The 283,135-nt window shown below is 31.3% G+C and overlaps 36 protein-coding genes and 1 pseudogene across 54 annotated transcripts; 20 read left to right on the top strand and 17 right to left on the bottom strand.

Moving 5' to 3' along the window:
* The first annotated feature begins 985 nt into the window (after positions 1-985).
* Positions 986-2,389, top strand: LOC113851282 (uncharacterized acetyltransferase At3g50280-like). Its single transcript, XM_027481748.1, has one exon. It carries the CDS (start codon positions 986-988, stop codon positions 2,387-2,389), a length of 1,404 nt encoding a protein of 467 aa, XP_027337549.1.
* Positions 2,390-7,894: 5,505 nt separating this feature from the next.
* On the bottom strand, positions 7,895-11,306 carry LOC113849403 (26S proteasome non-ATPase regulatory subunit 7 homolog A). 2 transcript variants are annotated; one of them, XM_027479298.1, is made up of 10 exons: positions 11,071-11,306; positions 10,259-10,351; positions 10,083-10,164; positions 9,730-9,826; positions 9,487-9,562; positions 9,300-9,358; positions 9,026-9,148; positions 8,730-8,787; positions 8,558-8,643; positions 7,895-8,258 (listed from the first exon to the last, which is right to left on the bottom strand). In XM_027479298.1, exons 1-10 carry the CDS (start codon positions 11,255-11,257, stop codon positions 8,190-8,192), a joined length of 930 nt encoding a protein of 309 aa, XP_027335099.1. In that variant the 5' UTR covers positions 11,258-11,306; the 3' UTR covers positions 7,895-8,189. The 2 variants fall into 2 exon arrangements, with proteins under 2 accessions (XP_027335099.1, XP_027335100.1); XM_027479299.1 differs by having other exon boundaries at positions 7,933-8,258; positions 9,739-9,826.
* A 1,919-nt stretch (positions 11,307-13,225) lies between these two features.
* LOC113851570 (WUSCHEL-related homeobox 5-like) lies at positions 13,226-14,005 on the bottom strand. Its single transcript, XM_027482088.1, has 2 exons — positions 13,666-14,005; positions 13,226-13,428 (listed from the first exon to the last, which is right to left on the bottom strand). Exons 1-2 carry the CDS (start codon positions 14,003-14,005, stop codon positions 13,226-13,228), a joined length of 543 nt encoding a protein of 180 aa, XP_027337889.1.
* Positions 14,006-18,363: 4,358 nt separating this feature from the next.
* On the bottom strand, positions 18,364-22,438 carry LOC113850077 (eukaryotic translation initiation factor 3 subunit F-like). Its single transcript, XM_027480427.1, has 6 exons — positions 22,146-22,438; positions 21,038-21,117; positions 20,393-20,622; positions 19,209-19,330; positions 19,023-19,136; positions 18,364-18,839 (listed from the first exon to the last, which is right to left on the bottom strand). The coding sequence occupies exons 1-6, from the start codon at positions 22,374-22,376 to the stop codon at positions 18,750-18,752; spliced, it is 867 nt and encodes a 288-aa protein (XP_027336228.1). The 5' UTR covers positions 22,377-22,438; the 3' UTR covers positions 18,364-18,749.
* A 1,770-nt stretch (positions 22,439-24,208) lies between these two features.
* On the bottom strand, positions 24,209-26,301 carry LOC113849793 (nematode resistance protein-like HSPRO2). The gene has a single exon (XM_027479969.1). It carries the CDS (start codon positions 25,828-25,830, stop codon positions 24,451-24,453), a length of 1,380 nt encoding a protein of 459 aa, XP_027335770.1. The 5' UTR covers positions 25,831-26,301; the 3' UTR covers positions 24,209-24,450.
* A 13,793-nt stretch (positions 26,302-40,094) lies between these two features.
* LOC113849299 (auxin transporter-like protein 1) lies at positions 40,095-44,567 on the top strand. The gene is made up of 9 exons (XM_027479098.1): positions 40,095-40,669; positions 40,774-40,949; positions 41,076-41,261; positions 41,411-41,523; positions 41,712-41,895; positions 41,995-42,092; positions 42,963-43,170; positions 43,400-43,657; positions 44,206-44,567. Exons 2-9 carry the CDS (start codon positions 40,782-40,784, stop codon positions 44,422-44,424), a joined length of 1,434 nt encoding a protein of 477 aa, XP_027334899.1. The 5' UTR covers positions 40,095-40,669; positions 40,774-40,781; the 3' UTR covers positions 44,425-44,567.
* Positions 44,568-53,204: 8,637 nt separating this feature from the next.
* LOC113850243 (anthranilate synthase alpha subunit 1, chloroplastic-like) lies at positions 53,205-58,306 on the top strand. Of its 2 annotated transcripts, none has more exons than XM_027480698.1 (11): positions 53,205-53,598; positions 54,078-54,262; positions 54,347-54,536; positions 55,115-55,266; positions 55,771-55,886; positions 55,971-56,265; positions 56,316-56,372; positions 56,501-56,653; positions 57,241-57,321; positions 57,682-57,768; positions 57,957-58,306. In XM_027480698.1, exons 1-11 carry the CDS (start codon positions 53,394-53,396, stop codon positions 58,278-58,280), a joined length of 1,845 nt encoding a protein of 614 aa, XP_027336499.1. In that variant the 5' UTR covers positions 53,205-53,393; the 3' UTR covers positions 58,281-58,306. The 2 variants fall into 2 exon arrangements, with proteins under 2 accessions (XP_027336499.1, XP_027336500.1); XM_027480699.1 differs by having other exon boundaries at positions 55,971-56,217.
* Positions 58,307-59,938: 1,632 nt separating this feature from the next.
* LOC113849509 (mucin-5AC) lies at positions 59,939-65,188 on the bottom strand. Its single transcript, XM_027479459.1, has 5 exons — positions 64,385-65,188; positions 64,045-64,162; positions 62,424-62,538; positions 60,745-61,827; positions 59,939-60,466 (listed from the first exon to the last, which is right to left on the bottom strand). The coding sequence occupies exons 1-5, from the start codon at positions 64,581-64,583 to the stop codon at positions 60,212-60,214; spliced, it is 1,770 nt and encodes a 589-aa protein (XP_027335260.1). The 5' UTR covers positions 64,584-65,188; the 3' UTR covers positions 59,939-60,211.
* A 2,243-nt stretch (positions 65,189-67,431) lies between these two features.
* LOC113849460 (arginyl-tRNA--protein transferase 2-like) lies at positions 67,432-72,616 on the top strand. 2 transcript variants are annotated; one of them, XM_027479379.1, is made up of 6 exons: positions 67,432-67,738; positions 68,724-68,762; positions 69,319-69,469; positions 69,815-70,954; positions 71,290-71,605; positions 72,258-72,616. In XM_027479379.1, the coding sequence occupies exons 1-6, from the start codon at positions 67,627-67,629 to the stop codon at positions 72,372-72,374; spliced, it is 1,875 nt and encodes a 624-aa protein (XP_027335180.1). In that variant the 5' UTR covers positions 67,432-67,626; the 3' UTR covers positions 72,375-72,616. The 2 variants fall into 2 exon arrangements, with proteins under 2 accessions (XP_027335180.1, XP_027335181.1); XM_027479380.1 differs by having other exon boundaries at positions 67,441-68,560; positions 72,258-72,601.
* Positions 72,617-74,165: 1,549 nt separating this feature from the next.
* LOC113849245 (protein yippee-like) lies at positions 74,166-81,231 on the bottom strand. 3 transcript variants are annotated; one of them, XM_027479002.1, is made up of 7 exons: positions 77,110-77,143; positions 76,926-77,027; positions 75,505-75,548; positions 74,881-74,989; positions 74,741-74,796; positions 74,542-74,642; positions 74,166-74,360 (listed from the first exon to the last, which is right to left on the bottom strand). In XM_027479002.1, the coding sequence occupies exons 2-6, from the start codon at positions 77,019-77,021 to the stop codon at positions 74,558-74,560; spliced, it is 390 nt and encodes a 129-aa protein (XP_027334803.1). In that variant the 5' UTR covers positions 77,022-77,027; positions 77,110-77,143; the 3' UTR covers positions 74,166-74,360; positions 74,542-74,557. The 3 variants fall into 3 exon arrangements, with proteins under 3 accessions (XP_027334803.1, XP_027334805.1, XP_027334804.1); XM_027479004.1 differs by lacking the exons at positions 74,166-74,360; positions 77,110-77,143 and adding an exon at positions 81,211-81,231 and having other exon boundaries at positions 74,558-74,642; XM_027479003.1 differs by lacking the exon at positions 74,166-74,360 and having other exon boundaries at positions 74,558-74,642; positions 76,926-77,025; positions 77,110-77,227.
* LOC113849244 (chlorophyll a-b binding protein CP29.3, chloroplastic) lies at positions 78,757-81,257 on the bottom strand. The gene is made up of 2 exons (XM_027479001.1): positions 80,523-81,257; positions 78,757-79,339 (listed from the first exon to the last, which is right to left on the bottom strand). The coding sequence occupies exons 1-2, from the start codon at positions 81,033-81,035 to the stop codon at positions 79,019-79,021; spliced, it is 834 nt and encodes a 277-aa protein (XP_027334802.1). The 5' UTR covers positions 81,036-81,257; the 3' UTR covers positions 78,757-79,018.
* Positions 81,258-90,745: 9,488 nt separating this feature from the next.
* Positions 90,746-96,039, top strand: LOC113850044 (cytochrome P450 90A1-like). Of its 2 annotated transcripts, none has more exons than XM_027480364.1 (8): positions 90,746-91,283; positions 92,144-92,293; positions 92,410-92,658; positions 94,844-94,930; positions 95,067-95,145; positions 95,236-95,342; positions 95,430-95,563; positions 95,872-96,039. In XM_027480364.1, the coding sequence occupies exons 1-8, from the start codon at positions 90,768-90,770 to the stop codon at positions 95,960-95,962; spliced, it is 1,413 nt and encodes a 470-aa protein (XP_027336165.1). In that variant the 5' UTR covers positions 90,746-90,767; the 3' UTR covers positions 95,963-96,039. The 2 variants fall into 2 exon arrangements, with proteins under 2 accessions (XP_027336165.1, XP_027336166.1); XM_027480365.1 differs by having other exon boundaries at positions 95,886-95,984.
* Positions 96,040-97,223: 1,184 nt separating this feature from the next.
* Positions 97,224-102,043, bottom strand: LOC113849701 (nuclear pore complex protein NUP88). Of its 2 annotated transcripts, none has more exons than XM_027479792.1 (9): positions 101,646-102,043; positions 101,385-101,536; positions 100,991-101,113; positions 100,387-100,531; positions 100,218-100,279; positions 99,925-100,141; positions 98,901-99,809; positions 98,174-98,423; positions 97,224-97,917 (listed from the first exon to the last, which is right to left on the bottom strand). In XM_027479792.1, exons 1-9 carry the CDS (start codon positions 101,910-101,912, stop codon positions 97,637-97,639), a joined length of 2,406 nt encoding a protein of 801 aa, XP_027335593.1. In that variant the 5' UTR covers positions 101,913-102,043; the 3' UTR covers positions 97,224-97,636. The 2 variants fall into 2 exon arrangements, with proteins under 2 accessions (XP_027335593.1, XP_027335594.1); XM_027479793.1 differs by having other exon boundaries at positions 97,452-97,917; positions 100,218-100,262; positions 100,394-100,531; positions 101,646-101,992.
* A 1,396-nt stretch (positions 102,044-103,439) lies between these two features.
* LOC113850379 lies at positions 103,440-106,316 on the bottom strand. The gene is made up of 4 exons (XM_027480907.1): positions 105,711-106,316; positions 105,346-105,611; positions 103,845-104,021; positions 103,440-103,748 (listed from the first exon to the last, which is right to left on the bottom strand). The coding sequence occupies exons 1-3, from the start codon at positions 105,985-105,987 to the stop codon at positions 103,956-103,958; spliced, it is 609 nt and encodes a 202-aa protein (XP_027336708.1). The 5' UTR covers positions 105,988-106,316; the 3' UTR covers positions 103,440-103,748; positions 103,845-103,955.
* A 10,991-nt stretch (positions 106,317-117,307) lies between these two features.
* On the top strand, positions 117,308-123,464 carry LOC113848869 (putative ABC1 protein At2g40090). Of its 2 annotated transcripts, none has more exons than XM_027478242.1 (11): positions 117,308-117,528; positions 117,866-118,020; positions 118,151-118,276; positions 118,404-118,499; positions 118,627-118,727; positions 118,944-118,980; positions 119,301-119,519; positions 119,921-120,032; positions 121,860-122,131; positions 122,518-122,631; positions 122,835-123,463. In XM_027478242.1, exons 1-11 carry the CDS (start codon positions 117,351-117,353, stop codon positions 123,048-123,050), a joined length of 1,626 nt encoding a protein of 541 aa, XP_027334043.1. In that variant the 5' UTR covers positions 117,308-117,350; the 3' UTR covers positions 123,051-123,463. The 2 variants fall into 2 exon arrangements, with proteins under 2 accessions (XP_027334043.1, XP_027334044.1); XM_027478243.1 differs by having other exon boundaries at positions 117,318-117,528; positions 119,921-120,020; positions 122,835-123,464.
* LOC113849570 (DNA replication complex GINS protein PSF3-like) lies at positions 122,778-143,371 on the top strand. Of its 2 annotated transcripts, none has more exons than XM_027479569.1 (7): positions 122,778-122,789; positions 140,994-141,093; positions 141,350-141,418; positions 141,539-141,639; positions 142,136-142,228; positions 142,970-143,109; positions 143,232-143,371. In XM_027479569.1, the coding sequence occupies exons 2-7, from the start codon at positions 141,049-141,051 to the stop codon at positions 143,339-143,341; spliced, it is 558 nt and encodes a 185-aa protein (XP_027335370.1). In that variant the 5' UTR covers positions 122,778-122,789; positions 140,994-141,048; the 3' UTR covers positions 143,342-143,371. The 2 variants fall into 2 exon arrangements, with proteins under 2 accessions (XP_027335370.1, XP_027335369.1); XM_027479568.1 differs by lacking the exon at positions 122,778-122,789 and adding an exon at positions 138,941-138,977.
* LOC113848868 (cation/H(+) antiporter 15-like) lies at positions 123,712-126,968 on the bottom strand. The gene is made up of 2 exons (XM_027478241.1): positions 125,332-126,968; positions 123,712-125,185 (listed from the first exon to the last, which is right to left on the bottom strand). The coding sequence occupies exons 1-2, from the start codon at positions 126,334-126,336 to the stop codon at positions 123,926-123,928; spliced, it is 2,265 nt and encodes a 754-aa protein (XP_027334042.1). The 5' UTR covers positions 126,337-126,968; the 3' UTR covers positions 123,712-123,925.
* On the top strand, positions 132,205-137,094 carry LOC113848870 (GDSL esterase/lipase CPRD49-like). Its single transcript, XM_027478244.1, has 6 exons — positions 132,205-132,598; positions 134,109-134,186; positions 134,472-134,612; positions 135,325-135,401; positions 135,499-135,648; positions 136,674-137,094. The coding sequence occupies exons 1-6, from the start codon at positions 132,488-132,490 to the stop codon at positions 136,885-136,887; spliced, it is 771 nt and encodes a 256-aa protein (XP_027334045.1). The 5' UTR covers positions 132,205-132,487; the 3' UTR covers positions 136,888-137,094.
* Positions 143,372-146,200: 2,829 nt separating the features above from the next.
* On the top strand, positions 146,201-146,691 carry LOC113851411 (protein EARLY FLOWERING 4). The gene has a single exon (XM_027481875.1). The coding sequence runs from the start codon at positions 146,215-146,217 to the stop codon at positions 146,647-146,649; it is 435 nt and encodes a 144-aa protein (XP_027337676.1). The 5' UTR covers positions 146,201-146,214; the 3' UTR covers positions 146,650-146,691.
* A 589-nt stretch (positions 146,692-147,280) lies between these two features.
* Positions 147,281-150,392, bottom strand: LOC113848852 (peptidyl-prolyl cis-trans isomerase CYP20-1-like). Of its 3 annotated transcripts, none has more exons than XM_027478211.1 (7): positions 150,169-150,392; positions 149,980-150,058; positions 148,900-148,947; positions 148,768-148,791; positions 148,408-148,590; positions 148,221-148,296; positions 147,281-147,715 (listed from the first exon to the last, which is right to left on the bottom strand). In XM_027478211.1, the coding sequence occupies exons 1-7, from the start codon at positions 150,313-150,315 to the stop codon at positions 147,577-147,579; spliced, it is 696 nt and encodes a 231-aa protein (XP_027334012.1). In that variant the 5' UTR covers positions 150,316-150,392; the 3' UTR covers positions 147,281-147,576. The 3 variants fall into 3 exon arrangements, with proteins under 3 accessions (XP_027334012.1, XP_027334011.1, XP_027334010.1); XM_027478210.1 differs by having other exon boundaries at positions 147,353-147,715; positions 148,408-148,603; positions 148,904-148,947; XM_027478209.1 differs by having other exon boundaries at positions 147,353-147,715; positions 148,408-148,603; positions 148,895-148,947.
* A 5,054-nt stretch (positions 150,393-155,446) lies between these two features.
* LOC113851283 (phosphoinositide phospholipase C 6-like) lies at positions 155,447-160,725 on the top strand. The gene is made up of 9 exons (XM_027481749.1): positions 155,447-155,797; positions 156,570-156,766; positions 156,896-157,031; positions 157,146-157,379; positions 157,495-157,712; positions 157,831-157,948; positions 158,166-158,318; positions 159,883-159,969; positions 160,432-160,725. The coding sequence occupies exons 1-9, from the start codon at positions 155,447-155,449 to the stop codon at positions 160,723-160,725; spliced, it is 1,788 nt and encodes a 595-aa protein (XP_027337550.1).
* A 1,403-nt stretch (positions 160,726-162,128) lies between these two features.
* LOC113851636 (phosphoinositide phospholipase C 6-like) lies at positions 162,129-166,545 on the top strand. The gene is made up of 9 exons (XM_027482177.1): positions 162,129-162,615; positions 163,988-164,184; positions 164,321-164,456; positions 164,551-164,778; positions 164,975-165,132; positions 165,241-165,358; positions 165,589-165,741; positions 165,814-165,900; positions 166,060-166,545. The coding sequence occupies exons 1-9, from the start codon at positions 162,313-162,315 to the stop codon at positions 166,351-166,353; spliced, it is 1,674 nt and encodes a 557-aa protein (XP_027337978.1). The 5' UTR covers positions 162,129-162,312; the 3' UTR covers positions 166,354-166,545.
* A 1,611-nt stretch (positions 166,546-168,156) lies between these two features.
* On the top strand, positions 168,157-174,200 carry LOC113850783 (phosphoinositide phospholipase C 2-like). 3 transcript variants are annotated; one of them, XM_027481324.1, is made up of 9 exons: positions 168,157-168,602; positions 171,097-171,293; positions 171,404-171,539; positions 171,623-171,868; positions 171,972-172,201; positions 172,698-172,815; positions 172,997-173,149; positions 173,265-173,351; positions 173,546-174,200. In XM_027481324.1, the coding sequence occupies exons 1-9, from the start codon at positions 168,291-168,293 to the stop codon at positions 173,837-173,839; spliced, it is 1,773 nt and encodes a 590-aa protein (XP_027337125.1). In that variant the 5' UTR covers positions 168,157-168,290; the 3' UTR covers positions 173,840-174,200. The 3 variants fall into 3 exon arrangements, with proteins under 3 accessions (XP_027337125.1, XP_027337126.1, XP_027337127.1); XM_027481325.1 differs by having other exon boundaries at positions 168,175-168,599; positions 173,546-174,175; XM_027481326.1 differs by lacking the exon at positions 173,265-173,351 and having other exon boundaries at positions 168,175-168,599; positions 173,546-174,040.
* Positions 174,201-175,189: 989 nt separating this feature from the next.
* LOC113849630 (NF-X1-type zinc finger protein NFXL2) lies at positions 175,190-181,366 on the top strand. 2 transcript variants are annotated; one of them, XM_027479664.1, is made up of 13 exons: positions 175,190-176,416; positions 176,510-176,623; positions 176,720-176,775; positions 177,255-177,321; positions 178,130-178,222; positions 178,833-178,918; positions 179,181-179,343; positions 179,491-179,646; positions 179,847-180,037; positions 180,172-180,253; positions 180,429-180,635; positions 180,744-180,833; positions 180,927-181,366. In XM_027479664.1, the coding sequence occupies exons 1-13, from the start codon at positions 175,280-175,282 to the stop codon at positions 181,080-181,082; spliced, it is 2,598 nt and encodes an 865-aa protein (XP_027335465.1). In that variant the 5' UTR covers positions 175,190-175,279; the 3' UTR covers positions 181,083-181,366. The 2 variants fall into 2 exon arrangements, with proteins under 2 accessions (XP_027335465.1, XP_027335466.1); XM_027479665.1 differs by having other exon boundaries at positions 175,215-176,416; positions 180,941-181,366.
* A 524-nt stretch (positions 181,367-181,890) lies between these two features.
* On the bottom strand, positions 181,891-184,034 carry LOC113851284 (annotated as a pseudogene).
* Positions 184,035-186,712: 2,678 nt separating this feature from the next.
* LOC113851285 (putative serine/threonine-protein kinase-like protein CCR3) lies at positions 186,713-188,029 on the bottom strand. Its single transcript, XM_027481750.1, has one exon. The coding sequence runs from the start codon at positions 188,027-188,029 to the stop codon at positions 186,713-186,715; it is 1,317 nt and encodes a 438-aa protein (XP_027337551.1).
* Positions 188,030-194,781: 6,752 nt separating this feature from the next.
* Positions 194,782-196,116, bottom strand: LOC113851286 (putative serine/threonine-protein kinase-like protein CCR3). Its single transcript, XM_027481751.1, has one exon. The coding sequence runs from the start codon at positions 196,114-196,116 to the stop codon at positions 194,782-194,784; it is 1,335 nt and encodes a 444-aa protein (XP_027337552.1).
* A 1,998-nt stretch (positions 196,117-198,114) lies between these two features.
* On the bottom strand, positions 198,115-199,644 carry LOC113851288 (putative serine/threonine-protein kinase-like protein CCR3). The gene has a single exon (XM_027481752.1). It carries the CDS (start codon positions 199,642-199,644, stop codon positions 198,349-198,351), a length of 1,296 nt encoding a protein of 431 aa, XP_027337553.1. The 3' UTR covers positions 198,115-198,348.
* A 2,669-nt stretch (positions 199,645-202,313) lies between these two features.
* On the bottom strand, positions 202,314-205,034 carry LOC113850593 (putative serine/threonine-protein kinase-like protein CCR3). Its single transcript, XM_027481177.1, has one exon. The coding sequence runs from the start codon at positions 204,938-204,940 to the stop codon at positions 202,526-202,528; it is 2,415 nt and encodes an 804-aa protein (XP_027336978.1). The 5' UTR covers positions 204,941-205,034; the 3' UTR covers positions 202,314-202,525.
* Positions 205,035-224,180: 19,146 nt separating this feature from the next.
* LOC113849916 (protein SMAX1-LIKE 8-like) lies at positions 224,181-230,112 on the top strand. The gene is made up of 3 exons (XM_027480167.1): positions 224,181-225,590; positions 226,801-227,044; positions 227,996-230,112. The coding sequence occupies exons 1-3, from the start codon at positions 224,413-224,415 to the stop codon at positions 229,829-229,831; spliced, it is 3,258 nt and encodes a 1,085-aa protein (XP_027335968.1). The 5' UTR covers positions 224,181-224,412; the 3' UTR covers positions 229,832-230,112.
* A 4,050-nt stretch (positions 230,113-234,162) lies between these two features.
* On the bottom strand, positions 234,163-238,184 carry LOC113849533 (probable 2-oxoglutarate-dependent dioxygenase At5g05600). 2 transcript variants are annotated; one of them, XM_027479499.1, is made up of 3 exons: positions 237,563-238,184; positions 237,126-237,456; positions 234,163-234,895 (listed from the first exon to the last, which is right to left on the bottom strand). In XM_027479499.1, the coding sequence occupies exons 1-3, from the start codon at positions 238,060-238,062 to the stop codon at positions 234,647-234,649; spliced, it is 1,080 nt and encodes a 359-aa protein (XP_027335300.1). In that variant the 5' UTR covers positions 238,063-238,184; the 3' UTR covers positions 234,163-234,646. The 2 variants fall into 2 exon arrangements, with proteins under 2 accessions (XP_027335300.1, XP_027335301.1); XM_027479500.1 differs by lacking the exon at positions 234,163-234,895 and adding an exon at positions 235,463-235,490.
* Positions 238,185-243,901: 5,717 nt separating this feature from the next.
* On the top strand, positions 243,902-246,414 carry LOC113850344 (N-(5'-phosphoribosyl)anthranilate isomerase 1, chloroplastic-like). The gene is made up of 5 exons (XM_027480851.1): positions 243,902-244,008; positions 245,048-245,110; positions 245,312-245,676; positions 245,752-245,915; positions 246,018-246,414. Exons 1-5 carry the CDS (start codon positions 243,999-244,001, stop codon positions 246,241-246,243), a joined length of 828 nt encoding a protein of 275 aa, XP_027336652.1. The 5' UTR covers positions 243,902-243,998; the 3' UTR covers positions 246,244-246,414.
* A 2,696-nt stretch (positions 246,415-249,110) lies between these two features.
* Positions 249,111-251,703, top strand: LOC113850459 (protein trichome birefringence-like 28). 2 transcript variants are annotated; one of them, XM_027481015.1, is made up of 6 exons: positions 249,111-249,486; positions 249,682-249,897; positions 250,058-250,229; positions 250,555-250,754; positions 250,861-251,019; positions 251,334-251,703. In XM_027481015.1, exons 1-6 carry the CDS (start codon positions 249,326-249,328, stop codon positions 251,680-251,682), a joined length of 1,257 nt encoding a protein of 418 aa, XP_027336816.1. In that variant the 5' UTR covers positions 249,111-249,325; the 3' UTR covers positions 251,683-251,703. The 2 variants fall into 2 exon arrangements, with proteins under 2 accessions (XP_027336816.1, XP_027336815.1); XM_027481014.1 differs by having other exon boundaries at positions 249,111-249,897.
* Positions 251,704-253,698: 1,995 nt separating this feature from the next.
* On the top strand, positions 253,699-256,203 carry LOC113849597 (60S ribosomal protein L10a-like). 2 transcript variants are annotated; one of them, XM_027479606.1, is made up of 6 exons: positions 253,699-253,770; positions 253,876-253,913; positions 254,080-254,299; positions 254,607-254,772; positions 255,116-255,321; positions 255,894-256,203. In XM_027479606.1, exons 2-6 carry the CDS (start codon positions 253,909-253,911, stop codon positions 255,945-255,947), a joined length of 651 nt encoding a protein of 216 aa, XP_027335407.1. In that variant the 5' UTR covers positions 253,699-253,770; positions 253,876-253,908; the 3' UTR covers positions 255,948-256,203. The 2 variants fall into 2 exon arrangements, with proteins under 2 accessions (XP_027335407.1, XP_027335408.1); XM_027479607.1 differs by having other exon boundaries at positions 253,757-253,913; positions 255,894-256,123.
* Positions 256,204-258,472: 2,269 nt separating this feature from the next.
* On the top strand, positions 258,473-271,085 carry LOC113851623 (clathrin heavy chain 1). The gene is made up of 30 exons (XM_027482158.1): positions 258,473-258,723; positions 259,089-259,293; positions 260,211-260,299; positions 260,403-260,481; positions 260,608-260,735; positions 261,170-261,268; positions 261,387-261,495; positions 262,093-262,172; positions 262,242-262,469; positions 262,558-262,623; positions 263,347-263,463; positions 263,651-263,848; positions 263,971-264,087; positions 264,277-264,336; positions 264,523-264,609; positions 264,848-264,931; positions 265,016-265,150; positions 265,253-265,315; positions 265,404-265,508; positions 265,594-265,706; positions 265,814-266,066; positions 266,146-266,282; positions 266,363-266,641; positions 266,723-267,725; positions 267,969-268,454; positions 268,556-268,726; positions 268,823-269,008; positions 270,079-270,201; positions 270,326-270,436; positions 270,559-271,085. Exons 1-30 carry the CDS (start codon positions 258,679-258,681, stop codon positions 270,706-270,708), a joined length of 5,106 nt encoding a protein of 1,701 aa, XP_027337959.1. The 5' UTR covers positions 258,473-258,678; the 3' UTR covers positions 270,709-271,085.
* A 1,446-nt stretch (positions 271,086-272,531) lies between these two features.
* Positions 272,532-274,469, top strand: LOC113849662. 2 transcript variants are annotated; one of them, XM_027479719.1, is made up of 2 exons: positions 272,532-272,689; positions 273,489-274,469. In XM_027479719.1, exons 1-2 carry the CDS (start codon positions 272,648-272,650, stop codon positions 274,194-274,196), a joined length of 750 nt encoding a protein of 249 aa, XP_027335520.1. In that variant the 5' UTR covers positions 272,532-272,647; the 3' UTR covers positions 274,197-274,469. The 2 variants fall into 2 exon arrangements, with proteins under 2 accessions (XP_027335520.1, XP_027335521.1); XM_027479720.1 differs by having other exon boundaries at positions 272,537-272,689; positions 273,492-274,438.
* Positions 274,470-277,624: 3,155 nt separating this feature from the next.
* LOC113850138 (transcription factor bHLH51-like) lies at positions 277,625-279,607 on the top strand. Its single transcript, XM_027480524.1, has 2 exons — positions 277,625-278,243; positions 278,649-279,607. Exons 1-2 carry the CDS (start codon positions 277,902-277,904, stop codon positions 279,117-279,119), a joined length of 813 nt encoding a protein of 270 aa, XP_027336325.1. The 5' UTR covers positions 277,625-277,901; the 3' UTR covers positions 279,120-279,607.
* The last annotated feature ends 3,528 nt before the right edge of the window (positions 279,608-283,135 follow it).

The following is a 283,135-nucleotide window of genomic DNA, read 5'->3' on the forward strand; positions in this document are numbered from 1 at the left end:
TATAATTTTTAAATATTTTTCACACGATCATCCACTTAAAGTTATGACTAATCTTAATAAAAAGTAAACATAATTTAAATTTATTTAAAAAGCATAAAGAATTACTGAATTTTTTTTATAAAAAATATCAGAAAGAAGGGATGACATTTACTTTAAAAAAAACTAAAATAATAAAATTTAATATAAATATTGTGAAAAAGATAAAAGAAAAACATATACAATAAGAATGTAATGTGACGTAAAGAAAGCAATAAAGAAGCTAGGAATAAATTAATAATGAATGGATAATGACACTTTGGAAATAATAATAAATATTTGTTTAAAAAATTATAAATAAATATCTATTTTTATTATTCAAAATATTTTTTATAAAAATTTTGTTAGCAAGATTTTAACAATACTTCATTCATCTTATATTAATTTATCACTTGATATAAATATATATATTTTAAAAAAATAATTTATCTAATCAATTAATATAATAAAATATTACACGCAAATGAATTCACATAAATTATTTTAATTTAATATGTGATTTTGAAATTGAGTCTTACGAAATATAACATTAGTAATTAATTAGATGAAAACTTTATCATAATTATCTCTAATAAATGATATTTGTGGTAAAAAATAATAAAAAATAATTAAACAGTAAAAAGTATTAAGTTATTACGATAATTAAATGATAATTAATGTTGATAGAAATTATCTTTAATAAATAAAATAATAAATATATTCAAATATTTTATTACAATAAATAATGAGACAAATTAAAAAAAAAAGGTTTAAGTGAGAACTAATAAAGAATGGAAGCTAAGAGCACCAAGTTAAGCATGCTTCCTAACAAAAAATGGAGGGTGCACGAACCAGACACCTAAGGTTGGCTATATAAACAGGACAGAGCCAGCGTTGGGGACAATCAGTAGTAGTGAGTGAAGCAAGTGAGTGAGTGTGTGTTGTGTTTGGATACATCTTATGCACAAACATGTCTTCTTCGTATTCTGCACCCACTGTCTCTGTAACTGTCCTGTCAACATGCACCGTTCAGCCTCACCAAAAATCCACTCTCCCAGACCTTAAGCTCTCTATCTCAGACCTTAACATGCTCTGTTCTCACTACATCCAAAAGGGATGTCTCTTCACAACCCCTAATCTATCCTCTCATGCTCTCATCCCTCACCTCACCAACGCTCTTTCTCACACCCTCTCTCTCTTCCCCCCATTCGCCGGCAGATTAAAAACCCACGCCGATGCCCATGTTTACATCACATGCAACGACGCCGGCGTTCATTTCATCCACGCCAACGCCGCCAATCTCACCGTCACCGACCTCCTCTCCCCACCCGATGTTCCTCAAGCCTTTCACCAACTCTTCCCCTTCCACCGCAAAATTAGTTACACTGCTCATTTCTCCCCTATCATGGCCCTTCAGGTCACCGACCTCGCCGACGGCTTCTTTATCGGCTGCGCCGTCTGTCACGCCGTCACCGACGGCGCTTCCTTCTGGAATTTCTTCAACACCTTCGCCGAAATCTCCAGGGGATTCACGTGTCCCTCCAGGCTCCCGGATTTCCTCCGGGAGTCCATTCTGATCTCCAAGGTTGTGCTCCGGTTGCCGGACGGTGACATCAAGGTGACGTTCAACCCCGACGAGCCTCTTCGCGAGAGAATCTTCAGCTTCAGCCGCGAAACGATTCAGAAGCTGAAAGCCACGTTGAATCGCCGGAATTGGGGAGAGAACTTTGACGCTGCTGAGGTGATGGCGAAGATGAGCAGCGACACGCAACTGAAACCGGTTACGAGAAGCGTAACTGACGAAACAGTGGAGATTTCGTCGTTTCAATCGCTGTGCGCGCTGTTGTGGCGTTGTGTTACACGCGCGAGGAATCTCCAGGGGACGAAAACGACGACGTTTAGAATGGCGGTTAATGTTCGCCAACGCATGGAGCCCAAGTTGAGGGACAGTTATTTCGGGAACGCAATTCAGAGCACTGCCACGTGTGCAACAGTCGCTGACGTGGTGTCTAAGGAGCTGCGGTGGGTCGCGGAGGAGATGAACAAAAGCGTCAGGGCGTACGATAGCGCTATGGTGCGCCGTGCCGTGGAGAATTGGGAGCTGGAGCCGAAGTGCTTTGAGCTGGGGAACCACGACGGCGCCACCGTGCAGATGGGAAGTTCGCCGAGATTCCCAATGTACGACAATGATTTTGGTTGGGGAAGGCCCTTGGCGGTGCGTAGCGGCGGTGCTAACAAGTTTGACGGCAAGATTTCGGCGTTTCCCGGGAGGAATGGCGGCGGGGCCGTGGACTTGGAGGTGGTTTTGGCGTCAGAAACGATGGAGCGACTCGAGAATGATTCCGAGTTCATGCTTTACGTGTCTGGTCAGTGACACGTGTCTCAATGTTGAAGGGCATCGTGGTCTAGTTCTTACCGTCACCGTTAGATTGTGTTAGTTGTATGGGAAAATTGAAGTAACGCCGTGACGGCATGCTTTGGATGGTGGTCGTTTCTTTGTGTCAGTGTTTGATGGCATCCATTCGCTCTGCCCCATTGTGATGTTATTGCTATTTAATATTTCCATAAATGGTTCCCTTTTTTAGGGCCTCAAATCGCTCGCTTTTTATTTTCGTTTTATTGCAGGCGTTGCTTCTTCTTCTTTTTTTAAGAATATTTTTTAAATTTTTATAACTTCCAACTTTTCCAATTATTTTTATTATATTATGAAATATTAAATATCCTCTTTTTTTACATTTCTAATATTTTAATTAAAAAATATATCATTTTTTAATATTATAAATGAAGAATGTTAGTAACACTTTATTATTAATTAAAATTTATTAAAAATTGAAAGTACAATAAAAAGTGTTAATTTAAGAAAAAGAAAGAGTGAGACACCTAATTTTTATAGTTTTCAATAAATTTTAGTTAATAATAAATCGTGTGTTAAATAATGTGTTAAAGAATATATTATTAATATTTGTTTAATATAAACATATTGAATTGTATTAAAAATTATAACTTTTAATAAAACTTGATTAGATATAATTTTTTGTGATGTAAAATGTTGTATGTGTTAAAAAAATTATATTTAAGGTTTTTAGAATTTTTTTGTTTAATGCTTATTTGTCCTTTTATGTTTCACTGAATGCGTAATTTTAAAATATTAATTAATATATTATTTATATAAAATTTTAGCAAAATTTTAATTTTACCAAAATTTCCTCTAGCTATTTAATTTTTATTCATTAATCTTACCCATTAAATTTTAATATTAAAATAAAATATGCTTTATAGATTAATATGAAAGTAAATTATGATGAAATTTTTAAGTTGGTTTCGTTGATTTTTAAATTTACAACAATAAATTATTCATCTTATAACAAATGTTTAAAATAATTAAAAATTTTGCAACGGTTAAAGATTTACTAGGGAAAAAGAAATAAACATTATAAATATTTTTAAGTGATAGATAAGATTGAAGAAACAATTTAAATAGTTCTACTTTATTTTTAAAATTTAATATTCAATGCTGACCGTTTATACAATACAACTCTTTTCTTTTAAGACATAGCTTACATTTTTTGGAAGTTGGACTTGACTAAAAAGCCTATTCAAAAGTATTTGATAAACAGGACAAAATAATACTTAAATTATAATGATTAATAACATAATTTAAAATGAAATATTTAAATAATTTTATGAATGTAATTATCTTTGTTGTATATATTTCTAGTAGGAATTAAAAAAGGGGCTGGTTATTTGTGTTCTCGTGGGTGCGGTCAAAGGTCAGCATTTCAAAATTTCAATCACTTATATTCTATTAATCAGCATAATCCAAGTCATTGTGCACAAATGTGTATATTTCTATCATCAATTAAGGTTCTTAATGCATGTGAGTAGTGAGTTTGACCATCACTCGTAAGTGCTGTTAATTGCTAAACACCCTAATAATCACACTATATATGACAATAGAAAGACCAGTATATGCTGTTATGTTCAAGAGCTGAAAAACACTCAATGAATCCATTTTTATGCAATTCAATATTTGATCAATTGTTTATGTCAAATAAGACTAATATCTTCATTTTTCAAAGAGGATTCTATTAAAATTAGCAGATAAATTACACGAAAGTTCAAAGTTAAAAATCTAATATAAAGATAAAGAGTAAAAGATAAAAGATAAAAGTCTTAAAATATTAACTAATTGAATTGAAAGTATTTGGTAGAATTTTAGTTGTTAAACTAGGTTAATAAATGTAAAATAATAAAGAAAAATGTCATTAATTTTTATTCTAAAATTTAAGATTTGGTAATTATATATTATTAATATTATTGTATTTTTTTTATTTTCATTTAAAAATATTTTTATCAAATAAAACTCAATAATATGAAATATGTTATATTATTATCTTGATAATTTTATATTATAAGAAAATAAAATGATTTTGTTGTGTTATATTAAAATTTAATGATGAAAGTGATTTAAAAAAGTTAGACATAAACAAATAATTTATTTCAATTATTAGCTGAAAAATAACATAAAAAATGTTAGTAAATTACTTATTTTAATAATCTTATCAAATATAATTATTTTTATTAAACAAAATATTTAACTAATTATTTTTTCAGCTAACTAAATTACTATCTAAACACACTTTATATGGTTAAGAGTTGTTTATTCTTTTTTTACATAAAATAATTAATAAATATGTTGTTTTTTTTTTTATCAAAATAAAGCAATTAAATCTTACTTATGTATAAATATATTCAATGAATAAGATGGAAACTTACCTAAAATCATGTTATAAATATGAAATACGTGCAAAATGTGAGATTTTATGACGATGCACTATCTAAGATTTGATTCTTCTTGAACGGACATTTGAAAATGCCTATATAGATTTGTAGGCGGTCAAAAATTCTTCGTTTTATGGCTACATATTTATTATTTGTTAAAATATATTAAAAATAAAAATTATTAATTTAAAAGTAAAAAAAATGAAACTTATATAATTTTTGTAATTTTAAATAAATTTTAACAATAAAAATACGTAAGAGAGTGTCTTTGAAATTACTCTACAATGCAATATTCTAACCTATGACTTCAATCTAATAAGTCAGAAATGTTATATAATAAATATTTTAATTATATAATTAAAATTATATGAATTTTAATAATTTTTAATAAAAAATATTTAATAATTAAAAATATATTAATAGAAAGTGTGATCCAATGAGTCAATCACTCGCTATCAGCCCCATGAGCCCATACCATTTTCTGCAGAACCCATTATGATATTTAGAGGCTCTTCTTCCGTACAATGAACCATACGCATGCCGTTTTTTGAATAGAAACGGTGTATGGCAAAGCATGCCGTATACCATTTTGATTCGTGTAACAACGGTACGGGCATTGCAGTCAATATAGTTATTTAAGATTTTGTTAATTTTGGTTTTTAAGAAAATTTTATTAAAAAGAGAAATATTTATTATATTTTTATAACTTTAATATAATAATTGTTTGTTTTTTTATAGAAACTTTTTATTTATGAATGCTTAAATTTAGGCTGAAATTAACAACTTTTTTTTTAATATGTAATAAACATAATTATTTATTCACCCCTAATATAAATTTAAATAATCACTTTTGAATAAAAATGTTTTAAGATTTTTTAACAAATGAGCCCTAAGGTTTTTCTGTATAATTAATAAATTTAATAATTATTTTAAAATGATTATCAAATTTGAAGTTTTCCTTGGTTTTAAATTATTTTTCATTTTAAAAAATAAAAATATTGCCATTTGGTCTTTTTACTAAATAGAATGAGAAAGGATTGATAAAGTGACGTGATGATATACTCAAACAAACTTGTAATTTCTCAAAATCAATAAATTTTTAATCTGTGCTAAACCTTAAATATGGATAATTAGGTTTGAATTATATTTTTATTTTATTAATATTCTCTCTCGTTTCAGTTAATTGAGTGATCAGGAGATAGTGATTTAAAAGAGACAAATATAACATTTTTTAATATAAATTTATTGACACATTTAAAGAAAACAAAAAATCTCCTAAAGAAGTGGTGACTTTCTTTCATTTCTTAAATGTGATGTCAAGATTGTTATTGTATAAGCAAGTATTTTTCTATAGATGACTTTTATATGAACTATTTCTAATTAGAGATTCCGAGGGAAATAAATTGCTAAGAATAAGAGGAAATATTTTTTTCAAGTTTAGAAATTTATAAAGATGATAGAAAGAAGGTCAGGGGACCGAAAGTGGAACCTCCTCAATCAACACATAGTCCATCTCTCAAAGAGCAAATTTTGCTTGGTGGAACGCTACTTTAGTAATACAATTATTATATTTTTAGAATTTCATTTAAATATACAGACAGTTTCATCTAATTATACGTTATTATATTAATAAAATTAAGTAATTTTATAATAATTAATATAAAATGATATTTACAATGTATTTTAATTAGTTATCAGTGTAAAATTCTTTACATTTGATGTATTCTTTTTTTATTATTATTATATTATCTATCACTTTTTTTTTATCTATCTCTTCCGCCCAGCCATTCCAGAGCCATTCAAAGAGTGTCCGGGTATTATTTTCCTTATTATAAAGAAGTTAAAGAAAGAAAACGACAATTCTTGAGACCATGAATTGACCAACATTAAGCCTTCTGCCTCAATAACGACTTCACGAAAACTTAAGTATAATACAAACAAGAATGCACTAATAAATCATTAACAATAATGCATGAATTGACCAAAATAACTTAGCATTTGGAAAGAACTTGACATTTGTTTCTTGCGGAGATGCATTATTACATTTGCAACAAGATAAATGTAATACAAATCCAAGTTATTAATAAGCCGTTAATGTTTCGGAATCAATTCTATGTTTTAAGAGATTTTTTTATAGAAAGACAGAGTGCAGATACATTGATCCAATATGAACCAGAAGGTGATGCTCTCCATCTTCGTAGATGTTTTGGTCACAGAAGATTTTCTCTTATTATGTAGAAATCTTTTCAGCAAAACAGTTATATTAGAAGTTCAATCATGTCTTATAATTGACGTAGCATTATATAACAAAATGAATAGCACGTTTGGAAAAGTACTTTTAAGAGAATTGATTAATCTTTTTTTTTTTCAAAAGAAAATTCTTTCAAGATGCTGCTTATTTTTTAGAAGCCATAAAATTATTTTAGTTAATACACACTAAATTGTGAAGTACTTTTTCAGAAACCATTATGTAAATTATTGAAATCATTCACAGCAAAAAAAAAAAAAAAAAAGCAAAAAATTATTGAAATCATTTTTTGTCGATTATTGAAACGGTTTCGCATCAAGCACGTGAATACACAAATAGTTTAGACTTGCAGATTAAAGAAAACAATTGAAACATATCGCCATTATGAATTGGCTCTTTTTAAGACTCGAAATATTACTTCCCAAAAGTTCCAATGTTGGCAAATTAGCCACTAAGATTGCAAGTTTTTAACAAATTGTCTATTGCTATCGATCATTTTTAATTGTTGATGTCCATCATGCCATTATGATTAGTCATGATTTTTCCAAGTTCACATCAAAAGTAAAATTGCTTGAAACTTCAGAGGATGATTTGCCGAAAATATGAAATTTAAAGCAAGAAATTTAGAGTTTTGCTTATTTCTCATTGCTATGAAATGATATACTTGTATATACAATAACGATACTGATTTAGATTTATCCACGTCTTACACGCCCCCTTTAAAATAAAATCAGCCGATATAGTTCCATCTAATCCCTGGTTCGTAATTATGGTTTCCTGTGAGTTGCAACTCACAACACCACAGGTGCTTGAATCTAAACTTATATTCGAGGGTCAAGTAAAAATCAGCAAAAGTTAGTTACCAGAGCAAAGATTCATTTCTGATAACCTGATCAGTTTGTTTATAATAGTAAATTCTTTAAAGGTTGTTAACAAAGCTACCAAACAAAGAAAATGGGCAGAGTATTGAAGAGTAAAATACACAAAGCATTGGAAATGCGAAAAAGGATCATTATGCCATGTTACGTGTAGTTCTCTAACTCTAGTAGAAATGCTCAAAATGATTGAAAAATGTGTAAGAATCTCGATCCAGATATTCAATAACATCGCGTTTACAGCTCCAAACATCACGACCCCGCAAACCTTATGCAGCTGCACTTGGCACTGGTACTGATTTTGAATCTTCTGCCCTTTCATGTTCTTTGTTGAGCATCTGAAATCACATTCCAATATTAAAAGACATGAATCACAGTAAAATCTGGCATGATTTAGCAACATCTTTTATTTGATAAGCTTATCTCATTTACGATAGGTAACCCTTGTATCCAGTAAAGGATGAGTTTAGTAAGTGCCTAGCTTTACTAAACGTAAATATACTAATGGATGACTCTAAACTTTTCTCCAACCTTCCCAATTTTCTTTTTCATAACATAATAACAAATCCTAAATATTAAGTAATTAGCAAACATCAACAATACTTGTAGCAGCAAGGTTCAGGGGAGTGTATCTCACCTTGTTGTTAATCAAATTGTGGAGTGCAATTACACTTCTAATGAGAGACGACAGGTATATTACCAACATCATATCATTGGTTTTCACTACACAAGTAAGACAGGGTTCAATAATCTGAAAGAGAAATTACCGAAAAAAATGATATTCACAAATAAAAATCACAAATCTTAACCTGCGAAAGCTTTGATGAGATCGGCAACATTAAGATTTGGTAGCAGGTTAAACACATCCTAACAAATTTCAACAAGTGAAAATGGTGAAAAACAATAATGATCATAAGCACAAGAGGGCAAAACTAAAAATGCTTCACGCTTCTATTATTCCAAGCAATTAGTTGTTTGTTACAAAAGGTTCTAAATTAAACTACAAAATGTGAATCAGCTGAAAATACTTTGATCTAGATTCATGAACAAATTGATAACAACGCCAAAAAATCAGCATTTAATCAGCAAGAATATGGGTACAAACCTGAAGATGGTACAGGATCTCATGGTTTAATGGAAGTTTTCCATCAATAACAAGGTCAAGGTAACTCCTTATCTCTTTAAGTCTTGCATCTAAACCCTTCAAGGCTGTGAGTTTTGCACTCACCTGTGTCGTAAAGAATACAATGTCAGTGCACAGCTGGAATTCTTTTACAGAAATGAACCACACAAGTAATACAACAAAAACAACATATAAAAAAAATCAAGAAAAAAATGAGAAAGGAATTAATAGATAAGTTAAAAGGGTAGGAAAAAACCTCTGTTGCAAGGGTGCTAATGGTAGTATCCTTCACATCTCTAAGCAAGTGTTCCACTCCTGCACAAGGGTAAAACGAAAGAAGAAATTGGTTAGACCACTGTATGGATAAAATTCAATATTTTCAGTATAAGAAATTTGAAAACAAACTAAATAAATTACAGCAGTTTTACAATCAAGGGCATTACCGATTTCCTCAACTTCATGAGCAGCAATCTCTGATGGCACATGTACAAAGACCTTTTGGCTTTTCTGAGTGGCATTCTGAATTCAGAATAAACTATATGTCACTTCCTTTGACTACCATTAAGTGTTGAGCAAATACTAGCTCCAATCCCAGGAACATATAAAGCAGAATTACTTTTGCAATAAAATCAATAAAAACAGAAATATAATTTCTTAAACAAAGATATAAAGTATTTATGTTCTACCTCTTTAACCTCTTCAACAGCGTAGTATGCTTTTGTTGGGATTCCCAACTCCTTAGGTTCAACATCTATAATAACCAAAACAGGATTTGGAACATAGCTGCATTGGTTTTAAGCATGACCAATTTAGATAAAGAGTAATCAGGGATATAAACACACAGATGGTGACAGTAAACAGGAAAAAGAACAATAGAAAACGTAAGAGAGTTTCAATCAATTTATAACAATGATAAAAAATGAATCCATTTTATTCTTTTTAAAATAAAATTGGGACATACTAATGCTCAAATAAAATAAAAACACCTAAGGAATATCACTTCACAGTTTACACAGGATTTCAGCTCAATTAAACATACTCATTAAATAGGCCATGAATGTCAAGATCATTTTCACGCAGTTTTGGACCAGTGCTATACCACCCCACAACATGCTCCTTTGCTGTCCACCGAAAAAAGAAACCATGCTTAATTAGAGAAGAGATATTCAATTGAAAAGCAAAATATAAAAAAAGGAAATATTTCCCAAATCATACCATTTATTCTTTTAAACATGGAAAACATGGATTCATGGTAATTGTGGTCAAGAAACCAGATGCTAGGATCCTTGTCATCTTCTTCAAAGGGCACTGTTGATCAGATAACCAATTAGTGAGATTCACATACCCCAATAGTTGTTAATATTTCTAAACCGTGCAAAAAATCATTTGGAAGTAACAATCTCATATATTCTACTGAATATCGAGCATAATAAACATACCAACGGAGCAACAAGTTAAAATGGAAAACTTCAAGGCTCTCTCTCGTATACATAATAAATAAAAAACACATTAACTTAATAAAAAGTCAACACACCAAAAAGTTATCCCCAAGAATTCTTAGAAATCACGAGACAGAGAGAAAGCTAATAGACGCATCAACCACCATATAAAACTCCTCTAGAAAAGTTCGAAGGTTATAATATAACACAAGCCATCTCATACTAACACATCCCTCAGAGAAGTTTGTTATAACTATGTGTATTACAAGGAACAGTTAACGAGTGAAATAAAACAGAGAAGAACATGTTAAGCAAGTATTGATTAACGTAACATATCACGTAGGTCAAAAATCTGATTTGTCACTCTGAATCCCAGTGTTATTAATTTTGAGAAAGTCCTATCGACTCTTCATATAGATCAGCTAAATTATAATGAACATAATTTAACAACAAAAAAAAAACTACTGCACTTTGTCTTCTCAAAATTAGGGCACAAATTTTAACAGTAAAGCATTGGCATCAAGTGAAAATAATAAAATTGAATGGAGTAATCGAAGAAGAAGGATGAAAAAAAAGGTAGATCCGAACCGGCGTAGCTGTTGGTAACGTCGACGGTGCCTTTGAAAGAGGAACCGAGCAAGACGCCAACGACGCGCTTGCGAGTGTCCTTAGCAACTCTGTTGTAGTTGTCGACGATGCTGAGCAACACAAGAGGGTGAACTACCACCTTCTCGATTGGTCGCGATGAGATTTGCTGAGTCTTTATCACATCCATTGCAATCCCCACTTCACCGATTTTCTTCCTCACTTCAGTTCTTTCTCCTCTGTCTCACCTTCTTTTATGTTCTTTTCTTTTCGTGTCTCACACGAACCCCTATGTTTGGGCTTTCATCCTCTGTTTTTCTCGGCCCAATTTGTGTTTAACAATCAACTTCTCTCTAATTGAGCCTTTGGCCCAACTAAATTCCTAAATCGTGTTTTGATTTTAGTTTCTGCCCTATTCACTCGTGATACTTATTGTCAACAAAAAATTTTGGTGCCTAAAGGTGTATCCCGTTTATTGTTGTTCTAAAATATTTATCGCCATTTCTTTTTAATAATATTTATTTAAATTACTTTTCATCTTTGTTGATATAATTAATACTAAAAATATGTTTTAAAATAAAACGATACTAGATATTATCGATTAAAAGATAGTTATTAGTTTATTTATGAAGTTTCTCATGTCACATTAAGAGATTTATAAATAAACTTGAGGAAATGCTAACAAGTGTTCTTACGATATTATTTAAAAATTATATATATATATATATGAAAATGTAATCAACTTATTCTTTGTAATTTTTAATGTAATCTAATAATAACTTTTAATAAAAAAATTTATTATTATTTTTTAATTCGTACAAACGAGTACTAGTTTAAATTTTTTTCCTAACTTTATAAATGGGAAAGTTAATTCGTTGTCACATCTTTCTTTTTGTTAATTTTCTTTAACTTTTGCCACATATATTACCTTCATCTCTTTTTGTCACTTTTAAAGATACTTCTTATTTTCACTTTTCTCAATTTTATCCTTGTGAAAAAGAGAAGAGATAATAGTATATGAAACAATATCAAAATTATAAATGAGAGATATAAAAGGTGTACTAAAAAATAATAAATAAACTTTTACATTAATAATAAAAAAGTTAATTGTTGTTCTTAATATGTGTGCTGCATAATCATAATCGACTAATAAAAAAAAATTGAAGCAATATATTATTAGGACAACCTTATTGATGATACAACTTCGATTGTTTCACAGAACCTCTTCAGTTATTTCTTTTTTTCACATTATTGGGTATTTTGTTAAATGCGACACTGATGTAAAGTGGGAGTGAAGAAAAAAGTGGTTCAAAACGAAGATTTTAGTCTTCGTTATATTTCAAGATTTGGCGTAAAGCTAGGACCAAAATGATTCTACATTTTTCTTACCACAGAAAATGTTTTCAAGAGATTTCTTATTTGATTTGCCTTTGCATGTGACCAGCTCCTTTGCATGCGAATCAGAGCAATACCATTGGTCTTCTGAAATGATTTTATTAGTCGATCTTAAACAATAATTTGAATTAGTTTTAGATGATAGCGGTGAATGACATTCCCAACTATATACCGTACCATTTATTATACATGTTTGTGTGTATATGATTCATGATATTCAAAGATGGGAGCAGACCCGAGGCATGACTCACTTGTAATCGTATAAAATTATTGTTTGCATCGTTTATATATGCATTAATTCCAAGGTGACATCTCTCATGAGAGGATGCGAGTTAGAATCCCAACCATTCAAAATATCTAAGGATAATCCAGCACTGTATACCCAAAGAGAAAAAAACCAACTTGAACGAGCATGCAGAGAAGAATGTCCAAGCGTTTTCAATATTTAAGAAGGGAAAATTATAGGTTCCCACCCACATTTTGGGTTAGGTGGGTGTGGAAGGAAGGAAGAGTAAGCAAGAAAAGAAAAGAAAGATATGATTATTAATATATATGTGATAAAAAAAATAGAGAATGAATATAAATAAAATAAAATAATATACGAGTTATTTTTAAAGTGACTAAAAATTACTAGGTAAATTCATTTCAAGATACATAATTTTTTTTTTTAACTTTCCATCATACAGCCCTAAATGTTTTCTTTTTATGCTAAACTAACAACAATATATTTATTAAACCACAACCACCAAAAACATTCCCATGTTTACAGAAAACTCAAGCGAAGATCTAAAGGTGGGTGGTCCATTTGTTCCCCCATTGTGAATGAAAACATCGTATTATCCCTGCATTCATTTGCATGATCCCTCAGATTCTTTGATTCTGATTCTCCAAAAGAGTTCAAGGGAAAGAGTTGAAGAGTCTCAATCCCCCTCTCGGGCTCATTAATCTGATAAAACTGTGCGAAATCTGTCAAAAGAAACAAATTGGAGAAAAAAAAAAGTCAAACATAAAAAACCATAAAATCTAGATATGTTATGTATGGTGTTTCAAAAAAGATACACGGTGAAACAAAAGAAAAAGGACCTTAATCGTTCATATGTTTACTAACACTGTGTATTGATGCATTTATTATTATTGTTTTCAAACCATGGCTTATAAATTTATAAGAGTTATAAGTTGCCCATGGCATAATATAGTACTCACTTTGTGTAGAAGAACTGATGGCCATGGAGTTTTCTCTACGAATCACATCCTTATCGTGAAAAGATACCTTGCGACGCTTTTGTCTTTCCCTTGCCTTATGGTTTTGAAACCAATAGAACACGTTCTTGCTCTCAATCTTACCATAGAAACTTAGCTGAGTAGAGATTTTTTGAATCTGATCAGTGCTTGGTGTGCGAAGTCCTGAACTGAACAGTTCAGTCAGAAGCTTAACTTGTTCAGTAGTGGGATTCCAACGCCCACACTTAGTGCCAGTGGCACTGCCACTGTTACTACGAACACTTGCACCTCTAATACAAAAGCCTGACATGTCCTCGTCCATATTTCACTTCTCAATGATTCTATGCCTCTGAACTCAAAACTTTAGTTCTGAGCTTCTGAACCAAAAAGATCTGAGCCCGTGTGCATTTATAATACCATAACTGAATAATCTAGTACCAAAATCCTTGTCTTTTTGCCCTTTGTTTTTTGTATTGCTTTTGTGGGCACCGTGGATTAGCCCTTAGCCCATTATGTTTATAATTCATCTTATGTTATACTTTGAATTGATTAGGGAATGTGAGATTAATGAACCATATGTGCGGTTTGATTTAGCCTTATTTTTTGTGCCTAATAAAGAAATAGAAAGATAAAGACATGCGTAAAAGCAGCCACTATTCAACGTTTTGGTCCGGGAGCAGACAACATGTAAGTTTCATTGATAGTGGTTAAAAATAATGTAGTTAGTTTATGCTATAGGAATACAAATACATTTTTTATTTCTCCTGTTCATCTGCTTAGAATCAACACAATGTCTACTATTATATATTTTATATACATAAAGGGGTCTTTATGTTTCTCTGTGTAATTTTTAATGCCTTATGCTTTATGCTTCGTCAATATAGTTATGAGATAAATCCAGTTCCATGAAGACGTGTGAGTTAAGCCAAATTTTGTTTTTAAAAGGAGGGGTTGTCTGCTAAAGTTCATAAAGAACGGTTTAAAGTTGTTATATATTTAAATGTGAAGGAGTGGCAGAGGAAGTGAAAGTCAAAGTTGCACATTGTTTGATCTCTTTTGGACGATTGTGATCACAATAGAGACTGACATAGATACTGAGTTAGGTTGACTAGGTTTCATGGAAATCTTCTTTTTAAGGTGTGGAAACACAAACTAAGAGACAACAAAGCCACCTAATTGAGAGATTTTGGAGGGACAATTCATGACCAACAAAAAGGAAAGTATCTCGGCTTTTCTTATGTCATTTTCTCTTGTCTTTGGTAATTGTCTTTCGAATAGGGGCACTCAAACCTCTTCTTCTTTTTATAACTTTTTTGCTTAGATTCATCGGCTATGATATGTTAGCATTTTAGTTTTTCATTTCTGGGGATAAGGGAAACACGTGGTGAGAAAGATTGACATATTCTGAGATTTGCGCTAGGAATATCTCCTTCTATGTGACCTGAAATTTGAATTGAGAAGTGAGGAAACTCCATGTTGTTGTTATTTGCATGTGAAAGAAAGAAATGATGTAAAATTGAAGTTAAATGTTTATAAGTAAATATGTACTTAAAACATGAATATATACTTGATAAAAAAACTCCTAATACGCTTAAGAATTAACTTTGTATATTCATAATAAATAAAAATGATAAGCAATGCTAGTTTGCAAGTCAAGAAAGGACAAAGGGCACTTTCACTTTGTTGTGTGGACTTCCTACAATTCCCGAGGATGTTGTACAATTCACGAGTGTCATTTTGTCAGTTCATACTTGGCAATAGGGGCTTGCATGCTCTAACTTCAAGGTACTTTGGACTGAAGCTGTTAACCCAAGTTTACATGTTAGGCAGATAGTCATTTGTCATACACATACATGCCTCATCGAGCAGCAAAGAAGTCTTTCCGCGAGTCAACCAAACAGCAAAAAAGAACACACTCCCACCATGTTATCTTCAATCAACATGCAAAAATATTTGCTTTTAGTTATCTGACCCAAAATGTGTAAATTTCGACAATATCTATGAAATTCTTGATTTAGTTAATTTTGTCATCGAAGCAACCCAACTTGGAAATCAACAGAATCGAACACCCGCTTCAAAGAAACGTACTTAATTTTTGAATTTTGATTCAAATGCTCCTATAAAATATGAGTAGCTTTGGAAGGTAAACTTAAGTTCGGTAAAAGTGCCTTTAGAAATGTCTTCTTCTAATTATAACCCCAAAAAAAAAAAATAGTACATATAATGCTCAGGTGATAAAATTTCAGGAATCGTTGAGCTCGAGTTTTGAGTTGAATAATAGTAAAGGCTGCATGCATTTGTGAGGAGAGTTATGAAATTCAAATTGTCAAAAAAATTTGTTTTGGTCATGATCAAATCTTACATTTTAAAAACTGTAACGATATGAAAAAAAAAATTATGAGATATTTGTCTAACTATTTCAGATTCTTACACACAAGTTAGCTATCTGTGTGTTGAAGTTAGGAATTTTTAATATGTAGATTGAATTTCTTAAAATATCCATTCTCTTTATTTTCTTATTTATAAAAAATAATCATTTGTTATCTATATTATAACAAGTAAATTTCGTATTTCCAATAACTAATGACCGTTTTAGTTATCTATTAAAATATGTAGATTTGAAGTTATGAATTTTTAATATATGTATATTTGAATTTCTCAAAATTTGTAATTATTAGTTGTTTTAGTTTTTGACATTAAGGTCCGTTAATTATTATTTGTAATGTGGTAATATTATTAAAGACCAAGTTGCAGTAATGTCAATTTAGAGAATCAAATTGATAAAAAGAAATTTGTCAAAGTCGAAAGCTAAATTTACTTGCGTATAATATAAATTGATTAATAATATTGATTTTAAGAACAAAATTGATGATTCACTCTTTATTTAATTGTTTAATTTACATTATTAATAAAATATTCACTATTTGAGAGTCTGGCGTAGAAGTCCAAAGCTAGGAATAGGAATAGGAATAGGAATTAGGGCAAGCGTGAAATGTTAAATGTTGGACGCGCCCTCTCCGTATCAGCCGTGTCTTTTATACTTTCTTGTCTCCATTACTTTTGTCACTGCTTTTACACAATCACTGCCTACCAATCAATGGAAAACCTTGCCACTTTCCCATCGCACTCAAGTTACAATTGCATATCTTTCTTAAATTAAATTATAACATTTAATTGCAATTTTCTGTTTTGTTAGATACAAGTACAATAAGAAAACCATTGTGATGTGGATATGCATTTGAGTCAAAAAGGGTAAGTGATTAGTGAGTCAGTCAATCACATTTATGTTCACATTCTCAGCAACACTGCCAATCTGTAAGACAGATCGGATTAGACTACAAATAAAGAAAATGGAGTATGAATGACACACAAATAATTTATAGCACATATATTGGTACTACACTCTTTTTTATTTCATCAAAGAAATATGTTATCTAAATCGTCTCTAATTTTTCATAGTTTTTTAACATGCAATAAAAATTTATATATAATAAATGTGTATTAAAAACAACAGGATATCAAATATATGAGCTAATGATTAAGCACTATAATTTTTAATAAAAAAATTATTATTTCATAATTTCTTAACGTGTTTTGTTATATGCATCTTACAAGAACCAAATTTATAAACATACCATAAACTGTGGAGCCTTTGCTTTGATAGAGAATGCAGACAGTTCCCAAGAAAGTTGCAATTGAACATGTGAATAGTGTACGGAGTCCCTTTATTGCTGAAGACAAATCCAATGGGTGCTGAGTATGTATATAAACCTACAAATCCCGGAAGGGAAACTACACACCCTCACTCCCTTAGTCGTATGTTTGCATTTTACCGACCAAATAATTGTGAAATGGGCATGAAATGAAGATTAAAAATTCTAAACAGGGATTCTCCAATCTATGTAACTGTTAACGACAGTGACACCAAGCAAAATGTAGATTAGGGTTGCATTGAGATTTTACTTGGTTTTTTCTTTCAAAGGGAATAAAGACACGAGTGAGGCGCTTGGCCAATATGGATTCAAAATCACTGTTTCAGAAACAAAATGATTAACTCCACCGAAACGAAAGCAGGCATAGAGATTGACTTTGTTACTCCTATAGGCCTTTTAGAAGGGATGAAAGGAAATGAAATAATAAATTAATAATGCATAAGGTTTGTATGATTTTGATTTTCACTACTTAAAATTTTATAGTGTGATTTGCTTTATATAATAATTGAGTTTAGTATAACTTTTTTTTCGCTGAGCTTTGTCCACAAACATCAAGTACGCCACTATTACATTTCGTTCAAACATGCAACGGATAATAATAATAATAATAAAGAGTAATAAGAGAAAAAAGAGGATCGATTGCATTACTTTTATGTTATTTTAAAGTTTCGCTTTTTTTTTCCTTCGGCTTTGAAAATCATTTAACTTCAAATAAAAAAATATATCATTTTCCTCTTTTCCGTCCAAATTCAAATCGGTCAAAATATTCCAAGTGAATTGTGAAGGGTTTTTCTAAAACATCTATCTCCAAAAGAAATTATCCACGTTATATTTCATTTAAAATAAATAAGTAAAGTTTAAATACCAACAAAAAAAAAAAAAAAGACACGTCCATGGAAATATCCCGAATGCCGTTAAGACAGTAACTAAATATTTGATTGATGCACAGAACAAGGCCTTCCATAGGAAAATAATAATTCATTTAAAATAAAAATTAATAGTTGGATAATTTTTATTAAAAAAACTTGACAATTGACAGACTATTTAATCAGAAGCGCTAAGAGATAAATAGGTAAAGGAGGAAATGATTTCGCTCATTTCTTTTCAAATATAACATATTACATGACAATTGACAAGTGAACACTACGGTGCGGTGCAACCTTGGACAAGATCGAAGAAAACCTACCTATGCCATGCGATGCCAAGCACAAAATATGAAAAATAGGAACAAAATATAGCAAAACTAAAAATGAAGTATAAATGGCTGACATTCCACGTTTCTGGAAAATATGACAAGAAAGGACACTGCTGTCGTAAAATTTTCTCATCGCCCATAAACTCTCTTCTTAAGATTCACAGAATCTGTGCAGCTGTGTTCAATTTTTCGGCCAAGCTAAGTTGTGTTCTAGTGATGCTAGATAAATATAGCAACAGCAAGTGATCCTGAAATGAATGAAACGCGCGTTAGTCCAAATAACCATTAACGGCAAGGTGAGAAGACATGTTTATAAACCAAAAAAATAAACAGATCTATTCAATCATATTCGCAGTTTTTGTCAAAAATATAAAATCTCAGATTGTATTTAGCGCCGCCCAGTAAAACACTAACAAAAAGCTTAATCTTACCTGCAAGCTGTCATTCACAAGCTTATCAAAAGCTGATGGGGGTAATTTAGGAAGGGAACCTACAGCATCTGATATAAATCTCCCGATTTTGTTGTCTGGGGCAACTCGCCCTTCCTGCAATGAAAAAATAATTAATAAAATCTCAGAGAAAAAGGCCAGTGATTAAAGAAGGCAGCACCGTCATACCACCACATCATCAACATATTTGTAGATGTCATCAATCAAGACTAGAAGATGTTGCATTGATGCTTCCATCCCTTCTAAATCGGAGGGAATTTTGTCAACAGCAGTTGCCTTGAGGGTATCAACTGCAATTACAGGAATAAACATGAAATCAGCTGCAGCCATTCAAAATAAAGAACATTCTAATTCCATTAATATACAATAAAAGAAATTGCAACGACAGTTAAAAATGCTATTGATAAAACATTGCCATCGGATGGTAGAGGAGAGAATGAAAAAAAATCTAACATAAAAATAAAATTTCAAGAAGTATTCTTCTACAATATGAATATAAACAAACGAATGGCTTAAATTAAAAAATAAACTGCCACCCAAGTGAACTTCAAACCAGTCTTTTCGTCAAGAGGTGTGGAAGCACTCACAAAACAGAAAAAAGACAATTTGTGCATGTCATTCCTGAAGACAGCCCAGGTACAATGGGATGACAGAAGCCTCAGTCAAGCTCAATGAGGAAGAATTAAGAATAAACTACAATAATAGAATTCAATAAAGGATGTGGTTTGACATGAACCTCAGACAAACAAGTCCATCTTGTGATGTGTATAGTGAAAGGGATAACAAGAGGCTTAAGGAAGATAAAGCAGTGTCACTGATACATTACAGTGTGATTACATTGACAAAACTTCAAATACATTTTTTCAAATAAATATTGCTACAAACCCTCAATAATCCCATAAAACTTTAAGTAGCTCTTGATTCATTCTTGCCATGAAAGTCAACAGCTACACTACAAACAGATTACATATCACTTGCTATATATATAGATATGTAAGAAAAGATAACTAGTAAGAACTCAAGAAAATGAAGCATGAAAAAGTTATTACTTTACACAGTCCTTTCAGCACAATTCAATCATTTCAATGCATAACTATTCTATAATTAACAGCTAAAATAATCCACATATCAACCAACACTTTCTTTAAAATACAAATTAGAGAGATACCAGTGATTGATTAAGAAAAGGAAATTTAAAACAAAATTCTCTTCAGATTCATCCATGAAAAGAAAACACATAACCTTTAGCAAATATATTTATTGAGAAAAAAGACTAAGGCTTTATAGAAAGAGAGAAGGGGAAAAAAAAAAAAAGAGGTTGATTACAAAAGATAAGTCCAACCATTACTTACATCCAATTCGCTCAGCTTCCACCATACGAAGATCTAAGGGAATTTCTTGAAACTGTGCAGCAATTTGCCGATCTCCAAGAGATAAATTGTTAGACACATATGCTTTAATGGTACCCGCCCCATTCGTAAATCCTGTATCAACGGTCAAATGTATGGGATTGGATACTTCTCGAGAATAAAATTCATGGATTAATGCACTACCACCAGTTACACCAAGACCAGTTGAATACCTGCATAAATAACCCAAGTTAACATTTGTTTTCTAATAGAAAAGGAGAAACAAACACAGGATCCTCTTGAGACTATAAGCGGGTAAGGTGGAGAAGGGAAGAAACAATTTAGCAAAAAACAACTCTCCGATATTTGTATATTAATCACTGAAACTCCCCCATAGAAACCATTTGCTTTGATCCACTACAATGCAACAAAATAACTCAATCCCATAAAATTTTACAGGTGAAACCAACATAGAGAGCAAACGTTGCCTTCCACTCACCCAAATGCAGTGCTTAACAAAGCAAACTTACAGAAACCAAAGTAAATATTGTTATGCTAGGCCATATGGGATTTCAATTTCTAGGTACACAGGAGAAAACATTATGAAAACTTTGGGGGTAAAAAGAGTTCAAAGAGAACTGAAATTACCATCCAACGATGATTTCCTTTGGATTCACTTTTTGATGAGATAAGTGCATATTGTGCTGGTACTCTATATCCAAAGCAACCTGAAAAGAAATGTTTTATTCAACAAAATCAGAAACATTTTTTTATTGAGTGAGAACAGATAACAATTTAGCTGATATTGAGAGGAAATAGACCCTACAACCAATGGAAAGACCATTGAAAAGACAAGACTGTCAAGAGGCGAGTAATAGAGCCAAAAGTAAACCTAACCATACAACATTTTCTTCCCTCCAAAAATTTTTGTCAACTATACAGCTGCCCGATATCTTTTCATTTAAAGCGAATTTTAAAAGGCAGAATTTCTTAATTTCATGAAGAAATCTATACAGCTCATAAAATTACTATCCCAATCCACAAGGAGAAAACAAATCGCCTAAGAGGAAGAAAAAGTTCAGGAAGGCCACATGCCCACATCCGAATAAGGATATTCACTAATTAGAGATAAATTAAACAAATAACTTCCCTGTTCAAGGCTTAAACCAACTTTCTATTAAGCGATGCTTGTTCCCCAAACTTCCTTCCGGTTCTAGTTTCAAAATGTCAAATGAACTTCTACATAGTGTAGAGACATATAAACCTCAATAGACCAAAAAGCCAATATATAATTTACTACACAAGCATTAAACTATGTTTGGACATCTAATTATGAGAGAAATGGAAGGGAGAGAGATGTTATGGAATAAGTGTTGTCCACACCCGCCACGCAGTTACAAATACGAAACAACAATTAGCAAAAACAGAAGCATAGTAATAAAAATCATACAAATAACGAAAGCTTAGATCATCATACTTAAAAGCAACTAAGAACATAAGAAAAGGCCATGAGAAGTACAGCACGCATTCTCTATTACATTCATGAAACACATTGAAACATACATAGACCTAAACACATAGCCAAATCCTACAAATCAAAATATGAACTAAATAAATCAATTGTCTCAGATCTAGACGTGGAATGAACTTCCACATTTGCATAGAAACCACATAATATCAGGACCTAACAAATTTATAATTATACTATTAATAATAATTGATACAATCGTTAACAATAAATAAGAAAGTGAAGTACCTGGTCGACAGACTCGTTATGAGGGACAGCATAGGAATTACGGATATCGATGGTTCCGTCGGGGAGGACGGAACCGAGTAGGGTTCCGATGACGCGGTCAGCTTGGTCAGGGCGTCGAACGTAGCAGTCGCAGATGTTGAAGATAACCAGAGGGTGGACCTTGGCAGACAAGCTCTGCGAAGAAGAAGATGAAGAGGAGAACTGCAACACTGTACGATCACTCGCCGCCATGTTCGGAGCTTCGATTCACGCTACTCACTACACCGAACAAGGCTTGCGAAGAAGGCAACACCAGCACCCTGATATATCACTAGGGTTTTTAATTTCAGTTTCCGTTCGTAGGGGAAAGCCCAGTAGGCCCAATAGGCCCAAACAAACAAGCAGGCTCATTTATTCATCATGTTTTCTTTACACGACCAGAAAAGAAAACAATGATGACAAAAAAATGTTTTCTTTAGTTTTAATTTATTTAGTGTATATATTACTTCGCCCGAGACATTTTTATTTTTAACCTGTGCATGTAAAATTAACTAAATAAAAACCTGGAATTAACAACAAGGAATAAAAATAAAAATTACATTGGATGTTAAAATTTTAATACCATGAATAAAAAAATTGATATTTTTGAATATGAAAATCCGCATCGTCAATAAAAATTACATTTTTATTTACAGAGAAAAAAAAAAAAAAAAACCAGGAAACAATGTCTTAACAAAAAAAAAACAATAATCTGTGCTATTAAAATTATTCTTCCAGCTTCACATTCTGATTATAAAAATATTCAATGTAATTTATTCATAAACTAATAATATTGGTGGGAAAAATTTCCCAGAAAAACTTATAACATTTAGATTATCAGTCTTAATATGCTCTCTTAAAAGTCCAAGGAAAACTTCTGCTATAATTGACTAACCAACATTCTTGCAGCCTTCAACAAAAAATATACTCTGAAATCTGGATTACTTTCCCCACTCGTTTTTTATAAGTTGGTTGGTACTGGATGTGTCTGCATACAATACTCAACATTATTTTTATTATGTTTTCATAAAATAAAAAAAATATTTGTTGAACAAATACTTATTTTTAAAAAATATGAATATTGATTACTTTAAATATTAATTTTATAAAAATTTAAATTTAATTATCATTTTTAAAAAAGTACTCATTCTATTTTTTTACTTATGAATTAAAATGATTTTTTTTTGTAAAATAAAGATTAAGATTATTGAAGTTTGCAATTTAAATAACTAAAAAAAACTCAATATTTGTCTTCAAATCCAAAAAACAATAATACGGAACAAAAAGAAAAGAGATGAAAAAAAGTTTAAAACATGATTAGTTAAAACATATCCTTACGCCAAGAATAATTTAGGAGGGAAGAGTGGAAATAAACTCCAATAGTAATGCACTAAGGAGCTGTGTTCTAATATCAATACGCAGACCTGAGAGTCTGTAATGTGAAACAGCCTAAGATAAACATGTTTTTGGGTCAAGGAAGATAAACATGTTTAGTTTTAGTGGCCAGGACTTGAGGATATATCAATCCTTTTAAGATTTTGTAAAACAAGGAGACTAATAAAAGTATTTTATCCCTTAAAGATTTTCAATCAATTTGATTTTAGATTAAGATAAAATATTAAACATTAACATATTTTTTTAATAAAACCACTAACCAAGAGAAGGTACTAAATTATTTTAAATATAACAGATACAGTAGATTTTACTTAAAATAATTTACTTTAATTTGCATTAAACTTTTAAAACAAATATAATTTTAGAAAAACAAAAATTTGTGAAGAAATTTTAAATCACAATAACAAAAAAAATGCTATGCAGATACAATTTCCAACACTAATTTGGAAATATATTTTTCTTTAAAAGACTAGACAGAATTAGCTCCTATTGTATCATAGTATTTCGTGAAGGAAATAGAAATGCAACCCCAAAAGTTGCAGGACTAGGGTTCGCGATCACTGTTTAAAGTAAAACCTTGGCGAACAAATCAACAAATTTCCAATTTAAAATTTGGGACAGAAATTTTGCTTCTGTGGAACTCGCACACATGCAATGCAGTGGAAATTTTTTTCCAGAATAATGAAAAATTGGAAGCATGTATTAAAAAAATAGTTTAATATTTTACGATCAACAATCATTACAAAATTTAATCCACTTTTCTTAAAAACGAAAAAAGAATTTATAAATTACATATTTTCTTTTTCACTCATTTTGAAAGTGTATCACTATCAATCTAAACCGAATTAAATTGTCCAAATTGAAACTTTCACGATCGTTGATTTCTTTCATATCATACCCATTTAATATCGCTATTATCCCATAAGTAGCCAAGGAAGGTCTTAGCGGCATCCAAGCTTGGAAAATAGGTAGGTTCAAGGAATATTTGAGTCAACGAGTCACCCGCGTCGCAACTCAACCCAACTCGGTTACCGTTAGCCTCGGAACTCCCCATAACCACCGCCAACACTTGCTTGTACCCGTAGAAGAACCTCTTCATCGCCGCTTCAATGCCCTGCATCGCTTGAAGCAAGTGAACCTTCTCGAACTCACTCTTCTTCTCCGCCACGTACAGCTTCATCGCCGCCTCTTGAATCCTAGGCCCACCCTTGGGGTCCACCTCCACCTCCAATATCTCCGGCACACTGTGCCTCAGGTCCCTGCACATCTTCGTCACTTCCACAAGTTCCTTCGACCGGAAGCAAAACGACGCCGTTTCGCCGCTCGACGACTTCACCGACAGCTGGTTTTTCAGCCGCAAGAAATCGCCTGGATCCATCATCAGGTGAACGTCTTCCACCTCCGCTAGAAGCTTCCAGATCCGCTCCACCGCGTAGCAATCCTCAGCAGCCTTCTCGAACCTTCTCCCCTCGATCGCGTCCGAGATCCTTTCCAGAAGCTTCCGCGACGCGTGGATCCACGCCTCCACGATCTGGTGCGTCGCATGAACCGCGTGGTTCTCGTAGTTCTCCACGCGGTCGTCGTACGGCGTCGTTTGCAGTGCGTGAACCTCGTTCGGCCTGCACACGGCGTCGTATCGAAGGCTCGGTTTCCCTGATAGGTTCGGTTCTCCCAAACCTAACGTGTAGGGACACCTCATCATTTGGCACTCCACGGAGTGGAGAATCCTCTGCGCTACGTCCTTGGATTTGTACCACGTGGCAAGCCGCGGGAGCATGCTCGCCTCGCTGTAGCTTCTGCTCTTGCAGTGGCTGATGCTGAGATCAGCGGTTGGTGAGGTGCCACGTGTGGAGGGATTGTGTTCCTCGTCCTCGCAGAGCATGGCGATGATCTCGATCTGACGCGTGGCGAGGGACTCTACCCTGCGGTTCCACTCTCTGCGGTTCGAGTAGGGTCTAAGGTCGGAGAAAACGGTAGAGAGAAAGCGGAACGTGATTTCCAAGGCTTGCAAAGCGGGTTTTACGATTGGTTCGTTGGCCCAGTTGGGGAAGTCCCTTGAGTTCCAAAGCTTTCTGAGCTCAGGGAGGCGGAGATAGTGGTCGTAAGCGGCGCAAAGCGGAGGCGCCGCAGCGGAGATTTCGGTGGCGCGGAAGGGTAGTTGCAAAGAGGGTAGGGAGCCGCGGGGTGAGGGCTTGTCGGAGAGAGAGAGTTTGGGAGTTTTGGGAGACAATTCAGAAGTTGGCATCTTTGATTTCCAATGTAAATCGACCATATTGTTCGGAGAAAAATAGAATGTTTTTTCTTTGCTCTGAATGAGAGGATAGAATTGTTGTTTCGTGGAATTGAAATGGGCGAGTGAAGGGAGAAGGGTATTTATATGGAAGTTGTGGATTGTGAAAGAAGAAGGAAAGGAGCATAAAGACGTGTGGACTGAATATTGGGGGGCATGAAGAACGAGGGATTTGAAAGTCTCGGTGGTTTGAAATATGATTTTTAAATAATGAAAGAATGGAATTTATTTTATTTTGTCGAGATGGCATGTACATTAATTAAGGAGGGGTATTATATTTATCTTGAGTTGTTAAATGATATATAACATAAATGGGAAAAGGAGAAGAATGGTGGAGCGGCACATGAAGATTGAAGCTTATCCACAACACCTAGACATAGACGAAGGAAGAAGGTGTCTGTTTACTTTGAACTGTGGAAAGAGAATTTTGTTATATAAATCTTAAAAATAAATGACAACTAATGGGATCGTTGAAGTTAGACCTTTTTTAGGGCACGCTTTGGAAGCCACTGTGGTGTTTCGCCACCGCTTTTTGACATTATGGCCAATCATTCGGCGCCTTGTTACGTTATCGTACTGCCGATGCCCTTTCCGCTTTAAAATACTAAAAATATTTTTTTATTATAAAATAAATAATACATTAATTTCATTATTTTTATTTATCTAAACATTATTCTTTTTATTGTTTGAAATGATGGTATTTCAAGAATCATATAATTCTTTTGAGATTAGACTAGTTCATTCAGCCCTTACTACTCCCGTAATAGTGGGTGGCAATTCAACTACCCCGTAATTAGAGATATGAGAAATGATATATTATTTCATATTTTTTATAACTTGTCTAATTTTTAACAAAGTGACAATAACAAATTTATAAATTGTTTTAAACATTATTTTAATTATTCACAGCATATATTAATTATAAATAACACATTTAAAGAATATATTATAACACCAAACACATCAATAAATACATAAATTAACTGACAAGAGACTATTAAAATTATAAAAATCTATAAACTCTTCAAATAGATAAAATTTGGCCGTGCTACGTGGAAATGGACTGCGCGGGTACACATCCACTCATTCTCACATGTTTACTTTTTTTCCCCTAAACCAGCGGCAATTACCTTTCCCCTCAAACTTACCGGCATCTTCACAACACCATTATCAATAATTTTAATCATTTATCACTTTTTGGTCTTAATGTAAAGAAAATTGATACTTATTGTTGAATTGCTGGAGGTATAGGGCGAATAATTATTTATTTATATAAATATTAACGAGAGATTCATTTAAATAATAAAAAGAAAGAAATAAATATGTCAAGCACAACCGACTCTACAGATCACACAGAAAAAAAAAAAAAACAACATAAATGTGCTTCTGTCAAGCACAGTGGAATATGTAATTGGCAATTGAGACACAACATAGAATAGGCTGGAATGCATGTATTTTAGAATTAAGTGTGATAAATTTTGGTCATGCCCAATTGCCACGAAACAAATTAACATACAATAGAATACAGTTTTTCCTAAGACCATGTATCTACTAATATTATATTTCTACAGATGAAGATCAATATTTTTTATTTTAAATTCATACGATCATTCGGTAATGCCTATCACTTCTTTTTTTCTTTATGAGTTAATTCGAACATATTTTAAAGTTTCCTTAATTACATGTTGTTTCTTCGTTTTAAGGTTTAATGTTTTAACACGCTCCGTTCGTCTATATCCACATTCATTGCGGCGGTACATTGCAAAAGCCAATGGTTCAGTTATAAAATATAAAAAAGGTAAATGATAGTAAACGAAATCAATTTATAAATTAAAGAGCCACAGAGAATTGATCAAACCCATTTACAATTCAACCAGCGTAAACAAAAACAGCACACAGAAGATTGAACAGTAGACATTTTCATCCATCTATATCTTACTCTCCCATGTCCCACAAATTTGTGACTCTCGCTATCTTTCTTTTTTGTTCTTCTGAAAATGACGGTTCCATAATTCCAATCTCATCTTCTCTTTTGCCGGGATTGATCCGTTCCTATTTTTATTTTTGAGGGCTATTCATTAATATTTAATAGCTTGCCCACTCATTTTACTTTTTTTTTATTAAATATTGTTTAAAACAGATTTGAAATAAATTCCCTTTTGTCTAACTAATATAATTAAAAAAAATCAGATAATCAGTGAAAAAAACACCAAATTTAGATAATAAGTAATAGATAATAATAAATAAATTATTGACTATAATTTGATAGCAGTTGCCACAGACTCTGGCCGTGTACTGACGCTGTCGGCGAAAGATAGGCAGATCAGGTTACTCCGGCGGTGCGGAACTGCGCCATAGGATGCTTCCACGTGTCAGAGTTGGCCTCCACACGCAAGAAAATAGAAGAGGGAAAATGAAGGCATGCTTTCTGCCGTCACGCATAGTAAAAATACCAAGTATCTTACTTGCGTGAACCACAAGTTCCGCAGACATAAATGGTAAACCAATGAATAATAGCTTTTTGTTTCAAATAATTAAATTAACAAAATGTTAGAGTTTATAACATTTAATATTATTAAATATTTATAAAATTTACAAGTGCAAGTGCTAAATCCTATCATAATTTAAGATCAAGACATATGCAACTAATTCTATGCCTAGGGCCACATTTTTTGGGGTTAAAACATATTGAATAACATATGTATATGTATAATTACAAAAGGCAAAAACATTTTTTAAAATGAACATAATTTTTCTAATTAGGGCTTATGTCAAACTCACTTGTCCTATAAATTTATTAATCTCTCTTATTTTAATGCAAAACTGTACATAAAATATGATAAAAATGTTTTATTTTAAAAAATAAAATAAAAAAACTGTACAAAAAAGTTAAAAGTGTGGTAAACACTTACCCGAAAAAGAACTAATGAAAGTCATTTATTTTTCTTATCTAATAAGTTGTTGTCAAACACACAAGCGATTAATAAATAAACCCATGTAAAAAGTGAGAATAAAGTTTCTATAATTTGTTTCCTTAATATGATATTGATAAGGATAAAGGAGGATTAGGATGAAAGACTGAAAAGTGAATGGGGGATGGATGGTGTTTGACATGAAGGGCAGTCAAAGCGTGTGAATGTTGATGGGAGTGAGTGCATTGGGTAGGTTTGCCAATTTGCTGGCAAACAACCATGTTTTGAGGCGAAATACATGCCAATAATGCATATACAATAATCAATCAATCAATGAATTCTTAGCCGCCATGTTATGTGATGTCACATTTCATTTCATCACTGTTTTCCTTCACCACTTTTGGTTACATACTTATACCGTGTAAATGCTCATAATATTCAAAATCATTTAATTAATATGTGTGTATTTTTTTTCTGTCAGCAATTAATACGTATGTACGTGTGCATTAACTCCTTTTTTCTTTTTCCAAATAAAGATAATGTTGGCGTGAGGGATACCAAACTTGGCCCATTATTCAAGTAGAAGATAAAATTTATCCCCATCATATAGATATTAAGTGCACATTCGAAAAACAAGAGATATTGCATGAACTATAGGAAGGAAAAAGATAGCGATGGTATTATAGATAGGGCAGAATATCAGGTTCGTGTAATCGGGTAAAGGATCATTCCATAAGAACAAGTCATAAATAATAATTATTTATTGATATTACAATACTCATTCTTATTCATTATTAAATTTTATGATAAATATAGTTTTTTCTGTTTGGACAACATGTCTCTTTTATTTAAGATAATCTTATTTAAATCAAATAAAATTATTATAGACGATGAAGTTATTTAAATGTAAATTATAACTTAAAGATTACAAATTAAGCAACAAGAGAAAGAAGAATAAAATTAGAGGCGTGCACTTGCACTTAAGGTTTGGTTTCATGTACGATCTCTGATCTCGTCTAGTAGACTATTCATAATAGATTGAATGGTCTCCCAAATATTGGGTCAATTTTGCTTTGACCATATATGTCATTAATATTGTTCATTGCTCATACATGTTCCATCCATGTGGCTTGGCACAAGATTTCAAAAATAGCCGACGATAACAATAATTTAATGCACTGACTTTTGGAGCAAAATGTTGCCTACGGAACGATGGGTCTCTCATTTTCAATAATTTTATTTCGACTTCTACCCAGTTGGGTGACAAGGGTGCCAAAGTTTGCATCTCCACCATAGGAATCGTGATGGTTATCGTTTCACTAGCTCAAATCTTTATTAGTAGCCAAATCTCACGACATTTTTATCTTCCTATTCTCCTTCTATTTCATATTATAAATTATTTTTTATAATCACTTTTCTAATGTACTGATACAATGTTTTTATAAAATATTTTACAGTAACATTAAAAAAATACCTGTAAAAATATTTTGATGATAAAGTTAGTGTTGGATAAAAGATAATAAATATTATTTAATATTCTGAATTTAATCTCTTTATCTATGTTTTATACTTTCTTTTTATAAATATGATATTGAGTTTAATAAATTTTATGACTAATTTCTGTCTTGACCTTCTGATTATTTAAATAATTAATTTTTTTATTAATTTATTTTAATATAATTGGAAGAATATTCGTTCTTCTGAAGGAGTATTTGAGTTATTCTTTTTTTGGCAGTGATGATCGAATAATGTTTTATCTAATACATAAATATCTTCTAATGTTTGAATGCTGAGATTGGAGTAACTTGGGCTGTGGTCAAATCAATTGGTACAAAGAGTGGGTGAAATGGATCCCACCTCTAGAAGGCTGGGTACAAACTCATCTGTGATGGCGTTGTCAGAAATCATGCATGGCTCAGACCAAAAAAATCAAAAATAAAAATCATGCAAGGCTATATATGGTTCTTTGACAATGGGATTTCTAATACTCACGCTTGTCCTTGGTAGTCCCGTAGGGGAAATAGAGTTAACAGCACATGTAATGGAATTTACACCATCTTTATTTGTTTAAAATTTATTTAAGTAATAAAATATATATGAAACAAATGTTTAACCTTTGTTACTAATTTTTTGAACAATAAAATTGTCAAAAAGCAATTTGTGTGTCAATAAACATTTTTCAAAAAATATTTATGCTGGATGAATAAGGAGATGAGAAAGAGAAATGGTTTTTGTGTTGTGTTGTGTGTCTTTACATGTAATAATATGCTTGATATTTATAAAGTGAAAGATGCTATCCATTCCATGGAGATAAAAATAATATCATTGTCTCGGTGATGTTTATAACATCAGGCAACCATGTAGTTGATGGGTTGGTAACTAAACATGGCTTCATATTTTATCTTCTTGTCCCCTTTTTATTTTTGTAGATAGGCCTTGAGCCCCTTAAATTCCAGAAAAGACCAAAATTTTAGGCCCATATCTCAAAAAGAGTGTATTAGTATTAGGAAAACTCACAGGCTAGCTGGAACAGAGCAAGAGTAAATAGCTACAATAACGATGATATTGTTTAATAATGTTTATAAATAATTTTTTTTAATCAAACATCATATAATTCACACAAGAAAATATCAAATATTTACAAGTTTTCACTTCGTTTTGCGGAATTGTTTCTTTTGGGTCATTTCTTATGGCCTTTTCAGCGTTTTGGGCCCTATGATTACAACTTAAGAATATAAGTGGTGAATTTAGGTAGACCAAAAATATGGAATGTTGCTTGGTACCTTATGAGGAATCAATATCGACCATATTCTAACAAGACAATTCAATATATGTGTGACTACTGGATATAACTACACATTACGATGCAAAACCGAGATTGGATGATGAGCCTAGTCCAATTTTCACTCCCAATATGATTTGACCACCACATTAATAGTTAAAATGCTATTCATGAGGTCTTTATTCCTTGTTCAAGATGGTGTTTTGCTTTACATAGATTAGGATACGGCCAAACAAATAAAGCTGATTAATTACGCAAATGATGGGCGAGAGAATCCACTAAGCTACCGATTGCTAAGAATCTCTTTTTCGTCACACGATTGCTTTAAGTGGATATCACTTGTTCTTTGTTTGTCATCATCTCCTTGACTTTGACTAAGATACCACTAGATAAGAAAGATAGGGCTACAAGGATGTGAAAGAGAAGAGATTGAGGTGGTGACTCTTGAACGCTCTATCAAACTTTAGTCACTCTCTGAATCCCATTCAGCAACCCCAAGTTATAGGAAGCATGCAAAAGACAGAATCCGAGTCAATGTAACCAAACCCATCTTAAAAAGATGCCGGAGATAATTGGAACTTTTATTTATTAGGTTATTACAAGTTCATGCTCTCATGAATACAATTGCAATAAGAAAAAAGGAGAGATTTTTCCTTTAAAAGGTTGCATTACAATTTCTTCTTTTACAAAACTCAACTTATAAAAATAGCTCATACTTTTAAGAAGATCCTTCAATCTAGTTTATAAGTTTCTTTTAATTTGTTTCAGTGTGCTTTTTAGCAGAGTTTATTAAAATGGTTTTTTAATTTATTTTAACAGGTCTTATGATTAAATTTATAATATAAATTCCTACATAAATAGAGCATAATTAAATTATTTGTCCACGCTACCAGAGCACTGTACTTATTCCGGGGTTGCCTAGGACCATTCACCCTTTGGAATAATAGTAGTAGATAGCAATGATAATATTGTACTAGATGCTGGGTTTAAGAATTAAGGTCAAAGTACATAGCATGTGTAAAAGAAGATAAAATTTATGATTAAAAAGTGTTATAAAATATATCATATAAGTATACAAATAAATAAATAAATCATCTTCTATTGCTCGTTTTGCATTGTTTTGTTACATCCACAATTTTTTTCAGGACTTGACTAAGAATCTTTACCTGAAAAGGAATTGCATAGGTTCAAGGTATACATGTTTTAGGGGTTTCTTTAAACTCGTAAAGCATGTTGAATTCATTTGAACCCACGTGCTATTCCCTTTCAAATCCAACAAAGTTGAATATAAATATCGTGCTATAATAATGATACTGAAGTGGAGAATTTTACAGGGAAAACAAATAGCGGTAGCTTGTTCACTTGGTTGGTTTGTGTCATATGTGAGGTAGCAAACTTGTGTAACTTAAACATGGACTTTATGGTCTCTTTATAGTCAACGAATTTGTGTTAGTTTGTACTGCTTTTTTAATGTAAAGTTTTTATATTATAAATTCTTAATATAAATTTTTATATTAAAATTTAAATTAGATAATCTTAAATACAGATCCATTGTATTTAGGCATAACAAATGACCCAATGTCCAATGAAAATAATGTTTCCCAATGTTCGGCCTTCGTGGGTGTCACTATGTGGCAAAGAGAGCTATATATAGGCCTACAACATTTCAAAGGTAGTTGTACCATAAAGTGTTCTAGACATTTTTCACATATAAAATTTACTTGACACCATTACATTATTTATAAATTTTTAAAATCTAAATCAGCAAATATCTCATGTTATACGAGTATTGTAAACTGATAAATTTTTAAATAACACATATGAGAGAAAAAGATAAAATGGTTCAATACATAACATTTCCATTATGGGCTAATGGCATCACCCAAATGATTTAAGTTCAAAATTTGAAATATTGATTGTGACTTGAAGCAACTTTAGCCTTAGGTGGCGGCAAAAACATTATAAATAGAACAGAGACGAAAAAGAAGGTATAGGGTATAGATTGGAATTCCATTCCAAATGGGGGGAGACAGAGCATGTGTTGGAATCTGATGATAACAAGCAGTGACTAATGGCATTCACAATCACAATGACAATATCAAAATTAAAGTCTTCATCCTCATAATGCTTTGCTGTCAATGCTGATTCCATGGAATCTTCCACTACCTATAGTCTATAGATAAGAAATAGAGCTATAATACCCTTCAACTCTATCAGTATTAGACTATTAGGTCCTCTCTCTTCCCATGAATAAGTAGCAGAGACATACATAAATCACTATTCACGTTTGATGTAAACTTCCATTGATTTTGGTTCTTCTATACAATAACGTCACACCTTGAAAATTGAATCCATGCGCACTGTATGGCAATTGCAAAAGCCAGCGCTTGGAGTAATGCTTTGCTTGTGCCGTGCAGAGTGAAGAAATTTTTTTTTTAGATAAAAAAATATTTTTTAATCCAGTTAATAATATGAGAAAAACTTATGTAAATTAATGATTATTTCAATTCCTAGATAAATTTTTATTAGCATTTTTCTTCCTAAAACTCTCAAATTTCTAATTTTTTGAAAACTTCTATGAATTAAATAATTTTAATTTTTCAATCAAGTAAAATGTTTTATTTCACTTAAAATTAAGAAATTCTAAATCTTTATCGATCTTTTTAAAAATTTTAACATCACATCTAACAAAATCATCCAAATTTAATCAAAATATTTTAAATTATTCGTATCTCAATCATATGTAGACCTTTAATTATTTGAATAAAAAATAAGGACGTGAAAGTGTTTTATTAAAATTTTTGATAGACATACTTAATTGTAGCGATTAAAAAAATGAAAGTACTAAATTAATTCAAACAAAAATTAGTAAAAATTGAATATTACTTGTTATAAAATAAAAATACAACTGCGTTATTTTTTTAATTATATTATTTTTTGGCAGCGTTTTCTTTGTTAATCATCTCACTTAAAACTCTAATTTCTATTTGTAGTTAAATTAAAAAATAAATTTTTATTTATCTAACGATTTTTTTCATTTTTTTTTTGAAATAGAAACAAAGAGACACATTAATTTTTCTAATTGTTTAACTTATTTTAAAAAATCAATTGTTTAATTTTATTATTTTCAAAATGTTTATTTACTAAAAGCTTTTAAACATGCGTTAAGTTTATCTCAAATTATAATTTTAAATATTAAAAAAATTCCAACATATTTATCGAATTATAAAACCTAGCGTAATTGAATATGTTCCTTTGACAATTACCGAAGGGAAAGTAGTCACGAATCATGATGACAATCATTTCCTCAATAAACGTTAAGGTGAACCCAAAGCAAATGATTCAATAAGTATTAAGTGACAATGTGGCATATAATTACGTATTCATCTTCATTTTTACTTACAAGAAAATTTTAGTCTCATGATTCTACTTTAAGACTTTTTAACTAAGATGATCATAGTGGTGGTTATATGAAATTTGATTAAATAAATTAAATTCATCAATAGTGGCAGAAACAATGAAAAGTAGTAACAAGAAATATAAAGATAATAAAAGTAACAATAAAATAATAATAATAAATCAATAATAATTCTAATAATAATAACAAAAATAAAATTATATTATCAGTATTAATAGTAATAATAGATACAATAATAATTATAATAGGAGTAACAAAAAGAACATAGACACTTGTAGAAGAGTTAGATCAAGAATTGTGATTTAGAGAATATAAATTAAGAATTAAGAATTATGATTTTAATTGTATTATAATTATAAAAAAAAAGTGTTGATTTTGATGGGAAAAAATAAAGAAAAAAATATGTAAAATTCTGAAGAGAATGAATGGGAAAAACTCAATTTTATTGAATAACAAGAATAAATTTATAATGACTCAAAGAAATATAAACTAATTATGTAATTAATTTAAATAAAAATTAAATTATTCTTAAAATGTACAAACTTTTTATTAACTATAATACTGATTTTATAAATTAAGATTACAAAAAAAATAACTGAAAATAGTTTTAAAAGCATATTATTAACAAAAGGAAGCCTAAAATTAATAATTTGATTTCTACAAAGACTTTCAAATGTTATAATTAAAACTCTGAAGTCAATTCTATGTCTATTATTTTCGTGTATCAAATGAATACTTAATGTTTTCTCTTAAAAATTAGTTTATTTACATTTAAATTTTAATAAATTAAAATTACAATATACTTTAAATTAATCAATGATAAAATATCTTCATTTACCCACTTTTTAGAAACATTTTAAAAGAGTTTTATTTTTTCTCCTTTACTCTTTCTTTCGAAAAAGCTATGATCACAAAAAGTGTATGTATTCTCCTTTCAAATAATGGACTTATAACAAATCCTAATAATTAAACCAATTACGGAAATGATTAATAGGTCCAAATCCCAGAAACTTTGTGAGACCCACATAGTAGAATTGAAATCAGTAGCTTGAAAAGAAAGAAGGAATCCAAATCAGTAAAGTAACGATTAATTGGTAGTCATGCTTCTGCAGCAAAAATGATAACGGATGCCAAACATGATGAAGGAGATAAAGTTTGCATAGACTACTATGTTATGGTGTCTCCAAAACTAAGCCACCTAACCTATATCCTATACATAGCATACATAGACGAATTATAAAAATGAAGGCCAAGTCATTTTGTCACTAAGAACTTTGAACTGCATCTCAACTTGTAGCAAGAACCAATCATATTGTTGCCTTGGCATTCATATACCTGCACTCGCCATTGCTCTAATAATAACTCAGAAATGGGAATTGAGTACTTTATATAATGCTAAGTGACTTTGGAATTGAGAATGGAATGCCCATACTCGCTAGAAGTTCCGTGCCCAGCATTCATAATTCTTGGTCCTACGTGCATGATTATATCTCATTGCATATTTTTTAAACCACTTTGAATAATTATCATAGTTTCATGGACGAAACTTAAATTCATTTGTTCGTTGATACACTATTACATATTTAAAATTTAACCATTATAAAGTAATACAATTTAAATAGCTTACAAAACGTATTGATTTTAAAAAATTATATTGTATATAATATAGACAAAGTTTTTCTTTCCAATTAGATGTATGATTGAACCCATTAAATAATTTTAATTGTGGGGACTAAAGACCATAAGTATGTCCTAGGATGCTTGTTTCCAGTACTAATATAAAGTTGATTCCTAAGACGGAAAGGTGGGGGAAAAAATACAAAGGTTTAGCCATAAAAGCAAAGTTTGCACCATACGTACAAATGTTAAGGTATAAATTTCAAAAAGAAGCTTTTAGAGATAAGAAAAAGTCAAATAATTAAACTAAATATTTTCCTTTACATTCATTAATTTCAAGTTAAATAATGGGCTTGTGTCATAGATGATTTTTACTTGGCTGCACAAACACAACCTGTGGTGGTGGCATACAGCATGCGAAGTATCAAAACTTATGATATTGATATGATTTGAAACGTAGTGGTGCTTGCGATTTATTATAATTGCAGGACAATTCCTTATCTCATTACATGGACCTAAACAGAAGGACAAATGTTGAACATCAAATAACCCAAGAAAATAAGCAAAAGAAAATTCAGAAAATTTCAGAAACTCCAACTGGCGTACGTGTTGATTTGAATTGACGCCACGCTTAGCCACCGTACGTGTTTCAGTATGGATTGTCTTGACCCCTTTAGCTGAAAGAAAAATATATTTTAGAATGCGTATATATAAAATGAGTCAATAAATAAATAAATATAAATTATAACATACGATATATTCATTTTGAATAACTTAAACAACAAAACTATGACAAAAACTTTGCGGAAACTGTAGATATGGTTGAAAATTTTTACCTTCAAATGCACTATACCTAACCTACTAATAATTGTCACGGACAAGTGATAAAGCTTCGAAGATGTGCATGCATAATTGTTCATAATTCATCTGCCACACATTTGTGGTTGTGGAGGATAAGAACCTCCCTTGCATAATAGTTTAGGCTTTTCCTCTCTACAAATAAAAAGCAAAAATAAGTCAGAAACTTTCTGATATCTACCCTTTAAATTATTTATTTATGTTATTAATTATATGTAGGTTTCAAATAAAATAATTATGTTATCTCTTAATTTAACTCTCAAAGTATTTCTCAGATCATCTAATGTTATTTTTTCATTTTACAATTCTTTCACTTACAGGGCAGATTTCTTACACACACACACACACACTATGTATCTTGGTATTTCTCTCAATTCTTGTGTTTTGTTGTGTTCTGAGTCTTACGTACGTTTGTCTCCATTTTCTTTTTGGTGTAAGTTTTTTCAATTTCTTTCGACCCTTACTGATGTAAGCTGGGCTAATATCTTGTTAGTTAACATTTAAGAACTTTGTCCTAAATTAAGACAAGTAATTAACTTATTTATATATGTTGAGATTTTATTAGATTTGATTTGTCATTTATTAGAATAAGTTAGTTTATTGCTTTATCTTTTTGGATTTGTTTAGAGTTGATTTGATTTAGTTAGTTATTGATTATGATTGAGCTTTACTAATTTGTATTAAGGGTGTTTGTGATTTGGAGGAGAAAAAAATTATCTAATTTGATCATATATTCGAGTTGTTGTTTAGTTTAAATTAGTTTGAGGATAAAACTAAGTAAAATATAGATTTTAATTTTTAAAGTTGAATTTAAATAACTAATAATAATAAAAATTTATATAAAAAATTAAATAATTTCCTTGAAAATCATGAATAGAGCATTATATATCTTTCCACATGTAAAACAATTATTGCTATTAATTTAATATTAATAGATGACAAGTTTAGTAATTTATTTAAAAAAGATATATATATTTTTAATTTTTAAGATATTAAAAAAATTATAACTGTTAATTTTTAAAAAAAGTATATAGTATTTTTCTTAAATTTATATATACTAAAAAATTATTATTATTATTATTATTATTATTATTATTAATAAAATAATTATTACTTCTAAATGCTTAAACATAAACTCAAAAATTAAAGTGACCAAAATTTTAGTAACTAATTTTTTTATAATAAAAGTCAAATATATAATAAATATTAAATTGCAACATCAATCAAATAAATTGTCTTAAAGGAATAAAAAAAATAAGAAAGGAATAAAAAAAATATGAAAATATTATTACTATTAATAAAATAAAATATCAACATTACCTTAAAGGGCATACATGCATTACTTGATGATATGAGGTTCTCTTTACAAAGGTCATTAAAACTGTCTAGAGATTCATAAATTGTCTTCCATTATAGGCTCAAAAGAAAATAGGAATAGGATAATGCTCAATTATGTAAAAATCAATATGTTGGATAGCCATGCAAATTAATTAATTACCAAATTGAATCAAATTATGAGTCAAGAGTAAGAGAAAAAGAGAAGAGAGAAGGTCCCTCCACCCACTAAGCATGCTAATTTAGTTCATTGATAATGAAATCTAATGGGATATTATTGATAGAGATCAACCACAAAAGATCCAATGCAACATCCTTTTTGACTGATAAAAGAGTAGTAGTTCACCAAATTCTTTTCTAAACAACTCATTTTGACAAAGTTATTTTCTCTCCTTTCGAAAACAAAGATTTTTAACTATTTCCATAATATAGGAATAGTTATTAAAGGCCCACTAACAATCTAATAGGATACCTGCAATTGTTTAGCTTCTGTTTATTTAACACTTGGTTTGATTTGAGTTCTATATCATACATGTTACTGTACAGCTGATTTGTATATTGGAACGATATTGAAAAATAGTTAAACACATACAAATCCTTTATTAAAAAAAATTCAATTATAAACGTATGGACAATTATATTCTCAGCAAACCAAAATCATTATTTAAGCAATGGAAATATAATTACAAATACTAACGTAAGATCAACTTGATATTCTTTTGGCAGCGGAGGCGTCTACTTCATGAAGATAATCAACAACATGCTGCTCTAAGGTTGATGATCACAGTTTCAAAGTATAATTAAATTAAAACTGACATCCTTATTCGTCTTTAACTAAAATTTACGTTTCCTTTAAATATACAGTCAAATACACCTGTTTAAATACTAATGTATATGTTTGATCTATGATATAAATTATTTAAATGAAAATTTATATCATGATTATGCGGTGTGTATTCACAGAAATACTTATATATTTAATAACTTTTTATGTCATAATTATATAGAAAATGTTAGGTATATTATTAAATACGAATATTTTAAAATGCATATATATATAAAAAAGATTCAAATAACGAAAATCTAATTCTATGTGTATGGTCTTCCACAAATGAGATTTGTCACAGTCACACAACACAAATCTCTGAAAATTATTACTATTCTGCTGATACATTCTCACCAACCATTTTAAAAAGTCTTGAGTGAAGAGGAAACAAAAACGAACACACAGCGAAGACAAAAAAGAAAAGAGGGTACAAATGCACACTAAAAAGAGAACCAAAATCTCTCTGTCTCACTCTCAGTGACTGTCAATAATAATAATAATAAACCACACAATTAACACGCATTTCTTCTTTTGCCAATTGCCTTTGGTTTCTTTCTCAACACAGAGCAGTTTCAACAAGCAATCTTATTATTACCCTCTCTCTCAGCTCTCAGGTGTACCCTGTACATGCATTGAAATTGCTATCTTCTTCTGCCAATTCCTCGTGCATTTAAGACCCTAAACTGAACAAAGCTTAAAAGCAGTTTGATGGGTAACGCAAAAGTACACTAAAGTTCATTTATTTAAGGCTCTGTCAAGTGGGAGTTTTGAAGCTCACAATTATGAAACCTTATCACCTGAGTCTCAGTGTCTAGTAGTAAAGTAAGCCGCAAGAACTGCCCCATAAGGTGGCGCTGTTCTCTTGTTTCAGAAGGAAGAAAGAAACAAAAACACGAGATAAGCACACCAGGCTGTCTTGTTTTGGAAGCAGTTACAAGGAACCTTCCCTTATTTGCTACCACTTTAAATATATCTGCTTTCCTCTCCCTTCTCAGTTATAATAACTAAATCCTCAATTGATCACAACACTAAGCAACATTCTTGCTCTTTTTGTTGTTTTCTTCCACTGTTTGGTATGTCTCTTTCAAACTCTAAAGTCTATTCTCTTGTCAGTTTTTATCTGGTTTTAGTTTAGTTCCTAACTCACTGTTTGTTTGTGTGTTTTCATATTCAAAAGAAAAGAAAATGTTGCCTCAGAAGCAAGCTGAAGAAGCCATGATGTCAAGCCTCACCCAGATTGAGCTTGAAGAGGAAGAGGAAGTCAAAGGAGAGAGCTCACATATTAGCTTAAAAAATATTCTCTGGCATGGTGGTTCTGCCTATGATGCTTGGTTCAGCTGTGCCTCTAATCAGGTAACAATATATGAGTCTACATAGAAATGCCATTCTAAATTGGTAATGAGTTTTGGGTTTCTTTTAAATCATGAGAAAGTAAGAAAAATTGTTTCTTTTTTTATTTGTGGTCTTTGGGTTGTGCAGGTTGCTCAGGTTCTGTTGACTCTGCCTTACTCATTCTCTCAACTGGGAATGCTTTCAGGCATCATATTCCAAATCCTCTATGGCCTGCTTGGTAGTTGGACTGCTTATTTAATTAGCATTCTGTACATTGAGTACAGAAGCCGGAAAGAGAAAGAGAATGTCAGCTTCAAAAACCATGTCATTCAGGTTAGATATCCAAGGAAACTAGACAATAATTGAAAACCATTTTTTCTTTTTTCTTTTTTCTTTTTAAAATTTTATTTCCACCTTATGTAAATTATTATTTTCACTTTGAATATGGAACAATGTTCATGTTTTGATTTCAATTTTTGCAGTGGTTTGAAGTGTTGGAAGGTTTACTGGGTCCATACTGGAAAGCTGCTGGATTGGCCTTCAACTGCACTTTTCTCCTCTTTGGATCTGTTATCCAGCTTATAGCCTGTGCAAGGTCTCAATTTCATGATGACCCTTGTATATTTGATTAATAACGTGTTTGGTTTCAATTTTAAACAATCATGTATTCATATTTACCTCAGAACACTGCTAATTATAACTTCTACATAACTTTCACATTTATAAATGAAAGAGTATGCTCATTTACTAAATTGTTTTGGGGGATATTATGGTATTTTGCAGTAACATTTACTACATAAATGACCACTTGGACAAGAGGACTTGGACCTACATTTTTGGAGCATGCTGTGCCACCACAGTGTTCATTCCATCATTCCACAACTACCGGATTTGGTCCTTTATTGGGCTTGGCATGACCACATACACTGCTTGGTATTTGACCATTGCAGCACTTGTTCATGGCCAGGTAAGCAACAACAACGGTCTTAATTATTTTTCTTTGGTTGGGTTTCTCTCCTTTGAAATTAATAGTTTCATCTAATTCTAAACTGTTTTTTACTTGTAGGTTGAAAATGTGACCCATTCGGGCCCAAACACGTTGGTTTTGTATTTCACAGGCGCCACCAACATACTATACACTTTCGGCGGGCACGCCGTCACAGTGTATGTCCTTTTTATAATATTTTGCTTACTAAGTTGGACAAAACAATCATCATATTGTTCTTTCTTTATTGTCTAGGACAGACATCATAGATAATTGGAGAATTTCATTGCACGGTCCCTTTCTTCAATTGCAGCTTTTTCTTTCATTCTTATGCCCCCTCGGAAATAAGACAAACAGCATATCTGGCACTTTTGAACTACCATTACGTTAGTGTCTTGGCTTATGGTTATACTCTGTCATTAGCAATAAAAAATTTCAAACCCAAATTCAACTTTTGTTATTTTTATTCAGTGTGAAGCTCTGTTTGCGGTGCCCAGATTTTGCTTTTCCCCTTGAAGACTCCCTCAATTTGATATATTTTTTTTATCTATAAAATAATAAGATAGCGACATTTTATACCCCAAGATATATCCTAGTTGTTTATTTTACTATCTCCCAAGTGAAAGAAAAAAGTAATGCTAGAGACACAAAAAGTTGGAACATAGATGCACACATCGATTATGTTTGTTTGTCCTCTAGCATTATCCACAAGGAAAATTGTTTGATAGTCCAAGAGGATAAATAGTGCCAAGAAGCGTGTGTTTACAGTTTGGCATTAAAATCCATTCTTGATCTTAGAAATTCTCAAATGGGACAGCTTCTTTCCTTTTAGTGTAATTCATTCTTTTTGTCTAAAAAATAAATATTAAGTAGAGAAACATATGGTACAAAGAAGCCAAAACGGTTCTTTCACATTTACTTATGCAGGGGTGACAAAACCAACTTTACTCCTGATTTTGACAGTGGAGCCTATATATGTATATGGATCATTTTTTATATTTAAGTTTTAGTAAACACTAAAACATGGCAATATGATATGTGAAATGCAGGGAAATCATGCATGCAATGTGGAAGCCTCAGAAGTTCAAATATATATATCTTTATGCAACCCTATATGTGTTCACCCTCACAATACCATCTGCTACTGCCGTTTACTGGGCCTTTGGTGACCAACTTCTGAATCATTCCAATGCCTTCTCACTCCTCCCCCGCTCTGGCTGGCGTGACACCGGTGTCATTCTCATGCTCATTCACCAGGTCCATTACAGTTTTCCACCCTTCACCATTACTAATTGCTAAAAATATTAACCATTCAATAAATGTTTTTTATTAAAAATTATAACATTTAGTTACATTAATAGATTAAATTATTACTAAGCATGACAGCTTATTATATACAATTCTTATTACCTACCTACATTGAATACCGAATTAAAAGTATGTTGTTAGCTACTAACTGATATGTTCCTTGGTACGTAACTGACAGTTCATAACGTTCGGGTTTGCTTGTACGCCATTATATTTCGTGTGGGAGAAAGTGATAGGAATGCATGACACAAAGAGCATATGTTTAAGGGCTGTGGCCCGGTTACCTGTGGTGATACCAATATGGTTTTTGGCAATTATTTTCCCATTTTTTGGGCCCATTAATTCAGCTGTGGGGGCCCTTTTGGTCAGCTTCACCGTTTACATCATCCCTGCTTCGGCCCATATGCTGACTTACAAATCTGCCTCCGCAAGACAGGTAAACGGTCCAATCTCTGCACATCTCATTTTAATATCTTTCTTTCTTTTTTCTGTTCATATTTCATAACATAGTAATAGCAGCAGTAATGTTTATCTTTGGTCCCCAATTGCTCATAATGTTCTTAAAAAACTCTTTGTGTGGTGTGATGTACATATTTGAGGATATGATTCCGGTTTTGTGATTTAACTTGGAAGTGACTTCTAATGTCCCGGGTAGTGTTAGTCATAGTCCCACTAGTTATAGTAATTATTAGAAGTTAGAATTTGAAAATTTATGAGACAAGATGAGGTTGGTGCCATTTCTTTGTCAATTGTCATTTAGTTATTTGCTATAGTCAATAGTCATACTACCATTGGTAACTGTTCTAATCACATATCAACAATGAAGCTACCTAACGCTCTTAGTGATCCTACATAGTACTCACCTTAATAGTCCTATTTATAAATTATTACCAAGTTATTAATGTGAGTTGACATTATTTGTTGCATATGAACAGTTCAAAGCTTATTTTCTTCTATTAATTTTGGGTATGGTCTTTTAAACAGAATGCCGTGGAGAAATTGCCCTTCTTTATCCCTAACTGGACAGTGATGTACGTGGTGAATGCGTTTGTGGTGGTCTGGGTTCTAGTTGTGGGCTTTGGATTTGGAGGATGGGCCAGTATGACAAACTTCATCAAGCAAGTTGACACATTTGGATTGTTTGCCAAGTGTTACCAATGCCCCCCAAAAGTCCTTCCCTCCAACCACACCTTACATCACTGAAAATTATGATCCTTAATTTGTATATAGGGTGGCATCACCATCTCCCCCTTGTGTGGTGGTGTGTGCTGTATTATCCCTATTCTTTTTTCTTGTTTAATCTTCATATAGACACACAACTGTGAACGCCCATGTTCCCTTATGTAGCAAGGCAATATTGTTTTTTCTTAATCATTTTGGTTTATCATCATAAACATCACTCTCTAGCTAGCCTAGCTAGGAAATGATGTTTGGCAAAAGCAACATCAAGTAAAGCCTACACAAGTTTCTATTATAGCTTCAATTTTTAACAAGACTATGCAATCATTTTTCGCTATTTCATGTCCATCATTATAGCTATAACTTTAGGCCATAGTGTTGTGCATGATTTTGCGTGGAACCTACTCGTGCTATATCTAATGTAAGCAAAATTCAACAAGGACTTAAAATTTGATTAAAAGTTTTAAAATCGTAATTAGAGTAGTATATGGAGGACTTTAAAGTCCTATTTTTCACCTTGTTGTAAAATCACGTTATTGCTCATCAAAAATATCTTCAAACGTCTTTTCCTACTCTATGCGAGATGGAGAGGCGTTTAACTCATTTTATTTTGACGCAAATCAAGCATAATCACTTAAAATGAGAAACTTTTTCTTGTTAAATTTCAACGCACGCTTCAATTGATTGACAATGATAGATTATATTGTTTTACTCGTCACGGAAATGCTATCACGTTATCACCAAACAAATTGACCTCTTACAACATATGACATATCAAACCTAAATACATAAAATACACAACATAAAACGAAAAGCCGAACATGGAATGCATTCATAAGTCATAACCCAACAGGAACACGAGAGAAAGCACTTTGCAGATTACTTTTAAGTTTTAACTACGAAATTTTGTTATCTTTCTCTCTGCAAACAAATTCGAATTTTGCGATGACCATTTGTAAATAAAGGTACGTGTAAAAGTCTCAGTTGCTTAAATTAACAAACTATCTTACAAATCTAGAAGGGTTTCACAGATGAATCATTTTCAAGCAAAACAAAGCACATACACGTAAATTGAGAGTATAGCTGTTATTTTACTCCCAAATATTTTACTTTTCCTATATATTTTAAGCTTTATATCATTTGAGGATTTTAATGAACTGATTATATAGATTTGAATGTAGCACGTTATTGGTATGACTTCTTTTCAGTGAGATGTTTCTTATAAGTTTGAAAGAGGTTATCTAATCGCTTATTTCAACTTCAAATATATGTTGGTGAATCACCTTCTGGAGTTTTAAAATAAATAAATAAATGTGCAAATTTAGGGTACAGTTTCAACTAAAATCCCTCAGGCTACCACTACAACAACAATTTCAACTATACTACCATTAAAAGGAAAAAAAAAAAAAACTGGATTTAAATGCGTAAGTTCAATAATAAAATTATGACTTCCTCTGTGCTTTTCAGCTTGTGATTGTTTTCAGTGTTAAATAAATAAACCAGAAAACTGAAAAATGATTATTTTTAAAAAAATGTACTTTTTCATTAAAAAAAAAAAAAAGTTCTAAGACTTGCTTCCAAATTATAAGTTTAAAAACTGAAAAACTATTCCTGTTTTCAACACAACTTTTCAGAATGATCATCTTCAAATAAAATTTGTAGTTTTTATGCTTTGAAAAACCTTTTTCTGGAAACTGTAAACAAACAGACCCTTAATTAGCTGTTGTCTTTTTCTCTTTTTTGTCAATATCCTTTTCTCTTCTGGAAGTGTTCGTTGTTGGACCTAAACTTGGGTCGGAGATGGAGCCTCCACTTACTTTTGGGCTTCAACTCAAGAGCCCTCCCAATATGTCGTTGACAAAAAGGAGTCCCAAATTAGTAAAAACCTTGTTTGGATCTTTCAATGACCATTTTTTGTATACAGTCTAATAAAGCTTTTTATTTTTTCACATCTCCCATTTCTGTTTTTAAATACACTTTGAAAGTGATTTATAAATTAATTAACATTTCAAATATTTCATTCTAATTCTTTCTAAATTATATTTTTGAAACAATATTAAACCCTTCATTAAATTAAATTTATTGACAGAAAAGAGGGAAGGAATAAAATATATTCCCCTAACCAAAACACTATCCATTAGTGAACAGAGATTAATGAAGTAGAAGGGGTGTATATAAATAAAAAGACTAAAAATAATTTAGTAATGTTATTTTTTAGTTATAATTTTTTTTTAACAATTCAATAAAAATGGGGAAAAAAAGAAGAAGAAGAAATTGCAGCTCTTACTATGAGCACTGAAATAAATGCATGGCTCCATATTTCAGCTTAACCAAACATGAAAAATGTAAAGAATCGATACAGCTTCCTTCCTTGCAATTTCAACCTTCCCTGATTGGGTGAAAGCAAACACAGAGTGTAATAATCAAAACTAACCCAGTGGACCAACCCACTATTCAATGAGAAAATTATCATAATATAGCTCCCTTATTACTAAACATCAAGCATGAATGCATGGCCCAGATACAGTTCATATTTGTATCGTTACACCCATGTTTTGGACCACCCATGATCCACCCTTCAATAACTTAATTTTTTGTACTTTTTAGATTTGGAGGTTCACTATGGGAGTCTCAAAAAAAAGGGTTCTAAAGTTCTAAAAATCTGAAAATAATTTCTCGTTATGTCATCAAGCATTTTTTAAGTGTTAATTTCTCAATAATTGATGAAGTATTCACCTAGTAATATTGACACACACACACACACACAAATGTAGTAATGTTAGTACGCAGTTATATCTGAATTCTCATAATTGCAAGTACAAACATGACACGTTCTTGAAGTAACTTGACCAAAATCAATTTTGTTAATATCTACTTTTAAGTATTAAAATGTGATAAAAAGAGCTATCAAAATTTCAATACTTTAAGTCATCGTTATATTAATTGATAGAAAAATGTTTTAGCCTGATACGTAGTAAGAATTTTAAATAGTGAATAAAATAATAAAGGTTCTTTTATAATTGAAGTACTAAACTAAGGATAGCATGAAAAAAGGCAAGGAAAAATGTTTATAAACCGCCCAAGTTTATGGTTAAAAGACTATTCCATTTGATTGAATAAAATTGCCATTTTTTAAGTTATCTGTGTTAACAAATAAAAGTTCTTCCAATAAATTCATAATGCTGAGCATATTTTTATTTGTTGCTTCACTAATACACAGTTCCGTATTTTATTTTTCTTATTTGGCAAAACCGCTTGCTACTGTTTCCGTGATTGAGTAGCAAGTTGAATAAACGCTTCTTAGCAATTTAATTAAAAAAAAAACATGTAAAATACTTTTAAATTTTTAAAATTTTAAAAAAATGACAACCATCAATTTAAAAACACATATAATACTCTACTAACATGTACTTTATTTTTTTTGCGTCACGTGTAAAATAACGTGCGATATTAAGTCATTTTCTAATTAAACAATAATATACAGATTAACTATCGTTAATCACAATTACTAAAAAATGATTGAAGACATTACACATAACATGATGATCGCACTTTTCTTTTGCTTTTTATTCCCTTGCACGTGAAGAAAGTAAGAGACCTTTGTATGGGGCGCAAGCGAATGCTTACTAATTAATAAAGTCTTGACTATTAAAACTTACTAATGAGTAAAAAGTCCATTAAAAATTCCAAAAAATATTTAAAAAGTTAATCAAGATATATTCAAATAAGGGAGTCATTTAATCTTCTTTTAAATAATTGTAGTCATTGAACTTAATTAAACTTGAGATTACAGATTAAGTTTTTTTCATTATTCAAAACAGTTACACTTATTAAAATGCAGGCTTAATACTATAACCTAAGGTGAAGATGAATGTTGGCAATATTTAAAGAGTATGATTTACTGCTTTTTTCAAGACAAAACAATTTTGTATTAATTAATTAATGTGTGGAATAATATATATTTTTAGTTTAAATCACGTATTTTATTTATAAGAGATTGTTTTATTTGTTTTAGTTTTTCTTCTACACGTTTATGCAATTGTAATTGTAATTCACACTTTTTATTTCTTAACTTCTAGCTTGGGACAAGACACCAAATAATCAATGTTAGATCGTACGGTAATTATTGTAAACGACAAATCATGCGTTCGTTTTCTTGTGCACTTTTGTGTAATTGTAATTCACACTTCTTATTTACAATCAATAGATTCTCGCAATCTTGGTTTGGTAATATGTGTAGTGATAATACCAATTAAAGCACTGTCATTGAGTAAATAAAAATAAAATGAACTATTAATTAGATTTTATTTTATGTTTTATTTTTATTACTTTTGACTTTAAATTTGTTAAGAAAGTTTTATGGCTCTATAATTTTAAATGAACAATAATAATTTAAATGGTAAAAGGTTAATTATTTCAATAAAAATTAAAATTATTGGGAAAGAAACGTGTTGACGTCTTTATCAGCGAAAATATTATTTAACACGTTTCTTTTACTAACTTTTTTATTAATAACAAAATTTCAATTTGATTATAATTGGAACTGGATAAATTTATTTAAAGTAAATTCAAATCTAAACAATTTGTAATGATCCCAATTGATTATTTGACATAACCAATTACTGTTTTTTTTTTACTTCAATTTTAAGAATTTTTTTAGAAGCAAGTTTTTAGATTTTATGTGTATGCGTATTTAAATAAACGACGGATTAACATGATAAAATTATATCTATATATTATAAAAAATTGCTAAAAATGTGAATTAATTGTCATCTAATTTATAATATTGCATTTGAATTTCGTCATTAATATTAAATTCTGAAAAAAAAGGTTTATTATTGATAGTGGAATAAAAAAAAAGAAAAATAAAATTGACTTAGAACATCTATCGTCGAGACAAATAAAATACTTTAAGATCGTTGTTTCACTTTCACAGAACAGAGCCATAAAGTGACACGTCCCCGCGTGAAACGCATGTGTTTATAGTTACATAAAAAGACGTCCAGTGTATGTTAATATAATAATATCAACCTGGAAATACTAACAATATACCTTTTAATATTAATTAAAATTTATTAAAAATTTAAAATATATAAAATAAAATTATTAATTTAAAAGTGAAAAGAAAATGAAATACACAATTTTTATAATTTTAATTAATAATAAAAAATATATTACAAATATATAAAAAGGATGTTAAGGTTGATAAAAAGAATTCATAACAAACATTGAAAATTTATTAAAATTTATAATTATCATTGACTAATTTGAGTAAAATTAGGTAAATTTATTTAAAAGGATATATTATTTTATCAAGTTTCAGTTTAATATATAATTTAAATTTAAATTAAAACGAATTCAAAGAAAAAATTATTGTGTGGTTTATCCCTTTGTGTTTTTGAAATTATATGTGTGGAGCAGATTGCAAACTTGAAAAGGAGTGTACCAATCTCCGCATAGCCCGTAGCCGTACACTGAATTCAGATTCCGTGATTTTTTCAGAGGCTTCACAATGTTTGAATATCTTTCTATTCTTTTCTTTCTCTCTCTCTCTCTTTCAAGTATTGAGTAAGAAAATAAAATAAAATAATGTTAGTGTATTAAAATTCTTTTTTAACAGGTTTTCCTAAAACATTCTTTGCTAATTTAATTAATCTTTTTAAAATATTGATTAACAATATTTTTAAAAAATATATTAATTATTAATTTTCTTATGATAAAATATTTTTTAGAAAATTTCATTTATTTAAAAAAACACAATCGTGAGTTTATTTAAATATTTAAAAAGATATGAATCAATGTGATAAATGATACATTCTTAAAAATTAAATGTTTTGCTTTTTTAAAATAAAATAAATCATTAAAGTGAATTATCTTAACTATTAAATACATAAATTAACCAGTAAGAATTTTTTTACTTTAATTATAAATTTAAAAATAAATATAATTATATTGGATGTTTAAAATTAAAATTCTATCATTCACGGTAATTTGGAAAAAAAACTTATTGATAAAAAATAATTTTAAATATTTAAAAGTATTTTAATAAAAATATAATTTAAATAAATAATTGAAATATAATTTAAATAAATTACTATATTTAAATATGTATAAAAATTATAAAATAAAATTATTCTATACACACATGTTACTCCACAATTACCGAAGTTGTTCAGAAAGGAGATGACAGTGAGTCAGGGACCCACCATCATTAAGCACGAACTTCACGTGATTCAATTAAAAAATGGTAAAATTAACGGTTTAATTGTACAATCCACTTACCTAATATTAATATTTATTACATTTTTTTTATTATTAATGAGATCTACCAAATAACCCAAAAAAAAAGAGTGAACCTAGACAGAAAACATGCTGTATTCATAATTTATCATTTGTTTTACTATTCATGCTTACAGTTAAGTAATTACCATTTTTAATATAAATTATATTTCGGTATTTAAATTTATTCTTAAAAATAAATTTAATAAAATAATATTTTTTATTTGTAGTTAAATAAATCGAAGACTTAACATTAATTTATCATCTAATTATTTAAAAAAATATCATCTAATTATTGATAATAAAAAAATACTTGTGTACAATGAAAACTTTCAATGCATTTCTGTAACATATTATTTGAGTTGATAATTTATTCAATGCTTTTATTTTATTTTTTTGACAATTTGGATGAGTCATTTGAAACGGCTAACTCAAAATGACAAAGTGATTAAAAAATATTTTTTAACTATAAAAATTAAAAGATAGCGTAGCAATAAATTACACGAGGTATGAATAACATAATAAAAGTGATATTGAGATGTTTTGGATAAAAGATTATAATATTTATTCTTACATGTATTTAAAAAAAAAAATATTGTGAACTCATATTCACAAAAGTAACTATTTAAGTGTTTAAGTCATAATTTTACGGGTATTTGTACACTTATGTTTAATTTTTTTACCTGTATCTTAATTAAATTAAATATTTCGGTTGTTTTGTTTTGACGAGCCAATGAAGTAAACATGTCATTTAACAGATAAGTTAATTGAGAAAAAATAATAATATAGAAACATCTATTAAAAATATAATGTTTAACTTATTCATAATTATTTAACGATTTTTATATTATATGTAAAATGATTTTTTAAACATGTTTAAAAAGTACATAATAAAAAATAATGGATTTTAAAAAAAAAAAAACAACATTTAAGACATTTTTATGATGTTATGTAATTTTAAATAATATTTTTTATTTATAAATTCTTACTGTATATCCATGAATATACGTTTAAAATATTTCACTTTTAAAACGACAATTGAAATAATTTAACTAAATTCAAATTTTAACGGTAACTAGTTACAAAGGGAAACTTTGATTTACAGTTAATATAATACTAAAATATTACATTTGTCTCTGTTTGTCTATTTAAACGAATAAGGAATTTTTTTTATTTCTATAAAATTTTAAGGTAATATTAATTATTATTATTTTTACTCTTTTGACTATTGATAATTTTGAATTATAATAAATAAAATATTGAATAATCCTAAGAAAGAGATATATTAATAAAGAGTATATTAAAAAAATATCGAATAGTTAAATAGATATGAATGAAGGTGGTAATTTTTAAAGGAACTTAATTTATTTATTTTTACATAAAAACAATAACCATTATGTTAAAGTGTTGATTAAAGAATTTAAATTAAAAATTTATTCTTAAAAAATGTTATTAACATCTCTCATGGTTTTTGATATACCTTGCTTTGTTTTTTTTTTTTATATAATAATCAATTTCAATTTCTTGCTTATACTCTATTTTGATATAAATAAAACCTAACTATACTTTTTAAAATGTTTTTAGTATTATATTTCAATTAATTTTTAAATAAAACATGAACATTTAATGTTACGATTTATTCAACACATGTCTAAAAATACACGATAAAAAATTAGTATATAGTATGTTTTTATTAACATTTATAATATTTAATATTATTAATATATTATATTAAATCCTGTACTATTGTGTATTTTTTATAAAATATTTCTATAAATAAATATTTATTATGTATTATTAACCATACATTTAAAAAAATTAGTAATATCATTAAATATTGTTAATAAATTTTTAATTAAAAATAATATAAAACCTTGAAAACTACACTTAAAATATATATATATATATATATATATATATTTATATAGATATAATAAAGAATGAAACATTTATCAACATGTATAACAAAAAGAAAACGAACACCTACTTTTTTATAATTACGTTGACATCTTAAAGAATTATCACTTGCGAATAATATAAAATATAAAGACATGTGCACAGTCGGTTTTTGTTAAAGAGATTTAAGAATCAGCCAAGTATTTAATGTTTTTTTAATTACAGAAATATGATTTTCTTAAATCGTCAAAGGTGACTTTTAATTAAAAAAATATCAGTGACAACTTTTGATATATTTTAAAAAATTTACAAGGCTTTACTATTTTTTCATTTTTTATTTCTAATATTTGTATCTATACATAGTAATTTTTAAATTTTACATTTTTGAAATTTTTTCTAAAAACATTATATTTTAGTATATATTATTTCTAAAATATTATATATATATATATATATATATATATAATAATCCAGTATTTAAATCTGGAAAAAGACATATAGTTACAATTTTCTCCATTCCTTTAAAATTTCCGAAAATGACAAACAAATGACCAAATTTTTATATTTCATATTTCCCTTTATTGGTAAACATTTCTCATAATATAATACGAATTCCCCTGGGATGCAGACACCTTATTACTCAAAGGAAAGCAAAGGTTCAATGCATAGCAGAAAATCTTATGTAACTCAATAAGATTTCAATGATGCATTGGAACTTGGAACACTTACGAAGAAAAGTGGTAGCAATATGATATTCATTCGGTGAATGTAAGAAGCTTCAAACACTACACCAAGAAGCAGTATCTGAATTCACAAAAATGCTATCTGCTACACTTCCCATGTCTCTTACGTCCACCATGTCTGCAAAAGCTTCCACAATGCAATCCCTAGGTTTCTCTCGCCGCGTGGTTCCTTCCGGCAGCCGTCTCTCGCCGGCGACACTCGCCGGAATTTCAATGGGTACCTCACTCTCAGTGGCTCCTCTCACAGTGAGATGCTCTGCACTTTCAAGCGCTTACCGTGGTAAGTGAGATGAGTGTTTGCAAAAGTGTTCTTTTGGTTTTAGCTATCTTGTTTTTCATTTTCAATTTCCCACAAGAAATTATCGGTTGAATGATTCATGGGTTGGTGTGTGTCCCTAAAGTTTTGATCTTTGCTCCATGTTTTTAACAAATTATATGATATGAGGTAAATGAGTATTTATCTGTAATCTCTTCAGAAAAATAACGAAGCATTATATTTTCACTTGTCTTCACCTTAGCCGATTTTTGTCATCTTTCCATCATTTTTCACGTGACTACTCATCACTTTTTTCTCTCTGTGTGAGTTGCAGAAATGCATAATAGAAACAGTGTCTTATTAATTTCGGATAAGTGAAGGAGTCAATGGCTAATTTTGGTGCTTCAATTCATGAGCATTTGGTTAATTGCTTTTGGGTTGTCATTGATTATAACCTTTGTTTGAATCTTTGACTAAACATGGATGATTTGCTACTTTTGCAGTTGAGGAAGGAAGAAAGTTTGCGGAGGCTTCAAAAGATGGAAACTTGATTCCGCTCTGTCAGTGCTTATTCTCTGACCAACTCACTCCCGTTCTTGCTTACCGGATTTTGGTTAAGGAAGATGACAGGGAGGCTCCGAGCTTTCTCTTTGAGTCTGCAGAGCCTAATTTCCAAGCTTCGAGTGTTGTAAGTGTGGTTTCTTAGTTTTATGATTTTGAATTTTTGAGTTCTTTGTCTGTTTATTGAAATCCAAGACTTGATTTATTGCAGGGGCGCTTTAGTGTTGTAGGAGCTCAACCAAAAATTGAAATTGTGGCAAAAGAAAATAAAGTTACAGTAATTGACCATGAATCTGGGCATTTAACTGAGGAAATTGTTGATGATCCTATGGTGATTCCCAGAAGAATCTCAGAGAGTTGGAAACCCATTCTTACCGATGAACTTCCTGATGCATTCTGTGGTAAGAGTTCTATGATCATAACACCTGAGTGTCGAGATAGGATGTTGTCAAATTATGGCTCATCTAGTTAATTTTCTGACAAACATAATCTGTATATGAAATATTGAGGTTGAATAATTTTTTATTTGATTCTCTCATTTATTTATTGAAGTGTGGATGCTATTCTATGACATGTGACGTCTGCAACAATTAACAACGTTGTGATATAAGAAAATCCTACATGTAAGGATGTGATAGTTGCGAATACATGTATGAAGCATACAACAATTATATTTTAACTCATGATCCTTTTCAAATTGTTACCTTCTTTTCAGTTTCAGAAAATGCAATTATAAATCTTGAAAATTAAAAGTGAACATTAAATTGGCATTGTCATCCAAATCTTGACTTTCTGCATTATCTGTCATTGCATTAGTTGTCATTATGTGACTTCTTATTTATTTGTGTATGCGTGTGTACATGTGCACAATTGTGTGCACGCACACGTGGGTGTGAGAGACAGAGAACTATCTTGACATATTTTCTTCATCTAATTGTTTTATCTTCCGAACTCTGACTAGTTGAAGCTGCTCTTGTAGGTGGTTGGGCAGGTTATTTCTCATATGACACAGTTCGTTATGTGGAAAAGAAAAAACTACCATTTTCAAATGCTCCAAAGGATGACAGGAACCTTGCAGACATACACCTAGGCCTCTATGATACTGTGATTGTATTTGATCATGTGGAGAAGGTACCTTTGGATGCTTCGCAAATATTGTATCAATGTTGACATGTAGTTTGGTATTTCTCACATGACAGGATTCTTGCTAGTAATGTTGACATGCAGTTCAATAATCTTTTAATTTGCAGTACAGTACACCTCTTATCATTTTAAGAAAAACTCAATTTTCAGATGCTTCATAAGCTATTCTTTTCCTTCTTATCTATTAATTGGATGTTTTCATTGAATTTGCCAAATAAAATGTTTTAATAAGTTCAATGTTCTTGTAAATGCCTTTTTTCATCTTTGAACATATAGTCATTATTTAATGGGTAGAAATCGTGAAATGACTATTAATGCGATAAGATAAATACTGAACACGGATACGGAATGCATTTGGTCATTTTAGTTGGTATTTTTATAGCTCAAGATTATCCAATTATTATGTAATTGTATTAAAATGGATGATAGTTAGGACTCATCCATAATCATAACTTCAAAATACTTCATTGTTACATGTATTTTGCTTAACAGAAAGCATATGTGATTCTTTGGGTGAGGATTGACCGGTACTCCTCGGTTGAGAGTGCTTACAAGGATGGAATGGAACAATTAGAAAAATTAGTGGCCAAATTACAAGATAGCCCACCGTAAGTCATCTGTTCAATGTTTCTCTCTGTAATGATGTGTTGTTATGATTGAATAAAAATTAATTTGAAATGAGCATTTCCTAGCCCAAGGCTGGCTCCAGGCTCTGTGGATTTGCATACACGCCATTTTGGTCCACCTTTGAAGAAGTCAAGCATGTCATGTGAAGCCTACAAGGAGGCAGTTCTTCAGGCAAAAGAACATATTAAAGCAGGGGATATTTTCCAGATTGTATTAAGTCAGAGATTTGAACGAAGAACATTTGCTGATCCATTTGAAGTTTATAGAGCACTGAGAGTTGTGAATCCAAGTCCATATATGACTTATTTGCAGGTTTATTTCTGTTTAACTTCTAAAACTGCTTTCTTCATTCAGGAAAGTGTTGGTGTTCAGCTTTTTCATGTACTGAAGTTTATGCATTTCCTAAACAGGCTAGGGGATGTATTCTGGTTGCTTCAAGTCCAGAGATTCTTACGCGTATAAAGAAGGTAGGTTTTGGTACATAGATTAGATTTTTAAATTAAATGATACTTCTTACTTGTCCATTGGAATGTTTATCATAAATCTTAAAATTATCTATTATTTATTTTAGTTATTGTGATATTGACATGAATAGAAGAACATTGTGAACCGACCATTGGCTGGGACTGCAAGAAGGGGGAAAACACCAGCAGAAGATGAAAGGTTAGAAGCGATTCTGCTGAGAGATGAAAAGCAATGCGCAGAGCATGTCATGCTGGTTGATTTGGGACGCAACGATGTTGGAAAGGTTTGTTATAAATATTCATTTTAATGGTTACTCTTATTTGTTAATCCATTGTTCAATTATTTTGTTTATTTAAAGAAAATATAGCTACTATTGTTTCTTATATTATATCTATGCTTTAATCTCTTCTATTGGAGTTGAAGTTTATGAAACTTTTAAGTTACATGTATTACTAATAACTGGAGTTCAACGATGCTTTCATTAACCATAGTTTTCAATCCTTTATCTGAACTTCTTTACTTGCACATTAAAACCCAATCTGCAACATGTAAAGAACAGTAGGTACATATGTATCTTTAACAAAAATGATCTATCCTATGGATATGGATCTTAAAAGTTATTGTTAACTTCTGTTTTGCGGATTTGCGTTGATTAAGTGGTCTTTGTTTCTTTGTAGTTTGTAGCAACTGACAAATATGATAAAATTATAATTCTAAAACATGCTTTAAACTGGTTCTGTTATATATCATGATGCAGAAACAAGTTGTATGATTGTATGAAGAAAGTATTTTATTCAGACTTCTTGAAAAGATGGTCTGAATTCCATACTTTTAAGTTGTGATGGTTCTGATAACAGAAGTTCTTTGCAGGTCTCAAAAAATGGTTCTGTTAAAGTGGAAAAGCTTATGAATGTTGAACGATATTCCCATGTCATGCACATAAGCTCTACGGTAAGAACCTTTTCTTGCTATCTACTGTTAGTTGATGTTCTTCAACTACTTACTAGGGTTTCTTCTGCAACAAGCAACTATACTGGTGATGGACTTCTAGGAAAACCAATTTTTGTATTATCCTTTCCACTGTATTGTAAAGCCATGATCTTTGAATTGTTATGTATCACTCTATGATACGTTTGACTGAAAATTTTATTGAAATTATGCTTACCAGCACCTATCCTCTTATTCAACTAGTCCTGCCGTTGCCCCTCTCCCTTTCATCCTTCCCAGAAAATGATTTGTTTATTCAATTAAGTCAGAATAGTAGATAATATTTAATTGCATATTCATCGTCCAATCCATTATTTATTTTAGGTTACCGGGGAGTTGCAAGACCATTTGACCAGCTGGGACGCCTTGCGTGCTGCATTGCCTGTTGGAACTGTCAGTGGAGCGCCAAAGGTTCATAACTTGACTCTTTTTAATCAAATTACAATCTTTTCTTAGTTGTTATCTAAGGCTGCCAGGGCTCTCCACTTGCTGAAACTTTGAGGTCACATGTTTGTGATAAGGATATTCTGCTTAGTGTTACCAGTGATACATCATTTCAATCTTCAGCTTCATTCTTACCTGATGGCTGGTGGATGCAGGTGAAGGCCATGGAGTTAATTGATGAGTTGGAGGTCACAAGGCGGGGGCCATATAGTGGAGGGTTTGGATATATCTCTTTCTCTGGTGATATGGACATTGCTCTTGCTCTCAGAACAATAGTATTTCCGTCAGGAACTAGGTATGACACAATGTACTCATACAAAAACCTAAACCTCCGCCACGAGTGGATTGCATACCTTCAAGCTGGTGCTGGTATAGTTGCTGACAGTGACCCTGATGATGAGCACCAAGAGTGTCAGAACAAAGCTGCTGCTCTTGCTCGCTCCATTGACTTGGCCGAGTCAGCATTTGTTGATAAATGAGATCTCTGATACCTCCAATCACTGGATGTACATGTAGTATAAGAATGAAGTCTTGATTTATTCTTATAAGTAGTTGCTTGGGTTCAAATATCTACATGTAGTATAACAATAAAGTCTTATACAGTGGAGCTCCCGATTGTATAACATCTCTTTTGTTTGTTTGTCTGTCTGTACAAGTCAGGTGGAGCTTCAAGTTTAAAGCTCAGATAGGCATATGTATTGAACTTAGTTTCTTGTTTAAATATATCTGAGCATCATTATCTTCCATACCAACATTAAATGATTACAACATTATGGTAATCTTTTCAAATTGCAATATTAGTTCTTTTGAAAAAATGCAGTTGGATTTTTTTATGGGAAAGAAAACAAATTTCCTTTGAGAACATGACAGGATATTTTATGAGTGAATGATTTCAAACCTTAGTGCAAATACCAACTCTCTGAGGTCAGAGACTTAAAAGCACTTTGCTTGCTTAGGGGGGACACAAGATAAGAAAAGGGGTGTGATGGAACTTTCATCTACTTTGAAATTTATGTGAAGATAACTAAATCAAATATTGTTTCTTCTGCTAAACAGACTTAAAAGGGGGTTGAATACTTAATTGAAAGACTCTAAAACACGTCGCTTTCACGGTGTCACTGCCAATTTCGTACGACCTGATAAAAAACTTGGATGCCATTCATTAAAATGCAAACCTTAACTTGCTTTATCAACAAGTTAAGGTGTTAAAGGATGACATGATTAGCTCAAGTGTGACACTGTATCATTGTCATGCATTATCTAAATAACAAAGATAACAGCTTATGCCCTGATTTTAAAAAAATTAGTATTTTGTATTAAATGATTTTAATAATTCAAGAAATACGTATTAAATCAGTTTTATATTTGAAAATAATTTATTTTTTAAACAAGAACTATTTTTTGGTCTAGGATGGGGAAGGACGGGTTGTTGTTTGATATTGCAAGGATCGAACTCTCTTCCTGAGTACAACACCCAAGAGTAACCCATAATATTTTGCTTGCACGACCAAAAAAAAATTGTTGAAACATCTTTCAAGAATTATGCTACATAATTCCTAAAACATTATAAATTTAGTCCAAAAGTACTAAAACTTAAGAATGATTTTATGTCGAATTGATAAATATAACTCACAATTTTAACAGTTAAATAGCACTTATATCAACTCTTTCTTACTAAAATGTCCAAAAGAAAATTGACTAGCAATTTTGTCTTGCAATGTACGTGGATCTATTTGTTTCGTGAATTCTAATGCCAAAACTTCAAAGTATACTCTTTCTAATGACGTAAGTTATGCAAGAGTCAAATAATCGGAAATGAACAAATAGTTCAGGTTAGTATGATATCAATTATTATAATATCACTACAATTTGTCAAAAATACTCAAATAACTGTACCTTTTCCTCATATGAAAATATATGGTTTATTTTAACGAAAATAAATCTTTCAATAGTAGCGAACATAAACCAGTCACTAAACTTGACACTCAGACTCTAAATGTCACCCGTTGTTAATTTTGAACGCATAGCAAATTCTCTTATTATTTACCCATTCTCTGATGGCTTTTTTACGGCTTTTCAAAAACCTAAAAAGTGAACCCTATTGCGATTTCAAAGTTACCAAACATTTACAATGGCAGAATAAATATGGCTTATGGTTTGTGGATGATAAGCTCAATTTTCAAAATCGAGGATAAACCTTGGCTTGTTTTAAAAAATGAGCATTACCGCTACAACATATAACCGATCTAATTAAAATCAGAGGTCCCTACAAGAGGTTACATCATTTCCAGGAAGCTTTACATCAGTACAATCATGGTTAGCTCCATATGCAAATCCGATATGGCTGAAACTCAGGATATGATCGCTGCTGCTGTTTAAATATATGTTGAGTTCCCAAATTGTTAAAAGTTTACCTGCCCCGTACACTTGCAGGGGATTGACCACATCTCTCACTACCAATATCATCATCTACTTCACTACTATCTAAACAAAGGCCATTTTGGTTCACACTCACTTCAGAACTAGCGTTACTACTTGTGGCATGAGGAGATGAAACACTAATCGTTCGACCACGCTGAGGACCAGACCTCACGCTATACATAGAAGATGCTGGAATATTTGTCATCAATGGCCGTAAATTGCCTGGAATGGTTCTCCTTATATCCTATTCAAAGATAAAGGAGTAAAATGATGAGATTAAAAAAATTGTACAACTAAATCAGTTCTAATCAATCTAAGTTAATCACTTTAATAAAAATATGGTGTAGATGAAGAAAACAAATAAGAAACTCAAATAATCAGTATGCATCCTCCAGAAAGGTATTTAGAGATTATAAAATTCACTAATTTTTTTGTGAGAAGAATGGTGATTTATATGCAAGTATGCCATCACAAGTTCGTTTCATAAGAAAAAAACTATAAATAGGATGAGAAGATGCGCACCATATGCCTAATAGCCATATCCAAGGACTTCTTTGAGAGCGTTCTTCCAAAACCTGAGCTGTCTGGAGATGATGACGACTTGCCAGAGAGATTACTGCGGGGAGAGTTTTTGTCATCAATCATTGGAGGTGCTAGTTTTCGCATATTTATTACCCTCTCTACCATTTTGTTGCCAATTACAACAGGACTGACATTGTCATTCACTTTGGAGTGTCCCCGGCTAACTGCTGGCATAGAGTTTCCACTGATATGGACAGTGCCATTGGAAGACCGTCCTCTTGAAGGAGAGCATGATTGCCGTCTGGGTCTTCCACTAGAAGAAGGCTCAACAGATGAAGACCGAGAAGTGGGTGCTCCGGGCCTGCCCCTAGTTGCTGAAAGTGGCCTTTCAGGTAATGTTGTTCTCAAATTAGGGGGAGCATCAAGTGAAAAACCTGGCATCTCAGATGGCTTCCATGGTCTTGATCTCACTGTTGGTGAAGTGCCACGTGATGGTACTGGCTGCCTTGAGGTCACAGTAGCTCGCTGTCTTGCTGTCACAGGAGTTGGCTGCCTTGATGTCACAGTAGCCGGCTTGGGGCTTGAAGATGCTTTAACTGAAGAAGCAGATATACTGGGTTCAATTGATGGTCGCCGAGTTGGAGTAGATGCTCTTGATGTGGACCTGGAAGGAGGTAAAGTAGGCCTACTAGTTGGTGTAGAAGATCTTGCATTAGATCTTGACAAAGGTGTAGAGGATCTTGGAATTGTGGGTTTAGCCGCAGGAACCGGAGTCTTAGTAGCAGAAGTCAAAGATTTAGTGGCAGAAACTGCAGGCTTGGCTGAGGAAATTGTGGTCTTGGATGTAGCTACCATGGACCTAGTTGAAGGTAAGGTAGCCCGAGTAGGTGTAGAAGGTCTTGAGGATTTTGAAGCTGGGGTTAATGTAGAGCGACCTGTAGGAGTTGCAGGTCGTGATCCTGGACCCCCAGATGATGAGGGCCTCCTAGTTCCGCCACTTGCAGAGCTCAACCCAGGAGAGGAAGTAGGTTGTTTAGATACTAAGCTAGTCCTACCAGGAGGCTCTGATTGATGATTTGCTAACTATAACCACAAGGAAACAATTTAAAAAATATGAATTTTTTTTACACTAATGATAACCAATGCCAATGGGCGCTATCAAAAATTAAAATTTCAGTAAAGTGCTAAAAAGATCTTTAGGAATCTCTCAAAGGATAAAAAGCATTGTCATTTTTGTCACTATAAATGTTAAAAACAAAAATGGACAATTTACTTGTTGAAATCTCAAGTCCCAGTACGGATTTTATGTGATGCGATACTTAAATAAACCATAGCATGTGAGGGTACAACAGTAAAACGTCCAATATGATGAGAAGCTAATTTCATTAAGTCCAAGGATATCATTGTTTTGAGAGGCACTATATACTAACAAATCATTATTAGTAAGGTATCAATAACCAAAATATTAAATAATAATTGACAAAATCTATTGATCTCATATCATGCAAATCAATTACTTTGCTTAAAGTCAAGACCAAGTTCATCATGCATACTGCATAATTATAATGATATTTTTAACAAAATAAGTTTTCTCAAAACCAGAAACTAACAGGGAAAAGTACAATTTGACAGTTACCACAAAATAATTGACATCTCAAAGCTTCATTGAAAGTGCTTACTCTGGATTTCAATGCCATGGGACGTGTGGCTGGAGTACCAAGCTGACTCATAACAGTCTTTCGAGTTTCCATTTCCAAAGAGGGAAAAAGAGGAGTACCAGGAGGAGTTAGAAGCCTGAAAACACATTAACCATGCTAAGCACCAATTTTAACAATAATAGAATACTCAGGCTACACATCACTTTGTAGTTAGAACTAGTTTAGATAAACTTCTAAATAAGTACTTATAGGAGTAAACAATTAAAAAAAAACAGGGAGCTAATATGAATTAAACTTTTTCCATAAATTAAAATTAACTTATATACCTCAATTATGGAAAAATTAGATGAGGGAACTTATGAAAAAGTTAAGGTACATGAGTTACTTTTAACTTATAAGAGAAATTAAAAGCTAAATCTCAGCCTTTGTCCTTCTTTATTTCATGTTTGACCGATTCTTCTCTCAGACCACTTTTTCATGGTAGAACGCTATCTAGATACTTCGCCCTACACCACAATGCCAATGAATTTTTAAGTGTTCGTTCTCATTAGTTCACACACGCAGGCCTTGATGATTTTGCTAGTCCATTGAAGCAAACGTCCATACTATGTCTCTTAAATTTTCTTGCAATTTATTGTGCCAAATTTATTCAGTGTGTTTCTATCACTCTCACTCCATTAATCCATTTTTCCGAAGTTCCATTAAATTTATGGGAAGGGGAGAACAAATAAAGAGGGGATGCCCAAAAATTTAAGGATGTCTTCGTAATTATATCATCTTAAAAAGTGATTGTGTAATTGAAAAAAAAAATGCTTAGTCCCATATAAAAAGCAACTGTGACCTCATCCCTTTAACCAACCACTCATTCTTAAGAAGTTTCCTGTTATTTTTAATATTTTCTCCCATTTGTTTAATTGAATATAATCAAAATATTTATTTTATTAAAATGCTTATTGTAAAGAAAGAAGTTGATACAAACTCTCCGTTTCTAAATAAGGCTACATAAGTTGCCATTGCTTCAAAGTTGAATTAATATTATTCCTATTTCAAAAGTTCAGTTTATTAGAATTTTCTAAAAAAAAAAAAAAACATTGCAAGCTTTCTGTATGGCTTTTCAAACTACTCCATTTAATGGAAGTTACCATGTTAATGGAGAGTTGAATAGTGAAGAACATTTCATCAAGTCCTTCCCAAATAAAGAAGGTGAAAAACCAGAAGAAAATATCTCTCTTTCTCTCTCTGTGTGTGCATGCACAAGCATGTGTGAAACATTAAGAAGTAATTAGTTTGGATGGAAATGAAAGCAGGTTAACATTATTGATAAAAGGGTGGACATAAACCAAGCAGCTTATCAGGGCATACACCCTAGACTGATTTTAAGCATCTAAAAATAGCAAGATTTTATCAGAAAAGAAAGCATTTATTAAAATTTTTGTATTTCTAATGTAATAAACACTTACTTTCCCAATAAAATCTCATCACTTTGGTTGCTTAAAATAAGCCATCAGAGCAAATGTTAAGTCTTTTATATAAGTAATTATCCAAAAAACGACAACCACTCCATCTTTGCAGTAATAAACACAGTGGCAAGATGAAAACCATGAAGAAAGTACATGAAAAATGCTAGAAGGGCACCACATACCAGTCATAGTCATTCTTGTCATTCTCCGAATTGAGAAAATCATCAACACCAGTCTTCCGCACAGGAGCCGGCGTAGATGATGAAATGTTAAATATGGGAGAAGTTCCCGGATTTGACCCTGCACCATGAAGGATAACAAATGATAAACAAAAATCCAACAAGAAGACACCAAATTCATCAACTGGACTATCCAATAAACAGAATCATTTTGTGGTTCTTCATCCAACATGGGACATTAACAGAGACAAGTTCACAAGCCAATCTTACTCCACAAAACACAAGAAAGAAACAACTCCTCAAAAACTTCAGCACCAAAAAATAAATGAGCATAAATCTATACCCAGAGCTGCATCGAACTCCTCGGAGGTGTGAAGCAGAAGATCATTCCGCTCCTTCTCGCGTTTCTTCATCTCGAGGAACAATGCAAGCTCCTCATCCTTCTCCTTCATGACAGAAGCCCTCAAACCCCCAAATTGCTGCTCCCTCTGCTTCAGCGCAGCTTGCATTTTCGATTCCTGAGCCCTGAAACTACGATTCATCCCCAAAATTCAAACGGCACGAACCCTAAATCCCCCAAAGCCCCAACCCAAAAACCTAACTCAGCTTCTCGTTCACCTCACACAACCAAAAACCAGAGTTTCCTACACCGGATGCACAGTGCACTCTCCAAAAACCATAAAAAAAGAAACTACTGAATCTCTCGCAAAGTTCAAATCTGCACGTAAAAACCAAAACGCTCGTAGCTCGAACAAAACGACATTGTCATAAACAAACAACGAAAGAAACGAAGCACGTTCTAGAAAACGCCAATGTCGCGTAGCTAAGGTTAGAGTGAGAGGCGCGTGGCGAAGGAAGAGGAGAGAGAGTGAGAGAGAGAGATCGGAAAACGGGATGCCTGAGTTTGACGGTGGAGAGAGAGAGAAGAGTGAGAAAAGAGAGAGAGAGTGGCAGTGAGTGGTAATAAGAGTGGTTTTCTAAATGCAAAATGGGGAATATATGAAGTAAAAGACACCCTATAGCTGTTGTTTCCTCTCGTTTCACGCCACGTTTCATGTTTCGGTTTGTAATCACCAAAATGCCCCTACTCGTTCCCCTTTTGAATTTTAGCAACGTTGTCTTTGCTATGCACCCATGCACCGTCCCCAACTTCAATATTTTAACAAGTTTCATATTTATTGTTAAGATTAATTATATTATTTATTTTTGAAATGGAAATGTCACAAGAAATTAATTTGTGTTATCCTCGTCTATAATCTATCAATCCATATTCATAGTTGATAATACTCAAGCTTATATTGCATTAAAATTAGGAAGAGTAAAAAAATGTCCATTCAAATTTTATTATAGTAACAATAGCTTAGCATACTATCAATAACTTTATATAAAAATATATTTTATCAGTTCAATTGTTAAATTATAATATATTTATGTCAAAATTAATCAGTTAAAATACTACAATTAAATTTTTATTTTTATTTTTACATATGTTAGATGTATATTCTAAAATAAAGTATTACATAATTTTAAATCAGTTGTTTAACACTTTTTTTTTCAAAAAAAAAAATCTTAAAGGCGTGTATTTTATGTAGATAGTGTTTGATTAGCTTTACTGATTTTCTCATTTCAACTCTTCCTTTTAATTTCGCTTTATTTTTTAAACTTTCTTAATTCAGGCAATACGATAATAATTACAAGTTTAAGTTTGGTTAATGATTATAGTTTACAGTGGTTGCCTATATGTTTAAAATATTTAATAAATAAAAATTGTGTAATTATTGAAGAATAACTTGCGAGTATGAGAGTTTTAGATTATGTTTGACAGTAAACTGTATTAAAAAATGTAAAAGAGGAAAAATATAAATTAAATATAGAATATGAAAATATTTTTTTAATATTACATTTTCATAACTTCTTGTACATTAATTATTATTATTTTGTGAGTTTTTTTTAGTTTGTATGTTTATTATTTTTATATATAATATATAAGTTCAAAAAATTACATGAAAGTTCTTTCAGGAGTTATATTAAACGATGACATTTTTAAGTGTTAGTTTCCATTCTCATTTTAACACGTCTTTGAATGCATTGAATTGTTTGTTTACTTCAATTTAAAATTCTAAAACTATTAAATTTAAATAATAAAATAAAAATTTTAATTATAACTTAATAATACTTATATAATACACAAATAATATTACTCATTAAAATAGATGTCTCGATAGCAGTCGAATTGAGGTTTAAGCAGTTATATTGAGGCCCAAAAATACATTTCAGTAGTACTTAATTTGAAACAATTCATGAAGACTCAATTTTACTATTATTGTACTTATGCAAATATCAACTTAAGCTTTCAACTATTCACTATTATCAAATTAAAAAGATAATGATTACAAAAACGAATGTGTCGAATAAAATTAAAAAGATCATTACATTATATTTTTAATTGTTTCAAAGTATTAAAATTTATATTAATGACACTCTTATTTGTCCGTTTTATATTTATCGTTAATAATTTGAATTGAATTTTAATTAATATCACAACTTTATTTTTTTATTAACTTAAAAAATATATTTATTAAAAGTTTAATTAAGTTTATTATTAAATGAATTTATTAATTTCTATTTTAGCATCGCTCATAATTTATAACGTCCTACTTGTTTTAAAATAAAATTTGATTGGTCTAAGTTCGTAAGTTACAATCCAATTTGTTAACTTAGCCTGATATTTAATTTTTTTAATTTATATTTTTAACAAATATATACAAAGAACACGAGTTATCGACTCAACTTCGTGTTAACTTGATCCTAAATCATTATAACAAATATGACAATCATAGTTATTACACTATACTATGAAATTATTTTAATCACATACCTGGAAATGCACACAAAAGCTTAAAATTAAAATTCCATTAAAAACAAATTTGTTATATAAGAATCTATAAGTCGTTTAATATTTATTTTAAAATAATTTTAAAATATTAAATACCACGACACAACTTACTTTTAGTTTGTTTGAGAATTGAGTGTGTGTGTATATATATATATGAAAAAAATTGAGTATATTTAATGTTAACAAAATTAATTTTAAAATATTAAATACAGTTAAACTATAAATTAAAAAATATTTTGTGAATCTTATTAATCTGAATCGTTTGAATTAATTTTAAGTATTAAAAAATATCCTTTTTTAATTGCACTTTAAATTTTTAATGCCACATAAATATTTTTTAATAAAAAATTACTACCTTTAATTAATGCTTAACTTAATAGCCGAGACTAATAGAAGTGAACTGTTTTTATTAAACGTTTATTTTTCTTAAAAAACAAGTGAAATAAAATTTGAAGTGATGGAAGATATAAACGTGAAATAGGTCTCTTTGGCGTGCGAATTGCATAGCATAGGGCTGTTTGCGTTTGATTCGTGTTGGGAGGTTTATTGCAACATTGACATTAGCGTAATTATTTAAAGCAGTAAGAGAATCGAAATCGTGTTTGATTCCAACATGAAGCTGAGACACTGTTGAATATCCATTTCTACGTCATCGTTTTGCCCCAAATCCTCTGAATCCAAAGAAGAAAATGGCAAGTAGCAGCACCAACGCCCCAAAGGAAAGCGTTGTTGTCGATTGTGGAAGACGCCGAACCTCTTGCGGCTATTGTAGATCTCCTCGTCACAGTAGCATCTCTCACGGTCCTCTTCTCTCTCTACCTCTGTTCAAATTTCAATTTCTTCGTTGAATTTTTTATTTTTTATCAACTGGGTTTTCGGCTCTTTATTTGATTTGGTGTGCTTTTCATTTACCCATCAATTTGTTGTGTTTTCTAACAGTTTCCCTTTCCCCCTAATTGGAGTCGTTAATTAAGTTGATAGAAAAATCTAATCTTACTACGTGGGCACGTGCTTGTTCAACACTAAACAATTAAACTTAGGTTTTTAATTAAAACGCAAATGCGTATGAGCCGTCAAATTGGTTGTAATTGTACTTGTTAGTTGGTTAATCATGCTATGGCTATTAGGCTATGGGTTTTATTTATTGTAGTGGTTCATATTGTTCAAAGGTCCCTTGTTGGTGGGCTCATGAGGTTGATTAAGCCTGCAAAATCTTAAATTCCCCTAGCATTTGGTTTTCGATATTTGTTACATTTTAAAGCAATGCTATATCTTCCGGCAGTATCATTTTTCTTATACGAATTAAATGAAAAAGTATATGCATTTAATTTATTGGAAATATAAAAAAAATATTCAGTACTTTTTTCATCTATTGAGTAGGAAGATTAGTAAGAGGATGTTGTAGGAAGATTTAGAATTGTTCGCAATTTTATACTTTACCTACGCTAGTGCCGAAAAAGTTAATTTGGCAATTCTGTCTAGAGAATCTGTGTTGTTGATATAAGTTTTCTAATTATGCATGTACATTTGTGTTGTCCGGCTTTGACCATGCTAAATGGCTGTATGGATTGTGAATGAATCAGACGATGTATAATTCACACTCAGACACTTCTGCTAAGTTTGGTGAGAGAAACAAGTTGTTAATGCCTACATGGGTGTCTAATTTCCAATTTGGAAAATCGTGCATTTCCATTTCTATGTTTCAATTGTTTTTTTGCCTTCTCCAGACTTTATGATTGTAATGAATCGATTTTCTGATTAGTTCTTTCTTTTTCTCTTGCCATAGGCATATGGGCACATAGCCTCACAGTGTATGACTATCAAGGTGAGTTCTATATTGCTTTTGTTTTTGCATTACATAATTTCCAATTACGAGTAAGAAAATCTCAATGCTTATTTTAACAAGCCTGATTTTTGGATCATGAAGTGTTGTGACTTTGTGATATGCTTTGGATCTTTATATCGTTCTTTGCAAATCAAAATTGATGCAAGTGTGTTCTATATTTTCCCCTTTGAAGTGTCGACATGTGTGTTTGGATTATCTTAATTTGTTCAAAAAAGTTTTAATTAAAAGCTTTCTGAGTGATTTTTTGGAAAAATAATTGATCATTTACCCAAAAAATAATTTTTTTCCAAACTAAAGTGTACGTCACTGTTTTTTATTTATTGAAGTGATGATCTTTGCTTCATGGTTCAAAGTTTCACTCCCTTCTTTCTTGGCCTTCACATTACATAATGTTCCAAATTTCTGTTTTTGGAGAGATGTATAGCGTATCTCAGTTAGATGTTGATAAGAAAAAAACTTTGAATTGATAACCTAATGGATTCGCTGGTAAGTTTTATTCAGATCAATTCAATTCTATTTTATTCCCTTTTGCTAGATCTTCTTGATCGTGGCTGGAGAAGGTCTGGATCTTTTCTTTATAAACCAGAGATGGAAAGGACGTGTTGCCCTTCATATACAATTCGCTTGAAAGCAAATGACTTTGTTCCCTCTAAGGAGCAACTTCGTGTATCTAGACGAATGCAAAGGTTTGCCTTTTTCATATGATATTTCTTGAGGCACATAATATTAAATTGACGATGTTGAAATTAGAAAGTGTTATTCTTTTTCACCTTTTTTTTTCAAGTATAAATATTCTCTGTATAGGCATGATACGAGAGACAAATTTAACATATTATTTTAAAATAGGAAAACCTTTGAACTTTATTCTGTTTAATTTGGGCATGGAGACGAGAGGTGGGTAAAGATCCAAAACGCATTAATTGGAATTGCATTTTTCAGTACAAGCAATTCACTTTACTTGATATTTGTAACCTGTAAACATGCACATTTTCTTTGTTCTACCTTTTTCATCAACAATTCTATCTGCCTAGGTTTTTAGATGGAACCTTGGAATTTAAAAGAGTTGATGTCTCGGAGGACCCAAACACATCAAAGAAATCAGAAAGCTTTGTCCATCATAACTTTGCTAGACCTATGTCAGAAGAATCCCTAGCTGCTGGCAACGAAGAGGAGGATGAAGTTGAAAAATCTTTGCACTATTTATCAGATCAAATTGATAATGTAATACACATTCTCTCTGAGAAGGGGGAATTTCCCTCCGGTATTCAATTACCAAAAACTTTAGTCAGAAAGGTTACACAGGGAAAAAAGAAGTTACTAGTCAGTGGATCTGAAGATCTCTTGTATAGTAGCAATATAGCCTTTCAAATTGCAGCATCTATAAAACGAGCACAATCTAGTGACCAGTTTGGCAATGATTCCAAACCATCAACAGTTTGTGAAAGGGAGAATGGATCAGCTCCAAAAATTATTGCAGAAAAGCTAGTAGCATCTTTAGATCCATTGGTGAAAAATTCTGGTTTGTCTATCAGGGCTTGCAATGGACATATTAATTTTTATGCTCCTAGTAAGCAAGTTTCCCTGAGTGGAAGTGTTCAAAATACTTCAGTTCCAAAAAAGTCTAGAAGGAAGCATGATATTGGAGGGAATTGTTTGATTGGTCCTCAACATTGTCAGGTAAAAAGGAGGAAGCTTGAGATTCGTTTAAACAGATCCAGTTTTGATCCAGAAGAATTTGCTTTGTATAGAAGATATCAGCTCAAAGTACATAATGATAAACCACACAATGTCACAGAGAATTCATATCGCAGGTTTCTGGTTGATACTCCATTATTTTATGTTTCTCCTACTGGTGATAGGACAGTCCCTCCTTGTGGTTTTGGTTCTTTCCATCAACAATATCTAATAGATGGCCAGTTAGTGGCTGTTGGTGTTATAGATATACTTCCCAATTGTTTGTCAAGTAAATATTTGTTTTGGGATCCAGACTTTGCCTTTCTATCACTAGGCAAGTACTCGGCACTTCAAGAAATAGGTTGGGTGAAAGAAAACCAGGTTTATTGTCCTAGTCTACAATACTATTATCTTGGCTACTATATTCATTCTTGCAGCAAGATGAGATACAAAGCTTCATATCGCCCTTCAGAGCTTTTATGTCCCCTTCGATATCAGTAAGTTATTCCATTTCAGCATGTTAATGAAACCACTTCTTCATCATGCCTGCAGTTTATTCATGAACTTGTCGAGCATTCAGTTTGTCTCAAACTCATGGGGTTTGCTTTCAATTATTTTTCTTGACTTCTATTTGACTGCATTTCTTGGGGTAATCTGTATGCCTATGGAATAGATGATGTAAAATGAATATGATTATTGCACCATCATAATCTTCTGGCATAGAAATATGGTACATGGGTCATACTATGATTTTTTCTCCCTGAATATGATCACTTTTTTTCTGCTTCCTACATTATGTAACATAAGGCTGATAGCAATGCATGATCTCCAGGTGGATTCCATTTGACATTGCAAGGCCTCTGCTTGACAGAAAACCATATGCCGTCTTATCGGATTCTTCCATTTTACAAAATGGAGAGTCATCCCTACCTCAAGTTACTGACGATGTAACAGGAAGTCAGTTTGATGACATTGGCCAAGAAGATGCAAATGATGTTCCAATGCTTGAAGATGAAGAAATAGTTGAGTCTGACTTGGAATGCTCTGATGAGGAACCTGACTTGGAAACTTCTTCATATGATGAACCAGAAATTGGTGATGTCAGCGAGGTTTTGGTAGGGCTAAAGGGATCTCATGTGAAATACAAGGTATGCTTAATGGTTGGTGAATGAATATTCCTATTACTTTCTGCACTTTTAAGCACCTAATTGTCCTTAAAAATGTTAACTTGAAAATTGAATGCTGTTACTACTAATGTTAGTGTTTAAAAGTTCAAACTGATGAATCTCAGATATGGTTTCTTCACATATTTAGACTGCTCTTGTTCCAAATAACGTTGAAGACCCAAATCTCCTATCCCATTTCTTTGCTCCTAACCCTATCTCTGCAATCTACATAAAATTATACCAACTAAAAGTGTATTTGGTTTAAAAAACATTTGTTTCCATTTTTTGTTTTCACTAGTTCTTACAAAAATTTTGCTTTTTTCCTCTTTTAAATATTTGTACAATACTATTTTGTTGTTTTTATTATTTTTTACACAAATCTTTGAAAACAAAAAACAAAGAATAAAGTAAAAACTATGAGACATTTTTGTTATTATTTGTGAAAACGGAAACAAGAATAGAAAGTGTTTTATAAAACCAAACAGGATTTTGAGGGGATACTAATCATATTGCTTGATATGGTAGACCTTTATGTTTAACAACAGCAAACTACTCCATGATTTGTCCCTTTCCAGTCTGACTTCTTCTTTGTCTATTTTTGGCTTTGCATATTCTGCATTTTTCCTTTCTGAAGGATCTGCTGAGGGTTGTTAGTCCTGAACAACGGAGTTACTTGGAGTCGCAGTTGCGGAGTTACAGGAGGGTTGTGGGTACAATGTTATCTGAGCGAATGGTCTATTCACTCGAATAATTTAAATCTTAGCAATTGAATTTAATAAGATGCCACTGCTAAACTCCCAAGAGGGAGCAAATACGATCCATGTATTTTACAGTTGGAACTGAATTTGGTCCCTGATTGTCTATTGGATGATATTGCCAATAGCAATTGTGCGACTCATCCCCCAAGTTTTTGTTTAATGGATATTTATATTTAAAATGTCTTCTAACTTCTTTGATAATCAAATTTCCCAGGCTTTTATATATATGGATTTCAATGAGGTATTTCTCTTCCAGCATTAGTTTCTGAATTTGGGATGCAGGGATTTTTATGATATGTACTGTCTTTAGTCTTCAAGCACTAGTTTACTAACTTCTACGTTTCAGTAGGGGCAGGGATTTGGCCATGATCATTAGATCAAAGTATATGATTAGTTTCCTCAGTTAGTGGGAGCAAATACCAACAGGTTCAAGTTAGTTTGTGCTCCAGGTTACTTCATTGGTTCTTTTCATGGCTCTACTTCAATGTTTGTTCATTAGAGTTAGTAAAAAATCCAAATGAAATGACTAAATTCTAATTTTTTAAATGAAGAGCGTTTGGTTTGATCATAATAAAAGTGTAACAGGTTTCAAATTAAAAAGAAAGGGATGATGATTACCCTTATTACCTATGTTCCTGCCAATCACACCAACACCTTGTTTGAAAAATAAAACTACTATATATCGTTTGATGTATTCCTCGTACATAAACACTTTTTAAGGAAGTACGTATATTTAATTTTTTGGTGCACGAACTTCATGGTCTCTAAATACAAAGCAAGAACAGCGTAACTTGAAACAAGAAGCAATGGGTTAAATGCTAATTTTAAGAGTAGTTGTAATTATTAAAAAAGGACTTGCGACAATAGATGTTTTTAATTAAACTTGTATATTTTTAAAGAACTGACTGACGATATTTTAACACTTATTGAGCGTTTAATGCATTCGTATAAAAATCCTTGTCAGAAGGAAAATAACTATTATAAAGAAAATAATAAATATTTTCGCTTATGAACAAGTTTTCAATCTATCAATTTATCTATATTTATGTGTGTGTCTGTTTTTTCAACATTTATATTCATGTATATGTGTGGTCCCAACGATTTTTTGAAAGTTAATTATCAATAGTCCTAACATTTATAGGCCCAATTCTAACGTTTACTAACTGGACGAGGCCGAAACCTTTTGGTGCATCGACCCAACCTGTGAGTTGGACCAACTCTAAAATTAACAGTGACATCACTGCTACATCTTGCACGTTATAAATCAATTTAACTCATGGTTTTTGTTTACGACTATGATTACGGTACGCTACAGTCGACAGTTGTCATTAAACGATGGAGTCTATGACTCAGTCAAACCAAATTAACTTATATTGGCTTCACGTAAGAAGGCTAATTACAATTATAGTTTTCGGGTGCAGGTGGATAACAACTTAATTTATTGTACAATAAATTTTGATACTATAAGTTTGACCATAAAAGTTATTAAGTTAGAAAAAATTATTTTAATATGACATGATTTTTTTAATTAATTGAAAAGAATTTACAAAAATTATAAACTATGTTTATAAACTTTTCTAAACTCAATCTTTAGGTTAATACTGTACCAAACCCACAAGGGAAAAAGGGGAAAATATTAATGCTTTCAATTCAATACATAACTAGTAGATTATAAATAGGGGGAACAATAATAGCTATTTGAAAAATAGGAAAAATTACTTTCCAGCCAATTATAGCATGTCCAACTCATCCACTCCTGAGTTAAAACAAGAATTCCAATCTTTGAATATCAATCCAGTTGGGCACTATATTTTATTTAGTATCAGATGATAAAATCCATTTAAAGAAAACAAGTGTAAACCAACTAAAGTTTTGATTGTAATACATAATTTTTCAGAAGTCTTTTATTTCAATACATTCCATTTACTTGAGAGACAGAGACAAGGCACTTGAAAGGCTTTCTTCATCCAAATATGGTGCTACAAATTGAAAAACAGGACAATCAGATTCGAATAAGTTTTTCTTTATCTTTTTCAACATTAGAAACGACAATTAGATGTACTTAAATAGTTATTGACAAGGTTTCGCAATATGTTCATTTTGCGAAATTTCCTGTATAAAATCCACATTCATTGAACAACGTAGGGTTAAGGAATGTACAATTGAGAATGGATGACTAAGCATCATCAGCATCACTTCCACCAACATGTGCTTCATGGTTGATCCAATAATTGCTTCCATCAGGACCTGACACCTTGTACCTGCCCAATAATAAAACTTATCTAAACCACTACATAACACTCAAGACGACTTCACTTTGATCATATTATCAGTGTTTTCACACGACATTTCTACTGACCGTTCAAGCACCGACTTTCCTTCCTTGTACTTCTGGCCTTTTTCATGGGCAGTCTCCTGAAAAATATCACTTGAGTAACTAAAAACTACATATAAACAGGCAAAAACCATGATGTTTGAAGCACTGCCTCACAGTCTTACATATTTCCAACCCACAATTGATCCACAACCCACACAGAAAATGTCAGCCACAGTATGTAACCCAGTCATCATCAGTCTCTCCTCTTTTTCGCCAAGAGAAACATTCACACTGTCAAAGAACAAAAGGTTTAAACTAATCCATCAACAGAACCAACTGCAAAAATATAACGTGACAGCTTTAGAGGACCAAGAGTCAAAGACCATGGATAAATTAACCGATTTGGTCAACACTTTTGTTACACATGCTATAAGATCCACAATCACCTAAACAGTTGACAAGACTGAGAGCAGTAAGTAAATGGTCTTGTTATGCAGTTCTGATTCACATACAATTATATGATTTCCAATTGAATTGGCATGTCCAAAATGCAAGCACAAGGGGATTTAACAGTGGACATGCATAAACATAAAACAAGGACAGTGATGCAGATCCTCAAACAAGTTATTGGACAAACAAAATATCAATAATTTTCATTTTATTTTCCTTCCCCTTTTAACACTGTAGGAAGCACAGTACTACATTACCTATTTTTAGTGCCGATGCTCTTGATACAGCAAGGAAACATTTATTTCAGTTTCTTAGTATCACACAATGATAAGGTGCCCAGAGTAAGGATAACTTACACCTTATTGAAGAGATAAGCTTTCCCATGTCTGCAGTGGAAAGTCTTAATAAAACAAAGGAAACAATTGATAGTCAGATCATTTGTTCTTGTAAAACGATCAATTAAGAATTGCAGCAATACAATTACCAAAAAAAATGAACATATTAACTTTTGGAAAATTTTAACCCCAGCAGCATACATTTCCTTTAAAAGATGACACGCCCCATGTGACAAATTGACAATCCATTGGGTGGCCTAGATAAGATGCACTTATCAATTGATTGAAATAGACTTCTTTTCTGATGTCCCTTACAAATAATAACATAGCGCAAAGATGCATCTATTCAAACAAAGTGTGTCTAAAAAATAACATAACTAAATACACCAAAGGTAACGAGTTGCAACACTTGAAAATGCAAATTGAAGCCAACTGACTGAGGTCCCTCTCGAATCTACATAAGTAACCTTGTGTGAATGCAATTCATACTTGCAATACCTCAGGTATTTGTGGTCCAATTATAACTGGATTTTCACCTTGGTAATTTATGTCAACTTTTATTGTGTGGGTAACCAAGATGAAACTTCAACTTTGATAAGAGAATTTGTCTATAATTAAAATGCTACTTAACACAAGCAATATTCTCCAACCCAGACAACAAGTATGGTCATTGGTCAATCGAGAAGAGAAACAATGTTACTGGTAGGAGCACTCTTGTGCTTGTAAAGGCGCAAGGAAACCTAAAACACTACCACATTATTTGCTGATCTTATATTTACACATTCAAAATAATAAATCAGAATAGGGTGACCTTCCATAGTTTCCCTGTTTATATGTTCAGCTGAACCAACCATGTCTCACCAGAAAGAAAATTCTCTATAGGACATCTATCTTCTCTCTGTGTGAGGAGATTCAGAAAATCATCTAGTTTCTTCTCCAACATTTTCAGAAAAAGAAAATATCAGAAAAACACACCTCACAGCATCGTAGTTCAGAAGTAAATAAGAAAGAAATACCTTATCACTCTAGACAATTCGGTCCATATACTTACCAGAAAGAACAAACACCCGCACATACACACTCACAAGAATTAAGATCTCCATGACTTCTGGAGTGTAAGTATCTAAATAAAACCTTTGAAATTACAAAAAGCAAGACAAAAGTGACAACCATTTAAAAGCTTCAAAGCTGAGAAATTTAAGTAAACACAAATAAATTGGGAAAAGAACAACAAAATCCTAATCTCCTTTAACAAACCGACTCAGGTGAAATCAAAATCAAATTCAGTTCAAGTAATAGCCAAACGCGGAAACAGAAACACCCCAGTGATCACACAGAAAAAGTAATCCATCTTAAACATGGGGATTGAAATCTAGAGAAAATGTTACAGACCCATAACAGTTTTTAAGCAGAAAAAAGAGGGGAAGCGATCAAAATGAAACCTTGGAGACGATGTCTTCGTAAAGCGCAAGATGGGTACGACAGTGTTTGCAGCTATAGATCTTCCCTTCCAGATTCACCACAAACAACCTTCCCATCACTCTCTGGAATAACCCAACATCAACGATCACCACAAATGAGAATTTGAGATAAACAAAAAGCGAAGAAGAATGGTTGAAGATTTACCTCTTGCAATTGCGACAATGTAGTAGTTGCAAAAAATTGTGGACTCAGAAGTGAGAAGAAACTGTTGTTTTTATTTATCTTTTTTTTTATAAAAAAATTATGATTATTGCCTTTTCTGTCAAGGCGATAAGGCATATATTTCACTCCATTTTATTTAGAAAATTTAATATTAATTTTTGGACAGATTTTAAGCTAATAAAAATAATATTTTTATAAAATTTAGTATATTATAAATATTTTTAATAAAAATTATATTTTAAGAATTTAGAATTAATCTTAAATAGTGATGTAAATATTTTTTTGTTAATCTCACTATCTAGAAGTAATTTTAGATAATAAAATTTGTTATATTTATATATTTTTCATATAATAAAAGTTTATTATCTTTAATTGTTTAAAATTAATCTTAAAAGCGGAAAATAAGATTAATATTTATTTAAAACATTTATGCATACAGCACCTAGCTTTACACCCCTTAGATGTGCTTAATAATATAAAGTGGTTGATTCACTTATCATCAATCATTAATGTATTATATTTGAAAATAAAATAGTTTAAGTCAATGTAAGCTTTACTTTAAACAACTTTGTCGCCGGATTGGCTTAGATTTTAGTAGAATGGATTTAGATTTTCCTTGGAAGTTAAATTTAGCTATAAACTTGACTACGAAATACGTGTTATGGTGTGCAAAATTAATAGAATGTTAACTAAATAAGGAATAATTTATTTTTTGCAATATTAGTCCATGAAACCCAAATAAGATTTGTTTTTCATGAACTAATTTGAAAAACACAAACTAAACACAAATGCTAAACACATATGATTTAATGTAACAATTTTTTTTTTCATGTAAACAGGTTTTTTTTCTACAGTAATTTGATTAACCTACAAGAATTCTCTGTACTTGTGACGAAGAGCTATATGATAAGTAGCTTAAATGTCCCTTTTGGTTGGGTGAGGTATTTGCTTTGGGTTGATTAATACATTTCTTAATTACCCTTGAAGGATTTTCAAACTTTATCATGAGGTTGGAAAACGACATTAAGTGTTATCATAAAAAGGCGTTTTCACATATACGTAAAACAATATAATCCACATGCTAACTATGATTTATTTTTGTTGCATAAAAAATAAGTGACGATTAGGTCTGAGCTTTTGCTTTCAATTTGTTTGCCAATCTTTTTATTAATAAATTTTAAAATAAATGGTGTTTCAGTCTAAAATATGAAAACAAAAAAAAAAAGAACTGAAAGAATTTTAGCAGAGAATTTTTTTAAAAAAAAAATTTACAACTTGTTAGATGTTCTTCTTCACTGAATTCTATCTTGTCATTTTATAGTATTATCTTGTCTCATATTCTTTTTAGAATAATTTTAATTTTAAATTTTTTATACCTATAACTTTTTTAATTAGTAAATGATGAAATAATTATATTTTCTAATAATCAAACTTTTTTTTAACATCACATCCTTTTTCAGAACCCAATCCCCCTTCCATTAGAGACTTGACCCCCCCTCTCATTGGATTTTAGTTCCTTGTATTCATCTTATAAAATTGGAAGGAAAGACCACCAAACTTAATGAGGGAAGAAATATTAACATCTCCACCACTATGAAGGTAAACTAAGGTGTAATTTTCAAATCAAGCAGAATTTAAGTGCAGTTATTATTGCTAACCTCAAGAGAGATAAATATAATTATCCCAAAATTGTTTTCATAAAATAGTAAAACAAATGACAAGTTGCACCAAAGTGGTAATATAAATATTATACAGAAGCACACAATAGAGTACATACATACACATACATAATAATACATAGCAGTTTTCATCTTTAAGGTATACAAAAAAGAATTAATAAAATTAGAGGATGGGATGAATTATAACATTAGGTTTCATTTGTAAATTTATTTCACTTGTTGAAGGTAGCAATAAAGCTAATAGGGCCTTTTCCTGTTACAACAGCTTGAATTGCAAAGATAAGGAACACAACCATAGCTAAGCGAGAATGCTTGATCTCTGCCAATTGAAGTCTAGCCTTCTCTTCAGGGTCATTGGCTAAGCCTAGAGGATCAAAGAACTTGCCTCCTGGGTATAATCTTTTCTCTGGATCAAGTTCTGCATTTCTTTGAAACTCAATGTAGCCTATTAATATCACCTCAATCCATATCAGTGTGGTCAATGAAAATGGAAGAGGAAGTCCTAGGTAAGATGCCCCTTCCACTAGCTCTACCTGAAAATTACATGAACAAAATAATTTGAATCAACTTAATATGTTTTGTATTGTTTACACTCTCAATAAGCTCATTAATAATCAACAGGGAAAATCACTTCTTGATTTTGGATTTAGAACAAATGGAGGAAAAGGAGAAATAAAAAAAGTAAGGAAAGTGTGATTGACAGTGTAAAAAAAAAGTTCAAAAATATAAGACTCACGTAATTATCTCTTAATTTTTCTTATTTATCAGCTTCATTATTGCTAAGGAAACTGTTTTAAACTTAGAATATTGCTAATTAATGTGTATTTTTCTTTTAAAAATTGTGTTAAAATACATGAGACTAGGTATATTCTTTTTTTACGTTTTCTTGTAAAATACTTTTATTTAAGGCACTGACTAACATTTTTTTTTAAAATTATGGAACCAACTTTTTGTGCCTTTTTCTTGATGAATCTCATGCTAAGATGAATCTTATCCTAACTGCAAAAGGATCCAAATTAAAAATTTAATCAATCTAACTTCAATCTTGAGTGGTTAATATGTTTTTCGCAAAATTCATTCTAAATTAGGTTTCTTTGAACAAATTAATTTTAGTCACGAGAATTTGTTTAATTGCTAAAGACCTAAAGTAAACTTGTTTAGGACTACTATGCCATTTTGTCCGTTTAGGGAAAGAGGGAACCAATAAAAGGGCATTATACTCAATAAACCAAATAATAATGTGAACTTTTGTTTCATCGTTGATGGCCACAAGGGTCATCATCATCTTCATCAATATATAATCACACCATACGCCAGTGGATAACAAAAAGACACGTCCAACAAAAAATTGTTCAACCTATATTACTGTCATGGTCACACATGGGGACCATGTTACATTGTCCTGTAACTCACACACACAATACATACAATACAATGCAAATTCCCTTGTCCTGTCACAAAATCTCAGCACACAAGTTTCCACACGCAGATATATGATCCTTGTGTCGTTAGCGAAAGAAGAATCAAACAAAGCATACGTGTTAAACCAGGAGAAAATAAACAAACGCTAAAGAATCAGAACTACCAAGTGTTTGATATTTGCTTTACTGGAAAAAAAATGCCGAGTTTCTAAAAAATGGAGAAACCCAAAAGAGAAAGAGAAAAAGGGTATTGAAAAATAGAATCAGATAAAGGAAAGACACATGAAAAAGGTACCTTTCCGGCGTCTTGCCATGCGACACCAGTGAGAGCTTCAACGGCCAAAGCGCCGAGAGCACCCAGCATTGCCCACCTTCCATGAATGAGTTCACATTCACGGAACCTTTGCAACCCGAAAACCTCTGAGTACGGTTGAAACGGCGTCGATTTAACCTCCGAAACTTCCAGCCTTGTTCCGATCACGTCACCGGCAACGTTCTTGGCGAGGTTCTGGTCTAGCGAGTCTAGCTCGAACTGCAAGTACTCCGCGGGTTTCGCGAATCCAAATGGGTCGAAACCGCGGTCTCCGATCATGGTTCCGTCGAGCCACTCCGGTGGCTGCGCACCCGGGAACCACACTAGCCGGTCACCATCAGGTTTCACTTTCGCTTCCTTTTTCTTCTGTGGAGGTGGTGCCTTCTTGGTGCGGAGATTGAAGAACGCGTGGAATCTTCCGGTTTTTGAGGTTGTTGGGTTGTTGAGACGGCTGCCGAAGAAGTATGACGTGGCGGCGGCGGTGGCGGTGGCCATGACGGAGTTTGGAAGATCAGTGAAGTGTCTTTGAGTGGACAGAGTGGGAAAGAGGTGTTTATATATAAATAAATGTATTTGATATGTGTGTTTTGGTTTAGAGATTTATGTGATGGATGGAATGGGAAGCGAGTGTGTGAGCATAAGAAGTGGCTTATCTCTCAGCCTTATCTGCATGGGTGTGCTTGGATGGTTGGTTGATTGCTGCTTCACATTTATTCTGTGGACCTAAAGGAAAAATATCATTTTTTACATTTTCACTTTTTTGTTGGTTTCTCCTGATTTTTTTATGTTTGACAATTAACATTTTCACATTTATTCTGTGGATCATGACTTATGTGTTATTGATCCTTTTAGACTATTCAGAAACAGAACATCAATTGACTAAGGCAGGCAGTTTTGTGATATCGTAGTTACAAATTTTGAGACATAATTTGATGTAGCATATAGTCCTAAGAGGTTCAAGTGTTTACTAGTTAATTACTTCCAAATAGTATACTGTGTACTATATGCGATTCAGTGGATCTCGATTATGTTAATGCATAAAACTGAAGGTTGCTGTTACTCATTGTGAAGGACCAATTTTCTTCTACCAAACCCACCACTCAGACGTCTGTTATTGCTGTAGTTACTAATAGATTAAAAAGAGCACTATGATGGTTTACAAAGAACGAATCAGTTGATTGATAAAATGGCTGGAATTATAGTTAATGCACTGTTAATTAAGTATTTCTAAGTCCTTCAAAGGGTGTAAAGAATTAACTACCTTACGATATTGTTATATAAAACCACTAGAACTCCTCAATTCATGGTCGCCAAGGTTTAGTTTTTATGAGAGAATGTACTAAGACCCCCGAGTCAGTGACTTGTGCAAAAAAGGAGATAATGGAATTAGATATAAAAATCATTGATGTTCCTTCTTCACCAATAATTTCAACTCTTGAGATAATTGGTTCACGGGAAGGCTGCAGCAACTATTTCTTCAATTAGTCAGACAAATTTGAAATGTTAAAAGGTACACATGATGATGATGATTCAATATCATAACAATTAGTCATTTCGCCACCATATTGTAAACTGCATTCAGATGGCCTTATTATCCTGAGGTAAGTTAAATAAATCATGGATTGTTTATTACAATGATGGACTTCTTGATGCCGCTATATACTTGTATCAAATATGAAAGTTGCGTTGATGTTAATGCTGTACATGCATTAGCTATTGGTCTGGTACCTTTGAAGGTTCATTGTAGTTTTGAGAAGGGTACAAGTCTCTCTTTTTTTTGTCGAAAAGTCTCTTCATTTGGTTGGTGTTGTCCAGCAATTTCTTATTAGGTCCATGAAGCCCAAATATCATAAATTTACACTCATTGACAAATGAAGCCCATCTAGTTGAGAATCTGTACATTACAGGTCCACCACGAGGGTAAACAATTAATTTCGAAGTTAGTTTTTGTAAGCCACATATGTTAGTTATCATATTAGTGTTTTGAAAATTTTAATAGTCAAATTAGTTTCTCAAACCTAAAACGTCATCATAATAATATTTTAATTTTTTTTACCAAATTAATTCCGAAAAATCTAAAATGCATCATCATCATATTCATTCTTACTATATTTGAAGTGGTGACTTTAAAAAATATTTGAATAACTTGTTCAATGATATATAAAATATTTTTAAAAAAAGTTGAAAAGATCAATATAGTAATTCTTTAACTACAGTTTTTTGAGAATCTATATAACGACGCTTCTAACTTCGATGGGTCGACTTGAGATTTATTCAAAGGGCAATAGAAAGTTGATGAAAAATGGTTGTTATATATTTATGGAGCGTATATACGTTTAGTGAGAGATAAGAAATAAAATGTATAAAATAAAATATAGATAAAAAAAGTTAAAAGTAAAAAAGCTGCATAAATATACTGTGCCACATAAAAATAAAAATTTTAACTCGATTTTTACATGGGCATGCGCCCATGCCCAACTTTTGACTATAGGATGCACCCATGGCAGAAGGAAAGTGCAAACTTTAACATGAAAATGTGATTTTCATGGCATGCCAATGAGCCCTTCCTTTTCTCACATACTAACATGCAGTAAGGCTAACAATGACTCTGACACGGGCCATGCATTGCTATAGTCTATAGCTCAACAATATATGTATGAACAGTGGAAGGATCATGAACTATAGAAAATAGATCAAAGTTAATAAATTAATGAATGTAAAACCACTCTCCAAACCCATTATAGCACAAAGAGTGAGAACTAAGATGAGTTGAATTGCTTCTAATGAAATATTAGAAGTGAGGAGAGAAAAGTCATGATTGACACGTGTTGTTGTCGGAAAGTGTCACCGGAAAGTCAAGAATGTTGATGGCCAAAGGTTTCAAGGGACATGACCAAGTGGACTACATGGGCCATCACCATCAAAGCAAAAAGCAAAAAGCAAAAAGCAAAAGTGAATAGGAAAAATCTTCCCACAATGCCTACACATTCACCACTCTAATTTTCCAGGTGTCTTTCTACGCTGCTAATCATGATTTCACCTATAATTTAGTCTTATGTCAAATCCCATAATCTGCAAAATTAATTATTCTCAATGTCAGTTCCAACTGTTACTAATCCCACGTCGTTAGTTTACATCTTTCCAAGCACTTGGTCATGTTGTGTTTTTGTCGTTCTGATTGCACGTGTGATGGGTCTAGAATTCTTTTCATTTGTTGCTTAGTTCACACTCAAGTAATTAATCTCATATGCTACCATCATAAAAAATAATTAAACAAGAATGTTAAATGTTACCAAATTGTGAATATGATGTAAATTGAGATTTTTCTTTCATTATATACTTTTTTTCATATTTTAGCCCATCGTTATTTTTTTTTAATTTTTGTGATTTAAGTAAAAATAATGGGATATGTGGCTAATTTATTTAAATAATATATTTTTAAAAACAAACTATTATAATAAAAAATTTTAAAAATTAATTTACTGCTTGATGCGATTTTTAACTAAGTTAGCAACAACATTGCATCTGCATGTCCGATAGCGTATTTTTATTAATATTTTAACATACTATTATCCTTCATCAATGGATAAACTTTTAGATATTGACATGTGAAACTTAAAATTTGATAAATAAATAAATAAATAATTTTAATTAGTATCATTCTAATAAAGGCGATCCAATCCACGTGTCAAATGCTTAATAATATCGGCTAGTGACAATAAATTTTTTAAATGAACAATTAAGAAAAAAACGAGTTACATGATCAAATCATAAGTAATATCGATTTTAGTACGTCGACAGTCTTATTGCTATATTTATGACAATACTCTATACATCTTGACGTGTGAGCATGAAGCCATTTCTTCTTCTCCTCCTCTTTTATGACCAAATAAAACATTGACCTTTAATGCTTCTTTTGAATTTTTGTGAAGGGAAATGCTATCTGAGATGTGTATTATTTGATAGTTCCCATAAGCAGTAGTGTTGAGTTTGAGGCATTTTGTGATTGCTTTAAAAAAGTCCTTCATTGAAACACAGCCAACGGTAGGTTCATTTGCAATCATTACACAATTAGACAGAACTACAATTGCTTTCTCTATTTTAAGTGAGAAACCTAAAGAGTTAATGTCATTGAATATTGGGTCAGCAAAATAGTATGCATTAGCAAAATCCACAACTTCTACACAAAAGGCAATGCTAGTTGTTCCTTAATAAGTGTCAATGAAGTTGGGGTGTTGTTCTGCCACCATCTCTTTTACTGAAGGTAACATTGCTACGACATAACCTGAAGCATTTACCATTCCCATGAAAGCATCATAAGCCCTTGCCATCCTTAGCCTTGGTCCACCCACCATCATTAGTTTCATGACTTTGTTTAGGAACTCTGATGTCAATTATCTGATAGCACTGTGCACTTAGTGCAAGGATATGACTATATTTCTTGACCTTTCAATACTATTATACAGATGACACAAGTCAATATCTAAATCGTCCAACATTTATTGCTCTTGTTATGGTCATACATATTCGATCTTCGCCACATATCAATCTCTAAAGGTGTATTGGTTAGTGAGAGACGATAGTATTTTAAAATATTAATAAAAATATACTATTAAACATGTAGGTATGATGTTGTTATAAGTAAAAGTAAAAATTAAAACTTTTTTCTCGGATCAAAGATGCATGATATTTTCTTGCTTCTATAGTAGGTATTCTTGTTCTCAACTTTTTTTTTCTTATTTAAAAGGAAAAAAAGAAACAGTGAAAATTACCCTTAGAAAAAGTCATCTGAAAGGGTGCCAATAGCATTAGGCAGATATCATAGTCATAGATGTGAATGGCATGAAAGGGTACCACAAATGTTACTACTTGATAATCTAAGGAAAAAAGATAAAAGAGCATGCCGATCATGGATGATAACTTGTGAGCCATACTGTGTACAATTTTGTAGCCTGTGTCCCCCCATTTATGTTAATTAGGCATCAGAAGATGACTAATGAACTCTAACCACGTTGGACTTTACCCTTTTTCCAACTTCCAATCACTTTCTTTCAAGAGACCAAATAATGTAATAGTAAAAAAATTGATAACCAACTTGATTGGTTTGTGCTTAGGAATAATATACAGAGTCGATTAAATAATGATTAGAATGAAAGAAATTTCCAATGCTTGTAATGCTGGAGCAAAGGATTTGACACACAAGGACCAGAAGCAGCAATTTATTTTGTCCAACTGAACATGATTAGTTGGAGACAAAAGTAATTAACCACAACCTAAATGATAATCAATAATTTAGGCCCGCAATTAATGTCAATCAAGGTAATCGAATTATTACCACTAGTTTAATTACAAAGTTTCCGAATAATTATTGGTGTTTAAGAAGAGTTAAGGACACAAATGCAGGTATTTTTCCAACTTGTCCAATCAGAATTCTTCCAATGCTTTTGGTACCTAAAAATTAGGAGAAGGTGAATAAGAGGGGATATTTTCAGTTCCCTCTTTCTCTTTCCTTTTGAATCTTATGCAAACTCTCAAGATCTTTACTTTCAATACGGTGGATCAGGTTTTTTTTTTTTAACTGTGAACAAATGGGAAAATAAAAAAGAAGATTACAAAAATGATAGATTATATTCTTTCTTCATACGAGGAATATATTATTTTTGTTTTGATATAATTTAAGAAAGTTCAGAATTCATTATCAACCACCTTGGACCACTTTTGTTTAAGGTTTGTTGAGGTACAATTGTTTTGTACACCCAGCGTTTTATACATCCTCGAATATGCAGATAAAATCTTGAATTTTAATTTTAATTTTTAAACTTAAAATTAAATTCAAGTCTTTTTATCTTACACTAAATTCATAAATATAAAAAATAATAAACTTTATCTATTTTAAAAAAATTATGAATCCAAATTAGATTAAGTTATTTTAAACTTAGTTCATTAAAATTTGTTATATCTTCGATGTGAACTGGTCTAAATAAGTTGAATAACTCATATTTGTACAAATATTAACTCGATTATTAAAGTATTTTTTGTGATCACATTCCCATTTTCTTCCACCTTGCTTAAATCAAAATTAAGACAGCTTTATCTCTAAATCACATTAATATTTTTTAATTTTTATTCAACTGTCTTATTTTATTAGTCACTTGTTTTATTTTATGTTTTATATAAAAATTATTGATAAATATTTGTTATGTTAATATCATTTTTCTAATATTATTAATATAATAAATAATATTATATTTGTTTTTAATAAGAATCTATTATTTTTAAATAATTAGACCCAGTTCTAAATGTTAATATTTAAATATTTTTTTTTTAAATTAAATTTTTTGGGATATGCGTGCGAGGACAATCTTTGTGTTGACTTTGACTCGTGCGACTGACATCTGCCCGTAAACTGCATGGGAAGTGGAATGGAAAAAGAGAAAAATGCACATCAACATGTAATAAAAATGGATAAATTATTTTAGAGTTATTTTTAACACTTTTGTTACTTTAAATATTTAAAATTAATGTTATATATAGTTGTTTTTTTTTAATACAAAAATCTCAAAAAAAATACCATTATTTAAGAGAACGATTTAATAATTAAAAACTTTTTTTTAATTTTTATATGTGTTGTTGAGATATAACTTAATTTTATTTAAAAAAAATAAAAAATAATTAAAGCATTGTACTAAGTTTTATTTTAAAATAAATTTATCTCTTTGTTTAAAATAAAGGTTCATGGATAAAATAATATTAAAAGACATAAATTTTAATGTTAATACTAGCTCGATTTTATATACAACATTCCTTTAATCACTTTATAAAAACTAATTAAATTAATTATTTGTACTAGTAACAATATCTTTGTAAATTAATTATATGTTATACCCTTTTATAACATTTTTACACTCTCAATGAATTAAAATAAACAATAAATACAACTATTATAAAAAATAATAATTCTTACTAACATGATAACTAATAATTAAATAATATTGTAAAAATATATTTACCCTTTTAATGCATTTTAGTTAAATTCTTTTATTTCTTAACATTTTTGTAGTTTTCTTTATATAAATATCCCTTTTAAAAAATTGTTTTTAATTCTATTTGATTAATCTTTTTTTAGTAAAAAATTAAGATAAAAAATCTTACTAATAATTAAGTGTCCTTAAAATAATAATTAAAAAATATTTTGTTATTACAATTTATATTAAGATGCATGAATACTTTTAAAGAGGATACATTAATACTAAAATTTTAAATAGATATTGAATAGTGTTAACTTAAAATAAATTAGGTTATAAAGTATACACTATCTTAAACTAATGAAAAACACTTAAAAATTATTGAAAATATCATGCAAATTTTACACATGGGAAATCTTAAAATAGAAAAACAAAAATAAATGGCCATATGTTGTGAAAGCACTAAGTTGGATTTTGTCCAAATCCCGCAAATCGTGCCTCTTAATCTGTCTCTAAACCACTAACCTACCTAATTACCTATATTCCCAATCCTTCAATACATCATATTCCTCATTATTATATATCTCAGATTCTTTCTCGATATATCAAATTCAAATGCCCAACATTCCCTTCAGAACATTCCCATGCATATTCCCTTGAGAATATATTATTTAAACACAATTTAATGTTTAAAATTATAAGAAAAATATGTGCAATTAAATTCAAAACATGGTAGAAAAATAATTTTTTAAATATAGGAAGAAAATAATAAATTTTAAAATACCAGACATTTTATACACTGTATTTTTTTTTAAATTTAATTAATTTTCATTATTAAATTTTTATATATGTAAAAAAACTGAAAATTACTAAATTCAAAATATATGTACTTAAATGTTAATTATCATAAAAATTCTTATCACAATTTATTGATGAAATTACAATAATTGTTATAGTTTTAACGATTAGAATTTCGAAATATTTGTTTTGAAAAGGTAAATAATTAAATGGAAAAAATAAGTACATTTAAAAATGTTTTTTTTATTATGTTACACTCCAAAGAGGTAAGAAATTGTGGAGAACGACTCAAATTTTAAAATGAAGGGTCTAATCTAAATATAAAATTTTATAAAAATTATATATTTACATTCAATAAAAATAACAAAGAAAAAATTTTACACTGCTTAATTCGTATAATTAATTAAAAAATTATAAATCCATTTCGTACATGATGTAATTTACCACACAAACTAATTTTTCAAAAAGCTACTATGGGATCATCATTCATGGGTTTTTCTCTGTGGACAGAGGGCTTCATGCCCCTTTATTGGGGTCCATATCTTTATTTTCAGGTTATATAGGGACGATGTGATTGAAGCAGCATGTTATCATCACCTCGAATGAGTGCTAATGTGCACTTCATTATACTTTTGTGTTATCCTATTAATTAATTAATTAATGACAATAATCTAGTCTAAAGTATGTTAGACAACGGAAAGGGAAGATTTCAGCGTTTTCAAGTCAATTACAGCAAAAACTAGAACTATGCGGTTCACATGGATTAACCTATTTAAAAACAAAATAAGAGTGCATTTGTTTGAGTTTTTCTTCTTGAAATGTCAGAATATATATAAAAAAAACATAATAATAATTCATATTGAGTAGTTTCTGAATGAAAAATCATTGTTACACGGTCTTAAAGTTATGTTTTTTAAGCTTGAACATAGTAGCAACCATGGATTGGAATTGGGTCAGCATAGTAGGCAAAATTAATTATTAATGACATTTTATCTGCATTAGAGAATAAATCGAGTATAATAAAATAGATTCTGATATCTATCAAGAATAAAAACTTTATCCATCTGTCATCTCTTAAAAGATAAAACTAAATGCAAATTTTTTTAATGCTAGAAACATTTTCTGCTTTAGAACAGAACATGATCACCCCTTTCTCTAAAATTTCTTTACCAAGTTGCTAATCTTACCACTGGGGGGAGGGAACTCAGAAACAAGAGAGTTTTGGCCACCAGAGAAGTAGCATTAGTTCTTGTTTTCTGTTCTGTGGGCCGAACAATAATGCATATCACTAGATAGAAATGAGAGGCAAAGTGATTAGAAAAGCCATTGTAGCTGCATACTTATTCCCTCCTCCTTCGGTAAAATGCTAGATGTGTGGGCTGCATGCATCATTGTCTACAAGAAATTGCATATTAATTTTGACTACTATATGACATGAAGTTATGGGCTAAATGATTAGTTGCTCCTAAGTAGAATATAATGTCCCATCTTCTCTAATTAAATACAGATACAATGAATTGGGTCATGAAAATACACTATCAACTTTAACACTTTCCTTTCATCGTATCAATTATCTATTATGTTGAAGTAACTTAAGATATATACATACATACATATGTATGTACAATATAAAAATACATTATAAAGTTGATTCATGGTTTAAAGAATGCATTTGACTAAAAATGTTTCTACAGCCACCAAAGAAACTAAACAAGTACAAAGGCAAAGGCTTCCGGATATGCAATATAGCAAATTGGTTCAAGTATTCAATATTACTCCCTTTTAGTCATCAAGTGTTAACTGTTTTTCTTTTGAATTAAAAAGTAGTATAAAAAGATAAAAGGAAATTAAAAAAAGAAGAAACTTTCCTATACTTTCCTTTTTCACCCTACAACAAAAGTCTTATCCCGAGAGACAAAGAGAAAAAGAAAGTAATCTAGAGAGACGATAAAAAGAGTGTCAGATTCCAAAATATCCCTCGTTCATTTCTTGGATAAAGATGGTTTACACAACAGTACACCTTTAAAAGGAAATAAATAAATAAAATATATCATTAGACAAATAAAGAAAAATGAAACAAAAAATAAATTTTATAAATATTATTAATGATTTTTTTAAAATTATTTAATCATTTTTACTAAAAATATAATAAAACATATTAATAATATTAATTCTTAAATTTTTTAATAAGGTTAAAATTTTCTTAATAATAGTAATTATGCGATAATTTGTTTCCCCACACATCATTTTCATCTTCTTCTTCTTCTAGACTCTGAGCACTCAGCACAGGTACCCCCACCCCCTCGTGTGCTCCTTCACCCTTTCCATTAATGCCCCTTCTCTCTCTCTTATCTCTCTCTAACCATTAAAATTTAAAACCACTTTATATATATATATATATATATATATATATATATAGACACACACTTGTTTCTTTTAGTACCATTTATCTTCATCTTTTTCAATGGCTTCTTTGCCAACACTCCTTTTCTTTCTCACAATCTTCACCCTCTTTCTCTTCCTATGCCGCGTGTCCCGTTACCGGCGGCTCCGGCTTCCGCCGGGGAGCTTGGGTTTACCCTTCATCGGCGAGACCTTGCAGCTGATATCTGCATACAAAAGTGACAACCCGGAACCTTTCATCGACCAGCGCGTGAACCGGTACGGTTCAATCTTCACCACACACGTGTTTGGCGAACCGACCGTGTTTTCGGCCGACCCGGAAACGAACCGGTTCATTCTTCTTAACGAAGGGAAACTCTTTGATTGCAGTTACCCTGGTTCGATATCGAACCTTCTTGGGAAACACTCTTTGTTGCTAATGAAAGGTGCTTTACACAAGAGAATGCACTCTCTCACTATGAGCTTCGCTAACTCCTCCATCATCAAGGATCATCTTCTTCTTCACATAGATCGGCTCATTTGCCTCAACCTCGATTCCTGGACCCACCGGGTTCTTCTCATGGAGGAAGCTAAGAAGGTTTGGTACCTCTTCTTGTTAATCATCGAATTAAATGAGTTTAACTTCTTTTACTTTTTCAAATCTAAATTGAATGGTAATTTTTTAAAATGTTGGTGGTATAAATTTAATATGCTTTTTAATAAATTCTTTTTAAGCTAGAACATTTTACATGTGTATGTATTGAGTCAACTCGGGCGTGGATCGCTCGAGTCTAGCTCACTCACTCACTCACTCACCATTATCACATCATATGGTGTGTTTATGTGTGTGTGTGTATGATGTGTGTGAGAGAGAGATGGTGGACCAAGATCGACTTTCTACACCTCATTTTTATTATCTGGAACTTGTGTTGTTTGTTTAGTTATTGGTGGAAAGTTAATTATCACTGTGTCTAACTAGCACTTGAAAGTTTTAATTTTTGAAGTTTGTGTGTGTGTGTGTGTGTTTGAGCTTTTTGTTCTGTTTTATTTTAGTATTGAATTTTGGTTGATGGGTGAATTAATTAATTAATTAATATGGGGGTTAGCATGTGATTGTGATGTACGTAATGGGAATGGGGATGGTGACTCGGATTCCATGGTTTGGTACAATGGGTCCAATCCCTTGCACATAAGCCCTTACATCGCGTTAACTTAGCTGAAAAGGTTTTTCGGATGCAAAGGATAATAATCACTCTGCATATAAAACATTGGGTCATCATCATGTTGGGCGAGCATGCACATGTATGAATATATATGTTTTTATAAGACGTGTAAAAAGGGAAGTGGGTTGCTTTTTATTAATTCCTTCTCTAATACTACTAACTAGCCTCTCTTAATTTAATTATCTAATAATGATGATGATGATTGTTTTGACACTTGTTGTGGGGTTACTTGCAGATAACATTTGAACTTACTGTGAAGCAATTGATGAGCTTTGATCCTGATGAATGGACTGAAACTCTAAGGAAAGAGTACGTTCTTGTGATTGAAGGATTCTTCACCCTCCCCTTTCCTCTCTTCTCCACCACCTACCGCAGAGCCATCAAGGTGCATGCACCTTAATTTTCTCTCCCATTTTTTATTATATGTAACGATGCACATATTAAAAAAATCCATTGTATTTATTATAATACTAATCGTATTAATGCATATTAATTTTTTAGGCAAGAACAAAGGTGGCGGATGCACTAACGTTGGTAGTGAGGCAGAGGAGAAAAGAGAGCAATGAAGGGAAAGAGAAAAAGAATGACATGCTTGGGGCGTTGTTGGCCTCCGGTGACCACTTTTCCGACGAAGAAATAGTGGATTTTATGTTGGCTTTGCTCGTCGCCGGTTATGAAACCACTTCTACAATAATGACTCTTGCGGTGAAGTTCCTCACTGAGACTCCTCTGGCCTTGGCACAGCTTAAGGTACGTAAAGCCTAACCACAATAACTTTGTTATTAATGTAATTATATTATTTGTATGATTATGACAATAAGTATATTCTATGATAATGTCTTTATGTATGTGACTAATTAAAGTTTGTTTACGTAGAACACGATTCACAAAACTAGTGGCGTGCCTCATGGTTAAACAAATTTATCTACGCTCATGCATTTTATTTACTTCTATTCCTTGGAATTTTGGTCTTCAATTTTGGATTTGATTGGGAGTTAAGTGGACCTTATGGTTGTGGCTGCAAGAAACCCCACCATGACCACCACCACCCCACCGTGTGGTGTTACTTCCTTTGCAACCTCATTTTCGTTATCTGATCATCTCATCCTTTCTTCCATCCTGTCTCTTAAATTTATTATAAATTATAAAAATATTGATGTTATTTATTAAATTAAAAGTAATATTCATGTAATTTTTATAATTTAAAATGCATTTAAATCAGTATATTTAAAAAGATGCTTTAAAAGATGAATTATTATTATATTGTTTCTCTTCACTTTTGGTGGATGTTTAATGTATCAAATTTTTTAACTTGGGATTTAGGATAATCATAGATGATAAAAAATTTAATAAATGATATATTTTTATTAAAAATTATAACGTTTAACATTATTAATATATTAAATTGTATTAAATTTTATAATTTTTTAACCATTGACCTTAGCTAGTAGAATGATTAACGAAACCAAATTTTCTTAAGTTGTTGATAAAGAATTAGTTAACGACTATAATCTAAAAATGGAAAAGTATGAAGTATTATGAGATTCCTTTTCTTGTTTCGCCTAAAAAGATGGAGAGAGAGAGAGAGAGAGAGGAAAAGATTTGATGGCTGGTTTTCTTGTTCTGTCGTGTTAAATAAATTCAAAACTTGTAGTTAAAGCCTTCACTGCGAGCCATCACGAAAAAGGGAGGATATGATCTGGGAGTAGTTTTTAAATTTTCTTAATCATTCAAATTATTGCAAATTTAATGTCATTAATAAAATTAACTATATATTCTCTAATTTTTAAGAAATGATTAGAAGAATTTCATATTTAGTATCAGAAACAACAATAAATTACTGAATTCTTTAAGTATATTCTATAGAATTTGGTTGTTATGTGTACATGTACACAAACAATTGTTTTGATAATCTTTACATCTCAAATAAATCAAATTGATAGATACCTTAATATACAAAAAAAGAATCACAGTATTTGACATTTGCCTAACATTTTTGTATGTTTCCTCATCTCTCACAAAGGAAATATATGAAATAGTTGAGAAAGTAATGGACAAATATTAATAATAAAACAAATGTTTGGTTTAACAGAGAGAAAATAAATGATGGGTGTGAAAACATAATAGAAAAGTAGACAAGAAAAAAGTGATAGGAGACATTGGTGGAACCAAGAGGCAACATTATTACATCCAATGCGCACGCTTGGTATTGGTCTTTTGACCTGATGGTACGTGTGTGTGTGGTTGAAAGACGAAAATACCCTTTGCCACCCTGCTTCTGCGTCTGCGTCATCTGCACTCTGCAGAAGCAGAAAAGTACTTTGTGTTATGCAGAACTTGTCCTGCCAGGCCCCAGAGTTATCTCCTTCGCTCCCATTCATACGTGGGAACTCGTGTGGCTCTGATTTCGATGACCATTTAGTATCACCCGTTCGTGTAATTAAATGAAACATCACCATGTCATGTTAGTCCTAAACCAGCATCAGCATAGCATATTGATTTTTTCCGGTAAAATAGTTTTATTATTAATATAGTAATAAGAAAAATTAAAAGATATTTTAAACAAAAATCACTTAAAAGAGTGATAACAGAGTTCTAGAGTGACAGTAGACACACTTAAAGTTGAAATTTTACTATTAGATGATTAAATTCGATTTTAAAGATAAAGTTAATATTTTTTTTAATAATAATAAACATGTCTTAAGTGTGTGATTATTAGGATTCACGTACCCTGCAAGCATGGAGGCATTGGCTAGGCATTGCTATATGGCTTCATGTTTCATTGCATCAAACCCAATATGTTGATTACTGTTTGAATTTGCTATTATGTAAATGACACTATGGAGGATTAATTGCATCATTATTTTAGAGTGTCACTGCCACTCATGATCCAAACTCGAGTTTTATTTGAGACATTGGTTTTGTCATTTGGCAGGATGAGCATGACCAAATCAGAGCAAGGAGTGACCCAGAGGCAGCACTGGAATGGACAGATTACAAGTCAATGGAATTTACTCAATGTGTAAGTATACATACAAAATATGTAACTCAATCCTCAAATGTTAATCAAATAACAGCAAGGATACAAAGAGTAAATACTATTAATTATTAATTTGTGGGTGTTTATAATCTTGTCCTTTTCTTGGTCTTAATCATAGGTTGTGAATGAGACCTTGAGGGTAGCAAACATAATTGGTGGGATATTTCGGAGAGCAATGACAGATATCGACATAAAAGGTAACCACCCTGAAAGAGCCTAAGTATATAATAGGCAAAACAATGCACATTTCAATTTACATCAAAGTTTCAATGCTTCACTTGTAATAGGTTACACTATTCCAAAGGGATGGAAGGTGTTTGCATCATTTCGGGCTGTACATTTGAATCCTGAACATTATAAAGACGCCCGCACCTTCAATCCATGGAGATGGCAGGTACTTCACTCTTTATTATTAATGTAAGTCAAGTCACATTTAAAAATTTGATCCTTCAGTTACTTACTTGTGATCCAAATTGATCAGAGTAATTCATCAGAAGCAACAAACCCTGGGAATGTTTATACACCATTTGGTGGAGGGCCACGGTTGTGCCCTGGCTATGAGCTAGCCAGAGTTGTACTTTCTGTCTTCCTTCACCGCATTGTCACCCGCTTCAGGTACAAACATTTTGCTTAGTTATGCATGCTTAGGTGCACGCTTTAAAGTTAAGTAAAATTGATTTTAATAAAATTAATTTTGAGCCATCGAATGTGATTGAGATGCCTACATAAATTAATCTGAATCAGTTTTAAAGTTGAGTAAAATTGATTTTAATAAAATTAATTTTGAGCGGTCGAATATGTACATAAATTAATCTGAATCATACATTTTTATTGGAACGTGTGTTTTGCATTTGAAAGTACATGAATTCCAAACACGCAGTCTTTCTAGTATCACTAATGTTGTGGTTTGAATTCAATGGCAGTTGGGTTCCTGCAGAGAAAGATAAGTTGGTGTTTTTCCCAACCACTAGGACGCAGAAGAGGTATCCTATTATAGTGAACCGTAGAGACTAGAGAGGAGAGGAGTGCAGATCATGTATAGCAATATGAGAATTAAGAGCACAACAGATAGAGAAGGCAGAAAAGGAAGTTGAGTGTAGATCATTATATATGTTCATTATACACAAATAATTAATAAAGTTATATCTACCAGTTTAGCAGTTCATATATGATCTTAATTAATTCTCTTTTCAATGCTTCTTAATCAGAAAAGTTGTCTGAACATAAAGATGTAGATATCATTCAAAGTCAAATTAAATATAGCCTAAAATATATGGAGACTAATGGTATCAAATCCACAAAAAAAATGTAAGAGTTAAAAAAATTTTGAATGCTCTCTCTATTAAATCTACCAACACTTTTCATTTTGCTTTGGATTGTGTAATGTAACGTTAAAGCAACAGTTTAGGACCTGCACGTCCATGAAGACCAAGCATGCCAACATGAACATGATGTTTCCAATTATGCTTTCCTTTTGAAATCGCATCAAACTAACAAAGCAGCAATTAGGCAAATTTCGGGAAATTGTCAGCAGTTACACGAGCCATTTTAAAAAAAAAAATTGCAATCTATTATGTGTGTGTGTGTGTGTGTTCATTATAATGTTGAAATCTTATTTCCAAATTCACGATTAAAGATCAATAACTTACTTGAAAGCATTCAAATAAACCCTTCATTGTCTGGACTGCACAGATTGAAAACGACTCTGCTTTTTTAGTTTTTTTTTTAAGATAATACTTGGCATTTTATTCAACCTATTTTACTCTTTATGCTTGTGTATTTTACTCGTGCAAGTTTTGTTGACCGTAAAAGAAATTTTAGTTCAAGGTGCAGGCATATCAATCAGCAGTTTCAGTTACTGTGAAACAATATGATTTTAATAAGCAATATAAACTTTTTGATTATGCAAGATATCTCTCTTTAAGTTATTCTCTTCTCATTTTTCAGTGTTTATATATAGCAATAAACTGAAAGAAATTGTTCACTCAAAATGGACTTGTTTGCAATGCAGACCCTAAAGATATCCAAGTACTTAGTTTTTGGCGGCTGTAGCCTCCGAGAAGGAATTGAAAAGCTTCATATGCCATGTTTGGATCGCGTTAAAAGCCTCCAGAATAAGTTTGAACATATAAACAGTTAAAAACCTATGCTAACTTGTTTGATATTTTTATAACAAAATTATTTTATTTCTAAATTCGCATTTGAATCAACATAATAAATTATAACTTTTACAATAAATTTAAAATTTTATACTAAATTTTCCTTTGAACTGTTAAGAAAATAATTTCTAAACATAAATCTCTCTACTTCAAACTCACTTTCAATTAAAATTAATAGTACAAAATGAAGTCGATCTATAATTCCATTTCACTAACATCCAACCGAACAACATAATTAGTCTCGTGTTCCTTTCTAAATTAGTGACAAAGGCATCCTAGCATTTCTTCTCCAATACTGACATTGAGGGAAGTACCACAGAGTTTGACCCTGCAATTTTTTTTCCCTTTCGACATTGAAATTAATCTAGTTTATAAATAAATATATTAGCTGTACTTCCAACTTCTTTCTATCAAATACCCAAATTTTCGTGACACACTGGGGCGACTGAATGGTGGGTGTGCAAACAATAGGACCATAATAATTCAGAACCACCCCTGTCCTACTGAAAGTAAAAGCCATAGGACAGTTTTAGAGCAGAGGCAGGCTTGATTCTCGGCTGCTTCTTTCTTTGCTTCTCAATGTAGACTCCACAAGTTTAACTTTCTTTGAGTTTTCATTATTTACAAGTGAAAGTTTTTCGAGCGATGATTTGAGCATGGATATCTGATCATCTCCACCATAAGTTTTCTTCCCTGATGTTTTCTGTTGTTGGTGACTGGCTTTTGAAGCTTGCAAGTGCCTTCTCAGCCTTGCATTTAGTGCATCAACAGAAGAATGCAAAGCATCCAACTCAACATCCTTGAAGTGGTCTGGAAAAATACAGGGTGTGATTTAGTAATTCTAAAAAAAATTTCCAGTAGACAGAAGTGATGGTAGATAATACATGGGGGGCAGTGTATAGCCTAAGGGAAAGGAGAGTGAGAGAATGAACATGTCTAGGTTCAGGAAGAGATCATGTGAAAAGCAAAAGATTATTGCAAACCATTAAGTGCGAAACTTTAAAAATGGTATTCAAAATTTCAGTGACAGACAAATACTAAAAATAGGGTATAAAACATTCATTACCAAGCTCAGATTTAAATTGACGCTCTGCACTAGAGAGTGGTTTTTTATGAGCACAAGGTAAGTTCCTTAATTGTTGCAAGCGATCTTCCAAAGAATTGTGCATTTGAATTGCACGATCTATCCTTTTTTGTAATATAGACTCTTTCTCCTCGACTTTCAATAGTTTCTGTTGTGCTTCTGCTAACCTTGAATGTTGGTCATTAATGATTTTCTTTAACTGAGGTGCGTGATGCTTGAGCTCCAGGTACACCTATCATGACAGAAAATGAAATGAAAAGAGCCAATGGTTATTATAAAAAAGCATAGCTGTATTCAGTAAAATTATGCTTATATAATCCCATTTCAATTAGGCACCTTATAGAATATAGAACTAATGAATTAACTTTTAATAGTTATAAACTACCACAATTTATCATAATTTGCTAATAAAATACAACCTCTAATATAATCTAAGGAGATCTTCCCCTACAAGTATATCAACAAATGATTATCAATAAACTCTTAGCTTCATTCAAAAGAATTTATATTTTAATTATGTATGCTAAAATCAGCCTTCTGTTGACATAATAATGACTCTTGACCTAAGCTTATTTCTTCAGCTTAGGCCAAATCTGATTAGAGAATACAATTGAGATAACAAATAGGACAAATATGCAAGGTTAGAAATCAGAATAAAGACACAGAGATCAACCAACATTAAAAGGCTGGGACATTATGGTAGTCCTACCTTATGTGCATACTCCACATAAGTTTCATGAAACAGCTTGAAATACTGATGTAATGTTGATCGGCCTTCAATTGAATCAGAAGCAACCGATCGCAAACTTGGAGAGGCCTGAGGAACAAGCACCTCCTTGGGACCACTAAGCAGTTCTTTGCTAATTATTGTTGGTATCTCTCTCTCTTTTGATTCCCCCTCTGGTGGAATGGGTTTCTTCTCCATATCAATGCTTACTGGAAGCAACAGGTTCCAAGTTTTCATCTCAAACATGACACACTCATGAGAAAGAGTAATAGCTACAATCCATGAATATCCAAATGAATCTGATAATGACACAAAGCCACAGAATGAAGGCTCTGAGGTGCATCCACTCTGGCAAGTATTTAGAACAGGATGCACAGACGGCGTTCTCATTGTATCATCCTTGCCAGTTGTCTGACTTGTAAATGGAAGAAAATGCAAAACTATTGAGTCAATCCCTCCATCATGGAGAGAATATATTCTTTCTGGCATAAGGGTATCAATGAACAATGAAATATTATAACCACTTTCTGCTCTTTGTGGCAGAGCCAAATCAACAACGGCAAGTCTCAGCAAGGGTGGTGGATTACCCAACCAGGCATTATGATCAAGCTTCTCCAGACAGCCGCTGGCAATTGACTCACAAATCATAGCAAGGCCAAGAATTTGGTCATGGGAATCAACACGAAGACGAGGTGGACTACCAATACTCCAGACAGGTTGGATTTCATCGGCTAGAGCATCTATCTGTAATTGCCCACCAGTCCAGGCAGTCACCAAAATAGAGTCTTTGCTGACTAAATTATAAAGAAAATTAACTGCACGGCCTTCACATTCTGCACTACGACCAACTGAATCTTCATTCCTGTCCTGACCTACTCTTCGCAGAGGTCCCTAGAAAATTGAAGCATAATATGTAACACAACGACTGGTGGAACAAACTGTCAGAGACACTACTCCATCAACTGATAATACAGCTGACAAAGTCCAAAACAAAATATAAGTATACCTGCAAGACAAGAGATGCATCAAATAAAGCATAAGCGTGAGCTCTTAGCAAAGACAGGTTGTCTCCTTCAGTTTCTTGGTTCTGTAACTCGGGAAATGTTGCTTCTAACCAGGAGATTGCTAACTTTGAATTACTAGCCGCTAAAGAGTTGGCTGATATTAGCCCAAATGTATGAGCATCATTGTATATTTCTAATAGAGGCTCACATTTGAAGAAACTGTGCATAAGCAGGAAAAACAGTCACAAATGTAGAACTATCTATGAGTAGGATATGAGCCCTTTAAAGAAAATACCTTCCAAATGGAGCAACAGGGCAAAGTACATAAATAGCCCCATCACTGAACAAAATAAAAACCTGTTAAACAGCACAAACAATAAAATGTTTAAAACTAAAGTAGAATCACTAGAGGTTACTATCAAAAAACTGAAAATTAAGATAAACAGAATAACAGCAGAACTTACACTAAACCTGTCCCATAAGTGGTCTCCCCCAAAAGAAAAATCAATCGGGCACACTGATGAGGCATTCCTTGATCTACCAGGCTCAACAGGCTGTAAATAATATTCTTGCTCCGGTTGCAAAGGATCCACAGCCAGATTGAAAAGCCTACAAAGATGAGTTGGCAATTAGAGGGAAACATGACAAAATAAGGATTAAAAAGAATAGCAGTCAAACATATAAACTAATGGTTGGATGAAATTTTCACTTTCTTCATTGAGACAAATAATTGGTGCACGTATGAGCAAGTCTTGTTATCCTCTTATAGTAACATACATGACGTCAAAACAGACTTCAAATAACAGTGTAGGTAATTTGCAACAAAAATTGTCACGTCATAAAATCAAATTGATCTTCCATTACTTATAAAAGAGTGGTCTCTCAATTTTCAAATTTAAGTACATCTAAACTCCCTATTACTTCTGAAACTAATCGAATATCTTCCCACCCTAGCATAAACCGAGATTACCCGTCAAATGATCAACATTAATGCTTCATAAGTCACACCATAGCCACATGGTAAACAATATTGTACATCAACATATGTATAGATTTTTTTAAGCTCACCGGAAAACTGAATCAGAAGAAAGGATTCCCAAATGAGTATCACTGTAAGGGTGCCATAACGCTTGTAACACACGAATATCTTTGCTGCCGGTAGAATACGTTTGAGAACCAACAGTAATAGTCCTGCAACAAGATATCCAAATAAAAAAAAAAAACTTCAACACGGTAAGAGAAACTCATATTCCAACATTACACGCATTATAGTCATCTCTCTTCTACCTATGCAATGCACCTCAAAACTAAACTAGAAGACCAGATAAAGATAACTTACAACTATTAATTTCAAACTTTAATCAACGAGAAATATTGAAGAAACATCAAAACATGGCTAACTAGAGCTTATTCATTAAAAAACATAAGCCCCTAGTGCTAGTAGAATAAGAAGCAAAAATACCTGCAAATCAAGTTCACGTCCTTTCTAGAAGTGCGTCCATAGGGGTACATAACACAGAGACTTTCAGAACCAAAAAGGAGTATTGCAGTTCCGTTCCGGTTGATGGAGATTTTCTGAACATCGAAATCAAGCACCCCGTCCGCTTGTAACACCTGTTCAAATTCATCGCCAATTTCAAGAATTAACATCTGATTCTATTTCTGTTTAAATTCTCACTTCTATGAAACGCTAAATGCAGAGCATTGAGAAAGGAAGAAGGACCTTAGAAGGGAAAGCAGCGAGGACGGAAGGTGGATCGGGGTCGCCGAGGCGAAGAGAGAGGCGATGGAGGAAGTTGTTGTTGGAGTCCCAAAAGTAGAGGCGAGAGGCTCCGTCCCAGGCAAGTAGGTTCCGGGAAATGGCGGTGCCGGAACCACCGTTTGCGGCGGCAGTAAAGAGAGGGTGTTTGGGAAGTGGGAGCCATTCAACTTCGTCTTTGGGAGTTGGAGAGCGGCTTGGCTCCGAGCTCGGCTCCGCCGTGATCCTCATCGTTCTTCTTCTTCTTCTTAAGTTTGAAACCCTTACTCTTTTCTTTCCGGCGGGTTGGTTCCTAGATGCGCAAGAACGACGTCGTATTCACTCTTGCATTATTTTTCAATAATCTGATTTTTTAGTTTCCCTCTTTATGGGTTTTGAATTTGAGAGGCCTAAAAGAGCTTGGCCCATTTCGTAGATTGCTGTTATTACATTTCTAAGGCCTAAATTTCATTGGTTAAGATCCAGAAGAGTGTTAATAATATATTTTTAAAAATTATATTATTTTATAAAAAAAAAATATGATATTTATCACGACTATAAAGAACACATTACTTATTTAATAAATTTTACGTTGGCATCGTTAAATTGTTTAGGTTACATTTTATTCAATAAGGCTCATATGTAACTTATCTAATAAAAAAAAAAGTAGTTAAGAAATTAATTTATGGTGATCTAAGTTGAAGGGATTTGATTTTTTAATTATGTGACATTGGATTTAATTTTGAGATTTATGAATATGAAAATAAATATTATTGTGAGTCATTGCTTATATAGTTATATAGCTGACAATACTTCAAAATTTATGTCATATAAGAATGTCTTAAAATAAATAAACATAATACTATTTATTTTTTCTTTTGTTAATACACAAATAATACTCCAACGTGTGGAAGAGATATTATTATAGGAATTCTTTTTATTACTCTCTTTTTTTTAATATTGAAAATGTAGGTAGACCCGAGAGATATAAACTAAAGCCAAGTCATAGAAATATTATAAATGATATATTTACTAACTAAGCTCAAAAGCAACTTTGTTATTCCCTTAAAAATGTTCAGGTGGGGTTTTCTCATGACTTTTTTCATAAAATTATTTCTGATTTATTCGTGGGTATAACGGTATGAGTCATGACCCTATCAAATTAATCAACGGCTACCCATAGTATTGGAGTTGTCTTGAAATCATCTCTTATGTATATAACTAAACTCAGACCCAAAAAATGTATATTACAATTATAATACTATAAATATGAGTAATTTTATAATCAAATAATTTTTAGAAAAATAGCATGATCATAGTTATCGAAAAAAGGTATTTTTTTAAGAAAATATTTATATTAACTAATAGTTTAGCAGAAAAATGTAAATTAAAAACCAAAAACTCAAATTGAGCTCAATAGTGTTTGTTGGATGCAAAATAATCAACAGTTAACTTTAAATTAGAAACTTCATATCGGTCTTTTTCAAATAAACAAAATTATTAACTTATTATCGAACGACGACGGAATAAAAGATCAAGAACATAAAAAGTTGAAAATTGATGAATGACAAAGGGTTATTAGACTTGGAGGAATCTTATAAGTAAAATGGAAAATATTTCTATTTTTTAGAAAACGTGTATAATTTTTTTTTTTCAGTAACCCAACGAGTTAGGTAAAAAGCTTGACATTTTATATTTTTATATTAAATAAAAAAAAATCAAATTTTGTGTGTGAAACCTTTTAATATTTTTTTACGACTACCATAAGATTATAATTTCAACCATCAAGAATTCAAACTATAAATTTGAAAATATGGTCTCACTGCACCAAACATCAATATAAAGCAATCAGAATACAAATCCCATGAAGTAGGCCTTTGACCACTACTAACAATCCTTTGACTTATATATATATACAAGAAGATATACACGAAACAAAATAGTTGTTACATGAATCGCCAATGATGAAGCTCAATTGTACATATATACCTAAACACCATTCAACAACTTGATGTATCATGGTAGCGATAAACTATATTAAGTGTTAGTGTGTTAGATGTCAAGGTTGCTGGCATCCTTAGGATAAACCTGAAATAAGACAAAAAGGGTAGCAATTAGGTTTTGGTTTAAGAAATCATTATTTTATTTTGCAACAAAAATAATTCGTATTTAAAAGATAATTACCGTGGCATCTCTTGACGCACACAAGAACTTAATATGAATAACTGAAGCTGTTAGTTGAAAATCTATACGTTTAACTGATAATTCCTCTAATCTTTTAGTGCCACAGTGATTTCATTTGACTCTTTCTTCTTGAGGAATCTTCGGATACCTAGGATACCCAGTTTTGCAAGCCGAAATCTGCACAGACATCAAAAGTAGAACATGGTTAATGTCTTCATCAAAATTTTTTATAGGATAAACATGTAAAAACCAAACTAATGTTTGAGGCACGTGAGAATAATTTGTTTATATCTTGTGACTGAGAGAGAAATATGTTATTAACTGTACTTAGTGGGCAACCTCCAACTTGGATGGCAATATTGAAGGCCACGATCTTAGGCTTGAAAGTTATAATTTAACAATCAAAATGCGTTATCGTATCTTTGCATATGCCATATGATCAAATACACACCTAGATATTTGTAAACTATAAATGGTGGACTTTAGTCATCAATTAAGGGCGGTTTTTCCCATTTTATCTTATATATGAAGATTCTTTGGACACAAGATTTTTTTAAAGAACGATTTATATGTGTGAGACCAAGTCCTATTTCTATCACAATCAACGTGTTTCTAGAAAAAATAAATCGTTTCATCAATACTATTATTATTATAAGTTAAAAAAAATTTAGGGTTCAACCCATGGAAGAATAATTTGGTTGATTTAATGAGAGTCCAACTCCAACATCCCCTCATATGACCATATACCATGCCCAATTTCCAACTCAATTTGGCTGTTTTGAAAAGTCAACAAGCGATGTTGCCAAAGCTGAAAACACATGGCCAATATGAATTTTGCGTTCTAGCATTCAAGAGGAACTGTCATCAAAGTAATTGACCTTCCAGAGAGGTAGGAAAATCAACTCTTATACACTATATATTACTAACGCCAATAAGTAAAGCCCCTAACGAAGTTTCCTCCATCAACAATAGAACTTACGTGGGACCTCACTAAATTTCCCACCATTTACTCCCAGGGTCACCAAAACATACAACAACCAAAACGGGAAACTAAATTGTAAGTTTCACTAAAAAGCAACCAATCTAAAAATAACTTAAGGTTATTTAAAAAATGTGTGCATATAAAAAAAAAAACTTAAATTTAATATTTTTTTTATTAAAATTTTCAAAATCTGTTATCACTTTAAAATGTTTATTGTTACTCCTTCTAATTTTATTTTTTTTTGCATAAAAATATTATAAATGGCAATAGACATTTTCAACTTGTTTTTGTTAAAGATTATATTTATTATAGTTTTTAAAAAAAATATTTTTTTATTTCTTAACCAACCCTTAATCTACTCGTTACCATTTGCCTTTTAACTTACTTTACAAACATGGTTTAAAGAGTTACTGTGAAATTTTGCAAATTGATGTTCTTCCACCTAAACACGCAATTAATTAAGAATTTAATTAGGCTTTGGTGGGAAGGAAAGAGGTGTGAATGGGGGTAGAGACTTACAGCTTCAATGTCAATTTTGTAGACCAAAAGCTTTCGTCTTTCTCTGCAACTTGTTCTGTAGGCCACAACAATATGCCCCACGGCCAAGGCACAAGAACACACGAACAGCGCTATTTCGGTGGCTGGAACGTACCCTTTACTCGAAACACTGAAGATGTAAACAGCTTTCAACGACACAAACATCAGAGACAGAACAGAGCACATCGTCGTGATCCCCAAATAAGGCCCTCGAGAAAGCCTTGGTCCATCGCATAAACTATAAACACCTACATAAAAAAATGTCACAAACCCATTTAACAACATTCAAAAGGGTCTTCCAAAATCAATAAAAAAATTACAATCTTTTTTTTTTAAGATGTACTTACAGAAAATGATGAAGGATCTTATTATGGAGACAAGGGGTATATCAATGAGAGAGTAGCGAAAATCGTAGTTGTGGAAATGGGAAGAGAGAGTCTCCAAGGACAGAGAAGTAGGGGAGAGTGTAGAGAGCAAAGCAGAAGGAACAAGTGCATCGGCAATAACAAGGAGAACCGGCGCGGAGAAAAGAAGAAGCGATATAACCATGGTGATCAAGAAGAATACAGTCTTCAAACCTCTTAGTATCCTTTTGGATTTCTCTTCTTTGGAGGAAAAACCCATGTTGTCGGATCCTATGACTCGATTCAAATTAATCCTGCCTCAGCTTATATGCGGGCTTATTGCAAAAAATAATTGAAAGAACTATATATATGTGTGTGTTGTTCTATTGTGTGTTATGATCACAAGGGCAACGAGGAAGAAGGCTTAAGAGGGTGAAGAATTGGAGATGGAGAAAGGAAGGTGCAGGCCAAGGTGCAGCAAATTTGACCGGACTTGTCCACTCTCTCTTGAGTGATGACAAATGCTTGAGACTTTACACGCAGACCCTTAATGGGTCATATAGAGGAACCCAACAGTGAAAATTTTTCTCTCTCTAAACCAACGGCAATACCTAAAAGCTTATAAAACAATCAACTATATCTATGTTTCCCTATTATTTTACTTGGTGAGGGTTATTCCCTGTGTACCCCCCACCAAATTCACTTCTAGATCTTTGACACGTGTCCCATTGTTGTTCCATGTGCTGCTTGATCAGTTTTTTCATCACGTCATCTCATATGCCATGTATTTGTATCTTTTTCAATCAAGTTTTTTAAATAGAGATATTTTGTGTATAAAAATTCACAAAAAATAAAAAATCATTGTGTGGGAGATAGTAAAATGTAAAACTTAGGTGAAACTAACTATAACTAAAATTGAGAAATTATACAGATATAAATATTGAATATATAATCAAGTGGTGAGCATTATTATGTCGTTATTAGTAACATGATCTTACACCATTTTAAGATTATAAAACATCGTATTTGGTTTTCATTTGGGGGGTCAGAGAGTGGGTGACTACAATATTTCTGCCAATCAAGCGGGTATGGTGGAAGCTAAAGATTGTTAGCATGTGATCACATGCTGCATTTTTTGTTTTTTCGAGTCATAGACATTATTTTAAAAACCTGAATACAATGAATTTTGTTTTGTTCTGTAGATGAAGATAGAAGGTAGAAACTAAACTATTACTAACTTTAAGACGATGATGATGTGATACTGTTATTTGATTCATGTAGCCTGATTGAATTCACCAACATTCGTCAATCCATCAATTTAGCATGTATTCATGTCCTTATTGGTTGCCATGGGATTCTCTACTCTATAGTTTTGTTTTTTTTTTAAGAGTGAGAAATGAAATATATATACTTTTATATTAAAAAAATTTGTGTTGTATATTTTTTTAGTTAAAAATATGTATTTCATTTTAATATAAATAAGCTTTCTTGTAATAATTTTTTCTTGGCTTGTGCATAATATTCACCAAAAGAAAATAATTTAACTTCTATGGTATATATTAACATCCTTGTATTTTAAAAATTATGAATGAAACGCGTTTTGTGAGATTTTATATTTAATTTGAATCCACAAATAATATAACTATAAAAAAACGTTTATATTATCATCCAATTTAAATTATCATTTAAGTGAATAATTATTAATTTAAAATTAATTTTGTTATGTATTCTAATTAATTGATGATATATAAATATTATTAAAATTAAATCAAGTCAGATTGTTAGTTTATTAATACTTTTAATCAGCACTTGTTTTTTTAATCTATATTAAGTACAAGAAGATATTTATAATAATTATTAAAATGTATTCTAAAAGTTTTCAATTTTAAAGACTTATATTTTTTTTATTCATAAAATTTCATGTTATTAAAGTAAATTTTCCTCAAATAATTTTACAATTTATATTTTTATAATTTATATGAATGTGCAATGCACACAATACTTGCTCGTGTAATTTCTAAAAAGAAAATTTTCACAGCACCATTTACATTGTACTTTTTGTTTTATTCAGTAGAATTATTAAAATGCTATTTCTTACAAGTCCTTTTAAAATTAGAGAAAAAGAGCTTTTCAATATGAATATATTATATATATTTTTTTAATAATTTTCTTTTATTTTAGAAATTGAGTATTAATTGAAAAACATACACTTATTATTTTAAATATAAAAACAAAATTAGTAACTATAAACGGAAGTGCAATTAAAATGATTTTATAAAAAAATGTAATTTATGTATTTCTAAAAGGTTAATGTAATTAATCCTTAAAAAAATCGTTTCTTAAAACCTTGGGAGGAGTAAAAACGTAAGAACCGTATTTTTGTCTCTGACTCTTGGATCAAATGAAAAGAGTTAGGAGACTTGGTTTGGTTTTAAATAGTTAGGAATGTTCAATCTTTAATCACAGATCCGTAACACATAATTTTAATATATCGTGAAGCCAATTACCGTTAATTTTAATTATGTTTCAGATAACAAACTTTTGAATAATTTATTTAAAAGTTATTCATGGTATATTTTAATTAGTTAATATTATAACAATTTTTACAGAGATAAAATTACAAAAAAATGTTTACACATTTTAAAAATATTAGAAAACAAAATATATTTTTTAAATATCTGAAATTACTTTGCATATGAGTCAAATTTCAAGATAGTAAAATACAAATTTGTCATTTTTTTTTTCAATTGTGATAACCAGAGTTATTTGAGAATCCGAATTGTGTAAATCAGACATGTAGCAGCACCCTATATTCATTTTAACATAGTTCACTTCAATTGTTAGAAATTAGTAAAATATTTTTCTTGACCCTTTGGCTGAAATCAAGTGTATAAATGACAAGTTTACAATTTCATTATATAAAGTCCATTGGTGCCAGATGAATGATAAAATTAATCACATATATACCACTTGTAGTTGCCTAACAGGTATATGTGGGGTGTTCCTTTGTTAAATGATTATTTGGTGTGATTGTATACAGAAGAGAAAGTTTGATATGCATAGCCTTTAGGGAAAAAAAATTTCCAAGTTATTTTTCGTATCATGAAATTAATAAACATTTTCCAGCATTTGATTGCTGGCCAAATGGAAAATTGTAAACTTTAATTCGTTGTACATGATCAAATGTATATGCAAAATTCAGCAAATAAAAATAAAGAAAAAGTTCATCATGTTATTAATTAGAAATTGAACATAATGACAACAGTTGAAGAGAAAATGATTATTCAAAAGATATTAAGTAAGATATATAAACAGTTTTATATTACATTTCTAATATATACGTTTACCTTTCATGCAAGAGTTTATTGAGTTTTAACATATAGGTGGTAACATATAAATCCGCCTATTTTGTTTAAAATTGTGTTTTTTTAATTAAAAGAATGTATATGAATTATTATACACAAGTTTATTTAATTTGCTTTAAAATTCAATTGTTTAAGGTTTAAATTATTATATTATTAACTTTTACTTTTTTATAATAATTATTTAAAAAAATAAAAATAGTCTGTAATAGTATAATTTACAGTAACATAGATAATTTGACTTCAGAAAAAATAATATTATCTTTAATAATAGTATACTAAACATTAATAAAATATTTAATTCAATTAAATATCATTTTTAAAAGTGACTTTAGTAAATTTTTTAAAAAATTTAATTATCTAATAAATTATATTAATAATTTATTAATATTTATTATTAATTTTTTTTAAAGATATAATAGATTAAATTACATGTTATATTCATAATTTATCCCTTTTAAGTTTTCAGCCTATCCATGTATAATAAGCAGCCCCTCACTACCAACTAGAGTGAAAATAAGAAGAAATCAATAAAATTTAATTAAATAAAAATAACTATACATGCTTGCTCCTTTTAGAGGGTGGAAATCAAATATATTGAATAGCAATTACTCCATAGATGACAAAGGGATACAAAAATAGTAGCATGTGAAAATGTTGATATGTAAAAGATACTTCAGCTTCAGGTCTGAAAATGACCCAAGTAATGCAAATTTCTCGTGTTAGAGCTAAGCAGCCCTACGTTAGAAACATAAGAAAGGTTAGAAACATACTCTTTTAAACACATTTTTTATTATAGAATAAATTTTATTAAAAAATATTCATTTATGAATAAAAAATAAAATTTACATAATTTTTATAATTTTTAAAGAGTAAATTAAAAAACGTGTTACTAAAAATTTTATAAAAAAATAATAGCTTAATTTTGTATTTATTTATAGAGAATTGATATTGAAAAGTTTGCAATGAGTAAATGAATGTAGGCCGATAACTGTGGAGAACGGTCAAGGTTGGCATCTATGGCTGACTCTAGCCGCCATATGAGGACAATTAATTAATGTCACGGATGCTACAAGGGTCTATGCTTCTAGAGAGGGTACACGTTTTTTAAATATTATATATATATATATTAATTTTATTAACTTTGATTTTTATAATTGAATTTAAATATATCAAAAATATTTTTATTAAAAATATTTATTATATTTTTAAAAAATACCATAAACACCTTTTAAATAAAAAATATTTGTTTAAATACTTTAATTCAATTTTAAGACTATAAAATTATATTTAATAGGTAATTTTATAGTTAAAATAGTTAGTTATTAAGAATAAAATGTGAAAAAATTAAATAAAAAATAAAATGAAAATTTTGTAATAATAAATTTCAAATTTTCTGTTATTTTATATAACATACTTTCTTTGTAAAAAAAATATAAGTTATTTTATTAAAATTTATCAAACGCAAATAATTAATATTCATTTTAACTTCTTTTATACAATGAATATAAATAATCTTTTCCTACCACATATTTAATTTGGTTAAATGTGTTAGGTAATAGGTACGGATCATCAAACACCAAATCATTCAACAGAAATAATATTTTTAGCGCTGATTATTTAATTATTAATTGTTAGTAAAATCCGTTCAGTCAAATAAAATAAAAAAAGGAAAAAATATTTACTTAATTTTTTTGTTAGAATAATATCTTATCAATTAACTTATACCTTCTGTTGTTATCAAGATTTGATGGGGAAAAAAAAGTTAGATTACGTTACAAATTATAAACGATACATAAATGTCAACATATAAAATAAAGAGAATAAATTTAAGTAAAATTATTTAAATAATTTTAGTTTTATATTTTAATTAAAATTTATAATTTTATCAATATAAAAAAAAGTTTAATATTGTCTTATTTTTTAAAATAAAATTTTAATTAAAAAATAGTTTTAAAAACTACACCTAGATTTTGTCTAAAAAAACGTGTTTAAGTCACTGAATGTGTATTTTAAACATTACGGTTTGGACATATAACGAAGGTAATTATGTAATTTACCGTCAACGTCATCTCTTGCGACCTTCATTTTGTCGTTTTGACCTAAATATTCAATTAGAAGGTTGGTCTTAGTTTGTTTGACTTTAACCTGAAGTAAGAAAATTCATCAGAAAACTCACGTTGAGAAAAACATATTAATATTCAATAGTGATGATAATGTCAAAATGCAAGAATTTCTAGATTGGGTGCAATATGAAAATGTCTTAATTTGTGTTGAGAGTTTTGAACAAGCCGTGATCTCTCTTGTGAATGTTAATTATGCATGTTCTTTGATCTCCAATTATGTAAATTTTTGCTTTCAGAATTTTCTTGAAGAGAATTTTCTAATGTAAAGACTTTATGATCAATGCATCATCGTGTTTTTAAGCACATCAAAATGTGGCAACTCATTAAAATAATAATCCCCGAAAGATCGATAGGAAAGATCAAACAAAATGCTGAAACACCTTTTTAGCTAAATCAAACCTAACTTGTTTTTGTATGAAAAGTTTAATAAAGCTACTCAATCCACCATTGACCAAACAGTTCGTCATTCCTCTGATCCTTATCCCAAAGTTTGTGTGGTACCCAATTTAATTTGATGTTTCCTTCTTTCTTACAGCATACATGGAATCAACTTCACCAAACGCAAATATAATAATGTGAATCTTTGGCTAACTTTGTTGACAAAGGTTGAGAACTCCTCAATTACAATCTTTAGGTGGAAAAACATAAAACTTTAGTTAAGATGAAAAAGAAACCTATGACGTATGCTATGTGGATGATACGAGAAACATTAGTGTAAAGAAAGGATAAAATGCAATCCCTCATTGTCTGTACGGAAGTTTTGTTATTGCATGTTTGCATTCCTTGAAAATCACTTTCGGTAAGTGATAAGAAAGAGATGTTTTTAATTATACAGTGTAAAAGAAGGATAAAATGCAATCTCTTGTGTTGTCGCTACTGTGTCCTTATTGCATTTTCCTTGAAAATCCATTCATGTAAGTGATATTTCTTGAGTACTTTTGTGTCAATTTGTGGGGCTGATGTCCTTTTTTACAGGCATAACAGAATGTTTTTATAATTACTATTCACTTAATAATCTTAATTAAGTGTGGTGAGACTTAACTGTTTATGTTTAGTTATTTGTTAAATTTTGTGGCTGTACATACAAATTTTTAAGTAATAATATTTAGACATATATTTAAATAATAAATTTATTTAATAATAAATTATTATATTTAAATATATTAAAAAGCGGTTAAGTCTTGAATGTATAATCAAAATTAAATAAATTAAAATTAAAAAATAAAGTAATAATATTATATTAATATTTGTTTATATTCTTAATTTTATTATTATTTATATTTAATTATAATATTAATATATTGTGTTATAATTTTTTATTTATAATAATAAAAATTAGTTAAATATGAATTATATTTTATTTAAAACTAAAATTTATAAAAAAAATATAAAAAATAAAATAAGAAATTTAATATATATATATATATATATAATAAAATCATATAGCAAATAATATAAATAATATAATTTTAAATAAATTATATATAATAATATTTTTTAATTTGTCACATATTTTTTTTATTAATTTAAATTTTTTAAATACGGTATCTATAAAAAAAATTTAAGATATTACAACACATATCTTAATCTTTTCTTTCTATTTATGTACAGTATTTAGTACGATCAATAGTCTATTAATTTCGTAAATAATCATGCACTTTATGATATTGATAGCCTGTTTGAATATTTAACGTAACTCTTATAATCGAAAAATATTTCCTTTTTAACGAAATTATTGGCACATAAGCTCGATTTTGGAAATAAAACATGTTAGTTGAATTTGGTGTACTATGATATATAATTATTTAGTAGAACAGACCTATAGATTATTTATTACGCTAAATAATGTACACTTTTACAATAAAGAAATTAGTGTCGATTTAAGCACAAAGTTAATAGAGTATTTCTCTTAGGTCTCCAAAATTATAAAAATAAATTTAAAATATTATTTGTTATTATTAAAAATAAAATGATCATTAATTAAAATTTAAATAAATGTTTTTTTATACATAATAAATATTTTTTTTTTGTTTCAGTTTTTTATTTGCAGTTTTAAAATTCAACACTTAAAATTTTTTATATCAGTAAAATGAAGATGTGATTAGTTAAAAGACTAAAAGACTATCATATGTTAGTTTATTTGGAGTCACACCGTGAGTGGATGGAATAAAAATAAAATATAAAAATTAAAATAGAAAGAAATTAAATAAAAAACTAAAAGTTAAAGGTTTTAAATAAATTCCCTAAGGTTACGTGTTCTTACGAGAGAGTATGCAAGAAGAAAAAGAACGTGGATGATAAAATTAGCAATTCGATTCCATAAACAAATTTTCATGAAGGGAATCTTTGATTGTTGTGAAAACAGACACAAAATGAAAAATCAGTAAAAAGACAAGCTATGCATTTGCTTCCTCAAAATTGAACCTTTTGTGTTTGTGTGTGTGGCCCCTTAATATCGTATTAGCCAAGGGATAGCATGCACGTACTAGTGTTAGCTATACACGCATGTTACGCGGAGAAGCTAGGGTTCATAATAATTACGATTCATAATGTTTCATTATCATAAAAATAAGCCTCTTCCTTTTCTAGAAAGGGATGTATAGGATACCATATCAGACTTGCCCATTTCCCACTTTAGATTACAAAGTCTCAATAATTAAAATATCAAAGGATTCATTGTCACGATTTTTTTATACATAAAACATATATTATTAAATACAGATTTTTAGAGAATATTATGAAAACACGTGTATTAATTTATTTTTAAAAAAATCTCAATAACATTTTTAAAAAATAAAAAAATATCCAATAATGCAAGTGTTTGTGTGCGTGTGTGCGCATTAAGTGTTGCAATTTTAGTCTGAGATTATGTACTCAAATACGCAATGTTCCACAGATGTCTAAAGCCCAAACAAAATGTGTTTATATATTTTTGACGTCTTAAGACAAGTAATATATTAAATATTTAATTTTTTGTATGCATGACACAGACAATATATATGAATTTCTTTATATAGCTATTTCAAATATAATTAAGAATTCATAATTAAACATGTTAGTTTGACAATGCGTATACATGGATATATCCGAAACTCATACAATAAAATTGCTTTCCTCATTTGAAACAAAAAAAACCAAAACAAGCAAATATGATCACTACAATTAAATTAAGATTAAGAATGAGGTATAAGTAAAGCTCCACCTTAATCTTTAAGATTGTAAAGTTATGTACTTTTATATTTAATTTCATAGTTTTTTTTTTAATCTTAATCTCTAACGTTATTTATTTTCATCTTTGGTAATAGTGAAATTTTTTAAAAAAGGGAAATAAATCTTATACTATTTTTACAGTCATAGATACATCGAGATAAAAATGTATAAAATTACATACTAAAATAAACAACACCCACACACAATCTTAAAGATTAAGTAAAGATTTACTCAACTAAGTTATGTTTTCACCTCAACTAACTGCAGGTCAACATTTCACAAAGTGAGAAAACATACGCCAACATATTCCCCGAAGCAATTGGGGAAATCAATACCAGTTAAAAAGACATCACCCAAGTAAATCAAAGTCTTTGTTCCAAGCACAGAGTACTAAAGTCACAGAAAAATAGGTTGAGGATTCGGGGACAATAATGAGGCATGGGCCACGGGTTGGGTCGACCTAGCTTTCCGGTCACGTCATCTAAAGGAAATTAAAGTCGGCAACCCAACCAAGACCACATTCTAGGAACCACATGGCAACATATTTCATTTTCGACATCAGATTTAATACCTTTCTTAATTATTTCTTAAGATGATGAAAAAACCCTAGAGCTGTCAAAGAACATTCCTGATTCCAACTGATACATTCTACAGCTAAAAATATTAGAATTTCTAGATGCCAACAAATTAAACTCGTGTTTAACATCTTCCAAATTATAAAGAATTTATGAAAATAATCTATCATCTTTATAGTTATTCTAATATATTTTAAGGTTAAAAATGTTTGTGTGTGTAAAAGAATTTATTAAATAAATATTTAATTAGACTGTTTAGTTAAATACTGCAAATATTTAACTATGCGGTATAATTACTAATGAATCCCTTTATTTTAAGTTACAATACGTTTAAGCACGTGATTAGGAAAAATATTTCTCAAAAGAAATTGTTTTTGGATTTTCTTTAAAAAATTTAAAACATTTCTTTAAAGCAAGCTGAAGAAAAAATACGTTAAATATGTTTTACTTATTGCTCACTGTCACAGGATTTGATTCCAACTTATAGTCAAGTTGTTTGTCTTTCTATTTATTTAATATAATCATTTTGGCTTTCCAAAAAAAATTTACTTTGCAGTTACTTTAAATACTATCAATGCTATTAATCGTGAATTCAAACCTTGTATGAGTACGACAACAATTTGTTATTTAATTATTTTTTATAGTTGACGTTTATTTTGAAGACATTGCTCAAAAAAATTATTAAATAAATGAAATTAAATTAATTTATAACTCGGATATACTTATGGGTATCATATTGTAATTTTAATGATATTTTAATCAATAATATATATTTTTTTAAAAGGTAATCTATTATTTTTAAATATCCTAATAATGAAACCATAACTTTTCTATATCCTCGAGTGAAGTAGTACTAATAAAAGGACAATAAAATTCGTTTTATGTTTAATATAATTTTACTCACTTAAACTTAATACTATAAATTAAGATGAAATAACTTTTTGTCAGATCAAATTTATTTATGTGTTAAGTAATAAATATAATTTTAGATAATAGTCAAGAAATTATAGAAAAAAGATAAATCAATGTTTTTTTTTATTTTGTTGAACACGATCCAAACAAACCATTTGACCCAACCCAAATTGTAGATGTGTTTTTGGTCAACAAGTGTACACTTTTATAGCTTCAAAAGATCAGCGGAAATTTTGTTAGTGCGCTCTAAGTGGGTTCCTTCATTTGGGCCTTTTAATATTTTGTTGAAAGATAAAAAAATTATAAAAAAATAAGAATAATATTAAATATTATAAAAATTATGTGGGTCTCATTTTTAATTTAATATTTATATTTTATATTTTTAATAAATTTTAGTTAATAATAAAATAATATTTAAAAAAATGTTATGATGAAAAAAAAAAAACACAGCAATGTCGAGTTCCTTTATTACAATTAGGAAAATTCTTGTGTCACGCACAGATTTATGAATAATCACTCTTTCATAATTAAACATTTTCAGCTAATTAATGTGTACAATTTTATAACTTGAGAATTCATCCAAATGAGTCCACCTCGATAATAGATTTTTTTCTCTCACATTTAACATCCTTTTGCATTTTTTTTCCTTACTACGTGCAATTAGCATTTGAATTTGTGTTTACAGTATAGGAATTATTTCTTTATATAACAAATAGGGTAAATGTATATCGAGGGAAGCTAAATTTTGTAGATTTAAGTTTGATCTAATTTTTTTTATATTTTAAGGCTTTAATTTAATTTATTTATTTGATATGAATCTGAATATTTCTACAAGTTTAGCTTCTCATGAAATTTTTCAAAAATATATTTTATAATAATATTTTTAAATAGATAAAACTTTTTTTCTAAACAAGTCAATGAACTATGTTAAGAAGCAAATTGAAACTCTCAAATTAAATTATATACAACGTTAAAATAATAATATTATTATTTAAATAAATCAACCTATTGCATTTAATTTTTTCTGAGGATAGAAATTTAAATATTTCAATTAAACACCTTTTTTTTAATATTAAACTTACTAACCTCATTTAAGCTCGATGTAAGTCAGAAGTAATTGATATTTTTTTGCTCCCAAAACTAAAATAAAATAAAATAATATATAATTCCAAAACAAATATAAAATATATAAAAATATTTACTTTTACACTTGATTTATCGAACTATTTAAATATTATTAGTATTAATTTAACAAACCAATAAAAAATTATATGAAAATTATTTTAAAAAATAACAAATAATATTTTAAAGTGACAATTTCTAAATAAAATATAATTTTTGAATTAAATTTTGTTATTATGGCACATTTTGGTATTTGGCATGCGTATATTTTATTATAATACTTTGGATACATTAGGTATGGCTATTGGCTAGCAACTTCAAGTTCTCAACAATAACATGGCCTCGTTATGGCGCGCATGTGCCAAGCTCTCTCTTGTTGCCTCCGCCGTGGGCGGTGGCGTCACGGGGGCGCTCATTGCAACCTCCGACGACCCTGAAACCGCCCTCAAACTTTGCGCCACCGTTCCCCATCGCCTCTTCCGCGACGCCGTCACGGCTGCTAACATCGCTTTCGGTACTGTCGATCTAAAGCAACCTCCGTTGTTCTCGAAGTTTCTGTGAATGTTTGAAGTTACATTTATTTTCTCGTTCCTTCCCTCTCTGTAGCTCAATTCTATTTATTTACTGCTTCATGGAATCATGAAAACGATTATTGAAACGCGATTAGTAGTTAAGGTAGTTGAGTTTGTTGAAATGGTTCATCAATTGTGGTTCTCAATTATTGCTTCTGAATTATGGATTATGATTCGTGCGCGTGTGTGTAGGGTAGTAAATATAATGCTAATTGTTCAATTGGGTGAAAACGAAGGTTGGATTAGTTAAGATGGTCTGATTCTGTATTGTTGTGTTAGATTATGAATATTCACTGTGGGGACTCCCCGAAGGAAGTAGTGAGAGGGAGAGAATCAAGCATGAAGTTCATCTCAGGTCGGCGAGAAAACTTCAAGACCTGTGTTTTAAGAATGGAGGAGTTTATATCAAGCTAGGACAACATCTTGGGCAGTTGGTATACTTTGATTTACTCTCCTAATGTTTTTTTAAGGAAAATTGATGTGAAGAACAGTGATTTTAGCGATTGCTGTTGTCCATCTATTGCACAATAAGCAATGCTGAGGTGTTAGTTTATTTATTTACAGGAATACTTAGTTCCCGAAGAATATGTTCGGACAATGAGGGAGTCTATGTTAAATAGATGTCCAGTTTCTTCATATGAGCAAATATGCAATGTCTTCAAGAAAGAGCTTGGAGACACCCCAGATAATGTATTTGTTAATGGTTTTGTTCCTCATCGAAAAATGCTCCATTTTTGTCTAATTATTTTTGTTGGTCATGGTATGGTTATTGCTATTATGTTGAATGGATTTATCCTTCTAAATTTCTGATGTGTAGATATTTTCTGAGTTCGATCCAGTCCCTATAGCAAGTGCTTCCCTCGCACAAGTTCATGTAGCCCGCACACATGATGGCCAAAAAGTCGCTGTGAAGGTTCTTGTTGCTATTTTTTTAATTATATACTATTAAGAGATTTTTGGATCACTTTTCTTCTGTGTGAATATTAATATTTTATAATGAATATGTCATGTTCATTCATGTGTTATATGTCAATGTTCAGGTTCAGCATACTCACATGACTGATACTGCGGCTGCTGATCATGCCACTGTGGAATTGATTGTAAACACTCTGCATAGGTTTTTCCCCAGTTTTGATTATAGGTACTGCTATGATGCTATTAGCAGTTAGGAATTTATCAGCGTCATGAAAATGGGAAATTTAGAAGCCATCTAGATCAGCAACGTGCTAAATTGCTTAGTTATTGAAAAAACTGAGTGGTCTAAGTTGTTTTTTTAGAGCATGAATTATTTATCTTCTGTTTCCATAGCTTGCTTTGCATTATAGTTTATTTATATTCTATTTACTTCTGTCTGCAGGTGGTTGATTGATGAGATCAGTGAAAGTTTACCCAAGGCAAGTTTCTATTTAACTTCAAAGCAATACCTACGCCTAATAATATATCCATGCTTATTTGGTGGTTCTTGTATGTCTTGTGGTTAATGTTACTGCTATTTTTTACTTTCAAGATTGACTTCATAGTCAATGTATTATGACTTTCAGGATATGGTGTGGTAGCAGGCTGTTTCAGTCAGGAATTTTGCTTGATGTTATGTTGGATTTCCGAATTTTATGTTTCTAATTCATCATTCTTGAGTTCTGTTTTATTTTCTCCTTCATGTTTTCCCTTTTTGCTACATGATTTGAAATTTAGTTTCATAATATTATGACTGCAGGAATTGGATTTTTTAATGGAGGCAAAGAACAGTGAGAGGTGTTTGGAGAACTTCCAAAAAATGTCTCCTCATATTGCAAATTATGTATATGCACCAAAAGTGTATTGGAATCTGAGCACCTCAAAGCTGCTAACAATGGAATTCATGGATGGTGCTCATGTAAATGATGTAAAGACTATTCAGAAACTTGGGATCAGTCCGCACGAACTTTCAATATTGGTAAGTTATAGATACATGTACAATGGTCAGTTGCTGTTGATAGTGCATAGTCTTATTTTAACATTCTTCTGTGTTTTGACATGTTTGACACTATAACATATGTCAATGAAGTTGGGCAACTTAATGACGAGCATTTTGATTCCCTTATGCAATTAGTATTTAATGACAAAATAAAGGGCAGGATGGTAGCATAAAGCTTCTGCCCACAGAGTGGCCAGACCACTGTGTGGCTTCATACTTATAGTAGAATACTAGACAACCTTTCCATGCATTTTCAAGAGGCGGATTCCACAGCTCAAACCTGTGGCTTCTTGGTCACTTGGTGACAATTCCAATTGTTATGCTAAGGCTTCCGTTCAGTTTATCAAATAATTTAGTAAAATGTGATTGTCATTTTGCAGGTTAGTCAAACTTTTGCTGAAATGATGTTCAAGCATGGGTTTGTACATTGTGATCCACATGCTGCTAACTTATTGGTTCGCCCATTGCCTTCCTACAAAGGTAGCATCCTGGGTAAGGATTCCTTCACTTACCAAACTTCAACTCTTTCTATAACTCATTACTGTCCAGAAATACTTTCTGTTTTGTTTCTTTTTATATTGCTTATATTATTGGCTTGCTAATTTAACGGTACAAGAAAGTAAAAAATATATTTAAATTTATCTTCCTACATATGGCACTGTCTCCTCTAACTCATTGGATATTAATGGCAAAAACCTTGAACCAACTAAATTGGGCTCTTCCAAGAGAAGTTTTTAAAAGCACTAATTCTATATGGGATGTACATTTTAAATTCTGTTTTCTAGAATTATGGTGGTAGTTTGGTTTATTTAATTTGAAAGGCTTAAAATTTGCTTCCAAGGAAAAATCAATGGCAATGTTGCCACTAACAAATGCCATGTTGGAGAGTCACATGAAGACTAAGTATAATAAACTATTGAAACACGGCTGGAGTATGCTTTATCAGTAAAATGTGCAGTGATGTTTGCACTGATGCATTAAATTGGGGAACTTTAGGGGTTCTAGAAATAGCACTCACCAGGTTGCATCTATAGTTGTCCATGGTGTTCACAGAAACATTGAGAAGAATATAGTAACTGCAGAAGGGTGCAGAGGTGGAGCTTACCTGTAGTGGGAGGGAGTCACAGCTCCCTAAAATAAATTTTTAATTACTTATTATTATGTATAAAATATTATTAGGCACCCCCCATTATTTTATTAAATGAAATGTCATAAAAGTGGCTTATATGATATGCTTTATGCCTGACCGATTAATTAACCCTTAATTCCTTCTCGTGTACGCTTATTGCCTCAATGTTACTGCTTCTATCAATGCTTGTTCCCATTTCATCAAATAATTACACAAAAGAATATATTCTATTTTTACTTTACATTAAAATGTTATTTTGAAATTTGGATAAAATTATTTGACTACTAATACTTTTAATTAAATTATTTTATCTAAAATTTAGTCTCTCCCCTTAAAAATTTAGTCAAGATATGCTATTGGATAGGTGAATGCTATCCCCTGCTGTCTGTTTAGATTCAAATTGAAAATTGAGATGCATGTGTTCATGTGTGCCATTAGGAATTTGTAAGTGATCTTATGCTGTGCAAAATAGTTATTTATTTTAGTTTTTCATTTCTATTAAAATTTTTTGTTTTTCAATTGTGTTGTTGACAAACTACATCTATGGCCTCATAGCCGATGGTACAAGCCTGAGTAAAAGAGGAGGGTTGTGTTTGGCCTTCAGCTGCTAATGTAAAACTTGATGAAACATTTAATACGGATTATACATGATGATATTGTGCTAAGTTTAGGTCATTACTTAAAAGTAACACGCTGTATGACTCGAGTACAGTGTCAATTGAGTTAGAGCCGCTGCATCGGCACCCAAATGTAGTTTTAAATGAGCAAGGATCCTCACATTTAGGTAGATGAATGTAGGTAAGACCTTTTGATTAATTAGACTTCTGAAAATTTGGTTTTTGACCGAACTTAACAGCATCGTGTGATCTATGTAACCGATCTCACCTAGTGAGATAAAGCTTGATTGTTGTTGTAATTGTGTGGTTGACAAAATATTTAAGGACAGGCATTTTTTTACATTAATAAAAATGAATTTTCAATTTACAAATATCATAATGGTTTTCATGTTTTCCATTATCTTCCTAATGCAGATTTGTACTATTAATAGTAGTATTCTTGTTCCATTGTAGTTTTTGGCTTGTCTACTCACGTAAAGCTTTTTGGTTGATTTTTACAATAACTACATTGTTGGTATCCTGTGATTTTCACTTTTTATTTGTTAATTTATCTTTATTTTGTCCCAAGTGTAGGCAGGAGAAAACCACAATTGATTCTATTGGACCATGGACTTTATAAAGAGCTTGACTTCCAAACAAGAACTAATTACGCTGCACTATGGAAGGCATTGGTATTTGCTGATGCTAATGCAATCAAGGAATACAGTACAAAGTTGGGTGCCGGGGAGGATTTATATGCACTTTTTGCTGGAGTTCTAACTATGAGGCCATGGAATAGAGTTGTTGACACATCTATGGATCATTTAGTTATGCAGGGAAATGAGAGTGATCGATTAGAACTGCAGGTAAGATATATAGTTTAAGGGGAATTTTTTCTCTGGGATTGTGTTTCAGTCATAGTGTTCATGTTCTTTTTGGGTTATAATGCCTGTGCTTTACTTCTCTGTCCTAGTAACGTGAATTGTTTCATACCCATGTTCATGCTGGTTTTCTTACCAAAGTATGTGCAATACTTAATTCTTCTCTTTTATATCCTGACTCATGCTATATGCAGTTTATCCACCTGTTTATTAATGCTTTCCCACGGTGACTAATAAATACTTCTATTTAGTGATTCCTTAATCATTGTCATTGGGATAATAATTTGCAAAACTGATTTAAAGGATGAACGTCCTTGTATTCCTGACCTTGAAGGAAAAGCACTAAAATGTCTCTCTTAATTGTTTTGCAGATGTATGCTTCTCAATATTTCCATCAAATCTCAGAGCTTCTAAGGAGATTACCACGTGTGATTCTTCTAATGCTGAAGACAAATGACTGTTTACGAGCAGTCAATAATTCTCTGGTACATACAATTCCATATTTTAATTTACTACTTCATACACTATGCAATTGATTGATGAATACTCTTCAAACAAATGTAGCTTATGTCTAATTGTAAAATAGCCAGTCCAGCACATATAAGAAAAAATAGCATTTGAGATTGTCCAAGTTGCTGTTTTGGTTTATAATGATAGATTTCTTTTTCCTTTTGGGTATCTTGATCAGTTACATGGATCATCTCTGGAGACATTTTTTATCATTGGAAAGGTTTCTTCGGAGGCTGTCATTGAGGCAAAGTTGTCGCAAAGCAAATCCCTTTTAACTTGGTTAAATGTTACATTGGATAAGATTTTCCTGGAAATACGACTTTGGGGAATGCAGATGGCCTTGTGGCTTTTACAACTAAGAAAGGCGTTGCCGTGGTCTAGCCAAACATTATAGAAGAAGTAATCGGCACAATTTATTTTCTGCTGCATTATTTTTTGAGAAATAAGCTCTTATGATATTCTTTGTCTCCGTGGTCAGAAATTCCTTTCCAACTTTTGACTTTTGTTTGAGCACGGATTGACGAATTGATTTTTAAGTATTTTTGGGTTTTTATTTGAAATCTCAAAATCATGTTTGAGCAAACGCTATAAGAGATTTTGCTCAAATCTCGATTTTAGATTTTCCAAATCCAGATTAAATATGGACTTTATAGGTCAGGGAAAGGACTTAACCTGTACGCATTACAGTATTAATGTATTAGGTGAGGCAGATTGTTGTTGTAAACCCCTATTAATATAAGAAAGGTGCTTTGAGAAATACATAGAATACTTTAAACATCAATTTCGATGGTTACGACTGTAATTTCTTTGATGATTTGGGTCCGTTTGTCTATTTTACATGGCTCCTTTTCTTATAGAGAAAGTCTGATATTCAGTTACTTGGGTTGAGGGTGCTCTCAGCAAAGATATTCGGATCGTGGCACAAGATGTTACAAGTTTTTCTGGTGGTTAATAATAATTTATCATCGGAAAAAACTCTTAGCCATTGACTAATTCGGGCTATTAAATTATGTAAGTTTAAATTTCTATTGATTATTGACTGCTCTGAACAGTAGATAGAGAGGCTTTCCAAAATTTAATAAAACAGGTTGAAATGTACAAAGAATAATGTGAAAATAACATTTTGAATTTATTCTATTTTCATCTTCTGTCAATTCACCTAAAATTTCACCTACGAACAATCCTCCATGGCGAAATTGCAACCAATTTCTGTGTCCTTTGGCATAAGCCATGCCAACATGACATGCCAATAAATAACCATCACTGATGCTATTCTACCTTCACAAAAAATGCCGCAGAGCCATCATCCTTTGCAGGTACTTCACCAGGATGCTGAGTGGTATTCTCAAATACCATTCCCCCAAACCCAAATTGCTGCACAACAAGCAGTGAAGAAGATGAACCAAAATTATTTGATGCAAACATGTCCCCTATAACACCAAGTTCCCGGCATTCTGTCCATTTCATTAAATCTGACAAGATTAAAGAGTTCCTACTTGACCCTTGTCCTAGAATGTATAAATCATAGCCAATTTGGTCCAACTCATGAAGGAATTTAGGAATATCATCTCGTGTGTGAACTTCTCTTTCTGAATATGTTATAGAATCCCCATTGTTCACTGCCTTTAGTCTGAATGAACTTACATACTCATCATCCAACTCTTTTTGCTTCTCATGGTCTAACACTACAGATAGTAGTCCACGAGCCTCAATATGTGCCAAGGGATCTACTTCTGCAGCCTCTCCAAACATAAGGATCCTCACCATGGAGAGTCTAACCCCTTGATGCTTTGACATCCTCCATGCAACAGCTAAGGCTTCACGGTCATCAGGCCCTCCAATGAAAAGCATAAGGACACGCATGTCGACTTTGGACAATGATCCAAGACAACGGTCCACAAAGATTCCAACAGAACAAGGTGCATCGCTCATGACATTTTGGTTTATGTCCTTGAATGCAGTGTTGGCTATCTCTAGAATGCCTTCTATGTTTGACTGTTTGTGAAAAGGAAGGAGAACCAAGTTTGTTTGTTTCTCCTGTGCCACATTGTATATGTCCTCATGAATGGTTGAATAGGTGGAGGCAGCAGCAAAGGTCTCCACCCTAATGTTCTCATTGACCTGTGTATATGCTTCGAATATGTTGGTGATGCTTTCCAAATATTCTTGTGCTTTGGTGAGGGCTTGTGCACCAGTTTGCTGTTGATTCGGTTGATTGATATGAACAGACAAAAGGGAAGTGCTACTTCCAGTTAATTCAACAAGCTGAAGTGCAAACACGTGTAAAGGGGGAAGTTTAGTTGTATTGCAGGCATCAAGGATGCTGATCATTCCTGAGGCGTGCCGAGGGTTGTGCATACAAGCTAATACTCGCAGCTGTGAGTCAGCCTTTAAATTTTGTATGGTCCTTAGTTTATTTTGCTTGTGTAGCTTTCTTGGCTTGTATATGGCATTGATGACAATAGGCACCATCATGGTCATTACAAGAATAGCTATAGTCATGATTGTGTAGGACTCCACACTCAAAATCTGAAAGGAAAGTAATAATAAGAATAATAGAGCTATTTATCAACTTTAATTAAGTAATAAAGAATAATTTGGCAAATACTAGTATAAAGTAAAAGCGAAACAGGTTATATTCATTAAGGAATGTTATTGTGTGTATTAATCAATACCTCCTTGTCCCAAGCCAGGTTGAGCATAAGCACTGGTAAGATGCCTTTGGTGTTCATAACCAGTCCAATAGCCACACCATCAAGAACAGGCATACCAAAGAACCGAGTTGCTATTACAGTGCTTACAATCTTTGGCAAGCATGAGAGGAGCAAAATTATAACTAGCAAGCCCAAACCTTGCTTATATAAAACATATATTAATCTAAGTCTAATGCCACAGCTACCAAAGAACAATGGAGCCAGATAAACAACCCCAAAATCCTCTGACTTTCTTATCAGCATATGAGTAAATTTACCACGAGGTATCATTATTCCATACAACAGAGCCCCAACAACAGGGTGTGTCCCTAAGAGATCCGTAATAGCTGCAAAAGCATAAGCTCCCATGATCACAAAGAACAACTGGTGATTGTCCCACTCATTTTGATTGGTTTTGCGCACTATTATCTGCCCTAAGTAAGGGCGTATCACAATAAAGCAGAGAAGTGCAAAAACTACGGTGCTTATCACCGAGTATATGGCAGTTCCACTGTTAATGGCAAATGGAATCAACAGTGAAAACATGACCCAATTGTAGAAGTCAGTGAGCGTGGCTGTTGTTATGGCCACTCTTCCTAGACCTGTATATAGTAGCTTCAGATCAGCAAGGATTTGACTAACCATAGGAAAACCCGTGACACTATAAATTAATGTCCAAAACAAATATGCTCTTTTTGTGTTGAAATGTTTTAAATAATGTTCATCTGCCTTGTACATGCTTTGAGCAAAACTATATATGCCAGCCCCCAATGCCATTGGAATGAAAATCCCAGCAATAGCAATACTTGTAGCCTTCTTTCTTGCATGTAGGATTGTGTCAAAGTTCATGTCCAAACCAGCCACGAACACCGCATAAATGAGTCCCAAATATGATATGGTTTCAACAGTTAGGATTGACTTCAAAGGGGTGAGAATCTCAAATAAAGGGGATGACCCAAAAAATTCTGGACTTATAAAAAAACCCATCTGTTAAAATTAATTACCCACAAGTTAATCACAATGTAAAACCATTTACAATTTTATGTGATCATAAAATAAAACAAAATCCTCATTCATGCATGCATGCATGCACTTACCAAAATCTCTGCAACAAGACGAGGTTGATTGATGGGTCTGAGGATATAGTATAAGCAACGAGTTGATAACAACATAAAAGCAACTTGGGCTGCAAAGGTAGGAAGGTAGAACCCTAGAACGGTTTCACTTTTCCATATTGAATTGGGATTTGACACTTCCAGTCTGTAACATCCTGTTGTTACGTGTCGTTTTATATATTGATCTTCCATACCTTTCCTTTGACAATTCAACCTTTATTCTATGTATATTTGATTGGTGATTGTGACTGTGATTGTGATTTCGATGTTGTATCAATTGGCCTTTTCCTTCTATGTCAAACTTGTGCTTCTTATAATACCCTTACCTTGTTTGCAGAAGAAGGCCAATACGAGGAGTGAACATAAACAACCGTGTCATGTTGTTAGGGTGTCATTGGTCATCAGATACAAAACCTTAGCAATTCTTAACTGCTCCCCTATTTCAGTCTCATTTTCTGTGAAGAAATTACCAAACGTTAACGGATTCTTCTAGCTGTTAACCCCAATGGATTTTCTCATAACCACCTTTGAATATGTACTAAATAGAAACAGCTTAACTGTCAAATAAAAGAAAAACCAATTTAACTGTTAAAAAAAAAAAGTATACCTGTTCTAGTTTAAATTAGACAGTGTATACCAATTTGAGCAATTTCAGTGATATAATAATAATCATAATGATAATGAATGATAATAACCATTACGATTATAATTATTACTACTAATAAAAATAGTAATTTTAAAATGATAAACATGACTTTAAATATTTAATATTATTGAATACGTACAATATAAAGGAAGGACATATGTCCGTTCAAATTTTAAAGGTCTGCACCAATCTTTTTTATTTAAAAAAAAAGCTAAAACAAGAAAAATTATGTCATATTGTCTTAGATTTCTTTCACCAGCTTTTCGAGACACTTCCGAGACATCGTGACTCTTTTAGAAAGAAACATATTTTTTTAAAGTAATTATATGAATTTGAAAAAAATAACATTTAACTATTTAGTATGATTGTATGAATTATATTTATTCTTCACTCTTACATTAAAAAGAAAAGCCTCCTTACTAAATACCTATCTTATAACTGTGAATTGTTATGATATTATTATAGAAATAAACCTTATACAATTTGTTCATTTGTAAATATGTAATTTATGAGTAATTATTTATTTATTTCAACAATATATCATCTATTAAAATACAACAAGATTCTTAAATATTAATTGATATTTAAATTATATAAAATTTTGTAACTTAATCTACTTTATAAGATTTTAAATTTAATGATTAACTTAATAAAATAGTATTAGATTGATTATTTTACTAAATTAATCTAATATCACTTAATTTTGATCCTTTGTGTATACAAGTTAAGCTTGCATTGTGATTGGTAAAAGAGTTAAGACAAAGCAAACCATATTGATAAGCAAAAACACCTCTAGGTGTAGTATTAAGATTTTTAAAGGTATGATAGGATGAGAACATATTTTTTATTTTAAATTAAAATATATATACATATATATATGTTAATATATCAATTTATATATTTTATTATAAAAAAATATTAATTTTAAATATATTTATTTAAAATACAAAACATACCTTCTCTCCTTTTTCTTTCTAAACAAACCTTAAGCATGTCATGAAAATGGCAAATCCAGTTTGGCAAGATAATCTCAAACTGATTAGTTTTTACATATTAATATTAGAAGGGATGCGTGGAAATTAACTCACTATTGATTGACCATTTTCTATTAATCTATTTCCACGTATTTACAATGTGAAGCCCCCTGTCCCAAGCAATCTACACGCCTTTCTTAATTAAGCTTTGGTGCCATTGCAATGTTCAATATCAATGGATGTTTTTTAAACACTTGTTAATTTTCTAAAGATGCGTGTTTGAGAGATAGTTTTTTTTTTTTTTTTATAAAAAAAACCAAGAGATTTATGTGATAATAATTTTTGTTTAAGAGTTTTTAGATGAGAGATAATATTTTAATATTTTATAAACTATTCAAAAAATTTTAAATTTATATTTTTAAGTTATTTATTATAATTATTTTTATTTATCTTTTAAATTTTTTATTCTCTCTTTTTCCAACTTTTTAGACAACTTTTAAAAAAATTAATTACATTTTTAGTTCTTAAAAAATTCAATTTTCCATCTAATGCTTTATTTAGTTAGATGATGCTTCATCTTATTAAATATTTTTTTATTTAGTCATCTAAATATTACTAATTTTTTATTTAATCCATCACTCTAGGAAAATAGTATAAAAATTTCATAATGTTTAAGAAGACTAAAAGAAATTAGTGATATTTAGACAAACTAAATAAAAAGTTCATAATATTTAGAGGATCACACAACAGCCATTCTGTAAAGATAAACTATCTTGTGAAAATTTTATTTTAAAAAAATCATAAATTTTTTAGGAAATTAAAAATAATTTTTTATATTGAAACCATAAAAGTGTAAAGTGAATTATTTAGGATACTGGTTAAAATAGGTTATTCAATAATGGTTTTCATTATCCCTAGATAACCCAACCGTGACCAGGTTGTAGCACAACAAATTGTAGAACTACTACCCTTTAGATTTTGCAGTGACATCTCACCTCCAAGTTGGTGTACTGTGTACTGTATTGTTTGATCAATTTATGAAATACTACCAAGAACCCCATCAACGCATGCACCATAAGTCATAGAAATTTCTTATAGTTAACACATTTATTATTATTTGTTAAAAATTATTAATAATATAAAAATATAAGAAATATTCTTAATCAATTAAGACTAAGATTTACATAATTTTTGTATTATTTAATAAATTTTAATTAATAATTAAATTGTTAAAAATTATAACCGTAGCATTTCTCATACATGCACCATTAACTTTTCATTTATATCCGTGCAACCGCGCATATAATATACATTACAATATATATATATTTACTTTTCAATTTAAATAAATTTTAATAAAAGAAACAAATTAGTATAAAAATAAATAAAATTTATTATATATGAAACTTTAAAATTTTAGAAAAGTTTAATGAGATAATTGTTTAAAATATAAAATTATTTTTAATTTATAAAAATATTATTTTTATATAATTTTTAATAAAAACTTCTCTTGAAGTTCATGCTGTGTAGTCATCTCCAAAGTCTGGTTGTTGCAACATCTGGACAAACATTGGTCGTACTCACTGATTTTTGTTACCATTTAAGAGGGAGAAATTTTTGAAATGTGAATAATGCATATCACATTTAACATCCCTCATATAAAAATCGGTTGGAACGTTTCAATAAAAAGTTAATAATTTTCTAGTACATTGTACGAATATTAAAAACCAATTTTTAATAAATTTTAAAAATATATGTTACATCATTATTACATTATTATTTTTAAAATAAAAATTTGAAAACTATTGCATAATAAATTTTAAATTTAATAAATTTCATAAACTATTTTCAATATGAATTGAAACATCTTATAATAATAAGTTATAAACAATTTGACATTTAAAATATTGTTAAGAATGATGTCTCAATTATTAAAAAATAATAATTAAAATTTGATAGGTGAAAGTAGATTATGAAACTTTTCTTCAGTGGAAGACAACTAATCAATAATATATCTAATAAATAATTTTATTCAACAATAAATATAAAATTGTTGAATCATATTAGAAAAATATTATATAATATTTTTGTTGTCTAAACCAAATATATTCTCCTTTGAAAATTAGGTAAGACTTCCAAATATTGAATACAATTTTATTTATTTAGTTTCGAACTTTAAATTATATATTAAATTAGAAGGGTTGATTATTTGTCTTTTAACTGCCCACTAATTAACCATAAAACAAAAAAAGAACCGATTAATTGCAAGCGTTGATAAAACATGAGTGGGTGATAGATACCATTCGTAAATCTTAAATGTCTTCAACAATGTTTGTTGAACTGAACTTCAAAACCTGCTGTGGCAAGATGTGATGTCTTTATGGTTGTCATAAAGGATAACCTACTCTCATCACCTCAACGTCTTCTTTATGGTACTGATCGTCCATTCATTTCCCTTCCCCACCATCTCATCACCATTTCTCAGAAAGCTGGATCTCATTGTTCCCTTCATTGCTCCTCATTCAATATTTTAGCTATGAGATAAGGTGCTTCATTAACTCTTGCATTATTGCAATAATTTTTCTTATTTTTTTAATCAGTGTTCTTTCCACATTGAGTATAAAATTATCAGAAAACACATTAAATTGTGTTAAAAGTTATTATATTTTTTGACACTTTTTTTGAACAATATTCTTAAAACACTGATTAACAATCGCCAAACACTATATCATCTGCATAACTCAGCTTATAGTTTCGAGGTCACCTCAGAATCGAAGTTTTGTCATGATTAGAACTGATAATACTTGGTAGGAGACATTTCTTTCATGGTGATTTTTTATATTTTCTACCTTTATGGTTTCCTTATATCTACTACTTCTGTTTTTGTGACCTGTTGCACACTGCTAGACCTCGTGATACTGCAAAAGTTTAATTATAGATATACTAAATTTTTTATTAAAAAAATGAAAAATAAAGTGAGCAAGAAAAAACATTCATTCGTGTGGTCCTGTATGTTTAGATGAAATGGTAGAAAAATTCTTATAAAAGAAAAATAAAAATAAAAATGAATACAACTTTTCTGTAATTATAATATAAACTTATACCTATAATATATGATATTACTGTGAGCTAAATTTTTAAGAATGTTTATAACATGTTATCAAAGATCAAAGTATTATATTAGTAAGTTTGTAATAAGTTAAATTATGCAAATAAGAGGGTTGTAAATTTTATATATTATGAGAATTATGAGTTTAAATTGTAAAAAAAAACAAAAAAACTTATATATATGACTCCACTCTTTCTTGTATTTTTTAAATGAGTTTATACATAAATTTTAATATAATATTAGAGTTTGATTTTAAAAAACTATAACATCTAAATTTTTTTAAAATAAGTATAATATAAGATAAGAAGAAGAAAACAAAATTTGTAATAGAGACTCAATGCTTAAACTACATGTTGAAATTAAAGATCAAGTCATAATTAAAACAACATTAATTAAATTTTAAAAAAAAATGTTAAATAGCAAAATCTCACAGCAGTGACTTAATAAATCGAAAGATTATAAATGAAACGAGGACAAGTCTAAATTATACTCAAATTTTAATTCATGTTAAATAAATTGATTTTTAATTTATAAATTTATTTCAAAAAATTTGGATGATAATATTTTTAGAAAAATGTTGAAACACACACATATATATATAAGAAATAAAAAATACAAAAAATTTATTTTTGTCAATAATAAATAAGATGAAAAATATAATCTTTAACTTGAATTTTTTTATATACTCTTCTTATCTTGTAATATATATAAACATTAAATTATTGAAATAGGGAATCTTATTAAAATTTAAAAGAATACACTAAGAGAGATATAAACTTTTTATATGACAATTTATTAAAAAACCAAACTTAACTTACTTTAATTTAAAAATATTCTGACTCAAACCTTATAAAAAAACATTACGATGATATTCTTTGCGAACATCTTAACAATTCCTAATTTAAAAAATAATTTCCACAAATATTCACACAGAAAATAAAAGACAAAAGGTATTGTCCACACGTAACATCACGAAGCAACTACAAAATGCAAGAGCACAGAAGAGTTATTGTTTGTATTTGGTGAATGAAGAGTGGAAAATGAGACTCTAAACCAAACATTTTGCCACACATTAAGGCATCATTGTTCATAACCACTCAACCAAACACTTTGATTTAGTAATACTAATACTAAGTTTTCGTTGACTCTCCACAAGCTCAGGCAGAAGAACAAACACCTTCTTCTGTCTGTTACTCGTTAGTTTTTCACATCCTTCTGTACATCTCAACTAAACTAACAATTCTCTCTCTTCCTGTGTGTGTGAGCGATAGATAAATTAGCATTAACAAGGGACATGGTTGGACCTGCGAGGCCTCAATTTGTTCTCTTTGGATCCTCCATCGTGCAACTTAGTTTCAGCCATGGAGGTTGGGGTACCATTCTTTCTGACATTTACTCTCGCAAGGTACTAAGTAAAATTTCTTCCTTTTCTCTGATTCCATTCTGGGTTCCATTTTTCAACTACAATTATGTTTTCTCTTACTCTGATTTCTGCAATTGTTGGTCAGCAATATAGTATCATGCATCATCCTCTTGTATTGTATGGAATCATTTCCTCACCCCTCTTCTCTTTTCTTGCTGACTCGTGCAATTGTGCATTCTTCTTAGTTGACGAAATTATTGACTTTTCAATGGAGGGTTTCTCTAATTGATGCCCACCAATTCTTCAATTGAAAAAGTTAAATGATTTTATATTTTAATTCCCATCACATGTAAATTAGTGCTGTTTTGCGCATGGCCTTGAATTCAATTGGTGTTCAACTTTAATAGGAATCACCCATTAACCCATTGTGGGGGATTCTTAACAAAAGTATGTATGATGTTGAATTTTGAAAATAGTTGGGGGACTGAGGCCTGATAAGGCCTCCTTAAGCTGCAAGAGGTGTTGCCCATGGGAGCACTTTGATGTTGGGATGACTTCTCAATTAATCTCAATGCTCACACTGCCTTCATCTTACCTTCAAATTGGTTACTGAAAAACTAAAATCCTCCTCTTTAGGTTCCCACAATGGGGTTTATTTTTTCTTTCTATACACATGAATATTGAGATCAAACCCAAGACTGCATGCTTTAGAGATTTGACCCTCTTCTACTTGGACTAACACATGTTAATTAGAAAAGAAAATGATAATAACAGACCTGAATTCATTTCCCAGCTTTTGTGCAGAAAGACCCACAATAATGGTTGGTCTCAGTGAAAGTGGATCTTGACCCTAGGCCCTAGCAAACCATGATAAGGGGTTTGAAACTTTGAATCTTGGAGTCATCGCTCTAGAAAAGGCTTTACATAACCACCACTCCTTGTGGGAATACCTGGTCAAAGTCAAAAGAGAAAAAAAAAATCCTCTCTTGTCCTTGAAAATTTGTGACATCAATTTTGTCTCTCAATAAAGGAAACATCAAAATCATCCTTCTATGCACAAACTGTGAATTGAGAGATTGAAATTGTGTCGTTTTTCTAATATGAAGGAACTTAATTGATGTTAATTTCACTAGAGGATTAAATTGGTGTCACTTATCTTTTAGGGACCAAATTGGTGTCACTCAGGGCATGAATTACGGTTGATGATACTAAGCTTCAAGAATGTCATAACTCCTAGTATACTTCTTTAGAAGTATTGCTATTATTGCATTTTGACTAAGTATTTCCTCATTTATTGAGCTCATTTATGGAATGTTGGACAAGAAAATTAAAAGAAGTTATTCAATTTTTTTAATTTACAAATTCTTCTTGTTGACTTTCTTTTCGGTTACAGCTATGTCTCTGTCCTGGTTAGTTTCTAAGTACCCATGCACCCTTTTTGCGAGTGTATCCTTATTGTGATTCATGAATTTTTTTTTCCTGTTCCTCTGAAGGAATACTAATGAGGATGTTCATCTGTTAATTTATGGTGATACATAAATTCTCATTGTAGGCAGACATAATATTGCGAGGATACTATGGATGGAACTCACGGCGTGCCCTCCAGGTCCTTGATCAAGTTTTTCCTAAGGTATTGTACCACAAAGCAACTATTCACATGGTAGACAATTATGTTGTCAGAACTCTAAACTAAAATGATGCCTTTGGTACAGCTTGTATTCTTCATTACAGCTGCTAGATGTAACTTGTAATTTAAAATGATTTATGAGTTAAAGTGCAGCGTTTCTTAAAATGATATATTCCCTTAGAGGATATCTTACTATCTTTATTCTCTCTCAATTCATATTAAATAATGTCTTTGTTGTAGCTTATTATCCTTTCCACATTGTATAATCTTCTTTATGCCCCTTCCCAGGATGCTGCTACACAGCCTTCTCTGGTGATAGTTTATTTTGGAGGTAATGATTCCATGGGTCCTCACTCGTCTGGTCTCGGCCCTCACGTGCCTCTTCATGAATATATAGAGAACATGAGAAAGATTTTGATTCATCTTCAGGTATTTATTTTCTGTTAATCACCAGGTTCTTTCTACGTAAGTGCACTTATCTTGCAATAAGAGACAGTATTTTCACTTTCAGACACATTGAGAACTAAACACTTCATTTTGAAAATATGGAATCTAAACCATTACCTGAAAATATAAAGTTTGAGGAAACACACTTACTGGCAGGATCTCTGATGACAAACATTACGTAACAGATTTCATCTTAAAACTTTATATTAAAGATACTGTTGTACATCTTGCCTTTCCTTGGCTCTCCATAATTGTATCCTCTAATATTTATTTTGAGCATAAAGCAGTAGGCTATCCAATCATTAAATATAGTTTGCTTAAGGTAACTATATTAATTAATTATTTTATATGAAATGACCCATAGATACAGATATATCAAGAAGATATAGTCTCTGGATGATAGTGGACCCCCCCCCCCTCTTCCTTTTCCCTTTCATGAATGGGCAAAGTGAATATGATTCTAATTTCATTTAGTGTCTTTGTCAAACAGCCCCAAGCCTAACAAATTAGGGAAGGAAGAAAAAGGAAAAATGATTTGTTGCAGTTATGCAGGAATGACAACAGATTGTAGATCTTTTATAATAAAGAAAAATAGATAATACATATGATGATTATTTGCCTACAATGATGATCACAAATGCATTTTTTAAGGGGAGGCTATTATTGATAAATTGATCTGAGAATTGATTGACAGGGTCTTTCTGAAAGCGTGCGTATCCTTGTTCTCAGTTGTCCTCCTGTCAATGAGGAAATAGTGCGTGGAAACACTAGGTAGCCTGAAGATATTATCTCATATATTTTCAACTTTGTTGTTGTGTTGGCAAAGTAAGTTCTAATCATACAAAGTTTGTTTTTCTTTCATAATCAGTGGAATTTTTAGTGAGCTGGTAAGAACAAATGAATTATGTCAAAGCTACTCAGAAGCTTGTATAAAGCTATGCAAGGAACTGGATGTCAAAGTTGTGGATCTTTTTACTGCACTACAGAAGAGAGATGACTGGATGAATGCTTGTTTTACGTACGCTTCTTGACCTCTTGCCTTTATCATTCTTTTTTCCTAAATACCATGAAATATCAGAACTGTGTCATACTGCAATCTAATTATTCAGTGTCGAAATCCTTTCGTAGCTCTTTTCAAGTATTTTGTGCTTACTTTCTTTACAAGATGGTTTAAGACTTCAATCTTCCTTCTTAAAAGCATATTGACTGATTGAAAGTGGAGTGGCATGTCCTCTAAGGAAATTGACATCAATTTAGATCCTTGATAATAGAAAAATGGCATCAATACAGTAACTAAATCCTGTGGGTTTTTTTTCGTAGATTGATGATTGTTACTTTCCATGTTGAGGTACTAAATTGATGCCCATATCTCTTGGGGGCCAAAGTGATGTCAACCCAAATTTCAGGAACCAAAATTGATTTTTAATCTAAAATTCATGTGCACTCTTGACTGATCTTACATTTAGTGTCTTCATTTGATTGAGTTCCATCTATCAGGATTTAGTGTTAAAAAACAGTTCTTCAACAGTAGGTTGTTGAACGTGTTTTTCTGACAGGTAACATTTTTCTTCGATTTAGCAGTCTTGAACTTTGAGCTTCTTTCACTGTAGATAATTCACTAAACTGGACGTAGTTGCAAATATAATGGATACTAAAATATTATTTAGCTAACTACAGTACATTCTTATCCCATTTTAAATTTGTTCCCAGCATGGATCATCCACACTGCTTTTTCCTTCCAGTTGAAATCTTCCAGTTCATTTTGATTAGTTTCTTACAAGCCTTGATAACTAAGCTAATCACAATAACAAAAAAGTGAGAAATAGGATTAAAAAAATGCCACGCTGGATGCGGACACCAACGTTGATCTGATGTTTATGATAGAAATTGTTGCTTGACTTGTTCTGATTTATTGTGAAATATATTAAAAAAAAAGCCCTTTTGTACCATGCAGTCATTACTTGTAAAATGAGATTAATGTCAACTGGAAAATTTACCTAGAAAATGTCTTTACTTTGTTGTCATCTTTAATGAATTTTGCAGTGATGGTATCCATTTAGCAGCTGAAGGAAGCAAAATTGTGGTGAAGGAGATACTGAGAGTGCTTAAAGAGGCTGACTGGGAGCCATGCCTCCACTGGAAGTCCATGCCTACTGAATTTTCAGAAGACTCACCATATGATCTTGTTGCTGCTGATGGCAAAACTACTTTGAATCCTTCTGAGTGGACTTATTATAGGGAGGTTCAATGGGACTAAGTTGTTATGCCATCAACTTTTATCATTTGCTTTGGCCTCCATTCAGGAGCCAACCTTTTCTGCCACATCCCACAGGATTTAGTTAGCAGTTTTATTTTTACTTTTTGCTTAGACATATTTATTGCTTAGTCTTTCTCATTCATAAAGCATGTTATTTTATAATTCAACTGAAAATGAGCTCAATATAATTGATCCTTACTTTCTTAGTTATCTGCAAACTTCTTTGTTTTGATAGAATGATACCAAACTCCTAAGATGATTTTTGGGTTTCAAACTAGGATTTTTTTTAATTGGTATTGAGTGTATAATGAATGAGACATGATTCAGTATTTCAAAACTTACACTTAGCGACAAATATGAGATTTTCAATCTCAATTCCTTGCACTTGGTTTAAAGATTACTATCAACGTGTGTTAATCACCAAATAATGGCATTTGAACATTACCTTTTCTCAATCACTGCTTTATTTCAACATAATTTTTAATCATCATTTATCATTTTTAATTTCTTAACTAATGCCCTGAAGACATTTGTTAGCAAAATTCTATTAATTATTAAGAAAAAAAATAATAAAGAGAAATGTAAACGAATAATAAATACTTAAAAAAATTTTGTGAAATGTCTTAGAATATAGATCGATAGAAATTTATAAAAAATTCATAAAAAAAACTCTAAAGGGTATATATGGAGTTGTCCTGTGCACTCTATGTCTCCTTCAAAGCACACTAGCATTTGCTTTTGTTTTGTCAAACCTTAATTAAGTTGGAGCAGGCACGTACTTGTAGAATGTGCATGCCAGATGTCGCTAAGTAGAGACAACATCATTTGTCATATGCAGGGGCTGCATTGTGCTATAAATAGCATTGAGTACTTGATCCATAACAAACACAACACATTCATCATGCTAATAATTTCAGTGTCTCCAAGACCTCCTTTATTCTGCTGTGCCCTTGTTCATACTGCTGCTCATGTTCTATCTAATATATGAGAAATGTTACAAACATAGTATTTAATTTATTATTTTTAACATACGTATTAAAGAATGTGTTGTTAATAAACATGCCTTTGCTTGCTAGGAAATATGCTCAGTGGCACAAATCTATTGTACAAATCTTCTGTTATCTTACAACTTTACGACTTAATTTGTTGAATGATGTTGTGGCTTGAAACAGTTATAAATTTATAATAAACCAATGTGCTTGTGACTGCATGAGTCACCTCTCATTCCTGTGCATTGCCCTGATAGTTCAAGGGAAAGAAGGGTGACCCTGGTTGGCTTTGTTTGTATAATTATTTTAATATTAACTGGAAAATTTTTCACAAGTATTATTAAATTAAAATAAAACTTTAATTAAAAATTAAAATAACATCACACGATTCTTTATAAACTAAAAAATAATATTTTTAAAAAATGTAAATATATTTATTAAATAATATTAAAATAAAAAATAAAAATTTTAAATTTAATAAATAAATAAATAAAAATATTTTAAACTATGATTGACTTAAAAAATGTATATTAATGCTTAATGCAAGAGAAATTTTATAACATAACGAGGAAGAAAATAACTCTTGAAAACACTTTTATTAAAGATAAATACTAAAACATATTTTTGTTAAAAAAAAAACTCACGTTTAATACAAACACAAAATTTAAATGTAATTTTTTAATAAAATTAATTTAATTTAAAAAAAAAGCTTTTAATATTATCATAAAATATTAAAATAATTTTTTAATTGAAAATATATTAAAAAATAAAAACCTTACCTAAAATTTATATATAGGAAGGTTCATCTTGTGGCTAGCAGGTTAATCCGTTGACGACAAATTTCACGCGCGCCATCAGCGAAACACAAAATTAAAAAACGCGCCAAATTTCAAAACCACAATTTCGTTTCCTTCCTCAAATGCTTGATTCTGTTCTAAGTTAACAAATTATTTTAAATATAACATCTCTTCTTCAACTGTTCTTTTTTAGATGAACCCTAATCCCTAAATTGTCGATTTTCGTATTTCACGAACTGCTCGTTCAATACTTTTCAGATTCGAAGCTCCTTGCGAGACTCGAGCTTTTAAGTCATACCACATGGTAATAGTTTAATTCTCTGTGTCTCAACGTCTGAATCTATCTTTCACGTTCCGGGTTTGGATTTGTTACTCTTTGCAATATGTTTATTTGTTTTTAGTTTGGATTTGTTAATGTGCTCTATATTCTGCTGTGTTTGCTAGTTCCATCGTTGTTTGGTTCGACGTGCTGTTTTGTTGAGGGTTGTGACTGTAAGCAAGAGCAAGAAAACTTCTCTTATCTATGGACTAGGAAAAGCATACTAGGAGGGTAAAATGTGATAGTTTTCATTTCCTGAAACTTTTAGTCACCATAATATACTTATGCTGGAATTAGGGATTTCATAAATGGAATGCAGATGTTGAATGCGCTGATTCAGGATATACACACACATATCTTGGAGCTACGCAAGTTGCTCACTTCTTGTTATTTTACCTCAACAAGCATATATCGGGAAGTTTCAAAACACAAAGTAAAACTTTGGAATTATATGATAGAAAAACTGAGGGGAGTGATATCAAGACCATGATCCCACGTACCCAAGAGGAAGTTTCCCAGTAAATTAGAGGGCTTTGCATCTACCGATAAGCATCTAGGAACATTTATGTGTTTTATTTCCATCTTCTTTAAAGTTTATAAGAATGATAGTTGCAGTGCACATGTAATCATTATGTGCTCTAGTACCACTTTCTAGTTTCTTCTTTAAAGTTCTAGGTCTGGTGGAGTTCACAGTGCTGAAAGTGTATTGGTAACATTTATCACAAATGAAGATCTACAAAAAATACAGAAAACCTGCATTTGCATTTAATATGTCTACCTAGTGCTTCAATGTAGTTGCTAAACTTTTAGTATAACATCAGAGATTGCAGTATAACACCATTAGACTGGGGAATTCCAATTTGACCGCATAAACTTGTCATACATTCAATATAAGATGTCAAAACTAAGGAATACATTCAATTTTTGGAATGTTCTTCAGACAGTGTTCAATATTCAGATCGCTAAGCCCAGTTGTGAACATTAAAAGCCACTATTGCCCAACATTATTATAATGACACTAGTTTCTTTGAGAACACAATTATTGGGTATTATTATTCCTTCCCGGGATGGATATATTTTGAACTCTCGATTTCATGTTGAAATAATGTGTATACTTGTGTTAAATTGCATATATTCTACTTTATTGGGTTTGGGTTTTTCAGGTTTGTGTCAGTGCTGTGCATATGGGCTATTGAGGAATTATTAATCTCAACACTGTAACAGTAACTTAGTATTCTCTTGACACTACTTTGTGCTTTCTTGTTTGACTGTTGGTTTTTATATTTGCAGCAAGAATACATGTGCTTCTCTTTTTTGAAGTCCTTGTTTCTAAAATATTTCTATTAAAAAACCTAATGGGCTGGCCTATGCGGTGGGTTAAGACTAACCTGTTTAAGATGTGGGCTAATTTTATTTTTTAAATTTAGTGGGCTGGTCCTAACCTGCATAGATTTGTGAGCTTTTGGTTTGATGGGATTTTTGGCCTTGACTCGTGTAAGTAGGGGATGGGCCCATATTGACAGCTCTAAATGCAAATTTACAAATTGAAAAAATGACTTTGATTGACTCAATTTTTTGCGTTCCACTGCTCCAAATTGTAGTGTTAATGGTGGCAACAAGTTTTCACTTCAACTTGAATTAGAATTTTGCTTTGCTTGATCCACCTCTCCTCTGCTTCTCCTGCTATCAACACATTTTTTGTTATTTTGTTTAAGTTTTGTTAGTTCTTTTTTCCTTTCTATATGATGTCTTTCATTGTTCTGAAGTTTTGCATTTCTTTTTAATGGAACTGAAACAACTGATGTGATTGTGGAGAGTATCATCATGTTAATTTTAAATATTAAGCTAGTGGATGAAGTTCTGTCATTTGTAGAACAGATTCAGGTTTTCGTTGTTGATTGATTTTTGTTGTCTCTATTATTAGTTAAAGAAGAAAGAGTTTTTCTCTAAATAAATTTATTAATGCATGACATGGATCAAGAAAATATTTTAAATTTGCAGTTCGCTCTTTCAATGAGTTAAAAGAAAGTGTAAAAGCAACAAGCTGGAGGATAGGATGGCAAAGTACTATGATATTGATGATATTATCACGGAGGAAGAGGTAGGCTTCAGACTTTTCAAAATTGCTAACCATCGATATATGTCAGATTCAAAACAGGATGGGGTTTAGGGTGCTTTATTTTTTGTAAATAAGGGAAATCTTTTGCTACAGTAGTTAGACTTATTATGCTGTGGCTTGTGATGTTTAGAGCTTATTGCTGGTTTTAACAAATCAATTCATCATATAAACTATAAGATACAGAATGCAACCTAAATTTCTTATCATGATAATATGTTTTACTATGTTATGTGCACAGATTGTATCAGTTATATTTCAGAAGGCAGCATCTGGAGTGGGAATAGATCCTAGTTCTGAAGTGGACTTTGTAAGAGCCATTGACCCTGTTTTGTGTGTTTCCAGAAGAAAGAATAGTTGGAAGTGGCACCAACACCTGCTAGGTGGAACTTAATAATTTGACCTGACATTTGATTTGTTTGATTTTCAGATTGAAACAGGTTCAAAAGTTGAGCTGCCTTTTTGGCTTGCTCATGAATTACAGTTGAGACAAGCAGTATCAGTCAATGTTCCACCTTGTTTCAATCACAAGTAGTGATTATTTTATGTCTTTTCTGCAACTTACAAGCACATTCTATCATATAATGAAGCATGCCATGACATAGACCACAAGTTAGGAAGCACTTTAAATGCACTTACATTTCTTTTCCACCTGCATGCTTTTGGTGGCGTTTCCAATTAACTCTCGTTTCTTGGGCTTTCATCGAATTTTTGAGCCAATTCTTATCCTTAACCTTAATTTTAATGTACATTTTGTCATTAAATGCATGGTGTTGCATGGAACTATGGATAACGATAAAATTGAATAATCAATGTATATGATTTCATAGAAATTGGATAAAGTAAAGCTGCATTGGCATTCATATCCAAATACAATAACAATAACCAAGCCTTATCTCATTAGGTGAGGTTGGCTACATGTATCAAACGACACTATTGGCATTCATATCCAAATATTACTAGAGAAATGCTGATAACTTAAAAGTGTTAAATATACAATCTTATTGTTCATGATTCTTGATTTCAGAACAAGGCTAGAGATCCAAGCTGATACTGCAAGCGTGGACCTGAGGTCTAGATGTCCATTCTTCTATGAATTTGGTTGCAAGATAGCACCCATGTAAATCCTGCTTTGCTTGTATTATCTGAATAGCTTTTTTTTTTATTATTTCTCTTTGCCTTTAATTTTACTCTCATTGGTTTTAATGTTTTTTTCTTGTATTTGTTGCTTAGTTTTGTGACTTTTTCTTGGAAGATAGTATATGGCTGCCATGTTGTCATAATTCTTATCTAGAATGGGCCTAGGATTCTCAAGATTTTGTTGTTACATAATTCATATGGCATCTCATACAACATAATAAAAGATGTAAGATAACAAAATGTTCAAAAAATTTTCCAACCGGCTTTGCAATGAACCGGTCTTTCTTCAACAACTTTGACAATTTATTCTGTTGTGCATTCTGAACCCGCCCTTACCCAAAACAATATTCTACCCATCCTTGTGGCACCGGCATGCATAGTAATGAACATTTTCAATAAATACTGCTTAACATGTAGCCATCCTTATTTGGCAAAACATCATGTTAAATTTATTGTGTCTTGACTAAGAAGAATAATTCCATAAGCTACCTTTGTCTTGTATACACTCAAATGTCGACACAAATAGAGTACATATTTAGTTTTTGTTTTTATTTTTCTTTTACATTATATCAATTCCAACTCTTTAAGTATTTGTTTCATATCATTTTTGTTAGTCTTATTGAAATATATGTAATTTGCCATTTTGTGTCCTCCTTCATGCAACTATCCAACTACTTGTGAATTTTATTCATTGTTGATTTACTTTTTTCATTTATGGCAGAGTTGGCGATAGAACCATTGGGTTTCTGTTGCTGTCTGCATTTAAGAGTAGGTACAAGGAAGTTCTCACCAAGGCACATACTGCAGCGTTTGCTGCTGGTTCCAAATTTTGGACTATTCTGACAAAGGAAGAGATCAATTGTGAGACGCTATCCTAGCTAAATGAAACATGCCTTTAATCTTCATTTATGTGGTCACGCCTTTTTTCCTCTCATCCAAGGAGATATTCAATATAATTTTGTTTGTTCTAATTCTTTATGTAGTGTATGAGACAGCTCAATCCGCAATGGCATCCTTCAAGAAGTGGCGAATGGGGGGGCCCAGATTTCAGATAGCTTCTATATTGGCAAGAAAGAGAAAAACTACTGAATAGTTGCTTTTTCGGTGTTATTAGATATTTGGCTTTTTGGGTAATTTTTTTTGAGAAATCCTTATAGGAAAAAAAAATTAGTATAAAAAATAAATAAAACTTCTCTTATAACTTATGCTTCTCTATTTATTTACTTATATGAAAGAAGTTTTATTTTTTTTTATATTAATTTTTTCTTTTATAAAGACTATTTTACAAATTTACCTAATTGAGGACCGTCTATTTCAGTGTTTTGCACTTGCAAATTGCATGTTGTTGAAGACAAAGACGTTAAACCTTGTAAATTTAATACAATACAATGTGTTGCAATTTTCAAATATTACTGAAATTTGGTCACCTAATTATAAGCATAGTTGACCTTGTACGAGCATAGAGATGAATTTATTGACTATGGATCTTTGTGGTTTTGTTGTGTGCCACGAAACCTGTACACTTAAGCAAGTTCTGGTGGTTGGATTTCTATGCCACTGTTCATGTGTTCCTATTTTGAATTAATTGGCACATGAACAGGGTATTTCAAGTTTTGTGTCAAGAAACAAGGCTAACAGCCCAAACAACATAATATTATGAATTCATAAAATATGGCATTTACTTTCAACACTACAATATCATTTTCTCTTTAATGTGCTTTTTCTTCTTACCACTTGTCTGTCTTCATTTCTCCATCATCTTTCGATACTCATGCACAATCTGCATGTTCTCAATCCCAGTTCAAGAACTATAATTATGACTATTTTTTTAATAAAAAAAAAACAATGTTACAGTAAAGAATAACATTGGAAAGTGATTAATACTTATAAAGAGATGCTGCTTTCAGCGATGGGCAATTCTAGTCGTAATCCATCCCAGATATTTTTGGCCGAAATCAAATCTAATTAGTCAGGTTAACCTGAGTTAACCAAACAGTCATATTCGTCGCCGAAAATATAATATATCACCAAAACTAGTAAGGTTCTCATCTGGGTCGGGACCAAATTTGTTCCCTTTTTGCTTAAAGTTATATATTCTTCTTTGATTGTTGTTATGAGGAGGATTTTTTTCCTTCTCTTTTTGGGTTAAACTGTTGGAGATATTTTGGTTGAGCTGAGCTGTGAGCTGTGTGACGTGAAATAAAATATAAGATATTCTTTATTTTTCTTTTTTACGTTCAAAAATTTCATGAAAAATTAAAAATAATTAATTTTTAAAAAATATCATTTAAATTTTATTATATCTTTTTATTTATATTAATTAATATCTTATTGATATTTTTATATCGAATGAATTCCATCATTATAGATAAAATTAAAATATTAAAAAAAAGAACGAAAAGAGTAAGATATTTTTTGGACGACAGACACTTTTGAATCCACGGAGGCAGAACGACGGTTCTTTTCGTCGTCGTGGCAATGCACTTTTCACTTTTCGCATCCAACCCTCTTAGATATTTTCTGCTTCATGCTTTCCCCACTCGCACGTGGTCGCGTGCTTCTTCTCCCACTGTTGACACATGTTCTTTTCTTTTTTTTATTCACGGATCGATCTCATCTCTAAATTATTAAAGTATCGACCAAAGTTATAATAAATAAACACTTTTATTATTTAAATGATTAAAATTGAATATTATATATAATGATTTTTATTTCTTTTTTATCTTTCATATACATGTATCCTAAAAGTTTATTCTAAAAATAACCAAACTTGTCCCATAAATTATACAAAATTCATTTCCATTGCTTTTATCAGCAAGCTACTACTATGTTTGTTTGAGTTATATTTTTATGACATCTATATTTATACAAATTGACTGTGATGAGTACAATCAATAGCAGAAAATCAGTAAAACTTATTTGAAACAAAAGAAAAGACAGAACTTAAAATACTAACTACTAATCTGTGAATCAAGGTTAATACTGGCTTAATTAACATTTGATAAGTAATATACCATTAATTAATTCAATATATTTAAAAATTCACTTTAATTATATTTTAATATAAAATTTATGATATTAAAATGAGATAAATTTGACGTCAATCTAAATAAATGATTAAAGCGAACCTTGAGTAGCATTCCACCGAACATTTGACTTTTTCTTCTAAGATCCATCTTCCCTTTGCTTAAGTTCTCTTCTTTTCATCTGTAAAGTTACGCTGTCGTGTACACTGCACGCGCCTATGGTCGGTCGCGTATGCTCATTTTATGAACAGTATCATGTCCATGTGCAAATAAGTGAGACTCTCTCTTAGATCCAATTGCTAAAAGGGACTCGTATTCTTCAATATTCCAATTCCGCGAAATGTTACATATTTAAATTATTATTATTATTATTATTATTATTATTATTATAAATTTAAAAATCTATAAAATTATATAATTGGTGGTGTATTTATTTTACATTAAAGTAAATTAAAACACTTCAATTTAAATAAAGAATGAGAAATTAATATTTTAAGTATTATTTTCAAATAATTATTTCATACATGTAATATGTAAACAAAAAACAGATATTAAAAAAATTCAATCTTTCACTTAAAAAGCACACTTAATTATCAATAATTATTTGATCTATAATTCAAAACAAGAATCTCATTTTTTTTATAAAAAAATATTTTAATAATTTAAATCAATTTTATGAAAATCAATGCTAGTTAATTATAGAACAAACCCAATTCTAACATACTTCCACATTTTACACTCTAGAGGGTGTTGTAGTCACAGTTAATAAGATGCAGAAGTGATTGAAGAATACAAAACCTTACCTTATCTTGAATCTCTTAAAAGCAATAATAAAAAATAACAAGTTTAGCCTCGTAATGTTGTGTATATATAGCAATGCCTCAGCAACACCAAACTCAAGTAAATTGCAATGGCTGACCCAACAAGACTTAGTTGAGGCATGCACATGACCACGCTCCATTCATCTTCCTCCGCCGCCGAATCCGCCATGGAAGACCCCTCCAACCACCACCGTTCCAAGAAGCACCGCCGCCGCTCCACCACCACGACCACGATCACGGTGAGCACCACCACCGGAGAGTCGGACGGGGAGGCGGAGGAGGCGGAGGACGGCGATCCCGAGATGTGGGCAACGCTGAACAAAGGGTTCCGGCAAGTGCAGTCGGTGCTGGACCGCAACCGGCTACTGATTCAGCAGGTAAACGAGAATCAACAGTCAAGGATACACGACAACATGGTAAAGAACGTGTCTTTGATTCAGGAACTTAATGGTAACATCTCCAAGGTTGTCTCTCTCTACTCTGATCTCAACAACAATTTCAGCAACGTTTGCCAACCCCGCTCCAAAAGCTCTTCCAATAGACGTGACCAATAAAAAAATAATTTTTTATAAAAGGGTATTTTTCTGTTTGTGTCTGAGTCCTAGGTAATAACAATAATAATAATGCTTCATGTTCATGTATCATGTATCATGTATGTGTCTGTTGTTTTTGTTGAAGTTGAAGAACTGTGATGGTAATTTTGGGCTTTGTTTTGTCCTCGATTGTCAATAAGGACGGTGAAGGCGAAGCATTGTATCGTCCTCTTGGACTTCTCTCTTTCTACACATACTGTGTCTGTATTCAATAGCTTACTATAAGATCAATAAATTAACTTGTGATTTCAAATGCATGGACATGATAAAATTGATCTGCGTGAGTCGCACTCTTTCCAATTTCGTTGGAGAAAAGGTCTCACATGCGTTTTTTTATGTCTTGCCATTCCCCTTAAGGACCTGTTTGTTGAATTCTTAATCCTTGTGCTGGCTATCTCCTTGTTTATGAGGATGATTATGGCATTAATTTTAACCATTTTGTAATTTGCTCTTTCTAAACAATATCATATTTGTTAGATCTAGATAATTATCGCCTCTGGCTTTTTCATAGGACAAAAAAGAAAACATTTTATTTTATTCTGGTTCATTTGTACTTTGGATTTAAATTGTAGCATTGGAACATGATATGATGCGCTTGAATAAATTTTTTTATTGAACTCATTACAACAAAATTAAGAGAAGTTCAGACGATAGCACTCTTCACCCAATGTGTATTGCTAAATGTTACCAATACCTAATAAAATTCCTTCCCTGCTAGCAAGACTAGTGTAGACAAGAAAAATAACAAAAATACAGCTTTAAATTACACGAAGATATGTAACTTTATTCATTTACTAAATGATAAAGTATACAGAGTTTGTAAATTATGGTAGTGGCCAAAGCTGACTAGTTATCGTAGTAGAAACAATCAGAACCTAAATAACCATGTTAAGAAGTTAATTCTCCACTGTTTAATATGACAACCGTGCTTTTGGGCGAGCCAGTTTCACTTCCTTCTGCTTCAATCTTGTACAAAACATCCATGCCGGAGAGTACCTTGCCAAATACAACATGGCGTCCATCCAGCCTTCCAGAAAACAAATGGAGGCATGTGAGATTATGATAAAAACTTGGAAAGTTAAACTTTTCTTAGGCTCATGTTCTTCTCAGTGCATGTTTGGTTTCATGTTTACTAGTCAGGATTTCTACATTGAATCCACATTTACTGATTTCTTAACGTAAATTCAAGAACCACTTAGACATAATTTTTCTGAAAATATTTCTACATTAGGAAGCTGAATGTCTAAAGTTTAGCCTTCTACTCTTTTCCGTTTGAAATAAAATTCATTCTTTATAACTCAAAGGAAAATGCACCATTCCAACAGAGAATCAGCATGTGCACAAGATGGAATTTATCCAGGTCAACTTATCCTTTCAAACTTTTCTTTTCCACCAAAATTAGAATCATATTTTATTCCAAGAACATAAAACCATTAAGAAATTCTCATATTTCTAACTGTCACCACAATATACTAAGACTGCTCGAATTTCAAGAGTATACAGAATAAGTAACACAAGTAATTGAAAATTACCAGCTAGTTTTAACTGTTGTTATGAAAAACTGGGAACCATTGGTGTCTTCGCCAGAATTTGCCATGGATAAGTATCCTGAAAATCATGAACGAAAGGCGGAACAGGTGAAATAATATAAAATTATATAAACATTGTCATATTTATGGATATAAATGGAATATCAGTAACAAAAGCACATAACCTCACCTGGCCCAGTATGCTTCAGCTTGAAGTTTTCATCAGCAAACTTATCACCATAGATTGATTCTCCACCTCTTCCATCACCACGGGTGAAATCACCCCCTTGGACCATAAAGCTCGGTATAATCCTATGGAATGTGCTCCCTTTATAATGAAGACGCTTCCCACTTCTTCCTACCCCTTTCTCTCCTGAAATGTGATGCTGTTCAAATTTATAGTATTTACTACCTAGAGCTTATAAGATATCAAGATTGATCCCAATTGATCATTATAGATTAAAAAAGGTAGAAAACTACTATCAATAGAAGTAGTGGCTCCAATCTAATGCCAAATAAGGGAGGCAACAATAGTTGTTGAGCTAACTACCCGTACAAAGCGCTCGAAAGTTTTCTGCACAAAATGAATGTTAAGATTAGTAACCAAATCCTTCACACGAAACAAATATCTGTCTAAATAAACATCTGTAGCATATAATTCTTATACCATAGCATACCATACCTACAGTTTTCGGTACTGTAGTCCCAAAAAGTCCCATGACTATGCGACCTGAAGCACGAAACAACAGTTTTAGTCCCATAAATGTTTCTTTAAGTAAATTCTCATAAGCTTGTAATTTCTAGCGCCTATAGAATCTTAAAGGAACTATACGAGCCTGTGTCAAGATAAATCATTTATCCATGAAGCTAGCAGCTAGTTCGGACTTAGGTTGCAAAAGTTTACATTAGTGTATGTTTGAAAACACATTATTGTTGTGCAGTAGAGCCTGTCTTGCAGACCAGGTTATGTTTGCAAAACTAGGCTAAAGTAGACTTGATCAAGTCACATCTAACTGTGTTCTGTGTGTTTGATGAATCGGGGTGTGTACTTCTGATTTAGAGTGATTTCTCATGTACATTTAACTTTTGATGTTCATGTTTGAAATTTTTTTTGGCATATTTGGCTAGTTCATAAACAGGAGAGCAAGGGTTTTGGAGTTCTTTAGTTTTATGTGGAACCCTTTGTCAAGTGTCATGGAAGTTGTTGCTATAATGGCCATTGCTTTGGCTAACGGTGGAGGAAGACCACCAGATTGGCAAGACTTCGTTGGTATCACTGCTGTTTTGCTCATACTTGTTTCATTTAGGAAAACACATTAAAAAAATTTGTATCCAACAGAGAAACTACTACTAGTAGCGTTTGAAATAAACATGAACGAAGGCTCATGTGCAAACGCGAATTCAAACATGTTATTAGTCATCAGACCGCTGTGCAATAATGTGCGACCATTTTGGAATCAAACAGCCCTTATCTTCATTCCACCGTGACCGTACTAGAGAACATCACGGTACCACTACTGATGCACAATTCATCATGCATAGTTCTCGGAGGAGTTCTAACGACACAAATCACCTTTAATTTAATTCTTCTAAAACCCTTCTTACATCTTAATCTACTACCACATTCGAAATCATCATCCAAGAAAATGCCACAATCAATCCACAAGGGGCAAACAAATCACATCCATGAGATGCGACATTTTTTGGGATGGAACCAAATTAAAAGAAAATAAAATCAACTTTGTAATGGATAAAAGCATACCCGCTGATTTTCCATCGATCTGAACATCAAAAAACACCTTGTTTGTGACACCCTCCAAATTCTCTTCCAAAGGGGTATCCTACAAAGCATATAAAAGGTTGGTGGAAGGGGAAAGGAAAGAACTTGATCACTGATTTAACCACCCAAAGGAGGAAATGGAGAGAGAGTGGCAGAAACATGAATCCTTACTGAGAGGTGATGCTGAGTTGTGACGAGGTTGTTGTCAACTGTTCCGTTGTCCACCAAGTTAAGCTGAAAGAATGCAATGATGGCGCAGAGGCAGAAAAGCCATACGAGACACGCCAGAATCAACGTTCCAGTGGCTCTGGAAGCCATCAAAATTCAATCAATTGCCTCTGAACATTTATCACTCTTCTCGTGTCAGATGTTTTATTTTAGATCGGATTAACTTGATTGGTAAGTTGACGTTGGATTTCCCTTTACATTTCTTTCCATCAATCTGCTTCAAATTTTTTTATTTTCATATATTTAAGACATTTTTATTTTAAAGATTAAAAAATGAATCTGCAAGAAACTCTTATTCTTCGAACAACTGAAAGCTCTGCAACTAAATTTTACTATTTTATATCTAAATATTTTAAACATAGAACAAAATTATGTAAATGTTTCAAACTCATCACAAATATTGTTTCGCTTCCTAAGCATACAATGCGGGTTATATTTATATCTAAAATAAAAAATAAATAGTCTTATTACTTCAGTCACAATTAGCTTAATAAACTTGAACATACACAAAAACAGAGTTTGATAGAAAATTTCAATACAAAATCAAGCAACATTGAACTACAAGGTGTTAGCTTTATTCAATATAGTGTATTAATTTTTTAATTTTTTTATATAAATTGTTATTTTTAATATTGTTTATTTAATTTCTTTTATTTCTAATTAAATATTTATTATTGATAATATTTTTTACATAAAATTATTAAATTTTGAAAAACATGTAATATATTCTTAATTTTAAAAATTTAATTTATTAATGCTTGCGTAATATCCAAAAAAAAAAAATCACTTATATGTCTAGATTTGCTAGTATATGGAAAAAAAAATTCTTTGCACTTAACCAAGTTTGTTAAAAGTATTATTTTAATTAATTAATCTAATGAAAATATAAAATTTCTCTTTTCTTCTTTATTAGCCTAAAATGTTCTCTGAGTCTTTGATCGAATTTCTCACTCCAAAAAGTGATCATATTTAAAATCCTTTCCACACCAACTTCCAACAATATTCTTCATCATTTGTCATCAAATTATCATCATCCAACCTTTTCTTCAGTATTGTCCAAAAACTTTCTCAACAACTTCATCTTTTGATTTCAATTTTATAAAGGAGTTGTGCCATGTTATTAATCAGTTCTTTCTTCACGTACTTTGAAATTTTAGATTCAACTTCAACATCGTTGTGTGATTCCTCTTTCCAAATAACCATTGTAGCCTCATCTACATGATGGGGCAAAGGTAGCAAAAATAATGGTTGAGAGGCTCCAATGGCATTGGTGGGGGCAAAGGTAACACAAATGGTGGTTGAAATATTCCGATGACACAGTTCATTGTTGATGGAGAGCATACAAATCTCAGTTTTCTTCTTCAACGGAGATCAAAAAGGAAACTGAAGACTCGGAAAAATCAAAGGTAAGAGGAGAGAGGAGATCAAGTTCTTATTTTTTTAAATAAATTTAATTTACTAAAATAGTTCTACAAACAAACTTATAGAGATTTTTTTGTCTAAATGGTTTAAGTGCATATTTTTTAGCATGATCTTAAATTTTAGGTTTTCTTATGTTAACAACTCTCCTTCTCCCCACCATAGTTAGAGAGTGTGAGATGATCAACTTTTGAGTAGAATGTGCTTGTTATAGAGAATTGTTTTCAGAATAATAATTTTATAAATATTTTTTATATGTTTAAAATATTATATATATATATTTATTTATATTATTAATTATGCTATTTATATGAATTTTTGTATTATTATATTATTTATGTAAAATTATATAAACATATTTTTTTATAATTATTTTTTTCTTAAATTAAATACTAGTAATAGGTACATATATCCAAATGATACAAGTATGAAAATTTAAGTAATTATTTATGCATAATGGAATACAAATAATTTTTCAAAATATATGTATGGGGATATATCATATCCTACTTATTATCATTTCTAGTCTTAACCATTTTCTTAAATATTCATTATTCATGTTGTATCTATTATTTTTTTTAAATTCTTTTTACATGAAAAATTAGTAATTGTTATAAAATATGAGACCGATGGACTTAAATAATGCAACTTTTGGTGTATTATTGTTTTTCTTTTTACTTCACACAGCAACTATTTACTTACACTGCATTTTGATGTGTAATACTTCTTAAATGATGTAGTTCAAATATATTTATTTTTCATTTAAATTTTGAATTTTTTTATTTTGACTATAATTTGAAATTAAAATTCAAAATTTGGTTAAAAAAAGAAGAAAATCAAATTTTAATTTTTAAATTCAAATTTCAGTGAAGGTAAAATTTTACAGTCAAATTTCAATTAAAACAGAAAATAAAATAAAATTTTAAATTGATTTTAAATTCCAATAAAATAAAGAAAAAATTGAAATTTGAAAATTCAAACTCCAACATCAAGAGTCACCACACATTATTCATATTTTGATATGTGAAATAAAAGAGAAAAAAACAAGACACTAAAAGTTAACATATGTCTGTTTTTTCAACCCCTATAATTTCTTTTACTACTTTTGCCAATTTTGGTTACAAACTATTATATTGTAATAAATAATTTCTAAATACTATTATTTTGATAATTAATTATAAAATTATATTATTTTGATGAATTAGCCTAAAATATGCTACAGGTAAAATACTAAAATCTAATTTTTTAATGCCTCTGTGATCATTGATTTCTATTAGTCCTGTTTCTTTAAAGTACCATAGTTGGTTTACATTGGGCTTAAATACTAAAATAAAAAAACTAGTGAATTAAGAGTGAGATAACTCACTTGTTTTACAAAGTAAATAATAATAATTATATTATTTTTTTATAATATTTATTAAATTATTTTATTTAAATAAATTAAAAATTATATTTAAAATATAAAAGATAATTTTAAAAATATTTATTCAATATATTAAAATTTTATAAAAAAATAATATCAAATATAATTATATTATAAAATTAAATTAAATTTAAATTTTAATATAGTACGTTAATAATTTATATTTTAATTAAGAATTATTAATAAATATTTTAAATAAACACTAATTAAATGATAAAATAATATTTTAAAAAATATTATTTAATAATTATTTTAATAAATTTAATTAATTTTAGTATGTTTAAATATTTTTTAATGACTTTTAATAATTATAAATTCATTATAGCTTAAATTTATACATGGTATAGTTATTTTTAATATAAATATAAATATGTAGAATCTTAAATAATTAATTTTAATAAATTTTATCTAAATATATAAGTATAAATAGATTTTTTATTATTAAAAAAATTCAGTTGTTAATATACACTTGAAATTCAATAATTAATAAATATTTACATAAATCAATGTATAAATAAAAAATTAAATTATTAATTAATTTATCAATTTATATGTAATATATAAATATGTGTTTTAATTTATTGTATACATACTATTTTTTTATATTATATTAATGCTATAGTGTAGTTAATTTTACATATATTTATAAGTTTAAAATAATAAATTAATAAATAAAATAAAATTAAATATTTTATAATCATTTTATTTTTTAATTTAATAATTAGTTTTATTATCATTATATATATATATATATATATATTATATTTAGTTAAATTTTATATTAAGTTTTATCACAGATTTCTTATTAAGATAAAAATTTAGAAATATAAGTTATTTTAATTTAAATATAAATTTTATTAAATAAAATGAGTTAAAAATTAAATTTATAAATATTCATTGATTCTTAATATGTTTATATGTTATTTTTCTGCATTGATAAATTTTATAATGTAAAATATTTTATGTCTACAATTTCTACAACAAAAATAGTTATTTATTTTTTTTAACACATTAATTTTTATTTAGTTGATTTAACAAATTTTGTCAGAATTATTTTTGTTGTCAATTTTATATATTTACTGTTACTTTATTTATTAAATATAAGATATTTTTACACAAATAAAATATGATCCTTAAAAAAAGTATATAATATTTTTAATAATTTTATAAAAATAAATAAAAATAAAAATATAAAATTTTATAATATAAGAGATTTATAGTTAATACTCAAATAATATTTTAAAATTTATTTATAAAATCATATAATAATAATTATTTTTATTAATTTTATTTAATAATAAAAATCATTATAAATATTTAATATTATATAATTTTTTTTCTCTTTTTTAAGTAATTTTATTAGACTACAAGTTTATAATAAAAAATGTTATATAAAATAAATATTTTTACTATATATTCTAATAATTATCATAATTTATATCAAATTTTCTTAAATCTAATTTTTAAGAACATATAAAATTTTATAGCCACAAAATCGTGATGCTAACCTTGGTTCTGTGGGCTTTTTGGCCTAATCCAAAACTTGACATTTTTATATGTACTTAGACATGGCTCTGATTAATTTTACTCATAATTTTCATGTGATAAAAAATACTAATTATAATCAATTTAAATAATTGACACAAAATATTTTGTAATCTGTCAACACCCATCCCCAAAGAAGAAAATTGTTATTCCAGAAAACTCATCCACCCAAACATATAGTAGTTGAAACATATAAAAAATGAAAAAGATAAAAAAAAATATTTTCCCTCTTTGTTAAACCTTTGACTCTTTCCCACTAAGAAAGAATGCTTTCATATTTTCTATTATTTCCCCCTTATGATCCCTTATGGTCTCCCCCATATAATGCATGTCAATGTGAAAATAAGTCTAACTAATACCAGAAGTTACCAGTGATGGCCTCATTTTTATTCAGAAAGTTGACACAACAAACATTTTCTACTAACCGGACAATATAGTGAATATCAACTTGAATTAAAATATCATGTCTAACATTCATTAACGACATTTTATATCAAGGTCTCCATGACTTCATTTTTTTTATAAGGCTAATCCCAAGGAAAAGTTAAAAGAAACAATTTTTGTGTGTGAACATTTATTTTACTTTGTTTAATTTTGGTAGTATATAGTCTAAATATTCAATCGCAGATCCAACACACACAGCACTTCCAGACAACAAAGGACCTAAGCCAATGAAAACAGATAAAAATAAAGGCTCTAATGCCAAGGTTGGCCTACTTGTCTTACTCGTAACCTCTTTAATCTGCACTTTTTATTCTTTAATAATATTTCTTTGGTTTCTCTTCCAAATCCACCGAGAAATTTAACTGTTGGCAGGGAAGGGTGCGAATGAAAATGGAGAGCTACAAGACCAAGTTGTTAAGTTTGTTGACCAGAAAAGGTGAAGTCAACAAGGCAGAACCCCCTTTGGACATTAAGGAGGCATTTTCCAAGTTTGCTAGAGGAGGGAACCAAATAATGAAGGATCAGCTTCTTAGGTTCATGGTGGATCACCAGGGAGAAAAAATCAACACCTTTGAGGATTTGGAGAAAATAGTTCAAAAGGTTTTGCAAGTAGGAAGTTCTAGCACTAAAACTAGCAGTAATAGTAGTGTTGCAGATGTGCTTAGGAGGCAAGGATTAAGTCTCAATGACTTCATTGATTTTTTGCTCCTTGATGATTTCAATGGTCCCTTGAAAGAGGAGGTATGCACTTCGTCTGTTTGAACACTGACAAACTGAGGTAGAAAAATTCTTCAACCATGATATTATTGTGTGCACAGAACATATTTTTTAATTTTAAATTAAGAAAATTATATAGATAAATATATGATTAATATATTCAATTTATATTAATATATTAATTTTATTTTGAATAAAATACTAATTTTAAATATATTTATTTAAAATAAAAAAAATTATTTTCTTTCTCTTCTCTCCAAAATCTCTCTTCCCAGATAACTTCTTCCATGCTTCTAGTTTATTAACCACTTGTGCAATGTAGCTTGTTTTGTACTGTTTCATTCTCTGGCTACTATGTATTTGTTTGCCAACTAATTATGTTGCATGTTGATAGAAGTGTGTGAATGCGACCTGACCAGAGTTCATAGACATGACAGCCAGATAAAATGTTGCTATCTATCTTACAAAAAATGATTCGGTGTGAATGTAGAAAATTGTCATGTCATGACTCATGGGATAAGCAGTAATTGTTTCAGGTACAAGAATCTTGCTGTAGACAGAAAAGTGCACTAGAAAATTCAAAATTAAAAATTAATTTCTAATGAAAAACCTTATCATATAACAAAAATAATAAGACATGTTCTTTGTTTCATTATGTTTATTATTATTTCTGTGTTTCCTAAGGGGTGCCACGTTCTTTTTGTTTTGTTTTTTTTTTCATATGTAAATGTCTCTAGCTTGCTTTGGGTATGCTTCAATTTCTTCATGGCAATTTATAAATCATATGTCATTCCAGGTACATCATGATATGAGTGCTCCCTTGTCACATTATTTCATGTATACGGGGCACAATTCCTATTTGACCGGGAATCAACTTACCAGTGAGAGCAGTGATGAGCCAATTATAGAGGCTTTGCAACAGGGTGTGCGAGTAATTGAACTAGATTTATGGCCATCATCAACTAAAGATGGTATTAAAGTAGTTCATGGAAGGTACTTGCTGGTTATTAAAAGTTCATTTTATAGAGCTGTTAGCAAAGTAAAAAAATAATTCTTAGGGAGTTGGATGATTGCTTGCTCATATTTTGTGATATTCTGACTTCTTTCTTGGAATCAATGCAGGACTCTCACCACTCCTGTTTCACTGACCAAATGTCTTAGATCCATAAAGGAATATGCTTTTGTTAAATCTGATTTTCCAGTTATTCTAACATTGGAAGACCACTTATCATCTACACTTCAAGATAAATTTGCAGCAGTAGGCAATCATTTTCAATCACTTCACCCGCAAAAGAAATACAAATCTAGTTAAATTGACATGCCTATTTTTACATTGCTTTTTCATCATGATTTTTTATTTTTATTCATGCAGATGGCAACTCAAATATTTGGAGAAATGCTCTATTGTCCTCAGACAGATTGTTTGACAGAATTCCCCTCACCAGAATCACTGAAAAATAGGATAGTTATATCAACCAAACCACCAAAGGAATATCCACAATCTAGTATCAGCAAACCTATGCCAAATGAAAGTGATTCATCTGAAGAAGAATCACGGGGACTTGAATTGCAAGATTCTATGGCTAAACTGAAAACTGAAGACAAGGTGAGAAAAACAAACATTAATAATTTTATTAAAGAGAAGAAAACAGATTATATAAGCCAAAAAAAAAAAGAATTGTTAGTCCTTTGCATTAACATTTTCTTTAAATGGATAATAGAATGCAAGTGATGAAGATCATGAAGACATAAATGAATGTGATAACATACCAAATCAGCAAGATGCACGTCAATACAAACACTTGATCACAATCTATGGTGGAAAATCAAAAGGTTCTATGAAGGATCGACTGAAAGATGATACTAAAGTTAGACGGCTAAGCTTGAGTGAGAAGAAACTTAAAAGTGCTTGTGAGTCTCATGGAGCAGACCTTATTAGGTACATATCAAAACTTATTTGATCATTTCTATAGCTGACAAGTGACCACACCTATGCCTATGACACACTTATTAAAACTACCATAATATGACTTGATACTGATTGTTATGCTTTGCAGGTTCACACAGAAAAATATCCTGAGAGTTTACCCTAAAGGAGAACGTGTCCAATCCTCAAATTTCAGACCACATTTAGGGTGGATTTATGGAGCTCAAATGGTGGCATTCAATATGCAGGTTGGAAAGTTACAACCAACACATAAAGCATAGTTTTTAGATTAGATAAAAAGGAATTCGTAACTGTTTTTCTATGTAATGTGGTGCAATCTCAAATCATTTCCATTTTGAAGTATTAATAAGTCATATGATTCTTAGCTAAAATTTATCAGAGTTTTATTGACCTAAAAGCTTAAGTTCTTGAAGTACAACCAACATATTTGTTTTCTTATGACAGGGGCATGACAAATCACTCAGGTTGATGCAGGGGTTATTCAGAGCAAATGGGGGGTGTGGTTATGTTAAAAAGCCTGAATTTCTGATCCGAAAACTTCCACATGAAGAGGAGTTTCATCCTAAAAGAACAATGCCGGTGAAGCAGATATTAAAAGTAAGCATATCCTTGCTCACTTTGCTGAAAGGAAATTGGGTTGTTTCATAACATATGAATACTTTTGAAGGTAGAATACGTTCTGAACCAAACTTAGTAAAAAATTAAATCTTATTTGTGTTTAAATTATGCAAACTTATAACACAAAAATAGTAAAATTCGAGTAAAAAAAATTATTCCATAATCTTGAAAGTTTATAATTTTTTCTTCAATAGTGTGAAGAAAAAATTTAATAATCAACTTTTGACTATTAAATTATCACCGGCAGAGTAAAAGAGAAAGGAAAAGAATTTTTGGTCATGTGTTTTCTTAGTTTTTTATGAGCATCATTTTACTTGATATATATAATAATATATCTCAGTTATCAATATATGAGCTCACGTTTAAAATTAAATTTTTAGTGTTTTGTAAGATTTTTCTTCTTTTTATTTATAACTAATGAACAAGTCAATTGTTGACTGATGCATTTTTAGTTTTTGAATTTTAGTCGGTTATTAAAATTACACTCTATTGTTATATTATTATTAATATCTTGGAGTTAGCAAAGAATATATAATAATATTTCATTTAAAAGAAACATTATTTATTTGATAAAATAAATTCTACAATTTAAATCATCAAATAAGAAAATTCTTTCACCGTGAAAGATTAAAACACCAGTTGGTTCAATATCAAGCAGTAATAAATTAATAATAATTAATTTACTAATTAAAGTTAGTGTTGAGCAACACTCTTTTAAGTCTGAACAGTATGAAGTAATTTATATTCTACTTTCAAACCATTAAAAATAATATAACATTTTTCTCTATCCTTATGACTCTAAATTAACTCTAGAATACAATATAATTTATTAAAACTTTAACAAGTTAATCATGAATGACTTAAGAAAACTCATTTCTTCTTTCATTCAATTACTTGATCAAGGTCTTAATTTTTAATAGAGCTCAAATTCATTACTTAGAATTGATGAATTCCTTTTTAAACTATCATTAATCCTACAAGTATTGGATTATATCCAATATCTTTTCAACTAATGCTCTAAAGTAATAGGTATCCAGAATTAAAATATAATAAATAACTTGTTGATCATTATGATAATATCAGGTCAAAGAAAAATTTGTATTTTTTTAGAGAATTTTTTATTGACAATATAAAATAATATTAACCATAAAAAATTTTCAATTTGAATCACTTCAATGACCACATCCTTATATGTTATTTATATTTATAAATTAATAAATAAGATCTATTAATATTCATAAAAAATACTATGATATTTATATTGATCTATCTAAATTATTAATATCATATTTATAATAATCCTATGATAAAAATAATTTATATTAAATTATAAAAGACATGTTTTTTATTTTTATAATCTCTACTATAATAACAAGTCTCTAATTTTAATAGACTTTTATCAAATAAACTATTATATCAAAACAGTGTATATAAGATTAAAAAAAAAATAGCATTTTATTATTATAACTAAAATGCACTACATGAAAATTTTGGATCTTAGATATACACATTTATTTCTAACAATTTTCATGTTCAACAATAGGTAAAAGTATACAGAGGAGATGGCTGGAGTTCAGATTTCAGTGCAACACACTTTGATCGGTTCTCTCCCCCAGACTTTTACACAAAGGTCAGTTCCATATTTCTCCATACCATAAGTGATCTTCACCAATAAATTTGATGATATGTATCCACTATTGAATATTGATAACGAACATTGTTAAACAAAGTCCTTTGATCATTTGATCTTTTAATTTACTCCATTACCACTTCTATTAAAGTGGAATACACTACTTTCAAAATGAGGAACTTTATGCTAAGAGATTGGTTACATAAATAGAAAATGTTAACATTAAACATGTAAAAATAGTAAGTTTTTATTTTTTTTTAAAATATTTATTATAATTGTATTTTTGTAATATAATATATGTTTTCTTTTCAAATAAAACCTTACGCTCTTAAAATGCTTAATAAAACTGTAAATATATTTCATCTTGGATAAGAATATTAAAGAAGAAGACACATAGAAGAAACATAGAAGTATAAATTATTGTACATTTATCCTATAATGTTTGATCAAATTGTCTAACAGGTATACATTGTTGGAGTGCCTGCTGATTCTGACAAGAAGAAAACAAAAGTAAAGATGGACACTTGGTATCCTGTTTGGGATGAAGAGTTTGAATTCCCCTTAACTGTTCCTGAGCTTGCTTTGCTTCGGATTGAAGTAAAGGATAAAGATAAGGGAAAGGATGACTTTGCAGGACAAACTTGTTTGCCCGTATCAGAGCTAAGACATGGATTTCGGTCAGTCCCTCTGTATGATCGAAAGGGAAAGAAATTTAATTCTGTGAAGCTTCTAATGCGGTTTAAGCTTGAAATTTAGAAATAATTTTATATATCATTCATTTAAACATATTGTAATGCAGATTGCAATGCATTAAAAGAACCTTTTTTATCCAGCTAGAAACAATTACATAGAATTTTGAGATAATCTTCTTATTTTCAACATCACATACTTGATTGCTGTTTGTAATTGACACAGTTAATCAATGGATAAGTGAATGTTGCTGATTTATTTTTAACTGTTTTCCAACTATTACTTTATTTCGTAAAAATAAACCTGCCCTTTTACCTTTGGATATTACCTTCTAATGTAAGTCATAAAAAAGAAAAAAACCTCATACCATATAACTTAAATGTTCTGGCAATCTGTAAATAATATTGGACAAAAAAAGTAATATTTTTAATTCATGACAAAAAAAGTAATATTAAAAGTCGACAGATGTTAATAAAATAAAACTCTAATAACAATTAAAAATAACTTAAAAAACAACTATAATGTTATACCTAAGTTTTTTTTTTTTTCAAAAATTCCATGGGAATCATGAGATTGGCCACCTGAAGAAGACATGGCTGGTAAGTAATCAGTCATTTTGCAACAGATGTTTGCATAATTTCAACCTAAAATGTCAATATTTTGCGTAGACAGGTCTTTAATTAAAGATAGCATAGCCTCTTCCAAAAGCAATAAACTACTTCTATTACTAATTTAGAACCAGATATTTTAATCAATTTGTTTTCTTGTTCATTAAAACAAGGTCAAAACAATTTATTAATTCGTCCCAAAATTTTTAATTCTTGAATGATTTTGGGTTGGATAAAGTAAAAAAAAAATTCTTAAATTAGAGTTGTCAAAATCAAACATGATCTGTGAATAAATATGTTTAACAATAAGTTAAAAATTTTGTAAATATAGATCTAACGTAAAACAACTAATAATATTAAAAAAAAAAATACAAATTCATGTTATTTAAACGTAATCTAAATATACTATTAATATAACTCGTAAGTTATAGTTATAGATGAACGGAGTTAAAAAAATTAGCTCACAAATATTTTAAATTTTTAAACTTAACTTGTTCACTCATATTTGGAGTCACATCAACCCATTCCTAGTTAAGTTAACTTAGGAGTTTGTTTTACATTTTATAATATAACTAGAAATTTTATTTTATTACTTAGTGATTATAGTAATTTTTATGACATGTTTCACCATTAGTGTTGCTCCAAGTGTCTCAATTCCCTTACCTTTTCCCCACAGTAACAGTTCCGTTATTTCGTTGTTATTATTGTATTCTGTATTTTCATATTTTTAAATAAAAAAAGCAACAATAAAAAGAGTAATATACATACAAAAAATGGAAGAAGTTAATAGATAACAAATAGGAAAAATTTAGTAAATAACAAAGTAATAACAATATATAAATGAAACTGTATTTGTAAATTACGTTAAAAAAAAAAACTGTTTTCATAGCACTCTCCGTTGGTTCATGTAGCATAGTCACCCGTTCCAATTGCAAACTCCATTCCGTTTCAATCGCTATCTCTGTGTAGAAACGCGCATCGATAACTTTGAAGTTTTTATTGTTTCTTCTTTAATGTGAAATCGATTAACACATTCAGCGTAACGATGGCCACTCACAGCTACAAAATCTTCAGCTGCTTTAACAGGAAGTTCACCGTCACCGAAGCGGGCCCACCGGCCGACGTCGAAAAAGCCTTCTCCGAGTTCGCCGGTGGCGATCCCTCCATGTCCGCCGATCAGCTCCTCCGGTTCCTGACGGAGCATCAGGATGAAGTGGACTGCACCACATCGGATTGCCAGCAGATCGTGTTGGAATCGGGGGAACACGATCAGGAAAGTGGATTCACGCTCCACCAGTTCTTCCATTTCTTGCTCTACCATCATTTCAATACCCCTTTGAAATCCCAGGTCAATTCTCTCTTCTCAGGAATTTTTTTTTTTTTCTAATTCCTCACTCTATTATCTCAAAATTTAGAGTACTTTATTGTATTATCCTGTTTGATGCAAAACAATATAGATAGTACTGTGTTATTTTAACATATTTATTTTTAATTTAAGGAAACAATTTGCACTAGTGTCTATCGGCTAGAAAGTTAACTACATAGTCTCCAACTTATCACCATACTCTCTAATATCTTCTTGTTGATGCATTATTGAATAAGATTTATTAAAAATGATAAAAATGCGTTACTTCTTCTTGTCATATAGTATTAGCCATGTTAGGCTCTTAACTGTTTGAGGATTATTTATAATCTAGGCAGAAGAATCAATTTCTACGTGGATTTATTGCTTATGAAACAGTCAGGTGGTGCAGGTTAGTTTTTTTGGACAAGTAGGTGGAGTGAGTTATTAGTTTTTTTTGTTATAAGATATTATATAATTTTTATAAATTGTTTATTATTTTGTATTTATTCTTAATGAATAGAGTTGCTGCAAAACATATAGTAAAATCAGTGAACAAATTTTAAGATAAAAATATTAATAATGTATCAAAATTAATAATATTAATTGAGAATAAAGTTGATATGTTGTAAAGTTTTTTAAAAATTTTAAAAAAGCAATGAATCTTAATTATTTTTTTAATTTGTATAATTTAATTATGGATATCATGTAAAAAAATATTAGAGATAATACTTAGTTGAATTTTATATTCTCCTATATATTTTTTATAAGTTTTTAATTATTGAATAAAAATAATAGTAAATGTTTTTTAATTTTAAAATAATAAATATTTTTCATTTAAGATTTATTTTATAGAATCATAAGAAATGTTATAAAAATATATGGCAAAGCTCGAAATGGAAATTGGCATAAATCAAATTTTTGTTCCTCACAGAACTGTCTAAGAACGTGGGATTTCTTAACAGGAACAGAGAGATATGAGTAGAAATAGAAGAGGTGATTTCTATGAAAATAAGTATGTACTCATTGAGTTTTCTTCTAGCTCATAAACTAATCGAAAAATCCAACGAATTCCCATAAAGAATGCGGACTAATGTGGGAGAAATTCTAGTATATACTGTACACTGCACTAAAAGATAAATATACATAAGAAGGGAGTTCATTAAAGAGACTCAAGTTCAAGATTAGTGGTGTATTGTGTATTTATTATTTGTTTTTGGTGAATTTAGTAGTGTCTTTTTCTTTTGCATATAGTATATAGATGTTGTCTCTCCTTTTTAATGGGGTTTTATTTTGAATTTTCATGCATATTTTTCTACATGTCTGTAAAAGAACAATGGTTTAGGTCTCTTGCAATACAAATGATGTCATATTCCAGGTACATCATGATATGGATGCTCCGTTGTCACATTATTTCATATATACTGGACACAATTCCTATCTTACTGGGAATCAACTGAGCAGTGACTGCAGTGATGTGCCAATCATAAAGGCTTTGCAACGAGGTGTGCGAGTAATTGAACTAGACTTGTGGCCCAATTCAACTAAGGATGATATTGATGTAGTTCATGGAAGGTGCTAGCTTATCCTCAGTTCAATCTTGTAAAATTAGATTATCTTTCTTTTCACATCTTATCATCTTGTAGTTTTGTGAAATTTTTATGGTGCTACTTATAAAACTACTTATGGGCATTTTTCTGAATTCTTGAAGAACTCTTACCACTCCCGTCTCCCTCATCCAATGTTTGAAGTCCATAAAAGAGAATGCTTTTGTTAAATCTCACTACCCAGTCATTATAACTTTAGAAGATCATCTTACTCCAGATCTTCAAGCTAAAGTTGCAGAGGTAAGTCTCCTTTCTATTTCCCTCCTTCAAGTATCTACTTCAAATCCCGTTTTTTTTAGGTGCTGATTGTGAATTTCCTTCTTCTTAAATGTAGATGGCAACTCAAATATTTGGAGACTTGCTTTATTATCCTCAGACAGATACACTTACGGAATTTCCCACACCAGTATCATTGAAAGGTCGAATTCTTATATCAACCAAACCACCTAAAGAATTTCTTGAATCCACCCAATGTGATGACAAGGACAACGAAAAAGAATCAGCTGAGGAAGAATCATCATCGCCAGACCTTACTGATGAACCGGAAACTGACGATGACAAGGTGAATTTAGACAATAATTGATTTGCATTTGTCACTTGAACATATGATCCTCTGCCTAAATCTTGGATATTTGAGCTACGTTATGCTCAAGTGGCATTTGATTTATATACTTCTATATGATCGTCATGTTTATATCATCTTTTATATTATAACTAAGGAAGATTTGAATGCATATGATGAAAAATCACGCTAGCAGAGTGCACCTGAGTACAAAAGCTTGATTACAATCCATGCTGGGAAACCGAAGGGTGATGTACAGGATGAATTAAAAGCTGTTGGTCAAGTCAGGCGCTTAAGCTTGAGCGAACAAAAACTTGAAAAGGCTTCTGACTCTTATGGACCTGATATTGTTAGGTATTTTTTAGCAGTGAAACTTTGCATTGGTAAATGCAAAGGTTTATGACACTTTTAATAGTTTACAGCTTCCCAATTGTAAGACATACTTTTTATGCCTTTTTCCAGGTTTACACAGAAGAATATTCTCAGAGTGTATCCAAAGGGAACACGTCTCACCTCCTCAAATTACAAGCCACACATAGGGTGGACGTATGGTGCTCAAATGGTTGCATTTAACATGCAGGTTTGGGACTTATGTCCGTGGCTGTTTTGAAAAAATAAAGGGTTTTCTTAGATTTTTTTCCCTGGTGCTTCTTAATATGTTTGGTGGCATTTATTTTATTATCTCTTTGTTTATGTGGATTTTCAAGCCGGAAATAGCATAAGTTCTGTCCGTCCATCTACATTTATGTTTTTTGCTTAATCTTCTACGACAACACTGTCCTTCTAATGCGTGGTGGTTTTCTTTATTAGGGGTATGGTAAATCACTCTGGTTCATGCAAGGAATGTTTAAAGCAAATGGAGGGTGTGGTTATGTGAAAAAGCCTGAATTTCTTATTCACAAAGGTCCAAATGATGAGGTTTTTGATCCTAAAATAACACTACCAGTGAAGAAAACCTTAAGGGTGAGATAATTATTTAGAAAGGGAAATCAGTTAGTTTGGTGACATCTTCTGAATGTCTCCCTCCACCTGTAGGTAAAAGTTTACTTGGGGAATGGTTGGAGCTCAGATTTCAGCCAAACAGACTTTGATACTTACTCACCACCAGACTTTTTCACTAAGGTGAGTTGGCTAATTATGCTAATGTTGCAGATTAGGAAACTCCAATCTCCCAATGGACATAGTTAAGCATTTATGATTTATTGATTTAAAGAGACATTTTGCAATTGGATTTGAAGTTTATTATACTCATCCTACGCATTTGATCAATTTATATAACAGGTTTGTATTGTTGGAGTTCCTGCTGATATAGCCAAGAAGAAAACAAGTGTAGTTTCAAATAATTGGTTTCCCGTATGGGACGAAGAGTTTGAGTTCCCGTTGACTGTTCCAGAGTTGGCTTTGCTCCGCATAGAAGTTAGAGACAATGATAAGCATCAAAAGGATGACTTTGGTGGACAAACATGTTTGCCAGTCTCAGAGCTAAAATCTGGATTCCGATCAGTCCCTCTGTATGATGACAAAGGAGACAAATTAAAATCTGTGAGGCTTTTAATGCGGTTTCAGTTTCTATGAATTATGGGGATCAGCTATATAGTGTGGTTGGAAACTCTAAAATCACATTAACCACATCTCAATGTGAAAACTATAATTTACAGTATTGAAATACATACATGTTTAAGTGAATTTGATGTCAATCAAGCATTCCAATAGTATTTTTACATAATGGATATAAAGTCATTGTAATGATAATTATCTTTATCTTTATTAGCACCTTGCAATAGTATTTTGATCTTTAGTATGTTATATTTCCTGCACCATAAACATCAATACAAAAAACATTGTTAAGAACTTACAATTTTGTACCATGGCCTTCAAGATTACACTAAAGTTTTAGGTATATATATATACAGACAGCAAACAAGTACCAGTATGAGGCCCAAAAAACAAGTTCCAACATTGTGCTGGTCTTTTACTAATTTTTTGGCATGGAAGTCACAGTTTGTATTGATACAGACTTGCCATTGTGATTATGAATCACAATTTTCTTTGCTTTTCTTGCCAAAAATAAATAAAACATATAACCATTGTGTGTGCGGTCGTAAATTTGTGTGGTGGCATTGCAGCCTTTTAAGATATCATAAGTGATTTAAAAGGGATGAACCCAAAATGGTATTTTGGTGTTCCTTTGAAAAGTTTTGGGTGATGTTATTGTAGACACGGCTAATAGTTTATTATCATATTTTTGGTTTTTAATTTGTTTATCAAAATGTCAATTCAAACCGATTCTTTCAATGATAATAAATATGATTTATTTAATAAAAATAATATAAAGTTTCATTTAAGAGTACAAAAATATTAAAAGCATATTAATATAATTTTCTGCGTGGTAACGTGGCTCGCGTGCGCACCTTTCATTTGTTCTACCTTTTGGTGTCACCACGTCAAATTAGATAACGCCGTATTAACAGCTCATGTCATGAATTACTTATTTGGTGGGCCACGCTTCTATTGTATTTATCTACATCCTTATCAAATGAAATTAAATATTTTAATATTAATTCTTTTCATTTTTCACGTTTTTCTTTATTTCACATGTCTTTTATGAGTTGAAGAATCAGAAAAATCAAGTCCTGAATTTTAATATTTATATTTTTAATAAATTTTTATAAAATATAAAATTGACTAATTTAATTATTGAATTATTTTATATTATCTTTATGATTATATATATAATTTTTTATTATTTAAATATCTACAATATTTTTAAAAACATATTACTAATTAAAATAAAATGACACAATAAATTACTTATCTTTTAATCAAATTTTATAAAGTTAATTTATTTGATAAAATCTGTCAAATAATTATTTAATTAATCTGATCAATTTTATATTTTATCAAAAAATATTAAATAATATAATATAAAGAATTTTTTTTCTCTATTTTTATTTAAAGTACTAGGAACCAAAATAAGCAAACAATTAGAATAAAGGGAACAAAAATTACACATAAATTAAAATACAAAAAAATATAAATATAATTAAGTCTTTATTAATTCTTTCTGTTTATTTAAAAAATAAAATACTTTTATTGAATATCACCTTTTTATTCTATTAATAAGCATCCTTGCATTTTTATTTAAAAGATATAACAATAAACAATAAGATTTTATTTCCATCAATCTATTTTGGCCAATCAGAACAATCCAAATTGCATCGAAACAGAGTGGTAAAGTTCCAAAAGAGATTTGAAGAACAGTGCCACGTGCCTAACATGTAATTGGTCAGAGGCCAAAAGTGGGTCCCACAAATGCATCTACGTAACTATAGATGATGTGATCAAAACCTCTCTCTGTATCTTCTTTCCCTCATACTTTGCCAACAAAACGCATTCATTTTCCGACCAAAACCTTATCCTTAACACACGCAACCAACACTTTACGCGCCCTTCACGCGTTCACAATCTCGTTGAAGAAGACAGAGTTAGAGACACAGAAGCACACGCAAAACATGTCGAAACAGACTTACAACGTTTGCTTCTGTTGCCGGCGGCGCTTCAAGCTCTCCGTGTCAGAGGCTCCGCCGGAGATAAGGACTCTTTTCGAACGTTACTCCGATGAGAATGGGGTGATGACAGCGACTCACCTGCGGAGTTTCCTTGTTGAGGTGCAGAGGGAAGAGAGGAGCACTGAGGAGGAAGCACAAGGCATCATCGATGGCCACAAGCATTTGAGTATCTTCCACCGAAGAGGTCTCAATCTCGAGAGTTTCTTTAACTATCTCTTCAGTCAAAACAACTCACCTCTCTCACCTTCTCAAGTGGTAATTAAACACATTCTCTTGTTCTTCTTTGTACTTTAATATTAAATGTTTTTGATGTTCTCTTTATTTAGTTTCCATTTGTGGAGTGGTTTTAGCAAAGGAATAATTCTGCCGTACATAAGTATTTTTGGTGCTCTTTTTATTTAATTAAGACTGAGTTTTACTTAAATTAAACACTGTGTGCTGTTGATTTTGATTGCGTAAATTATTAAAATAAAACTCTACTTTTAAGCTGTTGTATTTGCCTAAAGTTTTGTTCTTTATCATTTTTTTTGTTTTTTTTCCCCTTTTATGTTCTAACTTTTTGTTTTTCTTCTTACCCATAAATAGTTATCAATCTCAACGAGTAATTAATATGGTACATTTCGGTTGAATTTACAGTGATTCAGTTTTATTTTGGTGATAAGTCTACACTCTTAGATTGGTTAAGGAATTAAAAGTAAAGGTTTTATTATTATTATTATTATTGAAATCATGTTAGGATGCGTTAGAAATCACGAAAATATGCATTATTAATATTTTTTTGACAAAATCTTTCGGTTTTGTGTGTATTTAAAAATATGTTAAAAAAAAGTGTAAATGTAAATCCAACGCATAACTTATAAGTAGTAAATTGAATTAAACGTGGATTCGAGCCAGGTAGATGTGAAATAGAACATGCACTTTGATTTCGTTATTGGTGCCCTGCACCCACTGATTAGAATTTGCCATACTTCTTATCAGTTAATTGTAGTTGTAGATATGGAGTTTTGGTAATGCTGGCTTTCATCTGATGTAAAGCTTCTATTAAGTAATCATTTACTTTCATAGGTATTGAATTTTGATATAATGTTGTGGAATATATGTTTTTGTGATACTTTGTTGTTCTGATTATCATGTTTGTGTAATTTGAAGGTAGAATACCTTCTAAATCAAACGCAGCTGAAAATTCAATCTTATTTATGTTTAAATTATGCAAATTTATAATGCAATAATAACAAAATTTGAGTAAGAAAAATTATCCGGTAATCTTAAAAGTTTATAATTTTTTCTTCAATGGTATGAAGACCCATGCTTAGCTATATTGAGACTAATCCTTTGTGTCAATTCTTTGACTATAAAACAATTACCAGCAGAGTGAGAGAGAGAAAAAAAGAATTTTTAATCTTGTGTTTTCTTAGTCTACCATGAGTAACACTTTGCTTGATATATATGATAACATATCTATATTGGTTACCAGTTCATGAATTTACGTTTATATCTATATTGGTTACCAATTCATGAATTTACGTTTCAAATCAAATTTTTAGTCTCTTGCTTATTGTTCCATTATCTTGTAACTGTCAACTAATTTTTCCTTTTTTTGTTGATAACTGTTGACCAAATCAATTGTCGACAAATACATTTTTAACTTTTAAATTTTAGTTGATTATCAAAATTACACTCTATTCTTACCTTATTATTAATATCTTTGATACTAGCAAAGAATATATAATAATATTTTATTTAAAGAAAATATTATTTATTTGATAAAATAAATTCTACAATTTAAATCATCAAATAAGAAAATTATTTCTTTTACAAAGATTAGAACACTCGTTAGTGTGTGATCTGATGGTTCAATATCAAATTAATAATAAATTAATTTACTAATCAAAGTTAGTGTCTAGTAACACTTTTCAATGTCCGAATAGTATGAAATAATTTATATTTTACTTTCAAGAACTGTTAAAAAATAATATAATATTTTCCTCCATACATATAGATTTGAATTCACTATAGAGTATGATATAATTTGTCAAAACTCTAACAAGAACTTAATAAAACTCATTTATGCTTTTATTCAATTACCTAGCCAACGTCTTAATTTTTAATAGAGTTCAAATTTATTACCTAGAGTTGATATATTTCATCTTGAACTATCATTAATCCTACAAGTATTCAATTATATTTAATATTTTTTCAACTAGTGCTCTAAACCAATAGGTGTCTAGAATTAAAATATAATAAATAACTTATTGATCATTAAGATAATTTTAGGTCAAATTTTTTTTTTATATTTTTATAGAGAATTTTCTATTGACAATATAAAGTAATATTAATCATAAAAAATTCTCAGTTTGAGTCATTTTAATGACAATATTCGTGTCATCTATATGTATAAATTAATAAATGAGATCTATTAATATTTATCCAATGAATACTATCACATATATATTAATTTATCCGAATTATCAATGTTTTATTTATAATAATTTTATGATCAATAACAGTTTAGATTAAATTATAAAAGACATGTTTCCATTTTCATAATCTCTACTATGATAACAAGTTTTTAATTTTAATCAAATTTTTTTATCAAATAAACCATTATATCAAAACAGTGTATATGTGATAAAGAAAGAAAATAACATTTTATTATTACAACTAAAATGCAGTACATGAAAAATTTGGGTCTTGGCATACACATTTATTTCTAACATAATTAATATTATTTCTTCTGTTCAATTTCCAGGTGCACCAAGATATGACTTTTCCATTGTCTCACTACTACATTTATACTGGTCACAATTCATATCTAACTGGGAATCAGCTTAGCAGTGACTGCAGTGACGCCCCCATCATCAGTGCACTGGAGAGAGGTGTCAGGGTGATTGAATTAGATATATGGCCTAATGCATCAAAGGATAATGTGGATGTTCTTCATGGAAGGTGACTTTACTGGTTCAACATATTGTTACTGACGATGACACTTTGGATTTAGATTTATTCCCCAAATATTTTGAATCTTCACATAATTTTTTTTTTTTCTGGTAATAAAGGACTTTGACTTCTCCAGTAGCACTCATCAAATGTTTGAGGTCAATTAAGCAGCATGCCTTTGTAGCCTCAGAATATCCAGTTGTAATAACCTTAGAAGACCACCTTACCCCTGATCTTCAGGCCAAAGTGGCTGAGGTTAGTTACTTGTTCTATAGGAATTCAAAATGCTTACATTCTTATAATTGTTGACGCTTGACACTTCTGTTCTGAACTTTTAGATGATTACTCGAACATTTGGAGACATACTGTTTTGTCCTAGCTCAGAAAGCTTGAAGGAATTTCCTTCTCCTGAATCACTTAAAAGGAGGATTATTATATCAACAAAACCACCTAAGGAGTACCTTGAGGCAAAAGAAGTGCAGCAAAAGGAGGAGGAAACACAGAAAGGAAAGCATACAGATGATGAAGAAGCATGGGGGAGGGAAGTCCCAAGTTTAAGAGGTGGAACTATCTCTGATTACAAGGTCTGTGACTAAGTTTCAATGTTGTATAGTAATTGCCACTACATTTTTCTTTCTATAAGGGAGGGGTTGGTTGATTCATTTTCTGGCTTATCATCTTTTGTAGAACAATGGGGATGAAGATGAACTTGATAATGAGGAAGATACTGATGAATTAGAAAATAAGCGTCAAAATGCATCACAAGAATACAGACGTTTGATTGCCATTCATGCCGGGAAGCCTAAAGGTGGGTTAGAGGAATGTCTCAAAGTGGATCCTGATAAAGTGAGACGTCTAAGTTTAAGTGAGCTACAGCTTGAAAAGGCTGCTGAAACTCATGGAAAAGAAATTGTCAGGTATTGTTAAATCTATTTAGTGATGCAAATGTAGTAAAATTTAACCTTTATTTTGGTTTTCTATATCTTATACGATTTTACAAGTAATAAATATGAGACAAATGCCATACTAGATAGTCCTTGACTATGATTTATGTCTTTTAGATGGTTTACTGCTTATGTGTCTGACTATTTAGTGCGTGTTTGAAAGTTCAATAAACTATGTTAACTCTTGTTTCAATGTGAAAACTATAACTTGTATCATTGAAATGAATACATGTTTGAATGGATTTAACATTAAACCAAATAGGCCATTGGCATTAACGCTTACTAATTCTAATGGCACCTATCTGACAGGTAGAATGCATTATGTTTTAGGCAGCACATCCAATGACTGTCTCATTCTTTGAAGTTTGAAACAAATCCAAAGCCGTTTGTATTTGTAACAAACCCATTGTAGGATGTTTTGTTTATTTTCAAATGAAAAGAGAAGTATTTATTTCCTGATTCTTGGCAGATTTACTCAGCGGAATATACTTAGAGTGTATCCCAAAGGTACTCGCATTACCTCTACAAATTATAACCCATTGATTGGGTGGATGCATGGAGCTCAGATGGTTGCATTTAACATGCAGGTTTCTATTTCTTCCTCCCTCATTTTTCCTTTTCATGTTATTTGAGAAGTCCAAACCAATAGTAATAACAAGCTACTACACTAAACATTGCTATTGCATACGTATAACATCAGGTAGTTACTAATGATATTGACATCATGAAAGATGTCCTCTAATTTGTGGTGTTTCCATTTCATGGTAGGGGTATGGGAGATCTCTTTGGTTGATGCATGGAATGTTCAAAGCCAATGGCGGATGCGGTTATGTTAAAAAACCAGATTTTCTATTAAAGGCAGGTCCGAATAATGAAGTCTTTGATCCTAAAGCTCATTTGCCTGTCAAGACTACTTTAAAGGTAAAGTGTCTGCAGATTTCAATAACGGTTTCCAATCCTGTGTCCATTAGCTACCTCTTTCAAATGTCTTTAATCTATATACCGACAAAGTCCATACTATTCTTACTCTTTTTAGGTAACCATATACATGGGTGAAGGATGGTATCAGGATTTCAAGCACACCCACTTTGATCAATTCTCACCACCAGACTTCTACACAAGAGTATGTGAAGATAATCTACTAAACCATTATGTTGATTGATGTTTTCTTTTCTTTTAAAAACTTTCAATTTTAGATGCTTAAACTCAATTTTAAAGACCGATGTTAACATTTTTCTATAATAAAATTTGCTTCCATGCGGTTAGTTTATAACATATGGTACCTTCCCTGTAATTATTTGACATACTCTTATGCAGGTGGGCATTGCTGGAGTCCCTAGTGATACAATTATGAAAAAAACAAGGAGTATAGAGGATAATTGGTTGCCTTCATGGAATGAGGTATTCGAGTTCCCACTTGCTGTTCCAGAATTGGCTTTGCTTCGTATAGAAGTTCATGAGTATGACATGTCTGAGAAGGATGACTTTGGTGGACAAACATGCTTACCTGTGTGGGAACTAAGAAGTGGAATTCGAGCAGTTCCACTACGTTCCCGCAAAGGAGAAAAATACAACAATGTGAAGCTTCTCGTGCGCTTTGAATTCATTTGATTATGTGCATCCATCTACTCTATATGTTGTACAGTGTTGTAATATTGTAAATGTAACTTATTTTGAATGATGCTTTTTATCCAATGTGTTTATTTTATCTTTAACTGAATATATCTGAGGCTGCGAGTGAGTGAGACTTATCAAATCTATTGGGGGATACCATGTCAAGGAGTGTGTTTCCGGGGATTTTGAACATTGTTTTAAGAAATAATAATAAGATGTGTGCACACACTTTATTTTGTTTTCTTGAGGAGACATTAAGGAGCTGTGTCATTTGTGTTGTAAGGCTTGTCCATGTTCAATTTAGATGTATAAATGGCTAATACTTCAATTTGGAGCTGTTTGATGCTTTGCATTTTATTCCATTGCCGATTTCTTTATGTAGTTGACTTTTATTGATTTGCTTTGCATAATGTCACAATTTCTCATAAAAGAAAAAGAAAACACTTTCATTGAATTGTATACTTTTTCTTATGTTCATATTAGTATCCAATGTTTTAAACTTCGATTTTTCGAAAATATAAATTTTGGGGGAACTGCAAATTTTGTTACTCAAAACATGATGAAATGAAGGAATGAGATTTCTGATATCTTACGTGAAACACAAAAACACAATTACACTAGGTTTTGGGAAAAAAAAATCATAATTTTTTAGTGCTTGTTTGATTTTAGAAGTATTTTCTGTTTTTTTTTTTTTTTTTTACTTTTAGTTATAAATTATCATCTTATTTTTATTCTATTTTTATCTTTTAAAATTTGCGAAAAGTAGTAAAATTAAAATGTTATTTATAATGATTTTCTATATAAATTTTTAAAAAATAAAAAAATTCTAAAAGTAATTATCTCCCTGGTGTAGGACATAGGAGGCAAAGTGTGAAAAACAGAAACCATTTATCAGACTCTATTCACCATTTTACGATGAACAAATCCCATCTTAATATCTATTTATCATTGGTTTATCATTTCATTTTCAGTTTAAGTTAATAGATCTAAAAATAAATTTTGAAGTTCTTCAAGTTATGAAATTAAAAGTAGTAACTGATATTTCGTAATGTTAATAATTTATTATTTATTATTAAATAAAAAATAAGACTTAAATTATTCGATAACTTTTTTTTATAAAACTTATAAAAAATTTACTTTAAAGATTATGTTTCAGTTTTTCTCCCGTATTAAGAATGAATAAATAGATATTTTGATGAAATTAAACAAAAAGCTATCATTAATAGAAAAATAATAGTTTTATCATCTAAATATTAAATAATTAATATCTTATTTAATATTATATATAATCATTCATATCTTTTACTTAAATTTTATCTATTTAATATGCACAAAAGCAGAACAAATAGTAAACACAACTACAGAACTGCATAAGGTACGAAAAAACAACAGCAAACATAAACAGAGTCACAGGTGGTTGAGCGCAGAAGTGCCAACATGACATCACTGAATCACCGCCCTCCACCGCCATCGCCGCTCTCCGACTCCGACTCTGACGGCGGTTCCTCCACCGCCGAGACCCTCCGCCACTCTGACCTCTCCGATTCCATATTCAAATCATACTTCGATTTCTCCGGTCACTCCTCCGCCACCGCCGGCGACCTCTCCAAGATCCAATCATTCCTCACCTCTTCCTCCGCCGGCGCACTCTCATGCCTCATATGCCTTGAACGCATCAAGCCCTCCGACCCCACCTGGTCATGCTCCTCTCTCTGCTTCGCCGTCTTCCACCTAATCTGCATCCAGAGCTGGGCTCGCCAAGCCTCCGATCTCGCCGCCGCACGTGCCGCCACGCGCCTCCCCATCTCCCCCGACAAGGCATCCGACACCGCCATCTGGAACTGCCCGAAATGCAGGGTCGAATACCCCAAAACCCACATTCCAAAAGCGTACCTTTGCTTCTGTGGGAAGTTGGAGAACCCTCCCAGTGATGATCCATGGGTTTTACCTCATTCTTGTGGTGACGTTTGTGGAAGACCATTGAAGCACAATTGTGGGCACCGTTGTTTGTTGCTTTGCCATCCTGGGCCATGTCCGTCTTGCCCCAAACTTGTTAAAGTTCGATGCTTTTGTGGATCCCTTGAAGATGTTAGACGCTGTGGCTTCAAGGATTTTTCTTGTAATAGTCCTTGTTCCAAGGTGCTGGATTGTGGTGTTCATAGGTGTGTTGAGGTTTGCCACCGTGGCCCTTGCCCTCCTTGTAGAACACGTGGCGTGCATGCGTGCCAGTGTGGGAAGATCAAAGAGGAAAAGGAGTGTTGTGATCGTGTTTTTCAATGTGGTTACCCTTGTGAGAAGAGACTTAGCTGTGGGAAGCATGTTTGTGAGAGAGGGTGCCATTCTGGTGAGTGTGGTGAGTGTCCCCTGCAGGGGAAGAGAACGTGTCCTTGTGGCTCAAGGGTGTATGAAGGAATGTCTTGTGATGCTCCTGTGCAGCTCTGTGGAGCTACTTGTAATAAGATGTTACCTTGTGGCTATCATAGGTGCCATGAGCGGTGCCACCGTGGGCAATGCATTGAGACTTGTAGGATTGTGGTGAAGAAGTCCTGTCGTTGTGGGAGTCTCAAGAAAGATGTAAGTGCTTACAGTTTTGGGAATTTGGATGCATTTTGATTTCTGTTTGTGAAATATGATTGTAGTAGGCAAAGTTAATTGAACTTAGAGTAGGTTCCTTGCTATCAAGATTTGGCGTGTGAAAGGAAGTGTAAAAGGATGCGTGACTGCGGTCGTCATGAGTGTAAACGCCGCTGCTGTGATGGCGATTGCCCTCCTTGCTCAGAGGTGAGTGTCTGTTTTGTAGCTGTTACTTACAAAAGAGAGAGAAAATTGAGTTGTAATGGCATTGATCAATTTTCTTTTGTTTTCAAAAATTATTAGATATGTGGCAGGAGGCTTCGGTGTAAGAATCATAAATGCCCTTCACCATGCCATAGGTATGTTCTTTGTCTATATCCGGTGCATGCCAGCTGATTACTGCTTTCTATAATGTCATGATCCTCTGAACTGAAACCTGTTGGTATGATCTTAGATATGAGCTGAAATTAGTTCATTATGTTCTCTTTTTGCATCGAAATGGGGCTGGCCTGAGTGCTTTTGAGCTGAGATCAGGCTGGCCCAATCGCCATTTCTATGTTCTTATCTAACTGCTACTACCAAGGCCTTTTTGGCACAACAATGTTAATTGATATGTCATCATCTACTAACAATGTGATCACAATGGACTAGATGGAAGAGGAATATATAATTATTTAAAAAGTTGGATTCTTCATTGTTCTGTTTATTTCAGAACATAGGGACCAAATGTATATCTTATGCATATTATATGGACAAAACAGTATTTTAATATGTAACTTGTGAAGCCTGAAGACAGAGATGGAACACAGCATAACGATACCTAACTTTGTTCTCACAGAGGTCCCTGTGCTCCTTGCCCAATAATGGTCACAATTTCGTGTGCATGTGGAGAGACACATTTTGAGGTATGAACGTGACTGTCAGGATTTTATCTGTGAGACTACATCTAAATAGTTGCAGAATCTTATCCAATGCTACATGAAACATAATTCTTCAAATGTGCTTTGTTTGTGATTATTGTTGAAGCCCATTATATAATTGTATTCCCAAAATTTGACATTCTTGTATGTAAATTGTTGTGTACCATGTGAACACACTTATGTAAAATAACACTATTAACTGCTTTGCTCATGGACAATAATGACTAAATGATGAGCGCATTATCTATTAATAAGTTTGAAAATTTTTGTTAGGAACATTTGTCGAAGAAGACTTCCTAAATTACCTACAATCTTGTTTTTAAGTTATAATTGTCTTGTATTACGCTGTGATAACTTAAATGAAGGCAGAATCATTTGAACATATTCTGGGTAACAACAGAGGTAAATGCATAATATCGAATCAAGGATGCTTATTATTGTTAAATTATGTAATATGTATTGTAGTCAGTGTGATATTCCTATTCGTATTTTACTTGTGACACCAGTTGAATGTATAGCATTTTCGTTACATAAATTGGAAGTTCAAAGATCATATAAACAGGGAGTTGCTTACTTATCAGCAACTCACACAAACACATGAGCAATGAATATTCCTTGTTATTTCTTCCTTTGCATGTATGTGTGTGTTTTTATGGTGGTCTATTTTCTTTTTGCCAATAGCCACTATTATTTTACATAATATTCTAGATTTTGATGCTACGCACTTGGATTTCTTCAATATTTGCTTTGTACTTGCCTAAATTATTGTGCTGAGTGATGGATTTTTTACCAGGTTCCTTGTGGTACTGAAATGGATCAAAAGCCACCTAGATGTCCTAAACTATGTCCTATCACTCCTTTATGCCGGCATGCATCAAACTGCAAGGTACCATTTGTTGCCAACTTGTTTGAAACAGGCATTTACGTGTGCAAGCAGAGATATGCTGGATGTATAGTTGGGTGAAGCTATGATAGAGGAGAATAACTTAGTGGAAAAAAAGAAACTTTATTTTATGTCTCTTTTTTTTTTTTTACAATAGGATATCTATTCCCATTCTAAATTTCTAATTTGGTTTTCGAATGTGTCCAAATATATGTCTAATCTAGAATTCATTGGTTAGTTTCTTTCTTTTTCCTTCATTAGTATTGCTCCAATAATTCAAGAATTCATTCATTACTGTTGTTTTCTCTTATTATGTCTGATGATAAAATGTAATAAAATTGACTTCATTCAAATCTGGGTGCAATTAAATTTGAAAACGGATGATAAAATTTTATCTGGTTATTATTTTTTATAAAGAAATGTTCAGACTTCATAGTATATATCTCGATGAGCTTCTATTTTTGTGTTTCTCTAGATCTGAATGATTAGAAACTGCCATAGATATCATCATCATACTTTTATATTTTTTAATTTGAAAGTAAATGAATGCTTTAATTGCTGAAACTGCATCTTTTATCTTCATGCTATTAACAAAAATATTATTTTTGTCTAGCCACATAAATGCCACTATGGAGCCTGCCCTCCTTGTCGGCTACCTTGTGCAGAAGAGTACCAATGTGGCCATACATGCAAATTAAGGTTTGATAAAATTTTCTCTTTAGATATGTAAGATTGAGATGTTACTAGGTATCTTTTTGAGGTAATTGCTTTAAATGGTTTAAAACATTTAGGTGTGAATGGAAAGTCCAAAATCAGCTTCGTATGTCTGTGCTCATGTCTCGTGTCTTGACAAAATAGTGCATGGGTTTCATCAGAATCTAGTTTCATATGACTACTTAATGACAAAACCCCATATGTTTAACGTTTTATTATTTCCTAAACTATTTTTTTCTATGTGAAGGTGTCATGGTGCTAAGCCTCCTCCTAATCCAGAGTATACTCTCAAACCAAAGAAAAAAAAGATTTTACAACAAAGGGAAACTGTTCCTGGCACTCCATGCCCTCCTTGCCCAGAACTTGTGTGGAGATCATGTGTTGGACAACACATTGGAACAGAGAAAATGGTTTGTTTTGCTTATCTTTGAATTTTATATAAACTTTGATATGAAAAATTCTTTTTGATGATTTTGTTCAAACTCCAAAAGGAATTTGCTTTAACTACTTTTATGCTGCTAATGCACTTGCTGTTTTCTTTTCCACCCTCCTATCAGATGGTCTGCTCTCATAAATCACGGTTTTCCTGTGAAAACTTGTGTGGTAATCCTCTACCATGTGGTAATCATTATTGTACAAAAACCTGCCATGCGTTGGTGAACCAGTTACAAGGAAGTGAGCCTTGTGAAGATTGTTATCTTCCTTGCCAAAAGGTGTTGAATCTTCTAGAATTCCATTAATCCATTTTCTTTAAAACCTGGCATGGTTTGTAAAGTGTTCTCTATGTATTTTGGCTGGATTTAAGCTGAGTCAATGAAGTTTCTCAATTTGTCTTCCTGTGTAAAGTTGAGAAACAGTTTCCAGAATCAGAACTGACAATTTGTTGCTTGATGCGATAACTGCGTTTGATCAGGAACGAGAACCTACATGTCCACATCCGTGCCCTCAGCCCTGCCATCCTGGAGACTGTCCCCCGTGCAAGGTGCTCATTAAACGGTCATGCCACTGTAGTGCGATGGTCCATGTTTTTGAATGCATATATTACAACACCTTGTCTGTGAAGAGTCAAGAGACCGTTCGTTCATGTAGTGGGCCATGTCATAGGTAATTTAGAGAGTTTAACATTTTTTTTGTGCATTTGACACCAGCTTTAAGTTAAAATTCTCTGTTAGGCTTTCATTTCTATAGATTGAGTAGTAAAGTTAGACGACGACCTGATTGTTCACATTGGTTTGCAGAAAGTTGCCAAATTGTACACATCTATGCCCTGAGACATGTCATCCTGGTCAATGCCCAAAACCTGAGAAATGCAGTAAGAAGGTACTATTAGATTCAATAGCTATAACTTCATGGCTTGAAATTGAAGATAACATCATTAGCTCAAGCAGTGTTTTTGCATTACTATTCTAACTTGTAGCTACTGCAATCTAACCAAAAGTGTACACCTACTATTGATCCAATTTGACTTCTAAAATATGAAATCATTCTTCACAAGGTCACTGTTCGATGCAAATGTCAAACATTGAAAAAGGAGTGGCTTTGTCAAGATGTTCAAGCAGCATATCATGATGCTGGTTGCCATCCAAGGGATATACCAAAAAGTCAATTTGGAGTTGGCCTTATTCCTTGTAATTCTGATTGTAAGAGTAGAGTCCAGGTGGTTGAGTCAGAAATACAATTTCGTAAATCTAGAGTTACAGAGGTAAACATGTTTCTGTCAGAACTTTCCTCGCACTCACAAAGTCGTTTGTTTGGTTGCTTTCTTTATTTTCATCATTGCTATTTTTAAGTTGGGTTGTGCTTATTGAAGGTAAAAGAGGCAGATAAAGAAAAATCAGTTTCAAAGCGACGAAAAAGGCGGGAACGGGTTCTAGAATCCAAGGAAACAACAAAACTACAGGTGTGTTAATTTTCTTAGTAAAGATTTTGTTTTGTTGATTTGGAATTGCCTTTTACTTTGCGGATTACTTATGAATATATGATTATTGAACAGAAAATTATTTCCAGAACGAAGCAGCTTCTTCTATTTACCTTAATTTTGGTCATAGTTGTTGTTGCTACATATTATGGATACAAGGGACTTTTACGGCTCTCTGATTGGATGAATGAAGTTGATGAACGAAGACAAAGATATTCTCGAATCAAATGATTATTCATCAATTGGGTTACGTTATTTTTCATGAGGATATAATCATGCTTCGGATGCTTGCTATACATTCTTTTTTCGTAGACAAGGGAATAATCACTTCATAGATGATTAGGCATGTTCAGAGTTTTACTTGACGAATTTTTTCTTTTATTGGGGTGGTTTCAATCTATTAGATTGTCAAATATTGTTACTGAAGATATTGCTATTCTATACTACAATTTGGGTTATCTCTGTAACTGATAGTACTTTGAAGATGACTTAGTTATCAACATTTAGCATTTCTCATTATCGGTTTGTTGGGTTTTACATTAGTTTTTGCTCGAGTGTGGTACTACGTGGACTAACCATACTAAAATGAAGTGGTGTTGATTGGATTGAATTAACATAACGAACTGAACTAAACTAATTAAACTGGATTGAACCTTTCCACAATTAGGTCTGATTCAAATCAAAATAACACCACATTTTTTTTAAGTCAAAACTATTATTTGTGTGTTATTTTTAGGATTTAGGATTTTTTTTTTTCAAAAGATATATTCTAAATTTAAGAGTTATTAATTTTCTAGAAGTTAGATTTATGTATTTTTATAATATTTATGATATTTTTTAATCAAATTAAATAAATGATGGATAAGGTTTTTACTTTTTTTACTTTACACGTTTCTACTTAATAAGGGGTGAATCCGATTTATTGATTGTAGTAGAAATAACATTATTTTTTTCATACATAAAAAAAATCCAGTCACAAGAACAATGTCCAAACAATGCACAAGAGAAAAGAGCAGAGTGCAATACAATGCATAACACTCTAGGCCATGCTATCAGAAAGACACACAGCCCTTTCCAAATCAACCAGAATTTCAGCCATGGTTGGTCTATCTTTCCCTTCCAAACTCAAACAACGTTCAGCAATATAGGCCACTAAATGCACTGCTCTCTCAATATTCCACTCAAATTCTCCAAGGCCAACTCGGGGGTCCAAAATATATTCCACAGCACCTGCAGAAATAGGAGGTAATGCAAAGTCAACCAATTTTGATTTTGTGTCTCCATCTTCACCATGCTTCAATTTAATAGCTTTTTCTCCGGTTAGAAGTTCTCATAGTACAACTCCAAAACTATACACATCACTCTGCTGTCAATACATTTTGATCACTGTACTCAGGATCAATGTATCCAACAGTTCCTGCTAATATCGTTGGCTTGTGATCATGGTCAGGTTCTGGACTTATCAGTGACAATCCAAAATCAGATACTCTTGCCGTCCAAGTAGAGTCAATGAGGATATTGGAAGACTTGATATCTCGGTGAATTATTGATTGAAATGCATACTTATGGAGATAGTCTATTCCGCGGGCAGTATCTAGTGCAATTTTGAACCTCATTTCCCAAGAATTCAAGGCACTGCTAAGCTTTTTAACGTTGTTCTTGCCGTGCAAAATATCATACAATGACCCATTCTCCATGTACTCAAACACCAAGAGCCTTTCATCTTTCTCTTCACAATACCCAACAAGCCTAACCAAGTGCTTGTGGTGTAGACGGGACAAGAAGGTCAATTCAAACTCAAATGCACTCAATTTGTGTTGAAACTTCTTCTTGGGACCGGTTTCACCCCTCTTGATTGCCACTTCACGACCATCAACGAGTTTGCCTTTGTACACCACACCAAAGCTTCCAGCACCAATCTTGTTGTCAAGTGAGAAATTATCAGTGGCTGCTACAAGCTCAGCAAGGGAGAACTCCTCAGCCTTGTTTATGAGCCCCGATCCAGTAGTGATTGTACCACTGGGAATGCTTCCATAGCTACTACCACAAGAAATCAAAGCTTCTTCCAAACGGGCCACAACTTCAGATATATTCCATTTCATGATCACGCACTTTTTGGCAGTGATAGTAAACATATTCAGTGCATTTTCTTCATTCTGATCCGGTTCTCCAACCCTCGGGTCCAAACGAGTTGACACCGTGTCTTCATCAGAAATAGTAGGCACTTCAAAGTTTACCAACTTTAATGGGGTGTCTCCATCTTTACCATGCTTCAATATAGGACTCTTTCCCGTTAAAAGCTCTAGCATTACAACTCCAAGCCCAAATACATCAACACTGTGCGCTTTGAACACATTTCTACCATAGTACACACGATCACTGTATCCAACGTTTCCTGCCGCCTTCATTATTGGCAGATATTCACGATCAGGTTTTGGACCCATCATTGATGATCCAAAATCAGATACTTCTGCAGTCCAAGCCTCGTCAAGAAGGATGTTATAAGACTTTATATCTCTGTGAATTATAGATGGAGTTGCATATTCATGCAGATATTCTATTCCTCGGGCAACGTCCAAAGCAATTTTGATCCTCATTTTCCACGAATTCAACACACTGCAACCCTTTTCGACGTTGTTCTTGCCATGCAGATGATCATGCTGTGATCCATTCTGCATGTACTCATACATCAGGAACCGTTCATCCTTCTCCTCGCACAACCCAACAAGCCTAACCAAATTTTTGTGGTGTAGACAGTAGACGAGACAAGAACGGCAATTCAGGCTCAGATACACTCTCTTCCTCTACCAACCTCTTTATCTTCGAGGTGTTCTTGATTGCCACCTCAATACCGTCCTCGAGTTTGCCTCTATACACACCACCACCACCACCATCACCACCAATCTTGTTCTCAGGTGAGAAGTTGTTGGTGGCAGCTTCGATCTCAGCCAGGTTGAATAATCTAAAACCTTCGACAACATGTGCTGTCACATTGGAAATCACTTGTGGTGATGATTGTGCAGTGACAGTATTGCTCTTGATATGGTTATCCACTATTGAATTATAGCAATGCACACGTGATGTTTCCAAATCTGCTACACTGCTACTTCTCACAGCATTGTCCACCTGCTGATCAAAACTTTGAACATGGGATGCTTCCAAATCTGCTGCAGTACTAGTCATCGCGTTGGCCACTTGCGATGTAAAACTAAGGACATGTCTATTTGATGTTCCCGAATTCGCCACGATTGAAATTTTACTCTCAATCTCATTATTCACTTGCGAAAGGAAACTGTGGACACTTGCACCAACTGTGATATCTGCGTGTCAACGCTCCTACTCCTAATTTCACTATCCATTTGCCAAGTGACGAGAATTTATGCAATGACACCAAATTTTTTTATGTTAAATGGATAGAGCAAGAGTTAGGAAGGAAGAAAATGAAAGGGGAAAAAAATAAAATATGTGATAGGAAGAGAAGATAAAGATAGAACGAAATAGAAAACAAATACAAGAGAAATAAAGTGTGTAAATATCAATAAGAAGGCGAAACTTTAAATGGATATATGCTTTGGTAGAGGTGTGGAGAGCATATATATATATATAAAGGGGTGAGGGCGTGTCAGTTGAAAAGGTGCGAAGCAAGACAAGCTAAACTAGCGATTAGATCATACGTGTGAAAGGGTGAACTATGAACTATACTGTCTCAGCCATTCACATCGTTCACACTTGGATCATCATTTTTATATAATGTAATCTTATTGACTTGGTTGCTAATTGGTGTTCGCTAGTGTTAATGTATTATACGAGGAAAATGATGTTTTAACACCTACCCCAATGGAGTGTTTCAAGAGAAAAATAGAAGAAGGAGAGAAAGTGATGAATTTGAAAGAACGATTTGACTACAAAGGAAGAAAGATAGAAAAAACAATGTAATATTTAGAAAAATAAAATTGGGATGCGAATTTTTATTTTTATTTTTTATAAATGTCATTGTAATGACAATTGTATCTTAATAGGATATTTGAAACACGTTACGAAAATATACATTACAATCATAAATATTTTTAATTTATTTTAGTAATTTTTTCATATATTTTATAAAAATAAACTATTTTAATTTATTGTAATAAATTTTATAGTTAAATTTATAAAACAAACTATTTTTTTTTTTAAATATTACATAAGTAATTAATTAACTTGTATATTCAAATGTACCCTACTATGTTTCTTATGTCTGTTCTGTGTATACATGATTATCAACATCCTTTTCTTGCAAGTTTTATCCTTCGAAATGTTATTTATTGTATGATATTTGAATGTCTAAAAATGAATATCATATGTAACATTAAATATGATTATTTCTATTTTAATTATATAAATGTATTAAAAATACCTTTTACCATCAACTATAAAAATATTTTTTTCACTTTTAATGTAGAAAAAGAATAAGAAAAAAAATCGCAAATGCAAATATAATTGTCAACTAAGGATTCTTACGTGTATATATGCACACTTTCTTCTGTTTTTTTTTTTTTTTTTTAGTATTTATGCACACTTTCTTATGGAAGCGGACATCAATTTTTAAGGGACATAGCAGAACCCTTAAACCCTAACATTTTACCATACTTAAATGCTTGCAAAATGCAAATGCAATAATTTCTTTATTGGATACACAAGAGGACATCTAGGCAGAAGCACCACTAACTATAGTCATAAAAAAAATCATAGAGGAAACACTCCCTGTTAGTTTTTCAATTTCCTATTTTAGTATTAAAACAAAAACTACTTTCAAATAATCAATGCTGTTTTTCTAATTAGCGTTAAAATTACGAATAAATGTATCTTTTTAATATTATTAACCAATTTCTTTAAATAAATAACATAAGGTTTAAGGCTGTTTCGTATGAAAAAATTTGAGGAAGTGACACAAGATTAGAAAAAAAATCATGTTTAGTAGGAGAGAATAAAGATATTTTCATGCATATAAAAGATTTCTGAAAATATTAACTTTTGAATTAGTGAGAATAAAGTTTTTCTACCTTCATACATGAGAATAAAATTTTCTTGTAACAATTGATTACAAAGTTATTAAACTTTTCTTTAATGATTAAGTATAAATATATAATTCTTAACAAAATGAGATAATAAATAAATATATTTTATAAAATTAAAATATAATAGAAATTATCGTACTAGATATAACTAAACATGAGTATATGTGGCTTTTGTCATTGTTTACTGTTTGGTTTATTTATATTTTTTCCCTCTTTAATTTAAGTATATATATAATTTTGGTCACTTAGTTTTTTTAATTAATTAAATTTTGTTATTATGCATATCTAGTTTTTATTAAAAAATCTTAAAAGTTATTTAATTTTTTTAGATCTTATGATAAAATTGTAATATAAAATAATTTTAAAAGTTTAAAAACGTGAATAATTGATAAAATTTAAAAGTTTTATAGGACGTGATATCATGAAGGATTTTAAGAAAGTTTTTTAAAAAACAATTGAGTAAATTTTAAGATCTTAATTGATTTTTTAAAATAAAAAAGACATTTTTGTCAATTCAATTTGTAAAACTTTAAGTATAAAATTAAATTTTACGAGTTTTAGGTAGAAGATTACACATAACTTAATCTAGAAGAATTTTAAAAATACAATTAAAGTCTTAAGATTTTTTACTTTACTACCATGATAATCAAAGAAATAAATTATAGTAATTTATAAAATTAATCTTGAAATCCGTTCATCAAGTTCAATCTAATTTTTATTCTTAACAAGATGCATAAAATAAATTTAATTTCTAATACACACCATATATTAACTTAACAAGAAATCATATAAATTAGTCATATTTCAGTAAATATCGAACGCCTCCTTCAAATTGGTCACAATGTCAGCAATGACTGGTCTATCTTCCCATTTCCGTTCTGCACAACGCATAGCGATGTGGGACATTGAATACAATGCCTTTACTTCACTTTCCTTCACCGGTGGTTCAACCCTTGGGTCCAAAACTTTTTCCAATGTTCTACCCTTAATATGAGGCACTGCAAAGTCTACCAAGAAACCCACTTCATCTACGTCTCTCTCTCCTTTTGTAAAATCTTGAATATCTATAACACTTAGTAGGGTAACTCCTTCAATTATATTTCTCCTTCCTGTTAGAAGCTCTAGCAGTACAACTCCAAGTCCATATGCATCACCACTCTTTTCTTTCAACTCATTTACATTATCATAATCAGGGTCAGTGTATCCAACGGTTCCTTCTTCATCCTCAGATTCTGGACTCGTTAATGATAACCCATAATCAGATACTCTTGTAGTCCAAGTCTCATCAAGAAGAATGTTAGAAGAGTTGATGTCACCGTGAATTATAGATGGATCTGCACAATCATGAAGATATTCTATACCTCGTGCAGCTTCCAAAGCAACTTTGATCCTCATTTTCCATGATGAATTCAAGAAGGTGCTACTCTTGTCCACGTTGTTCTTGCCATGCAAATGATCTTGCACTGATCCGTTCTTCATGTACTCATATACCAAGAACTCTTCTTCATCTCTCACTTCACAGAACCCAACAAACCTAACCAAGTGTTTGTGGTGTATACGGGACAAGAATGCCAATTCAGATGCGGGTATGTGGAACCTCTTCCTCTTGATTACCACGTCACGACCATCACCAAGTCTGCCTCTGTACAAATCACCACCAAGCTTGTTTTCCACCGAGAAGTTGTTGGTGGCATCTTCAAGCTCAGCCAGGGAAAATAATCTAAAACCTTCAACATCACGGGAAATGCGTTTTGGTGCATTTGATTTCACTTGTGATGATGATATAGTACCAATTGTGTTGTTCTTGATATGGTTATCCACTGGCGAAGCATAACCGTGAACACGTGATGTTATGTTTCCGAAATCTTCTTTAGCTTCGCTGTTGATACTCCTTAAGGCATTGTCCACTCCCGAAGCAAAACCATGCACACGTGATGATGTTATTGCTCCCATATCTTCTGTAGCTTCGTTAATACTTCTTAGAGCATTGTTCACTTGCGAAGCATAACTATGGACATGTTCATTGGATATTCCCGAATTCGTCATGTTTGTAGTTATACTCTCATTTTTCACTCGCCAAACGAAATCATGGGCATTTTCATGGTTTGTGAAATTGGTCATGTTTACGCTTCCAATTTCACTATTCATTTCACAAGGGAAAGTAAAAGTATGGATATGGAGCTAGCCATCTTTAACTACATATATATGTAGGGATGTATTAGTTGAGACTTTAGGAGAGGGAAAAGATGTTAATCTTTGACATTATAATTCATTATATTGGGTAAGAATGAACAAATCAAATAACATACGCGGAAAGAATTCAAAATCTTATGATTTTGGATATAAATATGGTATTTAGTCTACTTACGTGATGAACCGTGCAAGTACCTAACATTTTTTTTTAATTTAAAAATCTTTTAATTTCTTTACTTTTTTTTTATTTCATCTTTATGTTTCTTAACCTTTTTAGCTTTTTTCATTATTAGAATTTATATCATCGAATTCTTAAATTGTTATCAAATGAATCTCTAGGTACTGAAAAAGTAATTTATTGTTTTTTTATTTATGTATATTTTATTTTATTTTATTAAATATATGCTTGACGTAAATAAAATATTTCATATTTTATCATTTTATCAACGTTTGATTTATTTTATCTATATATTTCTTAACTTTTATATTTTATATTTTTTTTCTTATTATTAGATATTTTATATTTCATTGAATAATTAAATTAATATAAAATTCATTTTAAGAAAGTTTAATATTTTTAAATATATATTTAATATAAATAATTGGTAACATTAAAAATAAAATATTAGATGTATTATATATCTGTACTTTATATAATTATAAAATTTAATTGGCTTATTGTTAGTATAAGTTTTATCCTTTAAAACATTATTTTATCCTAATTATTCTACCCGCGTGATTCATTGAGAAGGCAGCCTTTCACCATTCACACTCCAATTTTTAATTGCAAAGCTTTGTCAAGTAGCTTAGCTAACAACCTACGTGCGGAATTTTTGTGTTTATTCACACTCTATCGAAATGACAAAATGAAGTCATATTGCTTCCACTTATAAGATAATAATTTTCTGAATTTAAGAACGCTGATTCAAAATTTCCATTTTATAGAATGATACACCTGAAGAAGTCAAGTCTTTGTTAGGCTATTAAACAAATAACTATCCATCTTTACAAATAAATGGATAACATGTGTATCTGTCTCATTTACGTTTGAATTCATTAGAAAATCATAATCAATATTTTAAGAGCTATAATTTAGAAATAACCTATTCAATGCCTTTTTTTCTCCCAAGATAAAGGAGAAGACAAACTTTAAAAAAATAAAAAATAAAAAAAATTCAAGCTGAAATAGTCTTACATACAAGCCACCTCTAAGGAGGAAATCACTTTGTGCTTTGCTATTTCAACAATATTTTATCTTTCTACTGTTTTATAAAATAAATAAAATTGGAAAAAATTTGTATTTATTATCTTTAAAAATATATAAAAATTAATAGCTTTTTTTCAGTAATTAAAAGAATTTAAAATTATTCAACTACTATTCCTTTTGAGAATAAATATAAATCTTTCTATTATTTATTCTTACAAATTATTCTAATTACTAAATAAAAAGTATTCAATATATTTTATATTATTTATATTATAATGTAATTTGAGTCTGGAGAATTATTAAAAGAATATAAGAAAGTCTCTTCCTTCTATTATAGAATTCTTGAATGTTGGACTTTGATTCATTATATCCACTAACAGAAGCATATCAAGGAATCATTTTGACGAATAATATGCTCATGTTTTTTATAAATGAAAGTGGCAAAAGCCCAGAAGCTAATGAACAACCGATAATCTTTATGGGAGTAGAAAACTTCCATTACATTATGTACGTAAAAGCAACAAAAAAGACATTAAGAGAAGTTTGCTCATAAAAAATAACAATGGCATCATGGCAGCATCTAAGGTTAGCCAACATATATGGGCACATATTCTCCTTTCTAAAGATATGTGAAATTCTCAATTCAACATGCTGCAACAAATCCTCGTGGATCAAACTCTTTCTACATATATGGCTTCCGATACCTACAATGCCTTTGATAGCAATTCTAGAGTCAAACTGCAATTCTACCTTTCTGAATCTTAAATTCCAAACTAATTTAAGACCTTCTAAAACACAACAATTCTGCCATATATGCAGAAGTATATCTAAGATTTTCAGAGAAGCCATAAAGTCAATTCCCATGAGAATCTCTAGTCAAACCACTACTACTTACTAGCTACTCTGTCCTCTGCAAGCTCCATCCATGTTCTGCTTGATGCAAGAATATAGGGAGGCAAGACCTAACAATAGTCACTCTAATATATTCTCTATATAGAGAGATTTTTCAGTGTCATTAATTCTATTAATAATCGAATAATTAAAAATTAATGTATGATTCTAATATTTTCCACTTTGATCAAACAAGAGAGACAATACAAAGCACACAGGAATGACCTTCAACTCAGAAGCTGAACTGTATGTCATGGGTTTCATCATCCAATGTCCACTCACTAGAACCAACCCAGTTCCCAGTATTTATCGTAAATATATATCCAGCGCCTTCTTCAAATTGGCCACAATCTCAGCAATGGTTGGTCTATCTTTCTCTTTCAATCTCATAGCTCTGTTCTTCTTCTTGTTTCTTATTCTGCACGTTTCATGTTTTGTTTTCCTTGTTTCTTGTTCTACATGATCCTTTTTTTTCTTGCTCTGCATTTTTCTTATTTTTGTTTATTGTTCTTATGTATGTTTCATGTTTCTTGTTCTTTTTCTTTTCTTAATTGCTTGTTCTTGTTCTTTTGCATGAATTTTTTTTTCACATGAGATATTATTGTTTCTTGTTCTGCATAGTTCGTGTTTCCAGTTTCTTTTTCTTTTTCTTTTTCTTCTTTTTCATGTTTCTTATTATTTTTTTCCCTCTAATTTCGTGTTTTACACAATCTTCGTATTTCTCCTATTGCATATTCCTTATTCCTGTTTTTGTTCTTGTTTCTTGCTGTACATGATTTTTTTTTCATTCCTATTCTTCTTGTTTTGCATGTTTCATACTTCTTTTTCTTTTTCTTCTTTTGCATGTTTCTTGTACTTCAAGATCTTCTTGTTTTGTGTTCTTGTTCTTCTTTTCTTTTTCTTCTTGTTTTACATGTTGTTTCTTGTTCTACATCTTTTATCTTCTTATCTGTGTTCTACATGATTTTCTTGTTCTTTTCTTTTGCATGTTTTTTTTTTGTTCTATTTTTCTTCATCATCTTCTTGCTTTTGGTCTGCATGCATGTTTTACGTTTCATGTTTTCTTTTCATCGATCTTCTTCTTTTTTTCACATGATCTTTTGGTTTTTTGTTCTTCATGTTTATTGCTCTTGTTCTTTTTTCTCTTTTGAATGTTTCGTTCCTTTTTTTTTTCTTCTTTTTCATTTTTCTTGTTCTTATTTTTCTTCTTAGTTCTTGTTCTTTTTATATATGTTTCTTATTCTACATTATCTTTTTTATTAATGTGTTTTCTCCCTTTGTTTCTTTTCAATACAAGAAATAGTCATTAATACTTAAACTGTTGTTAAATTCATCCTCGACTGTTTAATAGTTTCGAATGTTGTCTAGAAATAGAAGACAAATGATTCTGTATTGATAAAATGATCATGTTTCTTGTTCTTCTCTTTCTTCTTCTTGTTCCTGTACATGTTTCTTGTTCATATCCTTGTTTTCTACACGTTTCTTGTTCTTGTTTCTTGTTCTTTATTTTTATGTTGCATATTTCTTGTTCTTTTATTGTCATCTCTTTCTTCTACACAATCTTGTTTCTTGTTCTTATTTTTCTTTGTATTTCTTGCTGTAAATTATCTTGTTTCTTTTTCATCTTATTATTTCTTGTTTTGCATGTTTCATATTTCCTTCTTCTTCTTCTTCTTCTTCTTCTTCTTCTTCTTCTTCTTCTTCTTCTTCTTCTTCTTCTTCTTCTTCTTCTTCTTCTTCTTCTTCTTCTTCTTCTTCTTCTTCTTCTTCTTCTTCTTCTTCTTCTTCTTCTTCTTCTTCTTCTTCTTCTTCTTCTTCTTCTTCTTCTTCTTCTTCTTCTTCTTCTTCTTCTTCTTCTTTCTTCTTCTTCTTCTTCTTCTTCTTCTTCTTCTTCTTCTTCTTCTTCTTCTTCTTCTTCTTCTTCTTCTTCTTCTTCTTCTTCTTCTTCTTCTTCTTCTTCTTCTTCTTCTTCTTCTTCTTCTTCTTCTTCTTCTTCTTCTTCTTCTTCTTCTTCTTCTTCTTCTTCTTCTTCTTCTTTCTTCTTCTTCTTCTTCTTCTTCTTCTTCTTCTTCTTCTTCTTCTTCTTCTTTCTTCTTCTTCTTCTTCTTCTTTCTTCTTCTTCTTCTTCTTCTTCTTCTTCTTCTTCTTCTTCTTCTTCTTCTTCTTCTTCTTCTTCTTCTTCTTCTTCTTCTTCTTCTTCTTCTTCTTCTTCTTCTTCTTCTTCTTCTTCTTCTTCTTTTCTTCTTCTTCTTCTTCTTCTTCTTCTTCTTCTTCTTCTTCTTCTTCTTCTTCTTCTTCTTCTTCTTCTTCTTCTTCTTCTTCTTCTACTTCTTCTTCTTCTTCTCCTTCTTCTTCTTCTTCTTCTTCTTCTTCTTCTTCTCCTTCTTCTTCTTTTATGCATGTTTCTTGTTCTTTTTTTCATCTTGTTCTTCTTCTTTTGCCTTTTTTTTAACATGATCTTCTTCTGCATGAAAATGTGTCTTGGTCTTGTGGTGCTGTCTCTTGTTCTTGTTCTCATGGTTTTAATTTGTGGTCTGGAACAATGTTCTTCTTGCTTCTTGTTCTACATGTTTCATGCTTCTTGTGCATGCGTCTTGTTGTGCAAGCTTGTAGGTTAGTTTTCTTTTCTTGGGCATTAATTTTTGGGATTTTTAAATTTGGGTTTTTCTAACTACTACCCTTAAGACGCTGATTAAAAATATGCTGAGATGCATAAAAAAAAATTATGGTCAAAATGCTTAAACTTTTATAAAAAAAATGTATTTTTTTAGTTGTTAACTAATGCCCTGAAATTTTCTTAAGTTTTTTTACCATCAAATCATATCATGATCTAAAATTGAGTAGCTGAGAGTGTCCCTACACACAAAAGGTTACGAGTTTAAGATGTTACAATGAAGAGCACGGAGTATATAAATTTACACATTAGAGTATACTGAATTAAACATATGAGTGTGTGCGAAGAATTACATATTTAAACCATTGAATTCGAAAATTGAACCATCTATCAGACAAGGCAGCAACTCATAATTCAGTGAGAACATGAATTATACCAAATATTGTAAACATATATGTTTGGAAAACAACTAGAAATTTTAAATCATATTTAAATGATTGATACACAATCACAATAAATTTTTGCACCTTTAATCCCACTGTCACAGGTGGAAATAGCACAAGGACAATTCAGAAAATGAACACAAAGAAATAATTTTGTTAAAGAGAATCAACAAAATGTCAAGTGATCGTATAATTGTCGGCAATCGAAAAAGTGAAAGGATGAGAATAGACAAATCATGCATGAGCGATTATGTGTGGTAGTAATTAATTATAGAGGAGGAGTGCGGGGTATAGGTATTATTACATTTTGTTTCTTCGCTCTGGTGTTACTATTATGGCATAGCAACATTCTTTTCATTATTGTAACAGACTCATCAATGCAATAACACATTCAGAGGATTATCCATACTATCTATTTGTTTATCATTTTAATTCTTATTTGATCTTCTCCATTCCATCCACATAATTGACCCTGATTTATAAAATAAATTCTATACTTTTAGACATTAATGTTTTTAGTCTTATGCTTTACTTTATTTATAAATAAATTAAATTATCAATTTGTTATAAATATTTTATTAGTGAAGCAATTTATAATAATAATAATAATATATAAATTATATTATTATTTATACGCTATAAAATCATTAGAATATCAAGTTTGGGTTTGTCGTTACAGTATCAACTTTAGTTACACATTAGTATATGTAAGATAATTTACATATGTTAATGTGTACTTTTTTATTAACATTTAGAAATTATAAAGTCAATATAAATTTTTCTCTCATATTTTCATAAAAAAGTACAAAAATAAAATATTTTTCTCTAAAATATATTAATTTTTAACCGATTTTTTTATTTTCAAATGCATCCTAAAAAGATTTATATATAAATTATTCTTTATTTAACTTTCAAAAATATTTTATATTCAATTTTATAACCCTTCCAAACAAGGTTTTCTATTAAGTATTGCATGGCTCTAGTTTTTTTACTGTAGCAAAAATAAAAATTCATCGTACAAAATTGTTGAATAAGAATTACGTGAGAATTTTCATTATAGAAAAAGATATACGAAAGTAGGATTAAAACCCATTTGAGTCCAACCTTTTTATAACTTTTCTCTTTTTTTTAAAAATTTCAAAATATGTTAAAAATATAAAGTAATATTTAAGTTAAGGAATTTAAGAAAATAACACACTTAAATTTTTTTATACCACAAATTTTTCTTATGATCTTCCCATGATCTTAGTATTGCACTCTCTTTGAATCAAAGCAAATATCTTAACGTCTTACAGCATAAGACAAAATTATAAAAGAAAATAAAAATTCATATACAAACTTAGATTTTGAATAGTGGAACTTAAAATCAATAATTTAAGTCAATTTATGACTTTCACTTCCATCTTTCTTTTATAAACTCGGATAACGTGAGCCTCATCGTGTAAAGATATTTTATTTCACCAATTTTAACAGTAATCTCATAACTGATTTGTTGCAATTTATTTTTATTTGAAAAATAAAAGTATTAATTTTCAAGTAAGAAATTGTTGGTGGCTGCTACAGGCTCATCCAGATCAGGAAACTCCTCTTCCCAGTTTGAGTGATCTGCTGCGTCATGAGTTGTACCAATTGAGATTATGTCATCGCTGCTATCACATATGAGAAATGCACGCTCCAAGTTGGTCATAATATGAACCATCTTTCGGTTGTCTTGTTGATATTTACCTTCCAAATCCACACAACTGATTGCGGTGTTGGCCACTAACACCACTGCTTCTTTTTCATTTGCATTCGGGGGTCCAACCCTTGGATCCAAAATTTTCAATAAATCTCCATTCAAAATAGCAGGCACAGCAAAGTCTACAACACTTAATGGGGTGCCTCCATCTTCACCATGCTTGAACATAGCTCTCTTTCCTGTTAGAAGCTGTAGCAGTACAACTCCAAACCCATATTCATCATCTCTCGGTTTTTTCAACTCATTTTGATCAATGTACTCATGATCAGTGTATCCTGATTTCATTGTTAATCCATAATCAGATACTCTTGCTGTCCCAGTCCCATCAAAAAGGATGTTGGAGGACTTTATATATCCATGAATATTAGATGGATATGCAGAACCATGCAGATGTACCATTCCTCGGGCAGCATCCAATGCAACTTTGATCCTTATTCTCCATGATGAATTCAACACACTGCTACTCTTCTCCACGTTGTTCTTGTCATGTAAATGATCCTGCAGTGACCCATTCTTCATGTAATCATACACCAAGAGCCCTTTGTCTTTCTCTTTATAGAACCCAACAAGCTTAACCAAGTGTTTATGATGCACACGGGACAAGGATGTCAATTCAGACACCAATGCATCCTCTTTCTGGTGAAAACTTTTCATCTTTATGGCCACCTCACGACCATCAACGAGTTTTCCTCTGTACACATCACCATCAACCTTGTTCTCAAGCGAGAAGTTGTTGGTGGCATCTTCAAGCTCAGCCAGGGTGAACAGTTTAAAAGTGTCAACATCACGAGCATGGCGTTTTCGCACACTTGCTTTCACTTTTGGTGATACCCTAGCAATTGTATTGCTCTTGATATCATTATCCACTCGCCAAGCAAAACCATGCACAGTTGATGTTCCCAAACCTTCTGTACTCCTTATGTGATTGTCCACTATCGAAGCAAAACCATGGACATGTGTATGACTATCCACAGGAATGCTTCTTATTGCATTGTCCAGTTGCCAAGAATAACTAGGAACATGTCTAATGGATATTTCTGAACTCATCATGCTTGAAGTTATACTCTCAAAATCGTTATCATTTTCCCAAACAAAATCATGGACGCTTGCATCATTGGTCATGTTAACGCTCCCAATTTCGTTATCCATTTGCCAAGTGAAAGTAAGTATGGATATATTTGATTTGGTGGAGGCGTAGAGCTAGATTAGCTGTACCCGTATACATTATAAGAAAGATGCCAAATAGTACGAAACTTATTCACGAAGATAACACGAAAGTCGTATTTATTATTATTATTATTATTTAGGGTTTAATGCAGCCACGATATTACAATTATATATAGAATTGAAGGGCACATTTGTGTTCACACCTATTCATTTTCCTTTCATATTGTAATCTTATTGATATGGTGGACATTAATATTATATATGTTCTATATAAATGTCATTGTTGTTATTGTAACTTTATATCCACGCGTTTCCAACGTCTTTTTTAAAACGATGTTTTCAATGCATATAAAAAATTAATAATTTTTTATTAAAAACTATAATGTCTAAAATTATTAACATGTTAGATCTTGCGCTATTCTATAGTTCTTTTTATAAAAAATTTATTATATATAAATTTTTATTATACCCTTACACATATTTTGAAGTAATTATTTTCAAAATACTATATGGTTATCAGCATATTATTCTTTAAAGTTTTGTGCATTGAAATTTTAATTTATTTTATAATACCTATGTGATCCCACTTAAAAGGGTTCCTCTGTCATTCACACTCGTTTTATCAAGAAAATAGTTTATAAACACCTTCATATACACATTCTTACAAAGATAAGAAACAAAATAAAGAAAGAAGTAATTCATTTAATAAGAAATATAATATAATAGAAAAAATAAAAAATAGTAAATGAGTATTAATATGTGCTAGAATATTATTTATAAATTAGAAATAATTTTTAAAGTGCAAGATTTCAACTAGCCTGTCTAACGATTTATGTGCAGAATTCTTGTGTGTTTATATATTCACACTGTATTAGAATGACAATGGAAGTCCTTATTGTTTCCACTTATGAGATAATAATTTTCCGAATAACGTAAGAGGACTCGATTTTATAGAATGACATATGAGGAAGTCAAGTCCTCACTAAACTATTAAACATTTCCATCCATCTTTACAAATAGTATATGAGTTTCTGACTGTAAGAGGACTTGATATCTCTGTGAATTACAATGCCAACTGAGGTGAAGTAGCATATGAACTATAGTCAATATAAAATTCACTTATAGAAGACTCTGACTCAGCTATTCAGTTTCCTATTTTTTCTCTCTTAAAACAACAATAACTCTAAAATCATCAGCGCTATTATGTATAATTAACTATGAAAATACAAACAAAATTTTCATTTCAAACATTTATTTGACTTGTTAAAAGCTTAAAAATCTTTAGGCTTTTATTCTTTCCCAACTTATTTTTCTCGTTCTCTGGATTGATTAATAAAATTGGACGAGAGTTTTAGTGCACTACAAAAAATTATCATTTAATTTGTTAATAACTTATTATAAAAAAATTTAAAGGAAAAAAATTCAACTACCTTAATAGATTAAAGCTATGTGAGTTCTCTACAGCAATATTAAAATCACTAACACCATGCTTTCCGTCAAACTTGTAGCCAACGCGGAAACCAGAAGCGACCTTCAAAAGAGAAACAAAAGTAAACGAATGTGCTCGTAAAAGGGACCATAGTTGGTTGAGAAATAACATCAAGGATTAGTTACAGTGCCTCCAGATTCAACAGCTCCAATGAGTGTTTTCCAAGCTCTAGACGCCAAACTTTTTGTTCACATATTTCTCCACTTTACCCCACATGTCCATAGAATATGGGTTACCATTTTACATTGTGAACTCCCAAGCAACTTCCTAGTCTTAGGACCAAATATCAAAGTACCTTCTCCTCCGGCTTTATATAAATAAATATTTTTGCATAACAATGTTCTAATCCCACTTAAAGGCAATAATAGCAAGTGCAATGCTCAGACGAGTACCCCTTAATTTTGACGGTTAAAAAAGAAAAATTAGTACGCTTATACAAGCATATTCACACGCATCAGGCATTAATAATACTTTATTCTGTCATGGCACACGTATAGATACATAGTGTAAATTAAATGTTCCATATTTCTGCTTGGCCATTAGTAAATTAGCAAAATATTACTGCAGCTTAATATTAGATGATATCCCTAATATTTACTGGCCACGACTACACCCATATAATTTATCAATATAAGAATTGACTGAATTTTCCATGACTATATCATTTTGAAACAACAGAGATTGAACCGCTGGAAATGCTATATATCATGGCTAGCATCACAAATAGACATGGCCCGCTCCAAATTGAGCACAACATCGACTATGGTTGGTCTATCTTTGCCTTCCAAATTAACACAGTGGATAGCAGTGTAGGACACTAACTCCACTGCCTCTCTTTCGTTCACATCCGGGGGTCCAACCTTTGGATCCAAAATTTTCACTAAATCTCCACCCAAAATAGCAGGCACTGCAAAGTCTACCACATTTAATAGAGTGCCTCCATCTTCACCATGCTTGAATATAGCTCTCTTTCCAGTTAAAAGTTCTAATAGTACAATTCCAAAGCCATACACATCACTCTTTGCTGTCAATAAATTTTGACTATAGTAGTCAGGATCTAAATATCCAACAGTTCCAGCTATTGTCACAGATTGATAATCACCGCTTTTCAATGATAACCCAAAATCAGATACTCTTGCTATCCAAGTAGCATCAATAAGGATGTTGGAAGACTTGATATCTCTGTGAATTATTGATGGAACTGCATAATTATGGAGATATTCTATTCCTCGGGAAGCATCCAAAGCGATTTTGATCCTCATTTTCCATGAGTTCAGCACACTACTACCCTTGTTCTTTCCATGTAAATGATCATACAATGACCCATTCTTCATGTACTCGAACACCAAAAGCCTTTCATGTTTCTCTTCGCAGAACCCAACCATCTTAAGCAAATTCTTGTGGTGTATACGGATTAAGAAGGCCAATTCACACTCATATGCTTTAAACGTCTGTTGAAAATTCTTCATCTTCGAACCAGTTGCACCCCTTTTGATCGCCACCTCACGGCCATCGAAGAGTTTGCCCCTGTAAACAAGACCAAAGCTTCCAGCACCAATCGTGTTCTCAAGTGAGAAATTATTGGTGGCTGCTTGAAGCTCCACAAGGGTGAACAATCTAAAGCCTTCAATAACATTTCCTAGTGCATTTGATATCAGTTGTAGTGATAGTGCAGTAACACTGTTGCTCTTTATATCATTATCCACACGTGAAGCAAAACCAGGCACACGTGATGTTCCCCAATCTTCCATAGCTGCAGCAATACTCCTTAAGGCACTGTCCACTCGCGACACAAAACCACGGACACGTGATGTTCCCGAATCTTCTATAGCTTCACCACTTCTCTTGAAAGCATTGTTCACTAGCGTAGCAAAACTATGGACTTTTCTATTGGATATTCCCGAACTCGCCGTGATCGAACCATTACTCTTAATAGCTTCATTCACCAGCGAAACGAAACCGTGGACACTCTCATCCTTCGTGAAATCTGCCATGTTAATGCTAAGTGAATATCGTATATAAGGATATTTGCTTAGCTATATATCGTATATAATGAGTCAATTACTAGTCATATGTATTAAGGAAGTGGACAGGAAATTGGATGAGAAAGTCAAAAGAAAGAAAGAAAAAGAAAAAGCAGGAAGGAAGCAAGAAAAATGAAGGAAATTGAGATAATTTTGAAATTGTATGAAGCAACTTGAAAAAAGAAGGTAATTTTTTCTCTCTTTTCATTTGATTAGATAAAAAATAAAAGGAAAATATTTTATATTTTTGAAAATACATAAATAGCTTTAGATAATAAAAATATATTTTAAATAAATATTATTTATTCAAAGTAATTTTTTATATTTTTTTCTTTTAATGGGAAATAAATAAAGAAAAAGGTATAATAATAATAATAATAAACATTATTATTATTTAAGGTTGTTGTTTAATAATTATGAACTAAAAAATGCACAAATAAGTGAAAATATCCATAAAACAATGCCGATCACGTTAATTACTATATATAGGAACAGGGACATTACCATCAAGCAATACCAATCACATGAGAAGGTTCATTGAAATTTCCGGTCGGTTGAGGGGAACGATGTTGGAAGTAAAAAAATTATTAATATATTTTTATTTAGATTTTAATATATTTTAATTAGTATGATTTTTAAGTAAAAAATTATTTATTAATCAGTCTTAAAGATAATATAATTAGCTCAATCGTTTCTAGTTTTTCCCGTTTACTATTGAAGCTACTGCAAACTAAACAAACCAGTACACCTAATATGGGAGGTACAAGAGCCAGATGATGAAAATTCAGTTCCCAATTAAACGACGAAAAGGCATAAAAGGGTATTACCGAATTTAAATCCAAAGAAATTAAGAACAAAACTACATGTTAATTTTCTTAATAAAAGTGATAATTTTAAGTTCCAATTGCCTTATTCTTTGCTTGAGCACATTGAAGAGAAAATTATTTCCGAACAACACTTTTAGTCTGGTCATAATTCTTGCTGATTGGATGGATGAAGTTAATGAACCAAAACCAATATATTCTCAAATCGAATCATTTTTTTATTTATTCACCAATTGTTTATGTTAAGCTCATCAAGTTCAATTTGCATGTCAAATATTGTCAATGCTGTTCCATACGACAAATTAGAGCATCTGTGTAACTGATAGCTATTATCTAGATTAATGCAAAAATTTAGCCGAGTTGAAATTTTTGGAAATCATGGTCCAATAGATATATGCTTCTTTTATTTTTGCCACTAATAGATATTTGTTTAATGCTTGTTCATAGATATTATATTTGGGTTTTGCATTTCTGGTCCACATTGTTCTTCGGGTTTTTAATGGATACAAATGGCAAAGCTCTCTTGGTTTAATGCCCCGTGTGTGATTTTGTAACTATCTTTTTGGATTGGGCCTTTATACGGTACTATAAGAGAAAATGCATTTTTGGGTGCTCCGATTCAATGATAATTGAAGACTAATAAAGAGATTTAATAATTTTCAACTATAATTTTAATTTAGCACAAAATTTATTTAACCTATTCATAAGGAAGTTGAAGGAGATGAGAGTCTAAATACTTCTGGAAATCTTGAGTGAATGACTTCATGAAATAGAGATTGGAAGACCAGACATGACATTAGGATTCTTGACAAATTCTGAAGTTAATTGACAAACTAAGCTGAATCTTCTGCTGAATGCTTCTTTCCAGTTTATAATTATCTTAAATGTTAAAAAAGTAAAAATAAGTTAATCCAATACAATAATTTATAATCCATTAAACTTGTAGACCCATCGGCTCACAAGATTAAAACGCTATATTAGAAATTGTATTAACTTTTTATATATTATTTTTATAAACAAAATATTATTAGTCTATTTAAGATAATCTTATTTATCCCATTAAATAACTTTAAAAAATCCGAGAGAAATTCATACATGAATTCTTTGTTTGAACAAGAGCAAATTGCGAGACTAAGTCGTCTAGATATCCATTAAAAAAGCACACACTTGTCAATTCAAAAGTTGGGGTGAGTCATTACACAGTCCCTGCCGTGTAATAAAGAAGCAATATGCATTGTCAAACTTGTGCCCAACATGCAAGTCAGAAACGACTGTTCAAAGAGAAGCAAAAGTAGACCAGTCTACTTGTAAAAGGGACCATAGTTAGCTGATAAATTGTATTAAGCATTAGTTATAGTCCCCGCAGGCTCCACTGCTCTAATGAGACCGCAATTGCGCAGTGTTTTCATGCTCTAAATGCCAAATTTTTTGTTCACATACTTCTACACTTTACCCCCACATGCCCATCCAATGGGTTCACATTATGAAAGTCCAAGTAGCTTCCTAGTCTGAATGGAACCAAGTAAAGTGGAAGTGTGTGACAATACCTTGTCCACCGACTTTATATTATAAATAATTAAATAGTAAACATTTACATTACAATTTTGCTCGAACAGTTCATTACTTAATTCCTTCCTGATTGATCCCTAAGGTGGTACTCTAGTTTGAATGCAGTGACAAATACACGGGTACCCCATATTTTGATGCACAGAATGAAAGAATTATAAGAACATTAGTATGCTTGTACACGCATTGAAATGGATCAGGTATCAATGATAAATTCTAATCTGTCATGCCATGTGGAGATACATTGTGAAAAATTAAATTGCCAAAATAGTGTGTAAATGTGTAGGCATCAATGTTAGTAAATTTGAGAAATTATACAATCTACAATGCTACAGCTTAGTGTTAGATGATACCCCTAATCTTTACAGGCCAAGAGTATACCCATGTAACTTACCAGAAAGAATCAATAAGAATTGACAAAATTTTCAATATTTTTCCCCCTTTACCGGGGTTTGACTTTATCATTCTGAAACAACAGAGATTTTACCGCTGGAATTGCTATCATGGATAGTATCACAAATAGCCAAGGCCCTTTCCAAATTGAGCACAATGTCAGCTATCGTTGGTCTATCTTTGCCTTCCAAATTAACACAATGGATAGCAATATAGGATACTAACTCCACTGCCTCTCCTTCATTCACATCTGGGGGTCCAACCCTTGGATCCAAAATTTTCACCAATTCTCCAGCCAAAATAGTAGGCACTGCAAAGTCTACCACACTTAATGGAGTGCCTCCATCTTCACCATGCTTGAATATTGCTCTCTTTCCTGTCAAAAGTTCTAATAGTACAACTCCAAGCCCATACACATCACTCTTTGCTGTCAATACATTTAGACCATAGTACTCGGGATCAATGTATCCAACGGTTCCTGCTGCTTTTATTGGCCGGTAATCACGGTTAGGTTCTGGACTCATCATTGACAATCCAAAATCAGATACTCTTGCCGTCCAAGTAGCATCAAGAAGAATGTTGGAAGACTTGATATCTCTGTGAATTATGGATGGAACTGCATAATTATGGAGATATTCTATTCCTCGAGCAGCATCCAAAGCAATTTTTATCCTCATTTTCCATGAGTTCAAGACACTGCTACTCTTCTCCACATTGTTCTTGTTATGCAAATGATCATACAATGCCCCATTCTTCATGTACTCATACACTAAAAGCCTTTCATCTTTCTCTTCACAGAACCCAACCAGCCCAACCAAGTGCTTGTGGTGTAGACGGGACAAGAAGGACAATTCAGACTCAAATGCAGTCTCTTTCTCTTGAAACTTCTTCATCTTTGAACCGGTTTCACCCCTCTTGATCGCCACTTCACGACCATCGGCAAGTTTGCCTTTATACACAACACCAAAGCTTCCAGAACCAATCTTGTTCTCAAGTGAAAAATTGTTGGTGGCTGCTACTAGTTCCGCAAGGGTGAACTCCTCAGCCCTGTCTGGGTGCTTTGTTGATGAGGTTCCACTCCTCTGGCGCCTCATTATAATTGAACTCTGACGCTTAATTACAGATGATATAGAGGATGTGCTATTATTGGAAGCACCCCCACCATTGGAACCACTGCTACCTCTTGTCATCGTTGGTTGCACAGAATTGTGTACCTTCTTCTTACCAAAACAAACTCCACTCCATAAGCAATAAACTATTGTGCATATTCCAGCAAAAGCTCCCACTGATCCAATAATAGCAAATGCCAATAAGCCTCTAGTCAAGGTCTTTGATCGAGATGATGTTGGAGGAGACATTGGTGGCGGCGGCGGCGGCGGTTGTGATGATGGTGGAGGAACTGTTAATTGAGGGCTACAGGGCATTGGTTTGCAAATGTTACCAAAGCCAGAACATAGATATTGATAACCAAGATATGAACCACACTCACTACAAGAAGATTGAACACAAGGTCCAGGGAGAATACGTGGCAAGGGGAGCTCAAACCTTGAGCTAGAACCAGAACTTGAACCATTGGACCAACCAGGGCCCCAACACACCACAGACAAATTCATCGTCGTCAATCCACAAGTAAAATTGGACCCTGAAACAATTGACTCAAAGGAAACTCCTTCTGTAACATTCACGGAGAATCTCCCATTGCCACCCCAACAAATAACCGAACCATTCAATCGTCTAATAGCACAAACATGCTCAGCTCCAAGTGCCAACCCAGAAAATTCAAAAGCCCCACCTTGAGGAACATTCAGTTGCCCAGAACTGTTAATTCCTTTGCACACCAAAAACCCACTCGAATCCAACCCACAAACATGAGAACCACCCGCTACAACACTCAACATGGACACGTTTCCAAACCCACTCTCTATCTGCCTCGAAATATTCACTTCACCCCAACACCGAATCCCAGAACTATTCCTCAAAATTCCACAAGAAAAGCCATTCCCAGATGAAATTGAAGCAAATTGATCAGACCCAGATGGTGGATCAAACGTGTCACTGGTTCTCCAGCACCTAACCGTTCCATCACGCACCACCGTAGCACAAACGTGGGTATCCCCAACAGCAAGATTCTCCAATGGAACAGAACTATCATTGTAAAGCCTTTTTCTTTCGAATGAAGCGATCGTATCCCAGCAATGCAAATTGGAGTTACCGAACCTGAGGCCACAGAAATAGTCCCTCCCACCGGAAATCGACGTAAAGTTAACGTCGGGAACGACGGCGACAATCACCCCCTCACGGTAACACTCAATGCGCCGCGTGGTTTCACCGGCCACGATGCCGCACACGGTGGCGGAGTTGTCGGCGATTGCCAAAGTCGTGCCGGAGCCAAGAGCATGGGATGAGGGTGCCAGAAATGATATAACGACGACGGTGACGGCGGCGAGACGGAGGTTGACGGAAGAAAACGGTGATGTCTTCATTTAAAAATCGTTACTTTGTTCTGCTTCATTGGCAGAGAGAATTGAAGGAATTGGTATTCAGACTTGAGGGTATATTGTGGAAAATTTCAAGGTAGTAGTTGTGGACTCTTCTCAAACTGCAGTGCAAAGACATGGTTTTCTTAGTTCAACCTCTGAATCTTACTGTTGCATTTTTATTTTGGGTCTTGTTTGGTTTTCCTTTATAATTAAGCGTTTTTTGTTCATTTAGTTTCTAAAATATGCATTCATTTTTAGTTTAGTTTTTTCTATTTGAAGATTGTTATCGCGCGTGCAATATTAACATTGGAAAGTTTGTCTATTGTTAACAAGAAAACAAAATGCTATTGTCTTTAATTAATAGAAGTATTTGATGCGTTCACATTAATAAAAGTATAAATTAACACTAGCTTGATTTAGTAAATAAATAAATAACACGAGTGGGGTATTTTAAAATAAAAAAACAATTTGAGTTGTTAAAACATGTAGTAGTTATTTTATTGGTGAACTCAAAAATTAAGTGCATGTTTAAAAAGTGATTTTTTTAAAATTAGTTAAATCAAACACATTAATCTTAGATGTTTTAGATTATTTTTAAAAACAATTGTTGCACACATAAACAATTTGTTTATATTAAAAATAAATATATCGGTAGTGGTTAATTACATAAAGATGTTTAGAGAAAACCGAGGATAAAATAACTCTAGTTCTTTTGATGCATAAGTGTGAATTATAACAATGAAAAGAAGTTTTTCTTTAATTACTAATTAATGAAACTGAAGTCATTGTTTGTTGGATTACGCTTGAACCAAACAGGGCCTTTTGGACCAACAACGAATGAACACCAAAGGACTTTCGAGGAAAGGTAACATAATGTCATCAGTTTCACATAAGAAAATTAGGATTTGTTTAGTTTAATATTAAAATATTTTCAAGTTATTAAATATAATTAAAACACTTATGTAAATTTTTTAAAATTATATATTTTAATTAAAATACATTTTTTAAAATAAAAAAGAAATTAACTTTAAAACAAAGAGACTCGTTCCTCCCCGCCAAGGTCCACGTGTACCCTATCAACGTAACCTTACGTAAGAAATGGATTTAATTATCAGAGTTTGACCGTAATCATAAAACGTAAAAAGGCTGCGAATGTTCCTTTTTTCTGTCTTATTAATCTTTTGTATAATTTGGATTATTAAAGGCTAAATCAGGGTCTACCACATTTGATTTTCAAATTTGGTAACTGAACTAAATGATTTAATGAATCTCTTGTTCTAAGCTAATATAATAATTTACTATTGTTTATCCCATCCAAGTAGCTGAATCTTCTAAACAGAGGGTAATGATTTTGTTATCTTTGAAATTCAAAATTGAGACCCAGAAATAGAATAAGATGGTCAAACTAAACGACTAATATTTTCGGGTGTTTGGGTGCGAAGAAAAAAACAAAGAAAGTGACAGAAAATGAGTGGTGCTTACATTTTTACCTGGTTACTTGAAACTTGGTTTTTGAGGACCAGATTTTGATGTGGAAGAGTCAAATAAGTACAGTAATTATGGGTCCAAAAGTGGTAGGAGTGAAATAGAGAACATTCGTGACGCTTCTTATTCTACTCATTTTCATAATTTTTTATAGAAAAGGAATGCATAAAATAAACTTTTGCACTGCATGTGTTTCATTACTCATCTTAGAATATTTTTTGGGAGTATGCTATATTCAAACGTGATTAGTCTGAATCCTCTTCAAAATAATAATAATAATTTGGGTTTTTGGCATGCCCCGTGTGGATGGATTTTTTCTATATAAGAACAGTTTTAATAAACACGTTTAAATTTGGAAATAATATACAGTTTCCAATAGATGTGGGAGACAAAGTCAATGTGTAAACAAAATGAAAATGTAAATATATGTGGTGTTCATGTTATAAAAAAACGACGTAGACAGCTCATAGATTTGTGCAAATTTTAAATATCGTTTTCGGCAAACAATTTATGATATTAGGTGTTGCAAATTGTTTTCGTAAGTTATACTTTTTTGGGGGGTATATTTTATTAATAACATTAAATTTAGTCTTTATACTTATAATATTTTTTATTTTTATATAAAATAAATATACACTAACTTTTTGTTTGTAGAATCTTTACATTTTGTTATTTCTACCTAATAACAATTTTTAATTTATTTTTTATATAAAACATATTTTAATACAATATAACGTCAATAAACCTTGACAATTAATTTGTAAGAGAAAAATTTACGTAAGAACTAAAGTATAACTCATTTTCATATAAAAGACTACAATAAACTTAATTAATTCAACAAGATGAAATAACATATGTGATGCTAAAACACAGAAAAACTTCCTTTTCATATAGTCAACATATACCTTATCTTTCCAAGAAAAAATATTCAATCCACCTAATGAATGTACCAACAAAATGCCAATGCCTTTTTTTCTAACTTGCAAGCACAAAATGCAATAACAGACGAGTCTATGTAATATATCTTGGTGACGATAGAGAAGAGAAATAGACTCATGCATGGTGAGTGTGGTGAATGCATTATACATAACTCTCGCATTCATGTGGCGAGAATCAATCTCATAAGTAGTTTAAATAGGGAAATAACTCTTTTCCTAAGCTTTTCACGTATAATTATAGTATCAAAACTTGCAACAAAAGAGAGTAAGAAAACATAGCAATTAAGCTGAAAGCTACAGACATATGTTGTGAGTATAATCATAGTTGCCACAAAAGCTTAGTGCTATGGCAACATATAAAGGAAACATAAGCCATATGCTCTTGACGACAAGCGAAAGAGCTTCTATATAAAGTATTTAATACTAGTGGAAGACAATTACAATTAAATCTTTATTGTAATTAATATATGTCACAATCATTTGTAAATGTGCATTTGTTTATTCTTGCGAGCAAATCATGTCTGCAATCGATGCACACACCACGCGGCTCCATCGATTCGTTTTGGTAATGACTTATTTTTCTGTCATTTTCGTGGCTGTTAGTGATAGAATCTGAAGTACTACGTTTGAATAATTACAATCTACGAGAGAGCAAAAATTAAATCAATGTTTTTGGTACCACAAATCTCTGATATGATATTCATATTCCACAAGTGTAGATGATTAACAATTGAAAGCAGCCCTTCAAGTCAAAAAGATACCTTTTGAAAACGCAAATGAATAAGCGTCCAAACTATATAACAGGTTTAAAATACTAACTATATATACAGAAGAGAAAAAAGAACACCACCCTTTTTGTTAAGGTATCGAGGGATTTTGGATAGAGCTATGTGACGTAGTTTCTTTTTAAATAAAGTAAAACGACATAAACACCAAACATGATGTTGGGTCACTAACCATGATCGGTGATTAATTCTTGATTCTTAGCATAATTATGGCTAAGATTGTGGCTCCAATTCCGGGTGTGAAGTATCTGATTAATTTCATAATTATGCTTATGACAAAAACTACTAAGATTCGATACTAGTAGCATAGAAAATTTAAATGAACTAATTTTAATTTAGTATAAAATTTTAAATACATTGTTATTCAAGATGTTGTCCTATTTTTTGTCGAAGCCTCGCCACCAAAGCTCATACAACACTAGTCATGTCTTCTAGAACCAATTCAAATGCAAAAGAAAACAATTTTATAATTATAACGTACAATTCAAAATAATAAAAAATGATTTTATAGAAGGTATTGATGCAAGTTAAAGCCAGTTAATTAAATTGAATTTGCACACTTTATAAGATAAAAATTCACCTTCTAACCATAAATTTGTCAAAACAAAAGGAAAAAAAAAAACATCTTGGATAACTTTTCACCCAGTACGCAAACCGTCACTTAGTTGTTAATGATTCATTGGATTGGGACTCCCAATAAGATTTGGTTGAACTTTGACTGGAATATTTTGAATTAATTTATTAACAAGCACTTATAATTGGCAAGTTTTTATAAGTTAAAATCAATTTATATTTATATTTTTAAAATATTTTTTAATTTAGAAAAATTTTATTTGTTTTATTTTTATTTTATTCTCATAAACAAATTTTTTAAAGTTTACACAAATTAAGTTCTTAATCATTAAACATGTGAATCAATTATTAAAAATAGTTCCAATTTAACATGTGATTTCGAGTTTGAGTGTTAGTAATACAATTGTTAAAGATTGTTAACCATTAAACGTGTTAGGGCCTCAATGATGTGAAACTCAGCCAAAGAATTTATTGGGCTTTTATGTTGCTCAAAGTGGAATAGGGCTACCCTTGAGCCCAATCAATGTGCAATACTAATTGAGCAATTCAATCTAACAATCATATGGACCATAAAAAGGGTAACCTTAAGTATCCGAATGGTTCAAAGATAACCTTAAAAATCATATTTATGGACACGCTTGCTTGGTCCTATTTTCCCAAACCTAATAACTGTTCCCTAATTTTAGGATTAAGTAAAGCAATTAAAGAACCTGACCCACACAACTCTTCATAACAATTTCCTGAATTTGTAGTAAATAAAAATGTCATAAAAAGGATACAAATAAAAGTGTAGGTTAATTGAATTTATAGGAACTGTGATTCGTTATTACAAAAAAAAAATATTGTAAAATGGTTCAATTATTATCCAATAATTGATAATTGCTAAATTATGTTTGAAATTATAATTTGTTAATAAGTCTATCAGTTTCGACAATTAGAATCTTCTACAGCTATTTAAAAATCGTAGAGATCTCAATCCAAATTTATAATCACTTTTTTTTCAAATTTAAAAATGTTTACAATATCAAAATTATCCAAATTTTAAAAATAAAAACTTTTGATATTTAATTTTAATAGGATCAACTTAGTTCAATAAATATGAAAGTCTAATAATATGTTAAAATCAATTTTACATATATTCTATCTATAAACAATTCAGTGTACAGTCTATACTGACACCATTGCATTTTATTGTTTCTATAATTACAATATGCCAAGATTCGTATAACTCATTTCTTCTTTATCTTTTTCTATCATATTGTTTATTTTATTCCACAATTCTTTTTTAATATCTCTGAATTGTGTAAAAATAAATAAAAATACATTTTGGAAATAGAATTTTTCGGTCAAAAGGGACAAGTAAACAAAAACAAGAAAAAGGAAAGAGAGAGAAGTGCATATATAATTATATACTCTTTGAATGAAGAGGTCAAACGAGGTTTTGATGATAGTTGTGACTACAGTGGCTTTGCAGAAGCACACATGCAAAGCTTTCTGGTTAGAATCATAGGGAAAAAGAAAATTGAATTTGGAATCAATGAGGAAAAATAAATTTACAGTAAAATCCCTTAAAAGATTAAAAGTGGAGCTGAAAAATGAAAATGCTAAATGTGACATAATCATTGATCTCATAAAATGTTACATTTTTTAATATTTTTAATTCATATTTTGTGTAATTTAATTCTTACAAACTTTTTAGAATCAATGAATCTATTTTTTACCTTTAAATTTTAATAAGTTTTATTTTTCATTAATTGTAATTGTTTAAAACTCTTTAATCTTCATTTATTATTCAAATTTTTTACATACTAAATTGACTAACTCAAATTTTTATAAACAAAATATTAAATTCCAGTTAAAATTAAAAAAAATTATTTTTCCTATTTTCTTATATCTTAGAAGATCCTTCAAATTTTTTAAAATTTTGAGTAAATTCTTCACTTCCGAATATTTAAAGTCATTCCATGTCCCATTTTATTACAGTCTCTCTAAAGAATAATAAAAATTAATAATTTCCATATTTTTAAAGATAAAAATGTTTAGGGTTGTTTAATTTTAGAAAAATATTTTTATTTTAATTATATAATTATTACATAATTTCGTAGTTTTAAAGATTTGTATGAGAAATTATATATATATATATATATATACCGACACATTATTTTGTGTACAAATCTTTAAAAGTAAAAAATAAAATAAAAATAATTTAATAATTAAAAGTGAAAATGAAAAAAGAAAATATTTCACAAAATTAACAAAACAAATATCACATGCAATATGAAAAAAATAAAAATATAACTATGTCTAATTAATTATGAATCATTTGTTTTTTTATTAATTTTTAAGTCAATTATTAATTTTAAGATCAGTATTATATACTAGTTCGTATTTTTTTTCTTCTTCAAAAATTTGAAAAGAATAATTAAAAATTGGTAGAAATTTAAATAGATTATAAATTTTATCAAATTATTCTCTAAAATTATGATTATTAATTATTTTACTGTTTACTTTTGATAATTATCTGTCATTTTATCCCTTAAATCAAGGGATATGCCAATTTAGTTGCGTTGCGAATCAATTTGGCCCACATCGTTAGGTTAAAAGTATATTATTAATTTTAAGAGTTACACTGACTGATAATGTGACGTTAAGTATTAAATTAATTGATAGTATTGGTTTTAAATATTAAAATTATTTATAATTACTAAGGTTGGTCAATAAATTTACATTTTATAATATCAAAAAACAACTTAATTGATTTTTTCAACTAATATTTTTTTAAATTATATATAAATTAGACAGTAATATTATAATATCTTCTTATTTGAGCATTTAACATTGAAGTTAAACTTATAAATGTCAAATTTAAAATTATAAATTAAACTAAGTTAATCATTGTAAGTTGATAGACATATGAAGCGATAAACTAATTAATATTTAAAATTTTATGATGTGATTTGATATATTCATTACTCGATTTTAATAGGTTAATGTAAAAAAGAAGCTAACGAAAGGAGGGAACATGGTTCCCCCTTAAGATATTTAACAATGTACAAAAACTTGCTATTTATGGCAAGGCATATATAGGAGGCAACATTACTAAGGTAGACACATTAGGACCCCATTTCACTGTTTTACCTTCTCTCTGTCTGTGAAACAACCCCAATAATTATTTGATTTCTGTATTTATCTTATGTTCGTTACACAATATTGCTAAATAATACAACTTTATGTTTATATCCTCAAATGATATACATCAATTTTGTTATTGCATGAGGGTTATATGACCTGTTATATATTTAAATAAAGAACATGAAGGTACCACTTTATTCAATTCTTTCCTAAAAAAAATAGAAGCACTTATTTTTATATGCTTCAAATTAATTTTAAAATTTTAAATTAAAAAATCATAAAAATAATTACTTTTTCAATTGTTAAATAACCCAAAAAACTAATGACTCAAGGTCATTTTGATTTAGCCTTTCAACCGTGTAGGTTTCAAAAAAATAAAGTTAACTTGGAAAAACAATACCAAGTTAAATAAAAAAGGAGGCAAAGAATCAAAATAATAATAATAATAAAATAACAGAAGATCAAATCACTAAGCCAAGCTACAAAATTTATGAGTAGGAATAAAATCCCTCTTTCACATTCCCCTTATCTTTAACAAACTTTTCCTGAAAAAAGAATTAGTGCTGAAATTAGACAAAGAATAAGATCTCTCCTTTTTCACGGCACAAATCTAAATCAAGTGAAAAAATGATTTAAGAAATTGATCAATCTCCTGATAAGTCATTAAAAACCCATTTTTGTCAAAATTTAACGATCACAAATACCAAAATATAAGAAGAGAACAAATTCAATTAAGTTAATGAAGGAAAAAAGAATAAACTTTTGACTTAGACACAAATCAGACACACACGAACACAAAAAGAAACGTATTATTGTAAGAAAATATTTAAAGGCATGAAGGAAAAGCAAGAGTGATTTAATTAATTAACAATATTGACTTTGTGTGTATTCATTACGTGCATCTTTACGTGATAAAGAAAAACTTTTTCCACAGTTCATGGATCAACATCTTTGAGCTTAGACATCATCCCACGCATACGATACCAAAGAATAGGAATCCTCACAAAGAAAACGGGACGCAACTACATTCTCTTTTCTATGGAAAATTATTGATGTTGCTCAACTTTAGTGATTATATTATAAAGTGGTGATCACTGTGGGGACAAAAAGCACTATAAACATGTTGATCCTACATAAGCAAAAGAACCAAGGAAGATACTTGTAATTAAGTAGGTTCCGCACAATTATACAACATAGAATTGGAGCCCCCCTTTGTAAGGCTTAATAATGTAGGGTGGTGGATTGTTCTTACTCAAGTGGGGTGCCATGTCTCAAATTATTAATATTGGTGTCATGTCTTGCTTGCTTCTCATTGTTTAGCTTCTTTTTGGTGCTCATTTCAGGGTCATGTCACCAGTAGGGGATCCACTTTTGGTAAAAAAAATTAAAACGAAATATGGACTTGCATGCCTTGGCATCAACTTGCTTCATTATGAATCACTGTTAGTTATTAGAAAGTGATGATCTTATTTCAAGATATGGTTGAAGCATATCGGGGCATGTTTTTAAGAAAAGCAAATTAAAATTTTGAAAGAGAAAGAGTGCAGTCGTATCTCACTAGCCCTTTATGCGACAAGCATGTTGTGCATTGGTGCTCAAGGAGTGAGTGAGATTATTCAATTGGGGTTGTGAGGGTGATGTTGAATATATTCGTGGTCACTTTAACACGACCTTACAATTACAATCAGCATGGATTTATTTAGCATAAGCTTATTTGATTTCATTTTGTATGGTTGTTGGCCTTAGAATAGACCAATCTTCACTTTTCGTAACATTAATGTTTTCTGGGTACGAATTGGTTCCGTTGATAAGATTTCTGATTCTATATGCCAATTAGATTTCAGTTTCTTTTTTCCCTTCTTTCTCCTAAGGGACACGCATTAGAGTAGTAGAATATTGACTGTATACTTGATACTTAATTTTATTTAGAGGCCAGTGAAATTGATGTGCGATCATATCCAAGTTATAATTATCATGCATATATATATGGCTAAAGGGGGAAGCAAAAAAAGGGTACTTATATTAACTTGAAATAGTAAGGTTATTAAGTGTAATGAACATATCAACAAATAATTTGAATAGAGTGCTTAGTGTTCTGTTAGGATTGTTGAATTGAAGCACTAACAGTCACTTCCATTTTCAACCACATCACAAAAGGCTGTGGCATCTATGGCCTACCCCACTTTCTGGTGAATGCATTGCCACGAAAAGGTAAACCTATAGCACATCACGTTCAAAAAATATGGAAAATCCTTAGTGCGGCCGAAACGTCAAACTCTGTCTTTTTCTTTGCTTAATAATTTATGTAAATTATGTTACTGATAAACTTCATATCAAATTACTCAATTTAAACGTAATGATAACAAAAGTGTGCAGTTGATTATACTTAGATATACTTGTAACTTCATATCTCTCTCATTTTTCATTTATTTCTAAATAAAAAACCAGTCTTAACTTTACACACACGTATATCTATATGTATCTAATTTCACTTCTGTCAATTTAGAACATTAATTTATGATTAGTCTCATATATAAAATGTTTTTATTCAATAGACAGAAACAAGGAAACCACTGAGTGGAATAACTGTGTACACAATTTCCATTTCTTTTATAAAGCTTGTATAGTCGATTATCTATCTCACTTGATTCTCCTAAATTTTGATATCTTCACTTATGTGTTATCGTATTTGGGTTTTGATTCTTTTAAAATAACGTTTTAATCTTAATTTTAAAATAAAAATTATTACAGAAAGTTTAAGTTAGCCAACCACTATTCAATTGATTCTTTAGATCTAAGAATGTGTGGAAGGTAAAATTATTGTTGTATTAATGCTATTTAGCAATTGTGTGAATTAATTTAAAAGGTATATAAAATTTTATATTTTAATGAATATATATTTTTATTTTTATAAAAATATTATCTTAATTTTTAAAATTTAGAGTTTACTTTTAAGAGTCTTATCTTTTAACTTTTTATTATTTATATATTAATTATTAATATTTAATTAAATATATTATATTTATATATGTATTTTTACATGTACATTATAAGAGCTATAAATTTAATTTTTTAAATTATAATTATATCTTTTTACTTCGTATTTATCATTTTGTTGTAATTTCAAACTAAAATATTGTGTATATTAATTAATCATAATAAAAAAAAGGAAATGAATGCCTAAAAATGTTATTCTATGTAGCAGCTAAAGTCTTTCGTATAAATATGATAAAACTCTTTATTGGATTTGTTTTACTTTTTGAAGGGATTTTTTAGGTATATAGATAGCTTTCAGAAGTACATGAACATAAGATTAAAAAAAAACGAAGCACTTCTTTAGTGGTGTTATAAGCTTCAAGTGATTGCCGTTAATAATGAGGAAGAGCAACAACGTAGGATTTGGTAAAGGCTGAAATGTGGTATGATTATGGCTTTAGAAAAGCATACTCAAATGTTAAAGTTGGTAAAGGAAGAATTTTGTGTTACGACAAGTGGGTTAGAACACTTTCACACCCTCTGACTTTGGATTTCCCTTTTGAACAAACATCAATCTATAATATTAACCCTTGTAAACATTCAACATCTGTCCATGGTGAATAAAGATTTTTCAATTCAATAAAAGAGAATACCCCAAAAAAGATACATCAAGCAACTTCATATGGAAGAATAAAAGTCAGCAGATAGAGAGCTTGTGAAAAGGGGTGGAATTGATTAAAGTGCAGTTGGGAAAGGGCATATAGAGAAAGGGAACAAAGGACTAAGAATACAATTCATGCGCACTAACCACTAATAAGAGATGGTCCATATGGGCCATGAAGAAGATCAAAGTCAAATATTATCACACCTTTATATGAAAAGTAACTTAGGAATGGAACTGCAAACTGGTTTCAACTACAAGGGAGAGGACTTGTAAAAAATCATTTTTTTTTAATTTACTTTTCCTTTTTTAAAAAAATCAACTGCAAATTTTTTAAGACTACTTTGAACTTGAAAGTAGCTCGTAATATCTGACTTTGAAGATAGGAAAAAATGAAGATAAAAATGTAAATTGCATTGTGTTTCTGTACTCAACTAAATAAATCCTAGACCTTTCTCAGTTTTATCACATCTCTTAAGTTTCATTATATATTGAAACCTCATCGTATCATTCACTAAAAGGGTAGACTACTGTAAAACAAGAATAAACAGAACAAGAAACCAGTATAATATGATTAATTAAATTGAAAAGGTAGACAACATAGAAGGGTGGCCCTTTATTCTTTTGACCTTTTGAGGTGGGATACTTGAGCTGAATATTGGAATTTTCTTTTGTGAAAATACTAGTTAAAGATCAAATAACAATAAAAGAAAAAAGATATAGTCAATGAACACGCATATAAATGGATAAACAAAGGGAAATTACATTGTAACATCGAATCTCATCAATGACAGACATAAAATCATCATTCAAAGCTCGAGGACAAATTGAATTATTGAAATCCTAAACAGATATATTTATGTTGTTGGGAATTGGACCCTTAGGTACACACGTCTGCGTGGCACCTCTATAACGTCAAGGAGTGGAAGTCCTTGCATAATGCATAGCATAACGCCAAGAGGCGAAACTAGAATAAAACTAAGCATTGCCCACTCATTTTACAAGTTACTTCTATTAGAAAATTAGTAGGAATGTTGCCTAAAGTGGATAATGTTTGAGTTCAGAAGGGATACTACAGATAGACGGTAAGAGTATGATGTAGTCATATTTATTGAGTTAAGATAAATCTTCTTAGTTGAATTATGCGTCTGATAATAATTTAAGTAAAATTAGTTGAAAAAACAAACAAAAAAATACTTTAAAATGAGAAGATTAAAAAATAAAAAAATAAAAAAAAGAAAGAAAGAAGAGCGAGAAAGTGGGAGACAAAAATAGAAATCTAAGCTAAAAAATTTTAATTTATGGCCAGTAAAATAAGATTTTTTTTGTTTTTTAATTATAGAAATATAAGTTTTTTTTTTACAAAATTATAGAAGTAGAGTTTTTTTTTAAAATCGACAATTTTTTACCAATAATTGTCAATGACAATTTTTAATCATTTTTTTATAATCTTTAAAATAGTTTATTAATATTTTAAAAATTGGTGACATTTGATTTTTTTAATTTTTTAATATATTTTTTAAATTTTCGTTGAAATTTTTAAAATTTTATCAATTTTTTATTTTTTATTATTAAATTTCTGTATTTATACCAAAAATTGTGATTAACGATTTTTAAATTTATATTTCTGTAATTTTTAAAAAATACTTTATTTTAATGTTTTTTCTAAATATCAAATATAAAAAATAATTCCAGAATTTTAAAATCACAAAATTTTAAAACTTTTTAAAGTACTATCAACAAGAGTTTACATGAATGCACCTCTTTATAAACTAAAGGACTAACATAATTAAAACACTCAATATATTTGCTTAATCGCTAATGTTTTTAAAATTGAAGACAAATTAGTAAAACTACCTCCACGTTTTATATCAATCATTTTTAATATTCTCTTATTTTCTGATGTTTAAAATTTTGTACAAAAAATAAGAAAATGGTTAATATTTAAACTATAAAATAATATCACTTATTTTTTTATACCCCTTGGTTGTTATATTAATTAAGATAAATTGTAGAAAAATATGTTATTTTAAAAAAATACACTTTTCAAATTATGGATAAAATTATAAAAACATATGTATTTATTAATGTTATAGAATAACAATAATAAATAAATAAACTAGAATCAGTTGGTATTTTTTTTCCTATATTAATGCGTATAGTGTTGATTGCATCAGACACAAACACAGAACGATTGAATATATTTTCATAAACCTTTGCGCTGTTATCATAAATAAATATAAAGTTATAGCAATTCATTAGAACTCGATCAACATTGATCATAAACACGCACGAACTTTAATTTTAGTGTGAAAAGTAAACCATTAACATTAGAGATTCGTGAGCTGAGAGATCTTCCCGCTGCAGATTCTCTACCTTTTTACTTTCTTCATCAGAAAATTATGCAGATCGTTTGGTTCCCCAGAAAAGCTTAGCCAGTTATATTCGGTGGGACAAAGAATGTATGTCTTTTTGGTCCCCTCAGATGCCCCGAAAATGACAGTGCCAAGAAGCTTGTACGAAACCCTAAATACTTTCACATTATTTAATTTTTAGACATTTAAACAATGTTAACATTTATTAGTATTTTTTTATTTTTGTCTCTTTTTTAATCATATTCTATTATTTATAATATTTTTTTTTCTTTTTTTCTTTTTCTTTCTCTAAATATAGACACGTTTTGAAGTATCTATCAATCATTTTCGATACTTTTATGTAGCTTGTTTTGGCATGTGTGTTTGAATCATTTTAGTGTAATAAAACAAAGCAAAAATATTTGTGGAAGCAAATTGTTACACGTACCCATGATCTTTTATTTCGTTCTTTTTATCCTAGGCAGAAAAATACAGTGCCTAGTTAGTGGACAATGGTGATTGTGATATAGAAAGCAATGATATGTATTTGTCATCATGATATTAATTTAATAACGACCGCTATGGTAATTTTATGCTTTGAACGCAAGGTATATTGGAATTGGGCATGTCGTCATGATATCAAAATATCTATCAAGACATAGTTAAACACACCTAGAATAATAAGCACTAGAAATTTACCTCACTAAACAGTAATTAAGATGTTTTAAAATTAAAGAAGTGATCTTCAAAGAGGATATCACCTAACCTCATTATTGAGTATTGAATTTACTAGCCAAATGGAAATGGATTAATTAGTCTACTCCTTATGATCAGTAGCGTAAGTTATAATTCCTAATTGACAGGCTGAAAAGAATAAATAAATAAAATAATAACCAAAGCAGAAGTATTGGGTTTATGGGTTTCTGTTTTACTATTAGCAAATAAAAAGTAACCTTTTCTCATTCAAAAAAAGGATGTGAAACATTTTAGAGTATAGTGATATAGAGATCAAAGATTTTTCCTCAAAATATGGAACCCACCTGCCCTATTTCATGCAAGTATTTAAAAGATGTAGTTATGAAAATGATAAAATTGATATATCAATGTTGATAACTTTTATGAAAACGATATATCATATACCATTTATGAAACCACTTTTGTGTCAATGTGTATCTTTTTATTTTTTATTTTCCACACTGATGCTTTATCAACAATTTGATTCAAGATAAAAAAAAATGGTTCTTTGAAGTTATAAGTAATTTTAGTTTTTTATAAATAAAAAAAATCCTTTAAATTTATAAATATTAGTTACTTTAATCTCTAATATTAAGGGATTAGAATTTATTAATAATTTTGATCCTTAATATTGGTAGACATAAATTAATATAGTCTTTAATTTCGTTCTGCATAAATCAAGTAATTTGATTCATATCGTTAAAGAATGAACCGATTAATGGTGGTTAAGTTTGGGAACTGAGTTGTAATGCTTATCAAATTTAAGAATTAAACTAACTAATTTTATAATTTTAAAAATTAAATTAACTAATGATGCTAATTTTATGAACTAACTCAATTGATACTTGTAAGCGTCAATAACATGATTTAATTTTTTTTTTATAACATTGAAGACTAAGTTAATCAATCAGTAGTTATAGTATTTTTAAAAAATAATAAAATATATTAATAAAAAATGTATTGCTAAATAATACGAAACTTTCTGTAGGAAATCCTCATGCACCCCACATGTTTAAATTCTATTGGATAAATGTAACCCAAAAAATGAAAAAAAAAATAATGGAATTTGACAGGAATCAAGCAATCAATTTTCGTACAGTGTTTTGTGAGGAAAAAATCATACTAATAAGCATTTATGTAGTGAAAAAAGCCTAAATAGCTCTAAAATTTTCGTGGGTACACATGTCTGCCAACAACATTATATATCAATGTTGATGCCATATGTGAAAATGACAATTCATGTTACTACCATACAATTATTTGCATACACATTGCAGTGCCTTTACCAGCCACTTAACCTAAAGCAACTCACAACATTTCAACAATGTTTCGATTTGCAGCAAGATCAGAATCGCACTTCATTATACAAGGTTTCATAATAAGTTTTAGTTTAAATTAACACCCCACTTTTATATGAGACATATCTTCCAATAACAAAACTTTGATACTCGGTTCAACGAGAAAATGATTAATTAGAAGGGAGAAAATGTTATTTTTATACATCAAAGTCAGACAACTTTATCGTCTCATTTGATTTTGGAGAATATTTTAAAGATGTATGCATGTGTATGTAAAAATTATATAAAATAAAGAATATAATTAATTATATAATATTACATATACACTTATCAATCACTTATTTGTTGGTTAGAACAAAAGAAAAATAATCAGTAAATGTAGAAGAAAATGGATCATGTCTTGGTAAACCATTGATACGGTTCTGCCCCCTCAACATCTCGTTTTGAGGGATGACACTTGGATCTTTTGGTTTGTCTTCATATAATATGTTGTTCTTTTTGAAATCAAACTCCCTCTCATTATCAAACACTGTCCTGCGAATCCTATGCTGCTGATCTCCTTTCTCTCTCAAGCTCAATATTTCAATTGATTGGTGTCAATCCCATCGTAATTTCTCTCGTCTGATTTAACATTATTAGCTGTATCTTCACATATATTTTGTAATTCTTTAAACATGCATGCACCTCTTGCTCAATTAATCTTCCGTGGACATGTGCGAAAAGGAAAAGAAAAAGACAAACAACATTCACCAGGATTGATTTGCGTTACATGTGTTTATTTGATTCAAATGGAGTTTACAATCATTGATATCACCATCATAATTAAATCTTTCATTTGAAAGAGGGTGTAATTTAAACATTTTATTAGTTTTTAAAATCTTTTAAACGTAATGGCACCTTTCAAGAAACAAAGAAGTAGCATAGTTTGATGTAATGCAACATTTGTTGGAATGAACTGGGGATGAAATTGAACAAGAATGGAGTCAACGGGGATAAGAAAGTGTGAGGAATGGAAGGGTAGGGTTGAGGGCACTGAGAAGTTGATGTCTATAATTGTATAGAGGAGGAGGTCCCCAAACTAGAAAGGCTGTTTGGTATTTTGGAGTTAGGAAAGAAAGGGGGAAAAAGGAAGAAAGAAGGAAAAGAAAAGCAATTGAAAACGTTGGCAAAAGCGAACACACAAGGTAACAACAAATTAAGACGTCAAATCCATAGCTTTTTCACCTTTCTCTCTCTGTGTTTGGAGTGGGGTAAGAGAGAGAAAGTGGGAAAGAAATGTAAAAAGTAACGTGACACTGATGGGGGATGCTTCTTCAGGCCACGTTCAAAAGCAATGCTGTCATACCCTGCCAATATTGCGCTCATGAATGATATATGTGCGGTGGTGGTTATAGGGTTCTTTCCCTCAACCCTTTCTCTTTTTCTTTTCAATTTTTAGCATCAATAACCCATTCAAATTAAGGGTTAAGATTAACATTTTTTAAATGTTTACGTTAGAAAAATGAAGAGTAACATGGATTGAAAAGAAATAGAAAATAATATTATGAAAACTTGCCATAAAACTATTATTATTTTGTATATTTTTAAAGTATTTATGTATGTATCACTTTAGGGTGTGATTAAAAGTGAGTTTTTGCGTAATGAAATTCATATGGAAACCATTAGAATTGCTTTTCTCCCCTTCCCTTTCATTCTTTACTCTCTCCACTCTCAAAAGTTACTCATTGACTTGGACCCTTGACCGGTGGTATGAAAGCTAGCATTTGACTCTATTGTTTCATTTTCTATAGTTTGGGAGCACTCTCAGATGGGTTGCCCTGTGTTGAAGTCAAGAAAAAAACACAAAACAAAGGAGGAAACATGTGTGCTTCTTTTTTTATACATGAACGGATGAGATGTTACAGTTCAGATTTTACTCTTTAATTTGTTTAAATCAACAATATATAAAATATAAAGTGAAAATTTATTTAACTTTAATTTATAATTAATTATATTTATAAATAATTTACGAACTCTCAATTATTTAATTTACGCAATTTTTATTTTAAAAGAGTTAATTTTTAACGGCCAATAATAAAACTGATTAGAATTGACGCACATAAGGATTTTTTAATCAATAATTAAACGGTTTTAATTTTAATTTTAACTTAGGATTTTCTAATTAATAAGGGATATAAAATATCAATATAAATTACTATTAAAAGTGATAAATTATATTATTTTTTAATGATACAAAAGAAAAATCATATCAATTTAAGAACACGCATGATTAGTTACATACGAGTAAAATTGGAGAATTAGTTATTTAATAAAAATCAAAAGTATATTGCCTAAATAAATAAAATCGTCATAGTTTTAGAATAAAAATACGTTTCGTCTAACTCTAAGCATTTTTATAAACAAAAAGGTTAATTTGACTTTTGGCATTAAGAAACAACGATTAGTGGGTAATAATAAAATCAACTGTTAGATTAAAAAAATATTTGTTCTTTGGGCTATGGGTTGAATTCATGATGCACTTTCACATAAAAAAAATCCCCATTATCTCTAAGTAAACGCAAATGGTAACCAAGTGGGCAGTAGTAAAAAAAAAGTATCCCAATGCTAAAATGATGGATTTATTTGATCACCACTCTTAAGATATCAAGGTGATACAAATTCTTAGATGCACTCATTAGGATTATGACTAGTCCCTCCACAAATTTTACATGTTTACGAACAAGTTTTCACGGCAAGTGAAATAGATATAGAACACCAAGAAAACTAATGAAAATTGCCAGAGTAAAATGCATTATTAAATGGTGTACACTAAACCACAAATCGTCAATAAAATAGGTGTTAGACAATTATATTTTCATGGCCACAACAAACGGTGGATGATTTTTACGTCCAAATTGATGCAAACAATCAAATATTCATCAATTTTTGTTTGCATGATGAGTAGTCCATTTTGCAGACTATTGCAAGCACTAAAATGTTATGCATTCCTAACTGAAGATGTACGTGACTCATGAATAATGGAGGATGACGCTCAGTCAATACCACGAGGACATGTCTTCAATCCCATAAATGAATAGCTGCTGATCATCAAAGAGTTTTATACATTCAACCCTAATTAAGAAAATAAACTTATATACTAGCTAGTACAATTATTACTTTCTAAGTGTTGATTACTTAACGTGATATTGGAGGATTTTTCTTCTCTTTTGATATAAGGAAAGTAGTAGAAACAAAAAGCAACAAAATAAAGATTAATGTCATTTTCAATTTCAATAAATCTAATTGCATGTTTTGGTTGGGATTAATTTTGAAAAAATATTTTCATTTTTTTCAAAGAAGCTGATAAAGAATATACAATTATTTTTTAAGAAAATTAAATCAAGCATACACTATATATACGACTATCTGAACCAAACCTAGCCCTAACTTGTGGCATGTGATTTTACTTTGTGATAAAAATAATACCGAATAAATGGACTACTAATTTTAGTCCTCTTTCACTGTAACTTGTTTTAAGTAAATACCAACTAATATTTTATGGGCATGATCTATAAATAAAAAATATATACATTAAAATATAATTTTATCATGATGTTAATGTATCTTAAGTATAATTTTAAATAATTTTTTATTAATTTCATAATTAATATCTTTAAAGTTTATTTAATAGACAAAGATGAAAAAACATATATGGTAGAATGATTTTCGTATCTTATAATTTGTTGTTGTTTCTATTTAATCAATAAAATATTATTATATACGATTATTTTATTTATTTTAAATGTAAATTTTATTATGTGAGAAGAATTTAATTCAAAAATAAAATGATATAGTATTATTAAATTTGTTATCTTAATCAGCATAAAATGTAAGATATAATAACGATAAATTATACTAATATATTTTGATTACATTTTATATTTTATGTATCGAATGAATCCTTTATTATTTTTATTATATCATGGTCACATTTGATGTGGATGAGTTAAGAAGCTAAAAATGAAGACATTTGAGTGAAAAAAAAAGAGTTACAGGTAAGAAGATAATGAAGGTGAGGGTGGGTGGTGGGACAGGCTAAAGTAAGTGGAGGCAGCATCTCTCTCTCTCTCTCTCTCTCTCAGAGAGAAAAGAAAAGCAACCATAAACATGATGATGAAGAGGACGACCGAGGGAGACATTTTGATACTCAACTCAACTCAACTCAACTCCAATTTCAAAAACATCTCTGAAATAAAAATCTCAAATCAATTCCAATTTCTGATTTCTAAATTATAAATTCTAATATACAAACCATACCCAAATGAATAGAGAGAAAGGGAAAAAGAATATGTGCGCATTGATCATCACTCACTCACTCACAATCTTCTATAGGCCCCGCCATTTTAATTCCCACTCTTCCCTTTCAATATTTATACAGCCACTCCAAATTCCAAATTTACCAGTCCCCACTTTCCAATAAATTCAATTCTCTCATATCGTTTAGTTTATGTTTAATAAACCAAATTCGAATCGCTCAATACCACGCACCGTTTCATCAAATGCCAACGCCCGTCGGAGTCGCCAGACAATGCTTAACAACGGAGGCCGCGCGTGCCCTCGACGAGGCAGTTACGGTTGCGCGGCGTCGCGGTCACGCGCAAACGACATCGCTTCACGCCGTTTCAGCTCTTCTCTCGCTACCGTCGTCGTCGATTCTCCGCGACGCGTGTTCCCGCGCGCGAAACTCGGCGTATTCTCCGCGGCTTCAGTTTAAAGCACTTGACCTTTGTCTCTCGGTTTCGCTTGACCGTGCTCCGTCTTCTCACAGCCACGTTTCATCTGAGCATGACCCTCCCGTTTCGAACTCTCTCATGGCTGCGATTAAACGGTCTCAGGCTAATCAACGGCGTCACCCTGATAACTTCCACTTCTATCACCAAAACCAACAGCAACAGCAGCAGCAACCGTTTTCTGTTTCTTCTGTTAAGGTTGAGCTTCAGCACTTGATTCTATCGATTCTCGATGACCCGGTGGTGAGTCGGGTTTTCGCTGAAGCGGGTTTTCGGAGCTCCGATATTAAGCTTGCTATTCTTCGTCCTCTGCCTCACATGTTCCGTTCCCGCGGCCCGCCGATTTTTCTTTGTAACTTGTCGGAGCCGCCGCGCCGGTTTCCGTTTTTTTCGAACTTCGGCGATGAGGATGACGGCGAGAATTTCAGGAGGATTGGGGAGCTTTTGGTTCGAAGTAGGGGGAGGAATCCGCTACTTCTCGGAGCGTGCGCGAGTGATGCGCTGCGAAGGTTTACTGAGGCGGTAGAGAAACGGAGGGAGGGGGTTTTGCCGTTGGAGCTTTCGGGGTTGCGCGTGGCTTGTATTGGGAAGGAGGTGGAGAGTGGTGATGTTGAGGTTGTGGGTTCGAGGGTGAAGGAGATTGGGCGAATGGCGGAGCACTGTGTGGGGCCTGGTGTGGTGGTGAGTTTGGGGGAGTTGAAGGGGTTTGTGAGAGAGGGTGGTGATGGTGATGGTGATGATGGTGTTATGAAGTGTGTGATTGGGGAATTGGGGAAGTTGTTGGAGGTTCATTATGATAAGTTTTGGTTGATCGGTGCTGCAGCTAGCTATGAGAGCTATTTGAAGTTTGTGGGCAGGTTTCCTTCTATAGAGAAAGATTGGGATTTGCAGATTCTGCCTATCACCTCTGTTAGGTCTTCTGAATCGTATCCGAGACCCAGGTCCAGGTAAATCCATGCATGCTCCTTGTTTATAACAATATCTACCATGTTTCTGCCTCTTGCTTTTAAATATTATAATTGTCAACTTCCATTTTTTTATAAGAAAAATAAATCCATTTTCTGAACTTTGGTGTCGTATATGTTTATTATTTTTTTATTATATATTGAAATTTGAAGCTGGGGCGGTGTAGTTTGTGTGTGTGTGTGTGTGTGTGTGGGTGTGGGTGTGGGTGTGGGTGTGGGTGTGGGTGTGGGGGGGTGTGTGTGTGTGTGTGAGAGAGAGAGAGAGAGAGAGAGCATGTTTGTTTTCTTCATGGTTGAAATCTGGGTAATTTGAATTAAATGCTTTTTGGTTCTGTAGTTAACTAACGTTTATACAAGTTTATCGTTGTTTGGGGTTGGGGTTGGGGTTGGGGTTGGGGCTGGGGTTGTGCCCTTATAGTTTGTGTTCTTCGTGAGTTTTGTATGTGAAGGCTGTGGATTTTTCTATTACACGCGGCTGTATTTGTTCGTCTAATTAAACCAATAAAGTATCATTCAAATTCAAGTTAGTTCATGCCTAACATCATACTACAGTGTTTTTTTTCCTAAATTGTTTGGTTTGTTACTAAATGAAACTCACTCCCTTCGAAACTTGTCCTCCTTTAAATTTTTTCGCTTAATAGAGTCAGAACATCACGAAACTTGCGTTTATATTATGATAATTATAATTTTAATAGCTTGTTGTTTATGTTTGTATATTTTTGTATGATGTACTCTCTAGTACCCTAGCCTTGGTTTTAGAAATTTTGTAGAACTGGTATTAGTATCTATACAACCCATGTATCATATGCTGGATTTTAATATTTCCGTTTCTAATATGATTTCTCTTTCGAAATATTGTTCGTATTGATATGAAGAAACAGCCTCTCTAATGGTTCCTCGTTCAATTTTCGCTTTGCTTTGTAACTTGAGTTTGATGGCAACCATTTAAATTGTGATTCCATTAAATTATGGTCTTTGCTGCTATCAAAGGTACTGGTATCTTGTCTTCTGGTAATTAACTTGCTGGCATTTTAAAGCACATAGTTAGGTTGTTCTGTGCAAAAAGGAAGTGATGCTATAGCGATGATTTTATTGTTACTTTGAATAACAAATGGATGTGAACTCTGCATCTTTCACATAGTATAGGTTTTGCACGTGTGTTCTCTGAACTATATATTTTTTTGTTTTACAGCTTAATGGATTCATTTGTACCATTTGGTGGCTTTTTTTCATCACAGTCTGATTTAAAAGGTCCACTAAATGGCTCATTTTATTGTGTTCCCAACTGTCATCAGTGTGGTGAAAGGTGTGAGCATGAAGTCCTTACTGCTGCAAAGGAAAGATTTTCTGCTTCAGCTGCCGATCTGTGTCAATCTAACATGCCTCCGTGGTTGCAGATTGCTGAATTAGGCACAGCAAAAGGATTGAATGTTAAGGTGTGTAGCATTCAGATACATCATACATCAATTCAGTATAAATTTGTTTGTGTAAGCTGTAAATGTTAAAAAAAAAATGAGTGTAATCATTTGCCAACCCCAAAATGGAGAATATTGAAACAAACTGGAGTTTAGGTCAAGCTATGACCAGGGGAAAAAAATTATGGGCAAGTTTGATTGGGGAAATGGACCTATGTGTACTGTGATTCTTGATTTTCAAACTACTTTTTCCCACTAAAACATGCCTGTGCGCAATTGTAGTAAAAACCAAGTTTATGCAGTTCATGAAATAAACTTTTCTTTGTCTAAAATATTTGGTCAGTCCAGTAACATTTGCTTAGATTTAATGTGTCAAAGGCTTTAAAAAATTTTGTGAACCCTTTTTATTTATCTTCGCATGTGAGGTCTAACAGCAGATCAATAAAAATTGAACCTTTGGTTTTTGTTTCAATGGTGCAATATGACAAATTATATGAGCAAAAACAATTTTACTCTAGTGTTGTGATAAGCAAATTTTTTTTAAAGCATTTCATGTGCAAATGTTTAAAATATTTACAGATCCATGACTTTATATATTTCTTCGTACGTTTTTGGGGATTGATAGTAATTTGCACAGGAAACTGGAAAAGATACTAAGCAAGTTGCTCTGTGTTGGTACAAATTTCAAATTCTGTCTTTACTAAGTGTGCCTAGAAAATCAAATGGCTCACATTAGCATCTGTAACCTTGTTTTATTTTATTATATACTATTTTCTCATTTTGTATTAGTAGTTGGTAAATTATAACATCCAAAGCCTACCTGTGTCCTACAAGACATCCATGCGGATCATTTGTGAATGTTACTTTAATTCTGTTGATTGTTTAGGAAATCATTTGCAGTTGATTTATACTTTGGATGAAGTCCTTTTCATTTTGTTTGTGTAAAAATCACTTTTCTTTCATTCAGTGCAGACCAAAGATAATGGTGTTTTGCTGGATAGTGGTGAGTCTGGGCTCCCGCCTAAGAACTTGGGCAAGATGTGCCAGCATCTGCACCAGCGAATCCCTGATGCAAATACTTGTCCAACTGTTTTGGGGTTTCATTGTGTTGCTGACAATAAAAAGGAAGATGCCGAAAACTGCAGCAGCAAAATTACAGACAAATCACCTAGTGAATACATTAATCTCAACTCGCATGTACCCATTGGCATGAAAATGATGTCTACGTCACAATCAAGCAGTCCTTTTCCTGCAGTTTTCCAAGCCAAGCAGGGGAAACGTAGTTCAAAACTTGCTGATATGTTCCAGAAAATGGAAGATCACGAATCAGGTGACCTAAGATCATGCAACATGTCCAATTCAAGTGTGTGTGATGGTAGTGAAATGTCTCCCACATCTGTAACTTCTGTAACCACAGATCTTGGGTTAGGAATATGCTGTTCTCCTACCAGCAATAGATCAAAGAAACCAACTGCTCAATACTCAATGGAGCCTCCAAAGGAAATCCCCAGTAGATTTTCTTCAAACTTTAATTTGGTTGATGGGAATATCTTCAAGCATCCATCGGAATCTTCATCCTGCTTGAGTTTTGACTATTGTGGACAAGTTGATGCAAGAAATCCCAAAATTCTTTTTGAAGCTCTTTCCAAGGATGTAAGCTGGCAAGATGAAGCCTTACGGGCTATCGTCAAGACAATAGTCTGCAGCCCAACAAAAGGGGTTACACACCGTGGAGCAAATCAGCCAGGGATCATACGGATGAATTTTGTGGGACCTGATAGGCTCGGTAAAAAGAAAGTTGCCGTTTCTTTGGCTGAGTTATTGTATGGGAGCCGGGAAAACTTTATTTTTGTGAATCTAAGTTCTGAAGAAATGAAAAGATGCAATGTGAAATTCAGAGGGAAGACTACTCTTGATTTTATCGTAGGGGAGTGTTGCAAGAAACCCTTGTCTGTAGTTTTCCTTGAAAATGTAGACAAGGCAGATATTGTAGCTCAAAATAGCTTGTCTCAAGCCATCAAGACAGGAAAAATTACAGACTCACATGGACGAGAAGTTAGTGTAAACAACGCAATGTTTGTTTTTTCTTTCTTGGAATACCAAAATAGTTCGATGCTAACAGGGGAACCTTCCAACTACTCTGAGGAAAGAATACTGAGGGCAACGGGGGGAGGTATCAAGATAAAGGTTGAACAAGTGAATGGAGACACTAGAAGCCAAAGCATCAGTGTAGCTAACAGTTCAATAGACTCCATTCCTAATCAAATTTTCCTAACCAAACGAAAGTTGATTGGTGATAATGAATTTCATGACCCACATTTACTCTCTGATACGGCTAAAAGGGCACATACAACGTCAAATTGGCTTTTAGATTTGAATCTTCCAGCTGAAGAGAATGAACTGAAACAACCAAATGATGGAAACTCTGGACATGTCGCAACAGAGAACCAAAATCTTTGGTTACAAGTTTTGTGTGATCTGGTTCATGATACAGCTGTTTTTAAACCTTATGATTTTGATGCACTTGCGGGTAGAATTTTGAAACTGATCAAAAGTAACTTCAACAAAATTCTTGGACTCGAGTGTGCCTTGCAGATCCAGACAGAAGTCATGGACCAATTGCTTGCAGCACAATATGTCTCAGAGAGGGATAAGGAGGTGGAGAACTGGGTGGAGCAAGTTCTTTGTGAAGGGTTTACTGAAATACAGAGAAGGTACAACGTCTCTGCTAGTTCTATTGTGAAACTTACTACATGTCCAGAGCAAACTCCTTGTGTACACCTTCCCCCAAGGATAATTTTAGACTGAATTCCAACCAGCAAATGTTGTCTTTTCTATGCGGATGTATAATTTAGCTGTAGCATATAGTAAAACTAATTTAGCCTTTAATCCTATTATTTTGTTTGGTTTCTTTCTCTAGGTTTTAATTGTGTATAATATGTAATCTGCAGTTAGTGCTTTGTGTGATTATCCTTTGCATATTAAATCGAATGCCTTCTTTGTTGGCTTTTTTTTTTTTTCAAGTTGTTACAATATACATGTACTGATGAATCTATTTCGGCCCAAAAATAAGAGGTGTTTTATGTTCTATGATTAGAAGGATGAGATGTCATTTCAACGGTGAAACTATTTATTTGTTTGAAATAAGGTAAAACTGGCGGATTTAATTCTTCTAAAATGAAATTGCATATTTTAGAGGATAAAGTGTGATTATAACTGCCGATTGAAAAATTATTTCAGATTTAATAATATAACTTCTTATATATCTACATGTATTTTATCACTATCATACATTGATTCTGTTTGGCAAGGAGAGAATGTGACCTTGGGGGATTTTCCAAACCTTCCATCATAATGACATCTGTTTTGACTGTGAACACTAGGGCAAACCTACTCTTGCAATCACAAGTGTTCATCACTGTAACAAAGATTATTTAGTAAGGATTTTAATGACACAACTGGACTATTTTAAACGAAATATGTTAAGATTTCATATATAGTTAAAAACATGGATAAAACATATGTATAAAACTTGAATAATCTTATTTTTTAAACAAGCTTTTAGTATTAAATTACGTCTGGTTCTTTCATAATAAAGCAGAAATTAGTTATATGTAACTGTTAAATAATTACAGAAGAGTATTGAAACTACAAAAGTTATGTAGTTCTCACTCTTTTTTTACTCTTAAATTAATATTTTCTATCATTTTCTGTAATTTTTAATAGATTATACCCATTAATCAGAAATGTATTAAAAAAAAACTGTTACTAACGTTCTTTAAAAAAGAACATACATTGATACTCTGTGAGTGGGTTTATAATACGAGAATATTGAAAAAAATGTTCTAGCAAGGGAATGGCTACTAAAACAGTAAATATGATTGAATCCGACGGCTAAAAACTCAACCTTTCAAACAAAAGTTAATTTCGCATTTGCATATAAAGAAAAAGAAAAAAGGAATTTGAATAGTTGGTGGGCTATCCACTCAACCATTATATTGAAGAATTGAATCACATCCTTTTAACCAAACCAAGTTGTAATTCCCCGATTCGGCTAGTAAAGAATTTGTTTATTAATAAAATGAAATCCTCAAAGTCTCTGAATAATTTTATTCAAATAAACTTTTTTAGTAGAGTTTTTATTTTTTTCATGGACAAGATTAGAACCCAAACCTGGCTCAAGGAGGTGGTCCATTAGGGATTTCTAGCTTCTTGGAGGCCCACTCCCTTTACTGGTCTTCAGTTGTGGGATCATGATCCATGTTCCATTAAACTGCATGATCCACATATCTTTTAAGCAATTTCTAGTATTTTTTGCAGTGTAGCAAGTGGTGAGAGTTACCAAAATATATGCATAATTAATGATCAAGGTTTCAATTTTGTATCTTGAAAACTCTTGAATCTCCAATCTTGATAAAACTTTTGCTTAATACTTTAAAAATTGTGTTTCTCCATTTCTAATACACGATTTGACGTTTTAGATTAAATTAACGAATACAATTTCTTTAATATTTTATAAATTAAAAATTATTTACATTTTTTAAGTAAATTACTAATTTCTACAATCTATTATACATGTTTAATATGTATAAAATATTCTCTTAATTTATAAGATACAGTAAAAATTACTTAAAAAGAAGTATAAAAACAAAAAAAAATATAATATATAATTTTTATTTGATTGAAAATTATTTGTTAAGAACAAAATTAAAACAGTTTTTTTTCTATTTTCTTCTTCAATTTTTTTCAATCTCTCACTTTTTATCTCCTAACAGATAAGAAACGAGAACATACTTTTTACTCTTATTTAAAATTTATTAAAAATTATATGAATCTTACTTTTAATTTAATATTTTTTACTTTTATAATTTTTAATTAATAATAAAAATATTGTGTTAGAAAGTGTTGTTAATATTATTCAATAATGAATAAATAAATATTGAAAAGCGTTCTCCTTATAAATTTATAGATTAGATTGCATTTAAAAAAATAAATATATTGAACAATTAATTAATAGATAAAATAAACTTGGTTCTATCATATTTATTGCACGTGGTGTTTGACTTCTTGTTCTTGCGTCGTAGACACAGATGTCCCCACTGTAAAAGCAATATTGGGCCCACGAGAGCTAATCATCCATCATTGCAAACTATGTTGAAAATTACACCTTATATAATATTTGTATCATTTTAATTATTCATGTGATTTCTAAGAAAAATATTTTTTTAATTTTTATTTTATCAAGTTAAACGACTAATATCATATAATTTTATCCTATAATATAAAGTAAAACATCACTAAATACATGCAAATCAACTGATAAGAATTTTTTTATTTTTTTATTTTTTTTGCTACTGATAAGAAATTATTTTAATTTAACCTTTTTACAAAAATAATAATAAAACATGACATTTGATTCTATTGTTTTCATGATTGATTGTATCAAATGTTAAAACAAATGGAAAAAAAATAATAACACGACTCAATAAATTATTGGCCTAAAATCTTGCCTGTAGATCTTTTTGAGGTTTTTGCATATTTTGATAATAGAGTGAGTGCTCATTCAATGTACTTTTGCTTGTGACTGGGACATAATTGAATTTTATATTTAAAAACTATTAATTAATGGCAATTAAAAATTCCATTATAATTAATTTAATCTTTCAATAAGAAAAGTCTTACTTCATCCTAAACTTTTTAATAAAATAGTTTCTTTATGGCATGCTATTAGAATTCACGTGAAGGAGTTTGTCCAAGAGTATATAGAAATTTAAGTCACATTAAGAGAATATTAAAAAATAATAAAACTATAATAATTTTTAATAAAAACTGTTAGCTTTTGATTCCTTAATTAAGTGCTTAATATTTATCTTATTTTTAACTCTCCAATAAAAGGCTTGTTCTTCAATAAAACCACTTCACGTTTTATTATCCCTAAAAGGTTCATACAACTCACCGGCAGGACAATTTGAGAAGAAAGCAAAACAAAAACCGTAGGGTATTCTTCTTCTAATATTAAAATTATATTACACTAAAACATTTTAATAAATTCGTATTTTTAACTATAAAATTATAATTTTTAATTTGTACTTACACGTTTGTAATTGTTTTCAAACATTAGAAAGTTAATTAAAAATCTATAAATAAGAAATACCAATTATATTAAACTAATATAATTCTAATAAGATAATTACTATAAGTGGTCCAAATTAAAAACCAAACGTTGTCATCAACTAACTGATTCCACCTGCAAGAATATGTTTATAATATGATGCTGATATCTAACAGATCGCCATATTCAAAGTTTCAAACAAACAAAACTATGATATACGTAACCTAAGAAAGATCAAATAAAAATAAAGGATTTTATATTAGTTTCTCATAGTTTCAAATGAGCACGTGATAGTTTAGAGTGTTTAATAATTTTTAAAACCTTATATTTATCTGTTTTCTTTGAAAAATCAGCTTTGGAACATTTTTGTTTTGAAGTGAATGGTGACATCAACATGTCGGCATTCATATCATTTATCAAAGGATCAAATATATAATAATACTTAGTCAACATGCACTGCTTGACAATGATTGTTGATTAATCTAATGGAAAATGATTCATTAACGTTTAAGTGAGACTTAATAATTAAAGTAAATTTTTAGAAAAATATTGTAATAATATAAATTAATATAATTATTCGATAAATAAAAAAATAAATGAAGCTTTAGAAATTTAATAAATAATTAATTATTTTAGGTAGTAATTGATTGATTAAAAGTTCATTTTCATTTTATTTTTTACTATTAATCGGTTAATAATTTACATCCATATAAAATAAATTTTATAATTTATTTTTAATTATTTAAGACATTTTAACTAGATGTACATCTATATTAATCGAACAATTCTATTCAATGAACTAGTTATAATTTTTTAACTACGAGACAACATGATTAAAAGCATGGTTAGAGACCAACAAATAATGCCTTTACTTTATTAAGAAAAGTAATTGGACGGAAAAAATAAATATAGAACGTTCATATCCATTGAACCAAGTATAATTAGTGCTCACATATGGCATTGCAATTTGCTAGAAAAATGAATTAAAAGTTAAAGAAAATGTGCCTTAATAGCAATAAACAATTGGCAAAGAAAAGGAGTGGAATTCAATAATTACTTTCGTAATACAATATGGATTTGACATGGGTCTTTATCAAGCAGTCTATATTTAATATGGTAGGGATGATGATATCTAGAGTCTACTGTAATAAAATTAGTGTACAAATTATGAACACAATCATCAATCATGGGTGGGAAAGTCGGGACATAATAACCACAGAATTATTTAATTACACAACTTGGAAGAATATTGGGGTGGCCCATCAAAATTAGCCACCACTAGAGACCAAAGAAGAAAGCTTTTCCAACCAATTTCATATCTACATATCCAATCTCTATATCTTACCCTCTATGGCTCAATTGCAATTTTGTGAAAACACATCCCGATCTGATTACAAGATTTACAAATTACAATTAACTATATGCATGTATATCGATGTGAGGTAGTGTTTGAAATGGACTTGGAATGCATGTAAGCAAGAAATTGATCTCTTGAGCAATATTGATGATCATCATCTTGGAGACTTCAAAGATTCAACTTGAGATTTGCCACGAGGTCCTCTCATTCTAATGAAGAGCCTGTATTCATCGAAGGTCATTGAGGGATAGAGTGCAGGCCTATCCTGTGTTACAAGCTCTTTTATTGGCTCTATTGGTATATCACTTTTGGGATTGTAGAAAAAGGCTAAGGAAACTCTCTCTTTATCTGAATTTACTATCACTCTGTGCTCCACACTCTTGTACAATGCATTGCTCAGAACCTTATAAAACACAAAAACAAACAGATTAATTAACCCATATAGTTATCAACTTTCATATTGATTAGCCATAAATAACGTTATGGAGCAGACGATAAACATAAAGAACAAATATGAAATTTTTTTAACACCCCTCAATCTGTTAATACAAAAATTCAAACCTCAACAGCGAAATTTACTTAATTATGTAGGTATGCAATTCTTATCGGCAAATAATGCTCAATCTCTGACATTTTAGCATTAGAGAATCATATATATATATATATATATAATCAGACTATTATTTATATTGTAGGTTCAAATCCAACTTGAAGACAATTTTTAGTTACTTTCTTCTGAATATGTCTTTTTTATACATTTTAAAATGTATCTTAGATACAATATAACAACGACCCATTAAAACCATATATACCAGTGTTTATAATACATAGCAAACTTATTATATATTTTCTAGTTAGAAGATAATTTATTCTAAGCAATAGAATGATTCATCTAATTCATCTATGTAGAACCTAGCCTTATCGGAACTAAAATCTTTCCATTGAATCTTCTTTTTGTTTTTCGGGAGGAGGGGGTGTGTGGACGAGAGGACCCATTACTAAGTGCCATGAAAAAACAAAACAATTCACAAGAACCACAACAAAGGCCAGAAAGAGAAAAGAGGATAAGATATGAGATAAGATTGATTAAATTACACTTTTTACATGTTCCACATTTTACGAATCTGAAATATTCCACATTTTAAGTCATCGTGGAAAAATAAAATTCCACTATCGTCAAAGATAAAAATACATTGCATGCGATTGGTAAGATTATTCTACTTCCATACGATGAGTATGTAATATGTCACTAAAAATTGAGACGGGTTCAAGAAAGGATCGACACGTATACGAGGCTCAATTCCACGTTTGTCAATTATTTAGTTTTAAAGTTACATATGCAGACTTTTATTTCTTTTACTTAAATGTTTAAAATCTTATAATTTAGTAATATAATTATGTGTGTATTTTATCATTTTAAATGTTTAATCTATAGCTAGTCTAAAATGATTTATTCAATGATGTCATGCCAAGAACCCGTGACTTTATCCTTGAACTTTTGACCAAATGTTTATCCATTTTGTGTATATGTGCGCTTAATTTTCAGAAAGAACCTTTTTTTTTTAATGTCATACATCTCCTAATACTGAACCAGTCTTAATCTGGCGCTGTAAAATATTCTGATGCAAGTGGTACAAATTTAAAAGTGAAATTAATAATACTATTGGAAAGTACCTTCACTCAAATGTTGGACACATAAATAAGCATAAGCAATAAGAAGATTTAATTAGTCTTTAAAATCATATTTGCTAATAAATCATAAAATTTTGTTAGATTGTACGAAATTTATTTGTGTAAATAGTTTCGAACCGAACGTAATTTAATACCATTGGTTAAACAATAAATAAAGAGCAAAGGCTTTGACGGAAAACCATAACAAGTGTTGAAATACAGATTTTGTGAAAAACAAACCCATACCATTTGGCATTTCCCAATTGATAATTATTCAGCATTTCAATTCTGGACGTTAGAGTCTATAATATTAAATTTTAATAATTATTAATCATTTTAATTTTAAATTTTACTGTGTATTAATTTAGTTTCTAATTAAGGAATGACTCTAGACAATTTGCATAATTAGAAAGCAATGAAACGAGAGTGTGAAAGAGAGTAATTTTTGTAAACAATCTTTGTACATTAAAGAAACATTTTTGTTAACCTCATTTTATGACTAATATTAAACACTTATAAATAGTAAATTTTCTCAGCTTTAATACTGAGGTTAATATTTTTCTGAAGAAAAAAACCAGTATATATTTACAGATTATAAATGAGACAAAATTATGCAACTCAAGATTATTGCACTAATGAAATTGTTCTAATGTTGTCAAAATTAAGATTAAAATTGACTAATATAATAATATTTCTAGAGATTAAATTGATTGATGAAATTAATTTACGTTCATAAAAGTTAAACTAAATTTGTTATAGACCTAAATTGATATTGATATTGATATTTTACTCAGATATGAATTAAACTTCACACGTGTCCCACCCCACGTGGAAAGATTCATATATGATGAATTAATGGTGGCCAAGCATTCTATGCAAAGGGATAACTGTGTGTGTGTGTGTGTGTGTGTGTGTGTGTGTGAGAGAGAGAGAGAGAGAGAGAGAGAGAGATTAATATTGACCTGAATTTGGTCACCGATGTTGACGATGAAGGCGTGGCGAGCAGGTTTTACAGTAATCCAATGATCGTGTTTGCGAACTTGAAGACCAGGAACTTGATCATCCGGGAGCAACATAGTCATGCCTCCTGGGTCTGAGTGTGATGACAAACCCAACGTTAACTCTGGCTTAGGACACTTTGGGTAAAAATTCACTCTTAGACATGCTCCTATGTCTTCACCCCCAAAACAATTTTGGAGAACTTCCTCATCCAATCCAAGGTTTATGGACAAAACCTTCATCAACCTCCCCCCTAGCTTCACCACCTCTCTCCCATACTCATCAAACACTTCCCTACAACAATTATTAACCAACATATGTTATAATATATACTATATATTATAAAAATGGTAAACAAGTTATTATTACTGTTGTTAATTAAAAATAGAATTAATTAAACCTGGAAGAGGGAGGGAAAGAAGGCCATTTGTTGTAGTCCTTGAGTGACAAGGGAAGATAGTGAAGATAGTAATAATCACTCCAATCAAGAATAGCACCTTTCTCAACTCCAAGTCTGCTTCCATAACCTTCATAAGTTTTTGGGGAGTTTGCATATTGTTGCTTCACTTCCATGGGCAAGTGAAAAAATTGGCGCCAAGTTTCCCTAGCCTTGTCCATCAAATCGGGGCTAACACCATGGTTTATGATTTGGAAAAAACCCCACTCTTTGCAAGCTTCGGAAATTTGCCTATGGATTGAGGTTCGGGCATGTGGGTCAGTACCATATAGACCTCCAAGATCGATGATTGGTATGTTGGCATCATCAAAATTACAGGAGCTTATGGATGGCCTATCGGTAGAGGGTTTGATATATCTTTCAGGAATGGAATCTATGCAACTTTGGGATAAGGACTGAACCCGGACTATGGGCTCGGGCCAATCATGTTGGTTATTGGACATTGTTGTGGTTGCTCTTGCTACTATGGGCTTGTTTAATTGGGTAAATATGGCTCATCTATATATGAACAAATAGCCAAGTATGAAATGAAACCAGGTTTATTGATTTTATATTTTATTCAAATGCTTGGATTTTCCGCTGAGGAAAGAGGTGGATGTGTGTGGGGATGAGATATGGTGCAAGTTAAATGAAGGTAGGACCATGGAGGCATGAACAGTGAAATGGACGTAAATAAAACGTGGAATTTGTGGGTTTTTAAAGGTGTGAATGCTGTGAAAGTTAATCCCCATCCTAATATATAGAGACACAAACACGAGAGACAATTTAGTGGGTTTTATTTTTTGCAAAAGGTGTGGGGCTAGAGTGATTTGTGATGTTTCCTATGACGTTGATGGAAAATAAATACATATATTTAACAATTCTTAATTTGTCATTAAACTATCCTTTAGATTTAAAATAAATTCAATAACCACCATGGGACAGGGTTGTCGTCGTATGTAGTGCTCCATCATGTGAACTGCCCAGGTTTTCTAGTTGTCTGATTATTGTTTTCATTTCTAACTTGATCAAGTTTGATTCAGATGAACTCCATTAGAGGGGATATATTATCTCCTAATTCACGTAATTTAAATTCAAAACTTTACCCTCACTTTCAAAACAAAGACACCATTAAATAGACCTCAACATACAACTATTAAAACGGGCTGACAATTGAAATTACTCTCAGATTAACCACGTTTAAATTTTAAGTTTAAATTTTTTAATTTTTTTCTTAATTTACTTGAACTTTGCTTTAATTAGATACTTAGATTACACGTGTTAAAATTTAAAGTTTAAACTTTAAATTATTTTTAACCTTTTTCACTTAATTCAGCTTTGCTACAATTAAATTTAAGTGAATTCGGTATATTTTAGTATAAAATATGAGTTCAAGCTAAATTTAAATTTTTATTTTATGATCTTAATAAAACATGGATTTTATAAAATTTAATTTAAAGTCTAAGTCATGTGAATAGCTTGTTTTGACTTTTGACCAGTCTATTTCAAATTTAAGTTCTTAACAAATTAAGTGTTTATTCCTTCCATGACTAAAACCCAGTTTAGAGAGTGTATCTCAGTTTTTAAAATATAAATAATAAAATTTTATTAAGGAAAAAAATTATTTTTACGTAATTGCTTTATTGATAACTTCTTTTATCAATGTGAAAACAAATACAATTTAAAAAAATATGTTATATTTTTATAATTTTAATATGATAAATGTGTACTTGTTACATAAAAATTTATATTTATGAATGTTTGAAGTTAAAGGTTGAATTTAACAAAATTTTAAAAATTAAATTTATCTTTTTTTTAGAATTTAATTGATGGGACTTAAATAAATCGAACGGAATAGTACTTTAATAGTTATAATTTAAAAGGGTTCAATTTTTTTAACGCGTTTTAATTTAAAATTTTAGTTTGAGATAGAGAGAAAATATCTAAATTAGTTTTTGAAAAAGTTTACTAAACTTAATTTAATTATTGAAAAATATAAGAGTCGTCATTTGTTTTTTGTAAAATAAATTAATTCCTCTATTAAAATGCTCATTTAACTTAAGAAAAGTACTTTTATAAAGTGTTATCTGAAATTATGTATATAATTTTTATTTTATAAAATAATTTTGTAAGAAATCATTTTTTAACCAAATTATTCTTAAAAAATTATTAAAACTAATTTATATGTTTTTAAATGTGAAACAAAATTTTTCGAGATCAATTTAGTTTAAAAATAATTTTTAAAATAAATTTTATTTAAATATTCATAAATTTAAAAAGATATTATAAATTTTTATAATTAACGAATGCTATGATTTTTCTAGTATTATAAAAACTAAAAAAAATATAAATATTTTTTAAAATAAATTATTAATTTTATTATATAAAAATTAATAATGTCTTCTCAATCATTTAAGTTTTGTTAATTAAATAACTTCTTCTTAACATAAACACTGACGTATTTCATAAATTTTTCTAAATATAATTCATAAATTATATATATATATATAATGAATGTGGGTCAACATTTGTCAGTAAAGTTTAGGAGTGGGGTGCATAGGATTGTGATCCGTAGTTAAACACTAACGGCATATCGGCATGTGATTTAGGACGACGCCTCCCCTGATTGGGACCTCACCCCTATAATCCATCACCATCTTATAAATTCATAATTAAATAATTAATTAATAGGTTTTTACTATAATTATATATCCAAAAGTTCTTACAATTTTAAAACCATGTTCCTTTTTTTCTAAAGAAATTTTTTATATATTATTTAAAGATATTGGAAAAGAATTTTTTTAAAGTACAATAAATTTAAAACAAATTCAAGACTTTATAGAGATTATCTTAGGAAATAAATTATTATATATTTTTAAATTAATAAAATATATACGCTTAACTTGAATTAAATTAATTTTTACTACTTATGTTGATGATTTTTACTAGCTTGTCTCTTGGCTTCTCTGCATTTAGTTTTCAAGCATTAAATTCAGAAAATTATGTCATGCAGTAATTATTTGAAGTTAATATTTATTTTTTTATTTCTTATTCTTTTTGGATAATTCAATTCAGTTATAACTTATCTTCTGAGAGAAAGAGAATGAGATTAGAGAAAAAATACCTATGGGAGTTAAAAGAGAAATAAGAAGAACAAGAAAAAGTTGATGGGTTAAAGAAAAAAAAAGTACCAGAATTACAAAAAAAGAAAAAAAAGGAAAAAATTATTATTTTTTAAATAAAAAATTTAAATTAAATTAAATAAACAACGTTAAAATTATTCTATTATCATTTAAGATATTTCTGTTTATGTCACAAAGTTAATAAAAATAATTAATATAAAAAGTTTAAGAATAAAAATAATTAAAAAATAAAAAATAAAAATGAATTTTATCGATAAAAATACTAATTTTATCTAAAATCAATTGATATTGATCATTGTAATTTAATTTTTTCTTTAAAATAAGCCATCATTATTATTATTTTTACAAAATTAAAAAATTCCCCTTAACAAATGCAATAGAACTGATAAGTTTTAACTTAATTTATTTTATTTTATTTTTTAGTATTTAATAAATATTTATATAATCTATATTTTATGATAGTTCCGACTAATAATAACATGACTCATGATATTTTTTTTTTAAAACATGTATAAAAACGTGAGTGGCCAAATCACCACACAATAATTTCTAAAAGAAAAAAAAGTGACAGGCCACATTGCCGAAACTTAATTTAAATGTGGTGCACTACAGTGAGTGATGCAGCAGGTGAAAAGGACTGGGCCCTTATTCCTTAGCCAACAAAATGTTATTTTGCTTCGTTTCGATGCTTTCCATCGTTGGACCCCCCCAAGAAAAAGGTCACCTTCCATAATTTTATGCCACAAATATTTTTTCGTCTTCATATCTTAAACCAAGTTTCAGTTTGGATTTGAGTTGTGCCAAAGAATTCGGCAATTTCATATTAGGTACCTTTCTTATTAGCCTTCAAAACAATTTTAATTAAATGATTATTAATATTTTAAAATTTATAAATGTGTGATTTGTGTTAAGAAATTTCAACTTCACTCACTCTCAAATACTAGCTTATAAGTGGAGAGTTGTCTTAACTTTTATAAGAAATATTCTGACTCTATTTTTAATCAATATAAAATATTTTAACACACTTTTTTTCATATTTAGGACTTCACATCTGCATGGATGGACATAATAGGACTGGACAAATAGACTCTAATACTATATTAAAAAAATTTAAGCTTAACTTATTTTTAAATGCTAACTTATAAAAAAAAATTATTCTGACTCTATTTTTTTATCTAATATGAGACATTTTAATAATTTTTTCAGTACTTTTGCACGAAAGCTTTGGGTGGAATCCCAAATAAATCTTCTTGCATCCTTAACACGACAAGTCATTGTTCCACAAAACATTTCCAAAGTGGGAGACACTTCAAAATACGAAATAGGGGATATATTTATTCTTATAGCTTTTTTAATAAATATACTTATTTTATAAATTAATTACTTGTAAATAAATTATTTTTTAAATGATAATTATTTAAACTTTCTCGAAGAAACCGAACCAATAATTGTTGCCCTTCCAATTTCTGCACCCAAACTTGACACAACTTGTTGTTTGGCTGCCCTAATTTTGTCTTTCCGAGGATATAAAGTTGTTCGGTATAAAATTGCTCGCTGATCTGATTTTGTCGTGACGAGGTATGAGAAGGATAAAGTTTAAGCAATTTAAAAAAAATATTATTTATTAATTAAAATAAAAAATTACTTTTTAATCTATTCTACAACAATTTTACATCACAAGTAATCGTGTTAAGTCAAATAAAATCATTATAGACAATAAAATTTCTCTGACCATATAATACGTAATAATATGTAATGTTTTATTTAAAATAAAAATATTTTAAATTAATAAATAATACTTACAACACTTAAAAAAAACACACACATTTTGTGTGATATAAAATCGGTCGAATTCAATTTCTGCACCTAAACTTTACACATTTCGTTGTTTGGCTGCCAAAATTTAGTGGGGGCTGTTTGGATCTAACATTTATAATTTTGGGCTAAAAGAGTAAGAGTATAATCCAAAGTGACACTGTTTTAAAATAAGTAAAGGTGCAATTTTATTTTGTGCAGTTTAAAGTCTGGTATAATATTAATTTATTCAAATTTAATAAGAAAATAACTTTTTGTTTACTTTAAAAACAAACTCGTTTAAAAAAATTACAAGAGATAACGAAATAAGAAAAAAAGGAAATTAGTTTAAAAGTTTCCCTAGGAATCATTGGTGTAAGAGAAAGAAAAATTGTTTTTTTTTTTTGTCATCGAATAATTAGTATAAAATTGAGAGATGAGAATTGAGAAGCAACAAAGCCAAGGCCCAGCCTTAGTAGGCCTACAATAATGTCAACAAATAAGAGTTATTGCTTTCTACATAATTTGAATTATTTATTTCTTATCATTTGGTTAACCTAAAAATAAAAATCCATTGATTGTAGCGTTATGTTTGTTTTGGGTCTGTTAGTATTTTAGACCAAAATATGGGAACCAAGTTTTCATAATGGACTTAGCATCACTGCAATGTTTGCTTAGTGTTTAATTGATCATTTTGGGATGGGTTATCAAACTCAACTTGAATTGGACTTCGAGTCCCGTGAATCTGAGAAAAAGTTATCCTTTTATTTGGATAACGAAATAGAAATTTATGTTCAATCCAAACCTTCATGGCTTCATCAAACTATTTCTTGAACTTTCTGTGTCAACAATTTATGCACTTTAAATATTTAAACTATTCACCTTTTTTAAAAAATTATTAATTTTGCTAACATAATTTCTTAAGGAAATAAAAGCTGAATACTTTTACTAGAAAGTATATATTATATAATTTTTTCCTTTTTTATTAATTAAGTTACTTATATTTTTACTTGTCAGTATCAATAAGTATTTGTTCTGAAATTGTCATGCAGAAAATAAGTTACATTGTAAGGGAAAGCTAACAAAAGAATGGTTTATTACATTATATTAATATGCCATTATTTTTAAAATTTTATTAATGTCAGTCTTCAAAATTAAAGTAAATAATTAATAATAATAAAATTTTATTAAAAAATATTTATTATATTTTTATAATTTTAATATAATATATAATAATTATGTATTTTTTTATAAAAAAAATTATTTAACATTTGTTGTGTAGTTAACAAGAGAACAAAATTAATTTATACTATGAAAAGAGAAGAAAAAGAGAGAGCACACTTTTTTTCTCCAAAATACACAGTCGTTTAGTTGTTGCGCTGTGTTTCTCTTCAGTGTCTGCTTTTCTTCCCTTGACCGGAAAACACAACAGCGACGGTTTTTCACCGTTCCAAAGTGACAATATGCTTTCAGGTTTCTCTTTTCACTCTTTTCATGTTACTTTCGCTTCAGGGTTTGTTACTTGGTGCACTTGCAATCCATTGTTTGATGAATTTCCTAGCTGAATTGATTTTGTCATATTCACCATTTCTTTTTATTTTATATGTAAAAATTTACTTTGATCTATAATTTATTATGGTTTACCTTTTGTCCAAATTCGTAAAATCAATATTTGATAGAGCAAACTGTTTTTGAAAAATTAAGAGAAATTCTGTCCTCGCCTTACTGGGGAAGCATTGCCCAATCGATCTCATTGTTTTGTTAGTTTGATGAGAGAACCCAAAACAGTAGCTTTTGTGTTTGTAAACTTGTAGAGTCTTGTTTTAACTATTTTTTTATAGGGTTGGTACTGCATACATTGCATAAGGTTGTGTTGCTAATGATTTTAGGGATTGCAAATTTTCCAAGTTTCTTATATTCGGTTTTATCGAGAAAATTGCTGTTTATAGTGACATAGTTTTCCTTATATATCGAGTCTCTGATGTCAATTCATCGATGTACGATTTTCTTTTATATACATGTTAGTAATGTTCCAGTCATTGAAGAAGTGTAGCCCCTGTAGATCTGTAGTACAAGTCTTGTAAAAGCCCAACAAGGAGGGTAACCCTGCTGTTAGAGATAGACAAAGATTGAGGAAAACTGTTAGGAAAACCATAATGAAGGATTTTGTGGTTAACGGTTTATTATTGATAGCCATTATTTTCAAAAGAAAATTATGATGTCATTTGATCCATATTGCTGATCCTATCTAGTGGGAGGGGGCTGGGCTGTTGCTGTTACATTTGTGAAAAATACGCAAACTTGGTTTGTTGTAAATGCTTAGTTTCTTGACAATAATGATAGAGCTGTTTCATTTCTATATATTTCTCAAATTTGTCTTGAATGCATATATCTATCTAGCATTTCAAGTTATCATCAGCGACAATGGATTTTCCACGTACTTATGTTAAACCCTGCCATGCGTTTATTTTATTCAACTGACCTTGCAAGATATGTTGCTCTTTTTGTACAGGTTCAACCACTGGGAATTACTTGCACCGTAGAGCCCCAATTCTCTACAAAGGACCAATTCCTGGTAGTCTGATTCTTTGTTAATTGAGTATATTGCTCTTCTTCTGGTATATGTCTTAAGATTTCTTGAAACCCAACTAGCTCTTATTTCTCATGCAGACTTTATTTCATTTCATGTCTTTGCTTGCATCGAGTATGCAAGGGGACTAGGTCATAAATCATAATTGAGTCAATATTCAAATGTTCTAACACATGATTTCTGTAGGATTGAGAGGAGAGAAGTTGCAATTATCCAGCGTAAGATTCTGTCTGAAGTATAAAGTTTCCTGCAAATTTACTGACTTGGGAAGTGATTCATGCTTGTCGAAGGCACTTCAAAAGAGTCAACCTTTGGTTAAGATGTGTGGCATTACATCTGCTAAAGATGCTGCTATGGCAGCTGAAGCTGGTGCAAATTTTATTGGAATGATCATGTGGCCTAATTCAAAACGTTCTGTTTCACTTCCTGTTGCAAAGGAGATATCTAAAGTTGCAAGAGATTATGGAGCAAAGCCTGTGGGAGTATTTGTGGATGATGATTCGGAAACAATACTAAGAGCTTCTGATGCATCAAACCTTGAATTTGTGCAGGTATAATTTTGCCTGAGGTTCATCAGTGTTCCATGACAATTAAATCCTTGATCTCTTAATCTTTGGGTAATGCAGCTTCATGGATATGGTTCTCGGTTAGCTTTTCCATCTATAATTCAGGAAAATCGTGTAATATATGTTCTCCATGCAAATGAGGATGGGAACCTTTTAAATACAATTTCTGATGAAGAGTGTTCTCTAGTTGATTGGGTTCTTGTAGATAGTGCAAAGGGTGGCAGGTAAAGGCACATTTCTTGTATAGCTCAGTGTCCATCTGCTTGTCAGATGATTTTCTTTTTCCTGCATCTTAATATCATAGAACTCATGAGGCGTCTTTACAGCGGTAAAGCATTTGATTGGGCCCAGTTTAAACCACCAAAAATTAGAAGCAAGCATGGTTGGCTCTTAGCAGGAGGAATCAATCCTGAGAATGTTTCTGAGGCTGTGTCTACTCTAAAACCTGAAGGAGTGGATGTCAGCAGTGGCATTTGTGCATCAGATGGCATCCAGAAAGATCAATCTAGAATAGCTTCCTTTATGAATGCAGTGCATTCTGTTCTGTATTGATGCACCTTAAACTATTATAAACCTCAAGAAAGGAAATGTTGTGATTGGGAAATATCCTCATGATGTCGTTACAATTTTGTTTTCAAATCCAATTGTATCCCTGAATGAAGTTCTTCCTTGGTAGGAGCTGTTTTCTAGGCATGGGAGTATTGTAATGGTTGGTTGGAGTACATGGACACAATCTTTATTTAATTAATGCGAATACGAATAAAAGAAATTGCTTTTCCTTTATTATACTTTTCTAAATAATTGGTTGTTTGTCTAGACATATTTTTCTCGCTTATGTTTACATACAACGTCATTGCAGTTCTACTCTTCTTGGTTTAAAGTAACGTTCTAATTCAGTTCAGTACTTCAATGGTTTTTGTTTTGAGAGTTTAACACAACGAAAACTCTAGTGCGACTAAACAAACACATCTCTGTGGATTTAGAATGCCAAATACCTGCGCAACAATAATTTGGGTTCTCTGGAGTTCAATAGAAAACTACATATTGTATTGTTGATTAGTAATTGGCACATACATGGTTGTTTTGGAAGGTATAAGAACATCTCCCAGCAATGATTAACTCATGAATCTTGAGTGGTTGAACTACATCAATTCATCAAACTGCAGACTGATATGGCTGGACACTGGTGTTAGGAGAAGTAGGACCTGTTTTAGTTCTTGTTTCTTTTCCTTTTGTGCCAAAAAACAAAAACCAGTGGACGTGTTACACGAGTCATGGCTCATCCTATGGTAGTACCTAATCCACAGCCTTTCACTGTTGGACTTCATTAATTTAATCATTAGGGCTCCTTTCCCACCCCTACATATATTCCTTGTTTATGTGTTAGATAAGATCGGAAGCTATTTTTCTAGGGGGTTGTTAATCCTTTTACATTTCCGATCACTCATATTTGGCTTTTACACAGTGAAGTTGCCACTCAGCTGCCATGATGCATACATCTGAAAGTTGATCAGATGGTGAAAATAGATTGAAAGAGTGATAATGAGGGTGAGGAAGGAGAATTGGGAAGAACTAAGGAGAACCTGACTCCGATGTTCTGACTTCTGAGCAGTTTTGCCTTTGCATCAAAAACGAACTCTTATATTTATGAATATATTTTCTTGAAGCTTACCCCTTTTTGTAGCTTCTCTTCCATATTGCCTTAACTTGGAAAAAAAGCCATGTCCCTACCATCAGACCATCTCCCAATGGAAGTGAAGTTGGCAAGTACATAACAATAAATAAGTCGCTGATGTACTCAATACACTTGGATTCCTTAGCTTTTACTTTCCTCCAACATAAAGATAGAAATAATTTGAAGAATTGCTTTTAAAAAGCATTACCGATTAATTAGCTCTAAAGATTGTGATTTAGGTTTGGTTCATGTTATGTCAAACACAACTAGTTGAATGTCTAAACAGTGATAGACTAGTTGTCTCGAAAGAAGCTTCAGCTCCTAAGAAAGGAAGGAGCTTATACACAGTTGCACCAACTAGAAAGATGAAATATTCTCGATCATGATGAGTGGGTGAGTTTGAGCAAATCGATCCAAATTGTTTCTGCCTTATTCAGGGTTTCTGCAGGGGACCTTCCTAGATAGAGGTAGACCTAATAAAAACATTAATTGTTTCCTTTAGGTGAGAAACTGTTTGCAATCATGAAGAAAAAGGTGGACATAAGATGCAAAGCGGCAACTATAAAACTGAGTCATTTTATAGGTGGAATCAACCTCTTTTTTTCTTAGGATTCTAACAGTTATTGAAAATTGGAAATTAAAAATAAGGATGAATTGACAAACATTCCTTCAATCTTAACCTTTCAGCAGAAGTATTTTTGTTGCTAATCAAACTTCCTGTCCTTTATTGATCCGGCAAATAGGTTGCTATCTCATATCTTTTTATTTCATGATATGAGTAATTTGATAATGTTTAACTATTGTATTTAATCTAATACCAGTTTAGTTTACTATTGGTGGAGTGTTTTTATTTGTCCCACCACACTAGTATGATTTATGCACGACAAAACATTATAATTATCGTTTAATCATATATTCGACTCATCTAATGGAAAAAAATCGTTTTGTTGTGATATTCAAAGTCTTTGACCTAGAAATTCACATGACATACACCTATGGACAATCATCATGCATCTGCATATCACATATAAAAAAATGTTAACGCCTTTAGAAGAATTGTTATATAAATTTTGAATTCTCTTACAATATCATCCTACTTCTCCTTCGACTAAATAAAGAAAGAATTGAATGTGCTTTTATATATATATATATATATATATATATAATCAATCCTTTACTTAATATCAGAAAGATAAATAAAAAGAGATAACATTATATGATGGTTTAAGTTAATCTAATTAATGGAAAGTACATACTTACCCTGTTTATTAAAGAATATACAAATAACTAATTTCGACCTTATCTTAAATTCGGTAACCCACATTGACTCTAGAGATACTACTCTGCTGTTGGTGGGGACATTACAACCCAACTTAACACTCTCTCTACCCACTAAAAAGAAGGAAAAATAAACCAGTATGACCATCAAAATAATCAAAACACACCCTTGCAATCTGAAACTGAAAGACAATAACATTGCTTCTACCAAAGTCCCTGAACTCCACCACACATGTACTCTTTCAACTGATTCAGACTAGGACCAACTCTGAAAGGCTTTGAGATCACTCCTCTCCTTCCCTCTCTCTCTCTGATGTATTATCTGAAAAGGAGGGAGAGAGAGAGAGAGAGAGACATTGAAAGCGGTTGCAAATGGATCACAGCAATTAAAATACAGAAACAAAGAACTTGATAACTTGAGAAAGACCACTCTCCTTCACTTCACCAATACCTTACTCTGTCCCAGTTTCTTCAGAGACAACACCCCTTCACCAAACACCAATTAAACAAACACAACCTAATACTGAATTGTACAAAATATAAATAAATCAAAAACGTTTGTTTCTTTATCTCAATGTTGTTTATTTCTTTCTCTATATTTCTATCACCTTCTCCCCCTTCCTTGACCTTGAACAGCCTCAAACTAAAGCCTTCTGTTATTATTCACACTTTCTCCCTCCCATGCAACCTCTTCGCCGCAAGAACAATCTTTCCAACTCAGAAACTACAGCAATGAAAGGCAAAAAGAGCAATAGCATCTCCATTTTCTTGGTGGTCTTCTCCATGTTCCTCTTTGGGGTCTTCATGTACAACGAGGACCTTAAGTCAATGGCTGAGCTCACATTCTTGAGGCCTAAAGCTCAAGAAATCCAAGAAGGGAAACAAGAACCAGATAATTCTGTTCAAATGAATAACATGAAAGACAACGCCACAGTAACAGTTTCCAAGGCCTCAAGAACTCAACTAGAGAAGAACCAGATTGAGGAGTCTGAGGAAACCCAAGAACCTATTGATTTGAAAGCCACTTTGGTGGCAACGGAGGAGAATGAGGAAGAAAAAGATGAGGTTGTGCTGCCTCCAGAAGAGTGTGACTTGTTCACAGGTGAGTGGGTTTTGGATGAAGCGACTCATCCTTTGTATAAAGAAGACCAATGTGAATTCCTCACTGCCCAAGTTACTTGCATAAGGAATGGAAGAAGTGATTCTCTTTATCAGAACTGGAGATGGCAGCCCAGAGATTGCTCTTTGCCCAAGTAAGCACTTTTTATTGTGTGTTTCAAACACGTTAGAAAACTTGCAAACGTGAATTCCTAACCATGAAACCATTCATGCTAGTAGTTCCATTTTCTTTTCTTAATTTTCTGTTTAGCTTTGATAATGTTGTTATTGATTAAACTGTATAAACTTATCAAGGTTCAAACCAAGACTTTTGCTTGAGAAGCTTAGAGGGAAGAGGCTTATGTTTGTTGGAGACTCATTGAATCGGAACCAATGGGAATCAATGATTTGTCTGGTCCAATCAGTTATCTCCCAAGGCAGAAAGAGCTTGCACAGAACTGGTTCTCTTTCTATCTTCACAATAGAGGTTTGTGATTTTTTTTATTACTTTTTAATCAATGATTTGGCTGGCCATTTTTGTCGACATAATTTGACATAATGATTAATCACTGTGCTAATAAAGTGTTCCTCTTAATTAATTATGACTCTTATTGACTAAAGTGCAATGAGAATCATGCAATGTGTCATTGGTGGGGCACTTAATTTTATGATGACCGATTTAAAAAGTAAGTCACCTATTTTCGATTTTGGCCTTTGTCTACAAGTATGGCTTTGGAATGTTGTGCCAATCACCCGGTAGTTAAGGAAATGTTGTGTCGTGCTTATGATCCAATTGGGCTATATGTGTGCAGGATTACAGTGCTACGGTGGAGTTCTACTGGGCACCATTCCTTGTGGAGTCAAATTCGGATGATCCAACGATGCATAGCATATTGAACCGTATTATAATGCCTGAATCAATCGAAAAGCATAGTGTGAATTGGAGGAATGTGGACTACTTGATTTTTAACACCTACATATGGTGGATGAATACTGCCACTATGAAAGTCTTGTAAGCACGATATCATCACTATGCTCCAATTCGTTACTCTTTCAAAGTAGCAAATTCATGAATCTGAATTATTTGTGTTTGTCATGTTTTTGGGTGCATGCAAAAGACGAGGGTCGTTTGATGAAGGATCAACGGAGTACGATGAAGTCCCTCGACCAATAGCATATGGGAGAGTCCTCAAGACTTGGTCCAAATGGGTGGATGACAACATTGATCCTAATCGCACCAAAGTTTTCTTCTCCAGCATGTCCCCTCTTCATATTAAGTATTGCTCAAATCTTCAACTTAATTTCTGCCTTTTCTTTGTTTTATACATGTATAAAAAAGTAATTTTGTGGTCAAGTATCTAATTTCTAGCTATTGCTTTTTCATCACCTTTAGTTATTCTAAGTTACTAAATCCCACTTTTTTGGGTCTCCATTGAGTTATCAAAATTGTCTTTTTATAATCACATAAGATCATTGGTTGGTGAATCGGTGACCCACTAATAATGCCTCTGGTTGCATAAGTTTATAGTTTATTATATGAATAGATTACAAATTTTAACATTTTATAATTTTCCCATATATGACTTTGTAGGAGTGAGGATTGGAACAACCCGAATGGAATAAAATGTGCAAGGGAAACCACCCCAATTCTCAATATTTCCACCACCATACAAGTGGGCACGGATCGAAGGCTTTTTGTCATTGCCAACAATGTGACACAATCCATGAAGGTCCCAGTGAACTTCCTTAACATAACAACATTGTCAGAGTTAAGAAAAGATGCACATACATCTGTTTACACCATACGTCAAGGTAAGATGTTAACTCCAGAGCAACAAGCTGACCCAAGTACTTATGCTGATTGTATCCACTGGTGTCTACCTGGGTTACCTGATACATGGAATGAGTTCCTTTATGCACGTATCATTTCTCAATCTTGACCAACAACTTATAAATATATTCACACATCTTTTTTTTATATATGTGTATTATTGTTATAAATTCTTCTCTTCTTACCTCAGCTTTTGTTAGTTTTGTCTAAGTTGTTGTAATTTTTCTTGAGACAATTTCTAGCTTTCTATTCTTGTAGATTGAGATCTAGGACTCGGGCATTGCTTTTGCCCCCTTTGTTTTTCTTCTTTGATTTTTTTTTCTTTTTTTTTTTTTGGGTTTATACAATTTAGCTGAGGTTGGAAGCACACAAACCCCTTAATTGTACAATGAATCCTTGAAAGGAAAATAAAGCAATTATACATTGTATGTGATTCTGATGCATCGATATTTTCATATATGGATTGATTTATTTTATGCCCAAAAAAAAATTTACTTATCAATATTAAAAGATAACCACCAGCTGATACCAAAAAGTTAGTGATAAGCTTCGTAAAACTAATGGCCAACCTTTCTATGAATTCCTGAATATAAATCTTCATTGACTCATCAATAGCAGCTAAAGCTCATCACGATTTGTTCTTATTTTCAAAACAGTTGAACAGACTCAAACACGGGGCACACAGAAGAATATGAACATATCTTAAATTTAATATACGTAAAAGCAACAAATAGACCATTAATTATTAAGTAGGATTAGTTACATAAATCAAACAATGTTGTAATAATTTTTTTTGGTAGAGACTATGTATATATAACAATTTGAGTAAAATTATTATGAGTAATAAAATATAGCTGATAAGAGATTAAACTAAAACTTTTCCCATGCTGTAATAATTTGATCATAAATCATAATTATAAACATTCTTTTGACTTTCAAAACGTTTTTACGATTTTGTTTACAAATTTTCTCAATTTTTCCACTAGCTCTTGTAATCGAGCTATCCCCCATCAATTTTAGTATGGGCTTCCACATGTCTTTGAAGGTGGGATTTTATTTATTTATTTATTTTTCTATAACATATGTTATTTCAATCTTTCCTCTTTTGCATTAATATCTTAACCAGTGACGGATCCAGAAACTATTTAAAGAGAGCTGAAAAAAAAATATTTAATAATAAAACTTAAAATATATTAGTATATCACTAATTCTTGTATTAAAAAAAATAATGAAAAATAAAAAAGAACTTAAAAGAAGAATTATTTCTTTCTCTCGTTATTGTCTGTCTCGTTGAGTTACTGTTATTTGGAGTTAGAAAAAAACTTAAAATATGATAAATACTAAGGATAGAAATTAAAAGAAAATATAAAAAATGAGATTTTTACTTGGCTTACTAGAAAAACTTTTAAGTTCAACTCTCAATATAAAAGATAAAGAGTGAACTAATGTAGTAATGTAATGTTGTTGAGTGGTAATGGACCAAAAAAAATTGTATTTAAATAGTCAATTTTTTATTATTTTTTAGAGTCAATATTAATGTTTCGTATTTTGAGATGAGGAAAGCCATACAAGTGGTAATATAACAAGCAAATATAATATTATATATATATATATATATATATGCATAGCGCCATAGAGATAAAATATAAAAAAGAGAGACTCAAACCCTATCTTGTCCTCTCTTGTATATCTGTCACTAATCTTAACGTAATATTATTGAGTTTATTTTTTCATAAATATATAACATTATTGGTTTAACAATGGGATGACTTTATTGTTACTCTAAAATTTTTAATTTAGGATTTATAAAATATTTTTTATTGGTTGATAAATTGATAATAATAATAATATTTAATTAAAAAAAGCTAAATAAGGAGTGATAATAAACATTTTCATACAATGTGATAAATTATCTCTTTAAACTTAAAGGATAACTTTCTGTTACATATAACTTTCTATTTTACTAAAATTAAAACAAAAATGTTTTACTAATTGTTACCAACGGTTAAAACATTAAATTTTTTTTTTTTGGAGAAAATATCATTTTTTTATCAATTGGACTAAATATCATTTAAGGGTATTTGTTCGAAGGCTGTTAAATTCTGTGGAAACTAGGCCCGGCCCATTTCATTTCCGATCGGTCCATGCTATATACTTCTTTCAGCCGAACGAACCCTAATTAGGGTTTTTGCATTTGGTATGTCCTTTGCTCTGAATATTTTGCTATTGGATTTGCTCCTTTTTAATTTCACTCCGCTAATAATAATTCCTGTTTTCTTGTTCTCTGCGATTTTGTTTACAGTTCTGTGAGATCTGTAGCCACCGATTTGAAAAGATGAGGTTTGTGTGCTCTCTTCTTCTACCTCTCTCTGTTCATTGGTTTCTCTGCTTCTTTATGTGTTTTGTTATGTATTCATTACCATTCGTCATTTCTTATGGTAACTACGGTGTTCTTTGTAGTTTGAACGGTGTTTTTTATTTAACTTTTTGGTTGTTGACTGTGCAGTAAGCTTCAGAGTGATGCTTTGCGAGAAGCTATCTCAGGAATAATGGCTGATTCCAAAGAGAAGAATCGTAAATTTGTGGAGACCATTGAACTCCAAATTGGTTTGAAAAACTACGATCCACAAAAGGACAAACGTTTTAGCGGCTCTGTCAAGTTGCCTCACATTCCTCGCCCCAAGATGAAGATTTGCATGCTTGGTGATGCTCAACACGTTGAAGAGGTATCTATCTTCTGTTAGTCTTCAATTGGGTGCTCGTGCACAGCTTCTTTTATTATGTAGTTTGCGATAAGATTAGATGAAAGTTGGTGCATATGTTTATTTCAACTGTAACGTTATGCATCGCTTGACGAACTGTGTCGTTTTGTTTCACGGCTTCATTTTCTTAAAGTAGTTTTGTAATCTCAATTCCAGAGGGGAATGCCAGTTGTGTAGGTTTGATTGTTGTGATTTTTATGTCGTGTGGTCTTAAATGATTATTGTTCAGTTGCCAAGTTTGTTGTGTTGATGATTTTGCACCTATCTGCAGGCAGAAAAGATTGGACTGGATTACATGGATGTTGAAGCCTTGAAGAAGCTTAACAAGAATAAGAAGTTAGTGAAGAAACTAGCCAAGAAATACCATGCCTTTTTAGCTTCTGAAGCAGTCATTAAGCAGATTCCTCGTCTTTTGGGTCCTGGTCTCAACAAGGCAGGCACGTCTCGTTTTGATTGTTGTATTTTTTTTTTCCAATTTAGGATTTTGAACTTTGGGAACGTTGCTAGAGATTTTGGTGATTTGCTTTTGTTTTGAATCATTTTTTTTACATGAGGCGTTGCAGTCTCTTTATTAATGCCTGGCCGCTTTTGTACTGCATATACCTATTGTTATTAAATATGACCTCCATGATAATCTTAACTGGCTTCCTGATTCCTCTGGTTCATGTTCTACTCTGCCCCTCCCCTCTCATATAATGAATATTCTTGTCTAAAAGAATAGTTTTGTTATATGTTTCTTTTGATAATTAGTTGATTTTGATATGTTGCATAACTTTGCAGGGAAGTTCCCTACACTTGTTACTCACCAGGAATCTCTTGAGTCTAAGGTTAATGAGACCAAGGCTATGGTCAAATTTCAACTCAAGAAGGTGCTCTGCATGGGAGTAGCAGTGGGCAATGTTAGTATGGAGGAAAAACAAATCTTCCAAAATGTCCAATTGAGCGTTAATTTCCTTGTCTCCTTGTTGAAGAAGAACTGGCAAAATGTGAGTAGTCCACTATGATAATACTTAGTAAAATCATCGTGTGCTTTTTATTAAAGTTATATCTTGTAGCAGTTTCTGCTTGTCATGTTTGATTTGTGAATAGTTATTGGTATAACTAGAGAACTCGGCTGGTATACGAATATTCTTCAATATCACTTGCACCTGAATGAATCCACGCTTATTACATTGTTTCTATTTTCTTGTTATATTATGTGGATGATCCTCTGCCTCTTTTTGTCCGTCTCTCCTTGGGCTTTTTACCATAAGCCAGTCGAGTGTGCCCTATTTCCATTCCTTGTATGGCTCTAACTTAACTTCACAAAATGTGACCACATATCAAGGAATGGAAGCTTGGCAAATGCTGTTTTAATTGGCATCTTTGTTGAATTTTGTTACCTTGCTAACTTCGGGAATAAATGTGGGCAGTATCTGATATGCAATTTCTCACCCTATTTTGATTGGATTATTCCTTCATATTCCTGCGTGTGAATTTTCTTATCTTTCCTATCCTTGGAAAATTAAATCTGGTGTTAACCAGTCATAATCTAATATGAAATTGCTGGTGATTTCAGGTTAGGTGCTTGTATCTGAAGAGTACCATGGGGAAATCTTATCGTGTCTTTTGAGGGATTTCTTTTTTTCTTGAATTTGTGATCGCGCTTAATACGTTGATTATCTTAATAGCTGGATACAAATTTTCATCTTGTTGTTTTGCTGAATGAATTTTTATGGTTTTAGCGTTTTGCCTTCATGTTAAAACATTCGATAATGATAGGCGTGTTATTTTTGGTGCTGCATTCGTGTGTTTACATGGTAATTGCTACAACTCTTGCCCAACGCAGCTCTTAAATGAGCTTATTAAATTTTAGCTTCAAACTTAGTTGAAAAGCTTTGAACTAACCCTTCGATTTATGTTATGAAAAAGTATTTAAAAGGTAATTTTAGAAAATACGGAAGCAGTAAGTTATGCCTAATAAACACAAGGCTGTAGGCAATTTTCGTTCAAATAGTTCTGGAATAGCTACTACTAAGATGCGAATATTGTGGTGGTAAAATTTTTAATGGTGTACGTACTTTGTCTAGAATATATTTATTTATTTTTGTTCGTTTATATAGCATAGGAGACTAGAGGGCCGGAGCATGAACTTTGGTTTATTTGACGCACTCTTCTTTTATGGTGAACAATATATATATTTTTTTAATTTATTGAGCATAAAATTATTTTAATTAAATTATCTTAATATTTTGAAATTTAAAATATTAAATGACCTTTTCTCAACTCGTTTAAGAATTTAAAATGGTTCTTTTAAATGGATGAGGCATTTGTGTTTTCATTTATGTGCTTTCAATAAGCCAAGCACTTGAGTAAAATATTTATTCATTTTATAACAATTTTTCAAATGTTTATACAAAATGATAAAACTATTTAAATGGAGATAATAGTATTTAATCGGTTTTTATAAACAGTGCTATATGTTCTAAAAAGTAAATTCTTGTATATTTGAGAAGTAAATAGTACAGTACCCGATTTCTTTATAAATTTGTTGCTCAGCAACAATTTGGTTATGACATGATGATGATACTACATCAATTTTTCAAATAATATCAAAGTGGTTGTTTTACCTTGTTATGAATTAAAATAATGATTACTTTTATACTATTCATATTTTGAAGAATTTAATATCACAAAAATTAGAAGGACTAAATGACAAGTGAACATTTTAAAAAAATAAATTAGTTATTTATTTAAAAAATGAAGTATCTATTATAATTTTTATATTATGATAATTACTTTGTATACATGTGTAATAATTAATTAATAAATAGGTTACATTTATGTATTTTTGAAAAAAAAAGTATGTTTTATATTATATACTTTAAGTTCATACAAATATGAGTTAGTTATTATTGTATTATTTTCTACTTGTAAATTATAAATTATTTAACCAAATTTTAAAGTTTAAATCAATAAAATATTTAAATTTAACAAAATTCTATAATTTAGTTGTTAAAATTATTCATATAGATAAACTTTAAATATTATCATTATAACAAACAATAGTTAAATTAAATAAATTATATTTAAATATTATTTTAGGATCTGTAAACACAAATTTGTAAATAAGTAAAAATATTATTAAATTGGTAATATATTATTGTGTTGTTTTTTCTTTTTGATAAAACACGAAATTTGTTTTATTAAAATTAATGTATTTTTTTATTAATATAGATTTTTAAGTTTTAAATTTAAATTTTTTATCATTATAAAAAATTGATTGAAAATATTTTGTTAAAAATAAAAACCAAATAAACCTTTTTTTATTGATCGTGTTATGTTATAAGTGATAGAACTAGAATTTAGCTACAGAAGAATTTTAATGCATCAAAGTATAATTAAGTAATAACAATTGTTTGATGCCAGATGATGTAATGATATAAGCATTTGACATTCAAGTAAAACAGAGCTGCATTAAACATCGTTCAATTAATATTTCTCCCACAATGCGTTATTCATCGACGAATTAAGCCATTTTTATACAATAAAACAACCACCAGTTATCAATACGGAAAAATTAAGCCCATAACATTTGTGTTGAACTATCCTTATCTTTATTTATTAACTAACTACACGAGAAAATTTATTAATTAATTTAGTATCCGTTTTATTTAAAAACATTTTGAAATAATTTTAAACAATTAAATATATGTATATAAATTATTTTAGATTACGTATTTTTATTAAAAGTTTAGATTAAATTATAAACTCTTAAATAAATAAGTCTGCATAAAAAAAAATAGAAAAACGACAGAAAAAGAAATGGATAGATCCTTACCCGGTTCCGCCGTTCGTAAAATCAAAGCTAAGCGATTATCAAATCGGTTATGTTAATAATTAAACACTGTCCTAAAAATAATGATTAAAAAATAGAAGTAAAATGTTGTTCTTAAAACTTATAATTTTTAATAAAAAAATATTATTAAATTTTTAAGCATAATTAACAAAATTGTTATAAAACTACTACACGTCTCTGCCATGCTAGGCTCTAAATCTAATTACGATATTTAGTGTAATGATGATTTTCTTAAAAAATTAGTATTTTCGTAAATTTGCTAATGTTGCTTTATTAGCTAATTAGCTAACGAGAACTCTGTTCTTTTTCTTTTTCTCTTCTCACCCCGCTTTATTAGTGTCAGAACCTCTTTCTTTTTTCTTCCCCCCCGTAGATCTCTCTCTCCTTTTTCGCTTTAGAGGGTCCAAGTTGCTTCCAGATCTCGCAGCGATTTGGATCACTCTTTTGACTCTTCAGCTTCGAATTCAATCGCCGCCACAGATCCCACTCTTCGATCCGAGCCATCATGGCGGCCGCCAATGCTCCGATCGCCATGAGAGAAGCTCTCACTGTGAGTTCTTCTCACTCTTTACTTTTCTCTCTCTATTTCCTTAGCTTAATTCGCAGCTCTACTTCCCAACTCAACTACAACAACACTTGCCATCTTTATAATAACTGATAACTACCGAGGTTTTGCAAGTTACCGTTATGCTTTGTTCGATTTTGATTTTCCGAATCGAGTAGTTTGCGATGGCTTCGATCAGTAGCGTAATGGAGTTCGCTGCGCTGCTTTGCTTTCTTACCGTCACAGATCTGGGTGTTTCTTGTTTTGTGTCTGAACTGTATAGTTAGAACTTATAAATTCGGGGGTGAAGTTGTTGCTTGTGTGTTTTGAATCGATTGATGTGATTCGTGTTGTGTGACTTGTGGTTGCAGTTGCCAAGCATTGGCATAAATCCGCAGTTCATCACTTTCACGCACGTGACGATGGAGTCCGATAAGTATATATGCGTTCGAGAAACGGCTCCGCAGAATAGTGTGGTTATCATTGATATGAACATGCCGAATCAACCTTTGAGGAGGCCTATTACTGCAGATTCTGCTCTTATGAATCCGAATTCTAGAATCCTTGCCTTGAAAGGTAGTTACTATTCGTTTGTTATTCTTCTCTTGAACTTGTGAGATATGTTTGTAGCTAGTATTGATGTGGATAATCTAACTAGTGGCATTTTGGTTTTGATTTGATCTTTTATTTATTTTTTGGTCGTTGTAGATATCATGATTATGGGAGCTTAAATTCTTTCTGTATTTACGTTTAGGAGAGAGGAAGCTTAAGTTCCGTATTTTTTTAGCCATTGATGCAATAATCATTATCACGATTATTATTGTATGAAAGAAACTGCTTAGTTTCAACTAGTTTGACTAGGAACGTGTATGTACAATTCTACTTCATGCATGGCAGTATGACTTAGTTGAACAAGACTCGGCCTGAGCTCATTTTGGTTTTATGGTCCCTAGTTGCTTCTGAAACATTGGTTCTACTTACTAGTTGTCAAGTGTTTGTGCATGTCTAAATGATATAATTATTCTGAGAGAAGAAAGCTGCCGTACTTTTGTTTTTGCTCTCCCATGCTAGGGTAATAGGATAAGACTTTTATATTAGATTACTGCTAGGAAGGGGAAGTAATACTTCATGGGATAACCTATGGACTATGACTTTATTCTTCTAAAGTTTCTTGAAGATGAGCTTCATTGTTTGTAATGCTGTGAACCTGATGGGTGTTTTTCTCCATGCTTTATTGTTCTGACATTCACAAGCCTATTAAATGTTGTGATGATGTATATTATTTATGTTATCATCATTTGACAAACTTGATATTGGTTTTGTTTTGAAAAAAAAAAAAGCCCCAAGCAAAAAGAAGATAGTCTGTTAAATGGCCTATTGTGAGAAAATGCAAGGTTTATTTGATTATGCCATATGCTTCTGTTGGTGTTGCACCTAAACTAGTATTTGCTTTTGGATTATATTCCCTTATAAGCTACATACTTCTCTTGAAGCTCAACTCCAAGGAACAACTCAGGATCACCTACAAATATTTAACATTGAAATGAAAGCAAAGATGAAATCTCATCAGATGCCTGAGCAGGTAACTGTCATGTCTTATATACAAGCATACAAGCATTGTTTAAATGATGATTAATAAGGAAAACATTGCCAATCCTTGTGGAATGCTCTTATTTCATGTGCAGGTGGTATTTTGGAAGTGGATTACCCCCAAATTGTTGGGTATTGTGACCCAGACCTCTGTATACCATTGGTCAATTGAAGGTGAGAAAATGATAAACTGCAATTCTTCTTAACTATGTGGTTCTGTGCTATGTTCTCCAGTTTGTGCATTATTGTTCACTGTTATTGTGGCTCATCTGCATATTGTTCAATATATGTAACTTGTAGGTGACTCTGAACCTGTAAAGATGTTTGAGAGAACAGCAAATTTGGCAAACAATCAAATAATTAATTATCGATGTGACCCAACAGAAAAATGGTTGGTTTTGATTGGTATTGCTCCCGGTTCCCCTGAGGTATATCTCTGGTGCCTGTTATAGTAAATAGGTTATCATGTGGCAGTTACTTATGTCCATTGGGTTTATCTGTGTAAAATCTCGTGACAATCATTAAGTATTAAAACTGAAAAGCTTAAGACCTAATTTATTGGACAATATATCCTTGATATGGTATTAGAGCCACCTTGACTGAATGATCAGTAGTGTGATCCTTGCCAAACTTATTCTTCTATTTAAAGTTAAATTTCAGCACAGGCGTGTACTGAGCTTGTGTGTTGTAAGTTGTTCACTCTTCAAGTTCAAAGGTTACTTATTTTAGGAGTTAGAAAACCATATATCTAGCTTTTGCCATTGGGATTTTTGGTTCTTGAAAATGAACATGATCTATTTTACCCCAATTTTCATGAGCCTGATCTAGGTTTTTTTTTTTTTAATGTTGTTTTGTATTATAGAGGCCACAATTGGTTAAAGGAAACATGCAACTCTTCTCGGTGGATCAACAGCGTAGCCAGGCTCTTGAAGCACATGCTGCAGCATTTGCACAATTTAAAGTGTGTCTCTTTTAGAAGCTGTGTTTAATTTCCTTTATTAATTTGATATTTACCTGAATAAATACTATGTCTTGTTACTATGTATGTGCTAGAAAAATTGAAGTGTTATTTTGGACAGGTTCCTGGGAATGAAAATCCTTCTATTTTGATTTCTTTTGCAACTAAGACTCTTAACGCTGGTCAAATTATATCCAAGTTGCATGTTATTGAGCTGGGTGCACAGCCAGGTATGTATACTTTTTCTTTATAACATTTACCTCATCTGTATTAATCTGTGGGCAAAATGGCTGTTAGTTAAATCTGTCTTGTAATGACAATATAGTTGTGCAATGTTGAGTTTACAAGCTTATTTTCCCTGTTAAATCAGAAACTGAAATTTATTTTGGTTGCAAATTGTATCAAATAGAGGTTTGGAGGAAGAATGACCTTTCTTAAAATATCCCTGAATGGAAACTTTGTCTTGCAGTTCAAAGTTCTTCAACTCAGAATAAGTATTTCAAAACTTTCAAATTATGGATCTATATTTAAAGTGATTATGTAGCAGACTGGGAATATGGAGGAGGTTTCTCACTATTGCTAAATAATGTAATCATAACTTTGTTTCGTTTTCAGTTTAATGTTAAACCCTATGAAGCTGCTGTAAATATGTTAGGTGTGAGTGGTGTTTGGTTATTAATTTCGCAAATCCAGGATGCAGTATATTGAAATTAGGGTGTTTGAAGATGGATAGATTTTGTATTACAACCAAATCTTCTGTAGAATTTTATTGCCTTTGATTTGGTTGATCATCCTTCTGGGTTTTAACTTTCCAAATTTGTTGGCAGGGAAGCCATCATTTACAAAAAAACAAGCAGATCTTTTCTTTCCACCAGATTTTGCTGATGACTTTCCAGTTGCCATGCAGGTACATAAGTTGGTGTTTGTTGTTCATATTGAAGTGCCAGATATTTGATTCACATTTTCTTTTTGGCAGATATCCCACAAATACAGTTTGATTTATGTGATTACCAAACTTGGTCTCCTATTTGTCTATGATTTGGAGACAGCTACAGCAGTATATAGGAACAGAATTAGTCCAGATCCTATATTTTTGACATCAGAAGCTACCTCAGTGGGAGGCTTTTATGCCATTAACAGGAGAGGCCAGGTGTTACTGGCTACTGTTAATGAGCAAACAGTGGTGAATTTTGTCAGTGGTCAAGTATGTTTCTCATCTTGTTATCACTTTCATAATATAAAGTGGGAAATAAAATGGCATTTTAACAAATTTTATTTGTTTATTATAACAGTTAAACAATTTGGAGCTAGCAGTTAATCTCGCCAAGCGAGGAAATCTTCCTGGTGCTGAGAAACTGGTTTGCAATTTTTGTTTAGAACTCAATTTTTTTTCATTAAGGCATTGTCAGGACTCAGGATGGTCCCAAGAAATTGAATGTTACATGTTATCAATATTCAGTATGGTGGGGTTTCATATGATTGCTAAATGCTTACTGGTCTAAAATTTGGTTGCATGGTTGCTGTTAAAATATTAGTTAAAGAATCAATAAATAGGAATTTTTTGTTAGAAATCATGATAGGATTGCATGGTAAATCATGATGGAGTTTGTTGGCAATGCTTTCCCATAAGTTTTTTCCACTTTTGATTCCTTAACTGGTGCCTCAGGACACTTGTCTAAAAATAAATACTTGGTAATCTTTTCTCTTCATCATTCACTTGTGCAGCTTATTACATATCTGCTCAACCGAAATATCCTTTCCTTGCTGATATTGCAGTATCCATTTCATACTTACAACCTTTTTATGTAGAAGTTTTTATGCTTGTAAAAGATAGATGCTTTGGCTGTGAGCAACCTGAAAGCTATATTGCTTGCAATTATTTTTTTGCTGTTACTGAAATCCACATGCTTTGACTGATATTTTTTATAATTTATTACCTTTTTAAGTCTTTTGAAAAACTTTTTGGAATTGATTGTTTGATTGGAGTGTATTAGCCTCATTTAAAATGGTTTATTTTTCTAATTGCTTTACATGTGCGTTTGTATTTTAGACATTAACATGTCTCCTTGTTGACATTACAGGTAGTAGAACGTTTCCATGAACTGTTTGCCCAAACAAAGTATAAAGAAGCCGCAGAGCTTGCTGCTGAGTCTCCGCAAGGAATCCTTCGCACTCCTGATACAGTTGCCAAATTTCAGGTTTCATGATAAGATGTAGCCATCAAATATATTTGTTGTTCTATTTCCTCACCCTCAACAAATTTAACCTAAACAGTCATCTTTTTTTGTTGAGGGATAAAGGAAATTGAACTGTTGTTAGGGTTGTCCTTTTTCTTGGTCTATTTGTCCTTCGTGGTTGAAGTGTTACAATTTTTCTTCATGGCAGAGTGTTCCTGTGCAAGCTGGGCAAACTCCTCCACTATTGCAGTATTTTGGAACACTTTTAACAAAAGGAAAGCTGAATGCCTTTGAATCATTAGAATTGTCACGGCTGGTTGTGAACCAGAACAAGAAAAATCTTTTGGAGAATTGGCTGGCAGAGGACAAGCTTGAATGCAGTGAGGAGCTAGGAGATCTTGTAAAGGTTGGGTTATATATTAAATTTTGAAAAAAAGTAAACTGATCTGTTTATTATTATTGTTGTTGTTGTTGTTGTTCCTTTGTTTCTTCCTAATTGTTTTCCCAATGGTATACTACTCCTTGTAGACTGTGGACAATGAGCTTGCTTTAAAAATATACATCAAAGCCAGAGCTACTCCAAAAGTTGTTGCTGCTTTTGCTGAGAGAAGAGAGTTTGACAAGATTCTGATATACTCTAAGCAGGTGGGAGGGCTTGTTTTCTTGTCAAATAATATTGATGTTTGATTCATAAGATTCTTGTGCTTCTCTTGTTAAATTCTTTAATTTTGTTATGGCACGTGGTGTATTTTTTTTGCATGTTTTATTAACATCGGATATTTTATTTTGGAATGAATTGTGCCTGAACATTTTCATTACTTTTTGTTGGTACAGGTTGGGTACACACCTGACTATCTCTTCCTTTTACAAACAATACTCCGGACAGATCCTCAGGTTTGAGAGAACCCTCTGCCATTCATATTGAGTTATTTCAATTGAATTATTTCTTTCCACTTTTAGATGTGTAGTAACTGATTATTAAATTATATATTTTCTGACAAATTATATTAAGTTTGCTTTTCTCATCTTGATTGCAGAGTCTACGAATGTATTCATTTATTTTTTCTTTTTGGTTTGCAGGGTGCTGTTAATTTTGCACTAATGATGTCTCAAATGGAGGGAGGTTGCCCAGTTGATTACAACACCATAACTGATCTGTTTCTTCAGGTTGTTTCTCTACTGTGATTACACCATTAGGGTGATTAGTAATATAATGTAATATTCCTGCTTCATGATTATTGACATAGTATAAATTATTTCTTTATGTGGCATTATCTTGATTAGACACCAAAACACCTGCCTAATCATTTACCCTCCATACTTTAGCGTTAGTTATTGTTATTATTATTATCATTATTGCGTGACAGTTCATTTATTAGTTTTTCTTTTTCTGGGTTCTGTTCAGAGAAACCTGATCCGTGAGGCAACAGCCTTTCTTCTAGATGTTTTGAAACCGAATCTACCAGAACATGGATACCTTCAAACAAAGGTCTTAGTCGTCATTTCTCATTTGTTATTGACATTTTACTCCTATCTTTGCACTGATTCAATCTTCTTATGAATTGTTGCTCAGGTGTTGGAGATAAATCTGGTTACTTTCCCAAATGTTGCTGATGCAATTTTGGCTAATGGCATGTTCAGCCATTATGACCGTCCTCGTATTGCCCAGCTTTGTGAAAAAGCTGGCCTTTATGTGCGAGCTTTGCAAGTAATGACTCACTAAATGTGTTTTTGTTTTCTTACTGTTTTTCTTATTTAACCCAAAAGATGAGAGCAATCCCTTTTGTTGATTGCATTATTTTTGGTGCAGCATTACACGGAGTTGCCAGATATAAAACGTGTGATTGTAAATACACATGCAATTGAGCCACAGGTTAATGTGCCTCTTTGCTTTTATAATTAATATATTTTAACTTTATGCTTGATAGTCTTAAAATACTGTCATTATTCAATTTTTGCAGTCACTTGTGGAATTTTTTGGTACTCTGTCACGAGAATGGGCATTAGAGTGCATGAAAGACCTATTGCTTGTCAATCTTAGAGGCAACCTACAGATTATTGTGCAGGTATGGAACTATCATTGTCTTCTATAACTTGGAATTATTAATAATTGATTGATTGCTAACTAAAACCTTACCAATATCTGTCCAGGTTGCGAAAGAATATTGTGAACAATTGGGCATTGATGCTTGTATAAAGCTTTTTGAGCAGTTCAGGTCATATGAAGGACTGTATTTTTTCCTTGGATCATATTTAAGCTCCAGGTAATTCTTTCATTTATAGTAACTGTTTTGGCTCGCAGACAAGTGATGCAATTTGTAAAGTCATTGTCCAATATATGCTAATATATGCTTCTCTGAATATGGGCCAGTGAGGATCCTGACATTCACTTTAAGTACATTGAGGCAGCTGCAAAGACTGGACAAATAAAAGAGGTTGAGCGTGTGACTAGAGAATCAAGCTTCTATGATCCTGAGAAAACAAAGAACTTTCTAATGGAAGCTAAGCTTCCAGATGCACGTCCTTTGATAAATGTTTGTGACCGATTTGGATTTGTTCCTGATCTAACACACTATCTATACACAAACAACATGCTTCGCTACATCGAAGGTTATGTTCAGAAGGTAATAGCCTTGCTTATGTCATGAGTACTATCTACTTCTTTTTCTACCTCCTGTTATAACTTTGTGCCTTGCTCTATAGGTAAACCCAGGAAATGCTCCTTTAGTTGTTGGGCAGCTTCTAGATGATGAGTGTCCTGAAGATTTTATTAAAGGCTTGATTCTCTCTGTTCGTTCATTACTGCCAGTGGAACCCCTTGTGGAGGAGTGTGAGAAGAGGTGGTATCTGTTCTCTAGTGATACTTATTTTTGTAGGTTCATGTTTCTGATTTTTCTCTGGTGCTTTTTTTGGCTTGCAGGAACCGGCTTCGTTTGCTCACACAGTTTTTGGAACATCTAGTAAGTGAGGGAAGCCAAGATGTACATGTTCACAATGCACTGGGTAAAATCATCATTGATAGCAACAACAATCCAGAACATTTTCTCACTACCAACCCATACTATGATTCTCGAGTTGTGGGCAAATATTGTGAGAAACGTGATCCCACCTTGGCTGTTGTAGCTTATAGGCGGGGACAATGTGATGATGAACTTATCAATGTGACAAATAAAAATTCGTTGTTCAAACTACAAGCAAGGTTTGTGGTGTATATTTATACTTCTTTCACTAAGAAATTATCCTTGGCTTCAATGTTTACATGCTTATATTGTAAATACAGATATGTTGTTGAGAGGATGGATGGTGATCTTTGGGAGAAAGTTCTTAACCCTGATAATACTTTCCGGAGGCAACTTATTGATCAGGTTGTATCTACAGCTCTGCCAGAAAGCAAGAGCCCTGAACAAGTATCTGCAGCTGTTAAGGCTTTCATGACTGCTGATCTACCTCATGAATTGATTGAGCTTCTTGAGAAGATTGTGCTTCAGAATTCTGCATTCAGCGGGAACTTTAATCTGCAGAATCTGCTTATTTTAACGGCAATAAAGGCTGATCCATCCAGAGTTATGGATTATATTAATAGACTGGATAATTTTGATGGACCTGCAGTTGGAGAAATGGCTGTTGAAGCTCAACTATATGAGGAAGCATTTGCAATTTTCAAGAAGTTCAACTTAAATGTTCAAGCAGTGAATGTTTTGCTTGATAATATTCATAGTATTGATAGAGCTGTGGAGTTTGCTTTCCGAGTTGAAGAAGATGCTGTTTGGAGTCAGGTGGCCAAGGCTCAACTCAGGGAAGGGTTAGTAAGTGATGCAATTGAGTCATTTATACGAGCAGATGATGCCACACAATTTTTGGATGTTATCCGTGCTGCTGAAGATGCCAATGTTTACCATGACTTGGTGAGGTACTTGCTGATGGTAAGGCAGAAGTCAAAAGAACCCAAGGTGGACAGTGAGCTCATTTATGCATATGCAAAAATTGACAGACTCAGTGAAATTGAGGAGTTCATTCTTATGCCGAATGTGGCCAATCTTCAAAATGTTGGTGATCGATTGTATGATGAAGAACTATATGAGGCTGCAAAAATCATATTTGCTTTTATATCTAACTGGGCCAAGTTAGCAGTTACGCTTGTGAAATTGAAACAGTTCCAAGGTGCAGTTGATGCAGCAAGGAAAGCTAACAGTTCTAAAACATGGAAGGAAGTTTGCTTTGCATGTGTTGATGCAGAGGAGTTCCGTTTGGCCCAGATATGTGGGCTCAACATTATTATTCAGGTAATATGTTGATTTTGTTAATTTTTTTAGTTGACTATATTTTGAAATGAACTTGAAAAGTTTTTCTATATTCAGTTGTTATCTGTTTTCACTTTAGAAAGTTAGAGTAATTTGATCTTTCAGAATGTATGGGGAAATAATATCCATAAAAATATGCTGAGCTTGTGATGATTGGAAGGGTTGTTAACATTACTTGGTTATTTGTAATGATTAATATGTCAATTTTTGTTGTGAATTTTGTAGGTGGATGACTTGGAAGAAGTCAGTGAATATTACCAAAATAGAGGTTGCTTCAATGAGCTAATATCCCTAATGGAGAGTGGTCTAGGATTAGAGAGGGCACATATGGGCATCTTCACTGAGTTAGGAGTTCTGTATGCTAGATACCGTCCTGAGAAGCTTATGGAGCATATCAAACTATTTGCAACCCGACTCAATATTCCAAAACTCATTAGAGCTTGTGATGAACAACAGCATTGGAAGGAGCTGACCTATTTGTACATCCAATATGATGAATTTGATAATGCTGCCACAACCATCATGAACCATTCACCTGAAGCATGGGATCACATGCAATTCAAAGATGTTGTTGTTAAAGTTGCTAATGTGGAGCTGTATTACAAGGCTGTTCACTTCTATTTAGAAGAGCATCCTGATCTTATCAATGATGTTCTGAACGTCCTTGCACTTCGTGTTGACCATGCACGCGTTGTTGACATCATGCGAAAGGTAGGATTAATAATGTCAACAATTTTGTTAGATCTTTAGTTTATACCTTATAACCTATTATCTGTTCCACTCATGAGTCTTTTCCCTGTGATGTACTATAGGCTGGCCATCTCCGTCTTGTCAAGCCATACATGGTTGCAGTTCAAAGCAACAATGTGTCTGCTGTTAATGAAGCCCTGAATGAAATATATGTTGAAGAGGAAGACTATGATAGATTGCGGGAATCAATTGATTTTCATGATAACTTTGACCAAATAGGCCTTGCACAGAAGGTGGCTACATTTATTCTTCACGTTGACTATTTTTAAATTTAATTATAGGAATCCAAGAGATTTATATTAACGTTGCCATCATCATCTATAATGCAGATTGAAAAGCACGAGCTTCTCGAGATGAGGCGTGTTGCTGCTTATATTTACAAGAAGGCAGGCAGATGGAAGCAGTCCATTGCCTTGTCAAAGAAGGATAACCTTTACAAAGATGCCATGGAGACTGCTTCGCAGTCTGGTGACCGTGAACTTGCTGAGGAGTTGCTTGTTTATTTCATTGATCAGGTACAAAATTCAATTTCAATTGTATATAATTCATTTTGGCACTATGACCCAGCACATACTAGTGGACTAACTCATTCTCGTTTAACTTGTTTAATTTAAAAACTAAGATGCTAAGTCATCGTGCTTTGTTTAGTGAATATTGGTGCTTGTGGTTCTCATCATCAAGGTAGTTAAAATCTCGATTTGAATCTTAAAATCTTACGATTTTACGATTTTGGAAGTCTCACCGATTTAAATCGTGGATAAAATCCTAATTGAGTAAAATCCTTGTAAAATCCCGATTTGAATCATAAAATCCCTCAAATTGTGGGATTTTACGATTTCACTTCGATTTTGAAAATTTCTCGCAAAGTCTATTTTGTTGAATCCTATCGTACGCCTCTTTCATATATCTCCTTTTTATGGAATCTAATTTGCCTCTAGCAGCTTTGAACCCTAACATTATTGTCAACATTCAACAGTCCTCCTAGTGCGTGCAACCTGGTCTGCAACTAAATCTATTGTTGTTCTTACATCTTTTCTGTTTTGGTCTATCTTTTATTCATGTAAATGCATTACATTCTTATGGAATAAATTATGATTTGTGAGTGCTACATTGTTTAAGTACTTTTACTGATTTGAAGCTTTTTTCTCTTAATTTATGATATTTTATATGAATAATATGAATTTATATCATATATATGAATTTTATAAAATCTTACGATTCAATTTACGATTTTACGATTTACGATTTTCACTCTCCTTTACGATTTAAAGTAAAATCCTGATTTTAACTACCTTGCTCATCATAGCATATGCAGTTCCCAGTCAGAAATCATGGCAACTAGAATTGTTATTTTTGTTTTCATAATTTCAAGCTTAGAGAGACAATTTATTGTCTGCCAGTTTGATGTTAAAGAGTTATACTATCAAGTGTCAACACTTACTAAGGGGTTGTGATTTAATTTCATATCTAATGGTCCAACTTTTTTACCTTCGGCATGGTGATATTCCATCCTATTATTTATTAATGTCCATGCAATTGAGTACCATCAATACATTTTAATATTTCATTCCACATGCTTATGCAGGGAAAGAAGGAATGTTTTGCGTCGTGTCTATTTGTTTGTTATGATTTGATCCGGGCAGATATTGCACTTGAACTGGCTTGGATGAACAATATGATTGACTTTGCTTTCCCATATCTCCTCCAGGTTTGTATTCCTTAGGGTGCTGCTTGCTTCTGTTACATAAATATATAAAACAATTGACATATGTATGCCTTTTTCATCATGTTATATAGTGCTTTTTCTCACTGTTTCCACTTTGCTGTTGTAGTTTATCCGCGAGTACACCGGAAAAGTTGATGAACTGGTGAAGGATAAAATTGAAGCGCAGAACCAGGTGAAGGCTAAAGAACAAGAGGAGAAGGAAGTAATTGCGCAACAGGTAACTAGTTTGGCCATTTTGTTACATGTTACTAATAATTTCTATCCCTTAATTGAACATTCTTATCAGATTGAACTTGATAATACCGAATACTGATTGAATAGATATGTTTTCTGTTGCAGAATATGTATGCTCAGTTGTTGCCTCTTGCTTTGCCTGCACCACCAATGCCTGGAATGGGAGGAGGCTTTGCCCCTCCCCCTCCAATGGGTGGATTGGGGATGCCTCCAATGCCTCCTTTTGGTATGCCACCCATGGGCAGCAGCTACTGACATGCGAGTGATAAGCTTGCCAATAAACTCAAGTCTGTACTGACAAGGTAGCAGATTGGGAGTTTACAAAAATTTTCTTCTGGTTTTCATGCAGTATTCTTTCCTTGCTTCTGATGGAAGAAGAGGTTCAAGTCAAAATAATTTCGAGTTTCTGTTGTGGGGTTTGTCATAATTTTGTAATATTTTTTGTAGTCGAGGCATTTTTTTGGGCTGCTTGTACGAGCTAGCTGAGGATTTTCTGTATGTAACCATTTTTCTTGTATGAAATGATATTCCCAAGTACAATACGAAATAGACAGACTTCTACGCATGTTTGTCATGGTCCTGGATTTATTCCACTTTTCCTTGCGATCCAAGCTACGTGATTATAGTTTGTTGAATGCTGTTGTCGTGTGCATCTTATCTTCTTTTTAAGTACGCCGTTTATTGCCACTTAATTTCAGGTTTGATCTTGTTTAGTTTTGAAATTATACACTTTGCTGGTACTAGTACTGCTTTATCTCTTGTTCCCGGCATTTTTGGCCATAATATTTATTATTGCACGTCTTTATGAAAAGTACTTAGTTTACGCTATACAGGCATGGCATTAGGAAATCCAAATTATTAGGTGGTCTATTTACTTTGGGCCCATTTGTTTTAAGCATAGAATTAATTCTCTATGTTGTATATGGGGATCGGATCTAGACACTAGTAGTTACATTCTACGTTTGAAATGACCCATTAAAATTAATTTAACCTAATTTTAAAACAAAAAGTTTTGTCATGGGCGGCAGGGTAGCTAGTACGGTCCTCAGCATATTTCTTAGGGCATCGGTTAACAGTATTGATTGATTTAATCTAAATGGAATAATAAGTTATAAATTATCTTTTATTTTTAAGAAATGGTAGTTGACTAAGCTGATACTTTGTATAAATATATTATTTTATGGTGTTTTAATTTGTGTTTTAATAAAATAGTTGTTTTATCTTTTATGAAATACATCTTGTTTTCTTAAGTAGCCTAAGACACTAGCATTTTCCGATTAATAGATGTCTTTGTTCACTAGTGATCATAAGCTTTTATTGATTTATATCTAAAAATCATAAAATATTGGGACATTTAGAAATATAAGAAGCATAGTTAAAACTTTTAAATTATAGAGGCCTATTTAAAAAGTCAATAAAACAATGATTTACGGATAAATTTAACCCAAATGGATTAACAATAGATTCTTCATTTGTATCCTTAATATTTTTTAAATGTCAACTCAATATGTATTTTATATGAATAAATATTATTTTAGAAGGATTTTTTTTTTTTTCCTTATCCTATTGTCTAGAGGGTAGGCTACATTCTACGTAAGCAAACAAAATAATCATGTACACAGACGAACAGACTTTTAATCAACCGAAACTCATTTTACGAGTCAATTTGTGATGAATGGTGTTAACTACAAGTTTATCACTGCATTTTAAAAATACAAAACAAATGTTAAGCTGAAACCCGAAAGCATTGTCTATTCTGTTTCGGCTAGTTGCAGCTCTTTAACCCATAAAACCAAAAGGTCCAAAACCCTATCAGATAAACATTTATTTTTAAAATCGAAAGACAATTTTCAGAACAGTAATCTTCTTCATTTAAAAAAAAAAGGGAAATCAGATATAATTTTAGAATTCGATCTTTCACTAGAAATTTAATTTATACACATTGTTTTTACTTTTTAGCCGAAACCACGAATACTTAACACAAATAATTTAATTTTAGTTCTTGATATTTTGGTTAGTGTACTGCCTCATATTTTCTTCTATTCGGATAAATAAAAAAGAATAATACGAGTGGTCACGCGCTATGTGGCGTGTGTGAATAGCAGCAATTTCAGTTCTGAATAAAAAATCAAGTGGGAAGTGGAAGACCACTTTTTGTGGCTATCCATGGTTGGGTTTTGAAGGATACAAGAAGATGGCTATATCTATAAACCCCATCATTAGCTTCAGCTCAACGGTACGTTCTTCCTTTCTCTTACTTCACCTTTCACTTTACTTAGGAGCTTCCACTTCATTGGAACATTCATTGTTTTGTTTTTGGTTTCAAAGTATCTGAGGATTGTTTGTATATCCCTCATTGGGTATCTTATGTTCCACATAAGTGGAATGACTCAGATTTATGAGATTTTATACAATTGGACTTCAGAGATAAACAGTCTTGGTTTGATGGGATTACATGAATTAGAGTGCTGTGATGTCCTAGATTTTGTACTATAGGAAAAATTGGTAAAACCAAGAAAAAAGATTAATTGGGAAAGTTTTTAATTTTGAATGTTATATCTGGAAATCGAAGAATTGAAGTTGCCAGCACCCAGTTAAGCTGCTTTGAGAAAAATTTATGGATTTATGCTTTGGTAAGAGGTCTTGTTTAAGGCATGGAGATTGTCGGGTAAAGATGGAGAATTTTAGAGGTAGAAATTCAGGAAAAGGCTGAAACATAAATATTGGATTGCAAGAGATTGATGCCAATGAGTATGACTTTAGATAGATTTATTAATTGTAGCTCTGAAATTATGTTATGATCTGTTCTTGAGCTATATTTTGGTTCAGATGATAAAAATGAGTGTTTTATATTGATCAGAGATTCAGAATCCTTTTATATGTCTATGTTGAGATTATTCTTGAGAAGAAAAGGCACCAACTTACATGTAATGAATTATTGATGGTTAATTGTGTTTATTATCCATCACTTCAATTATGTTATCATTAACGTTGAGTTTCATGATTACTTACACAAGTTTTTCGTTCTCCATTAGAAGTTGGAAACAAAGTATCAGGATGTATCAAGATATTCTGTTGGAGCTTCTTTACCAAAGGCCACTCAGTTTACACCCTTCTTGGTAATGCCTAAATCAAGAATGCTTGTCAAGGAAAAAAGATTTGGTCATTGTTTTTCAGTGGCAGATAGTGATCAGCTTGCAGCAAACAACAGTAGTAAGGATTTTGGCAATGCTGAAAATTCACCAGCCAATGATCAGTTAGCATCCACAAATCCTCCAGATGAAAATTCCCAGTTGCAAGCTAAAGTTAATGCCACCGAATCAGAATCTCAAACATCAGAGAATTCCAATGGTTCAATTAACCAAGATCAAGGGTCAGAAGCATCTCCTAATTCACAATCTGCAACCAAACGGCCTTCCCTGGCTGCAAGAGAGAAGCTAAGGGCAGCTCGAGTCCTTAGCCGATATGCGCAACCAAAAGCATCTAAACAAGACATGAGCAGCAGAGTGTTGGAAGCTTTAAAAGAAGGTGACAAAGGGAAGAAAAAATCTGGTCTTCCTGAAGCCCCTACCAATTTGTTTGATGATAGCAAAAGAGGGATTTCGGAGGGCTTTACTTTCCAATTTCCCGGAGGTTCTGATGTGTTCATCATTGTCTTCTCATTTGTTTTTATCAGTACAGTGATGTTTGCAACAACTTACATTGTGTGGAAACTTGGTGCAATCCATTTTAATGAGTACTAAGATAAGGTGTTTAGAGTTCATAAATATAGATAGCTCATTTATATATTTAGGCAAGCTGTAGCTTCTTCAAACTTCATGAACTGATGATGTTTAATGATCAGTTTTCACATTTTAGGTGCTGAGATCCTGTTTCTCTTTTTATTATTTTCAATTGTTGTTATTGCTATTTTATAAGCTGAGAGATATTTAATTCGGAGAAGATGTAGAATACAACATATAAGGTCCCTCTTGAGGCTCCTTTTTTTTTTTTAATTGTTTTTTATTGATTCTGCTTTAATTCTCATAGTATAGTATTGCATAGAAAGATAAAAGAATGATTTGGGAGTCTCACGTAGTTCATCAATCATAAGAATTGAAGATGGGAAGAAACAACAATGAGAAGACTTGGTAAAAGAAGAGCATATATAATTAATAAATTAATGACTTTGATTTAAATATACAAGTATTGTCCAAAAAAAATGTTTTATACTCTCATTCAATAATATATGATCACCTCATTTAACGAATATCAAACTTATATATTAAATCATGCAACGACTCATCATTAGATGTCAATGTATAAAAATTAGCTCATAATTATTTTTAATGTAGTGTATGCTAATACAACTTTATTGAGGTTAATGTTTGAGTTTAATAAACAGTATTTTAAATTTGAATCTTAGGTATACATAACTGCATTAAATATTTTCAAAAAAAATTCGTTCATAAGTAGTTTTATTCTGTCCAAACAAGATTAATTATTACAAAAACTATGTGTTTGTTATATAAAAAAAATAAAAAGGCTTGAAATGCATTATTACTTCTTCAGTGGATTGTACAATGTTGAGCACAGTAATTTAGATTTCTTCACTATACATTGTAAGCTAAGTTGGCCAAATTTTAGGTAGTGAAACGTGCAACAAAGAAGTACTGTTTGTTGAATTGTGGTTGTTTCTGAGGTGTAATGGCGGTGGCTACGGTAGAAATGATGCAACGTCATAAAAATTGTTTATTGTATAAGAGGTGAGATTCAAGTTATATTGAGAACTTTAATTAATACAAATTAGAAGAAAAAAAAATATAATGTTAGTATTTTTATTATTTAGTATCCTTTTCCTTTGTCTTTTACAGAAAAAAATATTTTTAATTATTTTTTTCTTTAAATGTTTAAGACAACATTAATTAATATATTCTTACTTATATATCATCATCTTTAAATGTTCAATATTTTACACATTTAAGTTAACGAGAGAGAAACTAAATTTATTTATTTAATTAATGGGAGAAATAAATTAAATAAATAAATTTTACATAAATTAAAATATTAATTATATTTTTTTAATACGTCTTATAACCTTAAAGACATATAAAAGGGCCAGAAGCAAAATCAAACAATTTTTGGATATAACAACATGAAATCATTTTCTTCCCAGATTTATAACAACGGAAATTTTGATGGGGTAAAATACAAATGTTGGATACTCTACTTTCAATTGTTTTGAGTGGTTTATACAAAGAAAAACCTCTTTAGGTGACTTACAAATAATTTTTAAAAAAAGAACACACATAATAATTTAATTCATGTCAATCATGTAATTATTTTCACTTTTAATCAACTGCATAGTTTACCCAACAATAGAATACACTGTGAAACACAAAACATAGTGGCCTCAATTCTTGGTCATGAATAAACGATTGATTCTACCATCTTTTTTTCTTTATATATTAAATTCAAATCTTTCCCTTTTTTCATGCCGTTGCCGTCTTCTAATCACAGTTCATTGAAGCATTTATTACGAACCCAGGAACCTATATTATCTTCTCATTAATATGAACATTTCAGCATTCACAAACCGAAGAGACAAGGAGGGGCATTGGGTTCCAATTCCAATCTTAGCTACAAAATTTTGTACTTGATTTCATATCAACACGATGCTATTTCTTGGCAAATTAAAATTTCAAGAGACGTGCTGTCTATGTTAACTATCGTCATTTTGGTTTGCCATATTTTTATCGTGACACTTCACTTGCCGACGGTACGTTTGTGTGTGTAACGTAAGATATATTGAAGATATGTTGTGAGATTATGGGACCCAAAAAGCCTTTAATCAGACAGAAAAAATGGAGAAACAGAAGGGAAAAAATGATGAAAAAGAAATGAAAGAAGAAAATACGGATTCATAAGAAACCACACAATATGTTGTGAGAGGTAGATAGAGGCTAACAAAGCGAGTGGTTGATCAGAAGTCGTGTCACTCTTTAAGATGCTCTTTATTATGAGTTGCAATTGTAAGTGAGTATGGGGCCCTACATTGTGACCCTCCCCAGATTGTAATTGAGGTTTCTTTGTTTGCTAGCTTGTGCTAAGAAAGCTTTCCAATCATAGTGGCATCAAAGTGTACAAAAATAGCCTTCTTTTACTGAGTCTCATGCTTTGAACTTAACCTTTCAATCAGATATACATGAAGGAAACCTAACCTTGTCTTCTAAAAAGATACACAGTTGGACTAGTCCAATTACTTGCATATCATACTTTTGAATTCGTAAAGAACAAAGTTTAGTACAGTATTGTAGGTACTAAAAGTTTTGTTCTATAATTAGAATTGAAATTTTACCTCAAAAGTAAAACTTTCATTTCAATTAAAAAAAAAACTAAAAACACACGTATATACTGTACTTAAATTTTGTCCATCAATAAAATAGGCCTCCCAGGTGTTCTCAATGTAAAGGGCAATTCGTTTACTAGTGTGGTTGTATCATGCGTTTGTCAAATTGAGTTAGCAAATCTTGAGTTTTTCTGTTTTACTTTGTGATATCCTGTGTGTTTTTTTTTTTCTTTCTTTCTATAACCCTTTTCATCTTGGTTATCATGATAGAGACTAAAACTTTGGTTGGAATAATTGTACAGGGACATAGGTGAAAGCATGAAAGCTTAATTCCACCAAATTGATAATTCAATGTGGAAGATCTTGAAGTATCGTGGACGAATGGGATCCACCACCACAAGCATAGCACTTTCGGGTAAACTTCAGTGCTTACTTTTTACTTTACCAAACAATTAACCAATCAAAATATTTAAACAACTGAAGGTTGGTGAATGACTTTTTCTTTGGTACAATTGTCACTCACTTTATTTCAGGAAACGTCTAGGTAAACATTATGAAAATGCCAATGCTTTTATTTTATTTATTTAACATACCGTATTAACTGCTATTTTATATGAAAGTATGTTAATCCAAAGTTGTAAATAAAATGACACGCTGAGTTCTGATTAGGCAGGATCTAAGTTATGCATCAAGAAAGACCAACAAGTTATAATTACCACCATCTGATAAAACTCTGTGTGATCAAATAAGAATAAGACACCGAATCACTGATTACGTCAACCACATGCTAAAGTTACAACAATGCTTCCCAAGTGTATATGCTAATACTATTTTATTTCTCATTCAAATTCCTACTCATCATGGATATTTATAAACTAATATTAGCTTATTAGGACAAGCCACCCCATTCTTATTCTTTTGCTATTCATTTCCCCCCCTCCTTATAAAGTCCAAGTTCGTTAGATTTAGTAGAGGGAAAATTTTTCTTAGTGAAGTGACTGACAGATACAACCAAAATAATTTTCATTTTGACCAATGAAAGGTTATTGCTTATCACACCAGTCACCATCAAGATAAGAACAAGATCAACCATTATTATTGCAGCAAACAGTAGCTACAGATGGGAGATAAAAAGCTCAGAAATCATGGAAGAAACTTTAGAATGGTTTCCATTGTGACTATGGAAAATTACTATGATTCTGGTTGGCATCCGGGCACAACCTGGGCTCAATGCAGCGATCATTCTCCTTTTGCAGTGCCTACACAAATACTGCCTCATGTATCTGACCCTGCCTCTCTTCAATTTGGTGAGTTTCACTCATGGCCAGTACCCATTGAAGGGAGTGCCCAAGAGAGACCAACAAGTGCTTCCAAGAGTCACAGTCAAGCAGAAAAAAGGCGGAGAGATAGGATCAATGCACAGCTTGCAACTCTCAGAAAACTAATTCCCAAGTCTGATAAGGTAAGCCAATTTCGATGTGTGACTTTTCAATTTCATGGGTCGTATAATTAGCAGTGCCTTCAATTGTACAATGAAGCATGAACAATCAAGGAATGGTTTTTATTTTGTTCCCGCCCTCTTGGCATCACACATGTTAATCAATGGAATTTGGAAGTGATGTCACATGGTAATGCTTAGCAAACTAACAAAGTTACACAAGGATTTAAATTCCACTCCCCCATCTCAATGAGAATTTTGGATGGGAAAAACCTAGGTGCTATTCTTTAAGTACTTTTGGTGTTGTGCTACACATGTTGTTTTCGTTGAAAACAATACCACAGTATTGACAACACTGCACCTAAGTCTTGTCCAAATGAATGAGTCTTACATTGGGTATATTACATATTAACATTTGTGTACTTTCAGATGGACAAGGCAGCTTTACTAGGGAGTGTGATAGAGCAGGTCAAAGATCTAAAGCGAAAGGCAATGGATATTAGCAGAGCCTCCACAGTTCCAAGTGAGATTGATGAAGTATTAATTGACTATGACCATGTTCAAGATGAAAGCTGCACTAAAGTTAACAAATTGAACGACAACATTTGCATCAAAGCTTCTGTTTGCTGCGATGATAGACCAGAACTGTTCCCTGAACTCATTCAAGTCCTCAAAGGGTTGAGACTCACAGCAGTTAAAGCTGACATAGCAAGTGTAGGTGGCAGGATTAAAAGCATATTGGTGCTTTGTTCTAAGGACAGTGGAGAGAGCGTTTGCCTTAGCACTCTCAAACAGTCCCTTAAATCAGCTGTGACCAAAATTGCTTCATCATCCATGGCATCTAATTGCCCCACTAGAAGTAAGAGGCAAAGGTTTTTCTTGCCTTCTCATTGCCTATAGTAATTTATTGCAAAATTATTTTTCTTATTTTCTTAGGTGGGTCATTCCAGTGGGGCAAGTATGTGCTTTACTTTTCAATATTTATATACCTATCAGATATATAGTTTGTCCATTAGGAAGCTAAAATATTGGTTTTGTGCCACCAATTAAGGGAAAGTTGAAGAGTGGGAAATTAATTGAAAGTAAGGTATATAAAAGGTTAAGCAAAGAAATCAGCTGAATGGTCACTTGCTGCTTCAAAAATAGAAAATTAGCACCTTGATCTACATATCATCCAATCTATATGAACATTGGGTGAGTAAAATAGTGAATAACGTGCCAAGAAAAAGAACAGTGAATAAGTGGAAAAAGCAATTGATTATTGGGTTGAGAAGACAGCTTTCAGTGTTATATCATACCATGTTTGACTTTTACTAGTGATCAATGGATTCAGCAAATGTTGGCACGTCCACTCAAGTAGTTTTCGTTGTTGTGCAAGTTGCTCTTGTATGACAAAACCAGATATTTTCCTTTACTAATTGATGACCCAAATGATAAAAAAAAATAAATAATTCAATATATTGAAATATAAAAAATATTTATTGTGTTAAAATGTGTAAATCTTTCGCTTTCTCTCCGATTTCGTACAGATATGAAGCTTGTTTAAGTACTTCCTATATTCAGGTGTATTGCATTTACGATATATATTTAAAACTCTAAACTGATCGAAGAATATTTTTGTGGGGTAAATTGTTCAAAGGAGAAATTATATTGTCCAAATAATAACTAAAAAAATGTTCGTGCAACACCGAATACATGATCGATGTCAGGATGTGATCATGGTGTAATAATGTGAATGGTTAGGGATTACTGGAATATGGAGATAAAATAAATAATTGTTCAATTTGAGTTTAGTTTGTATATTTAAGCACCTTTTTTTTTCTTATCAATAAGCAAGTTTTGCTGTCACTATCCTATAATTATTAGAAAACGAAAAAAAAAAGAAAGGAAATATTTATATTAATCTTGATTTTCTTACCTTTTTGTTTTCTACGCTCCGTTCATTGAGAAGAATCTCTGTTCACACTTTTTTTTCCCTCTATTTTTTACAATGAGTATAATAACTTATATGGAAAAAGCTAGATTTGAAAGCCCATTCAACATAACGGTTAAGAAAGTTCGTTTAAAATTTTGTTTATTTTAAAGTTAGAAAATAGTTTTTTATATTTTTTAAAAGAAAAATAAACGTTTTAATTAAAAGTATATAAAAATATTTCAAGTTAATTTAAGTACATATTTTAATCACATTCACTGATTTAAATTAATTCCAGTCAACTTAAAAAAAAAAGCAAAAACTTAATTAGCAATCATATTTTAAACAGTAAAAATGGGTAAAAGCAAACGCACCCCACGTTTCAAACAGCTGAAAAGTAGGAAAATATATATAAAGAGAGAAAATTTCAAGTGAGTGGAAGGGAAATGGCAAAATTAACAATAGTATAAATAATGCAAAGGCAAATATTATTTTATTTCTAATGTGTAAGAGGTAACGTAAGATCTTAAAAATAGAGAAAAGGAGACAGTACAAGAACCGAATCTTGTAACATCAAAAATGACATTGCCGTAACTATGGTCTACTCGACGTGGATCTAAAACTGATTAATTAAAAAGTAATTTATTATTATTATTATTATTTTGTTTGTATGGGAATTCATGCAAATGGAAAATTAAACAGTCCGTATTTATATGAACATCTCTCGGGTCTCTGCCATATTTGCTTGCAGCTAGGAAACACGTCTTTGCCCCATCCAATTTACTCACCCCAAATATATATCACTATACACCAAAATAGCAATGGTCCTGGGAGGTTCAATTAGATAGCATGCCTGACCACATCAAGATTATCAGAATATATGCTTTCACTCCATACATTTATTTGTAGCAACAAATAACACCAAAGATAGCGAGACAGATATTTACTTACCCACACACTGTACACTCCCTCCTTATAACTTGCCCTACAATGGCTTGGATTTCATACTGACCCCAATTCAATCCTAAACCGTGCAAATAAAATATATAAAAATAATCAAACGAAAAAAATGCCCAATTGCTGATCCGATTTTAGGGAAAGCTGTAATTCTAAGGAACGCTACTTGAAGGTGGTGGTTTACCATATGGGCAGATTCCTGAATTTGAATTCAAGTATGCACCAAACAATTATCTGAATCGGTCATACAAAGATGTGAAATTATAACTTCTTAACGATTTATTGCATTCTTCCATTCAAGTTTCGAAATTTTTCATACTACTCTTGCAAATAATACTCTTTCCCTTAAAATAGAAACAAACTTTTGTATAGTTAGTTTTTTCCTTATTTGATTTGTTTTTGAAAAATCAAACTAACAAAAATTCTAAATTAAGAAAGTTACTTGCAAGTAAATAGATACTCAACTAGCACCAAAAACTTACTCTCGACTTCACACCCTCAACCCTAGTACTGGTCCAAAATTGTTCTTGTCAACATCATCTCTCCTCTTCGATGACCCTCAATTTTCATTTGCAACAATAAATGCATGCATAATAGAGACTAACCACAGACGTTTCTCTAGAATTTTCACAAACAGGTAGAAGCCGTAATCGGCCTGCCTGAGCTCCAACACGGTCCGGTAGTCAAGTAAAGTGAGCGTTCGATTCCAGTGGTGCTGCAACTAAGCATCAGCATACACGACACTACTCATATTCCCGCAATCAAATGGAGTCAAAAGCAAACTTGAGAGGCCGTGACAAACCCTTCACGGATGAAAAATGCACACTTTCTTCATCCAAATCCTATTTCACATGGTTTTTCTTGGATATTTAGTGCCGATTTCATGACCGATCGGTGAGTGCAATGCAAAATTTGAATTCCTAATTGACACTTTTATGCTAGAAACAGATGAAGATGTTTAGTTTCCAAGCTAGACTTATATCCATTTGAATATTGCTCATTAGGTGCATAGCATATTTACCTACCACTTGATATGTTGTTAATTTTTAATGAAAATGGAGTTCTGAGACCGTTTTACCCCGACGGCTTAACCAAGAGAACATGTAGACATAACAAGATGTCCAACTGGACCAACCCTGTCAAATTAAGCCTACTAAAAAACGATAAAATTCTAAAATCAAATCACTTGTTTTTCTACACGATTCGTCTAAATTTTTTTCACTGAATTGAAACAAACGGAGTTTATTTAATCATAAAATACATTGTCAAATCCATTATTGTCCTGGGAGCCAAACATTAGGAGTTATCTTTATACTAGTTCAGAAACAGCAAAAGTTCAATTTCAAATTCTCAATACCAAACTTAATTTTCACTGCTCACTTCGCAAATCTCAACTTAGATTGTACATACTGACCAGACTCTATTACCGACATAAATTTTGACAAGCACAACCTTTTTCACTGTACCTTCAAAAGACAAACCCACCCAACACAAACACTATTGATATTTCATCCCACGGGAACATCAATTCATACCAAAACCTATTTGTTAATATCAAACCTAAAACCAGCCGTAAAAGATATTCAACTATATAGGCACTACAATCATTTATGTGCTTTGTACCAACATATCCAAAAAACTTAAAACCCTTTTGAGCAACAGCACTATGCCCCAGCACGAGCACGAAAAACACCAAACACTCAAACCATGAGTGAAAATTAAGAGTAAAAAATCGCAACTGAAAAAGCATGTATTCAAATCAATGAACGAAAATAACAATGCTACGAAATCCACGATGTCTCTCAATGATTATGGCACGGCATTTGACATTTTCCTTCTCAATTCAAAGCAGAAACCATAACCGGTTTTCATATGTTAAGCCCAAAGACCAAACTTCCAGATCTTAAACTAAACGTATCAACTATACCAGCATCGTTCTTCAAAAATACACAAATTTCGAACATTACAAGTGTTTTATTTAACGTGACCTAACATAATCAAAAACAGCGACATAATTATTTGAATTGTAGGTATTAATTCTACAGGG

This window comes from Abrus precatorius, unplaced genomic scaffold (genome assembly GCF_003935025.1).
Source record: "Abrus precatorius isolate BTA unplaced genomic scaffold, Abrus_2018 Scaffold9, whole genome shotgun sequence".
NCBI lineage: Eukaryota > Viridiplantae > Streptophyta > Magnoliopsida > Fabales > Fabaceae > Abrus > Abrus precatorius.

Coding starts and splice junctions, on each gene's coding strand:
- LOC113849570 (XM_027479569.1), top strand. CDS start 141,049: ATGGCAAAGTACTATGATATTGATGATATTATCACGGAGGAAGAG. Junction 141,419..141,538: donor CTAGTTCTGAAGTGGACTTT/GTAAGAGCCATT, acceptor TTTGATTTTCAG/ATTGAAACAGGTTCAAAAGT. Junction 141,640..142,135: donor CCACCTTGTTTCAATCACAA/GTAGTGATTATT, acceptor TCTTGATTTCAG/AACAAGGCTAGAGATCCAAG.
- LOC113849793 (XM_027479969.1), bottom strand. CDS start 25,830: ATGGTCGATTTACATTGGAAATCAAAGATGCCAACTTCTGAATTGTCT.
- LOC113851636 (XM_027482177.1), top strand. CDS start 162,313: ATGGCCACTCACAGCTACAAAATCTTCAGCTGCTTTAACAGGAAGTTC. Junction 162,616..163,987: donor ATACCCCTTTGAAATCCCAG/GTCAATTCTCTC, acceptor GTCATATTCCAG/GTACATCATGATATGGATGC. Junction 165,901..166,059: donor CACCAGACTTTTTCACTAAG/GTGAGTTGGCTA, acceptor TTTATATAACAG/GTTTGTATTGTTGGAGTTCC.
- LOC113849662 (XM_027479719.1), top strand. CDS start 272,648: ATGGCTATATCTATAAACCCCATCATTAGCTTCAGCTCAACG. Junction 272,690..273,488: donor TCATTAGCTTCAGCTCAACG/GTACGTTCTTCC, acceptor GTTCTCCATTAG/AAGTTGGAAACAAAGTATCA.
- LOC113850044 (XM_027480364.1), top strand. CDS start 90,768: ATGGCTTCTTTGCCAACACTCCTTTTCTTTCTCACAATCTTCACCCTC. Junction 95,146..95,235: donor GACAGATATCGACATAAAAG/GTAACCACCCTG, acceptor CACTTGTAATAG/GTTACACTATTCCAAAGGGA. Junction 95,564..95,871: donor CGCATTGTCACCCGCTTCAG/GTACAAACATTT, acceptor ATTCAATGGCAG/TTGGGTTCCTGCAGAGAAAG.
- LOC113850783 (XM_027481324.1), top strand. CDS start 168,291: ATGTCGAAACAGACTTACAACGTTTGCTTCTGTTGCCGGCGGCGCTTC. Junction 168,603..171,096: donor CTCTCTCACCTTCTCAAGTG/GTAATTAAACAC, acceptor TTCAATTTCCAG/GTGCACCAAGATATGACTTT. Junction 172,816..172,996: donor TGGTTGCATTTAACATGCAG/GTTTCTATTTCT, acceptor ATTTCATGGTAG/GGGTATGGGAGATCTCTTTG.
- LOC113850138 (XM_027480524.1), top strand. CDS start 277,902: ATGGGAGATAAAAAGCTCAGAAATCATGGAAGAAACTTTAGAATGGTT. Junction 278,244..278,648: donor TAATTCCCAAGTCTGATAAG/GTAAGCCAATTT, acceptor GTGTACTTTCAG/ATGGACAAGGCAGCTTTACT.
- LOC113849597 (XM_027479606.1), top strand. Junction 254,773..255,115: donor TCCTGGTCTCAACAAGGCAG/GCACGTCTCGTT, acceptor ATAACTTTGCAG/GGAAGTTCCCTACACTTGTT. Junction 255,322..255,893: donor TGAAGAAGAACTGGCAAAAT/GTGAGTAGTCCA, acceptor TGGTGATTTCAG/GTTAGGTGCTTGTATCTGAA.
- LOC113851283 (XM_027481749.1), top strand. CDS start 155,447: ATGGAGAGCTACAAGACCAAGTTGTTAAGTTTGTTGACCAGAAAAGGT. Junction 155,798..156,569: donor ATGGTCCCTTGAAAGAGGAG/GTATGCACTTCG, acceptor ATGTCATTCCAG/GTACATCATGATATGAGTGC. Junction 159,970..160,431: donor CCCCAGACTTTTACACAAAG/GTCAGTTCCATA, acceptor ATTGTCTAACAG/GTATACATTGTTGGAGTGCC.
- LOC113849245 (XM_027479002.1), bottom strand. CDS start 77,021: ATGGGAAGGTTGTTTGTGGTGAATCTGGAAGGGAAGATCTATAGCTGC. Junction 75,549..76,925: donor ACGAAGACATCGTCTCCAAG/GTTTCATTTTGA, acceptor TGTTTTATTAAG/ACTTTCCACTGCAGACATGG. Junction 74,990..75,504: donor GCTTATCTCTTCAATAAGGT/GTAAGTTATCCT, acceptor GTTCTTTGACAG/TGTGAATGTTTCTCTTGGCG.
- LOC113851623 (XM_027482158.1), top strand. CDS start 258,679: ATGGCGGCCGCCAATGCTCCGATCGCCATGAGAGAAGCTCTCACT. Junction 264,932..265,015: donor ATGGATACCTTCAAACAAAG/GTCTTAGTCGTC, acceptor ATTGTTGCTCAG/GTGTTGGAGATAAATCTGGT. Junction 266,283..266,362: donor GTGGAGGAGTGTGAGAAGAG/GTGGTATCTGTT, acceptor TTTGGCTTGCAG/GAACCGGCTTCGTTTGCTCA.
- LOC113848870 (XM_027478244.1), top strand. CDS start 132,488: ATGGTTGGACCTGCGAGGCCTCAATTTGTTCTCTTTGGATCCTCCATC. Junction 134,187..134,471: donor TTGATCAAGTTTTTCCTAAG/GTATTGTACCAC, acceptor GCCCCTTCCCAG/GATGCTGCTACACAGCCTTC. Junction 135,649..136,673: donor TGGATGAATGCTTGTTTTAC/GTACGCTTCTTG, acceptor TGAATTTTGCAG/TGATGGTATCCATTTAGCAG.
- LOC113848869 (XM_027478242.1), top strand. CDS start 117,351: ATGGCCTCGTTATGGCGCGCATGTGCCAAGCTCTCTCTTGTTGCCTCC. Junction 117,529..117,865: donor GGCTGCTAACATCGCTTTCG/GTACTGTCGATC, acceptor TTGTTGTGTTAG/ATTATGAATATTCACTGTGG. Junction 122,132..122,517: donor GTGATCGATTAGAACTGCAG/GTAAGATATATA, acceptor ATTGTTTTGCAG/ATGTATGCTTCTCAATATTT.
- LOC113848852 (XM_027478209.1), bottom strand. CDS start 150,315: ATGGCTTCCAGAGCCACTGGAACGTTGATTCTGGCGTGTCTCGTATGG. Junction 148,792..148,894: donor TACCGAAAACTGTAGGTATG/GTATGCTATGGT, acceptor CATTTTGTGCAG/AAAACTTTCGAGCGCTTTGT. Junction 148,604..148,767: donor CTTTCGAGCGCTTTGTACGG/GTAGTTAGCTCA, acceptor AAATTTGAACAG/CATCACATTTCAGGAGAGAA.
- LOC113850459 (XM_027481014.1), top strand. CDS start 249,326: ATGCAACCTCTTCGCCGCAAGAACAATCTTTCCAACTCAGAAACTACA. Junction 250,755..250,860: donor ACTGCCACTATGAAAGTCTT/GTAAGCACGATA, acceptor TGCATGCAAAAG/ACGAGGGTCGTTTGATGAAG. Junction 251,020..251,333: donor ATGTCCCCTCTTCATATTAA/GTATTGCTCAAA, acceptor ATGACTTTGTAG/GAGTGAGGATTGGAACAACC.
- LOC113849403 (XM_027479298.1), bottom strand. CDS start 11,257: ATGGATGTGATAAAGACTCAGCAAATCTCATCGCGACCAATCGAGAAG. Junction 9,827..10,082: donor ATTCATGGCCTATTTAATGA/GTATGTTTAATT, acceptor AAACCAATGCAG/CTATGTTCCAAATCCTGTTT. Junction 8,644..8,729: donor TCTCATCAAAGCTTTCGCAG/GTTAAGATTTGT, acceptor TTACTTGTGTAG/TGAAAACCAATGATATGATG.
- LOC113849299 (XM_027479098.1), top strand. CDS start 40,782: ATGTTGCCTCAGAAGCAAGCTGAAGAAGCCATGATGTCAAGCCTCACC. Junction 41,262..41,410: donor TCAAAAACCATGTCATTCAG/GTTAGATATCCA, acceptor CAATTTTTGCAG/TGGTTTGAAGTGTTGGAAGG. Junction 43,171..43,399: donor TTCTCATGCTCATTCACCAG/GTCCATTACAGT, acceptor CGTAACTGACAG/TTCATAACGTTCGGGTTTGC.
- LOC113849916 (XM_027480167.1), top strand. CDS start 224,413: ATGCCAACGCCCGTCGGAGTCGCCAGACAATGCTTAACAACGGAGGCC. Junction 225,591..226,800: donor TATCCGAGACCCAGGTCCAG/GTAAATCCATGC, acceptor TTTGTTTTACAG/CTTAATGGATTCATTTGTAC. Junction 227,045..227,995: donor CAAAAGGATTGAATGTTAAG/GTGTGTAGCATT, acceptor CATTCAGTGCAG/ACCAAAGATAATGGTGTTTT.
- LOC113851282 (XM_027481748.1), top strand. CDS start 986: ATGTCTTCTTCGTATTCTGCACCCACTGTCTCTGTAACTGTCCTGTCA.
- LOC113849701 (XM_027479792.1), bottom strand. CDS start 101,912: ATGAGGATCACGGCGGAGCCGAGCTCGGAGCCAAGCCGCTCTCCAACT. Junction 100,280..100,386: donor ACTTATGGGACAGGTTTAGT/GTAAGTTCTGCT, acceptor GCTGTTTAACAG/GTTTTTATTTTGTTCAGTGA. Junction 98,424..98,900: donor ATGTGGAGTATGCACATAAG/GTAGGACTACCA, acceptor CTGTCATGATAG/GTGTACCTGGAGCTCAAGCA.
- LOC113849509 (XM_027479459.1), bottom strand. CDS start 64,583: ATGAATCGTAGTTTCAGGGCTCAGGAATCGAAAATGCAAGCTGCGCTG. Junction 64,163..64,384: donor GGAGTTCGATGCAGCTCTGG/GTATAGATTTAT, acceptor TTCATGGTGCAG/GGTCAAATCCGGGAACTTCT. Junction 61,828..62,423: donor CCATGGCATTGAAATCCAGA/GTAAGCACTTTC, acceptor TTGTGGTTATAG/TTAGCAAATCATCAATCAGA.
- LOC113851285 (XM_027481750.1), bottom strand. CDS start 188,029: ATGACCAATTTCACAAACCATGAAAATGCCCATGATTTCGTTTGGCGA.
- LOC113850243 (XM_027480698.1), top strand. CDS start 53,394: ATGCTATCTGCTACACTTCCCATGTCTCTTACGTCCACCATGTCTGCA. Junction 55,267..55,770: donor TATTTGATCATGTGGAGAAG/GTACCTTTGGAT, acceptor TTTGCTTAACAG/AAAGCATATGTGATTCTTTG. Junction 56,266..56,315: donor CTTTCTTCATTCAGGAAAGT/GTTGGTGTTCAG, acceptor TTTCCTAAACAG/GCTAGGGGATGTATTCTGGT.
- LOC113850344 (XM_027480851.1), top strand. Junction 245,111..245,311: donor CTACAAAGGACCAATTCCTG/GTAGTCTGATTC, acceptor TGATTTCTGTAG/GATTGAGAGGAGAGAAGTTG. Junction 245,677..245,751: donor CAAACCTTGAATTTGTGCAG/GTATAATTTTGC, acceptor TGGGTAATGCAG/CTTCATGGATATGGTTCTCG.
- LOC113849533 (XM_027479499.1), bottom strand. CDS start 238,062: ATGTCCAATAACCAACATGATTGGCCCGAGCCCATAGTCCGGGTTCAG. Junction 237,457..237,562: donor TCTTTCCCTCCCTCTTCCAG/GTTTAATTAATT, acceptor TAATTGTTGTAG/GGAAGTGTTTGATGAGTATG. Junction 234,896..237,125: donor ACATCGGTGACCAAATTCAG/GTCAATATTAAT, acceptor GTGTTTTATAAG/GTTCTGAGCAATGCATTGTA.
- LOC113850077 (XM_027480427.1), bottom strand. CDS start 22,376: ATGGCGGCGAGTGATCGTACAGTGTTGCAGTTCTCCTCTTCATCTTCT. Junction 20,623..21,037: donor AAGGAAATCATCGTTGGATG/GTAATTTCAGTT, acceptor TTATTTATGCAG/GTATTCAACTGGTCTTGGTG. Junction 18,840..19,022: donor TTGTGAATGACAGCTTGCAG/GTAAGATTAAGC, acceptor CATTCATTTCAG/GATCACTTGCTGTTGCTATA.
- LOC113849460 (XM_027479379.1), top strand. CDS start 67,627: ATGGCAAGTAGCAGCACCAACGCCCCAAAGGAAAGCGTTGTTGTCGAT. Junction 70,955..71,289: donor TTATGTCCCCTTCGATATCA/GTAAGTTATTCC, acceptor CATGATCTCCAG/GTGGATTCCATTTGACATTG. Junction 71,606..72,257: donor GATCTCATGTGAAATACAAG/GTATGCTTAATG, acceptor TCCTTTCTGAAG/GATCTGCTGAGGGTTGTTAG.
- LOC113849630 (XM_027479664.1), top strand. CDS start 175,280: ATGACATCACTGAATCACCGCCCTCCACCGCCATCGCCGCTCTCCGAC. Junction 176,624..176,719: donor ATTGCCCTCCTTGCTCAGAG/GTGAGTGTCTGT, acceptor AAAAATTATTAG/ATATGTGGCAGGAGGCTTCG. Junction 180,254..180,428: donor CTGAGAAATGCAGTAAGAAG/GTACTATTAGAT, acceptor ATTCTTCACAAG/GTCACTGTTCGATGCAAATG.
- LOC113851286 (XM_027481751.1), bottom strand. CDS start 196,116: ATGACCAATGATGCAAGCGTCCATGATTTTGTTTGGGAAAATGATAAC.
- LOC113851288 (XM_027481752.1), bottom strand. CDS start 199,644: ATGGCAGATTTCACGAAGGATGAGAGTGTCCACGGTTTCGTTTCGCTG.
- LOC113850593 (XM_027481177.1), bottom strand. CDS start 204,940: ATGAAGACATCACCGTTTTCTTCCGTCAACCTCCGTCTCGCCGCCGTC.
- LOC113851570 (XM_027482088.1), bottom strand. CDS start 14,005: ATGGACGAGGACATGTCAGGCTTTTGTATTAGAGGTGCAAGTGTTCGT. Junction 13,429..13,665: donor CATCAGTTCTTCTACACAAA/GTGAGTACTATA, acceptor TTCTTTTGACAG/ATTTCGCACAGTTTTATCAG.
- LOC113850379 (XM_027480907.1), bottom strand. CDS start 105,987: ATGGGTTTTTCCTCCAAAGAAGAGAAATCCAAAAGGATACTAAGAGGT. Junction 105,612..105,710: donor AAGATCCTTCATCATTTTCT/GTAAGTACATCT, acceptor TTTTTTATGTAG/GTGTTTATAGTTTATGCGAT. Junction 104,022..105,345: donor ACAAAATTGACATTGAAGCT/GTAAGTCTCTAC, acceptor ATGTCTGTGCAG/ATTTCGGCTTGCAAAACTGG.
- LOC113848868 (XM_027478241.1), bottom strand. CDS start 126,336: ATGGGTTTTTTTATAAGTCCAGAATTTTTTGGGTCATCCCCTTTATTT. Junction 125,186..125,331: donor ACCTGGCTTGGGACAAGGAG/GTATTGATTAAT, acceptor CTTTCCTTTCAG/ATTTTGAGTGTGGAGTCCTA.
- LOC113851411 (XM_027481875.1), top strand. CDS start 146,215: ATGCACATGACCACGCTCCATTCATCTTCCTCCGCCGCCGAATCCGCC.
- LOC113849244 (XM_027479001.1), bottom strand. CDS start 81,035: ATGGCCACCGCCACCGCCGCCGCCACGTCATACTTCTTCGGCAGCCGT. Junction 79,340..80,522: donor CATGGCAAGACGCCGGAAAG/GTACCTTTTTCA, acceptor TGTAATTTTCAG/GTAGAGCTAGTGGAAGGGGC.